The following is a 288,358-nucleotide window of genomic DNA, read 5'->3' on the forward strand; positions in this document are numbered from 1 at the left end:
AATAAACCACTTTCCTTTGCATCAGCACCTGCCTCTTGAGTATTGGCTTCGCAGCGGCAGGCAGCTGGACCTGCTTTCAGTTACAGAACCAGCTAAAAGCATCCTTGGGAAAGGCATTCTCCCTTAGGTATGAGGAGAGTAATTCAAACATGCTTCGGGCCTTTGAAAGGAATTGGAAAATCCTCAAGGGCAAGGACATTTTCTTCTCTAAGGATGCACAGTACAGAGCATGGTGCCTGGTGCATGGGCACATTTAATAAATAATTGTTCAATAAGTAAGCGAATCAATTATTTTCTCCAGAGATGTTCCAAGAAATTACATTTATTTTTGTTGGCCTATATCTTGGACAATCCAAGACTAACCAGAGTTGGCCATCAAGTTGGTTACACGTAGCTGAAAGCTAGATGGCGGAGTGGAGTAACAGAGAATGGGAGTTTTCATTTGAAGGCTTGAATTCTATCCCTTAACTGCTAGGTGACTCTGATTCCTTAACCTCTATGAGCCTCAGTTCCCTCCTCTGTGAAACAGGGGTTTACTTTTTGACTTATCCACTTTTGAATGAGGTAGCATCTATGATAACACTTTGTAAAATTTAGGTACCAGTACTTTGTATTATCATTGTAATATACAGTCAACGACCCTGGTTAGAATTATCAGGGACCATGTATTTCTTCTCTCCATATAACTCTAGCTTTCAGACTCATAGTAACATGTTTATCTTACCACTGGAAAATATATTTTAGTTGTGTTGAGCTTATCTATTGATCATATTTCTGTTTCTTCATTAAGTATTGTAACATACACCAAAAAAAGCTGGTCAGTTTGAATCCCAGTCAGGGCACATATGTGGGTTGCATGTTCAATCCCCAGTCAGGTTGCATACAGGAGACTACCCTTTGACGTTTCTCTCTCACATCATTGTTTCTCTCTCTCTCTTTCTCTCCCCTTCCTCTCTCTCTAAAAAAATCAATAAACATGTCCTTGGATGAGAATTAAAACAATAAAAAGTCTAGTTCACAGGGTTCTGCTAAGGAATAGCTAATGAATTACAAGTGCTATAAATGCCAAGCAATGACAACAGGCCTGTCTCAGGGGGGCCGTATCACTGAACTTCATCACATCAGTCCCTTCCCTTTCTTTTCAACTTGGCACTTAATACCATACCTGATGACATCCCAGTCTCATCTTCAGAGAGTGTGTAAAAGAAGTTAGCACTTTTGTCATTATCCATTGAGCTGATGTTGAGATTCCGAAGAGGGCTTAAAAGCAAGATCAGCTGGATGCAGTCATAGCAGATATTTCAGCTGAAACATGCTCTTCTGAAATGGCTAACGTGTCTACATCTACTTTGAAATTTGTCATCTGTGGCTGTATTTTTCCCTGCATTGCGCGCGCGCGCGCGCGCGTGTGTGTGTGTGTGTGTGTGTATGTGGTGGGGGTTCAAATTTAAGTCTTTCAGCTATGAGACTTCCAAGCTGGAGGAAGTATTTCTGCATATATATTTCCACCCCCTTGCCCCAATTGCGATGCTCTTTATTTAACTTTTATTTATATGCTATCCACCTTTCAAGTCTCATTTCTTTCTTCTCTTCTTTTCTGATCCTTTCTGGGAATATTACTATGACTTTTTCTTTCCCTCAAGATAGCATCTTGAGATTGGAAGGGACCTGAAAGATTCGCTCACCTCCAACACTCTACATTATTTAAATCCGGGCCAAGTATTGTTCAACCTGTCCTTGAACAAACTATTACATAATACCCTTATCTCAGAGTTAATAAAAATGGTCCTAGTTATCTTATAAGTTAGCTCCACTCCCCAGGGAAATAGTCATGGGCTGTACCTTCTTGATCTCTTTTATCCCTTAACATAGTGCTAAGTATGTATATTAGTTAGAATGGCTTTTGGCTGCAAAAAATTGGAAGAAGTTGACTTAAACCAATAGGACTCTATCTTCTCCTATAACAAGAAGTCTTTGAAATGGGCCATTGCTCTTTCTGGTTCAATGGGTGAATGATGTTGGAGTCAACAAAATCTTTTCTATGGATCCTTTTGCTGCAGCAAATGTCAAAGGGCACCAGGATCTCATTCAAGGAAGACAGCAGTAGCATCTATAACTTTTTATCAGGAGAACAATAGCTTCTCCAGGAAATTTACACCAGCTTTTTGCTCATATCTCATTGGCTAAAGTGATCATGCCATTACGTTTCACTGCACGATTGACTGGGAAAGCTGAAAATGAGATTGTCCTGTTTGGCACATCCCAATAATAATCCATGTCCTGAAGCTTGGCTTACTGCTTCTCCCCAAGGATCGGGGCTCTGATAGCCTGCAGAAAAGGGAGAATGCATATTAGGAGGGCTACTGCCCCAGGCTGTGTTCCACCAGAAGCCAATTATGAGACAAGGTTGTAGCAAAAAGGGTTTATTTAGGAGGTGATCGCAGGAAGCATTAGCAGGAGAATGGAAAAGTGAGAAAACAGGTCTGGCTGAGGTGGCTCAGTTGTTTGGAGCGTTGTCCCATGACGAAAACGTTGCGGGTTTGTTTCCCTGTCAGGGCGCGTATGGGAGGCAACCAATCAAATGTTTCTCTCTATATAAAAAGCAATGAAAAAAAAAAAAGTCCTCAGGTGAAGATTAAGAAAAAAGAAAGAAGAGTGAGAAAAGAAAGGGAAGAAAGTTAATGCTGTGTACATTAATGAGCAGGTTAGTGTGACTGGGATGCAGCCCTAGTCAAGCCCCCTGAATGGCAGCATAGAACTATGCCTCAGAGCGTAAAGAAGCTGGGAGCTCCTCCCAGAGGCGGTAAGTGTCTAGTGCCACCAGCCTTCCCCATCTGAACTAAGCATCTCCCTCAAGCAGAGTCTCAGATGCTTGTGCAGTCTCAGATGCTTGTGATCAGAAGCCACCCATGTACGTGGGAATGGTGGGTACCCAGGATCACATAATTACATGCAGGGTCTGCTAAACTGCCATCGGTGTCCAGCACAGTACTTACTAGGTGCTCAATAAATACTTTAATTTAATGCCCATTTATTCAGTTACCAAGTCTGTGTAAGGTGAATGTACTGATTTATTCTCAGACAGACTTTCTTGATATAAACAAGAAACAAAACAAGGGGTATTTATACTCAAATCTTGGTAAAATGTAAAATGCAGTTTCCTGGAGGCTGTGACCTGACCCCCTTCCCTATTCAATATTGGCTTGTACACTTCTTGTTCCTATCAAAGGAATCAGTCAGTGCTAGAACATCCTGTCACTGTACATAGAGCAGTTCTTAGGAAACAAGCTGTTTTATTTAATGAAATGCTTAGTGTTTCAGAGTTCGACTTTGTCCTTTAGAGCAGACATTTACTAAATAGCCCATTAGTTGTTTGAAAGAATGAATGCCTCTTTTTCTTATTCTAGAATGGTGATGCACCGCCATGAGCTATCTGGCATTATAACCAGCATTGTTCTTTTCTTAATAATTAGAATCAGAAAGTGACTGTCATGAGCACAGGTCTTGGCTTCAGTCTTCCCTGAGTTATTCTTAGGTACTCACCATAGCAGGGAGAGTATCATCCACCTACTATTTAAGGCTAGCTCTGCTCCACTGTTCTCTGGTGCCTAATGGATCGAGTCTGATGCTGGTGCAGGGACTATTTTACTTTCAAGGGCGTTTGCTTCCCTCTTCTCTGCCTTCACCTTGCGGCTCTCACTCACCAGTGACTCAGTGGGCACTGCACTGGGCACGATGCCTCTCCAGCATCTCCCCTACTCCTTTTCTGTTGGGGCAGGCATATGGTTTGGTGAGATTTACACCCACCTCCACCCCCCACCCGCCGCCTGATTCAGGGACAGGACAGGATTGGTTTATATCAATCAGATCACTGTATTTTGTTGACCATGGTGATTAGTTCATCAGAGGGTATGTGGCATAGTTTAGTCTAATAAGGGTGGAGCCAGCCTGAGGACGAAGATAGTACAGCAGAGAAAGATAGATCTAAGAGAATAGCAGTGAAATGCAGTCAAAGCCCAGGTCAGCCTGTGCCAGAAAGCATATTATTTCTAGACATTTTATTTCCACAGACCAATAAATCCCTTTGTTGTTAAAATAGTTTCAGTTGGATTTTTGTTACTCATAGCCCAAACATCTTTACTGAAACAAATAGTTTATACTTACTTTCTGGTTGCATTCTTGAACTGACCCTTTCTTTTGCTCTTGATTTCCTTCTGCTTTCACTGGGTTCCAACTCTGGATTCTAGTCACCCAACGCCCATGGCCCAGCCTGCCAGCATCTTCTCTGAATGTAGCCAGTACCTGGCCATGGAACAAGCCGGTCATCCAGCTTCCTGAGACCTTCTGAGATATGGGAAATGACTACAAAACATTATAATAACATCCTATCAGAGTGAGCGTCTTTCAGTTATGTTCTCCAAAATGGTCGCCATGTTCTAAATATATATATAAACTCTGAGCCAAGGAAATGTTAAAGGTAAGCTTAGTTCTGGAATTGTTATCACTCTCACTGCAAACCAAATTCATTTATTCATAAATGGCGAGTGATTAGCTATGGAACCTGGGAAGTGTAATTTTCAGCAAATTATATTTCGTGTAGCTCACCTTGCCCTGATCTCTGAGGGAGAAGTCAGTTTCATTCATAAGATCTAGTCAAATGCAAATCTATGCCTTTAGTAGAACAGCTGTTCTTCAATGCACTCCAATTAGGATGAGAGGAAAGAGACTTACCCACCACATGACACAGTTACAGTGGTAAGTGAGGAGGGTTTTCACTATTGGAAGGGTTTTCAAAACTGGAGCAGAAAGAGTTTAGGAAACATTTATTTGGATACCCTAAAAATAGAACCAACAGATTCTCATTGGTTGGACATAGTTCAGTGAAGAGTTGCTTAAAGATGATGCAAAATATAGTCTTCGGATGTTTGATGTTTGACACCGGACAGTACCTATTTACTTTCCTGACAAAAGACGCAGGGGAACCTTCAGAATGAGTAGCACTGTAGACATAAAAAGCAAACATTTGGAGCATGTTGAAGGTATGGGTTTCTTCTTTTTTATCCTCAACAATGATTTCATAGGATTTGTTGGCCTCTGATATTGCAGTGTACAGTGGATAGGAAAATAGGTCAGCTTTGGTTGAAATGTGACAACTATATTGTGTGAAGATTTTTCTCTTACTTTGGCCACCTTTGGGAAACCTTGCTTGGTGTTCTGACACATGGTCAGAGGAGATTTACAGTTTGCTCAATGTTCTTGGAATTCTTAATTTAGAAGCAACAGGTACATCTAATGACTCATCCAGAGTATTGCTCATGCTTTCTCATTCTAATTTAAAATCTGGTGCTTTCCCTTCCTTTCTGTGGCTGCTGACTTACTCAAAATCTTATTTCTTGCTTTGGTTATGGCAATAGTGAACTAGTTGGTTTCCTTGCCCTCTGGTCTGATTCTTCTCCATAGACTTGTCATAGAAGTCTCCTACCTCTTCTTATTTCCAACTTAAAATACCACCAGTGTTCCTCCATAGTATACATGGTCTACCACCTGAACTCCTTGCTGATTGGGATCCAGCCAAGCTCTGCACGTACCTCTTATTTCTCCTTTACACACTTGTTTCTGCTATGCGCCATGTTCCTCTCATCCTCCACGCCTCTGTACCTGTCATTCTCTCCACCTTGAACAGCACACTCCCTCCCTTTGAGTCTTCCTTGTTGATGTCTCCTCATCCTTCCACATCCAGCCCAGCCACTTGCCTCCCCCCATGTCCCTCAGACTGAGCTAGATTTCCCATGGGTTCCCACAGCATTGTGTGCTGATTGTTAGTCTCCTGATCTCCTTGGAGGGCTGGATCTGTGTCTTGCATTTCTGTATGTTTTTAGGACCTTGCACAGGTCCCAGGAAAAGCTGGTGAAATGAGTGGATGAATTAATGACGTGGATATTATGCTATATTTTCTCTTAGGGGAGAGGTGAATGAGTCAGGCTCATTATATACAGGTTCATTATGTCCTTGTAAGAAGATCATAGCTGGCCCTGCTTTGGTTTTTTTAAATCAAAATCTATACTTCTGACTACACAAAACACTCAGTGCCATGGAGTTCTACCATTCAAGTATACTAAAAGAAGACCAGGCTCACAGCTCATCCTCACTACAAAGGCAGGTTACCTAACTTGATGCAAAGTTCTGATGCGCCCTGAAGTTTTGGAAAGGCAGGTGAGGGCTGCTAACAGGAGCAGAAGTGCTCTTTTTCAATGTGTCCTAATATATCCAAACTAGAATCCCTTCTAGGGGATGAAAATATTTCAAGGAATCTTTTTAAGAGTGGATCCATTGACCTGGCTGGGTGGCCCAGTTGGTTGGAACATCATCCCATAGATCAAAATGTTGCAGGTTCGATTCCTGGTTAGGGCACATACCTAGGTTATGGGTTCAATCCTGGTCAGGACATGTATGGGAGGCAACCAAATGACATTGACATTTCTCTCTCACATCGATGTTTCTCTTTCTCTTTTTCTATCCCTGCCTCTCTAAAATCAATAAAACCATATTTTTGGGTAAGGATTAAAAAAAAAAAAAAGAATAGATGCATGAACATTTTTAATTAAAATGGAGTCTAATAATACTTAATGTATATTTATAAATGTGGTAAGCAATTGAAATAATTTTATCATTTAATCCCCACAACATCCCAAAGGTGTAGGAACTATTGTTATACCTGTTTTACAGGTGGTACAAAAGAAATTTAATAATTTAGGTAACTTCCTCCAAAGTCACACATTTACTGGAGGTGGATTTAGGAATCCTACTGTCAGACATCAGGGACCTATACTCTTAATTAATCACCTCTGTGAAGCTTAGCCACCAGGGAAAGCAACGTGCACATTTTCAGGTCTTTTTATTGAGACTGTGTTAACAAAAGCATATGAAGTTTAACTATGTAAACAAGCTAGCAAGATATGAAGCATCAAATATTTAAAACTAAGAATCTGAAACATAAGTAAATATGTAGGAAATTATAATTCTCCTACCTGCACAAGGCAGGGGTTATTATTCACAATGTAATGATGAAAAAACTGAGATCAGAGAGAGAGTTGGGCTAAGGGTGTCCAAGGTCATGAAGTGGCTGCGATGGGGCTGGAAGAAGAGCCGTCTTACTCTGAAATCCTCCATTGGCGGGCTCTGTTAAGGCTCTTACACTTGTTATAGAAACAGAGAACACTAAGCCTAATGTCAGAAACCCTGTTTATGACTAGAAGACAAGGTTGGGTCATTGATTTTTGCCACTGAAAGTCAACTGCTCAATGAGCTACCACCTCACACCCATTGGGATGGCCACCATCAAAAAGACAGAAAAATAACAAGTGTTGGCAAGGATGTGGAGAAATTAGAACCTTATGTGATGTTTGGTGAGAAGGTTAAATGGTGCAACCACAGTGGAGAACAATCTGGTGGTTCTTCCAAAATTTTAATATGCAATTACTATGTGACCCAGCAATTCCACTTCTGGGTATACGCCACAAAGAACTAAAATCTGGGACTCAAAGAGATATTTGTGTACCCCTGTGCCTAGCAATATTATTTTCAATAGCTAAGGGTCCATTAGAAGATGAATGGATAAACAAAATCTGGTATATACAGATAATGGCATATTATTCATATTTTCAAAGGAAGAAAATTTGACACGTGCTACAGCATGAATGAACGTTGAGGGCATTGAGTGAAATAAACCAGTTATAAAACAACAGCAACAAATAATGGATGATTCCACTTACATAGGTACCTGGAACAGTCAAATTTATAGACAGAAAGTAGAATGGTAGCTGTGAGGGGCTTGAGTTGGGGGAAATGAAGAGTTGTTTAACGGGCATAGAGTTTCAGCTCCACAAGAAGAAGAGTTCCGGAGGTGGAGGCGGTCAGGTCGCACAACAATGTGAATGGACCTAGTGCCAATGAATTATCCACCTAAATGTGATGGAGATGATACAGTTTATGTTTTGTGTATTTTGCCACAGTTGAAAATAATATAAAAAGTGAGTTAGTGAGGTGTACCCTTTGGGGTCCCGCCACTCTAATATTTCAAGCGGAAGGGGTTGTGATAGAATTGGCCGCCCACAGGACGGCAGCCAGAGGATGAGACTACCAGCGGTTAGCAGAGCAGGAAGCTGCTCCCATCCCTCATGTCTGAGGTCCACAGGGAGGAGGGGTGTTACCCAAACCCAGAATCTGAGATGACACCATGGGAGTAGGAACCCCAGAGCAAGCCTCTGCCCAGCAGGACTTCTGGGTGCCTCTGACAGGAGGGGATGCAGCTGCCATTGGTTACAGTTCAGACAGAAAAAGGGAAGAAACACCCCAGCTCCTCCCCCTCCTTGCACCCTCCTGTTTTTCACCAGGAACTTCAACTAACCAGAGGCGAGAACACGAGGGAGCCCAGAAATGTCGATTCTGGAGACACAGAGCAGAAGAGGGGGCGCAGCAAACATGAGGGATAGGTCAGAGGGCAAGCTGGCCCAACACCAGCTCACGGGGCCAGCAAAACTCCTTTCCCTGTCCTTTAAAAAGCTCTCTCAACTTCCTGTAAAGGAGTTTTCAGAATCACTCCTCATAGACTTTCTTTGTCTTCCTGATTTTTTTGTTTGTTTTTGTTTTTTGCTTTTAAGACACTTTCTATTGGGGTAAAAATATATATAACATAAAATTTACCATTTCACTGGCATCAAGTCCATTCAAAATGTTATAGAACCATCATCACCATCCATTTCCAGAACCTTTTCATCTTCCCTAACAGACACTCCACACCCACTGAGCACTCACTCCCCATTCCTCCCTCTCCTCAGCCTCTGAGAGCCACCATTCTACTTCCTGTTATTATGAATTTTTCTATCCTAGGTACCACATATCAATGGAATTATATACTAGGCCTTTTGTGTCTGCCTTATTTGTTTTTTTACAAATTTTTATTGAATTTATTGGGGTGACATGGATTAATAAAATTATGTAGGTGACTTTCAAACATTACAATGCTCAGAGATACTGGATAATCTCAGTTAGATTAATTTACCTTCTATAGGTTGGACACATTCAGAAAGAGTACGAGAAATGTATTTGAATGGACGTTTAGCTTTGTATGTCATTCAATGCTCAGAGACTATCTCTCGGCGACCAACCAAAAGCCATCCTGAGCTAAGTGGGATTCTAGTCAGTTTTGGTTTGATTTCTATTTGTCATGTGTGAGCTCAGATGGAATAAAATTCTTACTGTGCCTTTAAACTTGGCTCAGAGTTCACTTCTGTCTCCCTTCACTCACCCAAATCTAGGTTAGTGCTTCTTTTCTTTGCAACCTCAGCACCCTCTGTTTCCTTGGAATATGGTACTTGAAACAATAATAACTTTTTGATGATTTGTCTTTTCTTTCCACATAAGCCTGTAAACTACTTAAGAGCAAAGGCAGTACACGTATGTATTTTTCACACATATCTCTGTGTGTGTGTGTGTGTGTGTGTGTGAGTATACTGTTGTATTTTCATCACTAATAACCGACAGTAACCAGTATAGGGCAAGTCACAGAGTAGGTACTCAATGCTAAATGTTTTTGTTTGAATGAATAAAGCATCTGATGAAGTAGATTTAATAGGTTTGATGAATGTGAGGAGATCGGAGGAAGGGGAGTCAATCCCCATGTGAGCTACTGAGTGCTGGAATTAGGAATAATGTTGCTGATAATGTAAATGATGGAGGATAATAAGGTAAGGCTTGGTTTTCACAAAGAGCTTTGTGAATTTGGATTTTGAAAAAGTTCAGTAGGCCATCAGAACTGTGGACCTGGCTTCAGAAGAGATGTCAGGGCTTAGAGACAAAGATTTAAAAGTCATTTTTATAGATGGGGTTTATAGAGGAGCTAGGATGTGGCAGCTTCTGGTTTTCACAGGTGGCTGCAACAATGTTTCCTTCTGTTCTACATGCCCTCTAGGACCTTGCTACTTCCCATCAAGAAACGTGGTCTGTGTTGCCTTCCCCTGAATCTGGGAGGGACTTTGTATTTGCTTCAACCAATCACAGAAATGATACCATATGACTAAGTCATAACAATTCCTTGTACTTCTATCTTCTTGGAGCCCAGCCACCATGCTGTGAGGAAGCCCAACAGCCTTTGGTGAGGCCCCTGAGCTCCCAGCCAACAGACAATTCCAACTTGCCAGCCCTGTGGGTGATCGTCTGCCATGTGGAATCCCAGCCCCAGCTGAGCTTCTCTAGCTGATGCTGCACAGAGCAGAGGCATGTCATATCCACTAAGCTCTTTCTGCATCACAGGTACGTGAGAAACATGAATGACCAGTTATTGTTTTAGGGTTTTGAGTTCCGGGGTGGTTTGTTACACAGCAATCAATAAATGTCGTACATAGGTGGATGAAAGGATCATAAAATCTGAGTCAGAAGGGTCTGGGTTCAGATCTCTGATTCTGTTACAGCCAGAGTTGTGTCTTTAGTCATTGTTACCTAGACTACCCAAACTTTGGGTTCCTTTTGTGTAAAATGATGCTAGTGGTAGCTACTGCAGAGACTTATTATGATAATGAAGAGATGGTATATGTAAATGACTCATTCTATGTTTAATCTCTGTGGTGACTGGGAGTGAATACTAATTTCCCAAGATGAGGAAGCGGAAGTTTTGTGAGTTTTCTGAATAAAGAGTATACTGGAATAGGTCACTTGGAGATGTATAGGAATAGAATAGTTAAAACTCAGAGGATGAGGAAGAAATCAAGACTGAGTAGATTCTCGAGAAGGTTGGAGTGAAATTCAGGACAGAAAGCCAACTAAGATCAGGAGTTGAAAAAGGCCTTGTCTTCAGCAGTGGGGTAGTGACTAGTGACATGTAACACAACAGTGTCAACAGAGCAGAGAGCTGGAAGCCTGCATGCTGAGGGAAATAAACAGGTGGCATTTATGTATGCCTTAATTCCTAAGCATGTATGATATTCTTAAAGGACTTTAGAAAATTATTATATTAAGAAGGTATATATCACCCATTGAGATTTTGATTTCCCCACTATAGGGGTCCTTCTCTTTTCCCTAGAAATATATCCAGGTGAATCTTGTCACTCATACTCTCTGGTTCCTTGTGAGCTCATTTCTTATATTTATTGCTGTCTCAGTGGATTGTTGCCTGTATGTTTCATACTTATATTTTGGAAATACCTGGTTTTCCAAAGTGGCTTACCTAATTATCACTGCCATTGTACATGTTGTTTATATTCTCGTTCCAAAATGGAAAGAAAAGTTTATAAGTAAAGGACAAAATGACCAGAGGGCCAATGGCCATACCTAGAGAGATTTGCTATTCAATAGATGAAAATGAAGGTGTAGGATAAAAACTACAGAGAGTTTCTCACCCTTATTTGATTATCAAATTCTTTCACTGTGCACTGACCGCGTCAGAAAATACCTATACTGTTCTCTCAGAGTCTTTGAACTGAAAGGAATTATATGTTCTTTAGTTCTTAAAAAAGAAAATGGAGACTTAGAAAATATGCTGGTGCAAAGTTAGTTATTTACCTTCTTATAGTAATTTAGTAAAATTGATACAAATGTGACCACCATAATCCATAGTGAAAACTTAGTTTCCAAATAGCCTATTCTTTTTTTTTTTTCTTTTTCCTTTTTAACTACAAATGTCATTGGCTTCTTTAATTGGTTAAGAGCACAAAATGTAACAGGCAGAGGTCTATTTTAAACAAATTAAAAGGCTGTGTTTTTTTCCCTAGTTTGCCTCAAGTCAGATACATACACATCACAAAAAAATAGTGTGTGAAAATGCACCCAAGAAATTGTATCCTAAATTGAGAGAAACAGCTATTGAAACAGAAATTAACACAATAAAGTCAGCAATAGATTAGCAATTTAAAAAACCGAAGTCTACAAATGCTGCATGGCACTAAGCTATACTCTACTGATAAATATGAAGGAGAAACTCTGTACATTGTTTTTTTAAGCGAAAGTGTTTTTCCAGAAAAGCAAGTTAAAACAATATAATCAGCAGACCAAGGAGGCTAAGGAGGCTCTAGTTAGATATCAGAGCTACACTTTCTCATATCTCAGATAGAAAATCCTATTTATCCAGAATGAACTAACTTTCAGGACAAAACAGGGACATACATGTAACATTTCTTACTTTCCTCTGCTTTTGGCCACCGCCCCCCCAATAATTCCACATGCCTGTGCAGAAGGATGGTTGCTTTTAGAATTGGCCCTCATACCCTATTCTTGTTTTACTTTCCAAGATGAGATGCAAAGTCATTTCTAAGCCTTCACATAAAAGGTTTTTAATATTCACCCTCAAACATTTATTTAGTTCCTACGAGGAGAGGCACTGCATTAGGTGGGTCTTCTATAATATACTATACCAGGGGATGAAACATAATTTCTGGTTTAAAAAACCAAATTAGGAAAATGCAATATTTATTAGGTGCTTGTAAGATAAAGGCTCTTGCTAGTGCACCACCCTGCAAGCCTTACACCTCCGTAAAATTTCCGGTGGGCTCAGAGGATTCAAGTGTGATGTTAAGGAGAGCCGGGGCAGGGGTTTAATTCTTCACAGCTTTGTATGAGGAATGCTGATGCTGACCAGCCGTGTCTAAGACCCAATCAGTTAGTTCTACAACAGAGGGGAGTGTGGCTGGTACAGCTTATGGTGGCCTGTGGACCACACAGGACCAATGAGCAGATACAGGAGGCAGGAGCTGGAGCTATGCAGGGTGGGCGCCCAGAAACTCTCCCTTCCATAGGTGATACCAGGCAGCCAGGGCGACTGGGACAGGGGACAGGGGATATGCTGACATTGAAGCAGAATTCATTTGGGGGAATTAACACTTTTTCCCACTTCCAATGTTTTTTTCCAATGTGTAGGGAGTTCACATGACATAATACTTCTGGCATCTTTCTACTCTTTATTCTCTTTGCCCCAGGGTAGACGTCTTACCTGCCTAGTGAATTGGGGGGAAATAACCTGAGCTTGCCAGCCTCTTGCTTTTACCCTATGGGAGCTAGCTCCCTGGAGCGCGCGTGCATGCAGCTGTGACTGAGTGGATTGGTCTGCCTCATCCAGGTGTTTAAAGATAGGAAGACCATTTGCCTAATGATACAAGCCACCTCATCCAACCTAGTCTTTAGTCTTTGTCAGTAATAAAGGTGATATTTTGGCACCGATTGAGTCTACAATGAATGCGGCAAACCTGGCACCCCGTAACAAGATTCAAGAAGTCAGAGGGCCTCTCACTTAGATAGATTTGCTCCAATATTGCCGGGGCAGAATGGAACTGCCCATAGAATCTCAGTGCACTGGAATATTTTCAGGTGACTCAGAAGGTCAGGTTCAGAGTCTATGGGAATCCTGTGTCCATAAACTACAGCTATAACTTTAGCTAAGAAACATGGGTATATTTAAACAAGTGAAAGGTGGGGGAACCCTCTAAACATTGCCTAGGACGACAGTTAGGGCTTGTGGCTTAATTCATAAGCTGTGTTGTTAGTCATGAGATCCGTAAGGTTGTATAAACATAGTACTGGGTTCGGCCTTTCTAGTCCATCCCTGAAGGGACTAAATATTTTCTTTTTCTTTAGTGGTCACTTTGCCCCCTCACTTCCGAGATGGATTGATAGGAATGATAAAGAAACTTGTCCGCCCTTTCTGATGAAAAGGAGAGCCTGGGCGAGGGGCCTCTAAGCTCACAGCCAACTTCCTGAAATTGTACTGTCTGAAGTCCCTTGGAGTTTCTTTCCTGAGGACAACAAAGGCGGTCTATTTATTGGTTTCAGCCGCTCTGAAGTGACCAACCTCAGAAGTGAGGCTGTTTCCCTTGGCTACAGATTTCTCTGTGGGCCTAATCTTGTATCACGCAGTCCCAGGCCGGCAGCAGTGGGGCAAGACATTGCTGTAATATTCCTCGGTGGTAGCCTCCTTTTATAAGACAGGTGGTGGCCAATTCAGCTTAGAAATGACACACGGCCCTTTCAAAGAAAAGGGCTGATTCTATTTTAACACTGCCCTCTTCCCTCTCAAGCAGGGACTTGCTTACTTTTATTCTGAGATGTGTCTGTTAAAATAATGTCCCCTGAATAATCTCTTCCCTGATCATTCTCCGCTCACAGGGTTGGGAGTGTTGCAGAAGATAATGTATGGAACACACTTAATAGCTGGTAGGCAGTGCTATTGTCATCTTGATTGCTGTTGTTTGCAAACTGGAGAAGGAAAGAGTCATCTAGGGAGCTATTGCCTGCCTTTAAATCATGAGTATTTTTGTTTCATTCGACCCCCTCCCCTCTCATCCCTTCTCCTCTCGTTCCTTGCCATCTCTTCCCATCCCATCCCAACATATACCATCCATCCCATCCCATCCCATCCCACTGATTCCATGGACTATATATTTACATTCATGGTGACTGTTGAGTACATTTCTATTTAGAGTTTTATTTGCTATTTTCTGGCACCTTAACACCTTGACCCCCCCCCCCTTTGTTTTGCATCTTATCTTCCATTTTGAGAAAATCTTCAAGTTTGGATATGTATTTTCAACATAGATACTCACTTAATTTATTCAACTTTCTCTTATGTATCAATAAAATGCTGGGGGAGGGGGTTGCCTTTGTGTGTCTTCTACCCAGAATTCATTGGTAGTTTTCTGTCTCTTTTTCTTAAGGCATATGAAAACACACCCCACGTGTGCTGATGTTTGAAAAGGCTGTAAAGTTAAAGCTACATAATTATGAATGCTACGAAAAAGGTTTTGACAACTTTTGGTGGCATTTAATACAAGTTAAATTCCTCTCATTCAAAATAATAAGCTTAATGTTACTTATTATGTACATGAAGTGGCAAGGCAGATGTTTTTCATCCTGGTGAATTCACTGGAGATTAATACATACAAAAACTGAGCGGGAGAGACCTATGTTGAACCTGGAGATTTGAATAAGGGTTGAGCAACAGGAAGGATGATTACTCCAGAGCTGCTCTGTCCAATAGAGAAACCAATGACCGCATGATCCTACTTCAATTTAATTCCGTTAGAATGAAATAAAATTAAAATCAAAAGTTTTCAGTCACATTAGCCATAATTCATGTGTTCAATAGCCACCTGTGGCTGGTGGCTACTTACTGAAGAGCACAGGTACAGAAGATTTCTATCATTGTGGAAAGTTCTATCAGACAATACTGCCGACCACAGGAGTATTACAATAGAGCTGGGGATGCCTGTAGATTCCTCTTATCAATAGGAACTTTATCTATAAGGGTTTGGGGAACCTCTCAGAATGCATATAGACATGTAAAGAGCAAAGAGATGCAGGAGTCAGGATCAGGTTGCTGCTAGTTGAGTGCCACCTCCCCATCTCATGAGGACACCTAGAGCTGTGCTCCTCAGTCTTTAGATGTGCGCATCTCCCCTGGAGAACTTAGAGTGCAGATACGGATTCAGGAGGTCTGGGGTAGGCCTGACAGCATTCATATCTGGCCCCCAGGTGAAGCCACTGATGCTGGTCTGGGGACCACACTTGGGGAATCACAGATGGGCAGCACTTTTTCCCAGCCTTGGCTACACGTAGTAATTACCTGGGGGAGGTTTAAAAACTCCGCAGATCTCCCCTGCAGAGATCTGGATTTAATTTGTCTGGGACGTAGTCTGGGCATTCAAGATTTTAAAACGTTTCCGAAGTGATGAAAATTTGAGAACCACTGATGATGACAAAGCAAGTCTATAAAATCTGAGGACCAGAAGCACTTGCTTCACCTGGAAGCGTGTTAGTTAGAAATGCAGAGACTCAGGCCCAAACCTTGTGCAGCTGACTCATAACCTGCCTGTTCACAACATTCCTAGGTGATTTCATGCACATTTAAGGTGAGAACTGCTTCTAGATGGCTTTTTAAAGTCATAATTTATCCATCTGTGTATTTGTGCTTTCAAGAAATTCTTTAAAAAGTAACAAGTTCTGTTAGTTCCTAAACATATTGGGGCATATAATTTAGCCCATTCTTATGTGAAATCACTGAAGGTATATTAGACTGTCATTGCACAGACACAGACCTGGCAGTTTTTGCTTGCATTGTCACCGGACAGATCAATAATATCTGCAGACTGGCAACTGTGGGTTTTCAAGTCTGAGGAGGTCAAGAATAACCAAATTTTCTAGGAACGACTTTCACATGTTTGCGTAAAACGTATTCAAGATAAAGAGCTGTTCCCTTCTTAGGTGAATGCTTTTGATACTGGGAAACTGTATGCTTCTAGTTCCTTACCAGAGATTCCAACATACATACATTCTTAATTTATGTACCTTTTCATTATGCAACACTAAGATCCTGGGGGGAGGGTGGAGAGGGACTATAATGTCTTCACACGTAAAAGTTTCTAAGATTGCACTTTCTGAATAAGTCTTTCTGAGTAGTACGGTAGGGAAACAGCGCCAAAGACAATTATAATACAGAAGGGCCAACTATGTGCTTCTCAAACTCGAGTGTGGTAGGAAGTACTTCCAGCTCTTGTTAAAATGCAGACTCTGATAAATTAAGTCTGGGGTGAGGCTTGAGACTCAGTATTTATAACACTATGTGTTGTGATGCTATTGGTCCATTGACCATACTTTGAGTTAGATGACTCTTCCAGGACACCTTCTAGTAAATGCTCATCTCAATGACTCAAAAAATCCAATGGTCTGGTTGGTATGAGCAATAAGCATTTTCTTGAAAGTGCTGATTTACTCATTTGAATCATTTAAACGATAGACATCAAAAGGCTGAAATTATTCATACACCCGTCATTAATTGAAAACTAATCAGGAAATGAAGTAATTTAAGGCAAAAGCAAAATAGTAACACAAATACCTCAAACGACTACTGGGGCAAAATTTTCAAAATGTTGCAAGCTGTCTGTATGCTTGAAGGAGCAATTTGCATGCATAATTAGGTGCAATCAACAGTTTTGAAATGTAATATATTTTCTGAGTCCATATTTACTTATGACAGATGCAAAAAAATTTCAGTGTCCCCCAAAAGATAGAAGGGCAGAGAAACAAAAATATTTGCATTTAGCAATGGGAATCTTTACAAGCACATGCCTAAATTTAGAACAGATACAGCTGAAGTATTGTATCTTTATTTTGATTTAATCTTCATGTAAGTCTTAAAGAAGTTCACAAACACATTTTGGAAGTAACGAGCATGGAAGAATGAGAACTCACCAGTCAGCTGTTCCAGCTCCTGTGGGAAATGACATGGAATTTTTATTCCTTCACTACAGAAGGAAAATCTGTCAAATTTGAAACTTTATTGCACATAACACCACTGACTTTCTTCCTGCCTTCAGAAGGAGCTTCATTCTTTGAAGATATCAAGTATCTTTTAAAATAATTTAAATAAAACAATTAAACTGGCAATTTCTTCTTTCTAAATCAAGGTCCTCAGATGAGGCTCATGGTGAGTTTGTGTTATCTTACTATTTTCAGCACAGCAGGGAGTGATTGTGGATGGCTCACTATGCCTTAGGGTACTTTGCTAAACCCTTTATACGGATAATCTAATTTACCGTTATAAAATAAATACTATAAGAATTGATTTATTACAATGTACTAAGAAAGAAATAGAGATTAGGCAACTTCTTTAAAGCCACATAGCTCTATATTTATTTTCTTAGCTAGTACATTACTACATGAAGGGTCTTGATGTTATTTTAAAAGTATAGTGAATCTCAGGTTCATTTAATTTTCAACAAGTTCTCAATTTAGACAATGAGCCTGAAGTCTAGTTTTTAAAAAATTTTGAAGAAAAAGCGACAGTAATGCTGTTCCCAAACTTTTTTTCTTTCTAAAAGCATGTTCACATTGCATTATCCAGATTGGCTGTCTACACTGATTAAATTAAAGTGGCAAACAATCTCTCTTACACTTACAGTCAGTCAGTGATTAAGAGATTGAACCAAAGGATAAGACCTAACGCTGTGTTCTGGTGTGACTGCATTTATTGAGGCAGGCTGTCTTGATATGTAAAAGTTGTCTTAAGTTAATGCAAAGCAGTCACGAGATGAACAATGCAATTTTCTAATTTCATTAGGCAAGTGTTATCTATGATACATTATATGTTGGGGGGGGGGAGCCACCCTCTGGTAAGATACGCATGAATTGTTCATTTATCTCTTGATCCATTTGGGGGCATTATGGAACTCAAAGCCCAGAACAATGGGCTTTATTTAATATTGAACAGGTTCTTAATGACCCGCTATTCCTCTCCGTGGCTGCTGGAAGGTCCCTCCAGGTTGTGCAGAGTTGCAGTAACAGTTCCCGTGAAGTTGTAAGCTACTCCCAGGACCAGGTGGTGTTAAATTTAGAAGTCATCGCGATCACCTGACTGTCGGTGAGCCCCGATTTCAGAATTTCCACGTCTACCCTTGTCACCACTATCTATCTATATTTATAGACGAAGATCACCGCCTGGCCTGGGGTCACCTCCGTAACCTCCTGGAGACCTGCCCTGCTGAGGACGCCCTTCCAGCCCAGGAGAGCTCGCCACTTAGGAGCGGCGGCGCCCAGCTGGCGCCCACCCCGGGGTACATTGCAGTAAATGCCTGGCAGTGACTTCTCGCTTCTCCCTCCGCCTCCCTCGTCGACCCTCCAGTGCCAACCTTTACGCCAAACTCCGGCGCGCTGCGAGACTCGCGTCCGCGCCATCCACGCGGGGCCCCACCCCTTCCCGGTTCTAGCCCGCGTTCGGCTGGAGGCGAGGGTAGGTCGATTTCCTGCCCAGAATTTGCGGCTGTCTTCTCTTTACTCCAATTCTCGTGCCCGGCTGTGTGGCGCGCAGCCACCAGCGGCGGAGCGTACAGAGGAGCGGGAGCTCGGGCAGCGACCGGCACTCACTGGAGGGGTTGACCCGGGAGACACGCTCGGCCGCAGAGGGAGGGAGGAAGGGAGACCTGGGCCGGAGTGGAGGTGGGGGTCGCCTGCGGCTGGGGTGGGCACACCAGCCACCAGCCCTCCGTATGCTCTTCTCCTTCCAGTTCTCGCTGCCACTACCTAGCACAGGTCGGAAGACCCTCCTTCCCTCCGCTCCTTTGCGTCCGGGAAAGGGCAAAGGTGAGGGGTTGGCGCTGGGTCAGCGGGTGGGGATGGCAGATCGCACTTACACCTGACATTCCCTATCCTGTCAGTTTCGCCTGGCAAATCCTGGCGACCTGGTTTGTTCATCCTGCAACTTTGTTCAGAGGGTTGGAGGAGAGAGGAAGCGCCGAGGGTCCCCAGGAGAGACTGGAAAGCGACGAGGATCGGGAGGCCGCGCTGGAGAGCAAGTCCCCAAGCGGCCCCGGGGCTGGGCGCGCGGCTGGCAGGCGTCGCCGCCGCCGGGATGCGCTCTCTGCTTAGCGGGACTGCCGGGGGCGCCTGAAGGCCACTGCTCCAAGGACAAGCGGCTGCCCGCTCCTCGCGCTCCCCGGCCCAGACGCCGCCAGTAGCCGACCAGGCGAGCGGAGCTGCGGGGAGCGCGGGGAAAGGGTGGCAGGAGGGAGGGCGCGCGGGAGGCGGCCCCTCCCCGGCGAGCCATGCGTGCCACGGGCAGCTGAGGAGCCGCCGGGCGCCGCTGCCAAGTCTCCGCTTCGCTTTTGTCTTGCCCTCCAGTGAATGGGAAGATGGAGATGGATGTTGAGGGAGTTTCTCCGCGCCCGGAGCCCATCCCCCGTTCCCAGGGGGCTGGCGGAGCCTGCCAGGCGCCGCCACAGCCGACCCAGCCCCAGCCCCAGCCGCAGCAGCAGCAGCAGCTGGCTCAGGATGAACTGCCCGGAGAGAGTGCAGGAGCTGAGGACAGCGACGATCCCGACACGAGACCCAACGGCGAGAAAGGAGAGAGTAAGGTAGGTCCACAGTGGTGGAGCTGTGACACCTTTTGAACAAAACCAAGGAGCTCGAGTAGTGGCTGTCACTTTAAACCTTCCGCTTCCCCCACCCCCTTCCCTCGTTTGTGTGGTGGTGGGGGCTGCAGATGTGGGCAAGGCGTGAGATTGAAGGGAATCGATGGGCGATAGTGACTTTCTGAACTGGAAGGCGTGTGCAGAAGTCTGCCCTGGTTTCCGTCTTCAGCGGTATGTGCAGAGAAAAGTCTTCGGTACGTGCGATGCGATGCCCGGGGTAGAGCCCACACCTCGGGAGAGCAGTGTCGAGAGACCTTTGCTTCCCGCACAGTATTCTCAAGGCGTATTTGATGATCTGGGTCAGGGGCAAACATGTCCTCAGGAGCTGCCAAGTGGCTTCTGAGACTCCTTGAAGGGAGGTGACATCAACCTAAAAAGGACAACAATGGGAGCAAAGTTTGGCTTCTCTGTAGAATGGAGATCACTGCTTAACACAGCTCTAAACTCCGAGTCCTCCTCCTCACCTGGCAGCCCCCTACCTGGCAGCGTAGGGACCAAGTGCCTGCGGGCAGATGAGCCCTGCTGTGTCATTGTAGACCAGGGTATACAGCTGCTACTACTTGCTGTGGAAAGAGGAGTTCTCCAGGTAACCGGATTCCAATTAAAAAATGGTTCAAATGCCATGCTCTAGTGTGTTGCTTCTTCTGTTGAGAAAATTGTAAAGTACATAGATGAAAAGGCATAGAAAAGAATGCCTTGGTAATATTATTGGAGTGTATTTGTTACAGCTTTGTGTCTGAGTATAGTCTTCTTTCTCCATGCACAGTTGGAGTTCAGTTTTGTGGAAGCTAGTATTGTTCCGTTGTATCTGTATAAAGTGTACACATGTATTTGTTAATACATTTTGAAACGGGCTGCTAATGTTGGGGAAAAGTTGGTTCAGCAAATCAGAATATTGGAACCAATGAAGGGTCAGTTAGTAGACTTTCTCCCTTTTGCTCACTTAAGGAAGTGTATGAGAAAACAGTCACTGCTGCTGGCTAGAAAAGAATTGCATGTCATGAAGTGCTCCTCCTAGGAGATTTCCCTGGCCTCTATTGGACCCTTCTACCAGTGAATTAAACACATATCTGAAACATATTGGGATCACATTGAGTGTTGTTGTTCTGTATTTGGAAACTGGCTGACTTAACAAGTTGGTTTGCAAATGTTAAAAATTGTCTTGCATATTGAAACTGAGCTAAGGATTGAGATTGTTGTTTATCTACTAAAATCAATATTGTAATTTAAATGGCATTCTACCAAGAAACTGGAATTTCAACACATTCTAGCCCGGACCCAGGTGCCTTACAAATGCATACAAGATTTACATTGTAAAAGCTATGATGAATTTTAGTATTCTAATATTCTCAGCTTTCCAGTTGCTCTTGATTTCATGAATATTTAATTCTGTCATGAGTGCATATTTACTACATTAAGTGACTGTGCTCAGTTTTAGGAAATAACCATAACTGAGCATCATATTACCTAATTGCACTATAAGTCCCTTTGGCAAAGTAGGTGTGGGGAATAATTAAAATATACAGGCAGTGCTGCCATTTCCATATTGTTGGTTCATATGCCCTGAGCATGAGAAATTCCTGCCATCAGCGAAAATCTGTGCTTATTTGTTTCCCTTGGATGCATCATGCAGACTGTCTAATGTTCTGCCGGTTGTGAGGAATAAGGAAGGCAACACGCTACAAATATTACAGCAGGTGAAGGGAGGACTGAAAGCCGGTTGATTACAGTTCGTTAATTAGCGTGTTCAGATAATTGAGTATCCCACTGATGTGATTTGCTTTATGTTTGTCTGCAATTTCTTGAGGTGGAAACAAAATACTACTTTTTTTCCCTCCAGGTGTTTTGCCTTAAAAAATGATCTTGCATCTTTCTCCTAACCCAGAAATCAGCTGCGTTTACCCTTTTGCTTGTCTCTGGTGTGCTCCTACTGTTTCTTCTAAGAGTTTGAGGATGGTTGGTGGGTTTCAGACTTTAATAACTCTTCTTGTCTTTGATGGATACTAAGGCAGGTTACAAATTGGTTTTCCTTAGCAAATCTTGATTTCATTAGTGGGGAGGCCTTTGGGTGTCTTAACAAATTATTCTACTAAAATATAAATGGAAAACAAACTGGGATAAAGTGGAACATGGTTTCACCAAGCTGTTTGGGGTGAGGTTCAAAATATGGATTTTGAATAAGTGAATTATTTATCTAAAATCTTCCCCAAGCAAGGGTACTGTAGATAGGGTATCAGTGGACATTAATGCCCTTTCCTCCTGAAAGTGTCAGGGGAGTAATGGCCTTTATTTATTTATTTTCGGGGTCTGGTTTGTGGCCATGATTTATTTTCTCATGAATTTACCCCAGTTGTCTTATTGGAAAAGAAATCAGAGCTTAGTGCCCGATCAGCTTGTCTCTTGAATTGCAGGTTCATGGTCATATATCTTCAGAAAGTCTCTGAAATAGGAAGAAAGGTTAGAAAACTGAATCCATCATGGGATATTTTGCACCAGAGTTTCATGACATGACTGGCGCTTTCTGGTCCTAGAATAACAAGGCCTGATTCCTCTTTAGCAAGTACTCTTCAGAGGAATGTTAAAGCAGCTACCTGCTGAATATGCTATCATGCCACAAATTGGAGAAGACCCTAAATCGTCTATTTATTCCTCCTCTGTGCTTTAAGGCAGGTTTATATTAAACCTTTATTAAAAGCAGTCTCCTGTTTTTGCAATGACATCCAAAGACAATGTAGAAACCCCCTTTGGGGACCCAATGAGGTATTTCCTCACCCATTACCTCAAGAAATTCTTCCTCATATCTGAAAAGAGGTTCTCTAAACTGGACAAAACTCTTCTTCTAGTCTTACGGATGAATATTAAACGGTCACTTCCCTTGAATAAGAGACTTTCAAATACTGGAAGGTCTTCTCAGCCCTGGGTTTGATCGTTCTACAGACTTTCTTGCAGAGTTTTCTGTAGGCCTTAAAAAAATCCCATCCTTTTATTGCCTGTTAAAACCCTTTTGAAGTTCTTTGCTTATGCTAAATAATTCTTAGGTGAGTAGTTCTGAAACTTTGTTTGGAAAAGTTAAAAACTAAGTTCTTTGCGTTGAGGACCAGCACTACAGTATTTTACTCCATCTATGCTATCAGGTTACTTATACAATGTGCGTATTCTTCCCCTGGTCTCAGATGAGTGGTACAAATGATTCTTTCTTGTCTGCTTTAGCTTCATTTCATTCATATATTTTTTTTCTTTTTCTTCCTCTCCCTCTCTCTCTCTCTCACATACACAAACACTCAACACTGCCTTCCCCTACATTTACCATGATTCTTTTAATGTATATTAAGTGTGAGTTTATGGCCCAGGTGTAAAGTATCGTGATGAAATTCTTTTTCATTTAGCTCTCATTTAAGCCTTGGCTTGCAAGATAAATTACTCTGAGTTTTGGACGAAGAGAGATTCTGTGCTGTCCCCTCAAGGGTGCTTCAGTGATGAACATGGGTCCAGATGCTCACCTCAGCTTCCTCCCATCATGATGCTGTCCTCCACTGTTGGTCTTACAGAGGACACTGTCGGGAATTTCTTACTCAGCCTGTCCAGTACATTTGTAAAAACCTTGTGTTGTGAAATAATTTTAGAGTTCCCATATATCCTTTACTCTGCTTTCCTTAATGTTAACGTTCCACTTAATCGTTGTATGGCTATGACAATGAAGACATTACCGTTGGTACAACACTATTAGCTAAACCTGTCCAGTCAGTTTTTGTTGAGCAAATGTGTAACATATTGACGTTTTCCATTCTGTCCTTTCATAAGATTTAAGACTTTCTTTATACTTGAAAGGCTCTATGAGGGAATATTTAAGAGCCAAATTTAACTGTCTCCCCCTTTTTCTGGGTGGGCAGATACAGCTTGGGAAGTAAAAAGGTCAAGGTCCCTGGAGCATCACATCATGCTGCGGTGAGCCCTGCGAGAGTTACAACTTTGGCAAAGCTCTTGAGTGCTGTTAACTTATGGGAGGCGATAGTCTTCTTTTTCATTTTATCCTGAAAAACATTCCTGCTCTTGGTAAGATAGGGTTTGTCAGTACACAGAGGACAGCAAAGTCTCAAGTGGCAAGTAGAGGAGAAAAGGCAATTGATAAAATCAAGACAGTTTACTTTGATGCCTGACCCCTTGGGCGTTTGTTCCGGCATGAAAACTGATGGAAGTGCTTTTGTTTTGGCATTGTGTTAGCCAGGATAACTGCGATTCCCAGCCTGGCAGCAGAAACTTGCCCACATTAGGTAGGATGTCATTGTGATTAAGAATGTTGACTTTCTGATTAAGAGTGAAATCAGGAAGACCTGCACTTGGTCTTGGCTCTTTCACTAGCTGTTAACTTCAGATAAAAGGGTCTAACCTTTCTAAATCTCAGGTGGTTTTTTTTTTTTTTTCTGTAAAATAGGAAAATTATAGTGCCTATCGCGTATGGTTATTGTATGTCTTGAATGAGATAAAACATAAAGTTTTTAATTCAGAGCTTCACAGGTACTGACTACTCAGTAATTGTTAATAATAATAATAATTGTGATTATTGTTGTTACTGTTGTGGTCCATGGTTCTGAAAAGGAGAATGACTTGGGGCTCCAAGTTCACCTAGAATTTTCAGTGCCCCCAAAAATTGTGGGGCTGGAAATGATACAAGCACCTTGTGCTACAATCAAACCAAGTTGGTGTTCAATGACCCAGTTTTGTCCTGCTGGCCTGAGGTGTTCCCACATATTTTCCTGGTGGGCAGGAGGTTAGGGAAGAGTTGCGTTTTATCCTGACTACTCCTCTCTCATCAGGAAAGCCCAGGAAGACCAGGATGGAAAGCCCCTGCATCCCAGGTCAGGGCCCGACTACACACAAGACATTAATAAAGTCAATGGACTGACCTGCTTTTACACGTTGCATTTATGGTTTCTCAGGAGGAGTAGGCGGCCACTTTTAAACTTAAAATGATTGAGCTCCAAAAAGATTGTATTCTTTAGGGCTCTTTGGTTGCAAGCAACAGAAACTGACTTTAATTTGAGCAAAAAAGTATATGATTGTAAAGTAAGAAGATAATCAGAGAATCAAAGTAAAATGGTGCAGCTGGTTACTGAGAAGCCAGGGAGTCTCAGAAGATCTGAGTAGTAGAAAGTGACGAATGGTCTCTCTAGCACTCTGACGTGGAAGAATAAGTTCCAGCCATTTTTATTTTGCCCTCATGTCACTGCTCCAGTGCCAGAGTCCATGGAAAGGATCTCTAATTGGCCTTGCTTGGATCAGATCTCTGCTTCTTGGTCAGGGAAGGGTGGCCGTTTAAGAACATAAGAAAAGAATAATTAAATAAAAACAATTTTCAGAATAAAGTAGTCTTTCTTGAGAAAGAACGAGTAGCAGCTTTCACCCAGCACCCCTTTCTAACTCTACATCCATGCCATGTGTATCCCATCTCATCTCACCCCAATCCATCCCGTCTCATCCCATCCTGTGCCATTCCATCCCATCCCATCCCATCCCATCCCATTTTTTTCCATCCCATTCCATCCCGTTCCATCCCATCCTGTCTCACTCCATCCCATCATAATCCATTGGCTGTATTGCTCTCCCTTCTCTGTGGACGTCTGCATCAGGGCTCTGGGAACTGCTGTGGGCACCCATGCAACTGAGTTTGTGATTGTCTTCCTTTTCTCATGGGTGCAGCCTTGGCAGAGTTGAAATCAGTTGTAAGAAAGATCCATTTTCTTAGACCAGGCTGTTGTCTTCACTAGTAATTTTGTTAAAAGCATTCTTGAACTCAGCCAGAAATATGACTGGGGGCAGCTGCAGGAATAGCAGCTCTGCTAGCATATTCTTTATAGGTGAGACCATGTACCACATTTTTAAAGGTAAATTGTTGACCTGTGTAACAGGCATCAGAAATAGCCAAGTGAAATGATACTCAGGAACCCATGGAGATGCTGGCCAATGAATGACTCCATTTTTCTTGGTTTGCTCCCCCAATAAGCAAAGGCACAAGGTCCTGTCCAATTCATAACCACTAGTGGCTGGGTCTGCCCTGTCCATCCATCCTGCCCCATGCTTCCACCTCCATCTCTTTCCCAGGCTAGACTCCCTATATTTTACTATCTAGTTTCTATTTTTGATCATGTGTTTATTCAAACAATAGTTAAGTTCATTTTAGAGCCTTTATCAAAATATTCAAAGAACTATTACTTAGCAGTTATAGGTTTGAAAGCCAGTGGTGCTTTTCCAGCGCTTTACATGTCTCCACTTAAATTTATTTTATTTTATATTATTTTATTTTTCAATTACAGTTTATATTCAGTATTATCTTGTGTTAGTTTCAGGTGTATAGCACAGTGGTTACACAATCATATACTTTACAAAGTGGTCTCCCTCCATGTTTTAAGTCCCGCCTGACACCATACATATTTATTGCAGTGCTATTTACTATATTTCCTATGCTGTACTTTACATCTCTGTGACTACTTTATAACCACAACTTTGTAGTTCTTCATTCCTTCACCTTCCCGGCCCCCGCCCCCGCCACCCCCACTGCCATAGTCTCCCTCCGCTCTGGCGGACCCCAGTCTGTTTCTATGAGTCTGTTTCAGTTTTGTTTGTTAGTTTCTTTTATTCTTTAGATTCCACATACAAGTGAAGTCATGTGGTATTTATTATAATCCATTTTCTTTTTTAAAGTCAGATTTATGGGCATATAATCGACAGGCAGTAACACTTCCCTCTTTTGGTATAGAGTTTAATGAGTTTTGACAAATGTATACACCTGTGTAACTATTGCCCCAAATAGGATGTAGGATGTTCCCATAACCTCCATGGAGTTCCTTTGGGTCTCTCTGCAGACAATCCTCTCACCCCACACCAGCCCGTTCCAAAATTTCATATAAATGGAGTAAAAAAAATGTGTAGCCTTTGGCACCTGCCTTCTTTTGCTTAATGCATGTGTTTGATATTCACTCATTTTGGTGTCTCATGGGTTCCTTTTTCTGACTGAATAGTATCTCATTGTATGGATGCACCACATATTGTTTATCCATTTATCTGTTGATGGACATTTGGGCTGTTTATGAACTTTTTGCTTTTATGAATAAAACTGCCATAAACACTTTTTGTGGATATACATTTAATTTTTCTTGAGTGAATTCCTAACAACAGGACTGCTGGGTTATGGTAAGTTTAACTTCACCATCAAAATGCATTATAATTACAGGTGCCCTATATTATTGTCAACACTTGGTATTGTCAGCATTTTTAATTTTAGTAATTCTAGTAAGTGCATAATGATATGTTATTGTGGCTTTAATTTGTATTCAGTCATAGTGTTGAACATCTTTTTATGTGCTTATCCGCCATCTGTACATTTCTTTGGTGATATGTCTGTTCAAATCCTTAGCCCATTTTTCTTTTTAAAACAAAATTAGGCTGTTTGTATTCTTATGATATAATCTATTATTTTTACATAGGTTTAGGTTTCAGAAACCCTGGTGGAAGCTTGAGGAGATTACAAAGCAAGGGACTTCCTGAGTTTCCTTTCTTTGGGGCTTATTGGTGAACTAACATTTATTGAGCATTTACCATGTGCCAGTCATGGAGCAAGATAAATTCACTTTGAGTGATCTCATTTATGCTCCACAGTAATCCTTCCAAATAACTATTACTAGCCCAAGGTCACACAGCTGGTATAGGGCAAAGGGGGGATTTCCGTTTAAGTCTGCCCTACTCGTCGTACTCTTTCCCCTTCATCAGGTGTGACTCGAGGCCTGTTCCCCACAACTCACTGGCTAGTTTCCCTGCCCAAACTTCTTGCACTGCTCTGGATGCTTTAAGAACAGCCCACAGGTGAAATAACTCTGCTGGCATTGATATGCAAATCAGGACATTGAGCTTAAGGCAGAAGAGTGGTAGATGGTGGCCCACAGAGACCTGGCTTTGGGTGGAGAGCACAGGATGCGGTGTGCAGATGATGGGTTATAGAATGGTACGCTTGAAACCTGTGTGGTTTTATTCCCCAATGCCACCCCAAAAAGTCAATGAAAAAGAAATTTGTCATTTGAAAAAAATGATAAAGCATGCATACCTGTAAAAATTGGAATAAAAAAGTGTTCCCAGTTTTATACCAGTTGGGAAAAAAATCTTATCCACTTCATAAGGTAGAAAAAGGAGAACTCTCCAGAGAAGTAGGTTTGAGGTGTTCATTTACTTTTCAATACTCAAAGAGGTCCATCTCTCAGCTGAATTGCAGTACTGTGGTTATGCAGAGGACCAGGGGAGGGTTCTCCCCTGGGAATAAGATCTCAGTTCAAACTCCAGTTTTGTTCCTGCGGGCTGTGAGGACCTTGGGTAAACCATGTGAACACGATGGTGTGGATTCTCTTATCAGTAACGATAGCGGATACCACACCTGAGTTTTATAGAGATTGAATTCCGGGAGGGTAACCAATTCGGTCAGTCCCAGGAAACCCTAGTTCCCAGGTAAACTGGGACAGTTGGTCACCCTAATTACAAAGTTTATTTAAGTATCTGAAACATTACAGACTCTCCGAATATGAGAGCCGTCCCCTTTGAAAGTGCTTTGGGACATTCGATCCATGAGTCTGAAAATGACTCATGGCATTTCAGAGCTAATGAGCTCTGTGAATGATTCCAGGTTCCCCAAATTGACTTAAAAAATAGTTCAAGGCAAGGCTCTGGATTTGAACTGAACAAATAGGATTGCCTTTCTGAGTAAATGGCTCTAGAACTTTCCAAGGCAGCGCCCCAAGGCCTCCACCCATGAAGTGTGATTTAGACCGCTAGCTGAGTCTCCTTGGCTCACTTTGGGGGAGTGCCTTCACAAGCAGGACAAAAACTGCCTCAATATATAATTTTTCGAAAATTGCATTGTTGGTAGGGTCACTAAAGATTAGACTGAATATTTTCTATGGGTCCTCATTTGGGAAGAAACTGCTCTTGTAGAGCAGTTAATGGGACTTGGGTGGTGTGACTTGGAATCCAGCCTGTGTCCCACCTAGCTGAAGCCTTGGATGAGTCACATTTTCTTTGAGACTCTGAATTGTCAACTGTGAAAGGGGGATAACACTGTTATCTTTCTAAGAACTGTCTAGGCTGGGAACTCTAATTCATTAGTACATGGGCAAAGCCTTTTGTATACTCTCATATAAGTCTGAGCGTGTTTGTATGTGTCTATGGCTTTGTTGGGTGAATGAGTTTCTTCCCATGGTTTTCTGTATCCTTTTTAATATACAGCAGTCCCTCTCTATATTGCAGTTCACTTATCGCGGCCTCACTGTATCGCGGGATTTTAAAAAATTTTTATATTTAATTATTTATCACGGATTTCTTGCTATATCGCAGGATTTTGTGGTACAGTATATGTATGTTGTTAAAGTTATGTTAGGTTTAAGAGTGTAGAATATGTTTAAGAACATGAATAGTGTTTATAAAAGTGTGGACAAGGTTAATAAAGGAGTGGGAAAGGTTAATAAGGGACTGGGAATACTTTATAGTGTGTGGGAAGGGTTTATAAAGCCTTAAAAAAAAAATATATATATATATATATATATATATAGTGTGTGGGAGGGGGGTCTAGAAGGTAATACCTGCGATAAGTGAGGGAATCCTGTATTGAGCAAAAAAGTATCTCAGTAGAGTAAAGGTGGTCATTACATCACCAAGTGACTCAATAGCTTGCTCTCCAGCCCCTCTGCCTTGCTGGCTCTTAGGATGATGTAACACTATTTTGTTTTCATTTGTTTTAAGTTTTTGGAGCTCAGCCTCCCAGGCCTTTTGCCCACTCCCTTTCCTTGCTGCTCTTCTTCTTTTCCCCTTCACTTCCGTCTCGCCCACTTAGTCCCTACTCAGCTTTCAAAGTTCATGTCCACCCCTCAAGCAAGTTTTTCCTTACTTGAACTCTGCCTACCCCATAAGCGTCTCTGCTGATATGGTATCATGCATTCTTTTAAAAAAATTTTCACCCAAGGACATGCTTATTCGTTTTAGAGAAAGGGGAAGGGAAGGAGAGAGAGAGGGCGAGAAACATAGGTTGGTTGCCTGTTGCACACACACCGACTGGGGACACACCCACAACCTAGGCATGTACCCTGACTGGGAATCCAACACACGATCCTTCAGTTTAGGGATGGTGCTCCAAGCAACTGAGCCATACCTGCTGTATCATACATTCTTAATTGTGTAATTAGCTATTTGCCCTGGCTGGTTTAGCTCAGTGGATTGAGCGTCGGCCTGCGAGCTAAGTGTCGCTGGTTCGATCTTCCAGTCAGGGCACATCAGAGAAGGAAAACTCTGACTCCAAAAAACCTCCGCTGCCTTGCGGCATACCTCTTCAGGGGAAAGGCTAAGGGAGTAAACCCCGACAGAAAATCCGGAGCCGGAGTCCCTAAGGCGGTTTGACGTTGTAGTCAACACCGGCAACTCCTGCGGCGCACCTGAAGCCAAGCTGTATTGACTCCGTCTTTCCCTTGGATCCTTCAGCTGCGAAGAGAGGGGGGGTCTGCTGCATGGGCAACAGCAGACCCTCCATATCACCCTGCCCAGGCTCTGTAGCTTCAGCGTCATCGCAAGATGTCGATTCAACACGGGAGGAGACAGATACCGTGTCACTCCCGAGTCGGACTGCACAGCCATTCTCGGCGGTGCAGATGGACTCTTAAGAAGCTACACCATCGTCTCTCGAGACGGACGGCTGCCGACCGGAATTAGCTATTTGATATAAGTCATGAGGATAAGGACTAGGTCTGTCTTTTCACAGCTAATTTCCAACCCTAACATAATATATTACATGTAGTAGACCTTCAAATAGATTTTTGACAGATAAATTTTGGTGTGCATACCCATTTGACAATCTTTTACACAATACCTACTTTCTGGCCCAGGATGGTCCATGAACTTAGGCATCTCACATTCTAGTGGGAGAGACAGATACTAAATAAGTAAACAACTTAATAAATACAACATATAAATACCTAAATAAATAATCTGACACTAGTAGCCCTTTGGTTGTTTGGCTGCAGTTGTATATTTAAAATGCCTGCCTAACCATATTTATATGAGAGCATTAATTTAGAGCAGTAAATATATAACCATAATCTAGTTAAGCCATCTATCTCATGGCCTTGAACCCGGCTGCCTCCTCTACTTCCCTCTGCCATCCTCTACAGAGTTGAAGTTCTCCTCATCACATTGGCATTGGGCACTCACAGCACAGGTGCCACCCACGCAGACATTGCTAATTAATCACAGCGCTCTTTTCCAGTGAGTTAGCCTTGGCTTTGGAGGCAGCCTTCATTAACAATCAGATGGCCTGCAAGACGGAACTGTGATGCTGCCCTTGCCTTGGGCATGCAGCTTTTCTGCCACTGCCTTCTCCCTTGCCTGGCCTAGGCTATTTAACTTACAATGTCATTAAAATTAAATAAAAATGAAAAATCCAGTTCTTCATTTGAACTAGCCTTACTTCAAATACCCAAAAGCTCTGAGTTTAATGGCTACCATGTTGAGGAAAGTTCCAATGCATGCTGATGTTATAGATTGTGACATCACCTCTTCTGCCTGCCCCAGCCGTTGTTACCTGAAATCTCTCTGAGATGCTCTGAAATTAATCCTTTGACAAGGATGGAGATTTGACAGCTTTCTGAGGTTTGCTTTAGGTTCTTGGTGAATTACTTCCAAATTGTTTTTGAACTACCTATATTTTTGTGTATAGAGGCTGCTTAGAGCAATCTCGCATTCAAAAACTTTGGCTAATGGTGTTGCTATTTTTTCTTAGGTGTTTCCTTGAATCTTGGTGTTTGTCTTTGGCCATTCTAGAAAATAGTCTCTGGTAAAGTGGTCCAAGAGATGGTTTTTCTGTTATCCTCATTAAAGCCGTTATTAGCGGGTAGTTGAACCATCGGCTAAAGCATTGTAGACTCCTCCTCTTTGCCATTTACTGATGACTGTCTTCACACCACGAAATTACTATGATGGCACTTGACAGACTACACAGGCAGAAAAATCTTGCTGAAAACCTAAATCTAATGTCATCACATAGTCCCTATCCATGCGACAACACGGGATACTTTTCAAGTTATATAATGGATAACAAGTACTAGGTTACAAAGTTCCACCCTTAAGTTTTCCTATTCTTATATCCCACTCAATGAAATTCTGGCTACAGTTTGATTACTGTTGGTTTCATGTCTAGATAAATAAGAAAAAGAGAGGATGTGAAAAAAAGTCTGATAATAAAAACTATCAGCCCTTTATGTATTTATATTCTTATTCATGAGTGAGAAAGTGATCTTTCTGAAGATTGGTGAAGGACTGGGGAGTTAACCATAACAGATTCTAATATGGGATTTGCTGTGCCTTTGTCTAGCATGTTACATGAGTTACATGACTGTCAGCAGGGGAAGAGATGGGAAAATGGCTCCAGGGTAGATTTGGCGAATTTCCTCCTTGTTAGTTAGGATGAAAACTTGAATGACACCTAGAAGTGATTTAAAAGTCTTTAATTTACACATCCAGTTAGCTGGAAAGCCCCTCGGCATCAGATTCCGAATGTAGCAATGCTTGGAAAAGGTGAGAGTAAGGGATGTGAGCTCTCTTTCCTCCATCCCGGGGGTGGCAGATTACCTGCACCAGGCAGTGAGAATACAGGTAACGGAAGAGAACAGTCACCAAGAGAGAAAAAGACATATGGCTGAGCCAATGACAATGACACCTTTTTGGTATTTTTAATGTACTGTTTAAGCAACTACTAAGCATACAGAGGCACATTTGCCAAAAGTTAGAGTTGTAGCCAAGGCAACCACAATTGCCCATTAGTCATTGCCTCTATTTCTTTGTGTTTGAGCTAAGGACAGGAAGCTGGAGCTCATTTCAGAGTCTTGTGCACCGGGGAGGGTTTACTTTTCACCACTGGGATGTTGAGGGTGAAAAGATGGAATTGTGGTGACTGGGATGTCAACAGCTTCATGCAACTTGAAAGCTAGAGAGGTGCATGTACAGGGAGCAAGAGTAAGGGAAGCTCAAATAGCTAGTGGGCTTTTAATCCCTGGGGACCTCTTTGCCTACCATTGGGTCTTCCCATTCTCACTAGTCAGAAGTGTGTGTGAATTACCAGTCTGTATGTTGATGTAACAAAAGCTCAGAGTCACAGTTGAAATGCTCTACTCCCACTTGTCCATTTTTACTGCTACTTTCAGCTCTCAGGCAATTTTGGAACTCAGAGAAAGCTCCTCATTTATGGCATCGTCCCTGAATTCTGTGGGGATTTGGTATCTGCAGCAATGTCAGCACGTCAGATGTTGCTTTGCTGGTGTGTATCCCTCTAGTGAAGGAAGATGAGGTAGAGAAAAAAGGAAATCCTTGAGGGAAAAGCAATATCGAAGACCTAACATTTCAATGCTTCTGTGATGTTGAAAATATACATGAAGTCTTCACGATTTTGATGGCTCAATTTAATTATGGCCTAGAGCTGAGATCTGCATCTCTGAGGCTATCAAATGTAGAGCTCCAACAATATAGTAACACCACACACTTCATTTCATTATTGAGCTTTATTTTTCTCTTGCTGTGTTAGTTGTATAACAGCTGTCTTCAAGAAACTGAAAGTTCTATAAAGGGTTAATTTCATGGTGTGCTAAGTACTAAGGCCTAGCCTTTTTCAGGGCTAGACTGAGTGTCTGTTTATTCAGTGCCAATAGGTACAGCAGAGTCCTACAGAAGTAATGTTCCAGCTGAGGATCATCTCCCTCTCTAAAAAATTGTCTGGCTTTTTGCTGATGATTCATCAGAAAAATGAGCATGGTAATTGAATTGGGGATTTAAAAGGATCACAGGAAAACAACCACATTTAACTGTTGGCGCTGTCATAAGAAATTCTGTTAATGTGCAATATGCAAGGCAATAATCTATTGCAGTGGACTCTTTAGCAAATGCAGGCTACTTAGTTTTTTGCCCTGATCAGTTTCAAGAGGCTGTCCATCACTGCTGTTCAATCAAAGCAGGGTTGGAAAACGCTGAGTTGAAAAGTGTCTCACTGTGGATGCCTGTGATGCCTTCTACATGTTGATTAGGTTCTGGGATGAAATCTGGGTACTACAGCACAATCAGAGAAAGTAGCACAGAGGAATTTTCTGAGGAAAGTAGTGGTCACCTTTCTAGGGTGGCAGTGATAACGGTGACAGGACATGCATGCACGTCATCTTGGAAGGGACCAGATTTGCTTTCCAGTTGTAGGATAGTTGGTTTGCATCGTCGTCGTCGTCGTCAGCCGTCCGTCTCGAGAGACGATGGTGTAGCTTCTTAAGAGTCTATCTGCACCGCCGAGAATGGCTGTGCAGTCCGACTCGGGAGTGACACGGTATCTGTCTCCTCCCGTGTTGAATCGACATCTTGTGATGACGCTGGAGTGTCCTCTCCAGTGAAGCTGAAGCTACAGAGCCTGGGCAGGGTGATATGGAGGGTCTGCTGTTGCCCATGCAGCAGACCCCCCCTCTCTTCGCAGCTGAATGAAATAGCCATCTTTTGGCAAGTTAAAGATCTAACTCTTCTTCCGAGCAAGGTTTCTCAACTGGGGGCAGTGTTGTCCCTCCACCACCATGGGGGACATTCAGTAATATCTCCAGATATTTTTTGGTTGTCAACTAGGGGTGAGGTCTCCTTGTACCTAGTGGGCAGAGGCCACGAATACTGCTACATATCTTACAGTGCATGAGACAGCCTTCTACAACAATGACTCATCAGGCTGAAAAAGGAGTGCCAAGGTGGAGAAACTCTGATCTAGAGAATGTTCTAGATCTGTGAGGTCTTGACTTTGCATATTCTTCACAAGGATAGTATTTTTAGGGGAAGGTTTAAGTAGAAAATGTCTAAGGCTTTTTCTTGTTATGGAGTTGTCAGGACCCCCATATCTGTGAATTCATCCTTTTGCCAGATCTGATTGGAAAAGATAAATCTGAGAAGAAAGTTCTTTACACCAAAAATTGCAAGCATTGTCTTTGCTTTTAACGAAATGAGTATTGAGACTCTTTCTGTTGCCTTGAAGGTGGAAGAGGGGATTTCTCCTCCCTAAAAGTAATTCTCTTAGACTATAACAAAGATTTTCTCTCAGTGCCAAAATATATATGCTTTGTGTTTCCAAACCAGTGAATTCAAATCCTATAGTTGTTATACTCTTATTAAATGTTGCTACAAGCATGTTCTTATCTTGTACAATATGGATTAATCCATGCTCATGACTTTTCTAATCAAGGAAAACATTGTATCCCAAGTAGTTTACACGTTTTCTTTTTAAAAAAGACAATATAAGGCTAAGAATACTTAGCCCTGTAAAATATCAGTGCCCAACTAAAGAAATCATGTTGGAATAAAGGTGGCTACTTAAGCTTACTCAATGGGTTTAAAAATTGTTAATTGGGTATGAGCAGTCCAGAGTCTATTTTTCTTGAATAAGGACATACTTGGTTAAAAAGGAAAATTCTGTTTACTTGACTCCAAATCTTGAAAGATTTCATCTACTACATTTACTCTTCTAATTTTTTTTAAACAAGAAATTAACTATAAGTCTGTGTGAGATGGCCAGGGAAAGGTCCCATATCAGTGCAAACATTCTGAGTCCAAAATGAAAAGTATGATGTTTTATTTCAGGGGTTGACAAACTTTTAATGCAAAGGGCCAGATAGTAAATATTTCAGCTTTGTAAGCCATATGGCTTCTGTCTCCAATACTGAAGTTTGCAGTTGTAGACGGTCCACATGTGAGTGGATATGGTTGCATTCCAATAGCATTTTATTTATAAAAACAGGCATTGGCCCACGTTGGTCCTCAGGCCCTTGGGTACCCACCTCTGCTTAATTTAATGCAGGCAGCTGTCTCATGGGCAAAGACATAATTCTTGTTACACTTTTCCCAATGATGAGGATTATTTATGGAAACCCAGTATGGTCTTCAAAGCCTCTAGGCTGGGAATAATTGCAGGATGCACTGAGTGTTGGTCTATACACCATTAGCAACGTAACAGGCAAAGAAGAACCCCCCCCCCCCACCCGCAACGCCCTGCTGCAGTCACACAGGCACAAGCTGATTTTGTTAAAAAGTGATGCAATGTTCAAGGAAATTCTCTAATAAGGCCTGTTAGCTTATTATAAATATACCATGTCCTTTTTAATATTTGCTAGATTTCAGAATTGATGAAGAATCAGGTTGGGCAAAAACAGAAATGGGCCATTTCCGACGGGGGTTGCCTGCAGACTGGAGCTGTGCTGTGAATGGCCGTCAGAGTAGTGGACCTTGCTCAGCAGTCATCAGACATTGCTTGGCTCTGGCCTTGCTAGTGTATGATAAGGCGTGGCACTGTCTTATTCTTCTCTATTCTGGGTCTTCCCGATTAATTTCTGATACAGGGTTCTGTTATTAGGCCCAGTCAACATGTCAGCTAATAGAATGTAAGAGCGAGGGATGGGCTCTGCAAACCGGAAAGAGAGAAATGAGCCACCAGAAGTCCCTTGCGTCCTGTTGTTCCTCAGTAATCACGCCAATGTGATCAAACACTGTGACACTTCCAACAAGCCAGACAGTCACAACGTGGAGGCGATGAGAGATTTTTTCCCCCACCTCTTAAGTGCCCTCAGTCAAGAAAAATAAAACTGAAGTAGTTTCGTGTGAGGGTTCTCAATCACGGTCCGGGAGAGGCTCAGTGTGCCGTATAACGCACAAGCGTAAAATTGCCCTGAAGTCTTCATTTCATGTGAAATGTGAGGCTCTTAGGAAATAGTCTCTGATTCCTTGCATGAAATATTTGCTATGTTTCTATGTTCAATTATCCATGTTTTCTTCAATTCTACCATACATACACACACACACACACATAAACAGAAAGAAACCATTAAATTTGCTTTTCACATGATCCAGTAAAAAGATCGTGAGTAAAACCTTTCTTGTCTAGTTATAAAGAATCTGTTATACATAAAGAATAAATTTCATCATATGACTCAGTTGAGGAAAACTCAATATAATACTTACGTGATGTCTGGCAGAGTTTAGTCTCCTATTTCCAGGAAGCATTAAAAAGAATTAAATATAGACAAAGCTTTTCAGACCCAGGTAGAGTTAGCTTTCTTTCTTCTTCTGTTTCCTTCCCTTCCCCATCTATATATAAATAATAAAATTAAACAAACACACACACACACACACACACACACACACACACACACAAAACAAGCTAGTGAATTAATTATCTACTACTATATAACAAATTACCCCCAATGTAGCAGCTTAAAAACAATAAGCGTTTATTACAGTATTCCCTCACTTATCGCGGGTATTATGTTCTGGACGCCGCCCCCACCCCCACCCCCACCCCCATGATAGGTGAAAATCCACGAAGTAGGAACCTTACATTTATTTTAGTATTTATATATATTTTTAGGCTTTATAAGCCCTTCCCACACACTTATAAACCGTTCCCAGTCCCTTATTAACCTTTCCCACTCCCTTATTAACCTTTCCCACTCCCTTATTAACCTTTTCCACCCTTTTATAAACACTATTTACATTCTTAAACATATTCTACACTCTTAAACCTACGTAACTTTAACAACATGCATATACAGTACCACAAAATCCCACGATATAGCGAAAAATCCGCGATAAATGATTAAATATAATATTTTTTAAAATCCCGTGATACAGTCAGGCCGCGATAAGTGAACCATGATATAGAGAGGGACTACTGTATTTCATACTGTTTTGTAGGCCAGGAATTCAAACTGCTTATGTGGGTGGCTCTAGATCAGGGTCTGTCATGAAGTTGCAACACACAAATTTCAGCTGGGGCTGCAGTGACCTGGATCCTTGCCTGGGGCCGGAAGGTCACCTTCTAATGTGGCCCAGTCATGTGGCTGACAGGTTAGTGCCGGTTGTCGGTAGGAGGCCACGGTTCCTTGCTGTTTGAATCTCTCCTTATAATGTGGCAGTTGGTTTCTCCCAGAACAAAGTCATCCAAGAGAGAAGAAAGTAGAAGCCACAATTTTTTTATGTCTTAGCCTGGGAAGTCACACTCACTGTGGCAGGAGATAACACTGGGGTGTGAATTCCAAAAGGTAGGAATCTTGGAGGTGGGCTTCTATAGTCAGCTACTTGAAAAGATTCTTCAAATTACTACCTGTCCTTAGTGTTCATCTTCATGGAGATAGAAACTCCAGCAAACATCCTTTCTAAACCTATGGAGGCCATAACTAATCTAGGTTTTTCATGTAATTGGAGATGTGAAAGTTAGCATGGATCTGATGGGTTCACATATATCTATCTATCTATCTGTATAACTAGGACCTTTCAGATACACTTGCTGATATGTAGTGGATGCTGGTTGATCAATAAAAAAAAATCTCCTAAATAATTACACTTATATGTATCTTGCTTTTCTTTTCATCCATTGCTTAAATATCCCTACTGGTCTTACTGACTCAAATTCTTCATGTAACTTTCCTCTATGGGATCTGTATTAATTAGGATAGGCCAAACTGCTGTTAAAAAAAAAAAAAAAAAGAACTGAAAATGTATAATGTCTCAAACAAAATAAAACTTTATTTCTCACTCATGTGACAGTCCAAGGTATACACGTATGTTTCCCAGTCAGTGGTGGCTTTTCTTCACGTACTGACTCAGGGACCTAGTCTCCTTCTGTCTTGTGATCTGCCATCCCTGGTGGCCAAATTGTCACTTGCAAGCGGTTTGCAGAAGGGGTAAGTGTGTGGAGATGGCAATGCCACTTCCTTTCTGTTGGAGAGAACCTGTCACAAGGCATTGACTAGTCCAAGGTGGCTGAGAATGTGCTCTCTTGTAGGGCAGCTGCTTCTCTTGAAGGAGTGGGGGTCTGGGGTCAAAATGAATTTTGATAAGAGGCAACCATCTGTACTTGAGATTCCATACTTCAGAACGTGGTCTTCCTGGGAACAGTGACATTTTATGAGAACTGAAATTATGCATATGTGAACTTCTGTGTCAAAAGTTAATATTACTTCACTTTGTAAGTAAAATTTAAAATAATGTGAGCCAATTTCTATAGTAAAATTTTCAACAAGAATCACATAATTTCACACTTGGTGGCCAGGTGCATTGTAAACTGTTTATACTATTGATGAATGGGGGACACCACTTTGTACTGATAACATAAATGCCCACCATTCATTTTCAAGAGATATGAGGTCTTCAAGATATCAACTCTTTTATAGGAAGCAATCAGCCTCATTTACCCAAAGCATTCTTGGACTGATGTTCAGGGTCCCAGTGTTAACATAGTCAGCATCTAGTTGAGGTGCATCTCAGCCATTGTTGTTGGCATTGCTTTTCTAGTTTTTATTGTAATCATCAGCAACACCACTTATCCAGCACTTACCGATGTCAGATAGTGACCTAAGTGTTTTGCTTATCTCTTATCTCATTTAATAATACTCACAAAACCTTATAAAGTAAGTATATCACCCTCATTTGACCATTAAGCTAAATGAGTTTCAGAAACTAATACACAGTTAATGGTGGAACCGAGACTTAAATATATTCTATAAGGTACATAGCTCTTGCCTTTTCTTTACAATATGATGTACATCAGACTAAGAGCCATATAATGAGTATGTTTGGTTTTTGGGTCTCATATCTATGCTAAATTAATCACATACTTCTTGATTCTTAAATCACACTGTGGAGGTATTTTGCTACTTTAAAATTATTTGTGATCTCAAACATGGTCTCCTTATTTTTAAACAGAGGTATTTTCTGTCATGAGATGTCTTTGTATGCTCACAAATCCTTTAAGCAAACTTTTCTTTTTTTTTTTTTTTTTTTTTTGAACACAAGTCTTCTTTCTGAATGAATTTGCAAGCATCTTGAGAAAAATGGAGTACTGGGCAGTAACATTTTGGCTTTAAAGAGGAGACTCCAATTTTTACTAACAAAGAGTGGCAGGGTTGACAATACTTGTCAGGGAAGTTTAGAAAGAATCCATCTATTACCAGCTTTTAGCAAGGCTTTTTATTCTATCCCACACTACCAGCTCTGCAGTAAACTGGCAAAGGGGGTCAGCTGGCTGATACGGATTTTCTTATTTGCTGGGCTTGCCAACCCATGTTGTCTTCAACAGTTCTTTTCTTGGTCAAGCCTTATTGAATGAGTCTTCAAAAATGGCAAGAAGAAAAAACTGTCAACTCAGATAGCTCTGACTTGGAATTCTGGCTCAGAAACTTCATAACTGCGTGTGATGTTCGAGAAATTACTTATTTTTCAGTACATCAGTCTTCAATCCTGCAAGTAGAAATGATGATGCTTAAAGATTAAACAAAGCAAAAGAAATAAAAATACTCAGTAGAGTGTCGGGAGACTGGTGGGTCCCTGAATAGTTATTGCTACATTAACTTTTTCATAAAAAAATATCAGTTAGGAACATAGCAGGCAGCAGACAGTGTGAAAAATAGCTAGAAAAACCAGGGGTTGATTTGTCTCACTGAATCAGTCTGCAGATTGGTGGCTGTAGGGATGTTAAGGAGCTCCATGATCTCAGCGCTGAAGCTCTGTGGTTCCCTTGGCTTCACCCTCACATTGGCAAGATAGCGTCCACGTGTGGGGTGAGAAGAAGATGGAGATGTCAGCTGTGCTTTTTTTTTCTACCAGGAAGACACAAAAGCTGTGCAGAGATTCCCTAGCAATTTTGCACTGACATCTCATTGGCCAGGCTGTGTCACGTGACCATCTCTAGATGCAAGAGAGAATGGGGAAGTGACTATTTAGCTTTCCCAGCTTGGAGAGAGGATGTGAGCAAGGACCCTGTGTATAGTATCATGTTGCGATAGGGACAGCCCAGGGATGGGGTATAAGAAGTATTAAAAAGGAATGTGTGTGATTTTGTGGAAGTATGGTGGGAAGAAATGACCACATGGAAGTGGGGCTTGAGGTTTAAGTATCAGAGAGGAAAGAGTGTTTGAGAAAGACACTAAAGAACAGGTGATGGGCAGGGATAGCAGGGGAGTTCCCAGGCAGTAGAAATGAAATGGGATACAGTGATACATGGGCATTGCATGAATTCCATGTTTCGGACTTGGTAGAAACTTGGTGGGTCTAGAGTATGTGTGTGTGTTGGTGGGGATGGTGGGGAGTATTAAGACTGGAACGTAAGTTGGAACTAGACTTTCAAGGGCCTTGTGCTTTGTGGAAAGCAGTTTTGATTTTATCTTACAGGTGGGGCTTTGCATAAGGATGAGATCATTGAACTAGAGGGAAGGAGTATCAGATGCAGGTTTGTGATGATGGGCCATTGAGTTAAGGCTGCGAGGAAATACGAGGAGACAGCAGATACCAGAGGCATTTATGTAGTAGACATGACCCAACTGGTCCTGAATTGCATGAAGACTAACAGAGAGGGAGGGGTTAGCAAGTCCAGCTTGGATACGTGATGGTGCCTTTGAATGGCGAGAAGGAATCCTGGAAAAGGAGCAGGCTGGTGGGAAGAGGGTAATGAGTGTGGTCTGAGAGGTACTGTATAGAATTGAATGGCTCTATAGGATTTTTGAAGATGGAACACTTAATTCTGAAGGGCAGGAGAGAGGATGGTAGAAGATATAGTTACAGAGTAATAGCTGAGATTAGCCTCGGGCAATATATATAGTGGTGGAAGCCAAAAATGAAGGGAGACAGAGGATGGAAAAAAACCAAGAGGGAGTGGTATTCTAAAGGAGCCATACAGAACAGAAGCAGAACCGTTGCTTCTCAGCCCTCTTTTAATTTTTCATTTCCCATGTCTCTGTCATGGCCCCCATTTTGGAAGGTACCTTTGTCCAGACCCTAATTTCTTCACTATCTGAACTGATACACCTCTTCGTGTAGTTTTGTGAAAAATAGAAAGTTATCTTTCCTAAGAGAGGTTTCCAAACCTAAAGTAACTATGAGATTTTTTTTCCTACTACAAAAGCAATATATGCTCATTGTGAGAAAAATCAGAAAATACTCATAGGTGAAAATAAGAAGAGCAAAACTCTCATAATACCATCCAGCAATAATCACTGCCAGGATATTGGTATGTATTTTTATAGACTAGTAATTTTATACACACACATGAGCACGCAACTAAGCATAAATGAGAATACTCTGTATATGTAGTACTTGCTTAAATAACACAATATACTATATCATAAAACAGAGAAGGAAAACTCTGATTCCAAAAAACCTCCGCTGCCTTGCGGCATACCTCTTCAGGGGAAAGGCTAAGGGAGTAAACCCCGACAGAAAATCCGGAGCCGGAGTCCCTAAGGCGGTTTGACGTTGTAGTCAACACCGGCAACTCCTGCGGCGCACCTGAAGCCAAGCTGTATTGACTCCGTCTTTCCCTTGGACCCTTCAGCTGCGAAGAGAGGGGGGGTCTGCTGCATGGGCAACAGCAGACCCTCCATATCACCCTGCCCAGGCTCTGTAGCTTCAGCTTCACTGGAGAGGACACTCCAGCGTCATCGCAAGATGTCGATTCAACACGGGAGGAGACAGATACCGTGTCACTCCCGAGTTGGACTGCACAGCCATTCTCGGCGGTGCAGATAGACTCTTAAGAAGCTACACCATCGTCTCTCGAGACGGACGGCTGCCGACGACTATATCATAAAAATATTTCTCTGTTAATATTCATTTAATAGCATTACTTCTTTAAAAAAAGATTTTATTTATTTATTTTTAGAGAGAAGGGAATGGAGGGAGAAAGAAAGAGAGAAACATTAATGTGTGGTTGCTTCTCGCACACCCCAAACTGGGGACCTGGTGTGCAACCCAGGCATGTGCCCTGACTGGAAATCGAACCAGGGACACTTGGTTCACAGGCTGGCACTCAATCCACTGAGCCACACCAGCCAGGGCTTTAATAGCATTACTTTTTTATGGATGAAAAATAGTCTACTCAATGTATTGGGTTGGCCAAAAAATTTGCTTAGGTTTTTCCATCAAATAAAAGACATGTTTTTCATTTTTACCAATAACTTCATTGATTTAATTATTTTGAGTATGTCGGCTCTTGCCTGTATGGTATAATGTTGATTGTTTTCAATGTCTTGACTTGATTGCTATCAACTTCAACTGGTCTACCTGAATGTGGAGCATTGTCCAGCGAGAAGTCTCCAGCACAAAACACATTTATTCAGTCACAACACTTTCTCCATATCCTGCACAAATCTCATTTTTTTTTGCATTCCAGTTGTGTTTTTACCTTTCTTGAAATAATAAAGCATAATATTCCAAAAATGTTACATATTTTCTTCCATTTCAGTATTAAAATGGCTACACAAAAATTCACCAATTTTGATAAGATTTTTAAAAAATACACACTGATGTGACAGCTGTCACAATATAATCTATCAAAATTATTTTGAGTGACATTAAAGACAACAAAGTGTTACGAGAGCCATCTTACAGCCATCTTACAAAAAACAAACAAACTTTTTGGCCAGCGCAATACATATGACTTTAAACAATTATTCCCTTAATGTTGGGCTTTAAGGTTGTTTCTAGTTTTCCCCTGTTGTAAACAGTAAACATCCTTGCAGATAAATGCTAGGACATTTTAGTAGGTGGATGTCAATGTTAAGAAACATCTTTAGGATAAATGCTTAGAAAGGAATCACTGGGGCTTCTGATACCCTTTTGAAAGTTGCTCTCAGGTTCCTCCCACTCTCCATGTGGATGTCTCAGGGGATCCCTGGTGGACTCTTCCTGGTCTCCTTACAGTTAATATGAAGGGCTCTCATTGCACTTCTCTGCACGTGACTTAATTCTCATGCCACAGAGGGTTTCCCAAGGAGCCACCAAAGTGTTTGGAGTGTTGAGGGAAAACCAGAAGCAAAGGTCAAACAGAACAGAGGCTCATCCTGAAGAACAATTTGGTAATAGATTCCTAATAAGGGGTGTGCTTGTCACTGAAGCAGGACCAGTGGTTATCCTCTGGGGGACAAAAAGAAGAAACAGGTTAAATCTCTCAAGTTACCTACATGAAACATTGCCTGGTAGTGTAGGCTATTAAGCTTTGAAGCGTGTTCCTGATTGTGACTTTGAAGTCTTATCTGGAGACCTTTAAGCATTTTCAGAATCTCTTTGGACAGAGGTGTTTAAGTAAACTTGTGTTAGAATGAGATGCTCTTTTTGGTGACCTCTTCGCTAAGTGGGTGAAGTTCCTCTTCAACCTGGGAGATGTGCCGTTACCCAGGGTTTATTGTACTTTGTTCAAGTGATTATGTTTTCTGTGTATGTTTGAGCGACTCATTCCATAGAGTAGATTGAAATCTAAAGTTATTTTTCCACTTCAGTTCCTTTGTCCATGAATAGTGCTTCTGTGAGAGAAGAGATCAGTGCTGTTTATTGTTGCTCCTTTTGTTTTCTCATAGCTGGAAGCTTTTTCTAGCAATACAAATTCCAATTCTTTATGAAAGACCGGATTTAGTCACACGTAATCTGTATATCCAGGGTTACTCTAAATGACACCATTTTCAACCTCCTGCAAAAATCACTTCGATTCTAATCTGTTTCTCCATTTTTTTTTTTTTAATATTTTTGGGCTTTCCTGAGAAATATTTTCCTGTTTCCTCTTTTCTTTGGGGCTAAATGCCTGAAGGTGCAAGTATAGGCAGCTGAATATTTTTTTTCCCTTAAATAAAAGATTGCAGAATGTGCCCCAGGAGATTTAGACCTCCAGAAAGGTAAAATGAGCATTTCAATTTGCTCTTCTGGGACTATTTTACTTTTTTTTGGGGGGGGGGGTGGGGGGACTTTGTGAGCTTCCTCTTTCTATCCTTTAGGTATTTTGTCGGTGAGAACTAACTTAATTTTCCAGTGCTACAATGAGGACAAAATGTAATTAACATATGGAAGGTAGGAGTTTTGAAGCAGGGAAATCTGACCATCTCATGTTGGTTTTTTAGCACTGAAGCCTTTATTCAGAAGTGGAAATACATTTAAAAGGTAACTAAGTTCTTCTGCCTTTTTGGATTTCATGTGAAAATTATGGAAGTATGCAACTGCCAACTGCCCTACGCCCCAAGATCTCTAGTTTTTTGTACCCTTGACTATATCTTTTTCCAACACTGATAGGTGAGTTTGCGGTGTTCTTCCCTTGAATATTAACAGTGGGCACCAGAGGGCTATATACCTTACTTAAAATGAAAGTATTGGTTTCACCAGAAGGAGATCACAGTGGGAAAAACCTGATCAATTGCAATCAGTGCAAATATGCACAGTGACAAAAAAATTAAAGTCCATTGGCCTGGGACTTGAGAGACCTATGGTCTGTTCCCAACTGCCTGGAATTAGCTCTGAGGGTTTAATTATCTCTTACTCATCCTGGGTTTAGCCCTATTGGTGGAGGAGCTAATCTGAGAGTTAGGAGTCCTGGTTTCTCATTTATGGCCTGCTGCTAATTTACTGGATTTATTTGCATAAGCAAGACTTTCTCCTGTCATTTTCTCCCACGTATAATAATAAGAATGCATACTTCTAAATTACAGACACATTTAGTATCAAGGATTATAAAATTTTCTTAAGTGCCTCTATATTCTCTAAGTGTAAAGTGTCACTCTTGAAACCATAAAACAAATAGGAATTTATGAAATGAGGAAGTGGGAGTTAATGATTACTAAAATTCTGCATTTTTAATCGAATCACTCAGTGAACCAATTCCCAGAAAGCAAATGATTACTTGGTTGAGAACCAGGCAGGTAGACATGGGGCATGTGGAAAAAATTAAGATGTGAAAGACAAAGAAATTAGGGATTGGGTCCCTATCTGCTGGGAGTTGGCAGGTTCAGGGGAAGCTGAAAAGGTGGGTGAAATGTAGGGTCTTTTAGACAGAGTGTGCATGGGTGGATGTGTTTGTTCTTTTCCCCTCTCTTGTTTGTTTTTTTTTTTTTTTTTCATTTCCTACCTTTAATCCCTGACACACCTTCACCCTTTCACCTCTCCTCTTCCACATAGGCATCAACTTTTAATATGTTGTCCTTAAATATACACATAAAATATGTCATCTTTTGCTCTGGCTGGTCTGTGGCTCAGTGCATTGAGCACCGACCTGTGGAAACCGAAAGGTCACCAGTTCGATTCCCACTCAGTGCATGTGCCTGGGTTGTGGGTCAGGTCCCCCATTGGGGCTGTGCAAGAGGTAACCACACATTGATGTTTCTCTCTCTCTCTTTCTCCCTCCTTTCCCTCTCTCTAAAAATAAATTTTTAAAAATTTCATCTTTGTTCTTTTTAATAAGGCCTGACCTCAGGGGAAGCTATTTCACCAGAGCCTGACTTACCTGCGGGAAGGAAAGCCTCTCTTGCCTTTCTGCCTCAACAAAGAGGGATGGGGGTGAGGACTGAAAAGCCTGTGTAAAGGTCACAGTCAGGGGCACATGAGCACTGAAAGACTGAGACCTAATCATAGAACTAGTCCATGATGTCTACCACTCAACCAAAATGACAAGGCATACTATACTATAAGAAGAAAACACAGTATGAAGAGCTAGAGCAAGCATCAGACTCAAGACTCAGATATGGCAGCATGCTGGAATTATCAGACTGGGAATCATAACTATGATCAATATGCTAAGAGCTCTAATGGGAACAAGTAGGCAACATACAAGAACAGATGGGTAATGTAAGCAGAGAGATGGAAGTTCTAAGAGAGAATCCACAAAGAAATGCTATAAATCAAAAGCACTGACAAAAAGGAAGATGCCCTTGATGGACTCATTAGTAAAACTTGCTGGAGTGCCTCTAAATGTTATGAGTGCATTCAAATGTCACTTTTGAAATTACAAACAAGGCTAAACTTTATTGTTTCTGTGAAAAACAGCTTTTTACCTAATGCATTCTAGTCCTGGTTATGATGCTCCTTAACTCTACAATGTCCATGGAAGGAAAAAAGATTGCCTATCAAGAAATAAGAAGGGGAAGACAAGATCACATAGTGACTTTGGATACATGATGTGCAGCTAGAAACTGATTCTGAGTTATATCAGCAAATTGTCGTACAGAAATTATTTGATGAAAAATATTTTTGCCTTACTGAAGAAGAATTCAGATTTTGGCATGGAGGATTCTGACATTAGCTGTAGAATTTGGATAGCTAAAATTGGGGAGGTGTGACTATGAACATCAGGAGAAATAAAATGTTCTAAAATACCAAAATATTGTACTTACTTGCAATATATCTTTTTTATCAGTATGTTTTATCCACATTTTCTTTTTTCCCAGAGAAGTCTTGCATTTCATGCATCATGGCTGCTTGATTTTAATTGACAATAGCCATTAACTATGTCTGATGTAGGCAGAGATTGCAAATTTTAAAATAAAAATAGAATCAGAAAAGAAACATGTCAGAAGCATTTTGTAATATATTGGGATAGTAGCAAAGCACATCATTTATACACTTCTTTAAAAAATTGGGATCATCAAAAATATGCTCATATGCAATGTGCTTTTGTCAATCATATATCGTGGGCACCTTCCCAAATCATCACAAACAGACTTGCCTCATTCTTTACACATTTTATGGATATACAATAATTTGTTCAACCATTGTCCTGTTGATGCCATCACCTGTTTGTTTTCAGGTACAGTGTTTTGGTAAACATATTTACACCGTATGTCTTTTAGTATTCATGTTGATGATTCAGTTGGGGTAGATTATAAATGTGAGAATACAAAGTTGCGGATTGTGGACAATTAATATATTGATAGTGATTGTCAAATACCCTCCAAAAAAATGTCCCAGCCTGTTTTCCTCTAGAACCAAAGTACCTATTTCTTATACATTTGCTATCACCCAACATTATCAGTCATTTTAATTTGTGGCAATCCAGTAAGCTTTCATTGGTATCTGAAGGCTTTTGGCTCAAAATTGTAGACTGATGCTATGCCTCTAACTCTTCTTTCATCCATTGAAATGACAGGAAAAATAAGTTTTAGAAAAGAATGAAACTTTAAGTAGAACAAGTAAAGGTATTGTCAGTGGCCAGAACTTTTGAAGACTGTGTGGAGGGAAGAAAACAGAGGTGGCTGGACTGATGGAGAAAGCTCAGAAGAAACCACAATCCAGAGCAGCTTCAAGCCTGGGGTGGTCACCAACAGGAGCTAGAGTGCCCTATGGAGCATCATCAAAGTGGTTCATTGTACAGTGATCCCTCACATATTGCGGGATTTTAAAAAATATTATTTAATTATTTATCGCAGATTTTTCGCTATATCGCGGGATTTTGCGTTACTGTACAGTAAATACTGAAATAAATGTAAGGTTCCTACTTCACAGATTTTTCACCTATTGCGGGGGGATCTAGCACGTAATACCCGTGATAAGTGAGGGATCACTGTATTTTAAAAAATCCCGCGATACAGTGAGGTCGTGATAAGTGAACCGCAATATAGAGAGGGACTGCTGTACAGACCGGTGTTTCTACCAGCCTGCATATTTAGTCCCCCTCCCTAGCTCTTATTCATCAGAACAGCTTATATAGCTGGGCTATAGAACTAAGGGTAAAGAACTTTCCTAATGAAAGTGATTTGTATTGGGACAGATCCCAGTGAGAATACAGGCGTCTATGAGTGAGGTGGAGATGTGCATACAGGAAATACAGATCTCTGCAACAGACAATGCAAACAAAAGGAAAGAAAAGAAAAGGCTGGTGCCAGGAAGGAAATACAGCACACTGTCTGTCCCTACAGTAATTTTGGCTGCCCCTGCATCCAGGATACATGCCTGCTGACATGTTCCTATATCCCATTGACCTACTTAGAACCTGTATTCAGCCTTTCCATTCAAGGGAGAGATGCCTGTGTAAGCTAACTTACCAGACTTTAAATTAAATCCACATTGCCTCTCCTAAACCACATATTCAAAAATATGAATGGACAGATAAGGTTTAGTAGATAGTTGATAAAAAACCACGAGGAAAAGCCTGAAAGAACAAAGATGGTAGAACCATGCATCTAAATTAAATAGAAATAATTCAAATAATGGGAAAAATCAAATTAGTGTTCCCAGAGTAAATCAAGAGCTTTCAGCCATACAACAGACAAGAGTTTTTGAAAATCAAGAAAGTAGATCACTGACATTAAAAAACAAAAAACAAAAAACAATGGATGGGTTAAGTAATAAACTGAATGGAACTGAAGACCGTGTTGCTATTCTTGAAGACAGAATCCAGGAAACCTTCCACACTGTACAGTAAAAAAGTCAGAAAATTGGCAAATAGTGGTAAGAAAAGAAGCAGATGTCTAGTTCTTCAACATGATTCTAACGAGAATTTCAGAAAGAAAGAATAAGGAAGAATAGGAGAGAGGACATAGCTAAAACATACTAGAAAAATTTTTTAACAAAATATTTCTTTAGGTTGACGGATTCTAGGAGTGGTCAAACAGAATGAAGGAAAAGAAAATCCACTGCTATCTTGGTGGACTTTTGTTGTTTGTCTGTTCAGTGTTTTTTCCTTTTTAGTTACTGGGATGTCCTCTACCATATGGCAGAGCTGGCCCATTAATGCTTTTTAAGGGATCACTGTAGAAGCTGGGAGAGAGTGACTCTTGCTTAAGGATCCAGTCACCATGAAACAAAGAAGGGCCACTTTTAGGGAGAGTGTCAGCCTAACACAGAATCCGGCTCAAAAGAGACCCCGTCTGATAGATGGGAAGAAAGAGAGCCAGGCCTAATAACATTGTTTAAACCATCCACGTGGCCACATCTGATGTTAACACTACCCTGTTGGCTTTCCATTAAGAACAGAATACTTTGAGATGGGTTTCTGTCACAAAAGTCATGATAAAACAAATTACTTATCAACGTATAAGAATTAGAGTGACATCCTACCTTTTGTCAGCAGCCCTGGATGGTAGCAGATAAAAGGAGCAGTGTCTTCACAGTGCTGGGAGGGCAGGGGAAGGTCTTGAAGCTAGAATTCTATACTTAGCTATTGCCAATCAAACATGAAGGCAAAATAAAGATTTTTTTGGATGTGCCAAAATTTAGGAAGTGTATGAAAAGATGGTAATAGGAAGTATTTAGGCAATATGGAAAAGGAGTAAGGCTTAAGAGAACTGAAGGAAGCTGGAGAGAAGGTCAGAGGTCAGTTGAAGTGAGTCCCTGAAATCATTCCCTCCAATTGAAAGTGACTTACAGATTCCTTATGTCTCAGTCCTCTTGGTTCTACAGTGAATAATATCTGCATATTTATAAAAATTCTCGGTATTCTTTGTTAGTTTTCCATTTTTAGAGTCAACCTTTACTGACAAAACACAGAAGACTTATGTAACAGTCGAAAGGCAAAGTGTATATGCCTTAGAATGCTATCATTACCACGGGGGACAAAGGACTTGCTTTAAACCATTAGGAAATATAACTCCTCTGACTGAAACTTGGTGGAGTGGGGTCTGAAGAGAGAAATGACTGTGAGTCCACATCAGAAGTAGGGCAAAAGGAAGATGGGGACACATCAGTTGGGAACATCGTTGTCTTCGACCTGAGCTAGGCTTCTCAGAAGGGACACTTAGGTGTGGCACGTCAACTGGCTGGGACCAGTATTTGCTCTCTAGAAAGCATTCAGAGCGTGAGAGCATCCTCATTTTCTACCCCCCGAGCACCTATCATTGCCCAGAATTGAATATGTAGTTTTGTTATTGAGGTGGTTTTGGTTAGAAGGTGCATAATCTACTCATTTTTTTTTTTGAGAGGGAGAGGGGGGAAGGGAGGAAGAAAGAGAGGGAGACAAACATCGATGTGAGAGAGAAACATCGATTGGTTGCCTTCTGTACGCGCCCCAACTGGGAACTGAACCTGCAACCCAGACATATGGCCTGACTGGGAATCGAACCAGCAATCTTTTGTTTTGCTGGATGACAACCCCCACTAACTGAGCCATACCAGCCAGGGCAATGTACTCACTTTTCTGGGAGGGAAGATAATATGTGATAAAATGCCTTTGTAATGGATGGGAGCTTGTGTCTTAAATATTTAAAAAGAGAAAGAAGGAGAAAGCTAAAATGTTCCGCTGTCATTTTCTCCATTTGAAATTGGTGTGAAAGGGCTTAGCCTCTTTTCAGAGAAATGAGAGTCTAATTCCCAAAGTGCATAAACAACAGAAAAGAGAAACAAAAAATGCTAATTGGTGATTAAAGGAGAGTAGTTCAGTAGTTTTTGACTGTATGGCAAAAGCTTACATTCTCAAGGATAAACATTTCTAATGAGGTCCAAAGGCTACAGGGCAAAAAGAAAATGGGATAGTAAAGACTTTAATAATCTAAGATAGCTAGGGAGAAATAAAGACAGTTTTAAGGCTTTTAAAACATATTGACTCAACTGGTTGAAAAATTCTGCCTAAATGTTAGGTTGTTTCTTTTTGCATCAAAGCAAATAATTTTGTCTAAATTATCTTTTTCTCCTTCCAGTTGCAACACGCAACTGTAAGTTGGTATCTTTGACTTAAGATGTTATAAGGTAAGGGAAATATGAAATCTCTAGGCTAGGGTTGGGCAAAGGAGGAGGAATGGAGTCACCTTCAAGTGAGGAACCAAAGGTTGCAAAGCTGTGCTCCTAAGAGCAGGCACTCAGAGTTTGCCAAGTGTTGTCAAGGGACAACTTTAAGAAGACTGGACTTGTGACGGGTGCATTATGAATGAAAGTAGTATAGGAAGAAGCATAGAGAAAGTCTTAGATATTGATTATTTTTAAAAAATGAATGATCCGAGGAACCTACTTCTAGAAAGGAGTTCATTAAACAGAAAAAGTGCTCAGTAAAAGGACAGGAGAAACAAAATTGGAAAACAGAAAAGCCTGTGTGGCCTTTATGTTGTGTGTGTTAACGCTGCTAGGATAATGATAGTGAATTGGCTTAGAAGAGAAAACATTCTGGAGATTTATAAGTAACACCACCTAAAATAGTTTTTGGAAGCATCTGTTAGTATATGACCCTCCCAAATGAGCAAACGTATCGATAGACATACAGATGGTCCCTGGCATATGATGGTTCTACTCAGGATTTTTCAACTTTACAATGGTGTGAAAGAGATATGCATTTCATAGAAACCATACTTTAAATTTCGAATTTTGATCTTTTCCCAGGCTAGCAATATGTAGTATGATACTCTCTTGTGATGCTGGGCCATGGCAGCAAGTTGATTTTACCCAGCTGTAGGATAGTATGTGTTCTGAGCATGCTTGAGGTGGGCTAGGCTAAGCTATAATGTTTGGCAAGTTTAGGTATATTAAATGCATTTTTGACTAATGATATTTTCAACTTACCATGGGTTTATTGGGATGTAACCTTACCATAAGTTAAGAAACATCTGTATTTGATCTACATAGAGAAACTTGGAGTCTATTGAGAAAAGGGGGCCATACCCAAAATAATAGCCAACATTTAGAGTCCCTACTCTGGGCCAGGTGCTGTGCTAAGTGCTTTTGATGTATCATCTCATTGAATTCTCATGAAATCTCACAGAGTTAGGGGCCTTATACAGATGAAGCTTTGAGAGATTAAACACCTTGCCCAAGATCTCACTAGCAAGTAGCAGACTTGGTGTTCCCATCAGCTTGGGACCCTCTAGCAAATACCACAGACTGGGTGGCTTAAACAACAGACATTTATTTCTCACAGTTCCAGAAGCTGGAAAGCCCAACATCAAGGTGCTGCCAGACTTGGCCCTGGTGGGGACCCACTTCCTGACTTGTAGTCAACCACCTCCTTGCTGAGTCCCACATCACCTTTCCTCGGTGCTTAAGCATGAAGAGAGGCCTCTTTCTGTTTTTCTTTTCTTATCAGAACTTGAATCCTACCTTCATAATCTCATCTAAGCCTAATCACCTTCCAAAGGCCCCCACCTCCAAATATCATCACACTGGAGGTTAGGACTTCAACATATAAATTTTGGGGCACACAGCTTACAGCCTGGCTTTTAAACCCATAGTTTCTGGGCTTGGAGCCATGCTCTGAACTACTTGGTTCCTATTATGGCATTATTGTTGCTATTATAGTGTTATAGCATTTTTACTCAATAAACGGGAATTTTACTGATGCAAAGAGTAACATATAACCTTTAGGTCCTACATTTCTTCTCACCTCAGTATTAAGTAAAGTAATAATTAATAAATAAAAGAACAACTATAGTTTCTGAGGACTTAAGTGAGATGCATCATCTCATTTAATTATATTAACCCTAGAAAGCATGAAATAAAATGATGAAGGAGGCAGTTCAGTATCAGACAGCCTGGGTTTTAATCCCAGCTCTGCCATTTACAGTCGTGTGTCATTGGCAAGTCTTTTAATTTCACTGAAACGGAAGTTCCCCATCTATAAAATGTCAACAATAATACCATCTCCATTATAAGGTGATGAGATTTAAACTGCTACTCAGAATAATATCGAGAACATACTAATCGCTTGAATGTTACCCCTTTTCCCTTGGTTATTCCAGTCTATAGTGAGAAACCCGAGGTGCAGAGAAATTAAGTAACTTGCTAAGGGCTATATACATATGTAATATTTATATATACTATTGATATATGTAGCAAAGCTGAGATTCTGATTTCCATGAACTTCAAACCTCAGTCTTTGCTTTTAAGCCCTCTGCGCTAATGCCATCCTGGGCTTTGGCCTCACAATTCTGTTTTCTAAGGATTATTCAGGGTGCTTTTCCCTCCAATTTAAACTCCAGCATGGATGTCTCTGAACAGGGTGCCTGGTGAGCCTGGGCATGTCAAGGTTAAGGCAATGAATAAATTAGGAAATTGACACGGTTGCAGGTGACCCATTTTTAAAGATCGAATTTAAAAGCACTTTGTCTTCAAAGGAAATCGGATTAAGTGAAAATGCTCTGTTTTGCTTAAACACGGACCGTCTATTTGAAGGAGCATTTAGAATATTTTATTTCCAATGGTCGCTTGTTCGTAAATGCATGACATTAAGGAAGGGAGCAGAGCTTTTAGTTTTAGTGACTTTGAAGTAAAAAAAAAAAAAAAAAAAGCAGCAGCACAATAGGTTCTATAATCCATATCCAAAGTGCAGACGAGCATGAAGAAGTACAAATAAAGCATGTCCTGAATTGTTATATTCAGGGGAATAGCTTTTTAAGGTAGCATTGAAGGGAGATGTAATGAGCTCTTTATAGGTTAACTATATGACTTTAGGCTTTTCTTTTCTGTAATTGTTTTCTTTTAAAAAATATTTTGGGATACCATGGGATACCAGAGACCCTGAGTTGTGTAATTGTGTACATTTGACTAAAAGGAAAAGGGTCTAACTCATTCAATGGCACTGTCTGGAATTTACTGCCCCTAACATACTGGGGATCTCATCCCAGGACAGCATTAATTTTGTGAATTTGTCGCATCCTGAACCCAGTCCCAATAAGCTCAGAACACTAATTTCTCAGAACACTCAGTTGTCAGTGGCTTCTTCTTTTAGGTAGGGACTCATAAAGTCACACCCCCTAGCCCCTAATATTTAAAGCCCGAAAGCCAGTTGATGGACATAGAGCCAACTGTACTTGTCAAAGTACATCAGCCAACCCAATGTCATCAGCATGTCATCAGTCAACCCAATGTCACTCTGTAGGCACAGAAAACAAATGGTAAGTCAATTAGTTGTGAAGCTGTGACCGGCCACAAGGAGAGGTACCTGATTTAAATATTCAGTGGCATGAGGTTAAGATAGTTTGTTACATCAGGTCTGCTGAAGGGTGACATGTGCCGCCAAGACAAGATGCCTTAAATAGCACTGAGGTGGCACTCTCCACTGCAATTGCTCTATGTGACCTCGGCAAGTTACCTTCCCCACCCTGTGGTTCAAGTCCCCTGTCTATATAAATGTATGAGTGGAGGGTCTTAGCGGAGTACTCAGTCCCTGAGAAACCATCACCGTCTTTACCATCCATGCTTCCATTGCAAGTTTAACTCACAGAGAAAAACATTTCCCCTGACCTCTAAGTTCTCACAGGTTCCAAGTAAAGAGAGTAATGATAACGGGCTTTCTTTTTCTTTTTCTTTTTTTAAAGGATGTCGTCCATGTAGCCAAGTTAAAACTTGTTTAGGCTCTCTTGGTGTTGGTAAAACACCTAGCATTCTGCCAAAAGTCTGGAGAAAGGGGACCTATCTCTGCAAATCATCTATTTAATTTCCAAAAGGCTAAAGTGTCTTCGATTGTGTTTTCTTTTTTTCCTTTTCTTTACAGATTTGTATGGAGATAAAAAATAAATAAAGCATCACCTTTTCTTGTGTTTTCACCAGGACGCTTCACTTTGCTATGGAACAGAACAGAGGGCAGGCGTGAGCTGATAGTAAAGGCTTCGCTTGCAGGGAACAGAATGGAGAACAACTGAGCCTTCACGTTACAGAGGCAATTGCTGATCACTGTTACCTACTTGATAACCATGACTGCATGGATGTATTTTCATTCAGCTGCATCTTGGCTTTAGTTTTTTATTAGAAAACAACCTTGGCATCACCCTGTACAGTCTTCTACCTCTTTTGCCTCTTGGACTCCCGCTGTGTGCTTAGAAACCATTATCCTGTTCGGGGTTAGACATTTGCTGGGGAAGTGTATGATCCAATCTCTTTCAGGAAAAGGAAGCCTATTACCTATGGTAATGTGAAGTCGGACTCATAATTTAGTACGTTATTTTGAATGTTTGCGGGCAATTTCCATTTTCATTCAAATCAAGGAGTTAGTTTCAAAGTAAATCATTTTCCTGTTATGAGTCTTGACTTCCCAGTGTTTCTCCTGGATGTTTTGTGAAATGTGTTATCCTGGATTAGTACAAAATCAGGTCCCAGTGCCTCGGTATTAAACATCACACATCTGCATTAACTTTTTATGAGGTGAAGCTGAGCCGCAGAACATTATGTGTGGATTTTGGAGAGGATTGTTTCTGACTGGTGAGTTATGATGACTGTGTTTTTATCTATACTACTAGAGTTGGACTGATCAGATTAATGCATTTTAGACATACAAACCTGAATTATAAAGAAGAGAAATATGTCCTCATTGCAAGCAATTCTTTGTAGGTAATGGTGTAACTGTGATTTTTTTTTAAAGCTGTTGAAATATACTCCGGATGATTGGAAAAAAGCTTATGTTTCTTGATTCCCCAGGATACTAATATGCATATCTTTAAAAGGAAATGGAGTCTAATGGGCTTGCTAGGACTGTCTGTAGTTGATGGGACCCCCAGCGCCATCAAATCACGGCTGCGCTAAATGTGATTAGGAGCTGTCACAATACATTTAGCCCTCATCGGTTAGCGGGAGAATTGGGCCAAAGGTCATTCTCTACAGCAAAGTGGGCATTTAGTGCTTTTATTTGCTCTAATGGTAAATGATAGTTAATGAAAATCATTTATAAACCTTGTCCAAACCACTGTTTCGCTCCTGGAAGCGGCGGCCGGCTGCCTCTTGGAAGGACAGTGATTGCAATACGGTTGATGCCGTGTGATGGTAATTGGGCTCACAGCTTAATGAACTCTGTGTCTGGCAACTCATTTCCACAAAGTGGGAGAACAGGCAGAGGTAACAGCTCTCCCCGAAGGGAACCTGGGCTCCTGCTTTGTCTCGTCGACCTTTGGCACTTTGCACTTTGAAGTGGAATGCTAGCACCTTTGAGATGGTGCGCCCAGTCTGAGCCCCCGTGCTTCTGGATGGTGGCTGACACATACCCTAATGATGATTAATAGTCACTTCAAGTATCCTAGTTGTTTGAAAGGTCATTTAATCTTTATGTAGCAGCTTAATTGAAATTTTATCCTTCTTATACACCTGGCATTTGTTTTGAGAAGAAAAGATGGTCCCTACGAGTTGATGAGAAATAATTTATTTGGTATTCCTTCTCTTCCCTCAGGTTTCCATTTTATTCATTTAAAAGTTTTCTCATTCATTTCACTTCTTTCCCACTAGTTGTGGTAATGTTTCCTCCGGTAAAATCCAAGCTTGAAGCTTCTTGGGAGGGTGTTCCATTTCATCAGTAAACTATTGGGATTACTGAGCTCAGGAATGTCACTTGCTTGAAGGACTAGTTTTGGAATGAAAATCTTTCTGAAGACTCTCAACAGTCTGTAGAAGACTCAATATCTGGGATAATATATATGTAATAGATACTAATAATAAATCTTTATTGAGTATTTACTATGTGCTAAACTCTAGATGAGGCCTTTTACATGGATTAACTCAGTTAATCTTTGCAAGGACCCTGTGAAGGCCATAGTGTCTCCCCATTTTACAGACGAAGATAATGGGAAAGAGAGGTTAAGTGACTCACCCAAAGTCAGGCACTGTTAGGCAGGGCTGCTCCTAGCTGAGGTGACACTGTGTATGGATTAAGAAAAGGCTCTCACTCTGGGGATGACTTGGTTGGCGAGCAGGAGATGGATTTCAGCCCCGGCTTGCACCTGCTGACAGGTGCCCCTTGTGTGTTACACACCCCACGTAGCCTGTGTGGCAGCCCTGCCAGTGAGTGACAGGTCCTAAATTCAACCCTTGGCAGGACAGCCGGGGAGCATTTCTGGTGGAAATAGAATGTACTTTTAACTTTTCTAGTAGCCAAGTTTTAAAAAGTAAAAAGAAACAGGCAAAGATATTTTTAAAGAATGTATTTTATTTAATCTAATATATACAAAAATTACTTTAGTATATAATCAATACAAAAGTTATTGAGATACTTTGCAGTTCTAATTTTTTGTTATCTAACTCTTGGAATTCAGTGACACTTCTGGCACTTCTCAGTTTGGACTTAGTCACATTGTAAGTGCTTGGTAGCTTCATGTGGCTAGTAGTTTGAACAGAACAATTTTAGAGCCCTGGGTCTTCACCCCCCCCATGTTGGTTCTGAAAGAATAAGATGAATTTACTCAAGTCATCCTCAATTAAGAAAACCTTATTAGAAACAATCAGGTAGATAAGAAATTCTAAACATGGTTCCCTCTGGTGGCTCTCAGGGTAATTATGAAAGCTTTGTTTTTGCATACAGAGGGTGTATCAGCACTGTTGTTAACATGGTCACGTCTTGGTGCTACAGAGTCTGAACATCTACATTAACAGTTTGTCAAATTCTGTGGATCCTGATTTGATGTCTTTTTGCCATTCCCTCTGTCCTTTACATTTCAGCGTAGAATGGGCAAAGAACTTGAAAGGCAACAAGACCCAAACCAAAGACCTTTTCAACTCCTCAGCATCTCTGAAAATGTAACTCAATGCAGAAGCTTAACATTTCTAGATGACTGGTGCAAGGATTTTTGATGATGTTTATACTTCGCAGAGTTAGACAAGGTTACCAGAGGCACAAAAAGACAGGCATAGCCCAGATCCTCATCTCCTTGCTATGTCTGCCAGTGAGATGTAATGTATTAAATTTAATTTATAGAATTTTTTCTTAAATAATCTACTTCATCGTGCTTGGTAATAGGGTATGAATCAGACTGAATGTCATCAGTCTATGACTGGTCAAATCGTTTTGGAGAATGTTCAAGATTCTTTTGAAACTCTGGGAAGTGATGACATCACATGCAAGGGTTTGTAGAGCTCTAATTAACTAGTTGATTGCAACGATTGCAGTCTGGGAAACCTGCCATGTGACAGAGAGTGGTTTGTGGGTGGCGTGGCCTGGTTTCCTTGAAGCAAGGACAGCTGTGAATAGGGTAGCATTTTGGAAAGAAGACAGGCATTAGAATCTTAGGTTTGCAATAACTTCTCTTAGTTTTCTTATCAGTAACTTGACAAAAGAGTCCCGTCTACCGGTGATTGTCATGAAGAACTAATGTCAGCTTATATAAAGCATCAGCTTTGTGTCTGGCAGACAGCAGATAATCCATAAATATCAGCAATCATCATTACTGATAGATCTGGTTGACAAATATTTTTGAGTTGTTATACTTTTCTTCCCATCAAAACAAGTGTTAACATTTATGTTTTACTGTTAACGAAAACTGTCTTATATTACTAATGGCATGATCCCACTATATAGCTTGTGCTATTAGAAACACAATAGTATCTTTCTTAGAAAAAGAATGAATCGAGAAATAACCAGTGTAAATTTAAAAAAAGGTGATACTAATTATGTAGAATTATGTTGGATAAAAGTAGAACTTTTTAAGAGCATAAAAGTAGAAAGATTGCTAAGAAACCAAGAACATGTACATATGTTCTTTGTAAAGTAGTGTTAAAAGACATTATGATCTTCTTTCTTTATTTTCTTTCCTTTTGCCCTGTTTGCCCTTTTTCTACTTCCTTTCCTTTCTTTCTTTCCCTTCCCTTCCTTCCCTTCAATTATTTCTTATAAGAAATTGGGTTAGTTGGTTGAAGGTTTGGATTTGAGGTTTTGTGCATGGAACAGGGAGTCTTTTGACTATAAAAGTTTAACTTATAGCTCATAGTGTTACATGTGGATTATGGTTGTGTGGATATTTTTATTCAGAAAATATTATTAGTTTGAGCCACCAAAGTCTGGATAATGGGTGCATTAACTACTCCTAATCTTTTTTTATTTTATTTTTTAAGATTTTACTTATTTATTTTTAGAGAGACGGGAAGGGAGGGAGAAAGTGAGGGTGAGGAACATCAATGTATGGTCGCCTCCCGTGTGCCCCTAATGGGACCTGGCCTGCAACCCAGGCCTGTGCCCTGACTGGGAATCAAACTGGCAACCCTTTGGTTCTCAGGATGGCACTCAATCCACTGAGCCACACCAGTCAGAGCTAAGTACTCCTAATCATAATTTGTATCTGTCATTGAGCTCTTTGGAGTAGCTACCAAATACCCCTAAAAGAATGATATGCATCCTAGAGTAAGAGTCAAAGAATTGCAAACACAGAGGTGCGGTTGTATACTTCATCAGTTAAGAGCCCTTGGTGCAAACAACAGCTCTCAAGTCCATTTAAGTTAGGAAATGAAAAGGAAATTTAGAGAAGGGATCCTGAGTAGAGGAGCAAAATGGATAGTAAACGGAAGGATGATGCTTGGTCACAGATTAGGAATAGATAGCTCCTGGCATCTAGTAATAGGATCTAGCTAAAAGTTTCATCATTTGTGATCTTGGGCCACTTTGCTTAAGATTGGGATTTATAGTAAAGTGCCCAATGGCTGAAGCTTGGATTACATGATTGCCCCTTGGAACAGGTTGGGGTGTGCCTGGCTTTATAATTCTACTAGGATTGAAGAGTACTTCTGGGTGCTGAGTCGCCAAAATGGTCAATCCATAAATGTCTACTATAGATGCAATTTTTGCATAAGAAAAACTGTTATTAACAATTGCTTCCATTTATTCAAATTTCTCTGTAACTCTCAATAATCCTGACATTCTAACTCACCTTGCTTCCTTTCATAGGATCGGACGTTCTTCTGTGGCACAGCCAACTGCCACATCTCTGTGCTTCGGTGTCCCAAAGCATTGACTTTCTGATTCAGGCCATAAATTCGGCAGCTGTTGAAAATGTCACAGTGGGATGGTGCTATTTTTCCTACTAGTTTTTCTGTTCTCTAACTCTTATATGCTCCCCAAAAGCAAAAAGACAGACAAAAAGCAAAGTACCTTCAGTTTTAAGTCTACATTTGTAAGAACAAAACAAAGCACAAGACATAATGGTCTTTATGCACTGGCCTTATGTTGGCAGTTAGTATCTTAGTCTTATCCCTTTTTTCTTATTTTCTGCATTGAAAACTACTGTTAAAACACATGTCCTGGTTGAGTGGCCCAGTTTGTTGAGCACTGTCCGGTACACTAAAAGGTCACAGGTTCCATCCCCACTCAGGGTACATACGTAGGTTGCGGGTTCGACTTCTGGTCAGCATGTGTACAAGAGGCCACCCACTGCGGTGCGTACAGTGTTTCTTGCTCACATCAATGTTTCTCTCTCTCTTTCTCCCTCGTCTATCCCATTCTTCTCCTCTCTGTCTTCCTCTCTTCCCCTCTCTCTAAAATTAATAAGGATGTCCTTGGATGAGCATTAAAAAAAATACACACAGTGATGTGATTATAAAAGTGTCATTGAGGTGTTTTTTTTTTTTCTCTAGCAAGCAAATCTGATCAGTGTCTCTGTAAGTCAATGCCCATGGATGATGTCAAACAGGCTTGTGTGGTTAACAGACACAGTGGAGAGGCCTGCATGGTGTTCCTTTCACAGCTCTTTGAGGTGCTGCAAAGATTTGACATTTTAATATAGTGTCAGTACACATTATAATCCAGAGAGCATTTTGGGTAATGTTAGCCACATGATAGATGGTCAATAAATTCATGTTACTGATTGATTGATGCAGCCCTCGTACTACATAATTATTCATCCTTCAAGACAGTGATTAGGATCTAGCTGGTAACAGAAGTTGTGAAATACCATCATTTTGTTTGAGTTTGTTGCTTTGATTCTTTTCCTCTGGAGGAGAATGCCGTTCAGCTCTAGCAGCAGGTATAGGTGATTCTCAGGCTAAGGATATAAGGAAAACTATAAAAGAAATGAGTTCTGTTAGTGTCAGTTCCAAGTGGCCCTATATTGTGTGAGGAAAACAGGCCAGCCTCTAAACTGCAACAGAAATTCCTGCATATATCCCCAAACTTTTGTCAGTAACTTACAGAGTAGAGCTGTGATTTTAACAGTCCATCATCCATTTATCTTTCCTCATGATTTTTCTTCAATTGTCAAACATCAGTGTGTGAACCTACATTTCCAGGGATGGGGCACTGATAGGTTTAAGCTAAGAAAATGGAAACTACTGGTGAGAAAGAGATTTATTATTGGAGAACAAACTTCATGGAGGTTATTTTAATCCCCTAACTGCACATGAATCTGGTAGCTCTCTTTCACTTGCTGATAGTGGAAATCCCAACATAATCAATGCCAGAGAAATGAAATATATTGGCTTGCAAGTCTCAGAAGTTCTGGGGTAGTTGGGTTCAGGCTCAGCTGACTTCAGGGCTCAAAATAGAATTTATTTTTTTCTTTATTTCTTGGCTCTGCTTTTAGTGCATTTGCTTGATTCTCATATAGCGTCACCCTTTCTAGTCACAGATGGCTGCCACACACGGCACCAAGCCTGTTAGGAGGAGTGAGTTCCTTTTGGGAAGTCCCAGCGGTCTCACTGGCTCAGATTAGGTCATGCATCCTTCACTGGTTGTTCCATTGGGGCCAAGGTAAATATCAAATCTTATTGGCTTCTTGAGTCTGGGTTATGTGCTCCAGGCCTGGACTTTGGGCTTGCATTCCCAGACTCTCACACTACCTCCAAGTACACTCCCATTGGCACACTGTACATATGTCATCCCTTTTAATGCAATACAGATAGAATAACAGGACATAATAGAACATTAATAGCGGCTGTCTCTTGGAGTGGCCGTATACGTGATTTAAACATTTTTGTTTCGTTTTCATTCTTTTTGTGGTTTCTAAATTTTCAAGTGTGAGATTGTAAAATTTTTATAAGTAGAAAATTATCTTAATTGTAGTTATGTCTTAGTAGTAAAAAACTGTAATACAGCATTCTTTAAGAAAATAAATTAAGATTTTTTTTCCTCCTACGTCATCCTTTGCACTTTTTCCTTAGAAAGTCTTTCTCCCCAGAAGTTATTTACCTATGCCTAATCATTTCTACATTATTTCTCCAATACAGTTGAAGTTATTTGGTTGTGTGGTATAAGGTGGGACTCTAATTTGATTTTCTTTTTCCAAATTAACAAATTATCAGACAACAGTGGTTAAAAAAGATTCATTCCTTCTTCATGGATTTGGAAGGATTACTTTCTTGTGCTTAAAAAATAAAGAAGAGAAAAAGACAGTCTTGTCAAGGCTGTCTTGTTGACCTTATGTCAGCCAACTCCCCACGGATAAAAGAGAGAGATCGTAAACATGAAGATTTACAAAAACAAGAAAGAGTGAACTTATAGAGTTCTATGGTCCCTTGGAGGTAGCACCACTATCAAAAACCAAAGCTCTGGAATCATATGACAGTCCCATCTCTTCTTTCCCTACCTAAATCCTTCCTACTCTGTCACCTGTTAATACAGGGAAAAGTGGCCAATCAAACATGGGACGCTATTTTGTAAATACTCTGGAATAGTTAATCCATAAACAGCCCTTCCAAATTCATATCTTGTCCCACATTGCAAACTTTACAGATTCAGAACTCTCAGGAAAATACTCATTACTATCCCAAATAGTCCATGCTTGTGCATAAATAAGATATTTATTGGAAATATGTTCTACTCATTCATATATTTACAGAGTACCTATTTAATTTGGCCAATAAACTTTTCTATATAAAAGCATAATCCTCACCACTTTGGAAGAGTTTTTGGTGTGGTCTTAAAATGGAAGATTTTAGTATAATTTAGATACAAAATCTTATGAATGATTAAAAGAAACCTTCATAGAATCCCACACAAAAATGACCCTGGAAAGAGAAAATTGCTGTGAATATACATTGGTGATACTATCAGGGAGAATTTCTGAAGGCTTGGTAATCTTTTAGTTACTATGTTAAAATCATACATGGAACCATTTCTAAAGTTATTTCAATTTTAGAAGTTCCATTGAGGTCAATAGGAATCTTGCTTTGGAAGGGCTGCAATTTTAAAGATAATTTTTAATGTTTTGTACTTACTGAAGTCAAAAACTGTGGATTTTTGCCAATAAAAGACTGTAGAATTTTGTTTATTTCAAAATCCTAATGCAGTACCCCCATTCCAGTTCACCATCATTGTTAACTTAATTTTCTTAAATTACTTCCCATAGAAATATCAGTTATTATTATTTTTTAAAAGGATTAATTGTATGTCATGTCTCTTTCACTTTGTAGGAGATAAAATTTCCATGAATGGGCTAGAGTTTTCTCTCTTGAGATTTGTGGACTGAATGAGACCATCTGCATAGATATGTTTAGCATCTATTTAGATGTTTTTAGAGTCTGTTTAATTGATAATCAAGACTCGGGCCTGTTGATTAACAAAATGGTTTCTCTTTTTAGTGAACTGTGTTTCCTACACTAAAAAGCAAAATTCTCTATACCAAACCCCAGAACTCTTAGAAAGTTGGGTACTTGAAGTCAGTTGTCATGTTTTGCTTGAGTCTCTATGACAAATACCTACTACATGTCAGATGCCCAACGCCCACCCCCACCTGGGGAAGTGGAAATACAGAGGCCATTTCACATCTCATTTGGGTGTACTAGAGTGAGTTCATGATCATATTTTATTTTGGCTTTATGGTTATGAACTTGGAGTTGAGCCCATGTATAGAGCTGGTAAAAATAATTTTAGAAATATTCCATTCTTCTTTGCTGCTGGTCCCAGCTCTGCTGTCATGATTATTGCCTCTGTGTTGGATTTTTCTCCTTGCTCCCCTGTTCTGTCAATGGGGACTCGGGAAACACTTCGGAGTCTTCTAATTTTTTTTTTTTTTTTTTTGGCAAGAAGTGCTGTGTGCTTCCATAAACAAGGTCACTGTGTTATAATTAACTGAAGATTATTTGTTGTGAATACTTATTTAAAAAACAATGAATGCCACAAAATGCATTATTATTTGGATCAAAAACTATTGAATGTGTATATATTTCTGCTCTTTAATAAGACTATTCATTTGTTTGTTTTCTCCTTGTGAGCCAGAATTGTCATAATTTCTGTAACCCCAGTAGAGAACTCAGGACTTTTAAATACTTGTTATAGGATTCAGGCAGATGAATAGGAACCTAGCTGAGGGAGGGCGCAAAGCCTAATGATGAAGGTGCCTGTCTCTGGGTGAAAAAGGGGAGATGATGTGATCCCTTGGTTGGGGAGACAACTTTCACTCTTAGGATATGTCACAGTTAACTGTTTTGAAGCTGTGTAATACATCCACAAAGTCACGTGTTGAGTCATTCATGTGACTGAGTGGTTGATGGGGAGGAGTTGCCACAGACATGGGGCTCTCAACGGGCCACTGTCATCAGAGAGCTAGGGCAAAGGGACTGCTATTTCAGGAAATTCATAGAGGCAGTGAACCCACAAAAGGAAGCTTGTTCTCAAACTTAGACTTGATCTCAGCAGCCGCAAGCTTCTTTCTGAAATAATTACCCAAGTGAATTTTGCCAAACTTGTGTAAAGAACAAATTCCTGTTAATGTGGAACTTCAACTGTTTATTTTACTGTGAATGAACTGAGTGTTGTCACGTTAGGAAGAAATGTGATGTCTTTCTAGTACAAAAATGACTATAGGCCACATTTATTTATATGTTAAATTAAATTGAAATCTATTTTGTTGTTAAAATAATTATATATTCCTTTTTGGAACACTGAGCATGTTTATATATGCACACGAATATGATATTAAACTTGTAGGGGATGAAAGACATTATAATTTTAATGGTTGGTACCAAAGTTCTTTTTAGTGAGGACACCACTTTTATTTAGGAAATATCTAGGGAAATGGGAAGCCTTGTAGACAACATTTGTAAGGAAAATATTAAACAAGTAGATGAACGTATTTGTGTTTGTAGTGAACAAGAATGGTAGTGGGTGAGGCAGATAAAAGAGAGAAGAGAGGTAAGGAGGTAGGAGGGAGTGAACGGGACAGACAACATGTGGGAGGAGGGGTCCTACAAAGAGAGTGTCCAGGGAGAAATGTCTAATATTAGGTTGGCTGAGGGAAATATTAATATGAATTAGTATCACACTAGAATTTATGGTGTGTATATAGCTGCATTTTGAAGTCCTAAGTAAAGTCTTCCACACATCCCAGTGCATGCCTGGGGTTACGACAGTGTCTGAAGTCCATGATGGGGCTAGCACAGAGCCAACAGAGGTGTTGCATGAAGTAAAATCTCATATGAGACATGGAAGAAGTATGGTGGATCCATAGTGACCTTGAGGCAAAAATCCCCTAAGATTTGAAGAAAATCTCTGGAGAATACCGGGCTTTCTAGAGGTCAGGCGAAAAGGAGCTGGAGCCAATTTTATGACAATCAGAACTGAGAGGCTAGGTGGAAGGGTGAGGGAGTGGAAATGAAGAAAGTTGCCACCGACAGAAAGGCCTTGCCTGGTTCATTTAGAGTTCTTCCCGGGGCAGTGGTATAATTCTGGCTAAGGTTATCACACGAAGTATCTGGAACTTGAAGGCAGTTTCTGGTTCACAGGAAGATCCTCTGCACAAACCCACTCAAACAGCCAGTACCCACTGTGTGCCAATATCAAGTCCCCTCGAGACCCAAGCGGTAGACTCATCTAATACCATGTGTCTTGTCCTCTTCATTCCAAGGAGGCAATTTCCTTTAGTGGTTCTCCGTGTCATCCTACACTGGGCAGATCTGCCAGTTTGAAGGGAGTTGGTGAGGGCTTGGGGGAGAGAAACGTCTTTAACGTCTTTTGTCTCTGCCCTCATCTAAAACCCTCTCTGGCCGGTTTCTTCAGAAACACTTTTCTGAAGGGCGAAAGGGTGCAATTCAATGTCAATAAGTTGAGTTACTGTGAAGCTAAAGCCAGTTGTTCATTCAGTTGGTCCTATTGCTATATGTTGCTGCAAAACAAGAGTTTCAACATTTTTTTCTTCTTCATCTTGCTATATAGTCTTATCACCAAACATCTGCGCATTTGAGAAATATTTTATTGGTACCTCTGTGGATTTTTAATTATATACATCTTCTTGATTAGCCTGTAGGGGAACCATTTTATTAAATTTTTTTACCAATGGAGAAGGCCTCTGGTGCTCACTTGGTGCTCAGCAGGGTTCATTCCTCATCAAAGAAATGTCACTGAGTGCTTGGTGCTTGATGGTATGTTTGGGTCTGTAGTTGTTTCACATGTGTTACTCCTATTATTGGGCCCTTGTTGTGATCTGCTTGTGTTTCCAGAGGTACCTGGCATTTGGGGGTGGGGGATGCACAGTGTACGTGGCATCCCCCTGGTGAACAGCATTCAGCCATGAAGGTGATGTTGTGATGATGTACTGTAGAGTCTCTTAGCCTAGCTCTGGATTTCCCAAGAATCTTGTGTTGAATCTCGACTATAGATGTTCTGAGACCATGAACAATGTCATTTCCTTGTTGACTTTGAACTACATGCATCTTCTGGGCAGAAATTTTAGTGGATTGATTATTTAATGGAGATATGGGACACTGTAGTTGCTAAGAGCCAGACTCCTTGGGTTCAGATGGCTTGCTTGCCTCTTGCTAGCTGAATGACCTTGGGAAGTTACTTAACCCTCTGTGTCTCAGTTTCCTAATTTATAAAATGGGAATTATAACAGTTTCTACCTCCTAAGATTGAGAGGAGGATGAAAGAAATTAATATACGTATGGCACTGAGAACAGCACATGCCACATGCCACACATCACGTGTACCATAAAAGCATTAGCCGTTCCTGTTATCATTAGTGGTAAAAATCCCTAGTGTTGGATGTGGTGTAAGTCAGGGCACATCTCTTCTTTTGCCTTTTATTCATGAAGTATATTCTCAGTGTTTTTCTGGACAGCAACTTGTGAAAACAGCAGACAGGAGTGCAAATTTAGGGATTTCCCTGAGTGGCACTAAATAACAATAGCCTTTGTCTGGCTTCCGGAAGCATCCGCAAGCCCATGATCGGGGCTGCTCTTGCGCTAAAAGCAGAAAGGCCTAAACTGGTCCAGGATCTCCCCACCTGCTTCCATCATTCTTTGTCTAGCTGTAGTCTGAGCGGGCACATTTATCCATTTTGATTAGCAGACGAATCGATAGTCAAGCATACAGATTCCCTCAGGCTTAGTCCCAGAGCTGCCTTCGGCTTACGGCAAAGGAAAATATTCTTTTCCTCTCTTTGTATCATTTCTTAACTGAATCAGACTTTGGTTGAAGTGCCTTGGGGTCCTGATGCTGGGCAATATATCAAGAGAAGCTGCACATCACTCTACGCCTGCACCCCCTTCACTCCTTTAGATGATTTAAAACTCCAGATCCACTAAATGATGTGTTTGGTTGTTTAATACAAACTGAAATGCCACATGATAATGCCACAGAAATGTTTTCAGGGAATGCAATTTAGTGAGGCTTCAAGGATTCTCCATAGTTATCATGATTTTGATTGTATAAAGAATAATCCCAGGAATCTCATGTGATAAGGCATTCAAAGTTTTTTCATTGAGCATTTATTGTATTTGAGGCCCCATCCAAAGTGCTGGGGATCCAGAAAGGTCCCCACTTCCCTGGTACTTACATTTGATTGTGGGAAAAGGGAGGTTCTGCCTGTTTTTCGCTTGCTACTTCAGCACTGACACCTGTTCTTCTCAACTCTAATCTGAGTCCTGGGAGGCTGACCCAAATGGTTTCTGTGAGGGATCAGCAAACTCTGGGCCACGGACCAGATCTGGGTTGGTCCCTCTATTTGTATGGCCTGTGAGCTAAAATTTATTTTTGTAGGTTTAAAAGGATGAAAAAAAAAAAAAAAAACTAAAGAAGAATATTTCATGGCATGTGAAAGTTATATGAAACTCCAATTTCAGTGTCTGTAAATAAAACCTTATTGGCTCTCAGCCACACTCATTGGTTGACTGCCATTCATGACTCCTCATTGGCCTAAATCAGCATCTCTGAGGGCTGCCAAAGAGACCCAATGGCTTGACAAGCCTGATATGTTTACTATCTGATACTTTATAGAAAAAAGTGTGGATCCCTGGCCTTCATTCATAAATCCCTTGCCGTCTTCTTATTGAACTTGAAAAATGGGGTGCTGCTGTTGAAGATCAGAGGGCAAGGGTGATGGAATCAGGGCAGTTCTTCTTAGTTTGCTCTTTGGAGTCTTGGCAGTTAGCTGCATCACCTACCAGGTAATCCTCAAAATATAAAAACCTTCCCTTCTCTGTGCCAGCCTCTCCTCCTCTGCTGCCACTGCACTCTCAGGACTACGAATATCCCTCCTTGTTCTCAGGCCCTGGTGATGTCACTGTCCTGTGGCTCCCGCCCACCCCTGCCTCCATTGGGTCAATAATCCCTGTAGTAAACTGACCCTCCCGCTGCCCAATTTGTTTGTAATATCTATTTCCTTAGACCCTAATGGATAAAACAATGATAAAGAAATAAGTCAGAGATCAAGATAATTTTGATGGTGAAAATAATATACGAAAGAGAAAACAAATTGGGGTGATCTGATAACAGAGAGTTGGAATGCTAAGAAGAAAAGATCGAGGAAAAGATCTCGGGAAGTACCACTGTGTGAAGAAGAGGCTGGTGTAACCTGCTGAGTGTTTACAGAGGGGACAGTGAGGGACAGACAGAGGGCCAGGTTATATATGGCCTTACAGGTGTGTGGCAAGGGTTTTTGTTATAGATGTCATGGGAACATTAAACAAGGGTAGCATGAGTCTGATTTATGAATTGAAAAAATCACTCTAGCTATTGTTTGGGGAAGGAATTGTTTGGTGGCAATAGTGGTTAGCTAGAGCAACACCTGTAACATGTAGTGGTTATTATAGGTAATGGTCAAATCCTCAACCTGAAGGCCATGGCTGGGTACTTTTCTGGTATCTTCCAGTGGAACTTTGGGGAAGTCACCATACTTAAATCTGGAACTAAGGAATGTTAGCATTCATAGATAGGACGATGATGATTGAAATTAATTTTATTCAAGTTTGGTCCATCCGACTTGACTTTACAGGGACAGGATATTGCATCTCTTTCCTTTATTTCTTTGGCAGCTGATGCCTCGTTTTCTGCATTTATAATTCTTTCTAAAGCTTTAAAAGCCATAAGCTATGCTCTCTTCAAACAAGAAGGAATAAAAGCTAGTTTTTCAATTAAAAAAAAATCTGGTTTCTATGAGAGCAAACTGAGAAAAAATGTTGCATTAGCATAAGCAGTTTGTGATTGTGTTTTGATTACCCTAGCTGGTTTTGATTGTGTTCTCTGTATTTTCTGAACTGTTCCTTTGGGTTTCTTGGTCAGGGTACTGTGGTGAACTTTTGTGTACTATTTCCAGTGTTTCAGCCTCATTTATGCACAGCCCACTCTTTATAAAGGCTGGTATTCATTCTCCCTGCCTCCACCTCCCCGCCCCTAAACACACACACACACACACACACACACACACACACACACACTCTCTCTCTCTCTCTCTCTCTCTCTCTCTCTCTCTCTCTCTCTCACTCTTAAGGATGCTATAAAATTATCTCTTTTGCTGACATCTTGTGATCACCCCCAACATCCTGGGAGGGGGAGGTGTCCATTACCTTGTGCAATGATTGGAATTATTTTGTTGCTTCCCTTTATGCCCCTCTTCCACGTACCCCTGGGCTTGTCTGTACAAGAGATTTTGCCCCTTCCTCGGCCATCAGCCTCCTGCTGCCTGGACGAGCTGTGTCAGTCCAGAAAGGATCCTTCTTCAACACCTTGGGCAATGCAGTGAGACTCTTCTACCACCTGTGTTGGTACATTTAGAATTTTCTTTACTCGCAACTTCTGTGTTTCACTGAGTCTTGCCTGTTTCCTGTGGCATAGGTGGTAAGTTATTTTGGTGGGGGCTACACATAGTTTAAGATAGAACCGTAGTCCGGCTCATTCATTTATTTAGCAAATATATTTATTGGATGCCTAATATGTAGCAGGTCCTGTACTGGTGAGTGGAGAGCCTTTGTCCTCAAGGAGCACACGAGGCCATGGGGGAGCTGGGCACCGAAGCCAGTAATTACAATTCAATGTGGTAAGTAAAACAGAATGATGATGGTTATTATAGAAGCAGGAAAATGCAATGGTTGACATCCCAGATGCTAGAGCCATGCAGCCGTGGTTCAAATCCCAGCTTCACCATTAATTAGCTCTAGGTTTCTGGGCAAACTCCTGAAACTCCCTGTCCCCTATTTTGGTTACCAGAATAAAGGACATGCTGTAAGGGTTAAGAGAGCTAATCTAGCCAAGCAGCGGGAGAATGCCTAACATATAGAAAGTGGTGAATAACTATTAGCTATTATTATTACTATCCCCTCGTAATCCTCACAGGGTTAAGGTGGGCTAGTTACCAATTGGAATCTGAAGGACTTTTTGGAGCAGTTAACAAGAAACCTATTCCTGGCTCGTGAGATTATTTTTAGTAACTAAAACTGCAGGATTGAAACCTTAACGATACTTTCAAAATATTTTCACCCCTGAGTTCATGTTTTAGATTCAGACCTTCTGTATCTGGTTGGCTATGTTGCGAGAAGAAGAAATGAATCTTTTCCGTTTACTAATAGAGCCGGTGGCACTGGTTCTAGGGCACATTTTCCATCATGTAATCCTGGACCTCAGGGCCTCCCTCCTTTTAAATTAGCTGCCTTCCTCTGGGATTTCTAAGGAAACAGGCGAGTGCAAAACCTGGATCTATTGGCTTTTATTCTCATTTTTCAGTGTTGTTCCTCCTAAGTGGCATATGCACGGAGACCCTGCAGAAATCCCTTTAAGTGTGAAGTACAGAAAGTGTAGGCATTGGGTACCTAAATGTCAGCAGCCTCCCCATGGCCAGGCAGTCCGCCTTCCGTATGTTTTTCTGAAATGATTGCCCCTGCAAAGCTCTTGTTGACACCTCCTTTCCTTTGGCATCTTGAGGGATTGTGGCTGAAACACCTTTGTATCCTCATTAACTAGCACATATTAGCTGCTCAATCATTGTTTGTTGAACAAACAGATGAATAAATGATCTTGGCGTCTGGGTCTGTCATAAAATATGCCGAGCTCCTAAGTACCTAAAGGACTTACTTTCTTTCTTCCAGGCTCCGTATCTTATTTATAGACACAAAATTATACTATTTTACCCCTCAGGCTGGATGGCTGCAAGCAGTTGTGCAGTTTTGGCATTGCCTGGAAGCATCCAGACAGGGAGACAGCTTGGCACTGCAATTCAGCCCATGCGTTGCTCACCTAGGGCCCTGGCAAGGGGCTCTATCTAATCAAAGGTAGGGCTGTCATTGCTCTCCCTGGCACAGCAGTACTGTCTGCTGGCCAATCCAAGCATCCATGAGGCTTTCATCCCCCACATGCAGGCACCATATACTCACTCTCCTGCTCGGAGGTACGCCTTGATCCAGTCTGTGTACAGGCACCGTCTAGTCTCGTAGTGGCCCTGGCAGTAAATTCAGGATTCTGTCATTGTGTTTCATGGTGACCACAGGCCAAGAGGGAGGGAACAGGACGAGTAAATAAATGCCCTGTTCCACTAAGTCTGTTGTCCAAAATGTAGGTCTATCATAGTATGGAAAGCCGCTTCCTCTTCAGCCCCATAGCCAACTCTATGTACACTTTAGACAGGTTTGCTGTTATTTTCGGGTGGTTTCATAATCATACGAATAATTCATTGCCGTCCGTTTCACTCCACCAGAATATTAACTTTAAAAGCATCTCCTATGAAATGACGAATTTTTTAGCACCGTTTGTACATAGGTGAGCTGGAAGGAATTTAAAAGTAAAGGTCCCACATGTTCCCTGATTGCCCTCTCAACCAAGATCTTTCATTTCATGTTCCCATTGAATCTGTTGTGAGAACTGCTAATGATGTGAAAAAAAAAAAAAAAATGAATCATTTATGTCTTTTTCCTGCACATCTCCTGTTTGGCTCTGCCAATGACTAATGGATGGGCCGGAGCACAGGAGGCTGCAAATCAGCCAAGCCCTCGCTAAGCTCCTGCTGGGGTGCGGAGTACTAAGGCTTGGGAGAACTGGGCCCGGCCTACCCCAGGGTGCCTGTCCAGCCCACAGGCCCACAGCTTCGTACGACTCACCTTGTTTGTCTCTTGGCTGGTGGTAGGATTTCAAGTGCACTTTTTTGCTTCCAGGAATCTGATGGCTGATAGGGTTCCAGTGCGTAACTTGAGTGGAAGAAGGAGCCTGGTGCGATCAAAGAGGATGTAGCAGAGGTGGGGATGGACAGGGGAGCACCAGCTCCTAAAGGCAGCATTATCCGCCCCCGCCCCCAAGGCATTTCCAGACATTCCAGTATTTTAAAGGAAACTGGAAGAGCTAGTTTTTAATGCGAAACCTAATGAATTTTTAAATGTTGGCTCGGATTCTTTTAAAACAATATAGAACAAGTAAAGCACTTCTAACAGTGGGATTCAGTTCTCTGGCCAAGAGCTTGTGCATTAGAGTGGGTGTGAGCAGAGTCAATGCTTGGATTGCCCTGTTTTAGAGTCATTCCCATCAGGCCACCGACCGCAGCTGGGTAGGAACGGCCATGGTTTGGGGAGGTTTGAGCATGAGGCTCAGGATTGATTGAGGGGGCTCACCGTGAGGACGTGCGCTGGCCGAGGAGGCAGGGGTGCCAGCCCAGGGAGCAGTCCCGGCTCCTTTTTCAGGAGCCTGGCTCTGCGCTTTGTGATGTCTATCCCCATGTACTGCACAGTCATCTAAGAGCTGACAGCACCTCAGAGAAATAGAAACATTAGGAGACATGCAGAGCTGTATGTGTGTGTAACATTTATACATACATGTATTTAGGAATATAAAAAGATTATTCCTATATACATATGTATATTTGTATATGTATGCTTGTATGTGTGTGTGTGTATATATATATATATATATATATATATATATATATATATATATATATATATATATGGGGGGACCCCCGGAAAACTGGAATTATCTTCTGGAGGATGGGCCTCTTGTAGTACAGGCTTCCCCAGCTGGGTGAGGGATCTAGGAACTCATCTGTATCAGTGCACCAGCTGGTGTTATTGTGAGAGGCTGCACTTGGCTTCAGTGAATTTTTTGGGAAGACTCTTTCAAAGTGTTTGCCAATTTCATGGTGGGTCATTTACAAGTGCACCTGACCGCACTGCGTTGAGTGATCAGCAATTTTTGACCAAAAGTGGTATATGACCCCTGTGCCCTACCCTCTTTATTCACCTGATATGCCCCCGAGCGACTTTATTGTATCCCTGGATGAAAAAAGTCCTCAAAGGGAAAAAAATTGTCAATGTGGAAGAGGTGAAACAAAAAAATAGCAGAAGCACTAAAAGGCATCAGAATCAGTTAGTTCAAAAGCTGTTTTAAGTAGTGGAAAAAATGTCTCAATAGGTGCATTGCATCAAATGGAGAGTGCTTTGAAGCTCACTGAAGTTTAAACATATAAGAAAAAATACACAATTTTCCAATAAATAAATTCCATTGTTTTAGTTCCTCCCATACACACACACACACACACACACACACACACACACACACACATATAATTTATTTTTATTTTAAGGAATTGACTCATGAAGTTGTGGAGCTGGCAAGCCTGAAGTTTGTAGGGCAGGCCAGAAGTATGGAAATTCAGGCAGGATTTGTGTGTTACGGTTTTGAGGCAGAATTTCATTTCTGGGAGGCCTCTGTTTTTGCTTCTAAGGCCTTCAATTGGTTGGATGAGGCCTACAAACATTATCCAGGGTAATTTCCTTTACAGTGAACTGATTGGAGAAGTTAACCGCATGTTCCTAATGCCTTCACGGCAACACCTAGGTTAGTGATGGGTTAAAGAGCTGGGAACTCTAGTTTAGCCATGTTGATAGAAAACAACTAAGCACCCAGGGTTTGTTTAAGGATGTTGGGAAGCAGAGGAGCATGACGGAGGGGTGGGTGGGAGAGTATGTCCATAATTATGTCCAGTAAGGCACTTAGCACGGGGCACCGTGCGCTCTGTGGGCACTGCATTGGAATGGGGTGACTTCTGCCCTCGGCCATTTGAGCCTCTTAGTCCCACAGGATTTTTCCAAAATGCTACAGCACATTTTGTGTTCATGACATTGAACTCTTCTTGTTGGTCACCTCTCACTGCACAATATAAGCTCTGGGTCCCTCACAACCTGACTGCTCAAGACGGCTCTCCCTCAGTTTCTGTGGGTCTTCCAGCCAGTCCCCCTGCGTTTCCCAGTTCCAGTCTCTCCATTCGTAAATTGAGGAAGACAATTCTAACCACCTTCCAACGTTCTTCTAAGGATCAGAAAGAGGCTGTGCAATTATGAACATAGAAAAAAATCTAAATGCTTTCCTGAGTTTCTGCTTCTCAAGTGTTCTAATATTAGTGTTTTGTTAGATTAAAAAAAGTAACACCAACTTCTTGTACTCAATAAAATAGGTAATTTCAAGTGTGAGCATGTACAACCCCCGACCCCCCAGGGCCATAAAGAGCTGTTTTCATTGTGATAACTAGCTCGCCAGATGCTTTATAGTGGAGACGTAGGCCTCCTCTAGCCAGGTATGCAGTACAAGGTACCTAGGACCCCTCTGTGGGTGCTGCCTGAGGCCTGGCACCGTGCTGAGGTCTCATGCAGATTATCCATCCTGCTTCTCACAGCAGCAGGGAGGCAAGTATCACTATACCCATTTTCCAGGGCATAGAACTGAAGGACAGAGAGGTTGAGCTTAACTTGCCTGAGGTCATGTAAGCAGCAGAGCCCAGGTTCAAACCCCATGGTATGCTCTTCTGCTGGCTTGAGGTCTGGATAGAGAGAGGTAAACCAGCTGTCCGGCACGGTGAGGGGAGCCATGCTTACGGCAGCCATGTGACCAGGTAGAATCAGGTCCAGAGCACCTGTTGCCTCTTGTTAGCCACCTCAGGCCTCTTTGGATGGTTGTGCAGGGTGTGCACTGCCCAAGGCCACTGATCCTGAGCAAGCAGAGTCTAACATGTACTGTACTATAAAGAGACCTCCGCAGAACCATGGTGGCCCAGAGAGGTGACTTTTTCTGCCTCCCATAAGTCGTTCTGTAGAGGTGGGCCCAGGGCCAGCCGTGTAAATTCTTTCCATTCTTTCTACAAGTCCCTCACACAATTTAACATGTCCTTATTTCCTTCTACACATGTCAATTTTGCCAATGTTATGGGCCATTTCCTTGTGCAAATTCTTCTGGCCTCCTGGTTCACGGTGCTGTGATCTTAAGTCCCTCTCCACTCCATTTCATTCACTCCTTCATCCACCAACACACATCTATTAAATATTTACTCTGTGCCCAGTACTGGTCTAGGTATTGGCATTAGAATAAGGGTGAATTCAGAGGTGCGTGAGAAAGGGTCTTAGTAATCAAGAAATTCAAATTCATGGAGGGAAAATAATTATTAAAAAATAGTCATAATAATAATAAAGCTGTGTTGCATGCTCACCATGTGGTGGCGTATGTTCTAAGTCCTTGTACTAATTTAGTAAACTGTTTTATAATTTCAAGAGTGCTCGTATGACTAATATTCCCATTTAATATTAGATTAAACCATCTGAAATTGTTGTTGCAAGTGAGGCATGTCAAAAGAGTTGTAGAATAGATGTTTAATATGGCTTAAGAGATGTAACATCCCCTATGGTTACATCCCCAAAGCCACTCATGTATTAAGTGGTGGAGTGAAGATCTGAACCCAGGCGGCTGGCTCTAGAGCCCACACCTGCCCCTGCATTGTACTAAGCAACCTGGTAATTGGGGTGTTAGTGTTCCCAATGGGGAATAGTTGCTTGTTCCTCCTGAAGGACTTAGGAAAGACATTCCTGAGGTGGCCCTTGTGCTCTTGTTACCACTCCTCGACTTTGTGGTCTGTAGCTACCACCGTATTCTAGATTTATCAAGGGCAGACCTCATTAGTTACTCATCTCTAATATCCTAGCATCTATTCTGGACTTGGCTCTTAGGAAAGACTCCAAGAAATACTCTTGTTTGATTAGTGCTTTTACTGTCAGTGTGTCCAAGTGTTCTGAGAGAGAAAGATGTGAAGAAAAGAAGTATACAGGGTTGAGGATAAGAATTCAGGGTTTAGGAGGAGGGAGAAGAAAGTATTCAAGAAGTAACTAAAATAAAGGTAACTAAGAGTTTCTCTAAATAATAATCATAATAAGTAAGTAATAATATTATAATAAATAATCTAAACTCAAAGTTCCAGGATACTTGAGGACTGGATATTTAGAGTATAAGAAAGACAAGTGGGTTTGATTTGTAAAGGAATACAATTTTTATGCTGGAGCTTCATCCTTTCTCGTCTTTCCATGCATTCTAGCCGAACTTTGCCGTATCAGTGTATCCTAACTGCATGCTGCCTTCATGATACAGTCATCCTGATAACGTCTCTGAAGAGGTTTGGTGTGAGGGTGTACCACTCCATGTTATAGCTGAGAAAATACAGGTTTTTAAAAGAGAGATGGGCAGCAGAGATGAGAGCAGAAAATCAAGGCTTAAACACATTTCTGTGGCTTCACCTTAAATATTTGTGGCAGAAGCTGCTTGATTGAGACTTAATGACCGTTTTCTCCAAGTAGAACATTCTTGTAGACGGGGGCAGGGAAAAGAAGGTTTACAGTTGTGAGTGCATGATACAGAGTTAGTAAAGCTATTGTAATAATCATAACCTGCATGTTGCTTTCCATACGAACCACTGTAAACTTCCTTTTGTTCACCCCATTACATAGAATGTTGAATCCATTGGTGATATATGCATATGCTCATTATGACATAATTAAATCTGCTACTTTGTGTTGGTGATAGTATTTTATATATTGCCTTCTAGCACATTCCAACTTTTCTTGCCAGCCATGGGGACACAAAGGAGTTACTGAAACCTTCTGTAAAATTTATGTGATGGTCTTATTTTTATGATAAAAGATTCATCCTTCAACACACCCTCTGGTAAATTTTTAAATTTTACTCAAATTAGGTTAAATCACAGCAGATGACTAAAAAACATGTTGTTATTTTCTTCCACTTCAGTTCTAAGCAACTCACTGAGATTCATAAAGTCCCCAATCACTGTTTGCAATTTCCAGAGCTTGACATATCCCATTAAGTGGTCAAAATGCCACTCAAATAGGGAGGAGGGGAACCCCCCTGCCCTACCCCCAATAACAGGGAGCATGTTTGGTTGTCATGACTTTAAGAGTGGAGACTGCTAATGGAATGCTGCTAGACTAAACATCATACAATGAACTGGACAGTATCCCACAACTGAGAATTAGGCAGCCCAAATGTCAGTGTGCTGAGGATGAGGAACTCTGCCCTAAATTATCCATTACATGGAAGAAAACTGATATTAGATGTGTATGCTTGTATATCAGGACTGTAACACGTCATGGAGAGAAGAACATGTAGAAAAAAACTAGCTTTTCATGCAAGTTGTAGATTACTTGATTTTGATCATTGTATGTAAAAAGTCACTTCATTTAAAAAAAATTGACAAATATAACTTGTTCAAAAACATAGTAGCCTTTTTGCCCACTTTTTTAATCTAAGGAGGTTGAACTCTACCCTATTCTTAGAAGTCATGAACAAATGATGAACCAGAACTAAGAAGTTAAAGTATATATGTATATATTTTTCTAGAGCCAATAAATGTGCCCTAATCTTTAAAATCTTCATAAAATTCTGAGGAGCCTTTCTGAACCACCCAATCTATTTTCTAGACAAAGAGGCATTTGTGGACAGTTTCCACCTCTCGTTTAAACCTCTTTCTTAGGTTTCATTTCTAGCACTGAGAACTTCCTTATCCATTTCCATCATGGTGGACATGGCCTTGTTTTCTATGCATGAAGAGATGTGTTTACGGGAAGCATCTTCACCTTCTTCCAGTAGGTCATGCCCATGACCTCCAGAGTTCTGACACACAATGTGCTTATGGTGCACTTGGGCATGGACTTGTCTTTGCTTTCCAGATTGTGATCAGGGAATCATTTGGACACACCCCACCACAGCCCTCCTCAGAGACCGTCACACTGGCTTCTAGTTGTAGCTCTCCCAAGACCTGCATCCAGATGCATGAGTACATGAAGCTACCATCACTGCTCTGCACCTTGTATGCACCTCTGGTGACCTTGCCCTTCACAGATCTTGTCCATGCTGAGTGTGTTTGGAACCTGCAGAGTAGCAGCTGATCAGTACAACAGTCTATAGCTACTTCATCAGGCCATTTCTCACAATTGTTTTTGGAGTTGTTGAAACTAGAGTGACTATCTTTTAACAGGTCTGTCTCTGCTGATAATTTAATTATCTAGGCATTATCCTGTATTTGTGTATGTCCCAGTTATTACTACCCTGGGTTACCAGGAATTACCAAGCATAGCGCCCTCAGCACCTTCTCGTCTTCTCCTCTCTTTCATTTGGAATCACTTAGAGGAAGCCTTACCATCAACAAGTTGACCACGCTGTTTCCTGCTGAACAGAGACCCTGGACTTGACACAGACCCTTGCTTTGACATTTTGTTTTATTATTATTTTAAAAAACTTTTAATTCAATTTATTTAAACTAAAATAACCCAACAGCTCAACTATTTCTCTCACCATTCATTCTCGGCCTCTTGGAACCACCAAGTTGCTCTGATGTTTTAAAAATACTTAATGTTTACCATTCCTGCAGCATTCATAAGAAATATATGTGTACTCTGGGTAAAGATTGAAAAAATACTTACATAATATAAAGATCGGAAATTACTTACATAATTACAAATTATTTATTATTTTTTACCATTCATTGTTAAAATTTTAGGTACATTGTTTTATGTATGTTTGTGCATAAATGGAGGTGATATTTTTTTTTAAATGAAACAGAGAGAGCACTGTTATTTAGCTTATTTTACTTAAAGTACAAAAATCATTTACCCATATTCTTATGTAGTTTGGGTAACACTTTTAATGACTGCATAGTATTTTAAAAGCTAGCTAGACTGTAACATACATATAGATACAAAGACACATCTGTATATTTTTATTTATTTTTCTTTTAATTCTCACTTGAGGGTATGCTTATTGATTTTAGGGAGGGGGGAGGGAGAGAGGGCGAGAAACTCAATATGAGAAAGAAACATCGATTAGTTGCCTTGATTGGTTGCCTCTCATATGCGCCTTGACTGGGGACCAAACTTGCAACCCAGGCATATACCCTGACTGGGAATAGAACCTGTGACCTTTCTGTTTATAGGACAATGCTCTAACCAACTGAACAACACTGGCCAGGGACACACATGTTTATTTCTTTACCAGTTTCTTTGGTTCAGTGTTTACATTTGTTTCACTCTTTTCACTGTGACAAGCACCTACATATATGTGCATATCTCTGGTTGTTTACCTCAGAAGGTAAAGCCTTAGACATAGAATTTATTAGTTAAAGGCTGTGGATGTTTTTATTGGTGCATATTGCCAAACAACGTCCAAAAAATATTTGCCATTTTATTTTCTTATTCTAAATTGGCTAAAACTTCCAATAGTCATCCTTGATTTTTTATCTTTCTTTCAATGGGGGTTTTCTACTCTGTCACCATTAAGGATATTACATTACAGAAGTATTTGCTATTTCATAGTTCTAAGAAACTGTTCTAATTAGGAACAGATCCTGGATGTTATCAGATGTCTTTGAGCATCCCTCTCTGTTATCATGTAATTTTTGTCATTCGATTTATCAATGCGAAGGATTATACCGACATTGGGTCCTTCTTGCCTTCCTTGTGCTTTGGGCTTTCATGGGTTGCCCTACTTCAGGATGAGTGGACCCCTGTGTGATACTAGAGGTCAAGGAGATGCTCTTTGGCCCATGGATGGTTATACGGGGCCATGTCCATTGTCCTGGAAGGACACAGCCAGATTTTCTCACGGCTCTTTGCCTCCAGTTCCATAATGGCACCTGGAATGTGTTCCCTATTGGAAGAGAGACATGGCCTCTGATGCTGTTGCCATGAGGAGGGATGACTTGACTCCAAGTCAGGTTTCTTGTCTTTCCTGGGACTCTCCTATGCTGTTTTCTCATGGGGACCTCAAACTTGAGAGCTACTGGTGAGACTTCAGCATTTTCTTGAATACTGGTCGCATTTTCTTCTTTCTCAGGTTGGGGAGAATTTTGTCAAATTTTGACATCTTTTTTAGTTCAAATGACATCATCTATGGAAACTATACCTTCGGGTTTACAACAGAAACTTAGAACAGTTGCCTGGTTTCAGAGTTGATGATGTATTAATTTTCAGCACTGGTGAGGAGATTGATTTTATAAACCTACACTTCCAATACGGTACACTCCAGTACACTTGAGTAAAGCTTTCTAAGAAGGGGAAAAAAGGACATAAATTTAATGTGCAGTTCTAAACATGTTTGGAAAACCAAAAATAAAAAGCCATGTGAAAATATATCTGTTTTTACTTTTGAGAATTAACTGATGTGAAAATAATTTAAAATTGTAGCGTAGCTGAATAGAGTCATTTGTATAATGGCAATGAATGTTGCATCATTCTAATTCATACTGGCATTATTGGCATCATGTGAGAAATTTTAATTTTAGTCACTGCAATTATTTCAATCACTGATGCTGGAAATAATTTTCTGAAAACTAGATTAAGTATAACATGATTCACCTTTTTAAAAATATGGAGCCCTGACCAGTGTGGCTCAGTTGGTTGGGCTTCATCCTGCAAAGCAAAAGGTCGCTGGTTCGATTCCTGGTCAGGGCACATGACTAAGGTTGTGGGCCAGGTCCCCCTAGTTGGGTTCTCCAGGTTGGGGCACTTACCAGAGGCAAATGACCAATGTTTCTCTCTCACGTCAATGTTTCTCTCCCTCTCTTTCTCCCTCCCTTCCCCTTGCTCTAAAAATTAAATGAATGAATAAAAAAATTTGAAGTATGGAAAGAATGACATTTTTAAGACACTATTTTGAGAGCTTTCTGTCTACTCAACACTGTGCAGTAGTGCATCTTAGGCCAAGTTCACGTCAGAAATTTGGTTTTCAAAACCGAAATATGTCTGAGGCTGTCAATAGTTTTATAGGTCTCCCTAATACATGGAGATCTTATAAGTACATGCCATGAACTTCTAGACACGTGTTCCTTTGCAGTGGAAACAATATATAACTTGAAACCCTATGATGTGTTAAACACAAAAGCCCCAAATCATTATGATTTAATAAAAAAACAAATCGGAGTGTTTTTGAATGATTCCAGAATATATAGGGCTGTGGAAGTTATCAAGCAAAGCATTATCTGAAAAAAGTCTTTGTAGATAGGAGGGAAAACGGATAGCTAGATGGTGACAGTGAGTGCCAAGTTTTTTGCAGTTAGCTTTACCAAAGCCACTTATTCACAGTAATTCTCAGTGGGGTTTATCACACTTCTAATGCGTGTGAAGCCATGTTTCAGAGCCACTCCGTACACGAGAAAAATCATTCACAGGGTACTTATTTTAACTCATACGTGTTAAGCGATATAATAATGGATTGATAGCCTCATTTTACAAAATTTGAAAAGTGGATATTTTGATTGAAATATAACCAGCGGCTGTTTCAAGTTTTCTTAAGGTAGTAATCTCCTATAATTGTATCATTCTCAGTGTGATAGTGTGGAAATGGCAGATTGAACAGCCCGGATCTTCTATGTTCATTGAACACATTGCTGTAAAGCTATATGTAAATCATATTTAAAAATCAATTGACTCATTTTAGATATATTAGAGGATCTCTGTGTGAAAGAATCCATTTGGGAAAGACTTTATAGACTTATATGTCATCTCCTAGTTTATAGCATTTAAATATGGATTTTTTTCAGACTTGCTTAAACTGTGCCTTGTAGTTAATCATTCTGACATCCTAACTTGACTTAGCCACGTGGTCATTGCACATTTTGGGAGAGGATAGGATGTAAAAGGAGAACTGAATATGGAGTTAATAACTAAGAGAGGGAAAAAGATTCCTGCATATGTAGTTTATTTTATTTGTTTAAAGTTACATATAAATAATTTTTAAAATTATACAGATGTACGAGATTCACAATGAACAGCCGAAGTGCCTTTTCTGCCTCCCCTCTTGGCTCAATTCCCACGTCCCAAGGTCAGCTAGTTTCAGCTCTTAGACCCATGTCTCCCGAATTTTACCATGATACTTCCAAAAGACATGTTTTCACTGCCATTTCTTGATTGGTTTTTCAGATTTGAATATTATCTATTGACGTTCTCCTTTGGAAAGTAACCCATTCCCTAACCGCAACTAAAACTGACACCTCCCTTATTATAGGTGTATCATGTTTTGAAGAACCAATGTTTAGTTTTATAATACTTGATTATGTGAGTGTGATAGGATATTAAAATCTGTTTCATCTAGGTTGGCATGTAACAAAAGATATAAAATTCCAAAGTGAGTGCAAAACCCAAATGAATGGCTGAGGACTAGCAGCTTGTACAGTGGTAGCGAAAGAGAATTTGCTGTGTTGGAATTATTGCTGAGAGAATTAAAGGTCACATTGAATAGAAAGATATCCACAGAGTTTGGTGGGACAAAGACTGTACTGGTGTGTCTTGTGAATACACATGGGGCCTCACAGTGGGGGCTGGCTGGACCCATTGCAACTCCTGCCCAAGATGATGACCTTTGGTGTGTAGGAGAGAGAGGTGAGATAAGGTGAGAGAATAAAGGAGTGGGGGCGGGGCGGTCTGGGGGTTCTCATTGTTTTCTGACTTTTGACTGTTCCCCTATTCTCTGTTTTACCCACATATTTCTTTTTTTAAAAGTATATTTTATTGATTATATTTTACAATAGTTCCAATCTTTTCCCCCTTGCTCCCCTCCATCCAGCACCACCCCTCCCCCCGGCAATACACACCCCCCCCGCCCCAGTCCATCCATGCCCATGGGTCGTACCTACAAGCTCTCTGGCTTCACCCTTTCCTATATTATTATTATTTTTTAAATAAATAATTAATTTTTTAAACAATAAAAAATAACAATCCCTCCCTCTCATACTTAAGACCCTTTATAATCTTATAAAGGACAATGGGCGAAGGTCTCGAGCTCCTCTAGCTGCTTCAAGCTGGACATGGTCATCGTCCTACCTACCCTTGTTACCCACATATTTCATTGGCATATGTTTCCCCCCTAATCCAGTAAAAATTCTCTTAGAGAGGGGGTTCCCCCGCAGCTGACATACTTCTGGTTTGATAATTCCAACCATTATGATATGTGGGGATTTGGATCAGAGTGGTGATAAACACATTTTCATTGACTGGCTTCTCAAAAATTTATTTGAACATAAAAGTGTATCATGGTAGTATCTGTTTATAGGATAAGAAGGCAAGTTAACTCTTTTGTGGGAACAGAAATATTTAAATATTTTTGAAAAAGAGAAATATCTTTTTCTTTTTCTGTTCCTGACCTTGAGTCAGCTGCTTCAAGGTGGAAGGTGGAAGGGAAGTTAAATGATCACATCCAGAGTGGGCAACATTGTTCCTCAAGATGGCGCTGTGCTGACTAGCAGCCACTGTGGAGTCATGCCACTTATTCCATGGGTGCAAATTTTCCACCAGTTCAAAAGAAGAAGGGCTTTCCCTGGGGGGGAGGCTCCATGTACTCCCCCCCTCAAAGATTTTTAAAAATATACAAAATACAAACGAAAATGAAAAGAATCAATTCTTGGCTTCTGTGCTTTCAAGGATTCAAGTGCTGAAAATTTAAAGATGAATTCAAAGATTTTTTTCAAAGGTCACTTTGTCTATACTTCATTTTTGCCCTAAAAGCTGATTTTAGACTCCAATTCTCATCAGATGAGAGGCCACTATAGTTATTGTATCCCACTCTATATAATCAGAATATTGAAAGTGTTCTTATTATTTTGTCTGTGTGGTATCCTGGGAAAAGTTGTCTTGTAATTCCTGTAACCTTGGGTTCAAATTCTAGTTGCGCTATAGTGGACATATTACTTAGCTTTTCTTCATCTTTGGTTTTCTTTCCTTCAGAGTGGTTACAGTTATAAGCCACTTAATAGGTTTATTTTAAGAGTTTATATTAGACACTCCTTTCAACACTATGAAGTGCTATGTACATAGTAGATGCTTAAAAGATTAATTTGTTGCACCCACAGCTGAAAATTCACTTACTACTTTTCATGGATCAGGTATTTCATTATTTTTAGGACTTTGATTTAGGCCCAAGTATATTAGCTCACATTTATTGAGCTCTTATTACATTACATAAGTTCTTTATGTGTATGAACTTCTTTAATTCTCAGAAACACTGTGATTAGCTATAATTGACATTCCTGTTTTGTAGATAGGCAAAGCGAGGTCCAAATAGGTTAATTAATTTACCCAGGTTCACAAAATTGCAAAGGGGTAAAGTTGGGATTTGAATGCTGAATAATAATAGCGTTTTCTAGCCTGCTTGAGAAGAAAAGATGAACTCTACCTTTTTCTTATACTTTGACATTCTGGAAAATTTATATTTGCTTCTCCTATCAGCCACTATAAAAAATCATAGGAAAATTCTTTTGGGGAGAATATGAAATATTATATAGAGGTTGTATTTTGGGAGTTATGAATTAAGGAAACCTAACTCAAAACAGGTTTAGGCAAGAAGGAGGATTTATTGAAATTCAAAGAATGCTTGACTCACCAAACTGTAGAATGGGCACAAATGCAGCTGGGCACCAGAACAGCTGGCACCAGGGAGTTGAATACCACCAAGATTTTCTTCTATGTTTCCTCTTTGCCTCTCTGTGCATGTTGACTCTTGCCTTCGCATTACAGACAGGCTTTCTATTAATTGAAAAAACTATTTCTGCCAATGGCTCAAGTTTAACATCTCAGATAACTTTAGCCATGTGAGCAGATTGACTTTTCTTTTCAGATTTGAAAAGTCCTAGGAAGGAACTTGAGTCAAGACCTTAACCTTAGAAGAGTTAACTATAGCCTAAGAGTAAAATATTGAAGAATATGGCTTCTCCCAGGCAGCCTAGTAGACTTGGGATCATGGAAGGTGTGGGCAGGTACATCAATTATGAATGCTTTGGCTGAAAGTAGCAACATAGTGTAAATTAGTGGTGGCTTAACACTTGTCTACTATCACAGCAAAAAATCTGGTGTTAGGGGTGAACCATTATTTTAATGACATCATTACATCATTAAGAACCTTATAGCATTCTTTTTTTTTTTTTTGTACTCTCTCTTTTGACTTTTCTGCTTGTCTTGTATTCATCATAAGATGGCTACCAGAGGTCCAAATATATCATATACACATTCAAGACAAGAAAAGGAAAGGTTGCATGTTAGCAAAATTTCTTCTTTCTTCAATCTCTTTTATTTACACTTTTTGGAAGCCCACACCTGACTTCCCTTCATGAATCATTAGCCAGAAGGGAACCTTGGGAATGTGTGAATGTTTCGGCCTAGAAGAGAGTCTAGGAAAATAAGCAACTAATTCATTAACCTCTGTTGTGAGAAGCAGTAATTGAGTAGGGGTTAGGAATGGCTATTACCTTAGCCAATCAACAGTGTCTGCTTAACAACACATTAAAAGGATTGTTCACCATGATAAAGTTGGAGTTGTCCCTGGGATACAAAGATGGTTCAACATATACAAATCAATAAATGTGATATAACACATTAACAAAATATAGGATAAAATCATACAATCATCTCAATACGTGCAGAAAAAGTATTCGACAAAATTCAACATTATTTTATGATAAAAACTCAACAAATTAGGTATTGAAGGAAATCACCTCAACATAATAAAGGTCATATAATGATAAGTCCACATCTAACATTATACTGAATGGTGAACAGTTGAAAGCTTCTAGTATCAGGAAGAAGACAAGAGTGCCTGCTCTAACCACTTCTATTCAATATAGTACAGGAAGTCCTAGCCAGAGCAATTAGGCAAGAAAAGGAAACAAAAGGCATCCAAATTAGAAAGGAAGAAATAGTATTGTCTATGTTTATAGATCTTTAATATATAGAGAAGCCTAAAGACTCCACCAAAAAACTGTTAAAGCTAATACATGAATTCAGTATAGTTGTAGGATACAAAATTAACATCTATAATTATTTGCATTTCTATACATTAACAAAAGGTGTCTGAAAAAGCAATTAAAAAAGCAATCCCATTTATAAAATTGTCAAAAAATAACAAAACATTTAGGAACAGATTTAGCCAAAGTGGTAAAATATCTATATGTTGAAAACCATAAACCATGGTTGAGAGAAATTGAAGAAAACCCAAATGAAAGGAAAGAAACCCACGTTCATAGTTTGGAAGAATTAATATTGTTAAAATGCCCATAGCATCCAAAATAATATATAGATTCAGTTCAGTCTTTATCAGAACTCTAATGACATTTTTTCACAGAAATAGAAAAAACAATCTTAAAATTCATACAGAGCCACAAGAGACCCCAAATATCTAAAGCAATCTTGATCAAGAAGAACAAAACTGGAGGGATCATACTTCCTGATTTGAAACTATATTAGAAAACTATAGTAATCAAAACAGTATGGTACTCGCATAAAAACAGGCACATAGATCAAAGAAACAGAATTAAGAGCCCATAAATAAATACATACACATATAGTCAACTAATTTTTAATAAATGAGCCAAGAATATGCATGGGGAAGAATTCTTCAATAAATGGGGTTGGAAAACTCAATGTCCACATGCAAAATGATGAAATTGGACCCTTACACCATATACAAAAATAAATTGAAAATGGATTAAAGACTTAAATGTAAAACCTGAAACTGTATAACTCCTAAAAGAACACAGAGGAAAAATTCCTTGACATTGGTCTTGGCAATGACTTTTCAGAATTGCCACCCAAAGCACAGACAATAGAAGAAAGAATAGACAGGTGGAATTATATCAAGCTAAAAAGTTTATACACAGCAAAGAAAACAATCAAAATGAAACAGCAGCCTGCTGAATGGTAGTAAATATTTCAAAATGGTGTGCTACATAAAATGTTAATATCCAAAATAAATACAGAACTCTTACAACTAAATAGCAAAACAATGTCATGAAAAATGGGCAGAGAATCTGAATGGACTTTTCCATTGAAGGCATACAAATGACCAACAGAAACACACACAAAAAGCTCAATATCACTAATATCAGGTAAATGCAAAATTAAAACCACAATGATATATTACCTTGCACCTGTTAAGATGACTGCTATCAAAAAGTCAAAAGGTAAGTGTTGGTGAGAATGTGGAGAGAAGAAAGCCCTTGTACACTGTTGGTTGGGAATATAATTGATACAGCCACTGTGGAAAACAGTGTGGAGGTTCCTCAAACAATTAAAAAGAGAACTACCACATGATTCAGCAATCCCACTTCTGAGTATATAGTCAAAGAAATAAAATCAATACCTCAAAGAAAACTCTGTGCTCCCATATCCATAACAGCATTATTCACAATAGCTAAGATATGGAAACAGCCTAAATGTCCATCAATAGTTGAATAGAAATGGAAAATAAGGGGGGTGGGGTGGGCAAGAACAGGTTTACAGTTGTGAGTATGCAAAACACAGAGTTTATTCTTGTATTAATTATTCATTATTGTATTATTTTCCATATGAACAACTGTAAACTTACTTTTGCCCAACCCTGTATAGTATACACACACACAATGGAATATTACTCAGCCTTATTAAAAAAAGGAGATCCTGCCATTTGTGACAACATAAATGAATCGGGAGGACATTATGCTAAGTGAAAGAAACTAAACACAGAAAGACAAATACTGCATGATCTCTCTTACATGTGGAATCTTAAGGGAAAGAAAAGCTGAATGCATAGTAACAAAGAATAGAATGATAGTTACCAGAGTACGGGCCATGCGGGCAGGAGGGGGATTTAAAAAAAATGGAAAGTGGAATGATGGTTGCCAGTGGCTGAGAAAGGGGTCATGTGCAGTGATTATTTAATGGGTACAGAGTTTCAGTTTTGTAAGATGAAAGGGGATCTGGAGATGAATGCCAGTGATATTTGTACAGCAATATGAATGTATTCAGTAGCCCCGGACTGTACACTTAAAAGTGGTTAAATCATAGGGAAAAGAAAAGGAAAAATCCACAAAACAACGGGTGAAGAGGTGGGCTCACTTGTCTGTTGCCATGAGAATGAGAGGAAGGCAGACAGTCTCTAACGCATTACACAATATATTAAAGGTCATGAAGTTGGACCTCAACTACTTTGAACAGTCTTCAAAAGCATACCCAGCCAATGGCCCTCTATCTTTGCCTCCAAATAGAATTTGGGCCTTTCTGTGTTCAGGCTCTGTTCATGTGATTCCCGCCCCCTCCCCAAATCTTTTGTTCTTTTTTCTTCTGTAAAACTTTAAACCTATTTTAGGCCAACCTCTACCTGCCAAGTTCATGGTGACATCTATCTACCTGTTCCTTTGAATTCATACCACTTAGTCACACAATCGGTAAGTTCTGTAATGTGCTACCTGATGACCACTTACATTTTGCTGTTTTGCCTAATCATTTAACTTTGACAAAAAGGTGTCTGGTTACCCTAAGTAGACTAAATTTCTTAAACAGAACAACGCTTCCTCTATTACTTTGTACAGATCCTAGCAAAAAGCAGAGCACATAGTAAGTACTTGATTACTTCATGTTGGGTAATTCGTCTTTACGGGGGTATTTAATTAAAACCCTAATCTATCCATGAAGAGTCATTTTAATCTATGGCATGCCTCTGATGTGCTTTAGAAGGGAAAAGTAGGGGAGAATATTCCTTTAGCATTCAGTCTTTTTGCCTAGCTGAAACTTTGTTTTAAGGAATCTACTTAAATAACATCCCCCTCCTCAAATCCTGTGCAACCTCCTTGCACTGGGAATAATCAATAGAGATTATTGCTTTTCCCACTTCAAGCTGCTGTTAGGTTTGTATCAAGGGCCTAACAGTTGCTCTGCTTGTCCACTGTGCTATTTTGGTCCTGCTTGTTTTTGCGGTTGTTGAATTTTACTTTCTCTGGAATCAAGTGCCTATTATACATGGGCAGAAAAGGAAATAAAAGAATTTAATGTAACCACTGCACTTTTCCAAAGGAAGTCAAGTTCTTTTGAAAAAGGGGAGACAGCCGTAGAAGTGCAGCTCCGTGTGAAAAGGTGAGACACTGAGAAACAGTGAAGCCAGTAACAGGCGCCGTATTTGCTTAGTATTTGGTGAATGAAAGTGCTATTTATACCTGAGAAAGATAGAATCTGACATGGTCGGCTCCCAGCTTCAAAATATGCTTGAGAGTGTGTCTGAATTTTGTCTTTTTTTCCCCCCTTTTCATCTTTGATGTCCAGCTGGTATTTTGAGACAAGGGTATGATTATGGAATTGGATTTGAAGAACAGCACTAAATCATTCTCACTTGGTACTTGACCTTCATCCTAAACAGAATAGATTTTATGGAAGAAATCAGGTTGGGAAAGATATAATTTAATTCTTCCATGGGTCAAGCAGAAAGGTTAAGTCCTTTAAGTTCCTCATTCTATGATACTGCTTGGTATGGTTTTGAAAAAGCAATTATTAATACTAGAATCATTTGTCCCTGTCCCATGTTTGTTAGGTAATTACTTTAATACACGAACACATTGAAAATAAAATTTTCTTCCTAGTATTTATTCCTGTATCTTTTAGGATATGGTCCATTTTACTTTTTTGTGAATTAAATTTTAGAAATATACTGATTCTATATTGACAAGCCAGGTGGAAATGACTTAGTAGTTCAAAAACAAGGCTGAAATTTCACTATCTGTGTATTGGAATTAGATTTATTTGTTTTTTTTCCTCCTCTGCACCTCAGAACAAGATGACAGTGAGGGTTCTTGTAAGGTTTTGTTTTTGTTTTTGTATTCTTCTTCTTAAGGTTTTACATAACCTCACGCTGGACTTTTTCACCAAGGAAACATCAGCGTCTCTTCTTTGTCAAAATCTGCCTTCAGGAAGTCCTCCACTCTCACTGAACTCAGATTTGCCCAGTCCAAAATATGGCACAAGTTGTTTTTTTTTTCCCCCCTTGGAGGAGAAATCTTATCTCTGGTGAGTGGACTTAGTGGCTGTTAACTGAAGCTACCAGCCTTTCTAACACTCTTACTTTGGCTGGTTTCTTTGCAGACATAGTCCTGTCTATACATTCTTCTCATTTTTTAAATTAGTATGTATTATTTTACCCATTTCTCTCAGTGTCATAGGCCACTCTTGTTACTTAACCTTTTTTTTAATCTCCTATCTTCTGACATGTTCAAAATAGAGTGCTCCGAACTGCACAAGGCCGTCTAAGGACATTGGCTTGTAGTGATCTCGTGCCCTCGAAGCAGTACCTTCCACGTGAATGTCATGTGTTGTTGACCTGTGACAGCTCCTGGTTTCTCTGTTTCCCGACTCTGGCTTCCCACTTTGCACTCAGTCTGCAAGTTCCCACTTCAGCTGTCACTTCCCACCCACCCAACTCTTTGTCCACAGTGGTTCTTAGTTAACATTTTCCCGTCTTTTGTGTATTGCTTTGGCATGTTCTAATAACTACTTCCTTCAAATGTGACCCGATTTACTTGGTGGTTAGTCTTATTTTGGGGAAATAGTAATCATGGGTGTTATGCCACCTTACTATAAAACAGATTACCTATTGCGCTACTTGCCTTTGGGCATAGTGAATATAATGGTTCGGACACATTTGGGAGTGCTTTATGGCAGACAGGTGTACCTTGGCGATATTGTGGGTTTGGTTCCAGACCACCACAATAAAGCAAGTATCATAATCAAACAAGTGGTGATCTTTTTGCTTGTGGAGGGTCTTGCCTTCAGTTTATAAAAAAATGCAACAATATTGCTGAAGCTCAATACAGCAGTACACAATAAAATGAGGTATATATGTAATTGTATTAATTTTCCAGAGGGCTTGGGGTCACAGAAAGCCAGCAAGACCTGAGTGGATTCTAATATATAACTTTCTTATAACAAAACAATGATGAAATAACTGTCATTAGCATCCCTGTGACAAGCAACTATAGATAAAGATTTAAAGGGAGCAATGAAGGCAGATAGGAGAGGTACCGTTCTCCAGTCCAGGACTGCAGCAGAGGCCCCCTGCCCCTGATAAAACTCAGAGTCTCATACAGGGCCATCAGTCTCAACAGACCCCACAGTAACTCAGTTTTTGAGGGCAACGACTTGATTCTCTCCCCTGTGACACCTGGCACCTGGTAGGTATTCTTAATTTGTCAAATAAAATAATGATTGCAGAGATAGAGTGAGCAGTAAATGTATCACAATATGTACCCACAAAGCACACTGGGTAGCGTGGTTCACAGTCTGGTTGGGACTAGAAGCCATACTCTCTACTCCCATTCTGACCCTCGTTCCGCTGTGTATAGCACAAAACACTTCTGGTCTCCTCCTCACCTTTTTTCAGGCCCTGGGTTCTCTCCAAGGTTTCTTTAGGGAAGATAGTCAGGTACTGATTCCAAGATGGCTGCTGTCCCATGGTAGAAGGCTAGGCAGTGTCTTAAATCCATCTTGGAGAAGCAAACCATTCAAAAAATTGTATAGGTATTGCCCCCTCCCATCTTCCCCATTCTCTTTGCTTGTGTCACTGTAACAACACACTGTTAAGAAGCATTTGGTGACATTATCAGGAGATGTATATGAATTCAATTTTTAAAAAATCTTTTAGATCTTTGGGTTTCCTATGTCCTATCTTTCTCCCATTAGCAGCTAAAAGACCCAGATGGAGTCAGTCACTCTTGACATCTAGTCATTGAGGATTAATTCTTTCATCTCACTCACCTATTACTGAGCATCTATTCTATGCCAGGTACCATTTTAGGTACTGTGGATAGAATAGTGAAAAAAATGGACAAAAATCTCTACCCTGACAAAGATGGTATTTTAGGAAGAAGAAGAGACAAATACATAAATAAAAATTATAGTATGTCAGATGATAAGTACCACGGAGAGAGTAAAGCAGGGAAGGAGAATTGCTGGGAGAAAAGGGCTAATAATTTTAAACAGTGAGGTCAGGGAAGATCCACCTGAAAAGTGACATTTGGACAATGAAGCAGAGACTCTGTGGAAGCTGGAGGAAGAAGATATTAGAATCCGTTTTTGACCTGTGTAATCTAATAGCCTGTAACACACTGGACCAAAGGTGAACTTTCAGGAATTTTACTGTATTGGAAGTGCAGGGTATATTGCAGTAGGACAGAAGCTAAGCCAGATGCCATCTGTTAGTAGAGGATGTTTGAGACAGCGCAAGGCTGGGCTGGCGTGGCCACAGCTCCTTAGAATGGGGTGTGCACTGCACCTCCCATGGTCCTCACTCAGGGCTATTATCATAAAACGGAAGCAACTGAGGGTATGGGTTTTAAGGCTCTTTGACCAGGGAGGGTAATTGTATGAACAGACCAAATATGTGAATGGACCAAATTCATTGAAATTGTGCAATACTAGATACTCTGGATTTAGTGGCCTTGGAAGGTATCTGGGTTCATGACTTTGATTTACAATAACCCATTATTTTGAAGAAAGCTGTAGGGGTGGCATCAAGTAATGTATCCAAGTTTCTGCTCCTTTATCTGGAATCTAGACTAGGTCTTCATCCCTTTGGCTTTTCTCTTTATAAAAGTTCATTGATTGATTTGAGAGAGAGAGAGAGAGGAATTGAGGGGTGGGGGGAGAGAGACTGATTTGTTGTTCTACTTATTTATGCATTCATTGGTTGATTAATGTTTGTATGTGCCCCAACTGGAGATAGAACCCACAACCTTGGCATATTGGGATGGCGCTTTAACTAACTGAGCTACCAGACCAGGGTGCTTTTCTCTTACTCTTAAGCCTGACCTTCTACTAGGGTCAGTGGTGCTGCTCGTGCTGAGTTTATCTGGATGTTCTAAGATATGAGACCAAATGATCATGGAGCAAAACACAATGGCTGGTGTGTGTGTGTATGTGCATATAAAATATGGGAAAACTACAAACAACAAAAACACAAACCAGAAATTAAAGCCATGTTTATGAATTCAGATAGGACAATTAGGAAAGGAAAACTTAGAAAAAAAGAATCTTCCTTGTGAGATGGTTTATCTCTCAGGTCATACTCTGTCCCTTAGAAAGCTATTTTCCAGACTTAGGTAAAAAAGACGGTGCCCTGCCTACTGTTTACCCTGTTGAATTAATGTTTTCTGTTTCAGTCATTCCCACGTTAGGTATCTGGGACTGAGAAGATTTCTAAGCTGGAGATGTGGGTCGAGCTGTCAGCAAATAGATGGTAATTAATACCATAAGAATGTTTGAGTTCACTCAGAAGGAATGGGCATCCAGAGTGAAGTGTGACAAGGCTGATGAGGGATCCCTGTGGATGGCCACATGTGGACAGAATGAGGGTGTGTGTGTGTGTGTGTGTGTGTGTGTAATGGAAATGGAGTGTAGACCCTTTTTAAGAGTTAACCCTATCAAATGCTGAAGAGAGGGCCAAAAAGCTACACACCAGATGAGTTCATTGAATTTAGTGGAAATTCTGAGTGAGAGTGCCAAGAACCTCTGAAATAAACACAAGGAACTGCAAGGAAGGAAAGCAGAGGAAAAAGGAGCCACAGAAGCGTAGGGGGAAGGTGAGTGCAGTGCTTGATGCCTGGGACGCCATTTCCAATACCTGCGAGCAGGCTGCTTTTGTTCTTCTGCACCGAAGTTCAATGATATCAGAGATATGGTGCTCCCATTAGCGCGCTCTCCTTTGATGTAGCCCAGGTCTGTGGGAAATCCATTTCCGAGAGGAGTCTCCGTTGTGCTCTGTTGAAAATCAGCCTCCAGGGAAGTCAGGTGGGAATTCTGAGGAGAAAGGAAAGGCTTCCAGGGAGAGGTTTTTGAGATCCTTTGAGCTGCACCTAATCAGCGCGAACTTTACACGTGTATTGACTGTACATTAAGAGCACTTTAAGCAGTCAAGACCGCAAAGGCGCTAGTCCATTATGAGAACAAACAGCAATTTAAAGCAATATGTTCCCAGAGAAAAGAATCCAAAGGAACAAAGATGCCGGAACTAGGGCTTTCCCCCCTGTTCATTTGTGAGAAAATGTGCTTTTGATTGATATCTACCAAAGACTGTTCAGCATGGCCTATTTTTGATGGTTAATGAATGTTCAGAGTAGTAATTTGAAACATTTGGGGTGGTGCCTCCAGGCATTTTTTCCCAATACTTCTTTTATTCTTTTCAATATCTGGAACACGAACACTGAGAATGAAAATAATTGCTCTTTCTCCTTTGCTTTCTTTCCCAGGAGTCTGAGTGGTCATACTCAGTGCACCAAAGACCTTGCGTTCTCAAGAATTCTTCACTTTCGTTTTTAGGAACAGGTCTGGGACTTTTTCAGTGAAAAAGAAGAAGGTTATGCCGTCCTGTAGAAGCCAGGGCCTGTAATGTATTCAATATACTTCTTTTTGCATTTTTATCTTTGTAATTCTTCCACTACAGGTATGTGTTTATAGAAATGTGGTATCACTTTTGAGAAAAAAAGTTTCGTGTCTAATTCAGGTCAGTGTACTGACATGAAACGATTTTTCACCACATTTATGTGGATTTTTCTCCTTCTGGCTTGTATTTGATTTTTTGCAGGCACACATTTTGCACTTGGTGGCATTTGGTTGCAAGACACGACACAAATGAGATGCTACTGAGGACTATCAGACCATAACAACTTAATAGTATCTTGGTAATGTGTCCAGCTTGTATCTACTCAGATTTGTATACAATGTAATTTCATATGTAACTTAGAAAAATAAACATAAGCAACAGCATCATTATACAATAGGCCACTACTTTCAGGCTTCATTTACACATAACTAATGCTCTACTGTTAAATAAACATTACAGAACTTTCCATTATACTCTGTTGAGGTTGAAAATATTGGTCATGTAATAACCCAGTCAGTTAATGTTTTTGTGTTAAATTATATAAAGATATTTAATAAAAAGAAATGTGGAAAGAAAATAAAAGAGCCAGAAAATATCATTGCTTATCACTGAGCTGTGCTTTGCCTTTAAGATGTCACAATAGTATTTTAGATACTGTACAGTTTTTCACGGACATAGATACTAAAAAGCATGGCATTTTAAAGCATGTTACAATCCTTAAAGGCTTCAAAGCCTTTACTTTTACTCTGGTTTCTGTTTCATTATCAGGAATCCTGAAGAACTGTATTAATAATAATAAACTACCGTGTTTGGAGGTGTACCATTTAGGGTGTATGCTGGGGCTTGTGCATATATTATCTCTGAGCCTCTCAGTAATACCATTTCCATTGTACAGATTAGAAGGCCGAGGCAGAGAATTTAAGTAACTTACCCAATAGTATGCACTTCACAGTGACAGAAAAGGGACTCAAGTGCAAGTCCATCTGTCTTTAGATTTAAAACCCTTTCCACTCAACCAATTACACCAGAATCTCCATGTGTTAGGTCCAGGTATTCTTTAAAAGATCCCTTTGGAGATTCTAACACAGAAGTATGGTTGGAAAAGGCTACCCTTGCGCTATTTTGTCTTTCATGAGAGCAAGTAAAGAAACCAACTTTGGTGCTTAGTTAATTTGTGGGGATGAAGAGATAGATGCAGAACTAAGAAAAGAAGGATTCATCAGTTCCCATTGTCTTCAGGTTTCTATCTGAAGTTGCTGTATTCCTTGCAAGGAGAAGGGATATGTTATGTATGCAAATGCATGTATGTATGCAGAACACTTAACCATGTGTTTTTAAGAATGGAAAACTATTTGAAATGGAAGATATGTAGATGGGATATTTATATGAAAAAATATTTGGAAAATGTTAAGCTGTCTGTCCACTGATAACAGGGGCAAAAGAAAAAGAATTGAAGTGTTATGAATATAGAATATAATGTTGAATAGGATCATGTGTGTGTGTGTGTGTGTGTGCATGTGGAGAGAGAGAGAGAGAGAGAGAGAGAGAGAGAGAGAGAAAGAGAGAGAGAGAGAGAGATCTCTTTAGGTTCATTATAAGCCTAAAATATTAAGAGCAGAAGCCACTGGATTTGACAATTGAATGTTTAACCTCTAGCTCCTTAAAAAGAGATGGTAGAAAGGCATTTGAGGGGTAGTGTGTGAGTGGTAGGGACAAGGAAGTACTTAATTGTTCTTTTCTCTTTTCATCTCCTCAGTATCTGAAGTTTAGGTCAAATCTTGTTGTCCAAGAAGTTGGTCTGTGTTGAATGTCATAGATTGTCAATAAAGGTGATTCACGGCCTAGAATTTTATTTCTCTTCTTTGTTCAATGTGGTTTTCATAGTAGTAGAAAAATCACTTCCCATTTTTCTCTGCTGCCCAGCAGGTGAAACACCCAAATAATTTCATTCATTTCATTGTTTAATATTCATCTTGACTCCACTCCATACCCTGATTAAAAATCAGCCCCCCACCCTCGAAGTTATGGCTTTAGTACTCATGGCTCTGTGCAGATTTGGGGGAAATTAGCCATCCAAATGCAATGGAACACTACCTAGTCTCAAATGTCAGTACACCAGCATAGTCTGCTTGGAACTGCTTAACTTTGTTATAATGTTAATTTACAATATTTGGCTTTTCAAGGTAGGCTCGTGCTTCAAGTCACCAGTTAAGGCTGATAGATTTTAACATTATCATTATCCTTATTGTCATCAACTGTTGGTTGCAAGGGGATTCTGAAACTTCTAGTTGTTTGGTTCATATTCTTTTTGTTCTACAACGGGAAAGGATACCTACTAAGAGTTAATTTGAACTTACAAAGAGTTTCCAAAAGATTAACCTACACAGATTTTACTGGATGAACAGAACTTGTCCTCTGTCCTGGAGTTTGGTAGAGTTTAGAAAAGTACATACATGGTCATTAGCAGGGCTGGAGTTAGAGACATTGGTAAGCAAGAGCAGTGTTAGCCTGAAGCATTGCAAACCAATTTAAGGTCCCTCCACTTTCTTTCTTTTTGTAAATTAATTAATTAATTTTAATCGTTCTATTTTTAAAAATTAATTAATTTATTTTAATTGTCCACTTTCTGAACTAGGTCATTCTTTGATTCTGTTACTTGTGGGGTAAATGGACAGTTCAGGGTTGTGAACAGTTCTACATGGTCCCTTATTGACTGTCAAAGACACCTCTCACAAAGCAGTGGAGGAATTCTCCAAATTCTTCCAGGTTTTTTCACAAACATGGGTCTTTTCAATAATTCCAACGGCCCAGGGACCTGAAGTTAGTATATTCCCTTAGTGACAGGAAACAGGGAAGGACAGAAAGGAGTCTCACACCCAGGACTCTAGATAGTTCATCAATCTTCCCTTCAGCAAGAGAAAAGGGATGTCCTGGATGTTCTATAATTTTCTTGGTGTCAGAAGTATAAGTTCTTGGGAAAATTTTTAACTCCTGTCTAATCCAATTGCATCTCTAACTCATGATGTCCTTGTATGACTTTCTTTGAGATATGAAAGAGAAAGTTCTTCTCTAATCTATTTAGGGAGAAATCAAGTTAAAACAGATAGGATTCTCATACAATGGAATTTCCAGCAGGGTATTTACAAATGTTGTTTCTTCTTTCTCAGAGAAAGCAATGCAGATATCTTTTAAGAAAGGGCATCATGACCTTTGACCTTCCTTGCTTAGAATAATGGTCATATTCTTCTCCTGTGCTCCCATTGGAAGGAAGGAACGCAAGAATAATACTAATGGGATTTCAAGCCCCATGGGTGCCAGAGGATAGTGCCATTTGCAGACGAGGTTAACCTTGGAAGAGGAGAAGCTAGTATGATGTGGCATGGGATGAATAGATCAGGACAGGAAGAAGCAGAAGCTGCAGCCAGGGCCCGAGAGTCCCAGATCCACTGAGATTGTCCCCAAGGCTTCGAGATAATTTGCCCTCCCCTTCCACTGTTTTACATTCTCTCACAGGCATAGGATTCTAGGAAAGCTCATCAGAAACATAACTTAAAGAAGAAACAAAATCAATGCCTTTGAGTTCCCCATGTCTGCTTTTCATTGGCTTTACTGTGTGCTTTCCGTTTGGCCTACTTGACTCCCTTTATATTCTGGGCAGGTAGAGAAATGCATGTTTTTGTCGTGGGCCTGCTTTATCTGTATTTTGGGGGAGGGCATGCCATTCAGAAAAGTTTTACTTAAGAAAGGAAAAAAAGATGACTTTGTGTTTGAAGCACTAGCCTTGTTTCAATGACATGTTAAAGATGGATGTTCACCATCCTGCACCTTTTCAAGCTAAGAATCCAGCATATCTTGAGAAGATGAATGCATCGGAGAGGCTGGTTAATAGATTATTTTTGTTATGCTGCTGGCCAGCAAGGGAGAAATGTTACGACGGTCAATAGGTTGTCCAGCTCTTGTTTTTATGTTCATGTAAAGTATCCAATATGCTGAGCACTAAAAATTTCCTGTGGTACTTTATTTCCTGGAGGAAACTAAAAATAGAATGCAAAGAATGAATGAAACATAGCTTAGCATTATCTAAGACCTTTGTCTCATTCCTGAATAAGTTAGAAATTTCTTTGCTGCTGCTCTAAAGCATAAGGATCCCTAATGTCTTGTTTCTTGTCCTTAGGTGGGGTTCTCTGCGGGGCTGGAAATCGCGTGTCCATGGTTTCATTTCTGTAGCTTTTTCTCAGAGGCTCTCTGATGTGTAAGTTTAGAGACCTGAAGACAGAACTGATTTGCATGAGGGAATTCGCTCACGAGGACGGGACTTTGAAGGATGATCATTTATATCTGATCAGATTAAAAGGGCAGAGGACTTCCAGCTAGTCTGCCTTTTGCTTGCAGAAGCTGTGGAAGAAATGAGTTGCTGACAGGCTGGAACCGTAGTGACAATAAGGTGATCATTTGAAAATTGTGCTTTCCAAACATTATAAAGTTCAGAAAAATATTTTAGTAGATAAAAATGTTAGGACTGCATTTAAACATTTATTTTACCTCCTTGCCCAAGGACATACAAATCAGGGAGAGACTATGTATAAGTTAGGCTGTACTCTTTTGAAAGTAGCACTAAAACCTATTCAAACTGGCTGAGAAAACAAAGAGGATTGTATCAGTCATGTAACGTTCAAAGGCCAAAGGTAGGGCAGGCCTCAAGTGACATTTGATACAGAAGGCTACTGTGTCATTAGGACTCTATGTTTATGATTGGGGATTCTCTTGCCCTCCACCCCTCAACACTGTCCTCCCTGGTGTTTTGGCATCATTTAGAGTCTGACTTCCCTCAAGATGGCACATGGCTTCAGCAGTTCCTGGTCTCCTGTCCACACATCACCCTGCTCAGACAAGGTGAATATGCCCTTGTTTCCTTCATTCTTAGAAAGAGCCTGGGAGTCATTCTGATCAGTTCACATGATTGGCTTAGACTAGATCACCTGCTTCCCCCTGGAGGGGAGGAAGGTGTTGGCATTCCCAGAATCACACAGAGTCTCAAATATAAGTGAGGAATGTCAGAAGGGCTAAATGGATGCTTTGGATGCAACCAGGTGTCCTGTGATGGAGAACCTTGTGAGTTTCACAGGCCAAGGAAAGAGAGCTTCAAGTCCACTTCCTTCCATCAGTTATTGTTTGGGCTCATTTCTGATGATTGTTAACACATTCATTATCTGTTGAATTCTTCAAGATAACCAGAGTAGCCAAATCATCGACTTAACTCTAGAGTGAAGTATGCACTTCATAGCCAATCATTCACTTTCTCTCTCTCCTCTCTCTGTCTCTGTCAATTTAAATAACACTTGGTGTCCTTTAATCCCATTTTTCTTATTTAATAGTCACTGGCAAGAAAAGACAGCTGGCCTAGATGTTTGTATGATATCCCTAAATCTGTTTTCAATGTTTTACTATCACTTTTACCTCTTTGCTCCTCATGTCACAGTAAGGTAAATGCTTTTGTTTTCTGTGGTCTCTAACTTACTGATTTGAAGCCAGTTTAACTGACTTCTATGAGGTCATTGTCTGAGTTACAGGAGAGAGTTGCTATTAATAACCTCAGCTCCCAAGTTGTAGGAGTTGGCAAACTGCAGCCCCTGGGCCAAATCCAGCCTGCAGTCTTTTGTAAATAAAGTTTTATTGAAACAAATCCACATTCATTCATTTATACATTGCCTATGGCTGCTTGCACTACTATGATTGCAGAGGTGAGCCATTGTGGCAGACACTATGTGGCCTGAAAGATCGAAAATATTTACTATCTGGCCCTTTACAGAAAACATTTATTGACTCCTGGATTGAATGAGGCACATTCTTCACTTTAAAAACTCTGAGAGATTTTACAGCTAGCTACCACACTCTTCCCAAGCCTGCCTGGGTCTTTAAAAATCTTGGAGGTAGAAACAATCTGAAACAATTCATCTTGTCCTAGTCTTTCATCCCACAGTTGAGAGACGGGGTCAGTCTCAGAGATGACACCTGACTTCCACAGGCTCCACAGCGTATCAGAGGTAGACCAGCATGCTCTTTCCTTCCTACCCCCAGGCTTCTGTACTGGAAGAGCATCTAAACATACCACTACCAAGAGGGGGATGAGCCTAAAATATTTTAAGGAGTGTGTTGGGGGGAGCAACAAAGCTCTATCATTTATCTGTCTGGGCAAGTTATTTAACCTATCAATGTCTTCATCTGTACAAAGAAAGTAGCAGCACATGCTCCCCCCCGCCCCCCAGGGTTATGCTGTGAGTGAGCCATCCAGTTGAGTGAGCCATCCAGTGTAAGTAAAGCACATAGGAATAGCTCAATAAATGTTTGTTGCAGCCATCATCATCATCATCATCATCATCATCATCATCATCTTCATCGTCATCATCAGGCTACATTGCTACTCATCCTGGGGGTCACCCTTCTCTCCAGAACCAACTGCTTCAATTGGAAACTGGGTCATTTCCTTCCATGGCCCCTCACAGATCTTACTCCATCTATCATCCCACCTTTAGTTTATCTTCTATTGCTTCCTTTCCATGTTTGAGTCAAATTATTAACAAAATTCTCATATCTTAAATATTAAAGGTGTTGCTGTCGCCTCTGTTATCTTGATAGAGTGTCACCTTCCCTTTCTAGTCTCGCTGTCTCTACTCCTCTTTTGGACATTGAGAGTTCTTTCAATGGCTGCTCTTTGCCCTTGACATACCCCTATTGTCGTGTGTGTGTTTTAATGATCTTTGGAGCACCTTCTCCCTTTCTAGCACTACAAAATGCTCCATGCTCATATTATGTATCTCCTACCACAGTCCTAGAACCAGCTGTATCTTCAAGAAGCCGTTGTTCCTTTCATTGGAGAATGGTACTAGAAACCTAGATCTGGATGCTAAGAATGCTCTTTTTCGCTGGTGTTATTTCTTTTAGACCTTCTAAGTTGACAGAGCATGAGCATATATGTGTATATACTAACCTGTGTTTATACAACTATCGATAACCATTTCTCTGTGCCACCATTTGTATTATCTTAAACTAAACATGTCTCCAGCTCTAACCCATTACCACCTGGATTGTTCTAGCCTTCTTTCCTTGCTTGTTGGTAACCTCTGATTCCACAGGGAGAAGCCTGGCTCCCGCCATCTGCCGTTCGTTTTCTTAATTGCTCAGTGCCGGTATACATTTATAGTGTCACCAGAATTGTTGATCTGTACCCCCGTGGCAACAATATCAGCTAGAGCACCGTGCTTTGTACAGTTTCTATTGCCTCTAGTCTCACAGACCTCAGTCATTTCCAGTTACTTAGGTTAGCACTGTTTTTCTCGACCTGAAGTCAGACACTTTCGTACATTTGTAATACAGTTAGATTGTTTTGCTACTTTTAGCACTCCGTCCTGGAATCTCACCACCTTCTAAATGATTTGTTAAAAATTTCTATACATTAAGGCCCCATTTTGTGCTGTAAAGTTGTATGGGTTCTGACAAATGCATAGTGACATGTATCCACTATTGCATTATTGTACAGAATAGATTTACCACCATAAAAATTCCCCTGTGCTTTACCTACTCAATACTCCCTTCCCTCTCCCCTGGCAACCATGATCTTTCTACTGCTGCCATACTTTGGATTTTTCAAGAATGTCACATAATTCGAATAATACAGTATGTAGGCTTTGCAGACTGCCTTTTTTTTTCAGTTAGCAATATAGATTTCAGATTCATCTATGTCTTATCATGTTTTGATAGCTCATTTCTTTTTATTACTGAATAATATGCCACAGTGTGAATGTACCACAATTTGTTTATTCGTTCACCTATTGAAGGACAACCTAGTGGCTTCTAGTTTTTACCAATTCTGAATAGAGCTGCTATAAACATTTGCGTGCAGGTTTTTGTATGCTCATAATTTTCCAGATCAATTAGGCAAATACCTAAAGCACCACCATTGAATCACATGGTAAAGCTATGTTTAACTTTGTAAGAAACTGACAGTCTCTCCTCCAAAGTGGCTGTATCATTTTGCACCCCCACCAGCGATGTGCGAGTGCCTGTCACTCTGCATCCTCACCAGCTATTGGTCTTGGCAGATTTTTTTGGTTATTCTAATAGGTATACAGTAGTGTCTGATTGATGTATTAATTTGCAATTTCCTAATGACATACTATGTGAGCATTCTTTTATATGCTCATTTGCCATCATTGTATCTTCTTTGGTAAGGTGTCCAGATCTTTTGCTCACTTTTTATATTGGGTTGTTCATTTGTTTATTGTTGAATTTTCAGAGTTCTTTGTATATTTTGGTTATAAGAACTTTGTCTGGTATGCACTTTACAAATATAATCTCCCAGTCTGTGGCTTTTCTTTTCATTCTCTTAGAGTGTCTTTTACATATAAATTTTTTATTTTCATAAAGTCCAACTTACCAATTTTATTCATGGATCATGCTTTTTCCCCCCTAGAAATTTTAGTTTTGCATTTTACACTTAGGTCTATGATCCATTTTGACTTACTTGGTAATTTTCTGAAAGATATAAGGTTTGTGTCCAGGTCTTCTTCTTCTTCTCCTTCTCCTTTTCCTCCTCCTCCTCTTTCTCCTTCTTCTTCTTCTCTTCCATTTCTCCTCCTTCTCCTCCTCTTGCTCCTTGTCCTCTTCTTCCCCCTCCTCCTCCTCCTCCTCCACACATGTGGATGTCCAATTGTTTGAACACCATTTGCTGAAAAGACTGCCTTTCTCCATTGAATTGCTTCTGCTCTTCTTTGAAAGATCATTTGACCATATTTGTGTGGGTCTATTTCTGGTCATTCTATTCTGGTCCATTGACCTATGTGTCTGTACTTTTGTTAATAGCACACTGTCTTGATTGCTGTAGCTTTACAGTGAGTCTTGAAATTGAATAGTAGGAGAACTTTACAATCAGGATATCACTTTTAAAAATATTTTAAAATCTTTAGTAACATATAGCATGCATACAGAAAAATGCTCAAACGATAATGTACAACCTTACATATTTTTATAAATTCAACTAAGCAGCACCCAAATTAAGAAAGAGCATCACCAGCATTTTTTACAGATTTTTTAGTGTTCCTTCTAGTTACAAACTCTCTACATACTGATAGTAATTATCCCAACTTTTTAACAACATTAATTTAGCCTATTCCAGTCATACACTATGTACTGTTTGGCGTCTGGTTTCTTTCCTCAACAGTATTGTTGTAACTTAGTCTATCTTTTTGGGTGCAGTTGTTGGTAACTTGAGCTTATAACTGGAGTTTTCCATTGTATGAACATCCCATATTCTATGTATTCAATTTTTTATGGCTGGAAATTTTTATTTTTTCAGATTTTTATTACTGCAAGTAGGAACAATATGAAATTTACATTTAGTTCCTTCAGAGCCCATATGTACAAATTTCTGTTGGGCCTATTCCTAAGAGTGAAATTCTGCATCATAGGGTATACATACATACATTCAACACTAATAGATATTGACAATCAATTTTTCAGAGTGGTGCTATCAGTTTATATTCCACTACTAGTTCTTGTTTAAGCAGTGTATATTCTAATTCTCAAAACAGTATTTATGACATAGGTATTATTTTATTTCCATTTTAAATTTGAATAAATTTAGTCTTAAACAAGGTAAATGATTTGGTAAGGTCATATGTACTATTGATTTACTCCAAGGAAGTCTGACCTCAGAGCTCATCTAGTTGAACCACTACCTTTTCCTCTTCTTCTAGGTTAAGGGTGCCATCGTATACAGATGGTCTTTTATTTTGCAACTTCCAGGGTTTATTTAGATAAAGCTTAATGTCAGCCCAATATATGTCAACATCCACTATGGCCAACAGATGGCGCTAACAGTAGTTTAAAATGTTACTTCGGGCTTTTGAACAAAAGTTAGTTACTGCCTCTTAGTAATAGTAGTCTTTATGTTGCTCTGAGCTGGTCTGAGGGCTAGAAATCTTGAGGGTTGTTCCTCTTTCTCTCCCACTTCCACCTGGTTGAACCCCAAATCCTATCCATCATACTCAGAAATAATTCCTGAATATTTATTGTCTTCCACTCTCTCCTTCCTCTGTTGCCATTACTCTTTCTTCCTTTCTTACAGCATTGACCCCAAGTGGTGATTCATGTACCCGCCTTGCCCTGCTCTGCTCTGAATACCTCAGGGCAGAGACTGAGTCATATTTATTCTGTGTCCTGGGGTCTGACATAGTGCCTGGCACAGAGAAGGTGCTCATGTTTGAAGAGTGAATCAAGTTCTTTTAGCAGAAGCCAAACAGTTCAAAATGACCATTTTTTCCCCCTGTGGTCACATAAGTTCAAAGGACATTTGATTTGCCCTGTCTGTCCTGAATGGCCTGGTATCATACTCTGACCTCTGGGAGAACAAAGACCGTTATTATACAGATCCCTGATTCAATGGTGTGGCTCCCTTATGCACTCCATCTCTCCTCTGAAAGATAGGAGAGGACCCAAGCTCCAAAGTCATTTCTTTTTCTAGGGTGGTTACCATTGAAGTTCTAGTGGGAAACTGTAGGCATGGCCACACTGTCCATTTACTGTAGTTCAAGTTGGATTGTTGGTATTTAAAGACGGGGAATGAAATAGGTCAGCTTGAGATTAAGCGGCAGAACCACCAAGGACAAATCTGTCCCTTTATGAGAATGAATTCTTGATTTTTGAACCATATTTTTTTGTGGGCTAGGGGTTTGACTTTAATCATATAGTGTTAGACACTGGGAAGAGGACAGATAAAAATATTAAGCACAGTCATATTTTAAAAATATTTTTTGCTCCTGATCTTCTCTTCCTCTCCTCTTCCCATGGTTGTCACTTTTCAAGGTTAGTGTTGATATTCTCTGTCACTCCAGTGTAGCACTAAGGTTAGGAGCCAGACCACTTGGGTGCAACTCTTGGCTCTGCCATTTCCTTTATCTGACTTGGAAAAGTTACTTAACTTCTCTGAGCCTCAGATTTCTCATCTATAAAGTGGATGTAATAATAACACCTTGTTCCTATAGTTGTAATGGGGGTTAAATGATTTAACACACAGCACGAGCAAAAATAGGCTTACAGTTGTGAGTATGTGAAACACAGAATTTATTCTTGTATTATGTATTTTTCCATACAAACAGCTGTATACATACTTTTGCCAACCCTGTATATCAAATGCTTAGGACAGTGCCAGCCCATGTTAAGTGCACTTGGTAAGTACTGACTCTTTTTTATTTACTGTCACATCAGACATGGCTGTGTTGTGATGCTATCTTGAGCATAAAAAGCATCTCATGTGTTATTATGTTTCATGTTGTGGTAGCTTTTGTTACTAGGGTGAAAAATGGCCAAATGTAAATGAATTTACATTTGAAATATTTTTCTCATCAATCTTACTGAATGTTTTCTGTGCTTTTCCTGTAACAGACTCCTATACTCTCTACACGTGTCATAATAATTCCTTATTTGTGCATTGCATCTTAAAGACTACAAGCTACTTTCACTTATAAAATCTCCTTTGAATCATAAATCTTTGCAAGATGGACAGGGCCTGTTTTATATTCATTCCTATATAATTTAAAGGATAAGATACCTATGTCTTACTGTGATCAGGGAGATTTGGCAAGATCCCCAAGCTAATAAATGACAACGCTGGAACTACTGTCCTTCTTGTCCAGTAGTTCACACTCATTGTCAAGTTCCACAGGCTTGTGGACATTTCGGTAAGCTGCCATCAAATGCACATGTGTCCACTAATTACATCTGTGTACATATAATAGCTTCTGCCTAACCACAGAAAGTAGGTATTAAAAACCCTCGTAGTAGGAGAAGATACATCCCAGAACATTGTATTTGGAATAAAGGCTGGGTAATAGAAGTCCTAAATGAGTCTATGAAAACTTTAAAAATTTCATGCTCACTAAAATAACTTAAAACAGTACCACAAATAAGGGTAGCATTAATGAGAGCTTAGACATTTTTAGTGGGTTGCAAGGTAGTTCCAGGACCTCCCTTCCCAACAGGTACAGCAAGTAGCTTGTATGTTCTTCTGTGTGTGTTTATTATGCTTACCACAGGAATATTTTTCGGGTGGGGAGGGTTGCTTCTCCACCCAATGTTCAATGCCTTTTTGGTTTTATGACTCGGAATTACTGATTTGTCTTCCTGGGGCCCACATTTGTGAGCCCCTCTTAGACACCTCTCAGCTTTCTTCCTTGGCTCCAACACAGCCAAGGCGACAGAAGGCTCCACTTTACCTCCTCACACTTCCTGTATCTCCCCCAAAGCTTCCGGTGAGACCCCTTTTCCTTTATGCTCTTTCCTTCACCTCCTGTTTTCATCCTCAAATCCCAGGACATCTTTATTAATTTACCTGTGAAAAACCAACTTAGCATATTCTAGAACTAAACCTTTTTCACTGTTTCAGAATAAAAGTATGAGTGCCATGACTTTGCATAAAATTTCATTCAATTCCATTAAAAATATGCATTCAGTTTCTGTATATGCAATCATAGGTTCTCTGGAAAATTCCCTTTGAGGGCCTGGAACTTCATGATTCATTCAGGTTCATCCTGATTCAGTTCCCTTCTCATGGGAAGCCTGTGGAATAAATAAAGTATAGCTAGTGTTTATTGTCCTTAATTAAAGCCCCCTAAAGTTTTCTGTTTTCACAACCCCTCCTCTCTCAAAGCATCACATCTGTACTACCAAAGCTTCTTGATTGAATTGACAGAATTGTGTTTTAATTTTTAAAAAGTGCTTGCTAGCTCTTTAGATATATTTTTGTAAGGAAATGTGTCCCACTAAACTGACAGTGGGTTGAAGCAAAGTTGTGATGGATAAGCATATGAGTTCTGACATGGGAACATGGTGAAAGAGTCACAACCTCTTACCCCTCTTCTGAAGTAGAGTGGTGGGAACAATGGTGTGCAGCCCAGGGGGCCCCTCCGGACCCAGGCCCCCTCTTCTTCAGTGGCATTGAGTATGGGCAACTGGCAGCTCCTAAATCTCATTCTCTCTCCTAATTGCTCGCTCCCTAAGGGGCTCACTTGGCCCACGGTTGAGATCCCTCCCAGGAGGGCAGGAGCAGACAGAATCCAATGACTGTCCACTTGCCTCCATGCAGAACAAACTCTAAAAGGCCAATGAAAAGCCACAGCTTCCGGATGGGATCCAGAGATTTCTGCTGGGAGGGCATCACATGTCATTTCCTCCCTCTGCCTAATCCTGCCTCCACGCCTTTCCTCCAGGGTTGATCCCAAGAGCACGCCCAATAAACCTCTTGCACACAAAGCTCAGAGTCTCAGGGAACTCAATCTCAGACAAATTAGTTGTCTGTACAGTGGGGTGGCTGCAATTTGAGGGCAGAATCCCTCGGTGTCCAGCCCCTACTGCTAAGCAAACCACAGTGGTTTAGAGCTGTTCTGAGTTGTCAGATCCCACATTTGGCACAGCTGAAGCTGTCCTCACGCCATACGGATGTCGCTTGGTGTGGAACTTCATAAGGAATACGGAGAGTGTACAATTTTTTGACGGATATCTCTTAGTAAAAAATGTCTTCTTGTTATACTCAAAGAAAACGAAGAGTGGTTTGGCCTACAAAAATCCTAAATTTGCACCGTTGTCCTCAGTGCTGAGGTTGGGTACATGGTGGTGAACAAAAAGGATATGACTCAGTCCTCATGGTGGGGAGGGAGGCAAGTTAAATTGTAATTGGGCCTTGGCTGTGTAGCTCAGTTGGTTAGAGCATCATCCCAGTACACCAAGGTTGTGGGTTCTATCCCCCATCAGGGCACATAAAGGAGTCAACCAATGAATGCAAATGTAGAGCAACAGATCTATCTATCTGTCTGTCTGTCTATCATTTCCCCCCTTCCCTTCTCTCTAAAATCAATGAATAATTTTTTAAAACTGTAATTGGAAAATAAAATTTAAAAAGAGGCAATTATAGTATGGTCAGAGATACTGTGATTGGGGCAACTGTACTTCCTATGGAGATACATACGCAAGGCAGCTAATCCAGAGTTGAGAAGGGGATTTAGAGAAGGCTTTTCTGTAAATACTAGAACTGGGGATTGGACTGGCAAGTGAACCATGGGAAAAGGTTGTGTGACATCTTGTGAAGGGAGTGGAGGTTTTATGGAGAGACTTGTGAAGAGCCTAGGTTTGAGTAACGCATCCATGCTTCTGGCTAGAGCATGGGATACAGGGGTAGTGGTGGGGGGTTGGGGAAGGGCGAGGTGAGGGCAGCGGTTGGGGAGATCAGCGGAGGTCAGATCCTGCAGGGCTCAGTAAAACAGGCTGGAGATTTGGACCTGTGTCCTCAGAACGATGGAGAGGTGTCAGTGGTTTTTAGGAAGTTTATCTGATCATATTTGCTTACTTTGTGAGTTTGATATTTGTGAATTGAATTATGATCACTTATAATATAGATTAATATAGTCATGTTGACTGGGAAAAAATTGAAGCCAGTGCTCTCAAAGTAATCAGAATGATGGATTAGTCTCTTCAGTGTGTATTGGTTATAAGAGCCTTGGCTTTAAGGACATGAGTGGATTTCAAGAATTACAAGGACAGGAAACAGAGAATATGACAGTTGAAGTGGGAAAGCCAGGAGCAAGGAAGCAGCCATTTTTCTCTGTGTGTGCATGTGTACTGTTCTCTGTCTGCATTTAATCTTAGCCCAAAAGCCAAGAAGTGATACTGCTCTCTGGAAGTTGTTATTTCTCTCTTCTTTTCAATGTGTCTTCTCTCTCTCTCTCTCTCTCTCTCTCTCTCTCTCTCTCTCTCTCTCTCTCTCTCTCACACACACACACACACACACACACACACGCACACACTCGCTTTGTTTCTCTATTTCTTTAATTTCATTCTCACTGGGTCTCTCTGCCTCTCCGGGCAAAGCAGGCACCGAAAACATGACTATTCAAGAGACTCCCCTGAAGACAAGTTTCCAAGCCCCTTCTTAGCTATAGCATATCCCAGCTGAGTTACCAGAAATGCCTGGAGGGACATAGTTGAGTGGTTGTGAACTCAGGCTTTATGGGAAAGGAGTTTTCTGTTGTAGACTGTCTCAGGACTGAATGGAAAGCATAAATGTTTTTCTTTCTGTTATTTGGTTCATGTCTAACCTTCCTTGATTAAAAAGTAATTATATTTTCCCCTGAGTAAATATTGGATCTAACCTCAGCCGATGTGCTGACATCAATACTGCACAGGAGGGTTTCCCCAAATTCAAATCTGCTGTGGATACCCAACCCAAACCCCCAATGAGTCATGATTTTTCTGCAGAAAAATCATTCAGATTACTAAATTGTGGGGGAGGAACTGAAGGCAGATATTGATCTGTGAAGAATAAATGAGAGAAAATGACCAGTACAAATAAACAAACTTTGGGGAACCAAATCATAGAAATCATTTGTTCCCATCAAAACTCCCACTCCAGCCAGCTGTTCTTTATTTGGAGAAAACACTAATAAAGAAAAGAACATTGACTGATATACTTGTTAAGGTTTGGGGTTTGTTTTTCTCTGATGATGTCATTGGAGCTGTTGCTTCTTTCTTGATGTTTGTCCTGCATATTATTTTCCCAGCTCCATTCACTTTGAAGTAAGATGTTGTTTCACCCCCGCAATTTGGATTGTCTAATTGATGTTGCCAATGAGGAGGTCTCTCTTGGTTACTCTGTCACTTCTGCACTCAGAACTGTCTGTAATCCCTCTAATGAGCATCTTCATGGCATGCAAGCATCTCTGATGCTGAGAATAGAATGGTGGCTAAAGACACAGAGTGAAACCTTAAGCCAGAATGTTCAGGGTCTGGAGTTACTTGAACAGACTGTCTCTTGATTAAGCCGAAATACTCTACAATGTGCTATTTAATAGTCATTAAATCACATTTACTTGCACATTTCTTATATAAATGAACACCTTCCAGCATAACAAGTTGTTGGAAGGAGGTTGAGGGAGAGAAAAAGGGTTGGGAGCGGTTGGCAGACTAATGTCAGGTCTGTTGTGACTCATGTGACATTAGCAAGTCCGCAAGTTCCTTGGATATCCTGTGTTAAAGGAGGTAGGCAAGATAGTCACTAATGTCCTCTCCAGAAATCTAACACTCTGGATGAAAGCATTTTGGAACCTAATCTGAGAAAGTTGTTTTCTCTCTTAAGCAGTTCAGTTCTCTTTCCTAAACTAGAGATAATAGGAGAAACTATGTCCATGAAATTGGTTGTTCTTATTTCTTGAATAAGGTTAATTGATTTTGGGGGTCATTTTAGCTGCAGATGACTGCTATTTAATGTGTTTCCTCTTTTCTTTTTTTCCACCAAAATGTGATGTCTGTCTGAGTGGATGTGGGTGTGTGTTGGGGAAAAGATGGGTTTGAAGGAGCTAAGAATGATCAGTTATACCAGCAGAAGATTGGGGTCAGCTAAAGGACCCACAATTTTACCCTCTCTTTGCACACTCTGTGGTTTACATCAGCTTTCATGCAACAACTACTGCCTTCTAGAATCCCTCTACCTCCCCATTATTATTTTCTAGGCCTGTCTGGAATGAGTTATTTACAAAGACTTTTTAAAGTTCTTATAGGCTTCTGATGCTCATAGTTCATGCTGAGTGAAGAGCATGTCCTCGCCGAAGACTTGTTGAATGGAATTGAATACTTCAAATGTTAGTTCTTAGATGCAGCCATTCTTTAAGGGAGCCTAAGTGCCATATCCTTAGGGGTGAGAAAGCCTCACGCCAGCAAGGGACATGACTGAAGGACAGCAGTTATGTGTGTTTTGTACTGAATGGCCCCAATGAGTTACTCAGGTCTTCTGATGGCTCCAGGCAGTGCTACATTTACTCATCTCTGCCAGATTTGTGAGGAACACCTATTAATACTTTCTTTTTCAGTTTTATTGAAAAATTATTGACATACATCTCTGTCTATGTTTAAGGCATATAGCATGATGGTTTGATTTGCATACATTGTAAATGATTACCACAATCAGTTCGGCTCATGTCCATCTTCTTATAGATACATCGACAAGAAGAAAGGAATAAAGGAAAGCAGATTTTCTCTTTGTGATGATAACTGTTAGGAGTTATACTCTTAAGTTTCTTCATATCATACCACAGTGTTAGCTTTAGTCATCATGGCATTGCTAGTTATTAATCTTGCAACTGGACATTTGTACCTTTTGATTACCTTCCTCCAATTCCTCCACCCCCCAGCTTCTTCTTCTGGTAACCACAGATCTTATCTCATTTCTATGAGGTATTTGTTTTAAGATTTCATATATAGGTGAGATATACAGTATTTGTCTTTCCCTGTCTGACTTATTTCACTTAGTATAATACTTTTAAGGTTCTTCCATGTTGTCACAAACAGTAGGATTTCCTTGTTTTGTTTATGGCTGAATAACATTTCATTGTGTGTGTATCACAACTTCTTTATTTATTCACCCATCATTGGACACTTAGGTTGTTTCTATGTCTACTATTGTAAATGTTGCTGTGAACATAGGGGTGCACATATCTTTTTGAGTTAGTGTTCTTGTTACTTTGAATGTATTCCCAGAAGTAGAATTGCTGGATTGTATGATAGTTCTATTTTTAATTTTTTGAGGAGCCTTCATACTGTTTTCCATAATGGCTGTAATAATTTATAAACCCAACGACAGTGTACAAGGGTTCCCTTTTCTCTGTATCAACACTGGTAAATATTATCTGTTATCTTCTGTTAATGATCATTCTGATAGTCATGAAGTGATATCTCATTGTGGTTGTAATTTGTATTTTCCTAATTACTAGAGCTATTGAGCATCTTTTCATGTACCTATTGGCCTCTCATATATCTTTTTTGCCTTTCCTATGTCTCCTTTGGAGAAATTTCTACTCAGGTCCTTTGCCCATTTTTAATTGGGTTATTTATTTATTTATTCATTTATTTATGTATTGCTATTGAGTTATATGAGTACTTATATATATTTTTTGTATTAACCCCTCATATTGCTGGCAAATATTTTTTCTCTTTTTTAGTTGGTTGCCTTTTCACATTGTCGATGGTTTCCTTTGCGGTGCAGAAGCCTTTTAGTGTTATGTAGTCCCACATGTTTATTTTTGACTTTGTTGCTTCTGGTTCATACTGTCATATCTAAAAAAATCATTGCCAAGATCCACGTTGAGGAGCTTTTCTCCTGTGTATTTTTCTAGGGCTTTAATGTTACATTTAAATCTTTAATTAATTTCTCATCACTTTTTGAAGAGTGTAACATATGGGCCCAGTTTCATTCTTTTACATCTGAATATTCAGTTATCCCAGCACAATTTATTGAAGAACTGTATTTTCTCCATTGAATATTCTTGGATATCTTGTCAAATATTAGTTGACTATATATGCTTAAGTTTACTTTTGGGCTCTCGATTCTGTTGCATTAGCCTATTTATCTATTTAAAGAAAAACATCACTACCATTACTGTTTTGATTACTATAGTTTTATAATATAGTGTGAAATCAGGATGTGTGAGATTTTATGAATTGTTCCTCCTTCTCAAAATTTCTTCAGTTATTTGGGGACTTTTGTGGTACCATATAAGTTTTAGGAGTGTTTTTCTACTTCTATAGAAAATGCCATTGGAATCTTGTTAGGGATTGCATTGAATTTATTGATAGCTTTTGGTAGTATTGACATTTTAATAATTAATTCTTCCAATCCATGAGCACAGGATACCTTTCCATTTATCTGTGTCTTCTTTGAGTTATTTAATCAGTGTCTTATAGTTTTCAGCATAGAGATTTTTCACCTCAGTTAAATTTATTTCTAAGTATTTTGTTATTTTTGATGCTATTGTAAGTGGGATCAATTTCTTTATTTCTTCAGAAATGTGGTTAGTATATAGATATGCTACTGATTTTTTTTTTTTTTTTTTTTGCTCCCAAATGGGGATCAAACTCACAACCTTTTGGTGTATGGGATGATACTCCAATCAACTGAGCCACCTGGCCAGGGCTATAATTATTGTTTTCAACACTGCTTTCCCTGATAGACTTTAAGCTCTCTGAGTATAACAACCACCTCTTTCTGTGACAGCTTTATAGTAAAACACTTAGCAAAAGATGTGTACTTTACATGGGATCTTAACAAATGAGCTGCTTGGGTTAGGGGAATGAGGAGCCATTGAAGAGTTTTAGTAGCAGAATGACCTGATTGGCTTGGCTATTAGAAAGTTTATTCTGCTAGCAGTGTAGAGAATGAATTGGAGAGTCTCATAGCAATAACAAGGGAGATAAGTAGGTGGGTGTTACCACTAGAAGCTTATAGCCTCCTGGCATACATATGCTAAAAATACAAAGAATCGAGTTGCTCCTTCATCCAGAAGCTCAGCAATATTCTCAGGAGTCTTAATTTCTTACCATGGCTAACTCCATTTTCCCACATTCTTCCCTTCATGAATAGTAGCATCTTCACCCTACATCTGCCCCAGAAAAAAAAATCCCCTCTATGGTTATGTGGCTACTGATTTTTACATGTCAGTTTTTTTATCCTGAAACTTTACTAAATTTATTGTTTAGATTTTGGTTGAGCCTTTAAGATTTTCTATATATAAAATCATGGGATCTACAAATAGAGACCATTTTACTTCTTCCTTTCCAATTCTGATACCTTCTATTTCTTTTTCTTTCCTGATTGCTCTTGCAGGGACTTTCAGTACTATGTTGAATAAGAGTACATTGATTAATACTTAGGAGTATTTCATAGATTTAATGGTTTTCATCTCTACTGCCACCATCCGGTTATAAGCCTCCTAAACATGTGGTTTGCAGACTTCGATGGGCATCCACATCACATGGAAGACTTGTGAAAGCACAAATAACTGGGCATCATAGCAGATTTTCTAATTCAGTAGGTCTGGGATAGGGCCCCCGAGAATCTGCTTTTTCTGTTTTCAGGTGATGCTGATGATGCTGTTCCTCAGACCTCACACGGAGAATCTGTTCCCTAACTAGTCTCTTTACCTCCTTTCTGAGCCTCCAGAAGCTAGAGTGATTTCTTAAAAACAAAGTCATGTGACCTCATTCCCCTTTTATTTCCTCCTCAAGTCCTTGCCCAGACCGGGAGGCCCTTCATATTTTGGCCTATGAGCCCACAAGCTGTGACCACCTTGGCTCTCTGACCTTGCCCCGCCTGATCTGCATCTCCTCACCATTCTACCACCTCACCTGCCTCCATTCAGGATCCAGCCGTACCTCCTGCTCTTTTCTGCTGCCAACTCATGGACTCTCTGCTCTCGATGGGAAGCCTTCTTTCTTCTTTTTCACCTGTTAGTACCTGCACATCTTTTTCCTCTCAGCAATGCTGCCACTTCCTCAGGGAAGCCATAGCTAACCACACAAAAGTCATGTCCCTGCTTATTCTCTTTCAGAGAGATGTTTTTTTTCATTATAGTCTTTGCACCATGTTTTATGATATTTATTTGTATTTTTACTTTATGAATAACAGTATTTCTTCTTGGATTGTAAACTCCATGAAGGAAGGGGTCATATGTGTTTGGACACTGCTGACTTGTCATAGCACTGTCTGGCATACGGTTGTCACACAGTAAACATTTGTTCAGTGCTTGGGTGGATGGATGGATGGATGGATGGGTAAAATTCTGGAATGCTTGGGATTGTAGAGAAATGTAGGAGAGTAGGGAAAAGTGAACCTTCTGCAGCTGTGTGCCCAGGTTTATCTACCAGTGAACATATTTAAGGTCTGTTTTTGAAATTTTTACTGAAGAAGCCAGAATTGCTGCATACAATCAGCACCTCCCCCCCCACTTTGCTTGGTCAGATAAGTTCAAAAACATGTGCATCTCATAAAACTCCTTTCTCAGGCGATCTGATTCTGAAATTAATAGTACCATGTCTGTGACTCAAAGAACTGATCTGTATATTTTTGCATTGTAGTGCTGTTTACCCACAAAAAAAAGCCAAAGTTTTGAGGGACATTTTTTTTTTTTGGCTCAGAAAAGAACAGGATTTTTTTAACAGATAGATTTGTGGAATTTTAAATGTTTTCCTTTTTGGATTATCATTTGTCCTTTAGCATGACTCATTTTTTTCTGGAGAAATTTTCTTCCTTCTTGGACCCCGTATCTTGTTTATATCTTTTCTGGCCAATCTTACCTTCCTGGATTCCTTTCATGGGGCTTATGCCCAAAGCACTTTTCAGAGCTCAAGAATAGGCAGGTTCATATTAATTACCTGACAAAGAAATTCTGAACCCAAGTCTTGTTATTTACTCTTCTACGCTAGCACAGCACTAACCTCCCTGCCTACATAGTGGAATCCCAATTCTCCTTTTTTATTGTGTGGACTTGAGGATTTTGAGAGGAACAAGCAATCATTCAGGGGCAAAATGGTCATAGTCAAGTACCCTACAGAGTCAGGCTAAAAGGAGCCAGGGCATTTGAGGCCGGAGTTCCTGGTTTTCATCACTCGTGGTCTATGTAGAGGGGTGGCTCTGCAGTGATATTTTTACTTCCAGGACTTTGAGGTTTTGTTGTTGTTTTTTTTTTTTTTTCAAAAAAGCAAGTTTCTGGTAAACATGTTGCCAGATGGAAACTACTGCCCGAACTTGGCATTGGCACAATTTACCCAGGTGCAAAACCAGTGTCAGGTACTCATAGCAGGTAATACTGAGCTGGGGAGTGAGAGAGAGCTCATCCACCTGGAGTCAGGATGCTGCCCCACATTAGGGCGGACAGTATTTCTTTTTGTCTGCTCAGGGTGGTTTTTGTCTGGTATCAGAGTGTGCTTCCTCCTTGGGGAGAACCATCCTCCCCACTGTCGTTCCTCATGGTCTAGACGCTTATTGTTGGAACAGCTCTCTGTGGGTCTCTTGCATTTCTGTACATCCTGCTTCAGTGTGGAAGATAGATATACGTTCCCCCTCCAGTCAGTAGGGAGGTTTGTTTCCTAACTAAAATAATAAAGATACCATCTCTCTCTGGGATGGAGCATAGGCCAGGTTTGCTAGCAGCACCCGATGGTGGATCAAGGCAAGTGCATAGTGCCCACGGGGCAAGGTGAGTGCTCTTGGAAAAGACAAGCATGTGGGGAAGACAAGAAGCGTGGGCGTGGAGATGCTTGGGAGCTTCTGAGGCTCCACAAACTCATGTTACAAAGTTGGGAATTTGGTGTCGTAGAGGTTTAGGGATACAGATCCATCACCTGAAGCTGTGCTATGGCACTGCGAACAAGTGCTGATCAAATTGAAGTTAGACTACGCACGGAGCATTGTTTTTTATCCAGTGGGAAAGGGCTGTGGTTCTTAGGCTAACACAGTGAATCCAGCGAGGTGAGAAGGGTGGCAGGTTCTTCCAGGACTAGGCTTGTTTTCGAGGGGGAGAACCCATTTTCTTTTCCTTTTATTTGTTTTCTATTCTCTCTGCGTACACATATGCATGTACATTCATGTGTGTGCTGGTGTACAAATGTATGCATGTGTGCATATAATGTCCTTGTATATGTGTGTGCCTTGTAGCATATATGTGTATGTGTGTGTATGTCTGTATATGTACTTAGACATTTATCTTTCTATTGTAGGGTGCAAAATCATAACCATTGTCCCAGTATTTAGTTACTAATTTTATATAATCAGCAGTGTGTTTATTACTAAATGTCCTTTTACCCTTCCAGTAATAGTTTCAAGTGGTGGTTGGAGAAAAGGCATAAAAATGAAGTAGGTAAAGCTGATCAGACAAAGGTGTAGCAGAGGATGTGAATAGGTATAAAGAGAGAATCAGAGGCAAACAAACTAACAAGCAAAAAAGTGAGCGAAGAACCAATTTAAATACTAAACCTTTTATGAAATGGACCTATTAGAGGCTAGCTTTAATTCATTCAGCAGACCTTTACCTGACTTCTCACCTTACAAACTATGTGTCAGTCACCTAACCAGTACCTCACCATTCCCAGATGTTTTAGTCACACCTGTCCAGGTCCCTGCCCTCGCCCTCTGGTTTCCTGTCTCTGCACTTATAGGCATGCTATGCCTGAAACCCTTCCCTCCCTAGCCCTCTGTGTCTTAGCTCACATGGCTGGACCGACCCCAAGCCCAGACACAGATAACACTGAATTCACCAGATCCTATCATCCTTGCAGTAGGTGCCATGTCTTACTTTCCCTTTGATACAAAGGATGGAATGTGTTGAACGATGCTTTTCACTTTTCACACATAAACACACACACTCTCTCTCTCTCTCTCTCCTCCACCCCCCAGCCCCAAGTTAATTTTAAGATTATTTTCTTGGGACTGGGCCTGGGACATATAACCTGTAAGATGAAGATGTGTGAAGAGTGCACAGAAGTTCGAGTCCATTTTTTTAAAAGAAATTTTCACTTGAGAGCAAAATTTTAATTGGATGTTGAAACTTCCAGATAAGCTTTTGTGCACCATGTGTCATGAATTTATAGGGGAAAGCAAAAAAAAAAAAAAAAAAAAAAATCAATATTCTACACTACTTCTTTCATCCCAAGGAGGTTGAAAGACTAGCTGCAAAGTGAAGCGATCAGAGGAGAAACAGATTTACTTAAAAAAAAAAAAAAAAACCAAAAAACCTCCCATCTTAACAATATCATTTGGAAGAACAGATTCTTTCTAAAGCAACTTCTGATCTCCTTTGCAAAGGCGATCACTTTTAATGGGTGACCGCAAAGATGAGAAGCAAGAAGAAGAAAGTACAAAGAAAAAAATGTAGAGTACAATTTTCTGTTCTCTGCAGTTTGGGGGACAGAGATCCCAGCTGTAAATGTAGACAATTTGCAAACATTTAAGCCAGACTTTCTGCCAACTTTAAATGATTTTGTCGATCAAGACAAACAGAATCACTGTCTGTTATGACTCCAAGCAGTTGGGAAGTAGCAAACAGGGCTGAACTCCCCAATGCTTGATTTAAGGGCACCCTTCAGAGGTGCACACCAGATGTCTCGATAGTACAGTGAACATGTTTACGGAGTGCCTGGTTTCCTATTACCTGAATGCTTTGGCATCATGCATGGAATGGTTCTATTTTTTTCAATAACCGCTACCAATTTGTTCCATCAAACCCCATGACTCTTGGTTTGTCATCACTACTGACCTAGTTTATGTTTTAGCCCAGTGCCTCCATCCGGCCCTCCTGATAAAAGTCTTAGTCCCACGTGACTCCTTGTGCCCAACTCAACCCTATCTTCTAGTTGTTCCTTGGTTGGAGACATCACGTTACTTTGCCTGTCCCTATGCCTGGGCCTGGCAAGCTGGTAAGACAGTATCATCTGGTAATGGTGGTGTTTCCATCTCTGGTTTACTGACATGTTCAGATCTAACCTACATATACCTTGGGAATAGGGAATTTACAAAGCTTTCCCTTTTCACACCATCTCTCCCCAGTGCTCTTTACCTGCCTCCTGCAATACAGGGATTTGCTATCAAGCCCCATGAGTAAACTGACATATTGGGGAACATGATGTCATTTCCCCTTTTGCTTGGAGCCTTCCTCCCTTCTCATTGTTGGGGAGAGGAGAGTAACTTCTCTGAGAAGTCCTCCAATAGTCAGCCTCCCTTCTTTCCTCTTTGTGCTACTTTATTTCAACAGGGTAGGTGTAGAGAGAAAGGGAAGGTTAATGTTGGTTCTACTGACCTGTTACCTTTCAACAAAGTTCTGGGCGAGGGTGTCTGGTTCTTGATCCTTAGAATGTGTGATGCTTAATGAATCTTCTCTCACTTATAGGCAAAATATGACTCTCTAGCTATCATCATCCTTCTATGCTGTAGGTAATAACTTTTACTAAGAAAAGGAAGGATGAAAGGAAAAGTGCTAGAAAGAACTAATGAATACTCTCCTTGTAATGTTCCAAGAAACGGTGACAGAAAGCCCATGGGTATGGAATACTGGGGTCTTTCAAGAGAGGGACCAGTCTCTTTACCCTCAGAGCCCAGAACAGTGTCTGACACATGCTTACCGGGTATATGTTTAAAGAAGCTTCCAACGCCAAAGTGTTAGAAGGCACTGGTGTAATTTTTCTATTAAAGAGACCCAAATGGAAAAAAAAAAAGTGATTCTGGAAGAAATAGATTCCCAGTTGTTCTTTCCCCCTCTTTCTCTTCTAGAGCTCCCATGTCTGTTTCCCCAGCAGTACCCACACAGAACTGTGCAGTGGGAAAATTGGAATTACCTTTGAAGTGACCGTGAATAGCTATTTTGAAACCTTGGATTTGACTTGGTATGGCAACATGAGTGTCATCAAAACCCCTGATTCTGAAGCACGTTGGACTTAGGGATAGACCCTGAAAAATAGCGGTTTGCAGCTGCCTTGGGTGAGGGAATAAAATGTCCAGCAGTACTACCTTTAAAACTGGGTGGAGGGGCCTTTGTCCTGGGCCACACACACTGGAAATTCTCATGTTCAACCATTACACACACACCCTGTGTTTGATCGATAATACACGATGTCTGTGTTACTCAGGACTGAGTGCTCAGCATTGGTAGCTAAACATCTACTCTGATGGTTACTAATACTATGCAGGCCCCAGGGACACGCTTCCCCACAGCTCTTGTCCAATGTTCTCAAACAAAAGATGGCTGCATTTGAATGCCATGAGGATTTGTGGGTTGTGCTATCTGAAACGGGCGCTGCCTTGGAGTGTGGGGGGAGTGTCAGCAGCAAAAGCACTTAGGTAAGACAAAAGACTAATTAAATTGTAAAACCTTTCTCTCAGCATGAGTGCAGTAGTTTCTTACATAAAAAGTATTATCTTCAATAGTACTGAGCAATCATTTTCTTGCTTCTCTTCATGGTTCCAGAGGTACTTGTGAATTAGTGAGCTCTTTGCAATTCCTGCACGTGGCGACTGAAGAACATTTTGCAGTATTCAACAACTGCTCAGCCCCAAATCACCGGCCCATCAACAGAACACCCAGATGTGTGCAGTAATAATTCAGTTGTCTTTGATATTTTGCTGGCTTTCAGTTATATAAAAACCATAGCTATACACACACTTTGAAATATTATAGTTGTGGAGTATTTTTCAAGGTAGAATAGAACATATTTCATTTAACTATTTACTAGCACTATTTAGAACTTTAAAATAGTAAACATACAATGTGTAGGCCTTCGTTTGTATTCTTGCCCTTGCAGTTGTTAGGGTTAGGCCGAATGTAAATGGTCAGGTCATACTACCTGCCTCATGAAAGGTTAGCTTCCTTCCTTTTTGTTTGTCATGGTGGAAGGAGAGCTGTATCTCAGAAACTCTGCCAGCATATTATGGAGGTGTAGCCTGCTCTTTTCCTGTAGAGTTCAAGACAAATTCTGCATTAAAGAAAAAGGGAACGTGATCCCTTAAATGTTCTCTTTTCACCAAGACTGTATGTTGGTTAGAATCAATAACAAACAGGCCAGATTTAGAGCTTATTACTGTGTATTTAAATATAGTCTTTTTTCCCAAGCACACATGCCAGTTTACTTGGTTAGGCAAAATATATGTTTTGCCTCACCATTTAAGGATCATTTCTGTCTCTAACAGTTTAAGTGACAACAGTAATATTAACTGACGATGGAGTAGCACTTTACAACGTTCAGTGTGGTGATATATATTTTGCCACCTGCTAATAAGTTAGGGAAGAACACTGTGGCTTCTGACATTCTGATAGATCTAGTTGTAAAGTTAATGGCAGCGTGAAAGGATTTGCACATCTACTTATTATTATGTTCTACTAACAAACTAAGCCCAGACATTAATTTCCACTTGGGTTATGCATTTCAGAACATTTTAAATTTTGTTTTCTTTTCATGGAAATGAAAACATAACTGCAGTCTTCAGAGTATGTTTATGGTTTATTTTTCATTTTGGCAAGTCAATAGCCAACTCTCTGGGGAAAGCATAATTTGGAGATTAGAGTGTTTGACCTTTAATTTTTCAGAAGTCTTAGGGGCATTGCATTTATTGCTCATTGTGGTAGGTTTGGGGTGTGTATCTTTCTACAGTAAAGAAAGGGAATCAAACACAAGCATCTGGCAAGGAGTCAAGAAATCTATTCCAGGCTCTACTCCGAGCCTCGTCTCATCCATGCCATAGCAATCATATGTATACCCCATCTATGTAATATGGCTGTTGTGAAGAACAGACTGGATGATAGATATGAAAATGCTTGGAAAGCCACTAGGAGGGCAAATAAAAGGTGTCCAAAAACAAGTAAGTGACATTCTAGACCAGGGTGGGCAAATTATGGCTTGAGGGCCATATCTGGCCCTATACTTCTTTTTGTAAGTCAAGTTTTATCAAACCACAACTACATCCACTTACTTATGTGTTGTTCATGGGTCTTTTTATGCTACAATGGCAGAGGTGAATAGTTGTGATGGAGACCATATGGCTTATAAATCCAAAAACATTTGCCATTAGGCTTTTTACAGGAAATGTCTGCTGACCCCTGTTATAGACCATGGACTATTTGATTGGAATTCTCAAGTGTAAGGAAGGCTTATGCATCTAATGTGAATTTTTAGGAGGTACTGTAGTTCCTCTGCTATTGATGAGGGAATGGCAGCTAATAAATAAAGAAGTAATGATAGTATTAGAAATTCTCCAGTTTTATAGTTCCTAGGAAGGATTGTTAATGGGTGTTAAAATCTTGATATAAAGTATGCTCACACTGTATGAAAGCATGATAACACAGATTATTTTCTAGTTGTAAAAGTAAAATTGTAACATTCATAAGGGAGAGATCTTGTGGTCACTACTTTATCTGTGTACCCAAACTTACCACCACTTAAAGTGAGACAGATGGATGTGATGTGCCTCTCAACTTGATGTCAGGTTTTGAAAACCATCATCTATGAAACACTCTTGTCAGAAATATGTAAGGTGAATTTAATCAAGAGGTAGACATAATTTCCGGTTGATATGAAATACTGAGAATAAAGAAATCAGTTAAATGACACCAAAAGCAAACCAATGAGACTAATCCCAAACCAAACACATGGAGAGACTTCCCCAGAGTATTATATATTATAGCAACCAAATCTAATGTGGGAACCTTCACTGGGTGCAGTGTGCACAAGAACAGCTATAAAAGATGTGAGCTGGGGAAATTTGAATATGAACTGGAAATTGGATATTATTAGAAAATTATTGTTATGTGATAATATCACGTTAATGTGATAATGATGCTGTGGTTATGCAATGTATGCTGAAGTTTTTCTGAGTTACTTTCAAATGCTTGGGACAAAGAAACACACAAACACGTAAGCAAAATACGGCAAAATGTTAACAACTTTAAATCTAGATGATAGGCATATGTTGGTTCATTGTAGTATTCTTTTAACTTTTCTATGTTTGAATATTTTCAAAACAAAAATGTGGGAATCAAATCCCACAAGCAATTTTTTTTTTTTTTTTTTTTTTTTGCTTTGTTGTTGGAGCAAAGAGCGCAGGCATTTGGCATCTATAGGTAGGTGGGAAGACATGGGCTCTTGGACATGATGAGGTCGATAATGCTGCACTCTCTAGTAGTTCTCTCTGGTGTCCCCTGTCTAGCCCATCCAGTGAAAGAATTAGAGATAAAACATTCAGATAAAACATTCTCTATTTATGAGCTTTTTCTTATGGATGTTCATTTCTGAGGGTGATTCATCTAGACAGGGATCCTACCCAAGCAGTATTTTTTCCTTATAAAATCTTATCTTACTAGTTGTCACCCATGATTCCAGTCTGTAAAAATCTTTAATTTTGATTCAATCTGCTAGTTATCTTTTTCAGTCTTGTGCCGTCTGAATGGTTGGTGAGCTTACTTTCTGTGTTTTCATCCGAGTATGTAATAAAGATATTGACTAGTTCCTCTCCCCCAAGCCTTCTGGTGCATATGCTCTTCCAGGCTGCTGTAGACCAGCTGCTCAGCCCCTCGTGATCTAGCCAGCTATAGGCACACTCTGCTAGCTCTGCCTCAAACCCCCTGGTGGACCACTTTAGATCCTCTTGGCTTCAGTACGTCAGCTGCTGCCCCTGTAACTTGTGCAGGGTGGGCTCTCATTGGCTCCACACAGGAGCCCCCTGACTATGCCTCCCTTCGTGCCTTTAGTAGTGGCAATTATTATTAACATGACCAAAACATGGCTTCTTCTCTACAGGTAATTTTTCTCTTAGCCATGCTCTATGGGGTATGAGTTCTGTCCAGAAAAAGTCCAGCCATTGTTAATATAATGAGAATGGTTTGGGTACCATCAATGCAACCCGGCAGCCAAGGACAGTGGACTGGACTGCACATGCATGAACAATGATAACTTCAGTGCAGGTGGTAGACGCTGTTGAGTGAGCATGTGTACTGTGTGGCCATTGTATTCAAAATGACTGAGTGAGTAGAGCAATGAATCTGCATCAAATTTTGCTTTAAGCTTGAATATTCCCTTGTGGAAACTATTCAGATGATTCAGAAGGCCGCAGCTATGGGCAACTGGTGGTTGGTAGTTTCATCACGACAACACACCTGCTCATGCATCATGTCTCATGCAGAGTTTTTTGATGAAACATCAGCAAATCACCCAGGTGATTCAGCCCTCCTACAACCCAGATTTGGTGCCCTGCAACTTCTGGCTTTTCCCAAAATTAAAATTACCTTTGAATGGGAAGAGATTTCAGACTGTCAATGAGATTCAGGAAAATACAGTGCGGGAGATGATGGCGATTGGGAGAACTGTGTGAGGTTCCAAGGTGCCTACTTTGAAGGGGGCTGAGGTGTCATTGTCCTGTGTACAATGTTTCTTGAATTTTCTTCAATAAATGTCTCTATTTTTCATATTACTTTGGCTGGATACCTTCTGGACAGATCTCATATATTTACAAATATAAGTAAGTAAAAATAATGTCCTGAGTAAATAAAATAGGTATAAGATTACACCACTAAATACAAGCTACTTATTTAGATCTTCATTTAGAGTGTATTTACTCTTATGCTGCATTCAGTACTAACAAGTTTTAATATATTTTTTCTGATCATAAATATTGGAAGCATCTTATTAAAAAATTGAGGGTTTTTTTTTTTTTTCTAGAGTATAATGAGAGAAAGCTTTATGGTAACAGGAGACAAATACCCATAAAATAGGAAAACAGTGCATAAGAAAGTCACAATAACCCTAAAGCCTGATGGTTATTAAAATTAATTCATCCACCATTTATTTACTGAGCACTCACTCTGTTCCAGGTACCGTCGTAGCAGGAGCATACAGAGGTGACTGTGATTGACAGAGTCAAGACCCTCAGTAGATCGTAGTTCATGGCTGGGTTTGGGGAAGTTCTGAGGACAAGTAAATATGTACATTTGAACAAGGCAATTCCAGAACATGGCAAGTCCTGAGATCAAAATACACAGAATCATGTGGTAGAGAGCAACTGAGGTGGGGGAGGGGTCATTAGAAAAAGGCTGAATGATGAAATTAAAACATCCTTGTCAATAGCCAAGGGACAAATATTCCACATAGAGGAAAAAGCAGGTGAGAAGGCCATGAAATATAAGAAAGTTCAGTGGATTCTGGCTATAGAAAGAAGAGCAGAGAAGCTGGAATGTATCTAGCCCAGACAGGGCCAGTTAGGGGGGAGGGTGAGTGGTCAGGGGATGATATGAGTTGATATGGATGAGTCAAGAAGGGGCAAGTTCTTGTGTGGTCTAAAATTAGTGGTAAGAACATGGAATTTTGTTATAAGAGGAGTAGAATCTATTGAAAGGTTCTAAGCAACAGTGATATAATCTAATATACATATATGTACATATATATGTCACTGTTAAAACTAGAATATATAACAAAGGGGCAAGATTGAAAATAGGTCAACTACAAGACTATTACAGTGGTTTGGCTGAGAAACAATGGTGGTTTGAATTTAGATACTAGCAGTAGAAAGAGAAAGAGATTTATTTTAGAGATTGACGTGACAAAATTTCTCAAGAATTGGGCTGGTGCTTAGGTGGGGTGGGGATGATAAACAAAAGGTAGGAATCAGAATCGGAGCGGACTGCTGTTCTTTGGGTTGAACGACTGGGACAATGGTGGTACCTCTTCTACTGGGAGGAAGACTAAGTGAGAAATGGGCTGAGAGGGACAGAGTTGAGTGCTCTTTGGGCCATGTTTGGTCTAGAAAATTATTACATAGCCACATAGAGGAGTCAGGAAAGCAGTTGACTATGCAGATCTATGGAAAGAAAATGAAGGACAGATATCTTACAAATCTCAAGCACCTCTGAGGGTTGGAGAGCCTAGGCATTTAATAAAGCTATAAAGTTTTTGAGATAAATATTGGTGAAAGTTCATATTGGTGCATACATTTTGAAACCATCAATGACTTAGTTAGGCCAAAGTTGATGTTAATATTTATAAAGACCTATTAAAGTTCTCCCTAAGTAAGATAAGCTCTTTTATTAATAAGACAGGGTGGGAAAACCATCTTTTTTCATACGAACACTCGGTTCACTCTAGGCTCTCCCATATTTATTAAAATTCTCTTTTAAAACTTTCCAAAGTGCCCCTAGGCAAGTCCTTTTCCACTTGTGCCTCCCTGTTTTCTGGGCTGAAGAGCAGAGGCAAATGAACTCAATCATCTCTAAAGGTATGCCAAATGCAGTTTTTCCTTTTTTTTCCTGGAAATCTGGGTCTAAGAGTCCCAATGTGTTAAAGCCATCACTCTTAAGAGGCGCTCAGATGGCTACAATGTTTAAAGATTGGCAAAACTTTGAGTTTTATGCATGCTTACGATTGCAGGTAAGGTACTGGAGTGCCAAGGAGATCGGGTTCCATGTTAGGGTGGGGAGTGTGGAGATGCATCTCCCATCATAGCTACAGTGGCAGAAGTCTCCTTAGCCATGCTAATTAACAAAGTTGCTCCAGATCCTTCTCTCGATCTGTGAAATCTTTGATTTTAGGGGAAATTTTTTTTTTAACTTAAATTTTACACAATATTAGCTTCTTAACAAGCAGATTCTGCCTTCCTTCCCTGGAAACCACTCTCATAGGACTGCCTGCTGATTTATTTTGCTGACAAGAGCAGTGATTTTATTTCCTTTCACTCTGTGTGGGATGGCTTCAATGCAGTTATACTTAAGGCTCTTGGTGGGAGAGCCTGCTGAATCTGTAAAGGTGTCATTATTTACTCTTTTAATATTCTCAGAAAGTGCCAGTTGCATTGCTTGCTTGAAATAAAGGCATTAAATCCAAGAACAAGAGAACTTTCTGTGGGATATCAGGCAGTATTTGTTGTTTTCAGCCTCAATTTCTTCTTGGCCACTTGAGTCCCATGTTCGCCTTTTGCCAAATACTGACTATGCCTGATATATGGGGCACGTTGCTTTTCATGCTGAACGCTGAAAACTTCTTGAACTGAGCATTTCAGAGAGGAAGGGGACGAAGGAGTTTGCATGATTCAAATAAATGGCAAAACCTTGATTCAAGTCCCTTAAGACTAGAGAAGAAGAGATGAACTGAAGTCCATCAGTTCCAGCCAGGAGATAACAAATGTCTTTCTGCAACTAGACTGTTGGGAATTTGTGGCTCATTAAAGCCACACACACAGCACACAGACACATATATATGGCTTTATATATATGTGTATATATATGTATATATTTATACACACACACACACACACACACACACACACACACACATATATAGCAAAGATTTAGGGCAAACTTGATTCAGGGACATCTCATAGATGGCTATTTCCCTGGAAACTTTCCAGGGAAGGTCGAGGTGACAGGCCTATAGCATGTTGCCTAGTCCACATTTTCTGAACCCTATTCACTCATCTTCCACTGTTTACGCCTCCCCTCCCACCAAGGCTGCCTCAGTTTTAAAAACTAAAGTGAATGCTAAATTTTCTACTTTTAGTGTTTGCACCCTTGCATGCATTTAGCTGGAGTGGGACAGTATGGTTGGGTTTTGTACTGCTCTACCCCTTAGATGTGTGGACCTTTCTAAGTTTCAGTTCCCCTGTTAGCAAAATGGAGACAGTGATTGCTACCTCAGTGTGAGAATTAAATATGAATAGGAAACACCATACAATGAAAAGTGTATGGTTTTTGAGGTAAAACAGACATAGTTGGTATTCTGGTTTTGTCTTCTGGCTGTGTGATTTAGGGCAAGCTTTTTTGCCTCTCTGGGCCTCAGTTCCCCATATGTATTATTGAGATTATTCCTGGGTTGTAGAGTGGTTGTAAATGAGATATGGAAAATATCTCATTAGCACAGTTTGTGGCCCTAATCCATGCTCGGTAGACAATAGCTACTATTGCCTACTATGAGGTCTGACTCTCAAACAGCTTCAGAATTCAATATAAATTGGGCTTGCCTTAAGCTTGTCTAGACAAGGGTGTATAGTTAGTGCCTCATCATATCCTGGTCTCGTAATGGAGTTTTATAGCATCGGCCCCAAGGTCAGCCGTAGCAGGTCCAAGAATGTGGAGCCAGGAGGCTGGCCTTTCCTGCAGAACCCATCAAGCAGCGGGCACTTCAGCTGCAGGGATGTCTTGCTGGAGTTTGGTGCTTTGTGGTTGCCAGTTCTCAGGGCAAGATCTTGAGTCAATGAAGCCCCGGTTCAGGATTTCTGAGGCTATTGTCAGCTGACTATCTGCTTCAGATATTGCTTTAGTTCACCTTTAATATATGAAGAGGCTCTTATACATGATCCACGGTATGAGCTTAGATATCCTGGAATTGTCACATAACAGGGGCAAGGGACTTTGAAGCACCAGCTGGGTCCTGGATTATGTCTGGTTTTCCAGCAGAGCAGCAGCTGCCCAGATGGACTCTGAGAGTAGGACATTGATCAATATTGCATAAAGTAAGGGCTCAATAGACAAAAATTTGGTAAATGAAAGGAATGTATCTTGTAGTGGAGAGATAGACATAAGTATTAGGGCCAGATATTCTTTCGGCTGCCCTTTCTAGTGTGATAATAATATTAGAACATTTTATCAACCCCCTAACAGATGCTACACTCTATGCTTGGCATTTTATACATATTATCTTTAATCCTCTCCAAACCCTGCAGAATCCTTGGCGGTAATTCAGGGATACAGGTGGAAAAAAACTGAAGCTCAGGGACATGGTTGCATCATGTCCACAGAACGAGGGGAAGATCTGGGCTTTGTTTAAAATGAAGTCATTCTAATGCCAGATGAGGCTTCTGCATCCTTGAGGTGCCACGTGTTACATTTTCAGGGCAAAAAAAGGCACGACCTAGAATGATGCTTTGTAAACCATAGCTCCCCCAGGCTGATCTGGGGAAGGGGGAGCTGGTGATTCTGCCTGCGGAAGAAAGAACTCTCTGTATGACTCACTTCCTTGTGAATGACAAGAGGAGGAAGAGAGTAGAGGTGATATATACCACTCAGTAAATGATAAGGCGTGAATACCAATCATTCTGAAGGTCCAGGGCTTTCACCTGAAGCTGGGTTCTGGCGGCCACCTAACGTGACAGTGGTCAACATCTTAGCTGTCGAATCACGAAGAGGTCCAAAAGAGAGACCAAAGACAATCAGAGTGGGGGACACCGGGACAGATTCAAGACAGCCACCATTTTCCAACTAGCTCAGAAGTTTTTTTTTTTTTTTTTCTTCAGTATTTTGGTGTCTAGTAGGTCAGGGCAGTCGCCTACCAGCCGAACCTCAGCCTTGTCAGAGGGGGTGGAGCTGGTTGAAGGCACTGCAGTGTTTCCTGACTTGCCAGGTGATGAGTCACACACCTGTCCCTGTGACTATAAAGCCTTGCTTGTTTGTTTTTAGTGGATGGGGCAGGAAGACACGTGACATGGCATAGAGAATCTTTTGTCTGTCCCAGCCATTCTCTCGTTTTAAAGCCAGGGTTGGTGGAAGTGGTCCTTTGTTATCTTCAGTATTGTTTACTTTCCAGTACTTATATGGAGTTATCTATCAGGTCCTACCTTGCAGCCCATTTTTAGAAAGGATAAGGAAGTTTAGTTCCTTCTACCCCTCCTAGACTTTAAATACGAGAAGAATTCTGTGTGTTCTTTTCTCTTCTGCAGCGGTTGAGATTAAAGCCCCAAACTCCTCAGCTCCTCTAATTACCCTCCCCTTCAGTGATTGTTCTTCCAGATTCATAATTTTATGAAAGGGTTCTGCAGAATATATTGATTTTTACTTAGCTCCAACAATGCCCCAGTGTCCTAGTTGATATTAACTTAAATGTGCTGTTGATTTAAAATGCAAGAGCTGCTGGACTTGTTTGATTTGGTTCCCAGATCCTGCTTTTGTCCCAGTTTCTAATGTAACTGGAGAAAGGAGTTAGGGACTTGAGCCATGATGCCGCCTTGTTGTGTTCAGGTATGAGGGGATTTAGTGGAGACTTGGGGACTTTTCTGGGTATGTGCTGGTGTGTGAGTGTGTTCGTGTGTTGTGTGAGGGTGAGTGTGGAAGAGGATGCACTCATCTATTTTCTATATGGATTTTACTGGTTGATTCAATAGTATTTATAAACAGAATTGGTAAAACACCCTTTTCCCCTCTCAGTTACCTAGACCTTTCCCTTTTGACAAGAAGGAGCCCTCCTCTCCCTCTCCATCCCCAATAATTCTAGTACCCACCTGGCTCCATACACAATTATTACAATATTAGGCAAGAAGATACACTTTATGTCTACTTTACTCAAACTTTCTGAGTAAATCAATGACCACGGTAGGCCGTGGTCACTAACCTGGCACAGATATGAATTTTGTTTTATTGAAGTTTCCCCGGACCCTCACCTTCTAGATTTTGTAGCCCCCATCCCCTTTTCCAATCCAATAGGAAGCTTGTTATTTGGCAGTTTCCTCTGAAACATTGTGGTTCAGGAATGTGACCCTGGACTGATCCTCACTAATCCTATCAGTAGAGACCTTGGGGCAGCCTGTCTTCCACTAGAATCCATTTTTCATCTGAGCTAAATTCTTTAAGGAAACTGGATAGAGACACCTGGGACACAGGGTGGTATCAGACAGTCAGGGACCTGGTACCCATTCAGTTTTCAGTAGATGCCTGGATATTCTATTGGCACTTAGAAAACAAGACCCAGAAGCACTTCACTTTCAAAACTGAACCCGAGAAACTGGCTAGTCCATCAGGTCTGACTCAGAAGAATTGGGGCCCAGTATCTTGTATTTAAAAAGCACTCATGCTTATTTGACAGTATAATATGATAATGGTTTTGTGCCATGGACGCATAAGTAAAGAGATCTTACTGGCTACCATTTCTGTACCAAATGATGCTATTTTCTATTTGCAAAAGAATATTGGCACTAATAAGGATGTGAGCATATTTTCTGTCAACCTTCTCTAAAGGTGGAAGAAGTCTTGGTATAGAGGATGATGGGTTGGGACTCAAGAGTCTTGGGCCTCTTCAATGCTGGTGGGAACTGAGTCCTAGGACTTCTTTGTGTCATGGTAAATTTGATGGGGGTTGTTCTCTGGTCAACAGAGTAATATGAGGATTTGAGTAAACCTGAGACATCTGTTGTCTTTTATAGGCAAAATGGATGGGTTATGGTGGAGACTGGAAGTCTGGGGGGAGTGATGATATGGTAGAATAAGAAAGATGGGAAGAGGAATACCAGCACAGGGAAAGGGGCAGGAACCCATAGTTCTTGAAGCAGTTTTTTTCTAAGTGACAGTCTAGGCTTGGTGATCCCCACTCAGATGGGTTTCAGGAGTAGAGCCAAAAGAGAAGGAGACAATATTTAAAAATCCAGGAGTAATGAATATCTGAGGAGGAAGAGTAAATGGATTTACAACGCCAAATTGAGGAAAAATACAACAAATTGTAAAGGGGCTTCTAATGGGATGTCACCTTTATTCTTTCTGCTAAAATAAAGAAACAGGAAGAGAAAGCAGAGGCCAGGCGGGGAGGGCCATCCAAGCAGAGTCTCTGTGGTGAAGAAAAACAGTTACCAGAGCACCTCCCAGGGTGACTTCGGGCAAGGTTCAACGGGCAGTTCAGAACTGGGGTTCAGAAGGAGTTGACTGCTGCGTGGAAGAAGCATGGCATTGTGGGAGCCTTGGGTATGGTCCCTGGGGCGGATAGGGAAGAAACATTCTTTTGCAGTGACTAAGGGGCCAGAGATGATGTCAGGCCTGAGATGGGAACAACCACAGACTTGTCTTGGAAAAAGGCAATCAAAGGAAAAAATGAGAACTCCTACTTCATATATATGGAAATGTCATTAAAGAAGTAGAAGAGCCAGACTGTTTTCTCCCTCAGACATACTCAGGCACTGAGTTCACAGGGCGCGGTCATCTTCTGTGTGGCGTCCACCCTCTCCAGCCAGAGTGGGTTGCTTTCTTTTTTCTTTTTTTCTTTTTTTCCCTGTGCTGTGGGTTCCTCTGTTCCAGCATTCCCACAAATTGTCTTTTCCTCTGGGTTTGGCTACTGTTCGCTTTGAGGTGATAACCCAATCACCTGACCACTCCTGAATGGTCAGCTTGACCCTGTCCTGTATAAAGCATGTGCATTCTATAATAATATAGGAGAAATGGTTTAAAAGCGTGTGCATTCTATAATAATATAGGAGAAATGGTTTAAAAGCGTGTGCATTCTATAATAATATAGGAGAAATGGTTTAAAAGCGTGTGCATTCTATAATAATATAGGAGAAATGGTTTAAAAACATAAAACACTATTTAAATATGAAATATATTTAAATATCAAATATATGAATATAAAAATGAATATTTTTATTATCTATAATTTTGCATATTAACTGGGAAAAGGTACATATTGCATCTTCACTCCATGATTCTTTTTTATTCAGTTTTTTCATCACAGTAGATTGCACCATCTTATGCCACTGAGATTTCAAATGACAAGCTCTAGAGCGGTTTTTGATTCATTATTTGTTTTAGGGGACTGCCTGTAACCCCACCTCCTTTACCCTAGCTTCTGGTGGTTTAACACAGGGTACTGGAGTCAGATGGCTACTTCAGGTTCTGCTCTGTTCCTTATGAGCCATGTGATGTTGGGCAAGTTTTTTCTATGTCCCCATGTCTTTGAATTTTATTTTTTGTCATTCGAAAAATGAAGATAATAACACTACCTATAATCACAGGGGTGTTGCAAAGATTTAAGAGGCAGAAGATATCAGGTTCATAATGTGTTCAGAATATTAGATGTTATTATGAACATTAGATTCATAGAAGTCCACTAGGACTAAATTTTGGTGGCATAGAAGCATCATGAACTGAACTCTGAGACAGACCTCGGTGTGAATGCTGACTTTTGCACTGAGCTGTGTGACCATGGACAAGTCACTTGACTTTTCTGAATTTCAGTTGAACTCATCTGCAAAATCGTGCTCACAGTGGTTGCTTGTAGTACTGGTGGCGATTTTATTTTAAAGATTTTATTCATTTATTTATTTTTAGAAAGAGGGGAAGGGAGGGAGAAAGAGAGAGAAACATCAATGTGAGAGAGAAACATTGATTGGTTGCCTCTTGTACGTGCCCCAATTGGGAACTGAACCTGCAACCTGGTCAGGTGCCCAGACTGAGAATCCCACTGATAACCTTTCTGCTTCTGGAATGATGCCCAACCAACTGAGCCACACAGGTCAGGACTGTTGGGGATTTTTAAATAAGTAGTATATGTGCAGCATGTATCATGGTACCTATCTTGAAGTTATTGTGTTTGTTTCTTAAATTCAAACACAGGCTTAAAATTAATTACCCGTGGGTAAGAAACATAATTGAGCTTCAAGGGCCAACATTTCCTGTCTGAAAATTTGTCTCCAAGTCTTGCTTTGAGCTTCTTCTCATTCACACTGTGAGCTCGAACTTCTTATCCTTCCTTGACTGCAGCCAAGTACCTCCTGACATTTCTAATCTATCTTGCCAGGCTTACCTGCTCCCCTGAATATTTGGACTTCTTGCTGTGGCCTTGTCAATCAATCCTTGATCTGAACAAGTATAGCATCTACCTGGGTTCAACTCTTTAGCACTTAGCTTAAGCATGTGACTTCACTTTTCTGAGCCTCAGTCATCTCTCAAGTGATTGTTGAGATAATGTTTTCATTCAATCATTGCAGACCTGAAAGCGTACCTACCTGTATCCACTATTCAGATGGGGCTCTGTCTTAAATCAGTTTCCCTGGAAACAGACTCTGAGGTAGAGATTTACATGCCAAAGACTTTGGTGACCGTGGTCTCTGGAACATTGGTAAGGAAGTTGAGGGTGGCAATATTGGGCAGAAGGAGATGTTAGACTGCAATTTAACTGCAACTGAAGCTCAACCAAATCCAAAGGAGATTGGTGTCAGGGTGGCCCAGCCTTTGTTACTGCTTCGGCCATTCGTTATCATTGTAGGGAGGCTGCCGAGGGGAGATGATGTAACCTTGAGTGTGTATCTCCCTGTGACCCAGAGCGGCTATGAGCTACTAGTAGGCAGCACTTCTGACAGCTGAGGAGTTGAGTGTCTCAGCCCTGAAGGGGATCTGGTACAACCCACAATATTCACTACATGCTCAATAATTTGGAATTGCCTCTGCTCTATCTACTCTTTGGCATCTATTTCTTACCTCTTCATGAGAAGAGCTAAGTTTCCCTATGATTAGCAATTGCTTTATTCTCTAGAGACCCCCTAACTCTTATGCAGCTCCTTTTGAGTTGAGGTTTAAAAACACTTCTTAGGTTATCATTTATCATTTTCAACTTTTTGTAGGGGGAGGGGCAGACCAGAACAACCAATTATTCATCTTGCATTGTCCAATGGTGAAGACTTTCTTTAAAAGTATATTTTATTGATTATATTATTAAAATAGTTCCAATATTTTCCCCTTTGCTCCTCTCTGCCCAGTACCCCCTTCCCCCAGCAATCCCACCCCCCTTAATTCATGTCCATGGATCATGCATATAAGTTATTTGGCTTCACTCTTTCCTATATTATTCTTTTTAAAATAAATAATTAATTTTTTATAACAATTAAAAGATAGCAATTCCTCCCTCTCAGACTTAAGACCCTTTATAATCTTATAAAGGACAATGGGCGAATGTCTCATGCTCCTCTAGTTGCTTCAAGCTGGACATGGTCATTGTCCTACCTACCCTTGGGTCCAGAAGTCCCTAGTAAGAGTGGGGGTGTGGAGGGGAAGGTGGCCTTCCCACATGGGGAAGGATCTTGCAGACTCCAGGTCAGTTGACTGTCCCCGGACAATGGCATGCTTGGTTTAACAGGCTGGTGTCCTTGTTGTGTTCTGGGGGCAACAGATTTGGCAACAGGGTTAAAGGACATCATTCAATTCATAACTACTAGATGACAAAAGGCAGGTATTGATTTTTCAATGTCCCACATTAGGGAAAAAAAAAGGCTTCTTTGAAGGAAGGTGTGCAAGGCACATCCCACTTGTCCAAAACCCTTTTACCCACTGTATGTAGCTTGGGTTGAGGGGAATATTTTAGGTCCCCCCCCCCTCAGACCTCTGGGCCCTTTCTGTACAAGCCATTAGGATAGAAAAGAGAAACCAGTTTTAAAGTGAAGCCCACAGACCATCCCATGCTTCACCAACCCAGCCACTTAGTTCAGCCAAACCGTTGAGTTTCAGGAGGCAGAGATGCAGAGAGGATTAAGTGATGCCTATACATACAGACAGTCACTCAGGTCATGAGATCATAGGCTTATACCCTATGAAAAAAAGAACACACATATAAATTTACACAACATAACTCACAAACCAGTGTCTAAATCTGCAAGACTGTCTTATTGGAAAGACATCCAGTTGCAAGGCATTTGACGTTCTTCTTGCCTGTAAATTAAGCATCTTTGATGATGTCACGACCTAGTTTAACTTCCAAATGAAAACAAACTTTATTTTTTTTATTTTTATTTTTTCACAGCACAATGAATTTTAATGTCTCCCCTTTTGGGAAGGGGAGGTTAAACTACCCATTTTTTGAGACACCCCGAAGGTGTTCCGCAATTTTGGTATGGAAAGGATTTGATCCAATCTCTTGCTGGCTTAGAATACAAAAGGCACATAAAGTTGGCTCAGCGGCTCTGGGCTGGGGCAAAAGGTGACCAGGGAAGTGGTCTGGGACAGATGAGCAGAGCACAGGGGTGGGCTCAAGTTCTTGTGGACAGAGGTAGTTGGTTCTGGGTGGATGCTGGGGCAAGGAAGGGTAGCCTTGAGGCTCAGGCTGGGTAGAGGCTGCTGTGGTGGCCTTCATCTGCCCAGTCCACCAGCTCATTGCTCTGGAACCATAGCTGGATCTCCCTTTGGGCCTCCTCCACAGAGTCGCTGGCATGGATGACATTCCTGCTAATGTGGAAGCTGAAGTCTCCTCGAATGGTGCCAGGAGCAGCCTCAGCTGAGTCAGTGTGTCCTATCATGGCCCTTGAGGTACAAACCACATTGGGGCCTTCCCAGACCATGGCCACCACAGGGCCGGAGCTCATGTAGTTGATGAGGGCTGGATAGAAGGGCTTCCTCTGAAGGTCGTGATAGTGTTCAACGAGAACACTCTCTGGCACCTGAAGCATCTTCATCCCCACCAGCTTGAAGCCCCTCCTCTCAAAATGCCGGATCACATCCCCAACAAGCCGCCGCTGCACCCCATCTGGCTTCACGGCCACCAGGGTCTGCTCCTGGGTCCAGGAGGGCCCTCCCGAGCTGGGGCGCACTAGCAGACTGGGGACCCGGGCGCGGAAGCTGCACGACAGCCCCCGCAGCACTGCGTGCCCTAAGAGACCGTTCATGGCACGCATCCCGCAGGCACTGGCTGAAAACAAACTTTAAATGAAAATAAACTTTAAAGACAGTTAGCTGCCTTACTTTATAGCCTCCTACTGAGCATTGTGATTTTCCTTGAATTGCGACTTTTCTCCTTAAGATTACCCTCCTTGTCATTAAAGGAGCTGCATTAAGTCCAGTTTTAATTTATTCTGTTCACTTGCATAAACACAAGAGCAGCAAATGATCACATACGATTTGTACATCTGCTTTGCTGGAACTTACACAAGGAACCGTTAGGGTGACTTTCAGCCTGCCCTTCGGGGCTAAAGACTTGAATTTGAGATTACATTATTTTCTAAGGTGAAGGGCCACTTCTGATCATGTATCAGTGTTGAGTCACTTAGAGTGCTATGATGAAAATAATTGTAAGGCTGTGTCTATGTTCAGCTGAAATAATGCTGTGATCAGTTCATGATGCCTGCCTTAAAGTGGGTTAATAGATTGGGCTACCCATGCTCCATTACTGCATCTCAAGTGTACAACCTTGTCTTCCCTTTCAATGTTGGAGGTTAGCATGCTTTCAACTTCCCTTAGCCTTCCTGGGTAGTTTTCTGTGCCAACGCTTACATCTAATTAGCCCCTTTAAGTGTAATTAAACCATATGCCTAGCATTGTTTCTCAGGTCACCTTAATCACTTCATGTACAACTTCATCTCCAGGAAACCTTCCATTAAATAATTAAAAGTGTTTGTTAGAGGAGTTGGGTTACATTCATGAACACCTGCTTATTTGCCTTCCCATTAAATCTAGACTCACCTTTTCTGAATACATTACATTAATGCTTATTTGTTTGTTTTATGGATTTGGTTAGTCTACCCCCTAAGGAGCACTCCTTCTTTGCCATTCTTGCTTGTCTGAGATTGTGTAAGCTCCCAGAAGGCAAATTCCATGTCTTTTAAAATTGCATTGTACAGTGCTATGTGCAAATGAGCAATTAATTCTCAAAATACTGATAGTGGGAGAAGACAAAGAAACAGATGATATCTTAAATGATTTAAGTGATGTCTTTAATGTTTTGGTTATCGCCCTTTTCTTTTTCTAATAAAAACTACCAGAAAAAAAAATGAGATAGTGTTCAAAGTATATTGATTTTGTCTGAACTAAATCAGTGGTTAAATTAAAATTATTATTTAAAAATCAATCTTAGGTCTTTCTGTTTATATCCAGGGAGTGTTATTGTAGGAAGCTTCTATAAGGCTCCTTAGATTGTTTTTGTGAAGTTAATCAGCTGAGGAATAACAGTCATGGCAGCGAGGAAAGTGAAGGACCTCTACTTGATCTGGATGGCTAACTTTTTTCCATAAATAGCCAGATGATAAAAATATTTCAGTTCTGTGGGCTATATGGTCTCTGTAACAACTACTCAACTCTGTTGTGGTAGCAAGGAAGCAGCCATAGGTTATGCATAAACAAATAGTCCTTCTGGTGTTCTAATAAAACTAAATTTACAAACGAGTAGGCCATATTTGACCTGTGGGGTATAGTTTTCTAACACTTGACCTAAGTGATAATACTAAATTCCACTGACTACTCATGAACCAATTCAGAAGTACAGCACTGAATTGAACCAATGGCAAGAGAGACACGAGTTCAAAGTCAAGAATGTGAAAATAGTTCTAATGACGTATATCATCTCTTTCTTAGTTTGGTTACTCTTGGATATGGAGCACAGTTATGCTCAATCAAGGGTAGACAGGGGAAATTCCTTATTCCTAGTGTCCTAGGCACTTCCATTTTTAAGATCCAGGCCACTAACGGGTGTCAGTGTGGGCTGCCTCCACTTACTAACTTCCAAATTTGGAGAATCCACTGGATCTCTCTGCAAGTAACTTTGTATCTCTTTCCTATATAAACTAGATTGTGCTATCTTCCTTGCTGACTGAATGGGGTTGTTGTGAAGGCCCAGTGAAATACTGTGCAGGAACACGCACATTCCTAGTACAAATTAAAGAATATTAAGTTTTCTTGACCCTTTTCTTTTTTTCAAGCTGAGCGTGGGTGGTACTTGCTTGATATTTTTTTCTGGGAAGATTTCTGTGTGTGATTTTGAAGATCCAAAAAGTATTGGATAACTGAAGGATTCTTAAGCTTTGGTTTACATTCGACTCACCTGCAGTACTTTAAAAAATCCTGTACCTTGGCAACACTTCAGATTAATTAAATCTGAATCTCTGGGGGTGGGGCCCAAACATTAATATATTTTTAAACTACCCAAAGGGATTGTTTTTCTATTGCTGTTGTAACAAATTACCCCAAATTTAGTGGCTTAAACAACACAAATTTGTTATCTTCTAGTGTTGTAGGATAGAAGTCTGACACAGGTCTCCCTGGACTAATATTGGAATGTCAGCAGGGCTATGTTCCTTTCCAGAGGTTCTAGGAGAGAATGTGTTCCCTGGCCTTTTCCAGGCTCCAAGGTCAGCCACATTCCTTCGTTCATGGCCTCCTTCCTTCCTTTCTCAAAGCCAGCAACAGCAAGTCATGTCCTTACACTGTATCAATATGATCCCCTTCTGCAAGCCCCTCTGCCTCTGGCTCCACTCTTTTTGCCTCCATTTCCCCCTTTTAAGGACCCCCGTGGTTACATTGGGCCCATCAAGATAATCCAGGATAATCTCTTATTTTAAACTCAACTGATTAGCAATCTTGTTTCTATTTGCAATCTTCATTTCACTTTGCTTTGTAACTTAACATATTCACAGGTTCCAGGGATTCTGATATGGACAGCTTTTGGGGTCCATTGGTCTACTGCACCAAGCAGTTCTAATTCTGAAAGGGAACGGTGTATGAACCCAGACCAGCTGGAATAAATCATCCCCACATGTGTTCTGCTGAGGGCTGAGACAGAAATTTTCATTCCTTCATCGATTTACTCATTCATTCATTTTTTAAATATGTAGTGAGTTCCTGTTGTGTTCTAGGTATTGATACATGAAATATAATGGTAAATAGGATAACGAATCTCTAGTAGAGGAAATTATATTTAAATAGCAAAAATGCAAGTGTCTTGGGTCCTTATTTCCCATACTTTGAGACCAGGTAAGGATTCTTAGGTAGGTTTAGAACGTGAATAATGATACCTGAGTACGTCCTCCAGACACTTCATGCATTATTTTTAATGCTCACTACAAACTTGCATAGTGGGTACTATTACTGCCATGTTGCAGGTGTGAAAGCTGAGCCTCATAAAGATTAACTGACAATAATAGCCATTTATTATTCTATGAAATAATGAGCTTGGTTCCATACTGAGGCATTAGAATGGCCATCGTTCCTTTAAGCATTGGGCTAATTTATTATCCTCTCCGAAGTCTAATTTTCTTTCTGAAGAAAAAAAAAAAAAAAGAGCAGGAGTCTGATTCAGAGTCTATTGTTGTGGTCTGCTCAGAGCCCTGTGAGTGTTTCGCTCTATGGTTTGTTTTCTGTTGGAACCAGGACTGCACCATGTTCTCTGTGGAATTGCAGTCAGTATTAATTTTATTGGCGTAACAGGGCTCCCAGCATGCAGTCACTGTGTTGCCATTGACAACACAGTAGTTCATCTGGGTATCAAAGTAGGTTTGACGTGAGGGTCTGGTATCTTCTGGATCTGAGCAATGAAGGACCATGGCTATCATTTACTAGTCAGTTGCTCTTCAGAAGGGTCAGCAAGAGAAACCAGAATGGTACTCTTAGTTTCCTCCTTTCCATGTTAGGCCTGGCAGATGCACCCGGAGTACTTCACCATGAACCTATGGGTCACTTGACTCTGACAGGGAAGCAGGTTGTTCCTTCAATGTTTGTGGATGCTGGCAATCCATACAAAAGGTGAGAAATGACTAGTCTAGGAACCATTGTTTGTATTCTCATTGCACACAGAAATTGAATCTGGTGTGATGAATGGAGGAAGGAGAAAGAGTGTGGTGAACACCTGATTTTGCTGCTGATCTCAGCATCAGGTTTGCCCCAGTGAACTCTGGCTCCAGGATGGTCCCCAAGGCCTCAGTGGCTAGTGACTACCACATTGGATAGCGGGGATTAGAGAACATTTCCTTCATTACAGAAACTTTATTGGGCATCACTACTCTCAGGTATTGAGAAGATGTTTAAAGGAGTTCTAGAAGATCTTGATCAGGTTAGCAATGGGGTCAGCAACCTCTCTCTAGAATATCATAACTGAGGCAGACTGTGTCTGTGCCAGTAGTTTTGCTCTACCCTTGTTTTTTTATTTTTTTATTTTTTTATTTTTGGTTTTTCAATTACAGTTGTCCCCTTTTCCCCCAATTTCTCTCCCCCACCCAACCCACCCCCTCTCCCGCAATCATATCCCTCCCCGTTGTCCATGTCCATGAGTCATTTACACGGTCTTTGACTAAACACTTCCCTTACTTATCCCCCTTCTCTCCCTCTCTCCTCCCCCCTATTGACTGCTGTTCTGCTCTTTGTTCTATTTAGTTCCTTTGTTTGTGTTGTTCTTTAGTTTCCTGTATTAGGTGATATCATATGGTATTCTTCTTTCTTTGCCTGGCTTATTTCACTAAGCATAATTCTCTCTAGTTCCATCCATGTTGTTGCAAATGGCAGGAGTTCCTTCTTTCTTTCTGCTACATAGTATTCCATTGTGTAGATGTACCACAGTTTTTTGATCCACTCATCTACAGATGGGCACTTAGGTTGTTTCCAGCACTTAGCTATTGTAAACAGGGCTGCAATGAACATAGGGGTGCATAAGTTCTTTTGAATTGGTGTTTTAAGATTCTTCGGGTATAATCCTAGTAGTGGAGTCGCTGGTTCAAAAGGCAGTTCCATTTTTAATCTTTTGAGGAAATTCCATACCGTTCTCCACAGTGGCTGCACCAGTCTGCATTCCCACCAACAGTGCAGTAGGGTTCCCGTTTCTCCACATCCTCGCCAGCACTTGTTTGTTGATTTGTTGATGATGACCATTCTGACTGGTGTAAAATGGTATCTCATTGTGGTTTTTATTTGCATCTCCCTGATGGCTAATGATGTTGAGCATTTTTTCATGTGTCTATGGACCTTCTGTATGTCCTCTTTGGAGAAGTGTTTGTTCGGGTCCTTTGCCCATTTTTTAATTGGGTTGTTTGTTTTCTTGATGTTGAGTCCTATAAGCTCTTTATATATTTTGGAGATCAGTCCCCTGTCTGTGATGTCATTGGCAAATATGTTTTCCCATATGGTTGGTTTCCTTTTCATCTTACTGATGTTTTCTTTTGCTGAGCAGAAACTCTTTAGTTTGATGTAATCCCATTTATTTATTTTTTCCTTTATTTCTCTTGCTTTAGGAGATGTATCCGTGAAGAAATTGTTACGTGAGATATCTGATATTTTCTTGCCTATGTTTTCCTCTAAGGACTTTTATGGTGTCACGGCTTACATTTAAGTCTTTGATCCATCTTGAGTTTATTCTCGTGTGTGGTGTAAGTTGGTGGTCTAGTTTCATTTTTTTGCAGGTCCCTATCCAGTTCTCCCAGCACCATTTGTTAAAGAGGCTCTTCTCACTCCATTTTATGTTCCTTCCTCCTTTATCAAATATTAGTTGACCATAGAGGCCTGGGTTTATTTCTGGACTCTCTATTCTGTTCCACTGATCTATATGTCTGTTCTTATGCCAGTACCAGACTGTTTTGATTACAGTGGCTTTGTAGTATTGTTTGATATCTGGTGTTGTGATTCCTCCTGCTGTGTTCTTCTGTCTCAAGGTTGCTTTTGCTATTCGGGGTCTTTTTTGGTTCCATATGAATTTATGGAGTATTTGTTCTAGGTCTGTGAAATATGTCATTGGCATTTTAATAGGGATTGCATTGAATCTGTAAATTGCTTTGGGTAGTATGGCCATTTTAATGATGTTGATTCTTCCCATCCAAGAACATGGTATTTGCTTCCATTTATTTGTATCTTCCTTAATTTCTTTCTTCAATGTTATGTAATTTTCAGAGTACAGGTCTTTTATCTCTTTGGTTAAGTTTACTCCTAGGTACTTTATTTTTCTTGTTGCTATAGTAAATGGTATTTTCTTTTTTGTCTCTGTCTCTGCTATTTTATTGTTGGCGTACAGAAATGCCTTAGATTCCTGTATATTTATTTTGTAACCTGTGATTTTGCCAAATTCACTTATTATATCGAGTAGTCTTTTAGTGGAGTTTATAGGATTTTCTAGGTATACTATCATATCATTTGCATATAATGACAGTTTTACTTCCTTTTTCCCAATTTGGATGCCTTTTATTTCTTTTTCTTGTCTGATTGCTGTGGCTAGGACTTCCAACACTATGTTGAAAAGGAGTGGAGAGAGTGGACAACCTTGTCTAGTTCCTGAATTCAGGGGGAATGCTTTCAGTTTTTGTCCATTGAGTATGATGTTGGCCTCAGGCTTCTCATATATAGCCTTAATTATGTTAAGGTATGCTCTCTCTATTCCCATTTTGCTGAGTGTTTTCATCATAAATGGGTGTTGTACTTTATCAAATGCTTTTTCTGCATCTATTGATATGATCATGTGATTTTTGTCTTTCATTTTGTTTAGGTGAGGTATTATATTTATTGATTTGCGAATATTAAACCATCCTTGCATCCCTGGAATGAAGCCCACTTGATCATGATGTATGATCTTTTTTATGTATTGCTGGATCCTGTTTGCCAATATTTTATTGAGGATTTTAGCATCAATGTTCCTCAGTGATATTGGCCTGTAGTTTTCATTCTTTGTTGTGTCTTGACCTGGTTTGGGGATTAGGATACTATTGGCTTCATAGAAAGAGTTTGGGATTTTCCCCTCTTCTTGGATTTTTTGGAACAGTTTGAGGAGGATAAGAGTTAGTTCTTCCCTGAATGTTTTGTAAAATTTGCCTGTGAAGCCATCCGGTCCAGGGCTTTTGTGTGCAGGGAGATTTTGGATTACTCTTTCAATTTCCTTCTTTGTTATTGGTCTGTTGAGACTTTCTACTTCTTCTTGATTCAGTTTTGGAAGGTTGTATGTTTCTAGAAATTTGTCCAGTTCTTCTAGATTGTCAAATTTCTTGCCATACGGTTGTCTGTAGTAGTTTCTAACTATCATTTGTATTTCTGTGGTATCAGTCGTGATTTCTCCTCTTTCATTTCGGATTTTGTTTATTTGAGTCTTCTCTCTTTTTTTCTTGTTTAGACTGGCTAGAGGCTTGTCAATTTTGTTTATTTTTTCGAAGAACCAGCTCCTAGTTTTGTTGATCCTTTAGATTGTTTGTTTAGTCTCTATGTCATTTAGTTCTGCTCTGATCTTGATGATTTCATTCCTTCTTATTGCCCTAGGCTTTGTTTGTTGTTGTTGTTCTAGTTCTTGTAGCTTTATGGTTAGGTTTTTTATTTGAGATTCTTCTATCCTTTTCAGATATGCCTGTATTGCTATAAACTTCCCTCTCAGGACTGCTTTTGCTGTGTCCCACAGGTTTTGGGCTGTTGTGTGTTCATTATCATTAGTTTCTAGAAATTTCTTGATTTCTTCTTTGATGTCATTGTTAACCCATTCATTATTTAATAGCATGTTATTCAATCTCCATGAGTTTGAGTGTCTTTGATTTTTTTTTCTCTGAGGTTGATTTCTAGTTTCAAGGCATTGTGATCTGAAAAGATGCTTGATATGATTTCAATTTTCTTGAATTTGTTGAGGCTTGTTTTGTGTCCTATCATGTGGTCTATCTTTGAAAATGTCCCATGTGCATTTAAAAAGAATGTATATTTTGCTTCTTTGGGGTGGAAAGTTCTATATATATCAGTTAGATCCATGTGGTTTAGTGTGTTGTTCAATGCCTGTATATCCTTGGTGTTTCTTTGTTTTGATGATCTGTCTATTGTTGATAATGGAGTGTTGAAGTCCCCTACTATGAGTGTGTTGTTGTTGATATCCTTTTTGTGGTCTTCTAGTATTTGCTTTATGTATTTGGGTGCTCCTATGTTGGGTGCATATATGTTTATCAAAGTCATATCTTCTTGATGGATTGTTCCTTTAAGTATTATGAAATGTCCTTCTTTGTCTCTTTTTATTGCCCTTGCTTTGAAATTCGTTTTCTCTGATATGAGGACTGCTACCCCGGCTTTTTTTTCCAGTCCGTTTGCTTGGAATATTTTTTTATATCCCTTTACTTTCAGTCTGTGTAAATCTTTTGTTTTCAGGTGTGTTTCCTGTAGACAGCAAATATGTGGGTCCTGTTTTCTTATCCATTCCGTTACCCTATGTCTTTTAATTGGAGCATTTAATCCATTTACATTTAAGGTTATTATTGACGTATATTTATTCATTGCCCTTTGTACCTCTGTTCCTCTCCTCTCTTGTTCTTTTCTTCTTTTTTCTTAGAACACTCCCTTTAGCATCTCTTGCATTGCTGGTTTGGTGGAGATGTATTCTTTCAGTCTTTCCTTTGTCTGAGAAACTCCTTATTTCACCTTCTATTTTGAATGAGAGCCTTACTGGGTAGAGTATTCTTGGTTGTAGGCCTTTGTTTTTCATTGCTTGAAATATTTTTGACCATTCCCTTCTGGCTTGTAATGTTTCTGTTGAGAAATCAGTTGATAGCCTTATCGGAGCTCCCTTGTATGTTTATTTGCTGTTTTTCTCTTGCTGCTTTTAGGTTTCTCTCTTTGTCTTGAAATGTTGCCATTTTAATTATGATGTGCCTTGGAGTGGGTTTTTGGGGGTTCCTCTTCATTGGAACTCTCTGTGCTTCCTGAACTTGTATAACTTTTTCTCTCATCGGGTTCAGAAAATTTTCTGTCACTATTTCTCCTATCAGTTTTTCAATTCCATGGTCCTTTTCTTCCCCCTCTCTAATTCCTATGATCCTGATATTATTTCTTATCATGCTATCCTGTAATTCCCTTACATCTTGTTCATATTTTTTCAATCTTTTTTCATTTTGCTGTATTGTCTGGGAGTTTTTCTCTACATTATCTTCTAACTCACTAATCCGATCCTCTGCTTCGTTTAGTCTGCTTTTGACTGATTCTACTGTGTTTTTCAGTTCAGAGATTGAATTCTTCAGTTCTTCCTGGTTCTTGTTAACAGTTTCTATGTCTTTTTTTATGCTGGTGTAGTTCTCTGCAAGTTCCCTGTAATTTTCTTGGAGCTGCTGGTAACTTCCTTGGAGGTTGTCATAGTTGTTTTTAAGGATGTCGAGTATATTGAGCTTCTTCACCACCATAGTTTTGAATTCCATGTCTGACATTTGGGCTATGTCTATTTCATCTATCTCTCTTTCTGAGGATTCCTCTTTTCTCTTCATTGAGGGGTTATTTTTGCGTCTTACCATATTGGATTCTTTCTGTTTGTTTTTACTTATTTATTTATTTGTTTTTTTGGGGGGTTGTCTTCTTTGACTTCCCTCCTTTGTGATGTGAGATTCTTTATGGGAGATCTGGGGGTTTCAGTGGTGCAGTCTCTTTGATATCCTGCGCCTGATGTTCTTGAGTTACCCTTTATGTCATTTGTTTATGCTGTTTGGTTATATTTCATATGTTCTTTGGTAGGATCTTCCTTCTGGCTAGTTGGTTGAGAGTCACTCTGTCCGCTTTGTCTTGAGTTCTTTTGTGGATATACTGTTAAAAACATAAACCCACAGCCCAGGCAGGAGACCCACACCCTCAAAAAGTATCCCCCACTCTCTATCCCGCTATCATCAGCCAACGAGCCCGTATTAATATAAATGTAAAGAGATTAGAGCTTTTATATTATAAGAAGAATAGATAAGAGTTGTTTTGGGGGAGGAAAAATTAATTTTTGATAGAGGGGGTGATAGATTAATAATAGTTGAGACTGTGCAAGCCAGTAGATAATATTTACATTGTATGTTAATAAAAATAGAAGAAAAGGATGGAAAATGCATAATATAGTAAGAAAGTGGGATTGTATTGTATTGGGTTTATATAGTAATTATATTCTATTATTTAGAGTGATGGGGGGCTAAACTAGACACACAAACAAATAAACAACGATTAAAGAGAAAGGATGAGAAGGAGAGGTTATATGCAACACGTTAGAGATAAAGTTTGCTTTTCTTTTTGGAAGGGGAGAAAAAAAAAAAACCCCAAAAAAACCCAAGAGAAGAAAGAAAAGAAGAAAGAAAGACAGAAAGAAAACAAAGAAGAAAGAGAGAAAAAAAATTGAAAAAACAAAACCCCCCCAAAAAACCCAAGAAAAGAGAAGAAAGAAAAGAATAAATAAAGAAAGAAAGACAAGAAAGAATAAAGAAGAAAGAAAGAAAGAAGAAAGAGAGAAAAATATTGAAAAAAAAAAGGATGTTTTTACTCCGTTTTAGCCTTGGTGTGTCGCCTTCTTTTTCTGTGTCTGCAGCTGGTCTAGTGTGGCGGTTCAGAGCTTCTTGTTTCTTGCAGCACTGGTGTGTGCCCGTGGTTGCCAGCATAGCGCGCTCCCTTGCTGCCCGCTGGAGCCAGTTGAGGTGCCCTTGCGCGTGAGCCCCTGCACGGGTGGGGTGGCCCGAGAGCTTTCCCCGTGATTGGCGCCTATTGTTGCCAGGCCGAGGTGTTTCCACGTTCGCTAGTTTTGCTCTACCCTTGATGGTCACGAGGTAGATACTGAAAAATTCCGAGACAGACTTTCACTCAATCTGTTCTGCTACTGAGGTGTGGAGAGTGGGGGAAGAATTGTTAGAGTCCTGTGGTTAAGATTTCAGGGGACCACCTGTCCTTCTATGCAGGATCTACCCCCTGGAGAATGTGGCTGGTGACTTGGCATGCGGGTGACTGTGGACTATTTTAGCAAAGTGAAGCACTACTACTCCACACGTGGCCTGGATTTAGGGATTACTACTTATAATTATATAGGATACATAATAAACCCATCAAATATGTCAATTCAGAAATGAGTGCGCTGCTTTAAGATCATTTGCAAGTAATATCTAAGCATCCACTTCTAAACTAATAAGGAGCCATTATTCTTTGTCCATTAATAAAGATTTTTAAAGAACTCCAACTTTATTGCTCTTGTCTTAGTGGAAGTTTATCTTTCCATTGTGATCTCAACTTTGCAAATCTACTTTCTAAGTATTATATCCTTCCATCTTCAAAATCATTCTGTAAGGAAGGATGGACGAGGTGAGGGAAATAGGGTCACTGGGGCTTTATGTTTCCACCTAAAGCAGGGGAGCAGGGCTTGATTCCACATCTCTTGGCTCTTAATCTTAGGGTGTTTCTAACATACCATAAAATAAAGGCAACCTCACTTATTTAAGAAATAAATCTCTACTACCTTCCCCCCTATTGTTTAGAAGGCTTCCCCCTCTAAACAGTTCATATTAATGAGGTTTTACCACTCTCAAAATGATGTCAATTCATGCAGAATTCAGGAGAATCTAGTAGACAGCTTGTGAACTCACTTAGTGCAAACACATCAATTTTTGTCTCCATATTAAGGTAATAGGAGATAATGATAGTTGCTGTTTAATCACCTGTTAAAGATAACATACTAACCAAATGTAGACACCTAAAATGGATCTTTCTTTGCTTACTACCAGGGAACAGGCATAGTTTCTATCTCTGCTTGAGGCTGTTAAAGTGAACCAGGGTGTTATTGATGGTCTGTGTAGCAATCCAATGTGATATATGCCAACAAACATGCATGGAGTGAACGGTCTTGCTCTAGTCTTCAAATAGAGATCAATGACTATTTTATTTGTTCAGCCCTGCCTCTACTACCTCCATCATGAGGCAGCTGGAATGATTAATGATCTGTTGGAAGTATTAATGCCTCGTGTTTTGGTCCCCTAATTATAGAAGCAGATGGGAGCCAAGCTGCAGAGTGGGTTTGGGATTGAAAGATATTTAAAAAGCAGGTGATTGGTCCAACACTTCCACTTCTTTCAATTTCACCATAAATCAATTGTGAATGATTTTTCCACTGTAATTTTTCATAGGTTTTGAACTTGGGTAATGAGCATCCTTGTCCCGGAGTGAAACTGTGATTTTCCTAGGTCTTATTGGAAAGAAGATGAAGATTTATGAAGGGGCTTAGAAGGAAATATATTGCATTTCTTCTTATCCTCTGCTGGTTTTTTTTCCCCCTCCTTCCATGTACTTCAACGCTGATAAGTCTCAACTTTCACGCACGGCATATAGTGTTGGGGAAATGGGAAAGCGCCAGTGTGTCTTGACCTACTTGCCAGAGGCTGTACAACTCCGAGGAAGAAGTTGATGCTATATGAAGTAGTACTGCATTCTTCACTGACGGGGACGCACGGAGAGGCAAAGAGTGCATTTGCCTGAGCAGCACTGATTCTTTCCCTTATTTGCCGAATACGTTGAACTTCAGATTTTTAAAAAAATGTGGGGCAGCTCAGGGTGTTGCTAGCACCTCAGAAGCTGCCACAGTGGCTGTGAGAGAACTTCTCAGAAACCCTGGGTGAGAAGAGAGGCTTACGTGGGAATCCCTTTGACAGATTTTCGTTCCCTGCCCAGGACTGCAGCTTACCCCGCCATGGGGAATGTAATATCCCCGTGCCAGATGAAAACCTGGCTTTCATGGTGTGGAACAGCACAGGTTTCTTTATGTGTATAATTTTTATTTTTTAAGGATTTAAAGATTGGCAGCGAAGAGCTTGTTAAAATAGATACTTCACTAAAACTTAAATGCAGCAAGTGCTCACATTTAGCTTTATATGATAGCACATGGAAAGATATACCAGGGCTTTTAATTTTTCTGTAGCTGCAAGACTGTTTGGAACTTTACGTGTTAGAGCAATACATTCCATTTTTAATGTATTTAAACTATGAGGGTCATATGTTAACAAGTTTGTATTCCAATTCTATGAATATTTGGAAGGAATGATTCTCTTTCTTTCCTCCTTCCTACCTGACTTTCTTCCTAGAATATCTATTGATTCATTATTATCTATCAAAACATTAAGCTCGTCCTGGGTGGCTAGGTAATAGGAGAGGAAGGCAATTCTGAAAATAAATAAGATTCAGTCCTTGTCCTGAGAGACCTTACACTCTCAGGCATTAGATAGCTGACCCGGGCTTTGGGAAGCCCTGGGGACTGGGGTTGGGTGCCATAGAGGCAGGAATGAGAGCTACCAGGAGATGTACCCAGCCCCACGCTTGCCCTAGGAGGAGCCCTACTACCACTGGTTCACAATATTGGACAAGATCCTCTGCCACCACTGCCATTGAAGAAGAAATCCCCCTAACACTGTGCTTTCAAGAAGAGCTGATCTCCCCAAGAGCATCAGGGAACACACGTTGCCTTCTTACTCACTCCAGACCTCAGCTTAGCAAACGTAGGCCACATCAGCTATCTCAACCGCAAAGAAGTCTGGGAAATGTAGTTTTTAGGCTTCCTGATTCTACCACATGGGCAGTTACACTAGAATGGTTGGAATATGTATGGAGAAAATAAATCAATAGTAGCCACCACAGGGACACAGACAGGTTAGGAGATAACCACAATAAATTGTGTACTTGTCATGTGGGAGTGGATAATGGACTGTACTGTGGGAACACCTAGTGAGGTACCTATCTCAGAGGGGAGGAGGGGCAAACAGGGAAAGAGTGGTGGAGAGTTACATTTACTAAGCTTGAAGGATTTCATGGTTGTAGTAATAAAGGTAGAAACAGCTTCAAAAACTCAGTGGCTTCACAGACACACATACTTATGCAAAGTCAGCTCTGTGGGTGGGATGGGGTATAAATTTGTGAAGCCTGGTGCAAAATGAAAAAAAAAATTATTCACAATTTTAAAGCAGCAGTGGGAGAACGTTAAACCAAGCATGGAGTGGGGCATCCTTTGTGATTGCACAGATCCAATGCCCAGGAGCCTGGCACTTGCCAGGGACCCAGGAGACTCTCTAGGGAAGCTTTCTCCCATTCAGTAACAGCCGTATTCAAGCGGCTTGAATCTGTGGCTCTGTCATCTCAACACAGCTGCCTCCACACTTGCTAGATCTGGGCAAGAGAGACTGGATGGCCACCCAGGGGCTTCTCACTGCCTCTGCCCAGAAGTGACACACCTTCGTTCTCACACTTCATTGTCTAGAGCTGGTCACATAGCCTCCACTGGCCACAGGATTCTCCTTGTGTGCTCAAGGAGGGGGACGGCAGATCATGGTGACTGGGCAATGACTACCCAATGACTCAAAGAAAAAGGAGTGACAAAAACAATAACTTTGCTGTTTGAAAATACTATCTGTATTTGAATATTAATACATTAAGTGTGGCTTAAAAATTCAAGAAGTATGTTTGCTTTTACCAATCCGAATCATTTGACCAAAACAATTTTTAAAAAAAGTATTTTGTTAAATCCAAGTGCTGCTCAAAAAATGAGTAGTAATAATGAAAAACTTTGAAGACGTTTGAGTTAAATGCTGTGGAACAATGAAAAATGTCTCTGTTTTAGCACATATCTTGTCTTGAGATACGAATTATATTTATTTTAAGATGTATATGAAAACTGATTGAGTAAAACTTTTCTCTTGAATTGGTTAACTCTTGGCAATGAATAGACTCAAATATATATGCTCAAGCAACAAAGTAATACCACTGAAATGATTTTAAATATTTTTACCTGCTTCTGTGAGCTGTTCTAAATGATCTTTACCTGTGCGGGCTCAGTCATGCTCTCATATAAATCCACTTTGAGACTGGGGAAATAGATGTTTAAAAAAAAAGCCCACTTTTTGTATCGTTAATGCCCTATGTCTATTATCCTGATACTTTTTTTAAAAGTATTTTTATTGATTTGTTTTGAGAGAGAGGGAGAGAAGGAAACGTCAATTTGTTATTCCACTTACTTATGCATTCATTAGTTCATTCTGGTATGTGCCCTGACTGGGGATTGAACCCACAACCTTGGCATATTGGTTCGATGCTCTAACCAACTGAGCTACTCAGCCAGAGCATTATCCTGATACTTTTAATTATGAAATGAAACTCAGTGATGTGTTATAGACAACAAAAGGAGCTCCGATAAGAGACAAATGCATGAGGTTCACAGTAGACATGTAGGAGTACCTATTAACACTTATATATCTTTCTTCCCAATGAATTCCTATTACTGATGTGCACATTTAACTTCCACGCCTTTAATTTCACTTCTTTGAATTTAAGTTTTCTCACTTGGAGTGATGAACGCACAAAACCGTGTAGAATTGTGTATAATTTTGTTAACTAGTGTCATCCCAATAAATTTAATAAAAAGGAAAAAAATAAATGGAAACATAGATAAATTAATTCATTAATTAAATTTTTAAACAACATTTTTATGCTTTAGTATTGCACTACCATTAGAATGTTTTATTTTTATGTGATACATGTGTATGGTGCTCTATTAGAAAGAAAACTGGACTTGAGAACAAATCATCAGTGTCCAGGCCAAACACTGTTAATGACTGTATACATTTATATTCTAGTCTTTCCTCATCTAGAGAATGGGAGTGATGATTATGATGGTCATGGTGTTGAGTAAGATGATTAAGGTGAGGAGTGATTTGTTGACCATCTTTCCAACTCAATTTTACAACCCAGAGTCTGAACTAACGGTAGGCAAACTATGGCCAGCAGGTCAAATCTGGCTTTTTACTAGTTATTGTAAATAATATTTTATTGGAACACAGCCATGCTCATTTATTTATATATTGTCTGTGGCTACTTTCATGCTACAATGGCAAAAGTGGCAAAGCCTGAAGTATTTACTATCTGGCTCCTTACAGAAAATGTTTTCTAATGCCTGATCTAGATGGTCACCAAATATCTGTTTTCATCTGAGAAACTTTAGGAGTATTTCCATGAGATATGAAGGTGTCTTTAAAAAATTTGTACTGTATACTGTACCCAGGAAATTCCCAAAGAGAGTTGAACGTAGCTTTAAGCTGTGGAGAGAGAGGTATAGCGTTTATCTTTTCACTCATGAGATGCTACCTACAGAGCCACTGTTAGCAGAGGTCACAATGCAAACACAGATTTATCTCTACGTGATACCACATGCAAGGCATTTGCACAGATGTAAATTGTACTAAGGCCTGAGTATAATGCGTATACTTTAGTTACTTTATGAAATTGTTCAGTCATCTGGTTGTCTTTTACTGTGTTTACCAGGAAATATGAAATAGAGAATTGAGAAATTTTCTTGTCAATTTGATCAATGTAGACCGGCAACCTGGATGCTTTTAGTTTAAAAAAAAAAATTACCCCCACCACTTCACTTGTTAGAATATATTTATTTATTTTACTAAATTACCCAGTTAATTACTACAATTTTCCAGTCTATCTTACCACTGAAGGCGCAGCCAGTTTGAATTTTTCATGTGGTTTGTACAATTGAGGTCTGTTCCCAAAGTGTAAGCTTATTCAGTGTAGGATTCATGTTTGTTTATCCATCTCCTCGCTTGGTCCTTTTGATCTGTAGTTTAAATTATTCAAAGTTCACCTTTAAATCAATCAAGCACCACTATAGAAACAGAAAAAGAAAGGAGAGAGGTTGGAACGGAAAACCAAGGAATGAAGAATTTAGAGAAACAGTGCCCTGTTGGCAAAGGGAAGGATCAAGAAGAAAGGGCCTCGTAGGAAGTCAGCAGGTAGCAGAAGACCATGGACTAAAGCTCTGGGCAGAGTTTTGTAGGGTAAGAGGAAGCGAAAGCAGCCAGTGCTTTGGAAAGAACCATCAATGGGTGAGGAGGAATCATCTGGCTCATAAAGATAGATAAGGGAGCTGGGATGTTTTAGAGAGAGTCAGTGGCCAGTAAACTTATGTTTAAGGTAATCAGTCTGAGAAAATAAAACCGATTGTGCATTGGTTTAAAAGGGGACTTCGAACTGGTTCCATCTAGTTCTACCTAGCCAGATGTGGGCATTTTCTGATCACGCTATTATCTCCTCCTCCTGGTGTTCAAGGACTCCTTTATCTCCAAGATTTGATGAGTGTCCTTACCATTCATTAAACAAGGCATTTTCTATATGGTATAGGACATATGGGGTCAGGGGCAAAGTCACAGGACACAGACAACTGTCATCCTTGAGTGGACATCCACAGACCCCATGTTGCCTGCCCTATGTGAGCCAATGGTCCTCATTGGCATCAGTGAAAGTATGTCTGGAAGGTGCTGTACTCTCCCAGCCCCAGCTTCCAGCCTGGGTGGGACTTGCTCTAGGGAAGATGAACTGGTTTCTGGGACTCACACCTCCCTTCTGTTTATACAGCTCCTCTCCTTCCTCTTTTTCTGCTCACTTGTGCAAATGGCTTGCACATTTTGAAGAGCGGCATTTGAACTTAATGGTGAAGTGTTTTTCAGTCTTTGTTCTTTGGTTTTCCCAAGAATGACTCATACTCATATTCTAGAAAAGAGCCTGGGGGGTTCTGTGGAAGGAATTTTGTGGGGAGAACAAAGCTTTAACATGCAGTCACCTGCCAATGTGGTTATTAGGGTTGATGATTTAATTTATTGATGACTTCTGACATTGAATGTGGACAAAGTCATGTCTTAGGACCATGATTCGGAAAGTATTCAGAAGGGTTTTCTTGTGGGTGGGTTGGTTTTCTGGTCAACTGTTTGTAGATATGAAGGTGGACGTGAATACAGAAAGGTACTAGAACATTACACAGTGAAGGGAAAGGCCACGCAGGGGTCCAGGCCTGTCACTCAGAGATCAGAAGGCATCTGTCATGATTAAAGCTGAGAACCTAGGACTAACAGAGGAAGCAGGGCATTAACCAGTGTCCAGTGGGTCAGCTCCTGAGGAGCAAGATGGCGAGAGGTTGCTGGCCAGGGGGCAGGAAAAAATTCCTGCAGAGATGTTTTGCAAATGACTGACATCTTTCAAAAGCCCATGCTTCCTATAAATGACCTTTCTTTGATTATAAGAGGCTTTCAACAGTTTGATGAGTGAATGCCTGAGGGAAATAGGAGTTAACTTCTGTCTTGAAGAAAATATAGGTTAGCATGGTAGCTTTGAGGGAATCTGAGGTCATTCTAATTAAGAGGATTTACGTGAACAAGAACAGAAGTGGTGGAAGTCTGGCGCATCCTAAAGACTCTCAGCAAAGTGGCATATTAAAGTCAATGCTTTCTAGGAATTATGTGTTTGAAGGGTCTTGTCTTGGTGCAACTTTGATTGTGTTTCCTGTGCTTTGTGTGTGTGTATGTGTAAGTGCATAAGCTGTTTATCCAGCTAGTTTATAAACTTGAAATCTCAGCCCATATCCTTTATCTCAAAATGTAGACCACACTGGTGGAATTACAACCCTTTGGGTATAGTTTTAACAAAATGTTTTAATTGTTTCTCTTCCCCTACTTCACTAAAGTGCTCCTTGGCCTAGAAATTTTAATGTACACACAAATCACTTGAGGATTGTTTAAAACGCGTATTCTGATTCAGTAGGTTTGGCAGGAAAAGAGGCTTGAGATGCTTATTTCTTATAAGCTTTTCTGCTGCTGCTGCTGCTGCAGGACCATGTTTTGAGCAGACATGACTAAATGAAGGGGAAGCAGTTTGGTAGCAAAAGGGGTTGAGTTTTACAGTCAGAGAGGCCTGGGTGGTCTGAATTCTGGCTCTGAACATTTCTGGTGACCTTAAAGTTAATATGACTTACACAGGCTCTTTGAGCCGTGTTTCCTTATCTGAAAAATGGGGATAACAGTATACTGCCTTCACACATATCTTCTCATACATACATTTCCTCCTACCTCTGTCATGTTCCCTGTTTCATCTCCGGTGCTGAGCACAATACCCTGTACATCACAGACACTCCATAAAGACGTATTGAATGAATGATTGAATGAATTAATGTTACCAAATAAATAAGTTTGATTATACATTTTAGGATGTGATTAGAATATGCAGTCAAGTATTTGGCCTTCAAAGGCATTTCAGTGGATGTTGGTTTCCTCCCCATCTCCTCCTTTTGGCTCTGATACGAAAGGCTGAACTTGGGTGCATTTCTCACACTGTGTAAAGCAACAACTTGTAAAACAGGTATCTCTTCCTGATTCCTCAGTGAAATAACAAGTACCCTTCAGATAGTAGAAGTTTGATGTATGGATGAAAGAGTGGTTTCATAATGTTGTTTTTACACATAAATGGACAAGGGTAGATTAGGCAATCACTTCTCACAAATTGATCATCTAAATACCTGTATGTATCTTATCTGCTCCTGGAGCACTGGGAGGGAAGCAACTGTCAGGAAATTCAAAGCATTTTAGGATTCTGTGGGTTCAGAAGAGACTGGAACCAGGTACACAAACCTGGCTCACCAATTCCTCAGCCCTTTTCTTCCCTGAAGTGTCAAAATCTGAGTTTAACAGGTTTGGTTCTTCCAAAGTGGAATAGATGTAAGTGATACAATATCTAATCACTGGTTGTACACCTGAAACTAATATAATATTGTACATAAACTGTAATTGAAAAATAAAAACATTAAAGTCAAAAAAAAGAAACACTTTCAGAAACTAAAAAATACTGAAAAAATGTTAAAATTAATCTACGTATGAAGTTTGATGAAGTTTAATCAGATTGCTTTCCCCACTTTCAATCAGTCAGCAATATTTCCTAAGTACCAACTATGTGCCAGAAACTGAAGTAGCTGTTGGAGAGATGGAGCAAGTCTCTTTGCTCACCTGAACCTGATTTTCAAGAGTAGGGGGTGGGATGCAGGGAGACAGAGAAGTGCAGGAAAACAGACTGTTTGATTGGATTTCAGTAGAGCATTCACTGAGATTAGTGGTCACTTATTGATTAAATGGACTTAAAACTCGTTCTGGTGGTTATTTATAATGATGATTTTAGAGCAGTAAGTCCTTTCCTAAAAGTGTGGTAACTTTTTAATAATATTCTCATTTTTAAGCTTATGATGGCCAAGTTTTGCCGTTCTGTTCACTGTTTTGTCCTCAGCACTTTTAGTGACATGTACATGGTAGGTGCTCAATATGTATTTGTTGAATGGTAAATAACATTTGTTTAATATACTCAGTGAATTTTTGTTGAAGAGGACTTATTCAATGTTTTACTCAGGACTAATATAGGATCATTTTTTTCTATTATATGTATACAGTGTGTTGGTTCTAGCCACAATTTATTTATTAATTGGGGTAAAAAAATGTACTCACAAACTCTGAAGCTACTTTTATGTCAAGATATTTAAATAGGTGTGTCAAAAAATTAATAGTAAATAGCTTTGCGGACCGTTCTTTATAAAGGTAATTCTTTTTTTGACTTAGTGCTTTTAATTTTTATAGTAGCAACCACTGCCATTAGTGGCAGTTATTATATTTTAAAATGTTTATTGAACTTGACGATACATAGAGTTTGTGTTTTCATTTTGTTCCCAAAGCTGATGATTATGAAATATGTTATTTTTGTAGTATGCATTGCTGTTTCATGAACCTTGGTGGGTTTCCCACCACTCTAAATTTCCTAAGTACAGGATTGTCAGCAAAGCTGTCTGCTCCTGACTTGGCCAAGTCCTTATTCCATAGAACATTCATTGCCCAGTGCCGGGAGTACCATAATTCAGCAAACAAATCTGGTTTTAAAAAAAGAGGAAGAGCGTCCAGGCTAATATGAATTCTGGAAGATGTGCAGTTAGCTAAGCCATGTGACTGGCAGATCCCTATGATAATGATTACAATTATGATTATTCTAATAGAAGAATAAAGGTTTCATCACAGTGCAGTAATGTAGGCTCATACCTGGCTGATCTTGTGATGTACACCCGAAGGTCAGTCTCATCAAATCTTAATCAGGAAATCTTTGGCAATTTCTGAGTTAATGATGAGTGAGACCATGAGATGGCTGGCTAGTCAGGTCGTAGGTTACCCATCGATTCTAAAACCAGCCAACCACATTGAGATTGGAAGTACTTAGAAATGTAAATGGAATCAATTGAAGTTTTGTCACTTTGTGTTTTTATAGCTGCAAGGTAAATATTTAAAAGTGATTGAGGAGATAGAAACAAAAACACTGTCAAACAATTTTTCCATTGTCCTGGAGTGATAGTCATTCAGGAAATATTATCCCAGAAAGTTAGTCATTAATCACTCGAAAAAGTGAAAGGAAGAAATAACTGCTCTTAATATTTAGAAAGTCAAGTATGTCAGAGCAGAAAGATCTCTCAAAGTTGTGTAAAAATTAGTGAAGCATGGGGACTGAAGGTGCCAAGTACACTGAAACTCCTTCTCAAGTGGGGAATGTGGTCCAATAAAGGAATCATGAGCATGAAGCCAATATACCAGTAAACCCACCATCAAATGCAGAGGGAGAGGGGACAGTAAAAGGAAAGGAAGAGAGAGAGAGAGGAAGGAGGAATGAAGAGAGGAAGGGAGGGAGGAAAAAAGAGAAACACGGAACAGAGGAAGAGAGAAACACACAAGCTTTGCCTCTAAACTAGCCATGTGTCTGTCATTGGGCAAGGCATAGAAACAGAGTCCTTTTCTATTAAGCAAAATAGATGCACTATATTAAGTGGTTGGCAGATTTTCCTTTGTAGATTTTAGGCATGGGAGGGGTCTTCTCAAGGAGTCAGTTTGGTTCAAAAGTGCCCAAAAGCTAGTGATCCAGGGAGAATCTCCAGATCTAACAAATAAAATGACTTTTATCATCTCTCTAATAGGGAAGGCTTGATGATGAAAACCAGAGTAACACTTCTATGTTATGCTTCCCATTAACTGAAGAACTTAATTGTACTTGCATAGTAATCTGTACTTTGTGTGATTTGATGATTTGCAGTTAACACTTGTGTTTTCCCAATCTCGTTAATGTGTTGCAAGCATCATTTACAATAGGAGTCTTTAAATTCATTGGGACTTATTGGACCTCCAAATTCCTATAATGGTATCCAGGAAAAAAATAGAATAGGAACTAAGGTCCTGGAAGAAATTTCTGTGCACACGATGTCCCCAATAAGTCACATGTTACATAAATGATCTTAATTCAGACAGGTGATGAGTTTAGTGTTGGTATTAGAATTTATTTGATTGAGTAACATGGTGACTTACTCTTTCTCTCATCTCCGGCCATGTAAAAATGGTTTAATACATTACACGCATACAGAGGTGCCAATGTTTCGTAGGCTTGTTGGTAAAAAGAAACCCTTAAAATGGCAAATTATGGGATGGTGGGGGGGGAGGTGGCAAAGAAGGAGACGTTAGGGAGATATATTTTTCATTTTTTAAATTTTATTTAAATATAGATTATTAGTCAACTGATTGGAAAAATCAATAATAAAAAATAGGTTTTTAGGGTTTTCTCCTAAAAGTATGATGTATAGAGACAGATAGAAGACATAAGAAAGGGAGAGAACAAAAGGTCATGGTGATAGTGAGAGAGTCAATGAATTGTTTCTGAGCCTCTTGTAGGATGAGCTCAGAACTGTGCCTGGAGAGGAAAGGATGCAGGGAGCAGGGTCTTTAAGGCAGGCAAAAATAAGGCATTGACCAAAAACCCTTCCCTATAGTTCAGCGTGCTGAGCCCACTGTAGGATCACAGATTTTCTGGGTGGTGGATTGGTCTTCTAGGTACAAGGAAGAAAACAGCATAAACCACATCCCAGCTCATTAATAGTGAAGAAAGAAGCCTTTTTAGGAAAAGGTTCAGACAGTGAGGTTTATAATGACCAGAATACTCTAATACTTATCATTTTTATCTTTGCCAATATTATTTCAAGAGAACATGAATTAAAGAATGTTTTTACTGTAGGGAAACTGTTTGTTTTTTCTTGGCAAGCCGTAGCTGACTATTTTGGTAAACTGATTGACACACAGACAGTGTGGGACCTTTTCCTCTTCAAAGAACTGACAATGTTATAGAACAAACAGAAAAGCAGCTGGCATGAGTATTGACTTTATAAAGTATATTCTGATAAGCAGCCGCCACCAGACAGAAAGACCCACTATAAAGGCTCCCCTGGCTCCCCTAGCGTGCCAGCCAGCACTTTGGGTTTGTGGTGGTGGTATTCAGACTAAGGTTAATAATTATCTCAGAGAATGTTGTGTTACATTCACCACATTAAGAAAAATGCCAAAAGCATTATTAAATTGTTTTTACCTGGCAGATGATGAAAATTGGCTCTTGACCTGCTGTTATGCCCACAAGTAGTTAACCCCATTATTGTAAAGAAAATAAAGCTATTAGCTTTATTTATAGAAGGGTATTTTAAAAGAGTGAACAGTTGGGGATTGAAGAAGACGTTTTCAAGCTTTTAAATGCAATTAGGAGCTTCCCAAAGAAGAAGACTAGCATGGGAATTTTCTTCTCTAAAAATGTAAGTTGAACACATTATTTATTTTGTGTATCATTATCTGTATGGGAAAAATTATGAGATCAATATATTTTGAAGCCAGAGGGCTTTCCCTAATTGTGTGCCTGTGCTAACCTATTCAGCCAATCTTATTTCGGAGTCAATTGTTAGCCTATATCCAAAGCTCAGTGTGTATGTTGTCATAATTATCCCTGGGGTGATACCTTCAAACCCTGACGGAAGTAAACAGGTCTGGTTATCATTCACATGCTTATGTCTTTCTTCTGTTTTTTCCCTTCCCGTTATTCTGTACTGTTATCAGTAAACAAAGTGACATTTCTGGGACTTCCCAGATGTGTAACCATCTAAGAGAACGGTAGAGTCATTTTTGACATTTTAGAGCTTGATACACATGACTAATGTTGTCCTTTGTTACACAGGATGTATTTTGATGCTGGAAAGCTCTAATGTACTTAAAATTGATGGAAAGAACTAATCTACTTGGGGTGACAAGTCTGTGTACAGTGAGTTAATGACATGCTCAAATTCTCTTTTCAAGACAAATAGGATTTTATTTTCCAACACAGAACTGAAAATTTATAATCAGATCCCCTCGGTAATGGTAGCCTCACCCCTTGGAATGTGTCTATAGTATTTTTAGCTTGGGTACATTTCACTGAGTAACTGCCTTCTGTTTAATACCATCACCCAATGAAAACGAGGTCAGCCATGTTAACTGTCAATGGCTTGACTTTGTGAATTGGAAATTTCCATTGAAAGGCTACAAATACACTGATTCTTGGATCATTTTCCCACCCTCTGGCTAGTTTACTATAAGGCCAGCATGAATGTTTTTAGCCTCATCATTCAAGCTCTTTGTCTATTAACTGAATTATAGCATCTGTCTCATTGCTTTTTCTGCCCTACTTCAATTCCTAAAAAAAAATTGCATGGAATTTTTTGCTGTGATTTCCTCACTCACTCTTCAGCCCTTTCTCTGAAGCCTTCCCTGACCAGCTTGGACACCAACTTAACTGATCAGCAACTGAACTAAAAACTGTATTCCCGGTACTCCTGAAGTACTTATCTTGTGCTGTTGCTTCTATCTCTGCATATTGCCCCACAATCCAGATTCTTGAATCTGAGCTCCTTAATGAAGGACAAGTTCATTACCACAATTTTGTATATCTTTTCCTCATCTGATATATATATATTTGTATATAGTTGAAGCATTTGGACAAATTAAAAATTAACGATCCAAATCCATCTCTTTGCCTTTATATTAGTCTGATACCCTAAACCAGGAGACTAGAAGCTTATTGAGAATGGGGGCCATTGTTTACTTAACTTTTAATTCCAGCACCTAGAGGTTATCATGTTATAGGCACGCAACACTGTCTGTGGAACTGAACTGAATTATCTCTGCTAACCGGGTATAGTATGCCTACTTTAAAATGTTCAGAAGAAATAGATTGGATATAGAATTGTATTTTTCTGAAGTTATGCTGGCTGAGGCTGGCATTGAGATGGCTTCTGTTTTGACTTTGGCAGAACCTTTTGATATTGATGACGGCTGGACTTAAACCACCACCTCCGATGACAGTTGTTTTATTCACATACACGGCACCCTCCTCCCCCAGTTTTAAGTATTTTAAGATAAAATGGCCAATATCTCAAGATATTTTCTTTATTTATTTAAAATAGTTATGTATTTTCAAAGACAGGGGAAGGGAGGGAGAGAAACATCGATTAAGAGAGAAACATTTATCAGTTGCCTCTTCCACACATCCTGACCGAACCTGCAACTTAGGCATGTGCCTTGACTGGGAATTGAACCAGCAACCCTTTGCTTTGTTGGGCAGTGCCTTTCAACTTAGCCATACTTGTCAGGGCATCCCAAGATATTTTAAATTATATCGATGGAACATACCCACTGAGAACTTTAAGCATGGCTCTTTATACCGAAGATTTAAATGGAGATGTGTCACTACATTTCCAATTTTTTTCTGTCTAACTCTCAGCCTTCTAAAGATTGTTAGAATCACTGACTAAAAATGAGCAAAGGTGAAGTCATTTGACTGATCTTCCTGACAATAGTTGTCTGTAGTGACTGACACACGGCCTCAGTCAGCCCTCTCTGGTGGCATTCCCCATGTTTACCAAAGCCTTTTTGGCAAATTATATGGATAGTGGCCTATGAATAATGTCTAGACATCATATTAAATCTCATACAATGCCATTTTCATTTGCCCTGTCATGTTTAGGAACATTCCAACTATCTTTGTAAATACATCTACCAAGAATAGACCCACCTTCCAATTTCCAGGCAGCTCGATTAATTTCCATTGTCCTTTAAGGAGTAAATGTAGAGATAGCATGTACTGTTATTAAAACGCAGTCAAAAGAGCAGGCGCTGGGAAAGCTACGGAACGCACAGCTGCTTCCCCACCCCCAGTAGTTCTCTCAACAGTCTGTACAGTCTAAAACACGGACAGACCCTTCCCCTGAACCTCAGACCCGAGATATTTGTTGGACATGGTATATAGCCTGGATTTTACACTCAAGTAAATATGCTCCATGTGTTCCCCAAAAGGCCAATATTTATATATCAAGCTCACCAAGTTAAATTTACTTTCCCACATTAAGCCTGCATGATGAATGGTTTTATCTTGCCTATTACAGCCTGTTATATCATAAATCCCCAGGCAGGAGAAAGAGAAAAACCGACTTGAATGAAGAAAACCACGGAGGCACAAATCATTACCATTTCAGATGGTTGTACTGAACCACATTTGCTAACAATAATATGTAAAATACCTTGGAAAACCCATTTAGTCTTATTTTCCTTCCATCTCCGTTTCTGTTGCTAACAACAACCAAAAAGGAATGTTGATGTAGGGAATGTCTGACTAACCCGACGTTTCCATTTCCCTATTTTATCACCAACATAATATAGTATCCCGTGAACCAACTTGACTTACATTCTTATTTGTTAGATAAATAAATGAATGAATGGATAAACATATGTATAAAAGTATTTCCATATTCTAGTTGGTATGCCCCTTCCAGTTACTGAAATTTTCACCTATTGCTCAGTTTTAAGAAATGTCCTATTTCTCAAAGAGGCTTTTCTTGGTTGGTGTTCACTTCCATACTTCCATAGATCTTCGTATTTTGTTTAGGTAACTCTTTGAAGCTGCTTTGTAGTAAAGGTATTTAAGGAGTAGTAGTAGTTACCTGTCAAGTGTCTTTTTCTATTTAAAACTACTCAAGGAGTGGTCTTTGTGCTTCTTACTTTTCATTCCAGAAAATGGAGCATAGAGCATTTAGAAGTTGGGTAGCAGGGTGACCAGCTAATTTATAGTCCAAATTGGACACTTTTGAGAGTGAAGGAAGTGGTGTTAGTTTTATGATTAGACAACAGGCACAAGGTCAGGACCCTCCCAGGCAAACCAGATGTGTGGACTCACTAGGAAGCATGGATGATAATTCTGATTTCAATAAGATTGAAACATGAGTGAGTGTTGTGCAGAGGGAACTGTGTTCAGCTCTGTTTTCTGATCCCTAAGAATAAAATAAACTATTGTGTAGCTGTAAATAAATATGTTCTTAGTATTCCTACCGCGGCTAAATATTTAAAAATAAGAGAATAAAAATGTCTGGCAAATTAGTGGATGGTTCAGGTTCCAATTCTTGCAGGTGAGAATAAAAATAAGATTCGTGGTTTCAGTTGTACAGGTTTATTCTCTGTAGTGGTTGCGTTCAGGAAATAATTGTTTAGAGCCTAGTGTCATGGTTGTGTACATATCTGTCTTCATTACCTGACTCTGAACTATTTCAAGGAAGAAACTGTTCACTTATGAGTATATCTGTGTCTCTTACAACCCTTATGTGTGCAGAGTCAAACACTGTGCTATGAAATTTTGTGAACTCTTGGAAGAGTTTGTTAGTTCAACTTCTGCTCAATGGAGGCTCTTCTATAAAATTCTTGACTGGTAGAACTCTCCACTCATGAGGAAATTATTTTCAAAAGATGCCATTCCATTTTTGAATTCCCATATTTGTGGAAAAATATCCCTTTAATGTAAGTGAAAGTTTTGTCTTGTTATAACTGTGACTTGATTTGCTATACTGCTCAAACACTCACCGTTCACAGGGCACCCTGCATCCACTCACTAGTCCTCAGTTGACCTTCTGGAACTACCCAGAATAAATCTAATCCCCTTCCTTTCAAAAGTTGAAGTCTCCTATCATGGTCTCCTGAGTTCTATCTTATCAAACTTTGGCTTTATCAGGTTTTTAAATCCTTTCTCATGGGATTTAGTTCCAGACTAATTGCTATTCTATTAACCTTTGAAAATATCCTACTTAAAAAGTACCTCTTAAGAAGAAATACCCAATTCAGAGCAAAATGCAGAGTATAGCAGGTTATTACCAAGGCTGCCATACAGTTATGCCAATTGTGCATTGCAGTACGGTGCTAACAAAGGTGGCATGGGGAAGCTGAATTCTAGCCTGCATGCCACCCACCAAGCCACACGCCCAGGTTCAGAGGAAGGACCTCTATTTTCTCATTGGCACAAAGGCATGGAATGGGCTTGCCAACATCAAGTCAATTACTCTAATCCCTGCTCACCTCGCCCACCTCCTAGAATCTGTACGTCTGTAGAATACAACCTGAGATTTTCTATGCTGTTTCGGCAAGCATATCATTCATGTATTATTTTGACCTTGTGGCTAACAAAAGTCCCTGGACTTATTTATATGACTTTCTGTTAAGCCTGATTCTGGCTCTTGTACCTGACAGTGATATATGTCATTGAAAGGATAAAAACTTTCTGCAACTTATCCAGATTTCTTCCACATTGACCTGAAGTCATTAATCAATGTTCTTAAAAAAATTTTTTTTTCCAACCAGCTGTTAAGCCATCTCACACCTAGGATATCCCGAAATGGCAAAATCTTTTGCTGAGCTTGTTATTTTACATTCATGGTACTTCCTTGAACCAACCAGGTTTGGCAACCCTGTCTAGGTAAAGAAATATTAATTCTTGGTAATCACATCTTCTTTTGAAGGAGCCACAATTTATGTAATATACACATTCGGATTTAATTAAGGCTTGATATCAATCTCACCAGTTTCTGGAGTCTGTTTTCTTTTCTCATTGCTTATCCTTATTCCTTTTGAAAACCAGTGCATTCATTTCTCTTTCGATATCTGACGTCTCTCCTGTTTTCCTTACATCTTTAGGGGGAATCTGTGAAGCTATCTGACTAGTTACTCATTTTTTTCCACTTGTTTCTCTCAACTCCTTTCCTGGAGCATTACAGCAATCAAAAGTAGGAAGGCTAGAGGACCCTTGAGGGTGAGTCTGTGACTCAGAGACCTCTAAGAGAGCAGGTGTGGCATTTCCTCCTCAAAGTCATTGGACAAGAGTCAAGGGACAAGCAACAAAGAAGGTGGTTTGTTTCACGATGTCTCATAAATACAAGGGTTGGTCAAGATGATGTTTTTTGAGATTTTGTGAGGTCCCCACATCTTCCTATCTGATGTTTTTGCTCTTCGGAGGGTCCCCAATCTTTATGACTCTGTGTAAACATAGTATGTTACTATGTGAGTCAGCCTCCCAGTGTTGACATGTATGCCTCTTATGTTTAAGAAACTTGAAGTTAGTAAGGACTTGTTCTTATATCTGAGGAGATGAACCAGCTCACACATAGCTGGCTTATAGTATAAAAATGCCCTTTCTATTCACTTCTAGTTTCTCACTGCATGAGAAATTTCAATGGCTTAATCTCTACAAGTTACTGAAGCAACTCTCAATAGTGACTAGAAAATCAAAAGTTTACATGAGAGAGAAAGACTAAGAAGACTGTATCAGTCAGGATATACTAGACTTTGCTGCAATAACAAACGACCCCTAAAACTAAGTGACTTAAAATAATATTAATTTTCTCACCCCCTCTACTTGTGCAGTGAATGCTGGTTGGGGAGCTCTTTTCAATGGTACCATCATTCTTCCTGTGAGACCCAGGGTGATGAACAGTCACTGAGTGGGACAATGGTTGTTGCTGGTATAGAGAGAAAGGAATGTTATGAAGTGTGTGCTCATTCTTAGAGCTTGTGCTCTGAAGTTACACACAACAGTTTTCTCACAGTTTGATGGCAAAGTGAGTCACACTCATCTTTAAATGGGCAGGAAGTACAGTCCCACCATGTGTCTCAAAAGAGAGAAAACTAAAATGTGTCAACAGCCAAGTAAACTATTCAAAAAGGCTTTTCTATTGATATAGAAGTAATGGAATTGACAAATGCAAACTTTATTTCAGAGGCAAGATGACTTTTTAGGAGATGCAATTAGAATCCTCAAATTCTAGGATTAAGAAAAAAAAAAAACCTTGCAAATTCAAAAATTCAGCAGACAGTTTGAAAGGACAATGGTCTCTTCTGAAGACCAAATTAGATTCCTGGAAGACCAAGTGTAGTAATTATCTTACAGCACAGAGTAAAAATACAAAAAATGGAACTATTAACTAAAAATATAAGAGACATAGAAGGCAGTTCAAGGCACCTTGCAAATAAAAAATAGGAACAAAAGGAACAGATGGAGGAGCAATGTTAATTTTTAAAAAAAGGAAACAAAAGTTTCTTAAGATAAAGAAACACATGAAGTTTCTGTTTGAAAAATATAATCAAGTTCCAGGTTGGTTTCATGAGCAAACAAATGTGTATAAATATGTGCATATGTATATATGTACATGGAAAATCATACATGTGTATGTATAGACACACATATATCTACACATATTTTTACACACACATATATATAAATACACTTTTGAATATATATATGGGTGTGTGTACACTGGAGTTATAAATACATAATGGTGTCAATGTGTGTGTGTGTATATATATATATATACAGACCCTGGCTGGTTTGGCTCAGTGGATTGAGCGTCGGCCTGCGAGCTAAGTGTCGCTGGTTCGATCTTCCAGTCAGGGCACACCAGAGAAGGAAAACTCTGATTCCAAAAAACCTCCGCTGCCTTGAAGCATACCTCTTCAGCGGAAAGGCTAAGGGAGTAAACCCCGACAGAAAATCCGGAGCCGGAGTCCCTAAGGCGGTTTGACGTTGTAGTCAACACCGGCAACTCCTGCGGCGCACCTGAAGCCAAGCTGTATTGACTCCGTCTTTCCCTTGGACCCTTCAGCTGCGAAGAGAGGGGGGTTCTGCTGCATGGGCAACAGCAGACCCTCCATATCACCCTGCCCAGGCTCTGTAGCTTCAGCTTCACTGGAGAGGACACTCCAGCGTCATCGCAAGATGTCGATTCAACACGGGAGGAGACAGATACCGTGTCACTCCCGAGTCGGACTGCACAGCCATTCTCGGCGGTGCAGATAGACTCTTAAGAAGCTACACCATCGTCTCTCGAGACGGACGGCTGCCGACGATATATATACATAACCTTATGTAACACACATACACACATGCATGAGGCTGTACACAAGGGGAAACCCAAAAAAACTGAAACTATCTTCTGGAGTCGGGGCTTCTTATAGTATAGTCTTCCCCCTCTAGGTGAGTGTTCTAGGAACCCATCAGTGCACCAGATGCCGTTCTTGTGAGAGGCTACGTTGGGCTTCAGTGTATTTTTCTGAAGACTCAATGCATTTGCCCATTTCACGGTGGGTGATTTGCGAGTGCACCTTCCCACTTCGCACAGAATGTGCCCCACCCTTCCTATTCATCCAATCTTGTCCTGAACAACTCCCCTCACCTCCCGATGAAAAAAAGTCTTCAAAGGGAAACGTTTTACCGATGTGGAAGAGGTGAAATAAAGAATTGCAGAAATAGTAAAAGGCATCAAAATTGATGAATTCAAAAACTGTTTTGAGCCGTGGAAAAAAACATCTTGGTAGGTGTATTGCATCAGATGGAGAAAACTTTGAAGGTGACTGAAGTTTAACCATGTGAGAGTAAATACACAATTTTTATATAAATCCTGTTTACACGCACACACTACATTAGGATAAGGAGAGAATGACAACTATTGGACCATGAGCTACACAGATACCCAATAAATATTTTCGTAAAACTGAAGTTTAAACATGTAAGAATAATACACAATTTGTTATGAATAAATTATGGTTTTTTTTGCCGCTCCTCCCCCGAATATATACAGGATACAGCGGTGTATATGTATAATTTCTATCTCCTGGTGAATGCCGGATGGACAAGGAGAAAGACAAATTTTTCTAAGCTTCCAGAGAGATAGAATATATTTCTTAGCAGGAAAAAAAGCAGACCAGCACTAGCCTGTGGCTATTGAAGCTACAGGAGAAGACAGTAGATGTCAAGAGACTACAGAGAAGAGCAGTGTCCAGGAATCTCAACGGAGATTTCACTCATGAATCAGAGAAAAGACAGAAACGTTCCTCATGCAAAGCCTCAGACTGTAATTTCGTCTTACACTGTATCTGTGAAAATATTTGATGAACTAATGCAAGCCATTGAAAACTGAGCCAGAATAAACATTTCAAGACAGAGGACAAGGGTGATGAATAGTGAATTTCACAATATATAGTTAGATATTTACTCATGGAAAAAGCTCTTCAAATGTGCTTCTGTTTTCTTCTTCTTTTTTTTTTTAACCCGATTTACAAATGGGAAAATAGAGCCTTAGAGAGACAGGCTGGCATTCAGAGCAGCACCATGGGGATTCAAGCTGAAGCAGTTCGAGTAGAGAGCCTGTGCTCTTCATGACCTCTCCATGTGACTTTCTTTGAAGTCCTGGTGTCTCAGACTGTTTGGACTTCCATAACAAAATACTGCAGACTGGTTGGCTTATAAACAACAGACATTTCTCTCTCACAGTTCTGGAGGCCGGAAGTCCAAATTAGGGTGCCAGCATGGTTGAGTGACAGCCCTCTTCCAGGTAGCAGGATTCTCCTTGGATTCTCACAGGGCAGAAGGAGCAAGGGGGCTGTCTTTTGTAAGGCCATTAACTTTACTCATGAGGACTCTGCCCTCAGGACTGAATCACCTCCCAAAGGCTCCTCCTGCTAATGCCATCGCTGTGGGGTTTAGGATTTCAATGTGCGGGTTTGGGGAGGAACCAACCATTCAGACCATAGCACTTGGGTTAGAGAGAGCAGCTGACATAAAGCAAGAAAAGCAGGAGTTACAAAGGAAGAACAGACACATTTGTCAACAAAAAGTGTTTGGTAAAAGATAGCAAATATAAAGCCTAAAGCTCAAAAAGAGAGTAGGAAAATAATATTTGTGACACATGACACAACCAAGTTTGTGAAACTAATATGATCAAACCCAATGACATCAAAAGTAAATAACTAAATAAAGAATAGACAAAGTATATGAACAGGCCACTTACAGAATAAGGAAGGCAAATTGCCAATAACATAGAAATATCCCTCACCTCATTTGTAATGTGGGTAACACAAACTGAAACATCATTGGAAAATAAAAAAACAAGTGCTGGCAAGGACGTGGAGAATGAGAAACGCTTTTGCACGGTTGGTGGGAATGCAGACTGGTGCTGCCACTGTGGAAAGCAGGATGGAGATACCTCAAAAATATTAAAAATGGATCTATCTGCTTTTGACCCAGAAATCCCACTTCTGGGAATACAGTAGTCCCTCACTTATCATGGGTATTACGTTCTAGACCTCCCCCCCGCCTCGCGATAGGTGAAAATCCGCGAAGTAGGAACCTTACATTTATTTTAGTGTTTATATATTTTTAAAGGCTTTATAAACCCTTCCCACACACTTATTAACCTTTCCCACCCCTTTATTAACCTTTTCCACACTTTTATAAACACTACTTATATTATTAAACATATTCTACACTCTTAAAGCTATGTAACTTTAACAGCATATGTATACAGTACCACAAAACACTGCGATATAGCGAAAAATCCATGATAAATAATTAAATACAATATTTTTAAAAATCCCGCAATACAGTGAGGCCACGCTATGTGAACCACGATACAGAGAGGGACTACTTGTATATCTGAAGGAATCCAAAATACTAATTCAAAAGAGCATAAGCATATCTATATTCATTGCAGCATTATTTACAATCGCCAAGATATGAATGCAGCCCAAGTGTCCATCCGTAGATGAGTGGATAAAACATCTATAGGACGTTTACACAATGGAATTCTACTCAGCTGTACAAAAGAAGAAAATTTTACCCTTTGCAAACAGTATGGTTGGACCTGGAGAACATTATGCTAAGTGAAACAAGCCAGTCAGAGAAAGACAAATACCATGTGATTTCACTCATATGTAAAATCTATTGAACAAATTCAACTAACAAGCAAAATAGAGACAAACTCATAGATGGAAAGCAGATGACAGCTAGTGGAGTGGGGGAGGTTGGGGGGTGGAGGGACTGACCAAAAAGGAAAAAGGACCCAGGGACATGGACATCAGTGTGGTGATGGCTGGGGTGGGAGGGTATAAGGGGACTAAATGGTCATGGAAAAATATAACAAAGATTAAAAATAAAATATAGTGAAGACACAACTGCCAAAAAAATTATTGGGATACAATTTTCTACCCTTTATATTGGCTACAGTTACAAGCAGGTATGACGTTCACCCTATAATTGCTAAAGGACTCTGTGAGATATATATAAACTTTTATATGCTTCTGGTAACAGTCGTCATCGTCGGCAGCCGTCCGTCTCGAGAGACGATGGTGTAGCTTCTTAAGAGTCTATCTGCACCGCCGAGAATGGCTGTGCAGTCCGACTCGAGAGTGACACGGTATCTGTCTCCTCCCGTGTTGAATCGACATCTTACGATGACGCTGGAGTGTCCTCTCCAGTGAAGCTGAAGCTACAGAGCCTGGGCAGGGTGATATGGAGGGTCTGCTGTTGCCCATGCAGCAGACGCCCCCTCTCTTCGCAGCTGAAGGGTTCAAGGGAAAGACGGAGTCAATACAGCTTGGTTTCAGGTGCGCCGCAGGAGTTGCCGGTGTTGACTACAACGTCAAACCGCCTTAGGGACTCCGGCTCCGGATTTTCTGTCGGGGTTTACTCCCTTAGCCTTTCCCCTGAAGAGGTATGCCGCAAGGCAGCGGAGGTTTTTTGGAGTCAGAGTTTTCCTTCTCTGATGTGCCCTGACTGGAAGATCGAACCAGTGACACTTAGCTCGCAGGCCGATGCTCAATCCACTGAGCCAAACCAGCCAGGGGTCTGGTAACAGTATAGATTTATATATTAAGCAAAAATAACCTGGCAGTATACCTGAAAGTTAAAACTATATACACTCAGTAAAATCCATTGTGAAACACAATTCTATGGAAGCCACAGCAAATTACATTAAGACACTGGTGTGTTGGTAAGTGTCTAACAATGGGCTCTCCAGAAAGAAAGAGAGGAAAAAAGAAAGAAAGGAAAGAAGGAAGGGAGGAGGGAAAGAATATAGGGAAGGAAAGAAAGGAAAGGAAGATAGGAAATTTCTTTCTTGTAACATTTTTCACTTCCATGCTGTAAATATTCCTACTGTGACCAAGTTTAAGCGACTCATATGCAGAGCTGGAAAAAATGCTCACAAATGTAAAGGCATGCTTCAACATACCACTGCATTAAGACAGGTGCACAAGAACCTCGATTACAACATGTCTGTGATCCCACGTTTTTGGTATTCTATCTATATCCTTAGACTTATGAAATAAAAACGTTTAGTACTTTGGTAGTTTTTGACATTCTTATGAAAATTTTTGAAGAGTGAGATTCACTAAGTGGTCTACGTTTACCCTGTAATGTCTTTCTGTATTTTAAGATCTGATTTATTGGGTTCTGGAGTCTCAAACTTATTGAAATGCTCCATTATTATTTCCCCATCATCTCTTAGACATTGTAAAAGAAATCTGACAGCTCCATTAATAAAATGATCTTCAACACTCCAAAGTTGGAACAGGAGTGATGGAAAATGTCATTGCTAACCTTGGAGACTCTGATTGTACTAAGGGAGGGGGCAGGTTTTCTTTGAGCTTTAACTTCACTGGATTGCAAGTTCCATGAATGCAGAGCATGCTTACCTTACTCCCCAAAGTTTCCAGAGGCTAGCACAATTCCTGACTCTCGGGAGTTACTTAATAAGTAATTCGTCAGCTAGAAAATAAATAAATAAATACATGTTCTTTTTGCCACACTCGACCCTTTTCATTTAAAAACCATCTTGATGGAAGATTTTCTGTGGTCCTTCTCTGGCATGAACATGAACTAGACTACAGTTAGCTGGACTCTCTGTCTACCTTTGTTTCTCTTTTTGCCTTGAGCTTAAAAGAACACCTAGCAGGAAAAAGGTGCTTAGCTTTCTTTGTATTTTTCTAAAAATGTCTGTGGTTCTTCCTCTGCTTTAGCCTTCCTGACACTTCATGTGTCTCCTTCACATGGCAGTTTTTTTCTGGCTTTGTATTCACTAACCCTTTGAAGATATAAGCTTATCAGAGAGCTTTCTGTGCAGCCACTGGCTTAGTATGATCATTTAAAAATCGAATCCTGTTATGTTCATTTGGATCTTTATGATGGTATTATCAGAATTTCCTTTTGCTTCATTACAGCCGTTTTCATTCTTAATCTCTCAAGCCACGTTGTCATGGTTCTATTTGTTTTGGTCTGATGAGCAAAGAACTTCTGGTTTCCCAGCATCGTTAGTCAACTGGACATGGTGTCACTAGATATTGGACTGTATTCCTCAGTTTTATAACCTCTCTTTGTTCCTCCCCTCAAAAGCCCGTGGGCTGTAGGATATGGGACAGACATTTCACTGTCTCTTCACAGTTTAATGATGTAGGTAGTGTTTGCTGAATGCCCACATGTCTGTCTGAGTCAGTGTTGCCTATTTTATTATAAGCTCCTAGGAATAAACAAATGTCAAAGCATCTAATATAGTGTAATTCCTTTGGGCACTTAAATACTCTGTGTGTTTGTGTGTGTGGTACATGTGTGTAAAGAAAATATTCTATTCACATGCTTCTAAAGGAATGGTCCAAAATAGATTGGTATTTAAGTAATTTCGAGTCCTTTTACAATAGTGCAGTGTCTGTGAGCTGTGTGTGAGTGAATTATGGAAGGTTGTGGAATAAACCTTAGAGGAATACACAGAGTGGCTGCTTGATATTATGGCAAAACTCTTCTCCAAATTAGAAATTATCTGTAACAGGGTTCGCAAAATTTGCTGTGTCTGTAGACTGCCTATTTTATCCCTTTTGCAAAAGTTGTGAAGAGAAAAGGAACCGGGAGACTTGGAAAGGGAAAGAGGGCATATTCTGTGCTAAGTAGTCTACCAGACAGGAGTGATGCATTTGTCTGTTAGTTGCAATGTTAGAGAAAGTGAAAACTTAAATATGAAGAAAGGTCACATGGAAGTTAGGCACTCATAATGCTGGGTAAATGGTTTTGAGCCAAGAACCCCACCCAAAGCAAGTGCACACACACATTTATATATAATACATGTACACATGTGCGCACACATACCCAAGAAACTTAGGATAGCATGAGGCCCAGTCAGATTTGTGTTTATGATCATGCTTAGATTAAGGGATGGCTGATAACAGTATAAGGTTTGTAAACATGGCACCTAATTGTATGTAGGTAGTTGAATTTCTTTTGCTGTTGCTCTGTGTGTTACTTGACTAAATATAAAGAAAGGTGATTGTTTTAATAGATAGGTGTATTTTATGAAACAAATACTTACCTAAGTAGAATTATTGTGCTATTTAGAATTGGTTTCAGCCCATGAAGCTATTGTCAAGTCACTACAGCTCAACTTGCAACTGACTATCTGAATTGTACACAGTATCTAGGAAGAAATACCCTCATTTTGTAAAATTCATGCCTATAAAATGACAATAAGCTTCATCGTAATTAGTTCTTACATTCTCTTAAGGAACATATAAACTTAGCAAAGAATCTTTATCTTGAAATCTGTGGCCTAAATGTTCTGCTGTCTGAGCTCAGGGGACAGAACTTCAATCTCCATGAACCCAGGTTCTTCATTGAGTTCTTCTCTGCTTCACCTGTAAAAATGGATATATTCTTTCTTTTGCCAGATTTCCAAGGGACTATGAAGGATGAAGTCTTTAAAACTCTACAGAACATATATAAATAATCATTTTAATTGAATACTCTCCTTGGGCAGACAAATAGGCCCTGTGATTTGACAGGTTCCTTTTTGTCTCCATTACCTATGATGGAAATGCATAAATCCCACTCTAACCAGCCCATATGTTAATATCTTCAACAGGATCCTGATAGATCTGCCAACCGAGATGGATGTGATTTCTAACCAGCTTGTGTACCAAGCGAGAAGGGCAAGGCAGATCCAATTTGGGCTTTTCACTTTGTCAAGCATAGTAATGAATTCATTTCCACTTTCCCTTGTGAGAGTACTCAAAAGAATCCTAAAAGGTTGAGGTGTTTAAAAATTATGACCAGATATGAATTTGGGCCACAATTCAATTCAGCAAGTTATTACAAGGATGCCTACTAAGCACAGGCTGTTCTACTAGGCATTCACTGGGAGAAATGTTTCCAAATGCCAATACTAGGTCCCTTCTCTCAAGGAGCTTCAAATGTAATCAAGGAGGTAAATGAATACATATTCAATACTACTAAAAACAAATTATGATGAGACAGAGCATATTACCAAGGAGATTAACCCTGTCTGTTAGAGTAAAGGGTAAGGAGATAGATAAGATAATTTGAAGCAAGCCTTGAGGAATTGAAAATATATAATTATTATTACTTTTGCAGGTTTAAAACTAAGGACCTACCTAGATAAAAATAAAAATGGCCACCCAAGATTGCCATCTGTTGAATGAATGAACCTTAATGGGTCAGGTCAGTGTCCAACCCCCAGTTAATATTCATCAAGTCTTTAAAAAATGAGAAACTTGGGAAATGTGAGAGAAAAAGCAGAGGGAGACAACTCTGAGAGAAGGACCAAGACGCTCTATGGGTCTTCCAAGACCCTGGGTAAATGGAGACATCGTGTGTGCTTAGCATAGACTTTCTGAACATAGATGTCAACATGGTAGTCATCAACCTGACTGTGAACTGGAGAGAGAAGGGAAGATTTTAGATAATCGTTTCTGATAGGAAACAAGATGTGAAGAATAGATGAGAAAGGGAATGGAGTGCACCCAAAAAAGAATGCAGGTGATGAAATGATTTTAACAAATCAGCCTCTATTTTCAGGCTTACATTTAAAGGGAACATTATGTTTTGAGAACTACCAGTTTTGTTGTCTCTTGCCTGGAATTCCAAACATTTTATGCAGCTTTGCCTTTATAGAAGATAATGTTGGATTCTTGAGTGTTTTACCTTGACAGTGTTAATATTCAGAAGCCCTGTTTACCTAAACAGTGGCTTGAGATAATTTTGTTTGTCTATTAAATAGAATAACATTCTTTTCCTACAGATGTCAAACATACTGCTGTTTGTGATCATGAGGTTGTTGGTTGCAGGACTGTCAGAAGAAAAGAGAACATAATTCTAGTTTTTTTATAATGAATCAAATCAGGTCACTTCATACAGTAAGAGTTTTTAAAAGAAAATTAGTTGATTCTTTGGATTTTATTGAAAAGAATACACTATCCTTTGGATTTTATATAATAGAGACAGTCTGTTCATGTTTTCCCCTTTTCCTCTTTTCTGTTATTCAATAAATTAAGACAGCCATTTTAACATCATCAGTCATTAACAGCAACAACAAAACTAACAGTGGCCTATTGGTTGATATTGCATATATTGGTAAAACTAATACAGAGACAGAGCAATGTGTGAGCCAAGTGTTGAATAGAAACTAGGACTTCATGGAAAAGTTTACTGGTCAGGAATCAGGAAACCTGTTTATTGATTCTGGCTTTGCTAAATACTGGCAAAGACTTGACTACACGTCTTTTTCTCTGGGTCTCTATGTCTGCATCATTAAAAATTAGGATTTAGAAATGTGTCTCTTGGTTACAAATAATAATAACAAACACTTAGCAAGCACTTACGCTTTGTCAGGCACTGTGCTAAGCCCCTTGCTTGTATTGGTTCACTTAGTTCACTCAAAGGACAGCTCCTCCGAGGTAAAATTATCATCTCAAATTTTCGGTTGAGGGAATAGAGACATAAAGTGTATCATGGGGTAATATACAGGCATTGCACTGAATGCTTTTCAAGCATTTAGTTCATTTTAATGTGATTCTCATAAGAGCCTTACAACCTAGCTCCTTTTAGACAGAAGGAAATGGACTCCAGAAAGCAGAGAGATTTGCCCACCTTCTCCCCGTAAGAGCATCGCAGATCCAAGACAAATACACAGGTTTTCTGACTCCAAGGCTGATCCCCTTCCACTATACCCTATTTACACTGAAACTATTGGAATTGGACTTTTTTCCATAGCTATACTTTTTATCCATAGAAGAAACCTAGGAATTTGACAACTTATAAGCCAAAATCTGGCCCATGGAGAAGACTTATTTGTGTGTGCGGTAACTTAAACATTCTGTAGTAGCCAACATTTTAATGTTAAGAAGCTTTCCACAAATCATCTAGATTTCTGGCTTCACTTGGAAATGAGAAGACCTGCTATCCCCAGGCTCTGAACTATCCACAGCAAGTGGGCAGTGGAACCGAATCACATGCTCTCAATTTTCACGGAGTGGCCACCCAGCCCTCCTCATTTGTCTGTATTACCTCCAGAGCCTTTGTGTTCAAATCCGTTCATGACTTCTGGATTCAATTAAAAATTTCCCCTTCCCCAGCATCAAGGAATTTAAAGATTTGCTGCGTGGCACAGCCAGTTGGTTATTCTGAAATCAGTGGTTACGGAAGTCCTGGTGGTGTGGTTTCTTTTTATAGGGGGCTTTCACCGAGAGAACATTTCTCCAGTGTAGTGACATTTCAAAATCAGGAAGGCGAGCCTTGCCATAATTGGTCCTGTCACCATTTGGGTTTGTAGCTGGCACCTCTTGTGTTTGCCCTGGTTGAGTAATCTGTTTGCATCTGGGTAGACCACACACTGACAAATGTGAACTCTGTTTATATTCATTTCCTGCCTGGGAACTTGGTTCCTCTGGGTCACAGCTTTGGAACGATTGATAGATTGGAAATTTACTGGTATAGACTTGGAGGTAAAATCTTGCTTGAACCTGTATTGGGAGCTGTCCTTAATAACCTTCCTTAGGCTTCAGTTAAGAGAACTTTAGAGCAATTTCATAAGCATCATGTCTGAATAGAAGATATTCAATGGAATCAAGACATTTAGTACAGTTGATCATTAATAACACAAGGGTTAGGGATGCCAGCCCTCAGTGTAGTTGAAAATCTACGTAAACCTTTTGACATCCCCAAAACTTAACTAATTGATTAACATATATTTTGTATGTTATACATCTTATATACTGTATTCTTACAATAAAGTAAGCTAGAAAAATGAATGTTTTAAAGAAAATAGTAATAAAGAGAAAATACAGGTATAGTACTGTATTTATTGAAAGAATCTGTGTTTAAGTGAACCCATGCAGTTCAAAACTCTGTTGTTCCAAGGTCATCTGTATTCCCATTTTATAGATGAAGTGATTGAAACCAGGATTCTTAAAAGTTGTGTTAGCTAGGTAAGTCCTCATTATATATCACTTATACCTCTCTGCAATGAGCAGAGTATGCTGTTATTTTATGGGTACCTCTCCCAGGCAAGTCAGGAAGCCACACTCACAGAATTTCTGGAGAAAGAGATTTACCACCCCTCCTCCATCTTGTGGGAGCAGCAGTCTGCAAAGGGCCAAGAGAAAAGGGATCAAGTTCAGGAGACTGAAAACTAGGGCTGCTCTGTGCTGGCCCTGGGACTACCACAGAGAATTCCTAAGGTCCCCTTTCCCATTGTGATGATCAGGCAGAATCTTTGCAGGATTGACATCAATCATATTTTGTTCTTAACCTCCACCTTCAACCAGTGGGTTACAGGTAAAACTGGGTGAGAAGTGCATGAGAAAATGCTGGAAGCCCTCTCAGAGGAGACTCATTGACACCATCTTCATCAGGGACATGTCTCTGGATCCCATCCTTGAAAGTGTGGGGGACGTTTAATCCGAGTTCCACAGCAGTGCATAGTCTTCTGTTGCAGTGAGCATCAGATATTTCGTGAGAAATTCTAGTCACCTGAACTCCATCTCCAGCACTCTACTAGGCATTATGAGACTTACTAAAGGAATATGTGTAAGAAACAGCTTCTGTTTTCATGGAGTTTATATTCCAGTTGCTAAAGTCAAGGCTGTGTATGAAAATGTTCAAATAGGAGCTTATAGGCTTCGTTGAGGCAATGTGAAAACACTCCACACGATAAACGACCCCCCCATCCAGTCGTGATTTATAACACCCAAGGACTGTTGAGGACGAAAGCAACTTTGGGGAGAAAGAAAATAATTGCTATAAAACTAAGGTGAAGAGATGTTAAACCGCCTTAGGAGTGAAGACTAGACAGAATTAGTATTGACTTCAAATAAGCCACCCTTTAATATTTAGCTTCCTTAGACATCAAGAAGGCTACTAATGAGCTGTGTTTCATATTGTAACTTTCTGCAGGTTAAATTGTCAATGATAAGTTCAGTGCCAACTTGAGCAGAATTTGGAGTAGTATAGAGTATTTTTAATGTGTCTCTTCAGAACGTGCTGAAGTCTTCTTCCTGTGTTGGTAACATGTGATGTTATTGTCATGCTGTAATGGCACACAGGCAAAGAACTCAGAGTAAATAACCCTGATGGAATGTGTTTCCTCTTTTGCTTTTGCCAGGATTCTCTTTCAGTAGGCCTGCGGCTTTGATGGTGATGCTAATTGAGCATCCCATGGCATTGTTTTTCTTACGTGTGAGAAATTTAGCAGTGATTTTCTTTCATAAATAATGTGCAAAATACTTTTGAATTGACCGGATTATCTAGAACTTCACTCTCAGACTCTGTTGTTCTGGCTGTCCATTGTTGGGACTATTTTCAATGTATTTATGTGATACATTATGTAATCATTTGCTTCCAAAGTGAATTTGTCTGGCTGTCAGATGAAGCATTTCTGTGTGGCTAGGGCAGAAGTTAGAGGAAGATCATGAGAGCATGTTGTGTGTGCCTTTGTATTTGGTGCTTAAAGATCTCTAGTCTTCATTGTGCTTCCCTTCCAGGCCCTCCTTAATTCTGGCTTCTCTCTGGCCATATGACAGCTGTTTATTATTCTGTTTGCAATTCATTTCTGGATGAGTTACCCATTGCTCTGTCTGCTTGTCATTGTTGTGGCTTCTTCCAGTTCCCACATGATGGCAGAGATGGGGCAACAAGCATGTCTGGGCTTTGTAAAGGGCTGGACTTTCTATTCAAATTAGAATTATTTTTAGAAAGCTGCTATAGAATTGAAATTTTCTCAAACAGAAGGATTTACAGAAAGCCATATTTTGGTGTGATTTTCTCAGATAAAGCCTTAGAAGTGTTCTTTTAGCATCCCGTACCTGGTGGATGGCTACATCCTGCACACCTGGAGCTTTGCGAAGTCCCTCTGAGGTGTCGATGCATGAGGTTTCCAGTGGCCATTCGCTCTTGAGGCACTTGAGTCACCCAGGAAGGGCCAAAAGAATATTACCATGAACTCTGTTAGCAACCAAGTTGGGGAATGTGGAGTCACCTGTTTAATCAATACCTTATCTGGATTGTCAGTTGTGAAAGGCTTAGAAAATAGTGTAGCGACTCTGAGCTCTAAAATAATGTGGAGAGTCATTTTACCTTTCTTTGATTCAGAAGGTCCTTTAGAATCTTTGTATCCTGAAGGAGTAGTTAATAATGATTCCAGGTCTAGAATGTCTAAAAAGCCAGCCTTTATTCTACTTTGGAAGGGATTGGCACATGGCAAGGAAAGCAAGGCTACTGGGCCCAGGAGAAGGACGAGCACCCAAAGCAAAGGTGGGCGCATTATAGTTAGAGATACTGACATTCATCACAGTCTGCCTCTGCCAATAGCCCTCAAAGGTTGGGGGATGTAAGATGGGTCAAGGTAGGGCCTCCTTCTCTTTACCTGTTTTGGTCCCTCATCTATGAGGACCTAGTTCTGTGATGTACTTTGAAGTGCTCTACTGATTTTCAGCAAAGGCTCAGGATCTCCCTGTGATAGATCTGACATTGACCCGTCTAGCTCATCTGGCTCAGTTTGCCTCTGAGAGGACATATCTGATGATGCAGCATCTTCCATTCTGTTGGCCTGGAGGGCTTAGCACATGCCATGTGACTTTGGTGTCCTGATTTGGTGCCCTGTTGCCATGCCTGCTTCCATTCTGGGCTTTCAGGCCCATCCTGCAAAGGGTTGAAAATAGCATCACAATTTCCATGTCCTAGGAACTTCCTCACCCTTGACAAGCCCATGGGACAGACCAACCTGACCTCTCTATGGCCTCTTGTCTGTCAGCCCTGATTGAATATTCACTCTACAGAGCATCATGCCAGATATGGTGGAAAATTAGAGAAGAAGGAGGTGATGCACTTCTGACCTTTGAACATCTTATCAACCTATAGAATAGACAGAACCTGCACAGAGCAAAACACATGAACACTGAAATGTTAGCCATATGAGGTCTGTCCAGAAAAAGTCCAGCTATTATTAATATAACAAGAACAGTTTGCATGATATGGATGGAACCTGGCAGCCAAGGAGAATGGACTGGAATTTGCATGTGTGAACAATGAAGACTTCACTGTACTAGTCAGTGGCAGCAGTAGAGAGTGTTGAATGAGCACGTGAACAGTGTGGCTGTCACATTCAAAGTGACTGAGCAAGTAGAGCAATGCCTCTACATCAAATTTTGTGTTAAGCTTAAACATTCCTCTGTGGAAACTATTCAGATGATTCAGAAGGCCGCAGCTATAGGCAAGTGGTGATTGGCAGCTTCATCATGACAATGTGCCTGCTTATGCATCACATTTTGTGCAGAGTATTTTTTGGCAAAACAGAAAATCACCCAGGTGACTCAGCCCCCCTACAGCCCACATTTGGTGCCCTGTGACTTCAGGCTTTTCCCGAACTAAAATCACCTTTGAAAAAGAAGAGATTTCAGACTGTCGATGAGATTCAGGAAAATATGATGGGGCAGCTGATGGCGACTGGGAGAACTGTGTGAGGTCCCAAGCTGCCAACTTTGAAGGGGACTAAGGTGTCATTGTCCTATGTACAATGTTTCTTGTATCTTGTATCTTCTTCAATAAATGTCTTTATTTTTCATATTATATGCCTGGATACTTTCTAGACAGGCCTCGTATATAATTTATTATTCATAAATCCAATTAATGTGGCCTGGGAATATATAAAATCAAAGCTTTTTCTGAAAAGACTAAAGTGCCTAGAGCTGGAAGAAGGTAGTTTTCTAATGTCTAAATTTTTCTTCACAAGGAATGACCCTGAGACCAGGCTTTGAGAGCAAGCAGCTTATCCAAGAAGTATTGGAAATACCAGTAGAGGAGAGGGAAAGGAAGATAGGAGAAGTAAGGCAGCTAGCAAAGCATGTGTTACTGAGCCAGCTCTGGATGACTGTGGACACTGGACCTCAAGCCTATGGGGAAATTCTGGGGAACAGCTAAGTACATGCCTCTTAAAATTATCTTTCAGACTCTATCTGATGCATTGCTTCAGAAGGCCTGCACCCTAGGCTTTAGCAAATGCCTCCCACAAGGACTCCCATGTGTTGGTCTTTGTTCATGGAAACATCCAGGTGTTTTACTTGACCTTTGCTGCCTGGCAGAGGTGCCCAAGAATGAGCTCCCAGAGGCTGTACCTCAGGGGCTAGTTACTCTCTACCATATCAAATTACATGATTGATGTGCTCCATTTCTTTTTTCTATCTAGTATTTAGATGCTGAGTAGGAAATATCCATAAGAGAAATGTCAGGATATGTTCATAATTTGTCTATCTGAGGACTTCTCTTAGGACAAGTTAATACCCAGGTATTCCTCGACTGCCCTGTCCAGCCAGGTAGTTTTTGGAGAAAATCTTCATGCAAAGAGATGAAACCAGTAGAAGCTGGAGGCTGACCTTGGAAAGGCCTTGGGGATAAGGGTGGGACATTCACAGCCTGTGCTATGTTAAGAGGTATTAATGAGAACAATGGCTTGGAAAGGAAAGGAGACTGAGATCTCAGACATGGAGGAAACCACTATCTGTGATGACCGGAATCAACAGTGGATGGCACTGAAGCCAGAAGCCATCAGCTTTCTTATGCAAGTTTCTCGAAGGTGTGTGGCTCAAATGACATAGGGAAGAAGGTCTAGGCTACCAGTCGAAGCTGATTGAAGAGGAGAGGCAATTTGAAATCTGAGCATCCAGGTGTGATGGCTGCTGTTCCAAGTCTGGATGCCCACCGATTCACTAGACATGTCCTTCCTTCAGCTCAACTTGGTTGAAGAGGCAGGTGGTAACCAACAAGCAGAGAAGATTGCATCCCAGATCTTCTACTGTATTTATAAAGGAGCAGAACGATGGCATGGGAGAGTGGGGGTGGGGTGGTCATGGTCAGTACCTCTAAAGTAGATTTGTTATAAATAGAGCATCCTTTTGTATTGTATTGTATTGTATTTTATCATACTTTCTCTACAGAGCTAGCAATGGGGGAAGTTAAGATTGGCAAAGGCTGTAGCACTGTGGAGGGCTCTTGTTCCTATGACACAGGTAGTAGATGTATTGCTTCATAAGGCCTGCACCCTAGGCTTTAGCAAATGCCCCCAGCAAGGGGCATGTGTTGGTCTTTGTTCATGGAAACGTCCACGTGTTTTATATGATTTAAGCTGCCCTGGTGGATGTGCCCAAGAACGAGCTTCTAGAAGTTGTACCTCAGGGGCTAGTTGCTCTCTACTATATCAAATTATATGATTTGATGTGTTCTCTTTCTTTTTTCTATCCAGTATTTAGATGCTGAGCAGAAAATATCCATAATAGAAATGTCAGGATATGTTGATAATTTATTGATAGCTTTTATCTGGGGAAAAACGTAGGGCATGCTGATGCATTCTTATGCACCCAGTTTGTCCATGGAGAGGAAGGAGTGAATTAAGTTGGATGCTGTCAGGAGACAGAAGCTGCACCAGTTACTTTAACAGATGGAATTAGTATGGAGACTTGCGTAGGGGAGGAAAACGTTTTTCTCAACCTTTTTAGGCTGGGTCTGAAAATTAAACCGAGAAAAACCGATTAACAGGAGAAAAGCACAGAGTCAGTGAATGTAAGTTTTACGTGTCATGGAGCCTTCATAATAAGGAAATGAAGCTCTAAAGAAATAGACCTGTGTATTTTTATGTGAGGCATGGTGAAGAGTGGGTCATCCTGGAGGAATTTGTGAGGTTAATGAGTCAGAGGTAAGTATAGTAACCTGGGTAAACTTTAAAAGGCCTGTTAAGATTCTTCTTGATGGCCCATTGTTTTTGGAACTCAGGATGCTTCTTTTCTTAGGTATAGAAAGGGCACTTCTCCCATGAGGCTCTTATGACCTGTTTCAGGGAAGAAGGGTGATTGGGGAGGAGGTCAGAGTGAGCTCTCTGCCTCAGCTGTTTCTTTAAACTCCTTCAGCTTAAAATAGTCAAAATGCTAAGCGGTTATATTTGGGGGTAGTATGTCCTGATCACCATCACCTGTTAACCAGGTTATTGGATGATCCAAAAGGTGCAAAGGGATACTGAGGTTCACAGAGGCAGTAAATGGCAGGAAGATGCTATACCTTTAGGGATGGGGGAACAAAGAGAAGAAATCAGGCTAATGAAAATGGAAATACTCTGAGGAGGGTGCACTGTCTGTCTGTCTGTGTTGGAGTCTCTGAAGGGAGTATCAAGAAACTGATTCTGGGAATATAGAGAAACTGCAGAATGGAATCAATTGCTCTTACTGGAACCAGTTAGTGCTCCCAGGGTGAAGAGTTATCACTGGGTTGGGGGGGGGGGCATGCTGACAGATTAGGAAGCAAATAAGAAGCCAGTTATGTCTCCCCTTCCTACCTCTGATCTCAATTTGGAACCCTCTACCCTAACAGACCTAAAAGGGAAGCCACTGGCCCAGGAGAAATATAATTTGTAGATTTCCCAGCACCAATACCACTTAGTAGAGCAAGTTTGGAAGAGAGATAATTAAGTTAAAAACCAACTCAGATGCCCTGGCTGGGTAGTTTAGTGGGTCAGAGCATCGTCCCAATATACCAAGGTTGTGAGTTTGATCTCCAGTCAAGGCACATCCAAGAATCAACTAGTAAATGAATAAATAAATGGAACAACAAATCAGTGTTTTTCTCTCTCTCTCTCTCTAAAAACAAAACAAAACAAACAAAAGTAAGAAAACTCAGAAACCATACACATGCACCAACACACAAGGGAAGCCTGGGAGAGAGGGAAAGGGAGAGCATGCGCATGTGAGAGAGCTGGCAGCAAAAGCGGGCATGCAAGGGCCGGCTGGGATTAGGAGCATTGCTATTCAGTTATAGAAATAACCATAATAATAGCCTGTATGTAAGAATTTGGTTCAGGGGAGAAAAAAAGAGCCCTTATGTAGCTGGGGGTAGGGTGGTGATTAAGATCTAAAGTCAAGGCATTTGGGGAAAATAAAATATAAACACTGGAATCACACAGGAAGACTCAGAGAGTCTGTTGAGAAAACAGCTTTGTGTCTCATCTCATGCTCGTTCTGTGATTGATGTACACATGCAGACTAAGTGGCATGAGGGGAGAAAACCTTGCCCCTGCCCCATTTATATTATCACTTTCTCTTTGTCTCTTCTCCTGGTCTCTTTCCAAACACAGACAGAGGAATTTTCATAAGTGACATGTCTGTGTGCCACCACTCCACCCTAAATTGTACCTGGTGTGTGCTGTGTACTCTCTCACATGCCATTATACTTAAGACCCCATTAAGCCTTAAAATGGTATTACTGTGCCTCTTTCACTGAAAAGCGCTCAGATGCCATGCAAGGTTAACTAATGTGTCGTGGGCTACCCCCTTTAAAGCTTTTGTCCTGACCTCGTGCCTGGGGCAAATTGCATAGTCTCCCAGCATCAAAATGAAGGGTGTGTGCAAAGTCTTTAAGATCTGATAGCCCTGCCACATCCATTATGGCAGCCGCTGGGCTCGTGTGGCTATTTAAATTTAAACTAATGAAAATTAAGTGAAATTTAAAATTCAGTTCCTCAGTTGCACTAGCCACATTTCAAGAGCACAATAGCTACAGGTGACAAGGGACAATCATATTTGACAGCACACAAAGTTCCAGCCTCGCAGAAAGTTCTGTAGTAAGAGCATGACTCTGAGACTTAGTTAACAAACCTGGCTCTGCACCTTACTAGTTTTGCATCCGTTGGCAGGTTACTTAGCCTCTCTGTGCTTTAGTTGCTGCATCGGTAAAACAAGAATGTAGTCAAGGCAGCTCCTCATAGGGCGCCGATGAGCGTTAAATAAGACACCGTAAATTTTTTAGCATAGTACCGGGCACAGCATGAGTTCTCAATACATGTTACCTAAATGGGGAAAAGCTCTCTTTACTCTAACCTTATGCAATTTTTTAAACACTCTGTGATCTCTACCTCCTGGTGTTTTTATTTGGGGATGATGAAAAGGAGTTTGAAGCAGTCTAAGGGGAATCTTGATAATTTATATTTGGAGTGCTTCATGGAGTCAAGAAATCCTACATTAATTCACAAGATTATTTTATTGAACATATATTTCCAGAACTCACATCAGGCACCAGGTTCTGATCTAAGAACCTAACACGTATTCCCTCATTTAATCCTCTAAACAAGCCTATGCGGTAGGTGTTCTCTATTCTCCTTTTTAATATCCTCTCATTTCTATACCCTCCACATTTTATGACTTATCTTGATAAGTCCTGCAGGAGTAGAGAGGGAAAGGCAGACGTGAAAGAATAAGATTCCTTCCTTACGAAGAGAGTAAAAAAACTAACTGTAGAATGTGTACTATCTCAGCTTAGACATTTTGTGTGCATTATCGATTTCAGTACAACAGCCCCTTGAGATAGGTGATATACTCCTCCTTTTACGGATGGGAAAATAAGCTAAAGACGTTATTAAAACTAGTCCAGCAACACAGAGCTAGTGCAGGGCGAGAGCTGGGATTCTAACCCTGGCTCTGCTCCAAATCCCAGGCACTGCATCTTGATGCCTATTAACAGGGTATGTTGAACTATAATATAATGTAGGAATAAAAAAAGTATAAATACATTGCTCTAGGAGTAAAGAGGAGAAAGGGATTACTCCGAGCTGAGAGGGTCATGACAGTCTCCTCTGGAGAGGTAGCATTTGAAATGCACCTTGAATGTGGGTAGAATGCGGGCAGGTGGAATGCAGGGAGGAAGATTTCAGATGGAGGAAGGAGCACAGGAAGGACTCTGGCAGGGTGAAGATAACCATGAGGAGTTCACAGTGATGGGCCAAGGAGGGGCATCGGCCTGGGTGGGAAGGAGTTTGGGCCACCGACATTGCTTAGAATTACCAGTGCATGGTCATAGTCAAAGGCAGACTTGCTCTTAGTTTTATTATTGCTTTTAACTTCTTGACAGACATGTGCCCTGTTTATGATGTGTGCCCAGGACTGACCAATCCCACCAGCCCCTGCCCCTTTGTGCCACTGGTAACTGGCTTTGTTGGGATAAGTTGTCTTGAATGCCTTTGTCTCTCTGCCTCTCTTGGTAGCACTCCAAGTTCCTCTGATTCTCAGCCTGTGGTCCTCACTGGTGTGCTACACACCCTGTGTTCTGGAGGAGACAGGCTCTATGACGGACAAAGGGGTAGCCCTGAGTTTTTCATGAGTTTGGGGAAAGGAGGGTCACACGTGGAGCCAGGTGTCTGTCATGCTCCACTTCTGGAGCTCTTCTGCCCCTGGCAACCTGACTGGGATAGAAACTTCCTCCAGGATCTGAGGGATGCTTTTAGAGTCAACAAGCCCTGCTATATTGACCCAGATGACATGGACCACAGGCCTGGAGGAATCTTCTTAGAGATTTGTCACTTGGTGAGAAGTTGAGAGTTTGAAGTTGAAGATTGGAATCACTGAAGAAAAGAGCAGGTGGTTATTGATATCCCTCCTACCCCAGCCCCCTGCCCATCCTCTGACCACCACCCCTGGGCAAAGGACGAAGGAGGACCTCCTGCTAATTTTCAACTGCGTTTTGCTCTCTGTTATGTAGTATTTCAGTGACAAGACCCACTGAGGAGAGTTGGGGCGAGGCTGGCTGAGGTTGTCAAGGAGCTGTTTTGAGTTCAGGGGCCCACGTGGCAATGGACTGATGCTTCCTGACCTTTCAGACCTTTGAGATCTCTGGGAAGTCTTAGAAATCACTTCAAGCCTTCCATCGAGGATACAACCGCCGGGGGGCAATCCAGGGAAAGGCCGCAGGTAGAGTATCCTTTCTGACTTTTATTCTTCCTTCTCCTCCCCTCCCTTCTCCTTCCTGTGTGTCTCTTGCTCTGCTGTGTCTCTTTCTCCTCAAGATTCCATAGACCAGTGATGCGTGGGTATTTATTGTATGTTCTTGTCAACAGAGATATCATGGACTGGAAGGTGATGAGCACTGCAAAGAGGTCACCAGAAGATCTCAAAGATTCCAAGCCACCAGCTGCTCTAAAAGTATAAAGGCACCGTTCAGGAGAGGCGGCAGGAAGCAAGCCTGGAGGAGGTGAGGAAACTTCCCTCTTCCCTCTGTCCTTGACTCTATCAGCATTTAGCTCTCACATGGTTTGGGCCCAGGACTGATAGGCTTTCTCCTGTGTGTCCTTCCACAGGCTCTGTTTTTTTAGCCAGAGGACAAACCACCTTTTCTGGTGTCCTGGGGAACTGCTGAAGGACATTGAAGAAGACCCTGCTCATCCTCAGGACAGAAAAACACAGCATCTGGAACTAAGAAGCACCTAGTGTGGAAATCAAGTCCAGCAATCATTCCGATGAAGCCCTCTGAGCTTTGGTTCCCAATGGACTGTTTTTGTTTCGCCATCATCTGCATAACACACAGTTCTGGATGTTTTTGATTCGTTGGCTTTCTTACTTCCTTTTTCCCCCCTTTCTTTTCTTTTTCTTATCTTGGCCTTGGGAGTTGTAAGAAAAGAATTGCTTTAGAAAGTATAATTCTGTTGCTGACACTAGCACTGTATATGAACAAATTCTGTCACTGGGGATTTTCTGCATTGCAATCCCAGGTTACCTAGTAAATGGGGCTGCGTGCTTTGATTTGTGTAGTACTGATCCTTAGATTAAAAATACATTTCCTTTCTTTCTTTCTTTTTTTTTAAGTTTGAATTCAGGTAATGTCCTGAATCACATTTGCTTAGCTACTGAAGTGATTTCAATGTGGTGTAGCATAACATATATATATATATGTATATATATGTTATGCTACAAAGAAACTCAAACCTAATAGGTTGAAATTTAATTCCTGTCGGATACCGCAGCTAGAAGCTAGAATGGGGGAGAAATTAGGCTCATCACAAATGGCTTCAAACACCCTGAATGTAAGCTAACCAATGGTTTCAAACTGTCCTTTTCTAAGGCACAGCAGAAACTGGAGATCAGCGGCCTTCGTCAACAGTGTGGCTCGGGTCTCTCTGTGGACCTGCCCGTTTGAGGGGCATTCGAGAATGAGGCATGCCTCTCTGTTTGGGTTTATGGAAGCTGTGCCATTTCTGACTGATGTTCTGTTACTGTGCCTTGCCTTGCAATAAAACACCTTAAGTTGACTCAGCAACAAGGTCTCTGTCCATTTCCTACAATACTGTGTCCTTCCTCAGTGACTCTGTAAGAAAGTCCAGGGCAGACCTACTGTGACCTGCCAAAGATCTCAGTGGGGCGCCACCTTATTGCTCTGTCAGAAGTGTCACTACAGCCATCAGCTGTCTACATGTGGGGCAGTGTGTGCGGTCAGCTTCTTCCTCTTCATATTGTAGTCAACTCTAGAAATCTCTAGTCATGGCAGAATCCTGTTAGGCCAACGTGCTGCCTTCTGCCACCATTCTCTAACTTTGCAGTCCCTTCTGATTTCTCTGAGACTCTAGGATAAGCCACACTCTCTGAACCTCAATATCCACCTGTATAAAATGGGGGTAATGACGCTTCCTATAGGTATGGTGATCAGTGCCTGTAAAAGGACATCACGGATGGTACTTTATACATTGTAAACACCCTGGAATGGGGCAGCACTCAATAAATGGTGGTTATTTTATTTTATTTTTTTAACAAAAAGATAAAAGAACACTTTAATTCCTTGTAGTTGGGCTTTGAGAACACTGAGTAGTCTCTTAAGACCTCCTTGCTTGACCCTGTTGGGAAAAAAAGCGAAGGTTCATGGGACAAGAAGTCAGGAGAAGAGAATGTGCTATTCCCTACCCTGACCATATAGCTAAATATCTTCATTTCTCCTCCTGTGGAATTGGGCAGGTGTTTCACCTCCTTCACAGAGATCACGCTGATGCATTTACAGAGAGTGAAATTTACCAGACGCATAGGTGTATGTATGAGATATTTTCCCACCTATTGGCAACATTGCATCTATGGAATGAAAGAGCAGGCGAGTCTTTCTGTAAATTCTGACAAAGAGGTCTTCACTGTGGGGAAGAATCAGACCCATCGCAGGCCTTGTCAGACTGTATTTGCCATTTTAGTAGAAAGCACTTTGGAGAAACCCCAGGGCTCTCCACCATACACCTGAGATTTTAGGCTGAAGAAAATGCGAAGCAAAGACAGGAGCCAAGATGATCCATTTCATATTGGCTGGCTTACGGAGTTTCTGGTTGCCATGGGATGAATTATAGTCCCACAGATCTTAATCTTGGACTTCAAGCCATGCATCATAGAAATATTTTCTACTTTCTACCTTGGAGTTGTTAAAATGGTAATAATAGCACAACAGCAAGTAACAGTTATTAAGTACTCAGTGCATTTCCTGGACACTGACCAAGGCGCTTTATAAGCAGTGGCTCATTTAATTGTCACAACAACTGCATGAGGTAGGTACTCTTAACTCCCACTGCCTGGGTGAGGAACTGAGGCATGAAATGGCTAGATAATTATCCAGACCCTCAGGTTGGTGAGAGTCGTAGCAGGCATGCACTAGGTCTTCCTGACTCCAAAGCCTGGACTCTTTCCTATTGGGCTCAGCTACCTCCTCAGTCATTGCCTGCTCTTCTGGCTTCTGACTTAGAACCTCACCTTTAGAAGTCACTTATTCTTGGGGCTACTAATTATCATCCTCTCCTGCCCAATTCCCACAATCATTATCTAAGTTCTTAGCAAATGTATATGAATTAGTTGCAATTCGATATGAAAAGTAAAAGTTTTAATTTAAAAACTTCACACATCTAAAATAGAAAAATATACTTCTGAAGTGAGTGCAGATTCAGCCTACCCTCTACTGACTTCTACTTCTATTCAGGACTCTGAGGTTCCAGTGTATGTATCGTATCCGGGGCAAGCCCTAATGGGATAGCAAATGTTGAGTCCAAGAGCTTTCTCAAGGGTAAACCAGAGCACTAACTAAAGGCAAAACAACCTTAGATTCTTGAGCAAAATGATGCTGACTCAAACCTTAGTTTCTAAAGTCTCTCTGAAAAAAACATCATTCATGTCGGAGGAAAAGAACCTCTTTCCACTTCCCATCCACAGCTTATCCAGAAGGTGGTGTTATTGTGTATCTGTTTGAAGGACCCCAGGAGTTGAAAGCAGTTAGATATTTGCAGACAAAATGTACCAGGTACTTTTAGTGCCAAGTCCACATTTGAAGGGTTTTCTCTGGCTGGTGCACCTGTGCGCATCCCAGGCTGGAAGTGCTGGGCTTTTTATTCCCCTCCCCAGTGAGACTAGCCCTCAACTGAGACAGAGAAATTTGGTATATAAGTGAGCTAGTTCTCTCTCCCTATGGGTGGACCCACGGAGGCATAGTCTACCCTGGTTCTGTGTTCCCCAGGGAGGTGACAAGCCAGTTGTCCCTGGTGGGAACTAGTTTGTTCACACACTTTTGAAGGCTGCCTTTCCTTCCTTGTTGTCATACCCTCACTTCTCAACCAGTGTGTCCTGGGAGCCCCTCCCCAATAAGTAGTTAATTTGCACATAAATTCCTGTCTTAGGGTCTGCTTCTCGGGAGAGCACATGTGAACGAAAAACTGCAGTGCTTGTCAATTATAGAAATAATAATGACCCAGAGAAAATACAGAAGTAACCTTTGGGACTAAGCAGTTTCCCACCTTGTTCTTCTACGGGTACCTCTGCTATGTTAGGAACTGGAAAGGGGACCTTATAAATCTGAGACCCACGTGCCAGAGAACAATTTCCTTCCTGTGAAACAGGCATCTCCACAGGTTATGAGATATTTCCTTAAAATGAAGGATTCAACAGACATATGAGCCTGAGTCCAGAATCACCAGATAGCAAATCGAATTACAATTCAGAAGCTAGAACAAGTAATTAAATATAAGTGGGTAATGGGAAAAGAAGAGAGTCATAATCCTAAAGCCCACTTTCACCTCTCAAGGACTCCTGTTTGCCTTTGAATAACTTCTGCTTCAATTAACATTGATTGAGCCTGCTGAAAATGCTTGGCTCTTGTCAAATTCCATTACAAGACACTTTAAGACGCTCTCTGTCTGCAAGTCTTTGTTGTGCAGGGACATGGTTGTAGGAATATTGAATAATGTGTGGAGTAAGTAAGGCATTGATCATGATTGTTATACGAGAGGTTTGCTTTTTCTGGCAGGGTAGTTTTGTAAATGAGATTTCAAAGTTCAAGTTATGATGCTCTAAAAAGCATGTCAGACTGACCCACTACTGCTTTTAAAGATAAACATTGAAAATGTCAACCCTGTAAAGTAAGAAAATGTGCCCTCATCTTTGTTAGAGGGACCAAACACCTAATTTATTTTTATTGGTGCTGGGAGGAGGACACACAAAGAAACATAGTTCTTTTATGGGGCTCTCTGTAAGGACTTTGATGTTTTTGTTATCAGAGATGTAAATGAAATTATAGTATGTGCCAGAGTCTCCCTTATCTCTTAATCTCTACTCTTAGCTAAGGTCTTGCAGGATGGAGCTATCTATATTTCTTGCAGGATTGGTGTAAGATTCTGATTAGGGAGAAAATCAGAGAATAACATTGTTCTTAGGATCTTAAATGACCAAGGACCTTTTATATAGGGAAAAACATTACTATTGGTACGTTTTAATGCCCACATTTTAAATCTCATTAATTATTAACACTTTTCACTAAATGTTAAAATGCTAGTTCTGTCACTAATAAAATATACTTTATGAATCAAATCATCTTAAGTATTTAAATCTGATTACAAATTTGAGTAGACAAATTCTCTTAAATATTTCAATAAAATCTCTACTGATTTTGTTTAAATGCTTCACAAACTTTAAAAGCAGGAGTCATGCACTGGCATGCGTACGCACACACACACAAGTAATCACAGTGGAATTCAAAATGTATTATTCCTACATCTAACTGATGAAGAAGTATTTATACTATGGGTTTGATTTATGTTTTCATTACGTATAAATTTGTTTTATCACTTCCCTGTTTTTTTAAAAAATAATTCTCAGTGTTTATACTTCCCTAGAGTTACATCTTGCTAGAGTCAAAAGAAAAAGAATGGAGTCTTAGAGCAGCTGAGTTTACAGATTTGAGGTTATCAGCCACTTGATTTTTGGTTGGCATATAGCATCTTACTGGACCTCTTCAAAGTTGATTCAGTCCTGGGCTGATGTTTACCACCCTGAGTTTATCTTAGGAGTCAAGATTCAGTTGCTATGTCAATGAACTGTTAGAAGCCCTTGTCTTACACTAGTGATGTGGAGTGCCCCTGAGAGCTTCCATGTCCATCACATCCTAGTCCCGGGCAGTGAGCCTTTACTTCGTGATGCCTTGGTTTCTCAGTATGTTTTAATAAAATGCATCTGGAAGTTTCTTCATCTAGGGGATGAAAAGAGGATTCTGGTCAGCTGCTCATGCATCAGCTTTCGACACACCACTGAGCTCTACCAGCTGTTACACGTGGCCTTAGGAGAGGATCACGTCTTTGGTCTGTCAAGAAAAATTTCCAACTTTTCTTGAGTTATTTGTCTTTAATTCACCTTAGCTTTTCCTTTGTATTTACTGACAATAAATATGTATACATACATTAAAAGGTACATCAAAGTAACATAACTAATGTATATAGAATATAAATATGCATGTAAATATAAATGTAACCTACTTATTAAAATTTTTCTGCCCTGGCTGGTGTGACTCAGTGGATTGACTATCGGCCCATGAATCAAAAGGTCACTGGTTCGATTCCCAGTCAGGGCACATGCCTGGGTTGTAGGCCAGGCTCCCAGTTGAGTGCGTGTGAGAGTCGATCTACTCATGTATCTCTCTCATGTTTCTCTCCCTCTCTTTCTCACTCCCTTCCTCTCTCTCTAAAAGTAAATAAAATCTTTAAAGACTTCTCAAAGCAACAAAACTCTTCTTTAAGAAAATATCTCTAAAAATATGCCCTTTGTTTTTAAATTACCTTTTTGTTTATCTTATACTTTTTCAATGTTGAATACTATTTTGGACTCAAAGATTTTCACAGACATAAGTTATTCTAGTGAACTATAATACTCTTGTTGCTTAAATTAGTGCAATGTGGGCACATCCTTACGTATTCTCCTTTGTCTTTTTAGCATTATCCCTGAGGCATTTTTGAAAGTCTTTTGCTTAAAAGCAATAAGATATGCCATATATTGATTTTTCTCAGCTATTCACTAAGATTTTAGTTCCAGATAAGCCCTGATTCCTATTAGTAGAGAATAGCACTAGTATTGCATATCAGTTTTGTCCTCGTGAATGCAGTTGTAATCGACAAAATCATACTCCTTTTGACCACTGTAATGGAAGTGCTGGCAAAGTCTGTATTTTAAGATCGTAAGTTCTCATTGCCATTTTCTGATATGAATGCTAATATCATCTATTGTAAATTTTTATCTAATATGATTAACTTTAATGTATTCTTTAATTTTTTTCAGTTGCAGTTGACATTCAGTAGTATATTTAAGGTGTACAATATAGTGGTTATACATTTATATAACTTACGAAGTGGTTGCCCCAATAACTCTAGTAGCTACCAGGCACCATACATAGTTATTACAATATTATTGACTCTGTTCCCTGTGCTGTACATTACACCCCTTTGGCTCTTTCGTAGCTTCCAATGTGTACCTCTTAATCCCTTCACCTTTTCACCCAGTCACCGCCCGCTCCCCCCAAAGTCTTGTGACCAGATTCTGTTTAGTGTTTATGCGTCTGTTCCTGTTTTGTTTGTTGGTTTATTTTGTTTTTAAAATTTCACGTGTAAGTGAAATCATAGGGTCTTTGTCTTTCTCTGCATGACTTATTTCTCTTAGCATAATACCTTCTTGGTCCACCCATGTTGTCACAAATGGTGAGATTTCACTTTTTTAAATCAAGTAATAATCTATTGTTAATATTAATTTTTAAGATTTATATTTATTATACCATGCCCTCTTGAATTATCTACTCAAGCTGTCACCATACTCCTTTCTCATTATTTGCCTTAGACGTTTTATTGATCACTATTTTCTAGTTCTTTTATTGACAAATAGAAGACAGGATCCAAGTGGAGATAGGCGGCATGAATACAGTTGTAAGATCAGTTTTCTTTTTTTTTAAGTTATTTATTTATTATTTGTTTGTTTGTTTATTTATTTTTAGAGAGAGGGGAAAGGAGAAAGAGAGGGAGAGAAACATCACTGTGTGGTTGCCTCTCACTCGCGCCCCCAACCGGGGACCTGACGTGCAACCTAGTCACGTGCCCTGACTGGGAATCGACCCAGTGACACTTGGCTCGCAGGCCGACGCTCAATCCACTGAGCCACAGCAGCCAGGCTAAGATCAGTTTTCTTATCTGTAACAGGAGTGCTCTGATGAGGTTTAGGATTAAGATTTTGTCCTGTGGGCAATGGAATGCTCCTTGGAATTTTTACCCTTGGTCTAAGACAGTGTTTCTCTTGGTAGAATCATGGGGGGAGGGGCTGTTAAAACACAAGTTGCTGGGCCTCTCTCCCTAGTTTTTTATCAATAGGTCTGGGTGGGGCTGGAAAATGTTCATGTCTCACAAGTCCCAGGTGGCTGTTGCTGATGGTGGGGAGACCACCTTGAGGATCACTGGTCTAAGAAACATAAAGTAAGGTTTGCTGGCTGGTCAGGGCTAGCCTCTGGAGCTTTGAACTTTGAGGCTATTAATCAAGTTGAAGATTAAGGAAAGGTACTATGTAACAACTACCAGAAAGACAAGTCCTTGAGTTATAAAAATTGGAAGGATCATTGTGGATATTGCATATTCAACCAGGTCCACTGTTTACTCCTCATTTCTACTCTCTTCGGGCAACACTGCTTATCAGCTGTAGATCTCATATAGAGACTAAAGTGCAGAGAGATCTAGAAACCTCAATTTAAAACACCTGAGTTCCATAATTCATATAGGAAATTATTTTCACCATAAATAAACACCAATGACATTTTTTTCCCCAAAAAATTGTTTGAAGGGCAAAAGAATCCACACAAACAGAGGGATTTTGAATCTTTCAATTCAGATCATGTCTTGATTTTATTTTAAGGTTGGAGTGTACACCTTGTCTTCCTTTACCTGACATCTGTTATAGCATAAAGTCTGTCTAAGTGTTTAAAAAAGTGCCAGGTATGCTGTCACTTCAGGATGAATAATAAACAGCCATAATAAATGATGTTGTGGGTGACATTAATAAGACATTTGCAATCCTGCAGGAAGACTCATGCTGCAAGATAAATAGATGCATTTGTTTATACTATTGTTAGAAACTTGAACTTCTGACACACAGAGCAGGTGTTCAGTCTATTTAAGAGCTACCTGACAAAAGTCCTTTGTTTTCTTACTCCTCTGCCCCCACCAATATAGAAGTTCCTCGAGGTTCTGCCTTCTCTCTTTGTTCTCTGATGTGTGTATTTTGCTATGAGTGAATTATTCCACACACTTTAAATTATTATCTCTAGAAGGGATGACTTCACAGGCTAACCTCTCCTCACCCCCACCAAAACAACAACAACAAACAAAAACAAAAACAAAAAAAGAAAACCAAAAACTAACCTTGAGATTTTCATTTCCAACTCACCGTAGGACATCTTTATTCCCATGTCCTCCTGGCAACGCACACCACCTGCCTATACCAGGACTCAGTGCCTCCTCTTCCCAACTCAACTTATTCTTCCTTCCTTTTCTCCCTGAATATAAACCACATTATTTGCCTTACTGAAATCTCCCTCTTAATCATCCCAGACATCCACAAGATTCAGCCTCTAGTATGTCTCTCTGACACTGATATCTTTATTTCATCTCCTACTGACAAAACTGTATCTTGGGCACCTAATGCCGCCTGTGGTTGTTAAAGCCTTTTAAATGATTTCCTCATTTTCAGCCTCTCTCCACTGCAATCCATCTTAAATATCATTGCAACACAGATTTTCCTGATGATGGTGTCATTGATTATGACACTATCCTGGTCTAGGATCTTTCCTGACTCCCAGCATGTAAGGAAATATGTTCAAACTCCTTGTCATGCCGTTTCAGACTCTCTAATATGCAGCCCCAACTTACTTCCTTTCTCTTCGCTCTCACTACTCACTGAGGAACCCTCTCACTCCATTGGGGTGGTGTCAGTCTTTAAAGATGCCTTTATGTGTAACTTTTAGTTTGTGAGATCATCTCCTTTTTCTACTTATTGATCCAACACTTTGGAAAGATGCATAATGATTAGTGCTTCCGTATAGCGCGTTACTTGGTTCACCCTGACCAGTGTTGCCTTTTTGTCTCTTTAACTTCCGCATTACTTGGTGGAACTTTCACTTCTGACTTGTGCCTGTACCTGGCTGTTATGACTATGGGGAACATTATTTGTTGGATCCTGAATGACCGAATCTTGCTCTGTATCTATAGGGGAGATACTGAGGTAGACACTTTTGGCAAATGCACGCTGTTTATAAGCTATCAAACATTTGCGAGCTCTCTCTTGATCAGGCTCTGTGCCCGGCATTGGGGCCACACTGGTTATGCTCTTATAGAGCTTACATTCTAGAAGATGGACAAACACAAGAAATAAGCCAATATGTATTGTGACTTTTACTAATAGGAAAACTGTGGTGTTAAAGAAGATTGTGGGTATAAGATGTATGTAGTCAGCAGGTGTTCTCTGAGTCCATGGCAATTAAGCTTAGACTTGAAAAATGAGAAAAAGCCAGCCAGGCAGAGAACTGGGGAGACGTGTTCTACACTGAGGAACAGTATGTGAAAGGCCATGAGGTAGAAATGAGGTTGGTATATTTCAGGAAGAGATGAATGAAATAAGATGTAGATGGAAGTTGTATGAAATGGGACTGAAGTAGAAGGGAGCTGGATCATGTTGGGCCTTACAGATTATGGGAGAGAATTTAGATTTCATCTAAGCAGGATGGGAAAACATTAAAGAAGCCTAAAGAATGACAATGCTCCATGGGATTGGAGTTATAATGGCACAAAGGAAGAAGCAAGCAGACTGTTTATCATGCTAAGGAGTTAACCCCCAAATGTTATTTGAAAATTCTAGGTTGGGTTAGTAGCTGGCCTAGAGTTGGGTCTCAAAAGTTATTTTTGCTCTGTGGTCTAGATCAAAGCAAGTCAGCTTACCACCTTGGCCTCTTTCCCCACTGGCCACACTTTACCTTGGTCCTTAATATCTTATGACTCCTATAGCAGGAAAAAGCAGGAAAGAATAAAATCAAAAAAGAAGCATCTCGTTGGATTGTAAGGACCATTTTGCACAGTGACATAAGGAAACTTTCAAATGAGGGAAATTCTAAAAACACAGGACATTCAAAGAGTCCAGACTATGTGGGTCTTAGAAATTTTTACTTTTTTTTTTTTTTTTTTTTGCTCGTAACACTGTAGTTTCTATGATTATAGCAAAGCTTTATGCGCTCTCCACAAGGCCAAATAATGATCTTGGCCTGTGTCCCATGCTAGTGCCTCCTCTTAGTGATGGGCAGGAGAGAGTCTTGAGCTTTTTATAAAAGCATTTAATTTTTTATTTTCTTTTTAGGAATTTCATGTATATAATTTAATAAGGCAAAAATATATAATTGCTAAACTGAGTGAAGTATTTTGTAAGCCACTGTCTTTAATCAGAGACCCAGAGGTAGTCACAATCTAGAGTTTTTGCACTGTTAGAAGATTATATTTATGTCTTTTTTTGTGCTGAGGCTGACATAGTTACACCTTTTTTTCCCCTCCTACAAATAAATGACTAATTCTGTTGTGTAACTCACTAGAGTAATCTCTTTAAAATTTTTAAAAAGATCTAACCATTATTTGGGTACTCTGATCTTTTTAAAATTTACTTCTTCATGCCTTTTAAAACTTCACTTATTATGAGTCTAATGACTGCTGGATATTTCTAAAGACTTTTTTTTTTCAGCCATCATGGTCTTAATGAATCACTGTATTATCTGACATAATGTGTGTACTTTGCTTCAATTAGAGTCTCACTCCTGCACTAGAATCAGAGGTAAATAAGGAGTCATTTATGACTTTAAAACTTCACAGTCTAAACAGTAGTAAAATCTCAGGAAAGGGATTTTTTTAAAAAATATCACGCAGTGCTTACATTTTCTTTGAAGAATTGCTGCCAAATGATGTTCCAGCTTCCTGTGGAAATCTTCAGTTTCAGGGAAGTCATTATCACCCATGGCAATCTGTGCCATCTCTGGGGAGCTCATCCTTATTATCGGGTGAAAATGTTTGTTTCTGTGAGTTTACCCATGGATCCCAACTCTAACTCAGGAAATTCAAATTCAAATGCCTACAGAGGCCTGACAGATAATACACATGAGTTAAACAATCAGGCATTAAAATTAAACAAGTTCAAGTGTTATAATAAGTGGCATCTGGTATGTGGCCACAATTTAGTGACTACAGCAGGGAGTAGTAGGGCCAGAGTAAACTGAAGAGCATGTCACTTTTCAGCTCTCATTTGTTGTTTCTCTAGAGAAATGTGTGCCAGATACTCTGATTTCTTTTTCAAGGAAATGAGAATATGGACATTTTAGGTGGCATCTATGGACTTTTAAACTGGCAACCACTTCAAAACCTTTAAAATGCTCCATGGGCCAACACTCTGGGAACTAAATAACAAATCTACAACTAGATCTGGCCTATGGGCCATTAAGTTTTAACTTTTATTCAAAGCCCCACACCTGTGAGGAAGGCATCTGAATTCTTTTATTTGATGGCCCATCGGGCATTTGAAGATAAGAATCACCATCATTTTATTTAAAAAGCACTTCAGCCAATCTCACCCAATATTACTGATCTAATCAACAAACAGCTACCATTAAATAATTATGATTGGATGACAATCTATAAAAATTATGAAAATTTCAAGGGTGATTACTTAGAAAACTGTTGTCAAACTTTGATGCCTATATGAAAAATCACTCTTCCAGAAGACTATGGGAACACCAACATAAATCCAAATCTTATTGAATGGTGGAAACTTCAGGTTGGAGAGGGAAAATATTTCAGAAAGTTTTCCTCAAATCACCTGCCACTTCTATCTCTACATATCTTTAATGATTTAAAATACCTAGTCCAGTGTCTGCTTCTTATGATAGCAATCAACGAACATTTATTCCTGTGTTCTTTTTCAGTTGCCTTGCTATCTACATCCACTCTCTGCCTTATGTCCTTGACTTTGACATGAAAAGCTGATTCCTCTGGACCAGAACACCCAGGCTCCCTTGCCAAATGCCTTTCAGTGGGGTTTGGTATCAGAAGGATGTTAGAGAGCAGAAAGAGAGGGCAGGCTGTTCCTTCCATGTTCCCTCCCAACTTTGAAGCTCCTTTGCTGACAATATCTGTGCCGTAGGGTGATCTCAGCTTCTATCAGAGACACCCTCTGCCATGGCTCCAAGCTCTCATGGCGTTCCTATAATACTTATTTTCTCCTCTCACCACTTTGGGAGTAAAGGCTTGCTAATGTTGCTAATGTCTGGGTGCCTCAACATCCCTTGTTTGCTCCCCTACCCTCGCCAACAAGTACCTCTTGTCTCTTGATTTGAAACATTTGGTACAATTTTGGTTTTCTGCCTCTGACAGGTACATTATAATTTTCCTTTCTCCTTTGCTCTTATAATGCTGTCTCTCCATTTCTGTTTGTGTAAAGGATAGGAACTTATCTCTAAGGAAAGATGTTTAAATATGTAGTGACGAGTATCATTCATATTTTCTTGTTCCACTGTCTTGGCAAACAAAGGATTTTCTTGGGTCAGTTACTCCCCAGAGTCATGTTTCAAATGACTAAGAACCATCTCATTGATCCTCAGAGTGCAAGAATATTTAATGGGTACACAAGGTTAGTCTGCCATCTCCAGCATCTTCAGCTACAGCCTCTGAACACCCGGAAGCCATAGGTTCTTCCTGGTTTCTGGAATGTTTCAGAAGACTTGCTCTCACCAGCAGGATAGGTCCAGAATTAGTCTCGCTTTTCTGGTGATCCTGAGGAGAGGACCATCCAATCCAACCTTTACTATAATTTCTGCACTTTGGGTCTGCTCCATTATATTCTAAGTTCATGCCTAGATGGAGACCAAACTTTCACAGGGCTGTGTGGATTCTAGATCTAAGCGTCTCAGGGCACTGGAATTTGGTCCTCTGGCCACATACCATATTAGGCCCTTTGGCTAAGCCCACCCCAATCTCTTTCTTCCCTTTGCCATATGTTCTTCTATTAAGGTCTGTCAGTGGCTTGGGGAAGATGATGAACCAGTTATGACAGTATATTATCACAGGCCACCTTCTCCAAACGATTTTATGAACATTAAATGTCAGGGACCAGTAAACATAGCACTAGCGAGTCTTGCATATGTAGAATCCACTAACAAGTAATTAGGGAGAGATGAGTAGAGGTTTTATGTTTAGATATTCAGAACATCTCTTAGCAAAATGCGTTTTCAAAACAATATGGGTTTTAAAACCTGCACTAATAATTTTAATATGGCCTTATCTTTAAAGCACTTTCTAAGTACTAATTCCCCTAGCATGCTTCTGAAGTATATATTATTACCAATGTGTATGCCAACCTGTGTTATTTTTAAAGCAAATTAGTGTCATGAATAAGCATTCTGTTTTTACCTTAATATTTAAATCAGATTCTTTTGGAGGGGTGTCATTTAAAACTACAGAAAAAAGCAATTAAGTTTTATTTATTGGGTTAGAATAGGATGGGTAATATGTAGATACTGTATAATGCCAGAATAAATGTCCATTTTTTTTTTTATGTTGTATATTCCTACAGAGTGTTCTTCTAGAGCAGGGATTCTCAACCAGGAGGAATTCTGTCCCCCATGGAATATTGGCAATGTCCGCAGCCATTTTTAAAGAGAGTTGGGGAGAGAAGGCACTATGCTACTGGTATCCAATGGATAGAAACCAGGGGTGCTTCTAAATACTCTACAATTCACAAGTCATTCCCCTACAACAAAGAATGACCCAATCTAAAGTATTAAGGGTTGAGAAACCCTCCCCTTAGCAAGAAAAATATGCTTATTTGCCAATTCTTCAGCCTGTCTTTCCTGCCTATCTCTGACCCCCTAAATTGGGGCTAACATCTTACTAAATTCAGGTCATTTTAACTAATGATAATTTTTTCTCAGAATTTCTTCAACCTTACTATACAGTCGCTATGCATGTGATGTTTTCTCGTTGGAAGAATGGAGACCAGGGTGTTCTTCAGGATCTCTTAATCAAAACATGTGTGTGTTTAGAAGAGGAAATTGTTATTTCAGACCCAAACTGATTGTAGATGACTTTCCTGCTAAGAGAAAAAGAGAGAGTGGGAGAATAGATGGGGGTGGGGGGCACCATAATTCTTGTCATTGGAAAATCAAATCCCTATACTGCTTTCTTCAATTTACAATGATGTGTTGAAGAGAAGAGCAGGTGAGCCTGCAATTGTGAAGGCTGTCAGTTTGTTTGGGTCGCTGAAGGTGAAGATCTGGGCAGACAGCCCTTCTGTTTAACTGAGGATATCAATGAGTGTTAGGATTTTCACAGGGAGGCCTTGAGTGAGGTTGACTTGTGCAGTATGATAGAATCAGGGTTGGATTTCTGGATGAGGGAGCCCAAGGCTGAGACATCAGGAAAATAAGAAAGCTAAAAACGGTGTCGAGTCCAGGGAAAGAGCAAGAGCAGCAATCAGTATAGTAGGAGACTACAGAACGTGGAGAAAATGGACTAGTGGGGGATCCTTCTAAGAGTGGGGACTCTATGTGGCTTTAAGGAAAAAGCATGTCTAATATTCAGTCAGTTCAGACTATTTGTTTTTGTGCTAGAAATTCCTCTATAACCTCAAAACTTTTGAAGTCAGCTACACACTGTTAGTAGCTGTCGGCAATGTCAAAGAAAAGGGGCTAAATTCCATGGCTGAATCAGCATAATTTATCAAAAAAATGCACCTCCACGGGACTATCAGACTTCAACAGACATAAAGGAAGGACTTGAAGCTAAATGCAGTAAGAAAACTGTAAATCTCTGAACACTTGTAGATACTCTGGGAAAAGCAAATGAATTACTACTTAATAGAGAGTAAGAGATACAATACATTTTATTTAAGTCTCTAAAGTTGACATTACATCAGCTGAATTTGGGTAACATAATATATTGGAAAGTGCTTGATTTGAAGTAACATAAATCAAAGTCAAACTGACTTAAGCAAAAAAGTGGAATTTATTGCCCTAGATAATTGGAAAACCCAAAGGGTGACTGATTCAAGTACAGTTGTATCTACAGGTACTGAGTCATAGGGGCTTTGACCATCTTCATCTTGTGACTTTATTTCTACCGTAAAGACTTCATTTTTAGGATAATTTTTTCACATAGCAGCAGAGATGGCTTCTACTTACTCCAGGCTTCCAAGGACTTTGACACTTACTAGTTCAAAAAGAGAAAGGCTCTCTTATTTGGGTTGTGTGCTCAACCCTTGATCAATTTCCACATCTAGGGAATGGCACGGTGTGGGCCTCCTGGGTCATGTGCTAACTGTCTTGTCCGAGGAGTCAGGGTCATGTGATTGGCAGGCCCACCAGGTATAGGAAGGCATTTCTCCAAAAGAAAAATTACTATAGAGACAAAAATGTAAAGATATCTACTGAACACAAATTAATCTCAGATTACTTGATGATGATTTTCATGCTATGATTTCATTAGATAACTAGTTCTGTTTTTAGTACATTGAGGTTGTAGAGCCACATTTAACTTCACTAAAACATGGATCCTTTATTTGGGAGAACCCCCTAATGGAAAAAGGTGTTTTTTTTTTTTCCTTTTCATGTTTCAATCAATGATTCTTTACACTTACTGTGCATCAATATTGCCTGTAGAGATTTCAAAAGAACAGATAAATGCTGGGCCTATTGCAAGAAATTTGATTCAGTTAACCTGGGATGGCATCTAGCCATTGGAATTTAAAAATAACACCCTTATCATTTGGGGTTAAGTGGTGGTATCATGAAACCTCTATTTGAAAATGCAAATACTTCCAAAAGAAGTGAAGACCTTCAGTCACTAACATTCGGTGTGAATTTGGTGGGCATGTTTTTCATTGGAACATGTGTATGAGTAACATAGGGCCAAGTGAGAATAGAATACAAGACAAGTAAGCATGGAGAGGGTGGAGTGTGAAGGCGAAGGATTGACTTGGAACTTGGGCACCGCAGAAAATGGTAGGCCTAGAATAGGGGCACGATGCAGGGAAGGTGGACTTTGGAAGGCATTTATGCCTTAGTGTTCTGATCACCTTCTTGCCTCATGCCATCATTCTTAAAACAGGGCTTCTGCCTTGAAGTCTGTCTCTGCTCCTCAGTAATAATAACCAATTAAGGCACCATAGTTCTACGCCAACACTGAAGTCTGTCTTGCTTGATTCTTGCCAATCTTTCTACAAATGATTATAATAATTACTAACTCATTAATAAATATCAGGGGCTGAACAGGAAGCACTGTGTTTCGTTTTCATCTTCCTTTATTGAAGAAATAGCATTGAAAAATACAAACTACATTGTTTAGTGTCACAGGTTGGGTTCTGTAAGAAGATGCTAAGCTGGAGTGGCTGAGAGATGTGTATAAGGGCCAGTACTTGTGTAAAGGGAGGAGATAAGCAGAATTCAGTAGAGGGAGTTGACCTGCAAGGCAGCCCCCACAGATTCTTGACCAACATCTGGGGCTAATATTGGCTGTGAGGTTGCCCTGCATTGGGTTAAAATGGTGGGCTTTTATACCCTCACCATTTTCATTCACTTAATGTGGGCTGCTTCTGCAAGAGTGTTACCTTGGGCAACGTGGCTCTTTTGCAGCAAAGCAGACAAGACACTGCAGGGACGTATAGTTGGAGGGTTGTGCTGACCACCTCTGCAGCAGAACAGCAGTTCTTTCCTTTGTAGGGGATGTGGGCATACATTTAGATTTATTTTGCTAGTATGCTGTTGAAGATTTTTCCATGGGTTCAGGAGAGATATTTGTCTTTAGTTCTCCCACCCCCATCTACCCGCCTTTCATTTTTTTTTTAATGATTAATTGTTTTAATAATAAAAAATAACAATCCCTTCCTCTCAGATATTAAGACCTTTTATAATCTTATAAAGGACAATGGGCGAAGGTCTCAAGCTCCTCTAGCTGCTTCAAGCTGGACATGGTCATCGTCCTACCTACCCTTGGGTCCAGAAACCCCTAATAAGAGTGGGGGTGTGGAGGGGAGGGTGGCCTTCCCACATGGGGAAGGATCGTGCAGACTCCAGGTCAGTTGGCTGTCCCCGGACAATGGTGTGCTTGGTTTAACTACTCGCCTTTCTTGAAATGTCTTTGACTTTGTTATCAGGGAAAGCCTGGCCTCGTAAAATGAACTTGGAACTGTTTTCCCTTCTGTTTTATTTTATTTTATTTTTTGAGCCTGGCATCAATTTTTATTTTTTTCTCTTTATATATATATTTTACTGATTATGCTAATACCATTGTCCCAATTTTTCCTCCTTTGCCCCCCTGAAATTATGTAAAATTGGTGTTAATGCTTCTTTAAATGTTTGATAAAATTCTTAAGTGAAAACCTGTAGTCCAGGAGATTTCTTATTTAAAAAAATTTTAACTTACAAATTCAAATTCTTTGTTGGTTATAGGCCTATTCAGATAATCAGTTTAGTATTAGCTGAATTTTTATAGTTTGTGATGTTTGAGCAATTGATTCATTTCTTTTAATTGTCAAATTGATGAGCATAAAGTTGTTCATAGTATTCCCTTATTATCTTCTTAATGCTGCAAAATCTGTAGTTATTATATTCACTAATTAATTCCTGAGATTGGTAATTTGTGCCTTATTTCTCTCTCTCTCTCTCTTTCCTTTTTAAAAGTTTGTTATTCTTACTAAAGGTTGATCAGTTTCACTATTTTTGTCTGAAGAACCAGCTTTTATCCATTGATTTTCTTCATTGTTGTTCATTTTCATTAATTTCTGTTCTTACCTTCTTAATTCCCTTTTTACTCTTTGCTTTGGACTTATTTTGCATTTCTTTTTTGGATTTTTTGAGGTAAAAACTTAGATTATTGACTTAAGACTTTTCTTCACTTCTATTGTAAGCATTTGGTGCTATAAATGTCCCTCTCAGCCCTGCGTTATCTGTGCCTCATAAAATATGATATGATGTGCTGTATTTTGTCCTTGTTTAGTTTTGTATACTTTTAAAATTTTGTTCAGACTTTCTCGTTGACCAATAGATTATTTAGAAGTGTGATGTTTACTTTTCGTGTTTCTTAGAGATTTTCCTATTGTGTTTTCATTATTTATTTCTAGTTTGATTGCATTATGGTCAGAGAAGGTATTCTACATAAGTTTAATTCTCTTAGCGAATATTCTATGTTCACTTGAAAAAGTGTACATTCTGCTCTTGCTGGATGGAGTGTTCTATTGATTCTGTTGGTTGATTGTGTTGTTTAAGTATTTTAAATCCTCACTTAACTTCTGCTTAGAAATTCTGTAAGTTGCAAGGAGGTGATAATGGACAATTCTTACAGTAAAACAAAGACTATTTAAACATACATGTGATTGTTTCCACACTATTTCAAGGATCTTCTAGAGTTTCCATTGTTCTTGTATGGACGGTAGTCTCTATTTCCGATCTCTCATCTTAACAGAGATTTTCCTTCTCTTTCATGCCATAAGTAAAAGAGATTATTTGATGGTCTTAAAATAAAGCAATAACTAAAAGGTCTTTATCACAGAGGGTTGGTGAGATGATGTTGACAGTTTGGATGTTATATTTCACGATTTTGCCCATGGTTGGGCATGACTGCTTTAATATTAATAACAGCAGAAGCATCTCCATGGATTGTAATTAGGGGTTGTGATAATTATAAACAGCCCTCTGAACATAAGGATGCCACAGGTGATGCTCCCAATGTCAATCACCTATCATACGATAGCAGGTGCAAAGTATATGTTCAGAGTGTTGATATGTATTGACTTCATTAAGGTTAATAAATGTCATGTAGATGAATTGATCATGTGGTGCGAATATAAAAATGAGGCCTACATCAGTTAGATATTGCTGTATAAAAAACTACTCCAATACTAAGTGGCTTAAAACAGTAAATATTTTTTATTATATAGAGTCTTTGGTTAAGCCGGATGATTTTTCTCATCTCAGCTGAGTTAACGTGTGTGTGTGTGTTAAGTTTCATGTTGGGTTCGCAGCTCTGCTGATATTGGCTGGGTCCCCTCACATATTTGAGGAATTGGTTGTTCACTGCCTGGTCATTGATACTGTCCTAAGCTGGGACGGTGTGGGTTTCTTCAGCATGGTCCCTCATCTTCCCATGAGCTATCAGCCAGGCTTATGGTGATGCCAGTGGTGGAGGTTCTGAGAATGAGAGTCTAGATATGCCAAGTGCCTTGAAAGCGAGGCTTAGAAATGACACACCGTCTCTCCCGCCACATTCTATTGGGCAAAACAAATCACACGGCCAGTCCAGATTAAAGGAATGAGGAAAGAGAGAGTCCCTCATTTGATGGGAGAAGCCGCCAAGTCACATTGCAAAGAGCGGGGATGCAGCGTGGCCATTAATTGGGTCATTAATGCAATCTGTCTTCCACAAAGGCTTTTTGCTGTCATTTTCGAGCAGATTCCTTAAGCTACAATATCTGAAACTAATTGTTTTCAATTACTTAATTTTGCTTTAAAAAGGCTCTGCTACTTAAAATTAAAAAAAAAAAAACTTTGTGAGGTTTTGCTCTGTGTCTTAAATAAATTGGGTGCTGTTTTCTTTAGTGTAGGTAATTTTTGTCATCATATGTTAATAGGAATAAGACTACCAAATAAAGAGGGAGGAGAGGGAGAGAAGGCAAGAAGAAGAGGTGGAGAGAGGGAAGGGAGAAAGGAAGGAGGGAGGCAGAGAGGGGGAACAGCCTTACCTCATAAAATCCAGACTTTATATGGAATCCAGGGCAATCCCACCGGTTGTTTATTCCATTAGGAAAACAGACCCTCACTTTTTACTTCAAGATAATCCTGTCAAATGCAGTGCCTCTCTTGGATGGCAATAAAATTATTATTCAGCATTGACAGACACTTTTATGTTTGCCCAGTGCCGTACAATCTCCTTTATTTTCATTTTTCTGTGAGTACTTAGGCATTTTCACTCTGACTTTATAGCAGTGGTTAAACTTTTCTCACTATCTTCTCTTCAACGTTATCATAGAGCCAAAATGGCCTTTGAGAAGCCATGAGCTAAAGAAAATTTGGGGTTGTTTCATTTAGTCTCTGAAGGAGAGAATGTTCTGGAGAGCCTATAATGTCCTATGGAATCCCCATTTCAATGTTTTGTCACTGTGATAGGTAAGTCCTTTATGTGCAGACCTAACTCCTGCCATTTCTTCTTGTTTAGTCTTACAAGGGCATAGAAGGCAATGAGTCAGCCTCCCCCTAAAATCAGTATTAACAAAATAGATATTGTCCTAAGGCTTTCACTGGAGAAGGGAAATTTTTTCTATAGTTTTTGGGAGATTTTTAATGATAGCTCTTTAATGCAAAATCAATCTGAGAAGCAGAGAAAAATAGTGTATATGTGCCAGATAAATCAAAATGAAAAAACTAGTGTTCATTTATGTAGTTATTCAATCAATCAAATACTTTTCCTGTACCATGTACTGTTCTAGGCCCTGAGGTGGGTGATAAATGGGATACATTCCCTGCCCTCAAGAGCTCATGTTCAAGTCCAGGAAAAACAGATTCATAAATAGATAGGTTACTATATTCTGTCACAGGTTAACAGGTGGTTACTGTACATTCTGTCTTCTATGTTGTTTTAAACTAATAATCCTGAGGACAGGTATCCTGACCTATTTATATTTGCCATCTGCTGTGGTGAGATGCCTTGGGTCTTCCTTGCATGAAGCTATTGTCTTCTCTTTCACCCAAAGATTATTTGTTGCATTCTTGACGTTTGATTTTTTTCACAGTGTTGCAAAAATATTCATACTATTTTTTCATTTCTAATCATTTTTATTGAATGTATCATGGAGACGTACATTTGAAACTTATGTGATCATCCTATTTTAAGAGTAAAGGGAAAAAATACTTTTGAAGAATGACCTGTCCAAAGGTTGAGAATTCATTTATCAGGTTTCCACTGATAAGAGCAAATGAACAACTTGGATCAACTGGGCAGTTGTCAGGGGTGTGGGGTGGGGTGCTTAATTTGGATAATTGAGTCTAGGATAGTTTCAGATGGAGATGCTTGAATAGTTAAATGACTTGACTCTCCTGTGATGTTTCTGTGATGGGCTTCATGACCCCACAAAGCCTGCCATCAAGAAGGTACTTGAAACAGTAATGAATACATAAACAGAGATTAGCTCAAGTCATTAATCAAGTCCCCTAACTATGCCTAAGAAAACCCTGTACATAAAATGTCACAAGAATATAAAGTAGAGGTGGTCTCTGATCAATATCCAGGAGATATACTTGGTATTAGCATCTTAGGAAAGTTTGTATTTTTGAATGAATTTAAGTGGAGAGAAGGAACCACTCAAACAGATTCTCCATCACTTAGCAGAGAAATGTACTTTGGGGATGCTTTATGAAAACATGTTCATTGATTATCTTGTCTCCACCAATAAGAAAAAGGATTGGAAATCCTTAGTAACTGGAACTAAAGTTTGTGCTAATGACACAGATTTGGGAAAGTCTCAGACCTTATTTAATGTACAACAAAGAGGCATAAGGCATATTTACAGAGCAGTCTCTGAGATTCACATGTTTGTAATTGTGAGTTAGATTACTTACAATCTTGGATATTTTCAACCCCCTAAAGTAACACAGTGATCAAATTTGTTGGCCTCTTCTAGAGAGATGGGTCCAATTTCGAATTGTATTAGTCAGCTTAGGCTAGGTTACGCTACTGTAACAATCATCTTTCAATCTCAAGCCTTTAGCATATATATATATGTATGTAAAATCTTTTTGGTCTGGGAAGAAAGCAGGTATCGTGGCTCTTCTGTGTATATCTTTTAAATACTCAATAGATAGTTAACATACAAAAATAAAAGCAGAACTGAAAAAATATATTTCTGTTCTAGCTCCTGCTTTGGCAGTCTCAGCACTAGATAGAAGAATGTACTTTTGGTTCCTCTCCAAAACAGGAGGCACATTTCTTTGGCAAGATTTTTCATTCTCGTATTTTAGCCGAATGAAGCTGGGAACTAGAAAACTGGTTCGTTTCTTATATGTAATGCTCATTAAAGAGGATCTGGTAGCTGTTCTTTAAAAATGTTAAAAGTAAAATTATGAGAGATTGAAATTCATACCAGCAGAGCATGTTACTGTAGAAAAATACCTTGCTTCAAGTACTACTCATAAGCTCAGAAATTATATGATTTTTAAAAATCACTCAGTAATATTTAGAAATCCTAAATATTTTAGCTGTATTATAGTGATTAATTTGGCCTGGTGCAGTTGACATAAACTATACAGTTACTTTGATTTTTGACATTTGAAACAACTGAAACTTGTTTTTACTGTATTCCCTCACTTATCGCGGGTATTACGTTCTGGAAACCCCAGTGATAGGTGAAAATCCGCGAAGTAGGAACTTTACATTTATTTTAGTATTTATATATACTTTAAGGCTTTATAAACCCTTCCCACACACTTATAAACTATTCCCAGTCCTTTATTAACCTTTCCCACTCCCTTATTAACCTTTTCCACACTTTTATAAACACTACTTATGTTCTTAAACATATTCGACACCCTTAAACCTATGTAACTTTAACAACATACGTATACAGTACCGCAAAATCCCACGATATAGCGAAAAATCTGCGACAAATAATTAAATATAATATTTTTAAAAATCCCGCGATACAGTGAGGTCATGATAAGTGAACCGCGATATAGAGAGGGACTGCTGTATATCAAATTGAAGATCTCATTCATCATTCTCAAAATCTTGATGAACTCGGTTGTAATAAGATAGAGTTAATGAAGAGTTTTTCTGCCTCAGCACTATTGACAAATAGGGCCACATAGTTCTCTGCTGTGGTGGGGCTATCTTGTGCATTGCATGATATTTAGGAGTAAATATCTCACTCACTAAATTCTAGTAGCACCCGGTACTGGCCCAGTTTTGACAGCTAAAATTGTCTCCAGCCCTGGCTGGTGTGGCTCAGTGGATTGAGCACCGGCCTGCAAACCAAAGGGTTGCCAGGTCGATTCACAGTCAGGGCCCATGCCTGGGTTGCAGGGTAGGTCTCTCCCTCTCTTTCCCTCGCCCGTCTCCTTTCTCTAAAAATAAATAAATAAAATCTTAAACAATAAATAAAAACTAAAAATAAAAATGCCTCCATATACTACCAAATTTTCCCAGGCTGTATACCCTTTCCCTGCTTCCATTTGAGAACCAAGGGTGGCTATCCCACTGAGTTAAAAGTAACAATATTTAACCAATTAAATTTTATTTTTTATGGGATTTTCACTGGTAGAGAACAATCAGGATGTTTAATTATAACTTGAATTATAACAGTCCAGGTCCTTTTGAAATACATTCACTATCCCAATTCCACATAGCAATCATTTGCAGGGAACGCCATAGATTTTCTAAATTGTCACAGTTGGCAAGGACCTGAGAAGTCATTTATTATAACCCGCTTCTGACAGATGAGGAAACTGAGGATCAGGGAGGTGACTTGCCCAGGTTAGAGGCAGCACATTGACATTGACAACACAAGATAAATAGTGCTGTCATCCTAATGCTCTTTGAAGCAGTGTTCAGACCTAATGATTTTCTCTGCTGTGTAATTTTAGGCTGATATGGTTTCTACAGAAATAGGGCCAGAGTGCCTTGGAACAATTTAATGCCACTCTTAAAGAGACTCAGGAAGGAAAGGAATAGTGGCAATCAAGGTGGTTTTCAGCAAAGGTCTCTTCCTGCAGCACTTTATCTGGACTTAAGAACTGTGGTCACGGGGCTGCAGCTCGCCCCTACCGTGGGTTGGAATTCATTTGCTACATGCAGGGTTCTCGTAGGAAGTAGGGATGCGATGTGGATTATTAATGCTACTTTTTATGAAGTGTTTAGCAGATCTCATGTTATTATGTATTTGATGTGCGCTTTTAATGCTGGGAGCTGGAGTATTGTAATGTTCACCTGAGGGAAAAAATGGGAGCCCCAGACCCAACAGGAAGATAAAAATAGAAAGATGACCTTTCAGAAGAAAAAAAGGCTAACATCTTAGAGGTAAATATATGCTTGGTACATTCGCATTAAGGATAATAGCATAGAATTATGGAATTAAGAAGTGGAGAGGACTCATGATAGCATTTGGATTGTTAAGGAAAGCAACTATGTAACATTCATACATCACTTCCCCTTCTCATTCCATGACAGATGTTATTAACCAATCATGACACCCTTGATGGATGCAGACTCATTATCCTTTTCAAGACAGCACTCCAGGTAGTCACACCGATGGCTTAGCATCGACAAGTAAATCTATCTGTGATTTAAAAATACTTTTCACCTTACAGATAAACCATCTGGACACCATTTTTAAAAAGGTAATATCCCCAAATCATGCAACCAATCCCTTAAAATATTAGAAACCAGAGTTGGTAATTTTTGACTCCCTGGATGTTTGGCTGTTTCTCTCCCCCCTTTCTATCAGTATGGGAGGCTGTACTGGACATTTTTTCGGGATAAATATGTTGGGGGAATAAACATATGCCAAGTACAGATCAAGGCAACAAACCCAAGAATATTGGATGCTTGAAGATCAGACCAACATTGTTGGCAGCAGAGGATGGGGAATTGTCTTGTCCTAAGATACCTGGTATTCCAGGGTGACTCTCCTGTCACCTTGCTTTGTAGAGCAATGCTAGGGAAGAGATAGTATCTCCAAATGTATGGGCTACACTGGGAGTTAGACAGACATGGTGAATTGTGGAAGAATGGTCCCATCTCCTCTCTTGATCAATGGAGTTCTTCTTTGAAAGGAACAAAGACTTCCTTGAGTTTCCATAAGGGGGGGGGGGTAGAGAGGGTATTCAGAAGAGGCCAAATAACTCATACTAAGAAAGAAGAGAAAGCAGACAGTTCTGGTACCCTGGTACTGTTAGGGAACTTGCCAGAAAGATTTTGGGGTCTTTTGCTCACGCTATGAAGCTCCCTCAGGAAAGGTGCCCTTGGCTCGGTTGCTTCTATCTGTTCTGCCATTAACTGCCCCATTATTGCTTTCTCTTCTGAAAAATGTTTCTCTGCCTCATTACTCTTACTTATTCACAGTTTCTGTTCCTTATGAGACTAGTGTGTCATAACTTCCCACAGCTCTTACTCATTAATCCTCTCTCCATGTTTCCTTTCATCTCCCTCTTCCACTGTTAAGTTCCTCATGATCTCAGAATCTCCTGTTTTAAATTTGGAAGAAAGACAATCTAATTGGTATAGCTGTCTTATAATTTAGAAAATTTTGAAGTGTGATCCCCTGAACACCAGCCTCAGTATTATCTGGGATTCATGGAAAATGCAAATTCTCAGGCCCTACCCCAGACCTCTGAGTTGGGGCCTAGAAATCTGTTTTAACAAGCTTCAAGATGATTCTGGTGCACATTTGAGTCTGAGAACCACTGTCTAGCCCCAGGCCAATGAATCAGCTACTCTTCTGGTCAAGTTCTCACCCTTAGTCCAGTGAGCTGTGGAGGTGCCATTGGGTTTGGGTAGAGAAAGAAGAGAGCAGAGAATATTCTGGTATAACACATGGTTACTAGGGCTATCTCTTCCTTGGAAGGAGCAGATACAAAGACTAACATTTGTCATGTATCTTCTGTCTCAAACAGCACAGTCTGGAATTAAAAGGCCAAGTCTTAGTTTTAACTGTATCTCTATAACTTGGAAGTTTTTTGACCACAGTCAAGTCACTTTTTTCTTGTAGTCACCCTTTATTCATAAGCTAAAGAGAGACAGCAATGCTCATGCTTGGGAATCTGTAAGGATCAAATTATGGTAATAACTAATATTTAAATAGGCTTTACAGTTTATAGCACACTTACTCATGTTTCTCAATTGGTCTCTTGGGTAAATGTATGTAAATGTGCTTTAAACTGCAATCTACTATAAAGCCGTAGCTCTGGTGGTTATTGTATTTCCCAAGAGTGCTTGAGGAGGAGGGATGTTGCCTGTGCTCAGAGTAGCCCTCACAGGCAGTGACCATAAGCATATACCACAAGTCTTGCACTGTTATCTCATTTTGTAAAGAGGACATGCTGAAGCCCTTGCTTCTAATGCTTGAGTAGCCCTTGAACCAAGGCAGTGTATACTCCCTTGCTACTTGAATTTACTTAGAATTTGGCTCTTCTTTTACAAAAAGTACTTTCACCACATGCATTTTTCAGAAAATGGCATAGTCCTAAAAGTAATAACTTTGGGAACTTCTCAAAATTTTATTCACAGTATGATCTTAATCTCCATAAATGAGTATCTCCATGCTCTGAGTTCCCATAGACAACTGTGGTTGACTATTTCTCGTGCATCAGCAGTTCTCTGAGTGTGGTCCTTGGACCGGCAGTACTGGTGTCATCTGGGAACTCGTTAGAAATGCAGATTCTCAGGATCTACTACTGCAGACCTCCTGCATCCGACATTCTGGGGGTGGGTTCCAGAAATCTGTGTTTTAATAAGCTTTCCAGATGATTCTGATGGTGTTAAAGTTTAAGAATCACTGTCACAGGTCTTAGTTGTGCTGAGTATTTTTTGAGAGCAGGGTTGTCTCTCAGTTCTTTCCATTATATTCCTTATAGTGCCTTTTACATAGAAAATACTCAATAAAATTTGGCAGATATGTGCAAATGGTGGGATAAGATCTGAGGACTGCCACATTGGAAGCCATGATACCTCAATCCATGGCTTGGATTGGTTACTTAACAATGAACATAAAAGCTAGTGTCCATAGATAGTTGTGACATCCACGTGTCAAAGTTAAAACAATTAAGTCTTTACTTCCGATGAGACTTCTTGTTTTGGGGATTCTTGGTTACTAAATGAGAAGTCACCCCTCCAATCCACTTGAACCCAGAAACTCAATTTTTTATCTTCTTGAGCCTGTGTTCCGTCGCGAACAAATACTGCTGTATTTTCACCCTTGCCATTGAGTTATCTTTCCACTCCTTCATGCTTAAATGGAACCTCAGTTTTCCAAAAGGCTACTACTTGCCTTGCAGTGTTCTTCTATAGAAGCAGCCCCATCTTTCCTGGCTCCTTACTGCCACCTTCTACAGAGCTCATCTTATTATCCCCCTAGCAGCCATGCTCCAGCCTACTCAAACTCATCTTCTGTCAGCATTCCCTAATGTGAGAATTGGTTACAATCCACAGCCTCACCTCAAACCCTGACATCCTGGGAGTCTTCAGTGCCCGTAAGCCCTTTCTCACTTTTTTTCTTTTTTCCTATTTTGTGAATCTCAAACCTAGCACTGTCTTGAGCACAGAGAAAGTGCTAGGTCATTTCTCACCAGATGATTTTGAAGGAAAGCACATTATGGGGAGAGTTGAGGGTCATACATGAGAAGAGTTTAAAGGTTCACAACTTTATCAGTGGTATAATCTAAATTCTAAAACAATGCCTTGGACTACTAATTTGGGGTAGAGTGAATTGGGTCTATTTCAGTACTGAGGATACTTTCTGAGGTTCACATATTTCCCTTTCTCACTCTTCTTAGAGGAATCTTCTGGACAGATTCTGAAACATAATTTTTAAAACATAAAACTCAAACATGGATATTATTTTAAAAGTTAAAAAGTATATAATGTCTTACGTAATTGGAATGTCTCCATAATTCCAGTTATGATGTTGGCTGTTGATTTTAGTTACTTATTGTTTATCCATTATGATAGTATACTATTTATAAAGTTTTTTTAAATCAGTTTTTTCTTTTTACTAATGCCCTTTAGTATCCAATAAGATGATTATATAATTCCTCTTGCTTGGTCTAATGATGTAATGCATTTTGTTAATAGATTCTCTAATATTAAACCTCTGTTACGTTCCTGGGATAAACTCTGGTTGGTCATAAGGGATAAAAAATTTATTAAAGTATTGACTTCATTTTACTATTGTTTTCTGCTCAGGGATTTGTATCTTAATTTTAAGGAGATTCCATATTCAACTTTACTCCCTTACAGAAAGACACATTTTAAACTTATTAAATATTTTTAAAAATCTATGTTCATGATTAAAAATGCAAATAGTACAGGATATAAAATACAAATTAAAACTTCTTCCATCTCAAACATGCCCTACCTTTACCCCCTACTATGAAAACAACTCTTTTAATGAAACTTTCTAGAAATTTTATGCACACAAAGGCATATTAAATTACATGTGTAAATCTATTTAATACAAATGAGGTTATTCATGTCATATATGTTTTATGTTGCTTTTTAAATTTGAGATGGTTTATTATGGAAATATTCCTCTCGAACAACAACAAAAGCCATTTCAATTATATGTTGTTTTAATTAATACATATATTTTGAAGATTTTTCTATGTTGCCAAGAACAGACTAAGAGTGCCTAGTATTTCATTGGATAATGTAGCATCACTTAACTAGTCTCTCTTATTGATGACCATTTAAGTTGTCCAGATTTTTAATACTATAAACAAAGTTGCAATACACATCTTCTTGCACACATCTGTATATTTTATGGACAAATATATATTTCATTTCAGTTAGACCAAAGTTTGTTTGTATGTTCATCTGAACACCAAAATCCATAAAGTTGATAGAAAATAGAAAAAAGATTAAATATTTAAATGAGAGAGATATAATAACTTGGGCAGCCATTGAACTCCTCATAGTCTCAGTTTCCTTATCCTTGTGCATTTTGCTAGTTTTTAATATTATGATGGAAATTCTCAAGTTACTCTTCAAAGAAATTGCTCCAATTTTCACTAAAAAGTGAACTTGTTCTTGGCATGGGAAATAGATGCATGTTTTACATTGTTGGGTAGTAGTTTTATTTAAGGTCAGGAAATTTCAGGTTCAGCTTCCACCAAGAACCCTAGTTGCACCTGGAAGGATCATCATTTAAGTCATCTTGGCTCCTTTCCTGAGCGTATATATGTCTGTGATACAGTCTTTCCCATAAGTCAGCTGGGCAACTGCTCAGCTAGCTGCCTGCTGAGCAACCCAGCACCAAGGAATAGACAAGAGTCATGCACAATAACTATGCTATTCACTCAGCTTTTATTAAACGTAGCTTCACTCAAAGTAGAACATCAACATACATTAATATCCTACTCACACTCTAACAACCTAAGAGAATTATCACACACACACACACACACACACACACAGCATTTAATGGAGGATAATGAACCCCAGTCCCAAAGTTTCAGTGTGCAGATCTGGGAGACAGCACAGTGGGTAATGGAGTTGTCAACATCTTGCAAGTAAGTGTCTCTGAAGCCAGGTGGGCAGCAGGGCAGATGAAGCCCTCAGTCCAGCAAGACAGAGCCTCTGGTGGTCAATGCCAAGGGAGATTGGTGTGGTGTGGAGCAGCACTCTGATGTGTGGCGCTTGGCTGTCTCAGTAGAGGTCCGTAACCTGCCTTTATACCTTGAAAGTGGTGTACTCTACCCTTCTGGGTCTTTTTGATAAATGCCTTGGCACCTCAGATGCCAAGTGTGAAATTTGCTCAGGAGCCTATGGGTGGTATATGGCTGTTCTGCTTGACACCCCTGCTGGCAAGAGTGGAATTTCCCTGCCTATGTATGGGTGTTCCAATCTGCAGACATGGCTATTCTGATCACATGTGCAGATATCTTAAGTGTGTTTCCTTGCCAGATGTGTCTAGTGACTTAGGTAGTTTCCCTCTTGAACCAAAATGTCATGGCTGACTTATAGCCATTTAGGTTGACATGAGTGACTCCACTTTGTTTTATATACTTTATGGTATCTTGATCAGACCAATGCCATTTGATTGGTATTTTATTGGTCTTGCTCTCCACAGCTCTTTTCCCTATAAGCTTTCTCTACCTTTTCTCTCCAGGGTCATAATAAAAATAAATCAAAGAGCCTTTATTTCTACCCATCTTCTGGAAGAACTCTACTTCTGAGAGCTTTTAACTTCAAAATTCTCCACAGCCTTAAACAAATTTGAATCTCTTTTGCCTTTAAAAGGAAAAAGCAGTTCTGGAAAACATTAAGAACTGGTAGCAGAAGGTCCCATTTGGTCCCCAAGCAGTTGTGCTTTTAATAAACTCTCAAGAAGTGCCCCCAAGTTGCCCTCAATTGCAGCCTCTTTTCTTGCTCCCCAGAGGACAGTGCCACCAGCCAGCCTTTACCCTGCCAACTCTGCCCAGTCCTGTCTCCCTTAACAGTTAAGACGGTTTGTTCTCTCTCACTTCTCTCCGCTGTGTTCTCACTGCTCTGTTGACAAACTTTTTTTCTCCTCTTTTATCCCAGCCCTTCCCTCTGTCTTTCTTTTATGAGTGAGGCTTAGCTAGCCTCTTCCCCCCTGCTGGAATTCAGCCAGGCCATGTGCTGACTATTCTCCCACAGCTACAAGACTTAGGGCCAGGTTATTATAAAAGCTAATAAAGCTTCCATCCATTTATTTTACTTAAATTTCTGAGTTTTTTTTTCACACTTTAATTCTGTAGTGCCTCATTTTAGCTGTTGTATTTTGTTTTTATGTTTATGTGAGGTTGATCAGGTTTCTGAGGCTCCCCAAGAAGCACAGCCATTGTACCCTAATAATTATCCTTTGTGGACTACTGTGGTGGGAGAGGCCACATCCATCCAGTTCTGAGTCACACAGTCCACCTTGCCTCTCAACTCTTTCCCTCATCAGTTTCTCGTGTGACCTAAGTTCATGAGACCTTCAGTTTCCATATTACCACCCCAGAAATAATTACCATCTATCTTCCTCATAGTCTCATTAGACGCATTACATGAAAACAAGGAACAGACTGACAGTGACCAGAGGGGAGCAGGGAGGGGGAGTGGGGAGGGGGGGGAAAGGGGGAAAGGAGGGGAAGGGTCTAGTTAAGAAGCTCATATAAATGACCCATGGGCATGGACAACAGGAGGGGGGCATTGACTGAGGGAGAAGGGGGAGGTGGGAGGGGCAGGGGAAAGCAATGGGAGAAAAATGGGACAACTGTAACAGAACAATTAAAAAATGTGTGTAAGGTGCTGAATGGTGTAGTTAGGATTCAGGAAGTTCAAGTAGTGCCAGTTACTATTGTTATTTACAAATGGCCTTTTGTTGTTGTTTTGGGGCCTCACAAAAATGCATGAGGATGAGAAAATGAAGACTGAGAAGTTCAATGACTGTCCCCATTATTATGATATATACCTTTCTCTGCTAAGTATTTAATCTTTTACCTCTTTTCTATCAATTTTATGGTTGTTGGTGTTCAGGTGAACATTCACAAACCAACTTTGGCCTAACTGAAACAAAATATATATTCTTGTGTGTCCGTGTGTTCTGTATTCTTTTTAGCACTCAGACTAACTCCTCAAAGGGGACTAAATCACCTTTCAAGTCCTATCTCACTCTGAGATTTCCAGAAAGTAAGTATAAACTGCCTGGGTAAATAACCTATGAGGAAATGCTCTTTTATTTTCTTCTAGCTTCTCCTTCCCATGAATTAGGTTAATATGCATTCTACTTCCCATGTGCAGCATACCTGTACCTTCTTTAGTCTAACATTGATGACTCCCTCCATCATTGCCCTCAGTGGCTTCTCCTTGGTGAATGTTTGCAAAATGACATTACTTCCTCTCACACACTTAGTTCAAACCCTAGGCTGGAATAAAAGGTTATAAATCTCAGTCCCTTCCTACCTCAAGCTGGGACAAGATTGGTCTATCTTGTGAGCAATATTTGCATGTGATTTATAGAGAATCTTTAAGAATTTTTTATGGCAAAGCATAATTAAAACTTCTTTTCCTCCTTTCTGTTTTGATGTTCCCTCTTATCATTTTAATTATGCCCATTCCAGGCTTGGCTTCTCTCAGAAGTTCCCAGCAGAATGGATTTCCAGAGATGTTTTGGACTGCATAAGTGTGTGTTTAAGATCTAGCTATTGTGTGTTCAGACTTTGCCCTGTGCCAGGTGGTGTCTCATAAATTCTATACCTAGGATTTCCTTCACCACCACAAAATAGACATGTTGTGGCCCCTTCTCCACACCTTAGAGTTGAAGAGATCATGTGAAAGTAATGTTTGGGGAGATGAGAGTGGGATAGTTATACAACTTTATCCAAAATAGAAACCTTACCATCGTCAGCTAGAGGTGAGCTGTGATCTTCTAGGTCATGGAGGATGCCACCAGTTTCGGAGCCAGGCTTAGGGGCATGGTGTCCATTCTTTTCACTATAATCCTCAAGAAGAGCCCTTTCTTTCTTTCTTTCTTTCTTTCTTTCTTTCTTTCTTTCTTTCTTTCTTTCTTTCTTTCTTTCTTTCTTTCTTTCTTTCTTTCTTTCTTTCTTTCTTTCTTTCTTTCTTTCTTTCTTTCTTTCTTTCTTTCTTTCTTTCTTTCTTTCTTTCTTTCTTTCTTTCTTTCTTTCTTTCTTTCTTTCTTTCTTTCTTTCTTTCTTTCTTTCTTTCTTTCTTTCTTTCTTTCTTTCTTTCTTTCTTTCTTTCTTTCTTTCTTTCTTTCTTTCTTTCTTTCTTTCTTTCTTTCTTTCTTTCTTTCTTTCTTCCTTCCTCCTTCCTTCCATCCTTCCTTCCTTCCTTCCTTCCTTCCTCCCTCCCTCCCTCCCTCCCTCATTCAGAAGGCCAGGGAAATAGTTGATGGAGTTCACAGAGACAGCCTTCTGGAGCCTAGAGCCCAGTGCAGAAAAGTAGAGAGTGTGTTTGAAAGGACAAATGAAAACTAAACAGCACAAAGTGCTGCCAAGACACCCAAATAGATGTATGGAATACAGAGAGCTAAAGTTATAAATGTGGGAAGTAATAGTTTAAAGTGGAAATGCAACCCATGAATGTGGATAAAGAGCATGAAAAGTTCGGATGGAGCCCTGGGCACTACCAGTATCCATGGTAGAAACTCTTTCCTGAATGGGTCTCCATTGCCCCATTGGAAAAATGACTAAGGAGTTGCATAGCACATTGGTCTGTTAATTTTTTTTAAAGGCTCTTTTATGTTATGAATCAAGCTACTTGCAAGTCATTGACTTCACAAAATTGACCAGTTTGTGATTATTTTGAATGCTTATTGCTGTACAGTTTACAGGCTTTCCATCCTTATTATTTCTTTAAATGCCTAATCACCACTCCTGGGACCAGCTTGCTTCCTGCTAATGATGTGTACTTGCTGAGGCTGTATTTTGTGTTTTTATTGTTATTATAAGATGCCATCTTCTCATTTCCTACCTCAGACTGACAGGTAAACAGGCAGGGCATGGCTCTTCGGCAGCTGGAACTCTGTAGGAGAAAATGGAGGTGGGGAAACGCAAATTTGTGAGAACTAAAACATTATAGGAAATAAGTATTTTATAGAAAAGAGGGAAGAAGAGAAAGAATGAGAAGGAATGAGAGATAAGAGCAATTATAAAAGCTCGTTGTCAACTGAACAGGAGGCTGGAATCTCAGTGTGAATAGTAGGGGTAGGGTAGGAAATCTGGAAAAAAGAAGAGGTCTTTTGAGGTCAAGTTCAAGGGGCTTGCTGAGCAAAAAAACTGAGCCTTTGGATATGTATTGGGGGAGGGGTTCCTAGTGTTGCTGCCATGTTTGTACTGTCATTGAAAGCAGCATCTAGTTACCTGAGGATAGACAGATGACAATACCGAAGTGCAGAGTTCAAGGACCAAGTTAGGATTTTCAATGGGGCTCTAGTGCCCAAAAGGAAATGAGGAATCAGAGCCTGAATAGAAGTCTAGTTCATTAAGCTTACTGAAATCAAATGGTGAAGATTAGAGAGTGAAGCCTCGGCTTGATGCTTATGCAGGTGCCTGGGCACCAGTCCATAATGGATGTACTGGGTGTAAGTTTCCAATCCATCTCTGCACTATTGAGGGCACAATCTGGCAGGATAGGAGAAGCTTGTCTTCATAAGCAAATATAAATAACCTGTTGCCTTCATACCATCAATTCTAAAACTGAATAATTGATACTGGTATAAAAGTAAGTGGAGTGCTATGGGACCATCAGGGATACTACTACCAAAGCCTGGTGGAAACTTGAAAGTGAAGGAAGACTTAGTTTGGCTTAGCATGGAGAGGATACAGGTGAAAGGGACCATGTATGGCAAAGCACAGTAGTATGTGTGGGTATTGAGGTGGAAAACCAGAACTCATAATAATCATAATTTTGTGTCACTTACCCTAGAACTTAAAAATCTCAAAGACCAATGGCTCTTTAATGTAGTTCTTCAGTCATTGAGTAATCAAATACCACAAACTTTTTCAAATATATTTTATCAGTAACCCTCCCAGTTAGCTTTCTTGGATTTGCTAAATCATAAGGCTTACAATAATTGGAAGTACAGAGAGTTAAAGAAAATCTCATAGGAGGGTTATGTAATGCAGCCTTGAGGAGTCACTGAGGTTTCACAGGAAAGTGACCCCTAAGGTACATTCAGAAGGTGCATAAGAGGTAGCCAGGTAAGAAAGGGAGATAGGGAAGAGTTTTCTAATTGAGAGTGAGGTAGCTATTAAGCATGGCCTTCATTCTTTACCTCTCTGGATCAATCAGGCCCATTGCCGTGTACCTCTGCAGGGTCCCCATCGACCAGCTCTGGGCTCAGCCATGTGACTTGCTTTGGCTAATGAGATTTTACTAGACACGATGCAAGCAGAGGCTGACATTAGCAACTTTTCATTTCAGTTCTCCTTCTCCTGGCACCCTGCTCTCATTATGAAAACATGCCCACTGGGGGTGCTGGAGGAAGAAGAGAGACATGGAGCTCAGTCTAGTTGCTGTGGCCATCCAGCTGAGGCATAGCCAGCCAATCTTTAGCCACGTGACTGAGTCCAGTCTAGATCAGCAGAGCCACCTGCTTTAGTGCAAGAGCAGGGAACACATTGTTACATGCCATGACAGTCTGTTATGCAGCTTACTGTGGCAAAAGGTAACTGAGAGAAAAGGCTTGGGGAGGGGGTCAGTGAAAAAATAGGGTACTTAAATCACCGAAAGAACTGAAACAGTAACAATTCTCATTGGTTATCTTAATATATTGTCTTGGGACTGCTATAAAAACAGTTTGGACACAGTCCCTCTTATACGATCAATACAAATAGAAGTACTATTGAAGAGTCTTGAGGCAAATCCTGATATGGGTTCTGTTGACTTCAGTTGAGGAAATTGAAGCCAACTTAGCAGAGTATTATAGTTAAAGAGCTGGAGTTAGTGATGGAGGAAGAGTTCAATGGATTACTTATTTATTATCCTTGAGTAAAGATTTATAAACAGTCCATAGTTTTATCTTTCATTGTTTCTCCAAAATTGGAATACAACTTGATATTGCTGGGACTGTCCAATATGCCATTTAAAACCATGGAATCTATCAAATCACTAAAGATCATGAAAAGTAAGGCAATTAATAACCTGCTCCTGAGTTAACACTTTCTTTAGTGACCTAAACATTGAACCTAGTACTCTACCTAGTCCAGCGGTTCTAACCAGCCCACTTGAAGACCTTGTTAACATGACATTTGGGCCCCACCCTCAAAGTTTATGATTCAGGTCATCTGGGGAAGGTCCAAGAATCTGTGTTACTGCAGGTTCCCAGGTGACACTGATCGTACTGCTGGAGACTGCACTTTGAGAACCACTGTTTCCATGACTGTGATGGTTAATTTTACACATCAACTTGGATAGACTATGGTGCTCAATTGTTTGGTCATGCACTGGTTTAAATGTTGCCATGATTAACAATGAACTCAGTGGGCTTTGAGTAAAGCAGATTATGCCAGTGCTGAGGGTAGGCTTTATACAATCTTTGGAGGCACCAAGAGCAAAGACTAAAGTTTCCAGAAGGAATTTTGCTTCAAGACTGTAAACTAGAAATCCTGACTGAGTTTCTGGCCTGTTAGGACTTAAGGATGCAACATCAACCCTTATGTGAATTTCTAGCCTAAAAATTTCAGACTAGTCAGTCTACACAATGATATGAATCAATTCCTTAAAATCTCTCTCTCTCTCTCTCTCTCTCTCTCTCTCTCTCTCTCTCTCTCTCTCTCTCTCGTCTCTTCTCTGTTTCTGTGGGCTGCACTATGGTTGCATTGCAAACTATTCACCACAGATAATGCCCTAGATGGCTTGGTATCATTTTAACCTTCTCTCCATTATAAAATCATTTGTGAGTCTTGGCCCATAGTTAGCATTTAATAAGTATTTTGAACAAATAAGTGAGTGAAATAGTGACTTCTGTTCTTATTGAAATTTATTAATGCATGAAAGAGCTATAAAAATAAAGAACTACCAATTAGCCCTAAGAAATTGTATAAATACATGCATATATTTTTACTTGACCAGGTTCACCCAAAACCTATGAGAACAATAGCTGCTACATAAATCAACAAGCTGACACAGTGATAACCGGAGCATCAGTAATATAACTATAGGCTCATTCATCCTTCCAATGAGCACTTATTGAGCACCTACTGTGTATTTGGCACTGTGTCAGGTGGACTATATATTACTTGTCACTCATTATGGCATTTTTCTTCAACTTTCTTAATAAATTTCATAAGGAATATTAAGACTATATTTTCACACATCTAGAAAATTAGACATGATTTTCTTACATTTAGAAATTAAAAGAAAATTAAGCAAATAGCACTAGAATTAGAAAGAATGAGCAATTCATTAGGCAATAAGAATATTAACTAGAAATGGGGAAGCTCTTCCCTATTTTAACATGTACTTGAGCTTAATTGGCTAAGTTTTGAATATGGGGTGATGAGTTGAGTTGTTAATACAAATAACTTACCTTTTATGTACTTAATAAAATCCAAGAGTCTGGGATGCATTTACGTTGCAGACAATTTATCCGTAGGAGTCAGTGAGTTGAGTAATAGAAAGGGATAATAGGAAATCAGTGGCTGAGAAACCTATAAAGTAAATTAATGCATGCTTTACTTTATTAATTTATAATAATGTAATGGATAAATCAATGAGTAGGGCTTTGAGAGAAACGGATAGAGGGAAGAGTTCCTCCTTTCTGCAATTGTTGAAATCATTTCCTCTGCAGAGGAAACTGGTGGCCAGAGGTGAAGAAGCGTCTTGCTCTTAGCACAAAAAGAAGCATGCAGTTAACAGAATCTGTGGGTGATTGGTTTGATCCCTTGGGCCTTATGATTTTAGAGAGCTCCCTTTGACTTCCAAACGATAGTATTTGCATCTTTTGGCCTGAAGACTCTTTTCTAAATCCTCCTCTTTAGGAGGCTTGCAGAGCTCAGAAAATAACTTTATGTCCTTCTCTTTAAAAGCCTTCAATTAATGGCTGATAGCAATTGGGTATAAATACCCCAGCTTCCTAGTTCCTTGGGTGTTATTTTACGGTCTCCCAGAGTTTGCACTCAGGATTAAGCTCCATTTACCTACGAGGGAAGCTGGCTTGCTGGGTTGCCTTCTCTTCCTGTGTCTCTTCCCCACTTTCTTAGCAATGAAACCAGAAAAGTTGGCATTCCTGCTGCCTGTCACCACTAGAACCAATAAACAGAGACAGGGATTGAATCTTTATGGGTGCTTTATTCAGATGGCTGGCAATCTGAGAAGATGATGGCTAGTGTACCCCAACAGACCGTCTTACATTTCCTTTCCAGCCAGCTTTTTTAATAAGGAGGAAAAAAGTATATGTAAGGGATTTGAAATTCAGAAAAGAGATTCATCAGATAAAAGCTAGCCCGGCAAATTCCCTAGCATCCTTTCATCCGTTGTCCCGTGTCCTGGGTGGTGGACGTCTCACCCTGGCGTACAATGGCTCAGATACCATCTTGTTTGCTTGCAGTCCTCCTGGGGCACAAAGTTGGAATTGCTTGTGGTCTCCTGGAGTCAGGGTGGGTCATACCTTCAGTTTCTGAAACGATAGCTTTTTACATGTATTAACTACTAAGCTTATTAACTATTACTTAAAACTGAAATTTTCCAACTCTTGAGTTCCCCCATCAGCAATACTTCCTGTATCTCCCAAATAAATGCTGGCACTTAAACCCCTGCTTGGGGTGGCGTCTGGAAAAACACAAATTCAGAGAGAAACAGAGAACATTGGCTCTTTGCCTGTTGTTCTTTGTTAAACTGGGCGAGGGGACTGATTTTTCAGGTTCCCTAGTCCTGATTTGTAAGCACTGGTTACAAAATCCCATTAGCTGGCACCCCGGGGGGTTCAGCAGTTTAAGGAGCTGGTTTGGGGTAGGATTCTGCTGACAAAGGAACATTCCAGACAGATCGGGGTTATTTTAAGGCTGTTTAGCTGAACTCTTCCTTCTTGACCTCTGTCCTCATCTGCTGCGTCCTGTAGCCTTCTTCTCAACACACGGTTGCAGACGGCGGGTTAGTGATAATCAGACTGAACTTTATGCATTTTTCATTGCCTGTCTTCATTGGAGACAGTGAACATTTATCTCACTAACATTAAGAAAAGCATTTTTCTTCTCTTACTCGTGGCATTGCCGTCTTAATTAGCAGTTTGTGTAAGCTACATAATGCCTCTTGGAGATGCTCTGTCCATTCCATTTAGGGAGAGAATGTCCCTTTTGGAAACTTTGTGTGTTTCTCTGAGGGGGTAAGTTGTGTGATGTGAAGTTTTCTACCAGCCATCATCTTCCACTTCACTGTAAATAATAGCCCCCTCACTCATCTTTTGCTTCTTTTCTAAAACCACAAGGATCTATTTTCCAACTAGCAGCCGGAATGGTCTACAGTACTCCCTCACTTATTGAGGGTATTACGTTCTAGACGCCCCCCCCCCCCCCCGTGAAGTGGGAACCTTATATTTATTCTACACTCTTAAACCTACGTGACGTTAACAACATACGTATACAGTACTGCAAAATCCCACTATATAGTAAAAAATCGGTAATAAATAATGAAGTATAATATTTTTAAAAATCCCACAATACAGTGAGGCCACGATAAATGAACCATGATATAGAAAGGGATTGCTATACTATGATTCCGTTTATGATCTTTCTCCATCAAACCTTCCAATGGCTTTCTTATGCACTTCCTATAAAATCCAAATTCTTCTCCCATTTACAGGGTTCTGTGTCCTTATGCCTTTCAGCTCTTTGCCCACATGTTACTTCAGACTGGCCTCTCCTGAGCACCCTATCCGAACTTGCAGGTCTATCTTTAGTAGTCCCTATCTGCCTTTCCTGCTTTGTTTTTTTCTATAGCACTTACCACTATGTGATGTGTTTGCTTATTTGTTTGTTGATGATCTGACTTTACCAGAACAGGCTTCTCTCACTTAAAACTCATTTGAGATGCGTCCACATTGTTGCGTGTGTCCGCGGCCCATTTCTTTTTATTGGTGAGCAGTATTCCATTGTGTGTTTATCTATTCACCAATTGAAGGGCTGCCAGATTGTTTCTAGTTTTTGGCAGTTATAAATTATAAATAAAGCTGCTGTAAATATTTCTGTACGAGTTTTTATGTGAATCTAAGTTTTTGTTTCTCTTGGGGAAATACCTAGGAGTAGGATTACTAGGTCATGTGGGACATAGATCTTTAACTTTATAAGAAACTGCCAGACTTTTTCCAAAGCGGTTGTGCCATTTTGCACGATCACCAGCAACAAATGAGAGTTTTCCAGCCCTAAGTCTTTGTCAGCACTTGGTATTGTAGATTTAAAAGCATGGAAGGCACTTTAAAGAGCACCTGAGACCTGTTATTTGGTTTAATCAGAATTTCCAGGTGGAGACCAAGTGCAGGCTTTTTTTTATATATATAAAAATAAGATTTATAACTTAAAAATCATTAGTATTTATGGAGTTTATTTTTGTAGAACAGTTTTAGGTTAACAGGAAAGTTGTGAAAGTACAGGGAGTTCCCACGTATCCCTTCTCTCTCTATTATTACTCTCTTGCATTAGTATGGTACATAAGTTACAATTGTTGAACCAATATTGATCATTATTAACTAAGGCTCATAGTTTATATTAAGGTTCACTCTTTGTATTGTACAGTTCTATGGGTTTTAATAAAGGCGAGTGGTATATATTTACTATCAAAGTATCTGCACAGAATAGTTGCACCATCCCCTATGTATTCTTCTCTTCACCCTGAATCCCTGGAAACCACTGGTCTTTTTACCATCTCTGTAGTTCTGTCTTTTCCTGGATGTCATATAATTAGAATTTTATAGTACGTAGGCTTTCAGACTGGCTCTTTTCACTTATTAATATGTATTTAAAGTTCCTCAGGTCTTTTTAAAAAAGCTTCTCAGGAAGTTATAATATGCAGCCAAGTTTGAGAAGCACCAAATTTGAATCTAATCTCCCCCTGGGGATATTTTGTTTCTTTGACTATGTTTTGTTGATTTGTATACCCCAGAGACTAGACCACTGCCTGGGGTAGAATAGGCTTTCAAGAAATATCAGATGAGTAAATGAATGAATGATAAGGACAAATCAGGTTCACAGAGGCATGAATATTCCTCTCCATGATTCTCTCATGAGCTATAAGAATGGTTTCACACCAAATGGTCCACCATGTAGATCGTTTAGACTTGACTGGAGTTTGCCACTTCACTATTTTGCTGTGCCCATACTTTGTTCTGCCTGAGAAATACAACATACCTTGAACGTCCCTCAGTAATTCCTTTGTCACTGTCATTTAGAAACAACTCTTCCACTCTCTCTCTCAAATCCTTTCAGAGTTTTTACGCCTAACTCAAATTTGATTTCTTACAAAAGACCTCCCCAGGTATCCCAAAACCTTCTCTAGACTCTTAAAGTAATTATTGCTTTTAGATTCATTGAACATTATGAAGTCCCATCTGTTCTTTCAATTCTATTGCTCCCCTGAGATCCTATTTTCACTTGATTGTGTTATTTCCTGTGTTTCTGCTCTACGCCCCAACCAGACTCTGAGGCCAGAGATAACATTGTTTTTTACTTTACTTACTTTAATTTCCCCCTAGCGCCTACCATTGCACCAAACTTGATAAATATATATATTTTTTGGTTCAGGAAATGATAAACTATGTGAACCGAGGACAGTGTGGGTCCAGAAAAGCAGAGATTGGGAAACCTCTCTAAGCCTCAGTTTCCTCATTTGTGTAATTAGTCTTCACACTAAAACTTCTACTTTCTCCTCTATTTGTACCATTCTGTGTTTTGATGATCATAGCCACAATAGGGTAATTGGACAGATGACAAAATTGGCCTAAATAGATAAAGCTTCTGTTGGGATTAAACACCAGTCTTTGAAAGCAACAAACAAACAGAAATAAAGCTGTCAGCTTGAGATCAGTTTTAATTGTCACGGAACATTGTCGTGCGTTCTTTTCCTCTCCCGCGTGACCCGTCCTTCACCTGGAATACCTTTATTTCCTTCTACACATTCCCAGTTTTCAAAGGTGCACTCAAGTTCCACCTCATAGAACCTTCCATGGTTCGTAGCAATTTCACTTGCTTTTACCTTGTTTTTGTATCCTTCCCTGCTTCTACCATCTTCATGAGAAAAGAAGTGTACAAATCATGTCCATCATTGTATCTGTGCCTGACATGTAATAGGCCCACAATCAAAACCTTTTAAGTGAATGAATGATGTTAATAGATGTGCTCTGAAAAAAAAGTCCTTCCCCCCCCCCCCAGCAAATAAATGCCAGAAACATTGCGTGCTTTATTAGTTATATTTGGAGAGTCACTGTTGTACATACAAAACTTATTTAAGTTTGTTACCCCAGGACTTCCCAAATTTATTTGATCATGGATCTCCCTTGTGTTTTATTTTCCTTGGATCATCCATTTACCCAATAATCATACTCCCATGAACAAAAACAGTAGCTGACCAGTATCAAATGACTTCCATGTGCACAGCACAGTTCCGAGCACTTCACACAGGCATGCCTCCTTCTATTAAACCTAATTTTATTGCTATTCACTAATATTGCATTTTTAACAAATTGAAGATTTGTGGCAACCCTGCACCGATCAAGTCTATTGGTGCCATTATTCCAACAGGCTCGGATGATGGTTAGCATTTTTTAGCAATAAAGTATTTTTTAAATTAAGGTATGTACATTGTTTTTTTGTTTGTTTATTTTTTTTTTTGCCATATGCTATTGCACACTAGTAGCCAATAGTATAGTGTAAACATAACTTTATTGTGATATTTACTGTAATGCTCTGGAACCAACTGCACAATATCTTCGAGGTATGCCTATATGTATGATCCAAAGGGCAATTCTAGTCTTACTGTTTTTACTTGGGAATTATGGATGAGGAAACAGAGGCTTGGAGCATTGAAGTAACTTCCTAAGTCACACTGTTCCTCAAGAAACCAGTAACCAGATAGCTCAGTATGAAAATGCTGGTGTAATGGAATTCACAGACTCTGGTGCGAGACAGACCAGCATCTGAATCTAGAATGGAGTGGATTCTGGAGTGGGTCACGTTTTTTAAATATGGGCCTGGACCTCATATACCTTTATCTGTAGAATGATGATGATCATACCTACTTGGGAGGATGGTTCCAGAAATTAAATAAAATAAAGAAGTTAACATTATACAAGGCTAGTCGTCAATGTTTGAGAAATTTTAATCATTATCAGCAGAGAGTCTTGCACAAAATAGTACTTCATGAGCATTGTTTCATTTCTTCAACTCTGCCTTTCCCTCTTTGAGCCTTTGGTGATTTGGTTAGGTTAGGTGAAAACCTCTAAGAGCTGTGCATTAGTTAGGTGGGGCTAAATGCTGGAACAGACAGCCTCAAAGTATTGTAATTCTATTCAATAAAACTTTTTATCTCTCTCACAAAAAGGTCAACATGTACTTTCTTGACCGGGAATCTCTCTCCGAAGCTGTGACTCAGTCAGCCCTCCCCTGCACCCGCTGCCTTACATGGTCTGGTTGCTTAAAAAATTATTATACATGCAACACTTTTTTATTGCCCCATACTTCAAACATTGACCCTGGATGAAATCTCAGGAACCCCTTGCACTTTGTGGTTACACTTATGGTAACTGAAAGTCCAGAAGTCAAATTGTCCAGTCTTTTGTAATTAGCAAAATTGTGAACATTACTTGAAGTTAATTAGTTTTCCCATCTATAACTATGCATAGATATGGCCAAATTAGGCAGGTGGTCAGTTTACAGTAGGAAAGAGTGGATACAGTCATTAAAATGTCACTGTAATCTCCACTTTCCACCATGCTGTAGACAATTAAAATTTTTTTTATAATGTTAAGTATAATATAGCTTGATAAATTATCAGAGTAAAACATAATTTAATAATGGCAAATTTGGAGGGTGTTGCTCATTGTAAAAGTCTTATGTCACCTTTATTTCTTTTCTTCCAACACTTTAAATATTTCACCTCATTCTCTTCTTGCTCACATGATGTCTGAGGGGAAGTTGGGTGCAATTTTTATCTTTGTTCTTCTATAAGTAATGTGTTTTTTTTCCCTCTTGCTTCTTTAAAACTTTATCTTCCATTTTCTGTAGTTTGAAAATACTATTCCCAGATGTAGTTTTGTTGATATTTATCTTCCTTGGTATTCTCTGAGATTCCTTCTTGAAGCTATGGTTTGGTGTCTGACATTAATTTAGGGGAAGCCTAAGTATTATTATTTCAAATGATTCTTCTGTTCCTTTCTTGCTTCTCCTTTGGTATTTCCATTACAAGTATGTTACACTTTTTGTACTTGTCCATGGTCCGTGGAACTCCATTCTGTTTTTCCAGTTTCTGTTCTCTTAGTTTTTCAGTTTTGGAGGTTTCTATTGGTATATCTATCCTCTAGCTCAGTCATTCTTCAGCCATGTCGTCTAATAATAACCTTATCAAAGGTGTTCATTATTTCTGTTAGTGTTTGTTTTGTTTTTTTATCTCTAGCATTTCTTTTTGGTTCTTAGGATTTCCATCTCTATCTTACGTTGCCCATCTGTTCTTGTATGTTGTCTGCTTTATCTATCAGAGCTCTTAGCATATTAATCATAGTTGTATTCTTGATTTCAGTCATTGTATTTTTTTTTAATTATAGAATTTCAACTTGATTTTTCATAGATTCAAGTTATCTAGTGTAATTTTTATCTTGCCTATATTTTCTTGAACATATTAATCATGGTTATTTTAAAGTCTGTGTCTGGTAGCTCAAATATCACCCTTAGGTCTGTTTCTGTTAATTGCCTTTTCTCTTCTCTCTTTTTATAAGCCTGGTAATTCTGAAGTGAATGTCAGGCATTGTGTTACTAAATGTTACAGTCTATGGATGCTGTTACCTTTCTCCAGAAAGTTTTTTTTTTTTTTAAAGTTTTTGGCTAAAAGATTAGAGCTGATTTGAGGCTGCATTTTAGTCCTTACAGAATCTGGTCCATTTCTGCTTTGTTCTAATGATGCAGTGTAAACTTACAGAGGATCCGCACCTCAGTTGACACTAAACTTCTGATTTTATCCCCCAATATGATGCATTGAAACTAGTTTCTCAGTTTCCCAGCTACTGCTCTCTGCTCTGTCTCTTCATATTTGGTCAATTTGTTGTCTGCATTGATGGATGGTTAGATAGATGCAAGTGCTATAAAGTCATGCTATCCAATGATTATTTGTTTCCGGTGAGGAGTATCATGGTGCTTCAAATTCTATGTGCCTTGATCATTCTGTAATGCCTTCCAACATCTCTGATGGCTGCAAAGAGATGCTTTTAGTTTGTGTTTTGCTTTGCTTTGGTTTTTCATTTTATCTTTTTTTTTTTCTAGTTGTTTTCAGCAGGAGGATTGGTCTGTCAGGAGCTGATACATTAGATACTGGATTGGAGGTTTTAGATGCCAGATCAGGAAATGGTATATATCATATTCCTTTAGATTCCATTGGATAGCGAAGATCTCAAGGCTCCTCCTAGGTACAAGCTGGGCTGTGAAGTATAGTCTTCCTGTGTGCCCAGAAGGAAAATAAAACAGTTTAGTGAATACATAGCATTTTTTTCCTGCCACAGGCAATGACTAGTGGATTTATTATATGCTTTGAAGGTTTCAATGTGATCTCTATTCATTTTTGGCCCAATTTTAAGTGAGTGCTTAAAAGATAAGGAAAGGGGCCATAGAACAGTCAGTGTATAATTTAAAAGAACTTCAATGTTAATTAAATTTCCTCTTTGCTCTGGGTATTATGCTAAGCACATTCACATCTGTACTATTCTTGAATTCTCCTCACGTGTATCCTGCAAAATAAGTATTATTATTTTCCACATTTTTCAAATGGTAAGTGTGAGACTGAGGTTGAAATTTAATTTGTGTGTTGGGATATAGACTAAAGACTAATTAATTTATTCCATAAGATGATTTTTAAAAAATTGTTGTAAGTTACTCTTACAACATCTAGATGAAGGATACATAGCAACTAAAACTGTGAGCTCTGGAACTGGGCTGCTGGATTTCAATTCCGTCTATATACTTCCTGATTGTTCAACTAGTAGGCAATTTACCTCATATCTCTGTGCCTCTGTTTCCTCCTCTGTAAAAAAGAGAATAAGATATTGTTGTATTTAATAAATTAATTTGAAAAGAGCCTAGGAAGCGCCTATTGCATTATAAGCACTTAATGATTATTAATTATTGATATTATGTGGAAGCAGATGATTCCATTGCTACTTCTATTGCAAATGTACATAATGCTTTGTTGCTTTGTGAGCGATGCCCTAGAATGTAAGTTCCATGAGTTCTAGGACTTTGTCCCTCTGTAGGAAGTACAACACTTAGCATCAACAGAGTGCAGGCTATTTATAGAATTTCTGATCATAAATGAAAAAAGTTTGGCTCCCTTTTTTTACCTGTCCTTGTCAGTTCCAGTCAGTAGCATCTATCAGATAGCTTTCCCTCTTTTATTTGACAATTTTTTTCTATAAAGAAACTCTTTCCTCCAGTTTTAAAATCCTAAATAGCTCCAAATATATCAGTTACTGACTTATCTCTCTTGAATTGGAGATCACAGTAGAGCATGATGAAAATGTGGGGGGAGCACATGTAATTTGGAAAAAATAATTCCATCATTCTATCTTGAAAAATATATGGATTTACACTATCATAAAACAACTTGTACTGTGACTTGTATCATTATTTATGTATTTGACGCTTTGACAGTTCTTTCCTGTTTCTGACAGATTTTTGTTTTCTTTTAGAAGTGAGGAAGGCATATATTTCTCTATTTGTTTTCACTTTTGCTTTCCTTGTGGTAGTAGCTCTCTCTTTTCACACAGAATGTAGTTATCTGTCCATCAATATTTACTAAGCACTCACTGCATCTCTACATGTACATCACCATATTAGGGTCTGACTATTGTTAAAGAACATACAAGGAAAAAGAAAAAGATTATATTTAAATTATTGGAAATTTGTTAAGCTATGCCTAAGCACATTGAGAATAAGGGAGGTCTTCTTTTCTATTGTTATTATCTGGTATATTAATTTCTTTAAGCTGCTGTAAGAAATTACCACAAACTAGGTGATTTCAAACAACAGAAATGTATTCCTTCTCAGTTCTGGAGGTCAGAAGTCCAAAATCAAGATGTTGTTGAGGCTGGTTCTTTCTCCAAGTTCTAAGGATGAATTTGTTCCATGATTCTTTTTTTAGCTTCTGGTGGCTGTTGAAAGTCCTTGGTGTTTCTTGGGTCATAGACATGTCCCTCTAATCTCTGCCTCTGTCTTCACCTCAGTTTTCCCTCTGTTTTTCCTCTGCTGTTAGTATCTTCTCCTCTTATAAAGACGCTTGTCATTGGATTTAGGGCCCACTCAGATAATCCAGGATGATCTCCTCTCAAGATTCTTAACTTAATTACACCTGTAAAAACCCTTTCTTTTTCCAAATAAGTTCTCATTCACAGGTTCTGGGTGGACATACCTTTTATGGGACAACCATTCATGGTAGTCTGTATTATTTTCCCTTGAATTTTCTCTTTTCTTAAGTTCATAGAAATCTCCCTCAAGGACAACAGACATGTATTCCCTAGAGTCCAGTTGGGTGCTCTACCCAGTAAAGCCCTGGGTCAGGGTTGGTCAAAAAGTTCATTTGGTTTTCTCTGGAAGATGACTCTAGTAGTACTCAGTTGTCTTTAACTTCATTCAAAATTATTTTGCTTGATTGTATTATGACAGCTGTCATATCAGTGTGCATTAAAAAAAAACATCAAAATTGGTGAATTTTTGTGTAGCCATTTTAATATTGAAGATGGAAGAAAATACGCAATATTTTTGTCATATTATGCTTTATTATTTCAAGAATGGTAAAAATGCAGCTGAAATTCAAAAAGAAAAAAAAGATGTGTGCAGTGTATAGAGCAGGTGCTGTGACTGATCAAATGTGTCAAAAATGGCTTGCAAAGTTTCATGCTGGAGAGTTCTTGTTGAACAATACTCCACAGTTGGGTAGACCAGTTGAAGTTGATAGTGATCAAACTGAGACATTAATTGAGAACAATCTACATTATATATGTGGGAGATAGCCGACATACACTAAATACCCAGATGAATAAAGTTATTGGTGAGAATAAAAATGTATCTTTTAATTTGTGGAAAATACCATACAGACTTTTTGGCTAACCCAATATTAACATGACTATGTATGTTAAGAGGTATTAAAGGAATGAATAGCACACAACACGTGCAGAGGGGAAAAAAAACAAGCTCATGAAATATGATGTCACCATTGGAGTTTAGTCATGAGATTGACAAACAGTAAAATGCAGATTGTGAGAATGCTAAGTGCTCTGATGTGGCTCAGTGCACATTGAAGGTCATCTTATTCAAGGCTAGGGTGACTTGGAAAGGTTTTCTGGGGAAGGAGGCATAGCATGTGAATTTTGAAGAACTGGATAGGGAGTGACCTGCAAGAACAATGAGGACAGGTGTTCTAGGCACAGAGAACAACACATGCAGAGATTTCTAGTGGGAGAACTCTGGGACCAGCAAGCAGGCTCTGGTGAGGCTGGAGATGTGGTGCATGAGGTGCAGGTAAGACTGGGGCTGGTAAGTCGAGTGGCAAGATATATATCTGAGGTTTCATGAGGAGGGCTGCATCATGAAGGGTCTTGTATGCTCTACTGAGAAGGTTGTATTTACTCATTAAAATAACAAAATCATTGATGTGGTGGCTGAGATAACATCAGATGAACTTTTCACAAAATGGTAGCAGTTGCAAACGAGAGTGGTTAGTGAGACTGGAGGCAGGTTGGTCAATTACACATCATTGGAGTAATCCAGGTGAGAAATGATCGAATGATGACTGCCTCAGTGTATGACAGTTGAGGCAGAGGGTGGAGGTGTTTGGGAGTTATTAAAATGATGTAGTGGGCATGTAGTGGCTGATTGGAGTTAGGCCACATGGGAGAGAGAGGAATCAAGAATGATTCCTGGTTTCTATGACATTAATGGATAAGTAATGGTATTAGTCTTGGCAACTGAGGACAGAGAGAGAGGGACAGTGAAACTCTGTGAGCCCCATTTCCCTCATGTGTACAATGACTAAGTCATTCCTCCCTTTCCCATCTCATAGTGTAATTAGAACCAAATAAGGTAAAGCATTTTAAGTGTTTTTAAAATTATAAAGCAATTTCCCAAAATATTTATTATGATTGATTTGCATTTTCCTAAAATTTATAATTAAAACAAAAAATTCTAAAGAATATATAACTCTAGGTGGGCAAAACACATTTCTTTTACATAGAAGAAATTAATCTTTTGGAGATGGTAAAGACTATGTATCTACAATTCAGGTTCTTTCCCCTTTTTAACCCTGCACCCTGATTTTATTATGCCATATACTCAAGGAAAAAAAATCCACAATCACTCTTTAATGTCTCCTGTTTCAAGCTCAGACTCTGCAGTTTCCCATTCAGGGTTTCTCAGCACCTTGCAGCTTCACTGAGTGACTGTCCCATCTCCACCCCTGGCACAAATGTGCCCCCTCAGCCTCCCACATGCACACACATGAAGTCTTCTTGTCTGTAAAATGGGTGTAATTTTATCTATCTCACAGGGTTACCAGATGAAATTAAATATACATGACATATGTGTGCTTGCTACTTACTCTACTTTACAAAAAATAAGAATTCAATAAGTACTATTTTACTATTATTATTTTACAATACAAACTCTGCAGGCCGTTTGTTTTCCAACTTTACAAATTACTGGATTAGATTATGATACATTACTAAGGCCATAGACCCTGGTGGACTGTGATCTCTGCCTTCAAATTTACCTGTGTCACCAGATTACCTAGTTTTCTCTCTTCTAACCCATCCCCATCTTTTTGAATTTCTATAACATTTAGGGTCTCTTACAACATCTAATACTGAATTATTGAACTATATGTTCTATGTTCCTTTTGTTTTCTAAAATTAGACCCTAAATTCCTCAAGTGCATGTGTAACTGTGCAGCCTGGGGTTTGGTCACTTTTCATCTTGATACATGACCTGAAGATTTGTGTTGAAGGAAACAGGCTTTTATTAACAGGGTTCCAATTTGGGGGACGAGGCTGAGAGCACTCCTTCTCCGAGCCCCTCTCTCCCAAAAGACCCAGAACGTCTCTTGCTCCCCAAAAGATTCCAAGCCAAAACCACTCCCAGAAGCTCCTCATTTCCTTCTCTATCCTTTTTGGAGCTTAAGCCGGCCATGAGAACAGATCCCCATTCTCTCTGGAATGTGTACTCGTTGGTTTCAGAGTCACCCTCCTCTTGCAGCAGCTCTCTCTCTCTCTCTCAGAATCTGGGGTGCGCTGCTCTCAGCCTCCATGTAGCAATCCAGGACCCACGTGCCATGATGCAGTGGATCGTAGTGTCTCAGAGGCTGGGGCCCAGTGAGGCATGTGTCCTGGTGTGGGGCCCCATCCCCAGGAGTGCACTTCTAACCACGCGGGATGTAAGCCCCTAGTGGGCCTGGCATCTGCTGGTCCCACGAGTGCTCCTGTCCATCTGGGGAGCAAGGGCCAGAGACTCAGAGCATCCAAGTGCACCTGCAACTGAAAGTCCCAACCCAGAGCTCCATGAGCCAAGAGCCAAGAGAGAGCCAAGGGCCTGCACCCAGTGCCCAAAACCCAGAGAGCCCATAGAGCGAGCTTCTCCCCACCTCCTGTTTCAAAAGTCCTCTCTCCTTCAATGCCATGTGCTCCGGAAGCCAGTGGGAGTGTCCAGCTTTTAAACAAATGGCCTTTTTTTCTGGGCATGGGAAGAAGTCTCCAGTCACCCTTGGTGGGGTGCCCAGCCCCTAATGCTCACACAAACTCTATGTAGCCTGTGTCAAGAGTTAATAGACCCAAGGCTGTGGGCTATTAAGCCACAGCTCTGGTTTCAGTCCGGGAGCTCTCTGCCCCTCCTCCTGCTAACGGCATTGTGCTTATACTAGCCTCTTGCTTCAAGCAGTTCCTGCCTTTTAGGCAGCCCCTCTCTTTGCAGAAGGCAGGCTACTTTAATCTGCCTCCTTGGCACCCTTCCTTCTCCCTGCCTTTCCTGGCAAGAGGGGGAGCAGTCTCTGTGCTGGATCTGGGGTCCCCCTGCCTGAATTAGGGTCTCATGCTATCCAGGGACTTCTGCTCAGACCAACTCCATTACACATATTATCTAGCACAGTTCATGGCCCCCAAAAGATACAACAAATGGGATGACTTGATAATCAACAAATCTTTTTGATCTTCATAGTTCTCAGCATCTCTTCTTTGGGGGTCTTGCTGACATACCTAACTCCTAGTCCTCTTTCTATATATCAAGATTAACCTTCATGTTCAGAATTGAAACCAACTCACAGATACAGAGAACAGACCGATGGTTGCCACAGGGTAGGATGATCAGAGAGGGCTGGGATTAAGAAGGAGAAATTTGTAATCACAAAATAGTCATGGGGATGTAAAGTACACGATTATCTAATAAACTATACTGTACAAAACTAAGACAAATCATATTGAATGTAAACTGTAATTGAAAAATAAAATTTTAAAAAGGAGGAAAATATCGATTGTTATATTTAAATGAAAGAAAGTTAAACAATGAGGTGAAAGGCCTTTTAAAACTTTAGTCTCAAAACAAACTGGGGGAATGTTGATTTTAGAACATTCTGATTGTTTTGGGTATATTTTCTTTCATTCTCTGACAATTCAAAAACTGCATTAATAATTGCATCGTTCCCTGTATATCATAGTTATAACCAAAGCCAAGGTTATTTCACCCAACTATTAAGAAAGAGCCCATAAAATATCAGTGCTCTTGGTAACAATGCAGATAGCCTCACAGCCCAAGGAAAATCTGCCTTGGGCACTAGAAGTCTTGACCAGGCTGCACTAAATGGCTTTAGCAAAATGCCCCGGAGCAACTTAGACCATAAGCACTAAGGAATTCCTTAAAATGAAGTATATTAAGTGGCAACTCTTTAATTTCATTTTCTAATTCTATTCATGGACTCTAATTTGGGGAAAAGACTCAGCATCCTTTTGAGTAAAAGCTCTGGTACTTTTAATAAGGGCAAATATATTTAACCCCTTCAAGCTCAGTTTTCTACTTTGTTAAATAGAAATGAAAATATTTCCTCCTAAAGACCACATTTCGTATCTTTCTGTGTAGATGTTTGGGAAGCAATGGTAATATGCAACAATCTGTCTTGTAGCTCTTTGCGCAACTATAAGCGACTTACAAATATTTTGGCAACTTTTCTGACTTTCTTCCAAAGTATACTTTTAAACTATTTAAAAACATGACTATCATGTCAAAGATTTCTTTAACTCGTTAATGAGGGGACCAGCAGGATGTTAAAGCTGATTCAAAGAGAATTTCAAAAACTCAGTATATGTAAGTCTGAAAAATTACTGCTGGAATAAGATTGCTACATTGAGATATAAAATTTGTTCACTTGCTACAGGGCAATAAAACTGGTAGAATTGTAAAAATATAAATAGTAAAAAGGGTAACTTTTTTCATTACCATTTCTGTCTACTGTTCAGATATCATTTGCAGTTCTATCAGATAAAGTCTAAAGTTAACATTTAACTTCAAAAATTACGGGTCCTAATCAATGGCAAATAGTTATCCGAAGGTACTGTTTTCTAGAAAAATACGTAATTTTGGAAAAGACCTATTATACAATAGTCCTATGACTTTGAAAGGACATGCAGCCATTATTTTGTTTAATTTCTAAGTCTTGAATATATTTTTAAATAATACCTATCCGTTTTCAGTACTTCCTAACATTCCATTCCTGATTGGTACCTTCAATTTTTTAAATAATTCTCTGTCTCTATAAGTCCACCTGTCTCTAACTTTTTCCCTGTCAACGATTTATTACCTAATTGCATCCTCTGATTGTTCTCCATTTGCTTCCTCTCAAGTCATTATTTGAATTTGTCTTAGTTCTTATGCTTAAAGCTGACTTAAACCTAATTGGCTATGCACAGCTATTGGTTTCCTTGTAGTACTGAAGATAGGTAATATTTGCTATTCACCTCCCAGTATCTCTATGCAGGATAAAAAAAATACGTCTCAAACAACATTCTCCCATACATCTGAAATCTAAAGCAAGCAAGCACAAGGTTTTGTAAACTCAATGAAATTCTGGTTCTCTGTCCCTTTGTCTGCTTCAAAGTCACTGTATATGAAATTTTCATTCAAGGCAAAGATGCAAAATTCCGTGACATACATTTTCTAAGAAGAAGAAATACAACTACCTCAAAACTAGAGACAACCAGAAGTTGCAGAAAATTGAGCTGCATGGAAGTCCAACAAACAAAGATATAAAGAATAAATACTCATCAGACGGGTAGGAGGGGCAGAGCTGGGGTGGAGAGGAGGCACTGTGGTGGCAGCAGCAGCAGCTGTGGCAGCAGCTGGCCAGCGGAAAGCGCAGTCACATGTTTTAGAAAGTAGGGGGAAACACCTGGGGAGCTCTCCCAGTACCAGACCAGACTGCACAGCTCATAGTCCCAGCACTAGGGGAAATAAAACCTCATTGTTTCTGACTGTGCAAACCAGTGGGGGTGGGATGGAGGAAGAAACTTCCGGTCTCTCAGCAGAGTCTGCTTGCTTAAAGGGCCCCCACAGTCCTAGAGCATCCACAGACCCACCCATTTTGGGAATGATGGCCAGGGCAACAGCTAGAGAGGCGCCAGTCACATAGGGAAGCAGGAAAGTGCCTGGAAAAGGGGGAAGTACTGAGCAAGCGGCATTATTCCCTCTCAGGCCACTCCCCCACATACAGCGCCACAACGTGGTGAAACTGATCACCTGTACTGATGAATACCTAAGGCTCCATCCCTTACAATGTAACAGGTACAACAGCTTTACCTAAGACACAGAGGCAAACAAACACAAGAGCCTGTCAAGATGAAGATACAGAGGAGTATGGCCCAAAAGGGGGGAACGAAACAAGGTTCCAATGGGAGAACTAAGCGACGAGGAGATAGCCAACCTAACAGACACAGAGTTTAAAACACTGGTGATAAAGATGCTCACAGGCTTGACAGATATGCTTAAGTATGGCAAACACATAAGAGTAGAAGTGAAGGCTATGCTAAATGAAACAAAGGAAAATCCACACAAAACCAGTGGTGAAGGGAAGGAAACTGAGGTTCCAATCAATGACGGCTGCCGACGAGACGAGACATTTTCTAACCATTTTTTCTTTTTATAATCAAATGATCAAAAATATTTTAAACCAGTACTCCAGGATCAAGTAGAAATCAAGCTTAGGGAACTGTTACTAAAGGTAGAAGGTATAGACTTTAAGAAATTCTCTGTTCATATAAGAGTAGGAATATATGTACTGTATTCTAGCCCATCCTTGTATTTTGAACAACATCATTTCTACCAATGAAAGCCCATATCTAATATCCATTATGCTTATTAACAAGCCAGTGATTTTACCAATGAAAATCCACTTATAATATTCATTATGCTACTTCACACACTTATATGCTGATCAGAGTTAAAGCTAACTGAAGTCTTGTAGATGCGATCTCTAGTGTGTGGTCTTCTGAATAAATGTTGACTAAGCTCCCCTGAACTGTCCTCAGGGAAACTATCCCCCCACCCCACCCCCAGAGTTGTCACATTCATTTACATTATACACTCGAGGCTGGAAATAGTCTAAAACAAAATATATTCTGCATTACAGCCTAGACTTTGCCTGTTTCTAGACTGAGACAGCATAACCTGTCAGTGTCTATGGACGGCAGGGTCAGCGACGTGGCACTTGCTGCAGTGGAAGGTTCCTGTCTCTAAATTCCAGAAGCCGAGACAGTGGCACTGCTTCTTAGGGAATGTAAGTCCCATGTACCCTGGCCATGGAGAATGGAGCAAGGAAACCCTCACATCTGAACTTCTCCCAGAGGGCTGGGCTATGCCCTGGGATGAGACCCCATTGCCCAATAAATTTCATGGTTACTGACTACTGGGAAAAATATAAGGGAGAAAAGTGAGCCGTCCTGATTTATTATAAAGAAAGAATACCTTTTTTACATTGCTAATTTCTTTTGGGCACTGGTGTCTGTCACAGCTCCGGGGAAAAAACAAAGACCAAAAGCAACTCTGGTTTTAATTCGATTGTAATTGTGTCAGGTTTTACATTATGATAAAATCTTAGCCTCTTTACAAGGAGGTTAAATCCCTCGTTGATTCAAAGTGAATTTAGTTTCTCCAGCGATGAGCAAGATGAGACAAAAACATGACCCACTTTTTTCCTCCTCAGAGTCCAGATTTTTGCTGTGTTTTTCCTCCTCCCCGCTCACTACCTTAGGATGTTTTCTCACGGCCAACAACGCAGAGGCACGCTCTCGCTGCTTGGGGAGTTAGGAAGGTTGGTTGCCTCCTCCAACACAAAAGGCCCTCGGTTATTTTAGGCCAAGAGCACAGCCTGTTGTGATTCACTGGGCTCTGCGTATGGTGTGCGCTCGCCAGAACTTTTACCTATTTATGACCATATAATTCCACTTGCTTTCGGAGATGAACTTTATGTCCTCTCTGTCAGACCAACCTGGAAATACATCGACCAAGCCAAGACACCATCCTTAACCTTTCCGAGGAAGCGGCACTGCAGATAGACTAGTGGCAGGAGGTAGAATTGGACGTTGATTTCTATTCTTCTTTCTAGAAGTGAAGGGGTTTACAAAAGCTGCTGAGACTCCTAAATTTTGTGGGTGTGAGATTTCTGAATCCATGCGGTACCATGATCTACACGCAAGGACTTAGTTCCTACAACTGTGGATACAATTTAAGTGGTTATTTAAATAAATGGTCTAGTTTTCGAATCATTTTTTTGCCACGTGGATGGTAATGTACCATGTCTGGTTTGAGTGTGTTAATCCTAGCCAATGTTTCATCTCACTTTTTTCCATTGTCTCTCTTTATATTTATTTCCTAAGTTTTTTTTTTATATTTAGTGTAAGTTTTAGAGATTTTACATATACAAATGCTCCTAATGAAAATATAATGAGCCCCATGAATGCCCCTTCCACTCTTACCAGATCACAAAATTTTCCCCTGACTTGCTGATTTCATTCCTTTGCCTTCCCTTTCCAGAAACTATTATCATAAATGTGATGTTTTTATTCTCATGCATGTTTTCAGATTTTTAATTTATAATTTTACACCCATAAGTGCTAAATACTTTTGGTATGCAGGTTTTTCAATTTTATAACTTCTTCATAGTTTCCTTTTGCATGATTTTGCCATAATTTATTTATTTTTTTTCTTAAGATATTTTCAATTTTTTACCATTACAAATAACGAGGCAAAAACATTCTTTTCCATGTTTTCATGCATAAGAGTTCTCCAGAGAATTAGACTACAATGGAATTGCTAAATTTTTGAGTATGAATATCTTGAACTTTACTGGATATTGCTAAATTGCTCTCCAAAGAGAAATATTGGAGTTCTTTATATATGCTGAATACTAAAATATTGCTGTTTATATGCACAGCAAATGTACTTTTCAGTCTGTGACTTGTCTTTTCCTTTTGTGTAAAAGTAATTTTATTTTTAACGTATTCAAAGATATCAGGTTTTCTTTTGTTTTGTGCATTTTGTGTCTTGTTCTATAAATCTTTTCATTTTACATGGTCATGAAAATGCCACCTTCTCCCTGATCCTCTATTCCGTTGTCTCTGTGAGCATCATTCATGGATTGCCCTGAATTATATGACACTGGTTCAATCCATGCTAATGTAGATGCACAGTTTAGCACTTCTTGACCTTCTCAGAATGTATTAGTGAGCAAGGTAGACTTTATAGTGTCAACAAAGGAGGAGTTCACTTGAACTCTACAGTAGATAAATCATCTCCTCCTATTAGCAATTTCTAATCTCTCTTTTTGTTAAATCTTTTACCTTACCAGCACTTTCTCTAACAGAATCAGCAGGCTTTTTTTCTTTTTCTTTTCCTTTGAGGAGCAAAAATAACTCTTCTTTTTACTTCATTAAAAACTTCACCTGTTCTGCCCTGGCTGATGTGGCTCAGTTGGTTGGAGTGTTGGCCCATAAACTGAAAGGTTGTGGGCTCAATTCCTGGTCAGGGCATATACCTAGGTTGTGGGTTTGGTCTCTGATCGGGGTGCATATGAGAGGCAACCATTCAAGGTTTCTCTCTCATGTCAATGTTTCTCTCCCTCCCTCTTTCTCCTTTCTCTCCTCTCTAATAAGCATGTCCTTGGGTGAGGTTAAAAAAAATTACCTGTTTCGCTAAAAATATGGGTAATTGTTCACTTATCAATTAATAAGGAACAAGGAAAAGGTCATCTCGATCACAGCAGGTCTCAACTTAGAGAAGTTCTCATAATCATTTATTCACTTATTTAAATCATATTTATCAAGCATCAACTAAGTGCCAAGCATTAAACATGACACTGAGTGAAAAAAGTAATGTCCCAGGTAGAAAATATCGAGGAGGAGGATCTGGGAAGGCTTCTTAGAGGAGGTGACAGTTAAAGTAAGATGGGAAGAATAAGGAAGCAGTCATTTCAGGGTGTCATTTAACAAGAGGTTAAATGACAAATGCAAAAGCCAAATGCAATAAAAAAAAAAAAAAAGGCCTTGGCATGTAGGGGGATAATTATGGCTAAAAGGAAATGCTGAAAGAAAAAAATGATACGGAATGTAGATGGAGAGCAATAGGGGTGAAATTATTTAGTGCCTTTTAGGTTTTAATAAAGTGAGGCGAATGATTTGAATTGTGTTTTGAAAATACAGCATTGGCTGTATTTACTAGATAGACTGTCAGTACACTAAAGTAGAAGAAGGAAGCCAATTAGGAAGCTAATTAGGTGAGATGCAATGATGACCAAGATTAGTTTCATAAAAGGAGAGATGTAGAGAAATATACCTTAGTGACAGAAAAGACAGGAGTTCTGAGTGAGAGAGTGAGGAAGAAAATGTAATCAGAGATGGTTCCCTGAATTGGGACATGATAAAAAAATGAGACATAAACCAAGATAGTGACACAACTCAGGTAGTTTGGGGTAGGACAGGCATGTTGACAGTCAAGAGTTTTGTCTTTTGCTCATCACTTTCAGATGCCTATATGGCATCCACATGGATGCTGACTATTCAGTTGGAGGTAGAGCTCAGAGAAGAAGTGAATTTGGGCATATCAGCTACTGGGGAAAAAGGATTTTTTTCTTCTAAATCATAAGGGAGAGATAGCTAAACAGACAAAAAAGAGGAATAAAGAAAGATCTTGCTTTAGTTCCAGCCTAAAACTTTGATTTCAGTGACTACCAGCCATGGCCTTGAACTTCTGTGCGTGGACAGGGATCTTGCACAGACTATATTGCAGGAAGCCCAGAAAAAGTCAAAAGATGACAATTGTCCATTTGGTTCTATTTATAGTAACTGCCGCATCAATGTACTTCTAAAGCAATGAGGTTAATTGCATACTTTAAAGAGAAAAAATTGACTTATGCAGTATTGTTGAAGATTTTGAGAGATTTGTATCATAAAAATGTGTTGATCGATAGGCAACAAAACTGATATGTCTGTGTTTGAGCAATATTAACAGTTCTAAAACTTCTACTTGGGTCTCTGATAATAGTTTCAAAGTAGATTTTGTTGATTAATTATGTATAATTGTCACAGAGTTTGGCACTCTAGTAAATTGTGCTTACTTTTCCTTATTACAGGTAAAATGATGAATAGTTGAGGGTTTCTTTTGGCTGAATCTTCTATATGACCATGGACAGATGTATTTGCAGCCTATACTTTGTGTTTATTCTCAATGCTTAATCCTTGTGCATTTACCTTTAGCTGCAACTTGCAGACAAAATTCTGGGCTCACTTGTCCAATCTAACTGATCACAAGTATACCTACCTATTAGGAAATATTGGGGGCCTATGATGAACCAACTGCTCTGGTACCCATGGGAGTTACCAGAAAACTAGGTCATCATTTTTGAATTCAAGAACTTACAGTCTGAAAAAAAAAAACTAGTTTGGAATTACCTACATACATTGTGCATTCCAATGGAAAAAAGGTTAAAATAGGTTTTACAAATGCCAAGTCACTTCCAGGTAACAGTGACCACATGACATGGGTTTACAAATGTCCCTAGTGAAATAAATGAAACTGGTAAAAATTAGCAAGTAAACAAAAGGTAGATCACCAATGAAACAAAATCAGAACTAGAAATAATTGAATCTCCTAACTTTCTCCAAGTGGCAGCCAAGAAAAGAACTAAAGGGTTATACTGTGACATGACATGTCTCTGAACCACAGCTCCAAAAATTTAAAAGCAATATTGATGAGTATATTTTTCAGCGTAAGCTAAATGTTGAAACATGTAATGTTAAAACCTCAGTGTTTAACATGTTACAAGTTCCTTTCTCCTTCATTATGTAACAAATGGTTATATCTTGTGAGATAACATCTGCGGTCTTTCCATCTATGGATTCGTCCTTGTCTAGGTCCCAAGAGTCCTCTCCATTAAGGGGAAGAAGAGGAAAGACTCACAAATGGGAAATTTTTATAGAATAAGCTTGGAAGTGGCCAGCTTTGCCTGGCCAGAAGATCTTCGTGACATGGCTACCCTTAACTGCAAGGGAGGCTGGGAAATGTAGTCTATATGTGTGCTCAGGAGGGAAGGGAAAGGTTTTGATGAATATAGTAGTCTCTGCCACAAAGTCTACACAATCCCTAAAATTTCCCTGAATCATCCCCAAACTTTTTAACTTTTTAACTTTTCTCTCTTTCGATGAGGGACAGTGAAATAGCTGAATGAGAGGTGAACAACTGTGTTTTAACCCCAGGAAGAAAGGGCTCCAGGGCTCTCTGTTAACTTGGGAACACTCAGAAGAGCCCCAGGGGTGAGAGGATATGCCATTATAGAGATGGATGAACTCTGGTTTAAAATGGACATCTATCACAATCAGGAGGCATTAGAGAACCCAGGTCTGCTAATAATGACTGCTCACCAAATCAACTAATTTCTCTTTTCCTTCTCGTTTAGCTGCTCCATTCAACCTTGCTAGGTTCACTAAGATAAGAACGATTTTCTAAGGACCTGGGATGCTCAGGGTTTATCATTTAGAGAGATACAAACAGGCCTCAATGGGAAGGAACTTAAGGGGAACTCACTCATTCACTCACTCACCCTATAGCAGATCGAATAGAAATTCTGGAAAAATATCCCATGAAAACTATGAGATGCAAAAAAAATCATAAATAAATAAAAGAATAAGTAGAAGAAGAAAAGTCACATGGCAGCTTTAAAACACACTGTAGAGGATAAAAATTATGAGTGGAAAACTAGTCTGGAAGAAAACTATAACTCGGGGAATTAAAGAAAATCTCATGCATATGCCTTATGTTATTGAAGAACATAATAGGATTGAAAATTCAGTTTGACTAAAAAGAACTGGAAGATGAAATTGCAAGGGAACAGAATGTGTTGCCAGAGCAAGGGATCCTGGGCTTGTGCCCATTAACCATAGAAGATGCATAAAGTCATACAATAATAATAGTTAATAAATTCTGAATGTGAACTGATGTCAGACACTGATGTCAAGTGCATTATATGGGACGTCTCATATAACATTCACACAGGAGAGAGAGTATTGTCATTATTTATTATTATTATTTTTTAATCTTCACCCAAGATGATGTTTTATTGATTTTAGAGAGAAAGAAAGGCAGAGAGAGAGAGACAGACAGACAGAGAGAGAGAGAGAGAGAGAGAGAGAGAGAGAGAGAGACAGGGAGAGAGAAATATCAATGTGAGAGAGAGATGTCAATTGGTTGCTTCCCATACATGCCCTGCCTCTATCAGGGTTTGAACCTGAAACCTAGGTATGTACCTTGTATTGGGATCAAACACACAATCTTTTTGGTGCATGGTATGATGCTCCAACCAGTTGAGCTACCTGGCCAGGGCAGTATTCTCAGTATTTCAAATGGATGATTACACAGAGACTCAGAAAATGTAAATTGCTTGTCCAATGTCACACATATATTTCAGAGCCAAGCTTCAAATCCAGGTGGCTAGTTCCAAAATCTGTCCTCAGCCTTTGTGCTATCTATTACCAGTACACCCAGGAGCCAGTCAAAGAACAGAGGTTGAGGGTCTATGAATTGGACAGATGCCCTAAAATGTAAACATTATTTTTCTAAAAATTTCCTTGGGTTGGAATCTCAAAAGTAGACTCTAGGGTCCTTGACCATACTGCCCAATGGCTTTTCTGAAAAGTGTGGGAAGAGTATGAAAGTGCTTCTCCATCACATTACTGCTAACATCGAGGACTAAAGTTTTATTTTAATTTTGCCAATTGAGTAGGGAGATAGATGAGGAAGAATTATTCTGAGCAGGATATGGGGGGAACCCTTACAGAAAGGTCAACACAGACACAGCAACAGCGAAGCAGAAAGGGCTGGAAGTCCATGCCTATTTGGAGAAGATAGGGCAGTCTAGGTGGCTTAAATATAGTGTCAAAAGTTGTATTTAGGAATCATTCTAGAGAACCATGAAAGCCAGGGTGAAATACTAGGACTTTGTTAAAAACATTTTACACATGAGAAGTGGTATTATTCTAAAAGACATTAGCCCTACATAATCTTTGTGTGAGATATTTGCCTATGGGGCTATGATGCACACACATTTAGGTGCATATACATTCTTTGCTTCACCACCCCTCCCCCCTCCATATAATCATTTTCATACACGTACCTATTTTGTTCAAAAAATGCTGATGGGGTTCATATAGGATTGCTTGTATTAGGGTAAAATACATTCACTAATGGGATGACAGATGTGAGGGCTTTTCAGCTTTGAAATGCATCGACTAGAGACATTTGCATTCTATGAGAAATCTATGCTAATCTAACATTCACACTCAGAAGAGAAGTTTAAATTGCAAATTTTGAAAAGCTTGAAGTCAGTAAATAATATTTGGGGGAGAAGGGTGGTAGTGCCCAGGCAATTTCAGTGAGGAAATTTGGATGGAAGGGATGTCAGCTGTGAACTTTCCTGGAGGTGGAATCACCTGGGAAGCCTGCGACTGGTAGAGGATTCTGTTCCTCTCTGACAGTGGATTGCAAACTGTAGAGTGCAGCATAAGCACCTGCAAGGTTTGTAAAACCAAATTGCTAAATCCCTCCCTGCCAGAGCTCCCCACTCAAAAGGATTGGGGTTAGGCTGAGTATTTGCATTTCAAAAAAGTTCCCGGATGATGCCTGTTCCAGGGACTACCATTTGAGAACCTTTGCTCTGAGAAAATCTTAATACTATATTTGCTCATCAAAATGGGTGGAAGAGAATAACTAAATAATAATTAAACATTCCACCCGACTGAGTCTGGATGATGTTTCTCCAAAGCTTCATGTTTCAGAGCCAAGATTTCAGAACCAATGATTCCTTTATGTCTTGGAAGACCCTGATTGCAGAAAGGAGCAAAGCCAGTAGGTAGGCACAGAGATTTCCCTCACACTCCGGGGGGGGGACTGGCCTAGATCCCCAATATCCTTCCTCTTCCTTGGAGCTGCCAGTTTGGAGAGAAATATACGACGTCTCCCAGGCTGCTGCAGCCGTTGCTGAGAGCAGCTCATTACCGGTGTTCCCTGGCGGCTTCAAAGCCAGCCAGCCGCTCACCCTGGGTGATGATGTCAGCATTCTCAGCCTCCATCACACCTGGCTGGAGGGATCAGATAAGCTCCAGGGGAAGAGATCCGAGAAGCAGCACAGTCTTGACAGGTGAACCAAAGGCCCTTTTGTTTTCTGGGCTGGGGCCGGCCGCCAGGTTGGTGGATTTCTTTCAGTCAGCTGGCTGCTACACCTCTCTGCTTGTCTGTTTTCCCGAAAAAGAAACCATTGGTCGTTTGCGAAGCTGCTCCAGAGCACATGGGGCTTTAACGTAAGACTGATGTTGAGTTAGTATTGGGGAGGCCTCTCTCACTTGGGCAGGAAGCCACCTACAGGAATGGGGCTTATTAGGACAGCCAAGGTGTTCACTCGGTAGTGACCGAATCCTGCCTGGACCGCTCTGGTTCCCAAACAATGCTCTTCCAGGTGCACTGTGGGCTGAGTGTGTCCCTGCGGAGGGGCCCAGCACACCGTTATGTCCAGTACCTTTAGCCAGGTGATTCACCTGTCTGATACTCCCGTTCTTGGCGACCCCTCCTACCGGGATCGCTGCTCTGTCTTCTGGTGGAACTCGTGGTGTTATCTTTGAGAGTTAGAACCTTTAAAGACAATGTGACAAGGTTCTTGGGGCTTAGAGGATTTTCAGCCAATCCTGCTGATTTGGAATGAGCCAAGATGGCAGTGGCTTAACTTGAGCATCTGACTTTCTCTCTCACCCTGTGGTTTGTTGGGTGTATGGGGATGGGGCATTGTGGGGAGCATGACTTCCTCTCTGGATATGATTTATTAGTGCATTATAAACTTTGTAAAAAGGCATTTTAAAAATAAGATATTATTGCAATTGTTTGCAAGTCTACAGAATGCTCTTAAGAATAGTCTCCTTAAAAGGGATAGAGGGCTAGGTCATATGTCCTTCCTGTGGTACAGGATTGGGAAATGACCCTGAGGACAAGCAACCAGCCCAGGGTCTGTCCTTTCCCGGCAGGCAGGGCCCATGCCAAGCTTGGCTTCCTGTAGGACTATTGCGTCTCTTGTCATGGGAACTGCAACTCCCTGAGGGCCTCCAGGTGCTGGTGAGATATTGCTCCAAGACGTCTTCTGTAAATAGCCGACACCTAAATCTAGACTGACGAGATTATTCCCCAAGGAAAGAATTACTCTTATGCTTCCTCTATGAAAAGATTTCTCAACCTTGACATTATTGACAGTTTGGCCCAGATAGTCCTTTGATGTAGAAGGCTGTCCTAAGCATTGTAGGATGTTTAGTAGCATCTCTGGCTTTAATCCAGTCGACACGAGTAGCAACTTTCATCCCCAGTTGTGACAACTGAAAATATCACCAGATATTTTCAACCATCTCCAGAGTCTCAAAATGGTCTCTGGTTTAGAACCATTGACCTATAATAACGGGAGACACAGCACGATGAGGAATACTCCTTTGGAACAAAAACCAATGACTGCATGACCAGATGATTGCTCTGAACCCAGCTCATCCCCCCATAGGGTGAATGGGAGGATAGGGACGTGTGCCTTCTCTTCTCTCTCTCTGACCCCATGTCTTAGTTCTGATTTTCTCAAAAGCAGAGTCCAAGATGTGGGTGCAGGTTGTTCATTTGGGAGAACAAGGAAACGCATGTGAGGAAAGTGAGACTGAGCACAGGGAAAGCTAATATAACGTATGTTGATCAATAGACTACTGCTATGGGTCAATGATGCACAAAGCCTTTGGGACCTTCAGAAGAACAATGTAGGATACACTTCAGAAGTGTCCCTACAAAGAATGGAGAATTGAGCTCTTATCCACCCCCAGCCTCCGATGGCTAGGGGCTGTCCCTGAGGACATCAGTTCCCTTGCACTTTCTGGTTGCACCTACTTGCTACCCAGCAAGCTCAGGTGCTGCTGGGAGAAAGCCCTCAGGCAGAGTTGAAGAGGGATGACAGGTGCTTAAGGTAGGAAGCTCTTGGTGTGCTGGGAACTGTGCACTGTAGCTGTAGGCAAACTCAGGTGCGATGGTTTGGGACCTTAGCAGCATTCTCTGTATCCTGTCTTTGTGAGTTTCTTCTTTCCTCATTAAAGTCTGATTTTCAAGCCATAGTATATCATATTAAGGAATTTGTCCCAAATTCTGGTGCCTGACAAGTAAGATGCACCAAGGGACCCAACTTGTAGGATATTTTCTGACTGCCATTCTGTGGGCTAAGGAGATAGTTTCCTGAATAAACCCTGGTTAAAGATACCAAAAACTAGAAGTTGGGGAGAAGAGAAGCTCAGTACTTTGTAATAATACCAGAGTGTCTGAAGGTTTGTTTTGCTGATGGCCCTGAAGGTGTTAAAATTCAATGTTTGTCCCTTTCCATGTTATCTGTATTTACAGGCATTTGTGATTTCTTAGGGACATGCATGTGGTAAAAGAGCAAGCGAAACATCCCTAGTGCTTAGTATGCAGACAGCATGCTTACTAGATACTCTGATTTCCAGCAAGTCTGATGAAAGATGGGAATTAGAGTTATTGCTGTCTTCTGTGAATAAGGAAATTGAGATGCAATGTGGAGGGTCTAGAGAGATTTCAAAGACCTTCAGTGGTGTTAGGAGAGGCCACAATAGCCCAGGGTTATTGCTCTTGCTTATGGGCGGACAGGTTTGAATACCAAGCTGAGGGGTTCTTATTAGATATGACAAGCCACAGAAAGCTTCCGAGGCTTGCCTAGAAGGAAGTGACATGATGAAAATGATGATGGAGAGCTTCTTTAAGCTGTTGGAGGATAATTATTTGAGCAGCTGCCCATAGAAAGGGTTGAAATAAGGAGAGAGTGGAGTGGGAAAGACCAGCCAAGAAGCTGTTACAATAACACAAGGATCAGATGGTAAAGATTGCGGAGTCAAATCTGAATCCCGATAAGAAATTTTAATCTTCTAGCAGCCCTTTCTAGATCTAAAAATAGTGAGGCAATATCTGACTGTCCTGATATTAATGTGGAAAGTTTTCTCTAAGACGTCATGGAATCATCTAATGTCATAGCTGGAAAGATCTAAGGTCATATACTCCCATGGTGGCTAATTTAGATTCTGCAGAGCCCAGGTGGGTAAAGTAGTATGTGAAGCAGGTATAATTTTAATTCATATAACTGAATCGTGGGGGTGTGGAGTGTTGGGCACTGTGAACTGGTGTGCTGGAACCATGGTAGTATATGCTTGGGCCACAGTATGCTTGCACCATCTCATGAAAGCCAATGGTCACATTTTCAGGACATGTGTATGTTGGTTGATATGCCAGCGGTAGCTTGAAATTGACTATAGAGGAGTATTTACACCATCGAAACTGGCAAACACTGCACATTAGGGCTCTGTCTCTCCCAAGAGCTGGCTGTTAAACATTTACCAGAGACACAGCACTGACCCCATGACAAACATGTGCCCAGGCTAAAGTGGACAGCTACTACTCACCTTCAACCTCGGTGGCCTTGATGACCTGGTGAAATCATTATTTCCAGATGTTCTAATTTTTTAAGAGCCAAACACCTTCATTTTACATGATGTACTGCAGGCCTTGGTAGAGGTGACATTTTTGAGGAAGAGCAGGGAGGCCAGCATAGAGGGGCTGAGGGGACAGATATATCAGTCAGCCTGTATAGTATTAAAAGTGGTTATTCATTTTCCTATTCATTACTCTAAGAGAACTGAACACAAATAGGACCAAACAAAGAGGCCATGGCATTTTTCTTCAGTCTAACCATGTAACATGTCTTCCATCTCATTATTGGGTTAGGTGGGCATAGCTGAAGAACTAATGAAAAGCAATCAGGGACTAGCAAATAACTGAGGATTATCCGCTACTTCAAATATTCAGTTACTTTCACTGAAGAGCAAATCTTAGCAAATACGATTCAACTCTTGGGTGGACCATCACATTTCTTGAATTTCTCCTCTATCCATGGAAACAAATGGGCGATTTTTGTGATCCCTCTTAATTTAAATCCTGAGAGACAATTTTGATTAGCTGACATGGATGGCTTACACTTATAATGCCTCAGAACTATGTCAATAGATTAATAGATTGTGGTCCCTTAGGTCTATTTTTTTTTTCAATATTCAGAACTTCTTGTCATTCTAGGCAACTCACAGGCAAGTGGGGAAAGAGTCTAAATTTAGCTCATTTTATAAGAAAGGGTCTAAAGTAGACTTCAGCAGCCACATACATGCTGAATAGCAAAAGAAAGTTCGCCTAATTGGCTGCTGTGTGGAAGGTCCTGGGGAAAAATAACAATTAAGTTAAAAGCTACCTTTGCATCATAAATCTAAGTACCTTGAAAAGATGACTTATTTTAAGTTAATTGCAAAGACTTTTTTGTGATACAGAGTTTTGAAAGACTTTTTTTTTTTTTTTTTAATATGGGAACTAATATAAGCAGGTAGCTAAATCTTTCTTTTTTTTAAAATTTTTTTTAACTTGGGAACTTTAATTAAGTTTTGTATGTTCTATAACTTTGTCACACCTCTGTACTGGCTTGGTCTGAAGATAAGTTTTATGGTCTTCTTGACCTTCATTTACCTTAGAAATAGAAGCAAGCCAAATTCCTCTTTCTCAAAGTGAAAGTAGAAATGATCCGTACTTTTTTAAATCCTGCAGACTTATTTAGCTGAGGGCTTGGGGATTTAGTACGAGTTCTTTAGTGTTGTCTTGCAAATGCTTGCTAGCTCATTAACCACTGATCATGCTCTCTTCAATAGCTCTTTATCTGTACAGTATTAGAATTTCTGTTTTTTCTGAAACCAGTTTATTGCTGGAGGTCATCAGAGAGGGAGCTATGTTATTGACTGGAAACTGTGACCAGAACTACACTTTTATGGATCAGATGAAGTCAAGCCGTAAAGGAAGCCTCCGAGTTCTTCCACGGGTCTCTTCTCTTCTGAGCATATAGGACAATTGTACTTCACAGACCCTTTGTGGCAAGTCAAGGCCCTGTGAGCAGTTCTAACTAAAAAGTTGTGAACAGAGAAGCGACATGTGCTGCTTCTGGACCTGGGCATCTAACTGCTGATGCTAGAGCCTCTGAAAAACACTCTCTCGCTCAGGTTTGCCTGTTACTGACTGGTACCATTCAGATGGATCCTCATCTACCAGCCGGGGCTCTGAGGGAGTGACTTTGGCAGCAGAGTGCCTCCGTCTCCCTCCTCCTCTGGTGACTCACAGTGGATGTGTAATGTAAACAAGAAATGAACTGTTTTTATTTTGAGCCACTGAGATTTGGGCATGATTTGTCACTGCTGCATAACCCATTCTGTCCTGAGCGATATACACATACACCCAGGAGGGCTGTGATTCTGCAAAAAGTGACTCAGCGTGGAAGGAAGGGCCTTCTACCTGCATGCTTTGCTGTTTTCATAGTCATCTGATGATTGATGAACGAGAGCTTAGAGAGCCCATCAATCATGTAGGAAGTTTATAGCCAGTTTTGATCACCCCCAACCCCCACCAACATCCTCACCTTCACCGTCCTTTTCTTTTTCAGTTCATTCAAATTGATATTTGAGCTAAGACCTTAGGGGTGAGAAGAAGCCAGCTTGCCTGTGTTTGGATTGGGGTTTTCAAGTTAGAGTAGTAAGTGCAAAGGCCCAGAGGTAAGAGAGAGCTTGATATGTCCGTCTCCATGAGAAGGTGAGATGTTTACCGTAACATGCTGCTGTGCTCCCATTTCTAGCACAGCTCATTCAGTCAGTTGACTGTGATAGCTCTGAACAGCTGCCTTTTCTGACATTGCTCTCCACCGTTGGGAGGCACCAAGGATGGAAGCTTGTAACCTCTCCCGCTCCGCACCAAGGAGGGCAGCCCACAGTCAATTGCTAAGAGCAACAAAAAGCCGACCGCTTTGCTTCTAGGCAAGATAATTCTGTTTTGTAGCTTATGTTCCAGAGTTTCTCCTCATCCCCAATTAGACAAAAGCTGAACTCTACCTGAAATCTCAGCCCTGATTGGCCCCTTTCTCTTTTCTATCCTGTGTCCCTCATTATGCTTCTTTGGCAAATGCTATGCACCTAGGTCCCTCTCTGAGGCTCTGCATCTTGGAAACTCAACAGAAAGCAAGTATTAAGGTAGGAAAGAATTCTATGGGCAAGATATGTGAGGAAACAGTGCATGGTATTAATCCTCTTGGAAGTACCTTATGACTAATAGGGAATTAAATCCTCCTGAAGGCTTATAACAGAGAAATCTGTTAACCTCAAATAACCTATGCTACTTGAAAGTTAAGTGCAGGAGTCTCAGCATTAGACGTCTGCTTTGCAGGTATTACTTGTGTAATCTTGGGCAAAGTACCTCATCCTGCTGTGCCTTCCTCTCCTCTCAGGAAAATGGGACTATAACTGTTGCTGATGGAAAGCTAAATATATGATATTTAGCCATTTTGGAAAATAGTTTGCCAGTTTCTTACAAAGATGAACTTATGAATCATGGATTCACCTAGGTTTCTCTCCTTAAAGATAACTGACAATATATGTCCACACAAAGACATATATACAGGTGGTCATAGCATTGTTATTACTAATAGCACAAAACAGAAAGAACCCAAATGTCCATCAGCTGCGGTATAACTATATGATGAATTATTATTCAGCAATAAAAAGGTAAGAACTACTGATACACACACAATATAACATGGGCCTCAAAAGCATTAGGCTGCATAAAAGAAGACAGACATAGAAGACCATGTAGTGAATGTTCACATTTATATGAAATTACCAAATCAGAGGTTGCTTGGGCCTTGGAGTGGTATTGGGGGTTGACTTAAAAAGGGCATGAAGGAACTTTGGGGGGTGATGGAAATGTTCTGCTCTTGAATTGTGGAGATGATTGTATAACTGTATAAATTTAGCAAACATCATTTGAACTGTGCATACACACTGGCTGAATTTTATGGTATGTTTGCTGTACCTCATTACAGCGCCTACAAAAAAAAAAAAATCCCTTTGAGAATGTGTATGTGTTTGTGTATTTTCTTACTCTGATGTCCCTGAAGTTATTTTTTATAAATATCAATATCTATTCTTAATAAATGAAAATACAAGTTCTATTTATAGGATAGTAAAAGAATGCAGGCTGTAATAGTTAGCTCCTCGGGTGCTGTGAGACTCATATGAGATAAATACATAGTGTTTAATGCAGGTTGGCTGTTATTATTATTTTTGTTGTAGTTGAGTCAGCATTTTCTCACTTATTTTTAAGAGCAAAACATTTTCTTGGAATACTTGATAATAGAATATTGTGAGATCTGTTATATAAGATATTTTGTCCATTTACTTTTTAGAAACTCTTTAGTCAATTTCTTTTTTCTTTTTTCTTCTTCTTATAACTTGAGTAGAGCAAATTAATCTGAGAAAAGCTTTTTTGTTCCCTGCATACAGTCATCTTGCTAAACCTGGTGACTTCTGAGGATTTCAGATGCCATAAAATGTTAACTTGTGGTTCTAGCAAGGACGCAGAATTCTACAACTGGCATTATGTTCTGATAAAATTCATATTATTTTTGAGAAATTGAATACCATGTGCTGGGCCAAATATCTCTGAAAAACCAATTACATATATTCCCTTTATATCTCTTTGACATTAGACACAGAAAATCCCACCTAGATGACCTTGTGTTTTGAAAGGCAAATACGTCAGCTGGTGTGCTGTTTTTGGCTCAGCCGGAAATGATTGTGAATTTTGCCCTAGGAAAGGCAGATTACCAGAGTACATTAGCGTTTTGGGCATGTGCAGTATAGACCAATTTGGCCCAATTTAAGCCGCCAGAGCAAGATTGCACCCAAACACAAGTGCTTGTAAAAATGAATTGACAACTCTGGTAGTTTTAAATCAATGCATGCTGGGCAATCAGACTCCCTTATCACTCCCCAAAATGACCTGCTTAAAGAAAATTGAAGCACTGTTATAGCTGAGATAGCTGTGCAATCCACATGCTCGAAGTGGTGATCACCTTCAAATTTAAGCACTTAATTTAAGAGCTCCAATAATTTTAAATTGCTATGTGCTGCATAGAGTGACAGACGGTTACCAGAGTGCGCCAGTATTTTTAAAGCACTTCAGTGTTCAGTGTAATATATTTCCATGGAAAGGTTCAGAGCAAGTTGAAGCAAATTTCCAAATTAACACTGAAAATCAAAAGAGATGTGGCAACAAACTTCAGGTTGGCTTCCTTTCTTTCTCCATCCACTCTCATCCCACCCCTCAACCCAAAGAAGCCTTGTCACTGATCTTTCCTTTGGGTTGGAAAACCTTGGGGACTTGTCAGGAACTGAAAATAAGTCCCTCATTTTAAGTATGGAACCCCCCTGGTGAAGCCGCACCTGGCAGGACAATATCTCTGTAGCAGGGAGAATGGGCTGCGGAGCCAAAGGAAGCAGGACCCCTTGCGTGCTCAGGGCTTGAAATCCCTGCTGGCGTTCAGCAGAGCAGCACCAGGGGAGGCAACCGGCCCAATGTAGAGAAATGTAGAGGGTGCGACCCTGTGACCAAGATGGCTCAGACCACCAGAGGTTGTGTGTGGAAATGTCTCTGTATTCAGTAACCTCTCCTCTCTAGTCCAGACCCTGCTGCTGGCCAAGGCCGTCACCTTGCCCTCATTACACTCACTGGGCCCCAACCCTCTTTCCTCCTCTACTTCTTCCTCCTAACTCTTTTTCCTCTTTCCCTGATGACATGTTTCTCTGCACTGTCCCCTGCTATCTAAATGGCTCATTATAGCTCCCTCCCTCCCACTTTCTCTACTTTATCTCTATCCAGTCCATCCCCACAATGGATTTCCACTTCCTAATAGTGTCTATTTCTAACCTGCATTGGATTTGTAGTCAACAGCCTCCTTTAAACTTTTTTTAAAAACTTTTATTTTAGCAATTATCAGTGTAATTTTGTTGATTATTGCTACTGATGATATCTATTTTTTAAATTAATTGTTTGTTTGTTTCTAGAGGGAGGGGAAAGGAGAAAGAGAGGGAGAGAAACATCACTGTGTGGTTGCCTCTCACTCGTGCTCCCAACTGGGGCCCTGACGTGCAACCTAGTCATGTGCCCTGACTGGGAATCGAACCAGCGACACTTGGCTTTTAAATTTTTTATTTATTTACCTATACTTTTTATTGTATTTTTCCATTACTGTTTAGTCCCCTTATAACTCTTTCCCTCCGCAACTACCACACTATTGTTCATGTCCATGAGTCCTTTTTCCTTTTTGCTCAATTCCTCACCCCCTAACACTGCCTCACCCCCTTAGCAGTCATCCTACTCTCTGTGAGTCTGTCTCTATTTTGCATGTTAGTTCAGTTTGTTCATTAGATTCCAGATATGAGTGAAACCATTTGGTATTTGTTTTTCTCTGACTGGCTTATTTCACTTAGCGTAATGTTCTCCAGGTCCATCCATACTGTCACGAGGGCAATTTTTTAAATTTTTTTTACAGCTGAGTAGTATTTTGTGTAAATGTTCCATAGTTGTTTTATCCACTCACCTACTGATGGACACTTGGGCTGCATTCATATCTTGGTGATTGGAAATAACACTGTGATGAACATAGGGGTGCTTATGTTCTTTCGAATTAGTGTTTCAGATTCCTTCAGATATGTTTCCAAAAGTGGGATCATTGGGTCAAAAGGCAAATCCACTTTTAATTTTTGAGGTATCTCCACACTGCTTTCCACAGTGGCTGCACATAAGTGGAAGAACATGCCCTATGTGTAATGGATAGGGAGAATCACCATCATTAAAGCATCCATACTCCCCAAAGCAATCTATAGATTCAATGCAATTCCTATCAAGATTCCAATGATGTATTTCATAGAACTAGAACTAATATTTCAAAAATTTATATCGAATTACAAAAGGCCCCGCATAGCAACAGTGATCCTAAGAAAGAAGAACAAAGTTGAGGAATCACGCTACCTAATACACTATACTATAAAGCCATGGTAATCAAAACAGCATGATACTGGCATAAAAACAGACACATAGATCAATGGAACAGAATAGAGAGGCCAAAAATAAACCCATACCTTTATAGTCGATTAATATTTGACAGAGGAAGCAAGCACATACAATAGGCTAAAGATAGTTTGTTCAATAAATGAAGTTGGGAAAACAGGACAGATATATGCAGAAAAATGAAAGTAGACCACCTTCTTACACCACACACAAGAATAAATTCAAAATGGATTAAAGACTTAAATGGTAGACCCAAAACCGTAGAAATCATAGAAGAAGATGTAGGCAGCAAAATCTCAGATATTGATTGTAAACTCTTAACTGTTTAAAAAATCTGAAGGCTTTTAAACATCTATTTTATTTTGCTATGTTTACATACAATAAACTATTTTCAGTATACAGTTTTTTCTTTTTTTGACAAGTGTGTGCAGCCATGTGCCCACCACTGTTATTAAGATGTAGAATATTTGTCACCCCAAAATGTCCCTCATGCCAATTTTAGGAAAGCTCCTCTGATCCTGGCTTTAGGAAACCACCCATCTCTTTCCTACCACTGCAGGTTAATTTTGCCTGATCCATCACCAATGAAATAGCAATAATAATGCCCACCTTAGCTGTTGTCTTGAGGATGATTTGACTCAGGAAGTATTTCCCAGGAACTTGAAGGGCAAAGTAGAGAACCTGCCAATGCCTTTCTCTAAGAGCCGGGAATAGCCTCCTACAGGACTGAGTTTCTCTTGAAGTTTTATATTTTAAGTTTAAAGTATTATGCATTTTCTTCTTTGACTCCATTTATATCCATGTTTATTGTAATTTAAAGATTACCTTTTAAATTACTTGCCATCCAGTAAAAATAATGCTCCTGGATGAGGTTATGTATTTACTCTGTGGTTTATAGTAGGTTCTAACATACTGAGATTCTCCCCAGAGTGAGGAGCTATCTTGGCATGGGGAGCCACCTAAAATGTTCCTCCTAGCCAGTCCTGCCCCACTCTTATTAAGTTCAGTCATGAATAAGGCCTAGTCCAGCAATGTGGGGTGCCCAAAAAGAGCCCCAGGGGAGGATTATAGCTTTAGAAAGCTTTCCTTTGGTGATATGGATAGTAGACAGAGAGGATGCTCTTCCACAAGACTTGCATGTCTAGGGGTTACCACTGCATGTGAAATTCTTGCCTTTTCACTTTTAGGTCTATTCAAATATAATTATTATTATGAAGCCACATTTATTACATTTCTTCTATGTACCAGGCACTGTTCCAGGTGCATGATTCCTTTTTGTATTTAATTTACAATAGGATTCTTCAAAGTAGTAACTAATATCTTCATTTTGATGTTGAAAAAATTGAAACCCTCAGAAGCATTTGAGCAAGTTACTTAAATTTGTTCAAGTTCCCATAGCAAGTAACTGGTAAAATTTGGAACTACAGCCATGTCAAACTCCAGACTTACCTGTTAGCAGCATCTCTGAATTGAAAAACACCTAGTGCTCGAAAGGTAAAGTCTAGAGAACTTTAATGTCTGATTTAGTGGTCTCGACCTTGTGGAATGAGGTGCTTTTGCCTGGAGTTGTTAATGATGATGCAGTGTTTGATTCTGTCTGTGTATGCATGTGTGTTCCTGTGTATGTGTGTGTGGAAACCCCCCTCCCTCTTATGACCCTCCCTCACCACTTTGTCTCCCTCTCCCTGCATGGTTCAGAACTAGAACGGATGGTTTTCCCTGGAAACTCAGATTTCTGGGGAGGACAAATGGCTTGGATATTCTATAAGGAAAGCGTCCCAGAAGAGAAATTGGTGAATGATAAACCATGGGGCTGGGCTGGAGGGCATCAGTCACATTGGTTGGCCTGACTGCCCCTGATGTGGGCTGTAAGGATTATGGATTCCAGTTCAGGCAGGGAGGGGATAAGTAATACTTCTTAATTTGAGAGGCTCTTTTCTGTTGCAGGCACGTAGCACTGAAAGAGACAGGGTCTGTCTTCTGTGGGATGTGGGGGCGAGACCACAACATGTCCTTGGTTCTGGGAAGGATCTGGTTCCAAATGGAAGATGCCTCCTGTCTTCCCAGCAGCCCTTTCGGATCCCCATCGAGGGAGGGCAACTTTTCATTTGGAACAATGCTAATGGAATCATTTGGGTCAGTGTTTCTGAGATAAAATATGTCACTCCCTTCTGCAGGCTCATTATTTCTACCTTCAGGCTGCAAGGAAACAGCAGAACACTAGAGGGTAGGGCTATTTCCTCTGAGGGCTGACTCTCAATGCATGTGCCCACACGCACGCGCACACACGTATGTGACTATGGTCTTAGAAGTGTGATAAATTACTGGCAAACCTTTTGTCTTAAACAAAGAGGACATCATTGTTTAAATTCCTTGCACAAATGTTACTGCTCTGAAACTCTGCTCTTGGTCTACTTATGGATATGCTTCTGTATTGCCCTTTAACAGCAAGCACAACAAGAATGAGCTGCATATGGGGCTGGACTCATCCTAGAATTACAACCCACATAGTTCTAATTGTTCAGTAATTTAGACAGAAGCGTGGCATTATGTTGACTCGGAGGTTTAGAATTATGCTAAGGCAGGATTTTGCCAGCTGGATCCTTGACCTCGTTCAGTAACATACTTGGCTCCATGCAACAGGGACCACTAATGCATGACGTTTGAGAAAATGAACTTTTTTTTTTTTTTTAAATATGTAAAGGCAGAATTTTCCAGAAACCTGCAAATAGCTGCCAGTCAAGAAACTAAAACTTCAGGATGAGTAGGGATGCTGTCATTACTTAACCAGTATTAGCAGTATTAGCAACTTGTACTTTATGGGAAAAGGGGAGCATCTATGAGCTCAGCTCTCATTCAAAGGTGAGAGGTCTCCTTCATGTAACAACAAAAGCGGGACCATATATTCTGGATTTTTTTCCTTCAGTACTTAACATGACATGGTTTTGTTCTGCACCCTCCTGTCCAATAGCCTAGGGAAATATTGACATTTAAGCGCCCTGGCCTGGGATCTCTACTTTTTTTTGCAACTATCTCACCTCAAATACCTACAGGGTGTCCTGGATGCTGGCTGACCGGGGACTGAGGTGAATTGAAGAACAAGAAGATAGTGGTTTATTTTCTGTAATGTAAGTCCTCGTAATTGATCATGTGGTTGCTTTCATGACCATTGTGCCTCCACATTCCTCCCCTCACCACCAAAGCAGATTTTTATAACGTGAGAATCTGGGTCCTGTATTGTCACATCTTCACAGTTTTTATTCTTTTTTATAAGGTATATTTTCCCAATATTTAAACATAGGTAACTGACTAACCAACAAACCAAACACAGGGAAGACCAGAGAAAATGCCTCTGTGAGCCGATCAGGGCCAATGGATACTGATTTTGATGCCTGGTCTCCAGTCTTAGGGTTCCATGATCAGCTGTACGAGGTTCTCTTTCAGAGTAAGGATGTGACTTGCTTCCTCGGGGAGGAGGCTGCTGTAGGTGGTGGGAACCCTGCAATTGGCATTAGAATTTCTTTTGGCCAGGTCAAGCTTGGGAACCTTTCAACTGAGTGATCATAAGCAAATCCTTTCTGCACCCTGTGCCTCACTTGGCTGTCCTATCTGTGACGTGTGAATGAGTTCTGGCCTTGCCCACTTGTCGGTGTTTTTGTTGGATTTAGTACGGAATGGATATGAACATGCAATACTTCGTTTAATACCACAGAGGAAGGCAACCTTGGGATGGTGGTCCAAGGTTGGGTTTGTGTCCGTTTGAATATACAGCTAACCAGATGTGAGATCTGGTCAAGTTGTGTGATCCTTCTGGGATTTGGGTTTCTCATCTATAAAGAGTAGTTTTTCTTAGGGGTGACAATGGACTGAATAAGAGAAAGCAAACCTAAAATCAGGGTGTCATGCTGACAGTTATGTAATCCTTGCTCCTCAGTGTGGTCTGGCAGCATCGGCATCTCTTGGAACTTGTTAGAAATGCAGAGTCTTAGGCCCCACCTCAGACCTGCTGAATCAGACTATTCCCTAGGTGATTTGTTAACATGTGAGAGCTTGAGAACATTTGGCTTAATCTAGGGCTACTCAGAACGTGGTCCTGGACAAGCTACATCATCATCTGGGAACTTGTGAGAAAATTGGCCCCACCTCCTTGCTCCCTCCTTCCTCCCAACCAACCCACTGAATAAGAAATCAGGGCACAGAAATCAGGAATCTGTGATTTAACAAAATTTGTGGTTCAGGTTATCTTGGTGCACCACTGATTTAGCCTATTTGAGGTTCAGTTACCTCCTTATCTTCAATATAATTGTGATAATAATATTATTAGGATGTTTTAAGAATGAAAAATATGCTGTAGTATATGATAGCAGAGTGTAATATAGTTGGATGTGATATAGTAGAATATAATATACTATAATACATTATAATATGTATATGTAGAGAGAGAATACTCATATATAATGAGCAGAACTTGATAAATAGTGTACAGCGAAGAGTCAAAAAGAAATTGGAAACCAGATAATCCATAAGGTTCTGTATCAGTTCTAGTACTTTGATTTCAAGCTAAAAAAAACTAACCCTGACTAACTTAAGCAAAATACAATTTATTGGAAGGATATGGGGTAGGTCATAGAATTAAATTTAAATGGAAAAATCAGCCTCCAGTGCTTGGAAAAGGCAACAAGGAGGGAAGCTTCAGGGATCTAGGGTGGTTACAGAAACTAATACATGGTTTCTCCAGGGCACTTCCATCAGGATGAATCACCTCCAATTGCCCTTGGGCCATTCTTCTCAAGATCCAAAGTCTTGGTACAGAAACTGCCTGGCAGGCTTGGATTACCCGGAGGACAAGACACCTTAGCTGCCAAGTATAGTGGAGGTTGAGGAGTTTCTCAAAGGGATACATTGTTATCAGAAAATGTAGGCTTGAGAATCAGGCAAGCCAATCAAGCCAATCAACAAACGCCCACTGCATGTATTTCTAGTTCCAATATTCTGAGTCTATCTAACATTATGCATGGACCTTGGACCTGGCATGGTGATAAGAAATCCTGGAACAGCCAGCTGAAAGACAGGTGCAAGCTTTCAGGAAATCTGGCTGCTTCCTTCCACGGTGCAGTCATAGGACTTTTCTTCAGAGACAGACTTGAGTCCTTTTGCCTTGGCGAGTCAAAGAGCTGTGTGTGTCAGCGGAACTCACATGCACCAACGTGTTCACACGGTTGCTCCCATGCCTCCCTGCTCATAGTAAAGCTGCGAAGTGCGCCCAGGCTTCTGCCCTCTCAGGGATGAAGCCACGAAGCACACATAGCACAGGAGAGTGACACATCACACCTCTTTTCTTTCCCCCCAATCGTTATATAAGTGATTATAAAAACATGCTCATGTCTGAAATTTGCCATATTGGCTCCATGCACTCTTTGCTTTTATGAATATTTTGTTGGTGTGGGACAGAAAGCTCTGCATGGCTTGAGCTCTTGCTCTATTTTTTTTTTTCTCCTTTTGATTCTACCAGTTAATCACAAAAACGACCCTTCTGTGTGTGGAGGTTTTCCCTGGTGTACGTCTGTGCCATGGTAACAGTGGCTGGTAATGGTTTGTCTGTGCAGGGAAATTGGTGTGAAGGCTGGCTTATTTAATGTGCACATGAGGGAAGAAGGGGTTTTCAGAGCCCTTTCAAATGATTGCGCTGATATTTTGAGCATATCAGGGTGCCTGGCAACATTTGCTAATCAAAGCACAGAGACCTGAAGAGGCTGGGATGTCCAGTGGTTACAGAACCTGCCCATCTAGGAGTCTTGTTCCAACATTACCCCTTAATTCACTTTTCACAGGTCCTGCGTAACTTGGGGTTTCTTTCACTACTGTTCTTAATGGACACATCAGTGATTACAGTTCAAAGTTGTATTTAAAATATTCAACAGATGAAGGCTAGGGTAGCCAATACCAATTCGAAAAGCAAGTTGGTTTTAGATCTGACATTGCATGGCATTCCTGAATTCACTATTAAGGATGTGTTCACCTCTGTAGGAGGAAGGCTCGTAAAGTGCTCTGTTGAGAATTGACATAGTGGTGTCTCCTTTGATGAAAGTGTTTTCATTTTAAAGTCCTTGTGGGAGTTAGACATTACATACAATCAAGGTTGCCCTTGAAAATCTCTTAAATTCCAAATTAAGTTCAGTATCTATCATTCTGCTTATACACTTTTGTAGCAAAATGATATACAGAATACATAATAAGTAATATAGTATATTATATAATAGGCAATATACTTATTTTATACATGTATATTTATATTAATTCATAATATAATTTATATTTACTATGTAAATATATTGTTTAATATACGTATTATGCATTATAATATATTACATTATACTTATGTATTGTACATCACAGTAAATATATTTATATATTTAAGATCTATAAGTAAAATAAATATATTTATATATTTAAAATATATGTGTGAAATACATATCTTTAAATATTTAAAATATACAATAAATATATAAATATTAACCTATAAAACAGTTATATTTATAATGTATACTATATTTATAATTTGTAATTTTATACTTTATATATGTGAACTGTACAAGTTTATGCATTTATATACATGTGTATGCAACATCTATAGTTGGGCACATGTTCACAATGTAATTTTACAGGATTTTAATTACAGAAGCACATATACCTGCATTTGAAATCCCAGAAGTTATGGCACATGTGATTAACTTCTCGCCACCTTAAGGCCTTGCACTAGAGTAGAAAGTGCCCCCTGTTAGCTCCATTTGAAATTTTCTCCTTTTACCCCTGCATGTAGATATATAACTGGAGTTCAGCATTTGGTATTATGTTGCCCTTTCCTGCCCAAATGCTATGAATTTAAGCAATGGATAGATATAAAGCACAGGTCATGTTGGAAATCTGGTTATCTACTAATCTGAGTTTAGGACCTCAGTCACTTGGGAACTTAAGAAGCCAAAAAAAATTGCTGGTCTGCCAGAATAGGCATCAGAATGGCAATTGTTTAGAATCCCTTCAAAGGAAAACTGAGTATTCCTGGCAAATGGATGATAATTTAAATCCTCATAATTTATTTACTCTGATTTTAACCATCATAAAAATTCCAGCCCATCAATTATACATGAAACTGAGTATTAGGAGCCAGAGGAGAAACATGCTGGCATGCATTTCCTTTCAGCCCGTCACCTCAAATTACAAATAAATTGGTTCTCTATTTATGTTCCTCTGCAAAAACTCACATGCCTATTAGTGTACATATGTCAAAGATTATGTAAATCAGTAGTTATCATTGGCCCCCATACCATTTTCCTACAGACTCCAACTCGATTTTCATTAACAACTGTTTCTTAAAAATGGTATGTGGAATTTCCTTCTCCAGTGGCCTCTGTTTGAGTATATGATGTGCCTTCTCTTTTCGTTGTGGTCATGAAGCAGAAGAAGCGACCTTGCAAAGTAAATTTCCTCCAGTCCTCTTTGCAGATGGCACAATGGAGGTATTTTCTGATTCATTGGTAATTTTTTGTTTGTTTGTTTTAAGTTGACTCCGGAGAATTGAAATTGGTTTTTGAGTGTGGTTTTGGAAACTCTCTCATTATATTGGACTCACTTTGCATTTGGTTATTGGGAAAAAAAAGAAAAAAAACATTGCAGGGCAGGGCAAAGATCAGAAAATGTAGAAAAACAACTTGTGTTTCAGATGGAATTTTCCAATTAATTCTCCTTATGACCTGTCTATAGAGTATTGCAAGGAAACTTCGCTGACAGCAGAATTAATGCCTTCCCATGGCCCCAAACATTCACAGTAGCTTCCGTTGTAGCAGGACTCTCTTAATTGTCATTTCAGGTTGTCGAGAATGACAGGAATAAAGGAGAAAACATGAGTTTTGTGTAGAGTAAGAGTAGAGTTCATAACGGCTATTAAAAGTTCCAAATGACGTGAAAGCCAATTATTGTGACTTCAGGTGGTTATCCTGAATGCACTTAGATATGTGACAGCCAAGGTAAACATTTCGGCCCCAGACAGCTCCATTAATTAATTACCCCTCAGGATTCTAAAGCTTTCCATGCTTACATGCTTCACGAGCTGTGTGGAATACTTATAAGATACATATTCTAGGTAAGTCCAGACAGGCACACTAGGTTCTTAATAACAGTTTTTCCATGTACTTGTTTGACATTTATTTATGAGAGTAAAGCTTTGATTCAAAAGTACTTTACCCCATGCTCCATTTTTCCCTATAGAGAAATTTATACAGAACGATCTATAGCAACTTAAAATGAAAACTCTGTGTCTGAAGAGGGCAGCCTTTGCACAATTTCTTGAAATTTAGTTCACTTAAATGCACATTGCATTGGGCGGTTAATTTTTTTTTTTTTTTCTGATTTAATGCTTATGAATGCTTTTTACACATGCTGGCCCTAAATCTTATTTTCTTAAAAGCAGGCTCAATTCTCCACCTCACCTTCCTTCTCTTGTATTTTAAAAAATGTTTTAGGCAATCCAGGTGGCCACAAAGTCCTTCTAAATAAATGGCTGTATTTGGAAGAATTAACTTCACCCCTGACTTACTCATGAGTGTTTTAATCAGTAATTTACTTAATCAGTTAAGTTGTTTATTTTATTAAAATTATGAAATCTTATTTTCCTCGGGGGAGAAATACTGATGGCCATTCTTCTACTTTTCCACATCTTTTATGCCCACAAGAAGGCTCATCCATGTGATGATATTCAGGAAAAGTCATGCAAGTGTTCTCTCTGACATATTCCGTTCAGTCACAGAACAAAGACTTAAGAACTTTTCCATTTGTAAACACACACAGGCTAAAAGTGTTTTGCACATGGCAATTTGCATGGAGGAGAAATCCATTACGACAGCTGTGGCCATCCTCGCCTTACTACCCATAGCTGAATGGTCAGATCAGAGCCTTGTCACAAATGCCTGTGGTCGGGAGGGTCCTTTCAGTGAGGTGACATCAGGTGAAGTTCTTCCACTCTGTTTCATGATGGAGATGAAGAGGGTAAGAGGAAAACTGAGGATAAGAATGGAGGGATAGGCAGTGTCTGGGACATGTTCCTGTGGGGGAAGGCGTCTATGACTCATGTCTCCGTGTGATGAAGGGAAGTCTGGGAGACAAAAAGAGACATGTCTAACTTGATGGGGGGCTGATTAAAACACTTTTAATATTCAGCAGTTGCCATCACCCTCGTCGGGCTTTGCAAAGCTTCTTGGATTATAATGTATTGGTGGTATTTAAGCTCAGGGAAGGCTGACTATCCTGATGATTCTCATGGCTTTGAGGAAAAACCAATTGTGTTAAAATTCCAGGTTAAAGGTAGCCCCATGCTGGGAAACTGCATTCTGGCCAACTTGTGACTAGGTCTTTCCCACTTAGCATTTTCTACTGTGTGGTGGAGTCATTAATATAAAAAATGCTTTATAATGATACAAAGTAATATGTAAGTATTGATAGGCTCATATTTTACAGAAAGTTTGACTTTAACTTAATCTCTCCAATTTATAGATGAGCAGGCATGAATTTGGTTAATGCCACATAATTAGTATCAGATCCAGGAGAAAAGAAAAGCCTACTTTTCAGGTATTTTTTTCACATACCTTATGTGGCAGGTAGCCACCATGATGGCCTTTGAGGATCCCTGTCTCCTGGTAACTCATAGCCTGGTGTGAACCCTCTCACACTGTAATAGCATTGGTCTGTTTGGCCAATAATCACCAAATAATCATAGGCCATTAATGATAACATTTCAGGTCTTCTGCTCAAATACAAAACAAAACAGAACTCTGACAATGCCTGACACTACACCAGATGTGTTTTATAAGTTTCTAAGATACTTTGCCAGAAAAATGTTCAATCTGCTAATTTGGCCAATAAAACCAACTTTGAGTTTTAAGTTTTATTTTATTTTTATTATTCTTAGCTTTTAATCCTCACCCGAGGATATGCTCATTGACCTCAGAGAGAAAGGAAGGAAGGGAAGGGGGTAGGGAGGGACAGAAACATCAATGTGAGAGAGAAACATTGACCAGTTGTCTCACATGGGCCTGGACCGGAACCGAACCTGCAATGTAGGCATGTACCCTGACTGGAAATGGAACCTGCAACCCTTCATTTTACAGGATGACACTCCAACCAACTGAGTCAGACCAGCCAGGGCTGAGTTTTAAGTTTTAAATATGTTAGTGACTTGACATTTTCTGGAGGTTATGACCTAATCTGTAACTTCCTAAATGATGATATTTCTATTTCAAGGTCCAAAAGTAGCAATCACTTGTGGGGTGAAGGTGGGGAGAAGTGAAGGGCCCCGAAAAATGTGGCAAAGTGTCAGGCAATTTTCCACAAAACACACACACACACACACACACAAACTCGACACTTCTTTTTCTCTTCGGGGCTATCCTACATATGAAAGCCAAGGTGTTGCCTAAAGTGTTTCTTGACACTCCAAGTTCCAAGTAAGTTCTCTGAGGAGTTAGGATAAATTTTTCACTCAGGGTGATATACACCACCAATTAAGTAACTCACTAGGTCACTCATTATTTCCTCAGGTAACTTTTTTTCAGGAATTCTGTATGGAAGATTTGATCCCTAAGACGTGAATAGATATTCAGCAAGGAAACAAGTTGAGGAGGGAGGGAGAGAGCCAGAGCAAGAGAGTGATGAGCGGAGTGTAAGGAGAGGAAGGGTGAGGGAGAAGAGGGCAGGGCAGGAGAGAACTAGTTTAGTTAGTGAATAGATTCTCTGCACAAATAACTTTGGGAGGCTCAGTTGAGATTGACTCATGGATGAGGTATTGGAGCTGAAGCTCTCGATAACCTTTACATGCTAAAATGTCCAGTGTTTCTGCAAGAGTGGGGTTAGAGCAGTGTCCTGTGTGTTTACCTTTCTGCTTTTTCTGGTACTTAAACACTCCAGTGAGGGACAAGAACAACGTACAAACTCCAGCCTATGGACCAAATCCGACCCAAGCCTGTCTTTGCAAATGAAGTTTTTTCTTGGAACATCGCCACAGCCAATCCTTTATGTATTATTTACAGCTGCTTTTATGCTACAAAGGCAGAGTAGGGTAGTTGTGAAAGGGATCAGACAGCCCACCAAGCCTAAAATATTGACTGTATGGTCCATTTAGAAAAATTTGGCTGACTTGGGAAGGGTAGCATTTCCCCAAATTGACTAAAGAGCCATTTTTCGGTAGTTCGTTCTGTGAGTCCAGTTTCTGTACAGCACAGATTGGGGAGCACTGATTCAGCTCAAGCTTTCCTTATAAGTGCGTGTGTGCCCCTCGCTGCCACTGTCTTGAAAGCCTGATGCGCTGCCCTGCTCTGTTAAGCAGCTGCCAGAGGAGCATTTCTGTTTCCCTGAGACAGAATGGCAGATGGAGCCCAGCAGCTAAAGGGAATCAGTTCTTTTTTCTAAGATATAGCAAGATCAAGTTGAGTTACAGAGAAAGCTGCATGATAACAGGAAGCTTATAATTTATTTACGGAGCATCCTGTTCGCTGTTTTTAGTCTTTTGCAGGAAGGGAGCTGGAGGTTACCTTGTGCTCACGTCTTCAGGGACTTAGAGTTCTCTGTCTCCTTGAAGAAAGTGACTGCAAGACATGTTAAATAATACTGTGAAAATTCAGGGACTTGATTTTTCAAAAAGACCAAAAGGAGGAAAAATCCCAAAACTTTTTGTTTCTGTAATTCAGGAGAATAATGTGTTTTTCTCCCTGAGGTATGATTCAGAGGATGCTATATGCTTTCTGCAACCTTTTACTTGTAGCATAGGAAGAGGTGAATAGTTTTTCTGCTAATGAGGTGAATTAGTTAACTATTGCTATGTAAAAAAATTACCCAAAAACTTAGCAGTTAAATATCAAAGACTTACTACCTTGTATAGTTTCTGAGGGTAGGAAATATGTGATCAGACTGACTGTGTGGTTCTGGATGAGGGTCTCTCTTAAAGTTTCAGTCAAGCCATTAGCCAAGGCTGCAGTCTCTGAAGATTTGACTGGGGCTGAACTTTCAATTTCACTCACATGGATATTTGCAAGTGGTTCTAGTTCCTCACCATGTGAAACACTCTATAGGGTGGCTGGGGCTATGGCTTCTCTCAGAGTAATTGATCCAAGGGCAAGAGAGCTTGGCCAAGGTTATAACCTAGTCATGGAAGTGACTAATCATTCTTTCTATATTCTGTTCATCAAACATACTAACTCTGGGACAAGATACATTGCTGAACTGAATTCCAAGAAGCAGTGGCTGTTGGAGGCCATCTTGGATCCTGGAGATCACATGCTGCTTATTTAAAGCAGCATGTTTTGGTGAAATAACCTCTAGTGCCCTCACTCCTTGGCCCTGGCCTTGGAAACTCAAAGCTCAAGTTCCAGAGAGTTGAGTCTCAAATCAGTTCTGCACGTGCGACATCATTACTTGCTTACAGAACAACATTTTATAAATCAGAATCAGGTACCCTCTCTGAGATATTTTACTTCCACTTTTTGGAAAATTTTATCAATTTTGTTACAGCAGGGTACTTGACAACTACTGCTGGAAATGTGTTGCAATATGCCGATGTATGCATTTTTGTATTGCAAGTGGCTCCCTCACACAGGGCGCAACCTGCACAGCCTTGTATGTGGTGGAAGGAGCAACATTCTTCGCAGTAGAGTTCTGTATGTATTAACCTCCTTCACTGGACCCTGTGAGGATAAGATCTGAGTCTTCATTCATTCATTCAGCTGATACGTACTGAGACACTGTTATGTGCGTGAGAGTAAAAGTGATGGTTAAAAAAGAAAAATGGTAAAAAGATAAGACACCTACTTTCTTGGTACTTACGTTCTAGTGAGGGGCACGAACCATGTATACAACAAAATAACCACATGAGCAAACTTTCAGATGGTGATAGCAGTTGTGAAGCAACCAGCAAGCTAATGGTAGAAGGAGTGACCGTGGGTGGGCTTGCACATAGTTCTTTGGGGTATGGTGGGGCTGAGGAGCATCATACCCATCTTTGTAACACCTATTGTGGATAGACTGCTCTCCATGTACTATGTGTAGAACAAAGTGCTTGTAAAGTTAAAGTGCCCAGAGGGGCCCAAGAACTAGCAAATAAAAACCCTGGGAGCACCATTTTGATTTCAGTAAATAGATATGGGATTTTAACTCCTAGAAGAGAATGGAGTATACATTATTCTTCTGCTTTTTGTCAGCAAAGCACCAAGACTTGGTTAGGTGTCCTGAACAAGACTCATTTATGCCTCTGCCATTGCTGGGAAATAAATCAAACCAAGAAGCAAAGCCTTCTGAACATAGTAGTTCCTAAATCGATCTTTAGTACTTAATTATACTGAGAGGCCCCTGCCCCCCCCCCTTTTTTTTTTGCATTGAAGCTAGCTTAGATTTATTTCATTTTGCATTCTGTAATGGAATGAGGACACAATGAGTAACTCATCCAGTTTCAGATTTCACAACTTTAGAGGGAGGAGCATGGAGATTTGGGAGGCGGCCCAGCAAAGAGCAGTGAAATGACTAACAGGCTGGAAAACTAGGGCTCACAGAGAAAGGTTAAATAAAACTGGTTGATTCAATTGAGAAAAGAATACCCAAGGATGCTTAGCATTAGAAAGTGATGCAGAATCTGTGAGCTGCTTGTCATATACATTAATGATCTGGGCTTTAACTGAAATTGGAAAGATTTAGGTCAGCCTGTAGATAGCAATCCTTATCCAGCTGTTAGCATCCTCTGTAGCGTTAGGAATGTACTAGAACTGAGCTAGTTTGGTCCCGAGTTCTGGGATTCCCTAACTGAGCTCAATGATTTCTTATTAAAATGAAGGTAATTAGTCTATGATTGTGTTTCTAAAGGACAGGAAGGTTTGAGGTGGTTACCTTAAGTATCTCATGAACACTAAGCAGTATAGACACCTGGTAAATGTTCAATCAATGTAGGAACACATACTGGAATCTGTGTTCCAGGCTATAGCAAATATAACGAGCACCTCATGCTGCTCTTTCAGTAGCAAAATTATAAAAGAGACGTCAGAACTTCATCCTACATCCTTATTTTCTTTATCAATTTCCTTTTCCTGGCTTGCCTGGGATGCATGAGTGTCCATGTGACATTTTTGTGGCTACTTATTAAGGTGTGCGTGGGTAGAGCCTCAACTGCTCTTTCTTTGTAAAGTTTCTTGCCTTGCAAGGAAGTTTTTTGAGTCAGCGCTTTATACCTTATTAAAAATCTTACTGCTGTCTAGGTGCTTTGCTTTTTTTGGTCTTGTTTCTTGCATGATTCACCTCCCTGAGTTTGGAAACATGAATTTTCATCTTAAATGAAAACCCCAAATGCCATGGTCTGCCATCCAGAGTTCAGTCTGTCTGAATAACCCATACTGGTGCCCGGATCATCTTTGTCAATGACTTTTTGTGCTCAGATGTTCAATGCAGATGTCTAATTGGCACCTTCTGACACTATTTATTGGTTTTTCATTTTTCTTTTTTCTTTTTTTTTTTTTGTTCTTCAAATATATTCAAAGGCTTGATGCAGGGAAAAAACTCCAGCTACTGAACATGTACATGTTGCTAAAGTTCCTTCTCTTATGGGGATGGGCAATTAGACATGGAGGAAGCTGGCCAGGCACAGGACGGTTTGGGGGGGTGTGTGGAGCTCAGTGGCTGAGTGGCTGGCAAGCAGTCTCACTTCAGCATCTGGCAGCTGCTTCACTCAGTTATGAGCTTCCATTGAATCTGGTCTGTCTTCCAGGTTTCTGCATAGCACTCCTCTCTCCTCTGTTTAACAGAACACGTTGTTTAAAAGGAAGCCTCTTAGCACTGCATGCTTTTGTCACTAAAATGTTCTACACACCCTTCCTCCTGAACTCCCTGCTCTGTATATGTCACCTAGATGCCCACAAGCCTCACAGCCTGGGGAAGGGAGAGAGAGAGGTAAAGGAGGGTAAATATTTTAGTCTCAACATTTCTTTGACTTGTAGCTTCTCTCTGCCTTTGTAGATCACCTGGTTCTTTCAAAGTTTCCTCACAGTATTCCTGACATGTTTCATGTGGTATAACATGTATCCATTATCCAATACTCTCAACTGCAAAGTGGTGCCTGCTATTTCCTTACTTCTTGCCCTAGGTACTTTAGCAATTGATATTTCATATAAAGCTGCATCGAGGAACTCTGCATCCTAATATCTTGAAGTCTGGGACAATGGTGCTAGGCTTTCTAAGAAACTACAGTTAGCCTGTAGGGCTCTGGAATCCTACCAATTTTTATTGTATTTGCCCTCAAGAATGTAACTTCCATCACCACAGTTTCTTATTTACACAGTCTCCTATTCATACTTGTCAAAGTTGTATAGGGTTAACTTGAATGAAACCATTCATTAGTTTGACATTTACTGAGCACTTAGTATATGCCATGCCTGGTTACATGAGTCAATAAGACCTAGCCCCAACTTGCTCCCCTTTTCCCCCCATAACCCTGTAGAATGTAGTCTATGAAAGGAAGCTGTATTTAGAAGGCAATTACAAGACAGTGTGATAAGCATTTGATAAGAGGTAAGTTCGAATGTGTTGGGGACATAAAAGGGCAGTAGCCCATTATCAGTATTTAGGGAAGATTTTCCAAGGGCAAGCAGTGGCTGTCTAAGCTGAAATCCTTACCAGCCCTTTATTTGGGCTGTGGTGGTTCAAAGTTCAATCTATATCAGTAAATTAAAAATCAGATTCTTTTTCCCCAAGCATCTTCCCACAATTTCCAGAAATATTTCTCTGGAGTTTGAGAGTTCATTTTAGCATTTCAGAGAAAACTGCTATCAATAATATCCCTGGGTCTTTATGCCTCTCCTTTTCACGATCCTTATCCTTCAGTGGATGCAGGTAGCTGCAGAAGGATGATGTGCTGGGACTATTCCGGGATTTTTCTTTGTTTCCCAGATTTAATATCCATCCACTGAAGAGCCTTCTTTAGAAAAGCAAATGCTGGATCCCACTTCCACAGGTTTGTAAATTTCTGGAGCCAAAGAATTTGCTTTTTAAACTAGATGCATCATTATACTGATCTGAATACCACCTTTTTATTAATCATTGGTTGCTAAGGGCAGTAGTAGGAGGTAAATAATGATATGAACATTACTTATCTGGTTTGCCAGGTGAGTTTGTTTTTATTTAGGCTGAACTCCAAACCATGCTAGTGTATTCAAAGGCCAGATTTTGTGCCTTGTGCCATGAAACTGATTTTTGAATACAGTCACATTCATCAGAAGCCATGGTACAATTTCTGAACATTGTCATGTCTTTAACATTTGTAATTAATGTTGACCAGTTGTTCTGTGGTTTCTCTGGCCTTTTACATTTATCCTTAGTGCTAGAAAGGACATGACGTGTGTGAATCACAATAGCGTGCAATTACCATTATAAAGTTAATTATATTTGTGTCAGTCCTGAAATGCAGCATGACCTTTAGGATAAAGGTTAAACATAGACATGGAAATATTGTGACATTTATCAAGAGGGGATAGATGTGCATTTCATAGGGAGTTATTGTTGCATTCAAATCTACAAGTGCCTGTCTTCTGCCCTTCCCACTTCAAGGTTACTTAGTAATTGGGGTTATATCCTGTAGGTCACACACCTCATCTCACTTTTCTTTAAAATGTTTTGAATGTCAATGCTCATATCTTGACTTTGATTACCATAATTTTGTTTTGATTTAAAAAATGAAAGCTTTTAAGAAGACAAGGGATAACAATTGTTGGTGAGGATATGGAGAAAAGGGGACCAACCCTCATGCACTGTTGGTGGGACTATAAATTGGTGCAGCCACTATGGAAAACACTATGGAGGTTTCTCAGAAATTTAAAATAGAACTTCCATATGATCCAGTGGATTCACTTCTGCATATATATCCAAAAAAAAAAAAAAAGTGGAAATAGGATGTTAAAGAGATGCTGGCACTCATGTCTATTGCAGTATTATTTATAATAGCCAAGATATGGAAACAACCCACATGTGGTAAATGAGGTAAGCCAGACAGTGAAAGACAAATACCGTATGATATCTCTTGTATGTAGAATATAAAAATGCGGAATTTATGAAAACAGAGTAGAATTGGTAGCTACCACGTCTGGGGTGGGGGTGAGGGTGGTACAGGAATTGGGAAAGTACTGTGTAAGGATGCAGTCTTATACTGGTAGATAATGAGTCCTGGAGATCTTATGCACGGCTTAGAGATCATAGTCAGCAGTACCATATTATAAACTTTAAAGTTAAGAGATGAAATCTTAATTGTTCTCACCACAAAAAATAAATGATAATTATGTGATGTGATAGGTGTTAGCTAGCATATAGTAGTAATCACATTGCAACAGATAAATGTATCAAAACAACACATTGTACCCCTTAAACTTACACAGTGTTATATTTCAATTATATCTTAATTTTTAAAAGCTTTATTGTTCTGATAATAAATATAACACTTATTGTTATAATTTTAGAAACCTATATTGTGGCTTGAAACAATTATGGATTATGTTATCCAAACATGATGTCTCAAAAATTACTGTGATGGTGATTTTCAAAGTCTTTAAAGACACATGAGGCTCTGCTGAAGGCCACATTTTTGGGCTAGAAAGCTAGCTAATAGCCCCTTCCTGAAAATGTAGGGAACTGGGAGTCTGCTAAAATATTCAGGAAAGGGGCTTTTCTGGATTATTAACATTTTCTAGTTACCCGAGGTTTAAGAAGAAATTTTTTTGGTATTTTAAACACATAATATTGAAAGGAATCTAATATTTCCATGGAAATTCAGTGTTGCCACTATAATCAGTAATCATTTATATACTTTAAAAGTGGAGTATCATTTGCTTGAGTAGATTTGGGTCTGCATAAGAAAAGAGCGAGGGGACCATCTAGGTTAACCTTTTTTTACAATGAGGAAAATGACATCAGAGAAGGTACATAGTCACACACTGGCAAAGTCTGATAGATACATTTTGAGGTCATTCCTATTGCTTCTCACTGAGGAAATATTATTAAGCTTTTAGTGTAACTTCTAGCTCTTTCCTTGGTAGTTCTCCCATTATTCAAGCTGAAAACTGAAATGCTTCACCCACACTTTGCTGTAGGGCCCAATCTCATTAACCTCCATGGGCAGGCGAGACAGGGATGACCAGAGAGCTGGTCCCAGCACTGTCCCCTTGGATGGGCTGATGCTACAGGGAAGTTAAATCGAGCAGACAGAATGCAGCAGCTCGCCAACACGCCAGCCTCCCTGTGGCAGAGATTCAGGAGAGCTGCGAGAATCAGCGAAGGCCAGCGCAGAACTGCACAGGGATCCTGAAAGGCAGATGAAATGCAGTGATGGTGAACTCAGGAGCTGGCGATGCAAGATTGGTCTACTGATCATTTTCCAAACCTGCCAATCGCTCTCACACTTTCATGCCCCCGTCATTATGTTCCCTCAGCCCGAAGCATCCGGAAGGTCCTGAGGAATTGAGATCTTGTAATTTGACTCAATTTGAATGAGCTAGCAGATTATATCATTACATTCTGCAAAGTAACAGAAAATATGATTATAGTCAATTACACAAGGAGAGTTTAGGCAGCTGTAGCAACCTGAAGCTATGTTTCAGCTGCTTAACAAGATCAGGGTTAACATCTCTGTTCTTCTTGTGGTCACAGAATGGTTGTTCAAGCTCCATGGAGTATATTTCTATTTAGTAAGAAAGGAGAGTGACGGAGAAGGTACAGGCCTTATTTTTTCCCTTTTATCGGAAAAACAAAGGGTTTCTCAGAACATCCCTCCAGCCTTCCCCCCCCCCCCAAATTATACTTACATCTTATTAGCCAGAACTAGAGGGAAGGGATGCTGAGAAAGTGAGTATTTAGTTTTCTGAGCCTCTATGGCAGAAGCAGGCAAAGGAAAATGGTTTTAAGAATGGTTATGGATTAGCTACTCTATAGTGAGCATGTGGCATTTTCCAACTCCAGGGAGCTGGCAGCCGTGGTGTGGGCAGGTCTTTCCTAAGATAAAGGGTCTCTTTTATAATAAGAATAACCGACTCTCAGACAACCTCATGCATTAACTTGGATATTTGTATACCGGTTTTTGTTTCAAGCAGGAAGTCATAATAGTGTGTCTTATTTTCTTCCTGTTTAATTAATGCCTTATATATTTAGAGTGCTTCACTGTATGAAGTGCTTCCCACCTATTATCAGTTTGATCCTCGGAGGAATGTCATGACATTGAAATGGTCATTCTGGTCTCACAGATGAGAAAGCCGAGACAGAGAGCAGTTGGGTGACTTGCACCTGTTCCAACAGCTAGCGGTACAAACTGAGCCCTGGATCCAGATGTTTTGACTCTAGTGTCCCCATTCTTCTACTTGTTTCAAAAGAAATAGAACAGAAAGATTAAATTCAGACAGTGTCTCAGCTGTGTTAATGTTTGAAGCTATGGATCCTGAATAACTTTTGTTTAGAGAAATATAAAGTGTATTCACTTTGTGTGACAGCATGAAATCTTTTTTTCCCTCCTTTTTTCAGAGACCCTTGGCCAGCAAGTCTTCAGGTGCTCCCTCCTATAGCAGATGGTCCAGTTCACAGCCACACCAGGTAATATGGTCTTTTTAAAAACCTTGCCCTACTTGTTTTCCTTGAATTGTGCTTAAACTTACAATAATATTGTCACTGGGCCAGTGTGGAGGGTACTGGGCTCTTGTCTCTTCTCACCTTGAAGGTGGCTTCCTCGACAAACCTCTGTACAGCTGGAGGTCAGGATTCTGTGAGGTGGACAATGACTGGGAGAGGCTGAAGTTCCCCATTCAAAGCCTTCCTTGAAGAACAGCTGATGAAATCAATGAAATTATCGGATGTGAATTTTTCCTTTTGTTTTCCCTTCAACCACAGATGATCCTTCCTGTCCCCTTTGTTCCAGGAAATTGTGTATGCTCCCACGTGGGTGTGCGTACACGCGTGCTTGTTTATGGCACACAGTGTCTCTAAGAGGGTATACACCAGTATATCAGAAAATGTGCTAGTATTAGAAATTTTTTTTTTAGCTTAATTACTCAAGGTGATCAACAGACTCTTTTCAGGTTCAATAATAATGAATATTGCTTAACCTCTTTAGGGGAAGTTAAATCAGCAGGGTGCTGCTATGTCTCTGTGTATAAACAAAACAGGATCTTTTCTGTTGGTGAGCAGTTTTTACAGGTGACACACTGTGACCACCTGGCTTCATTCTGAAGCAGCAAATGGTGAGAACACTAAGTTTGTATTCTTCATGCTGAGGACTTATATTCAAATTATCTCCTACTTTGAGACCAGAAGGAGAGAAACTCTCATTTGTCTTCTGCTTCCTTGGTCAGAATTCTCTCTGAGACTTTTCAGGTCACCTAGTTTGGCTGCAGTGATTATAAAAAAAAAAAGCATGTTATAAATGGTTTAGATCCACATTTGCTCCCTCGTTTTATTGGCTTTCTGTAGAAATTTTGCATCGGTGATAATTTATCCCAACATCACCGTAATGAGAAAACTTTTTGTATACTCATTTTCATCTCCTCTTTGCACTTAGAAATTAGCTTTTATCGATGAAACAACATTAAAGAAAAGTAATGAGAAAAATAAATTCTTCCATTATGCAATATTTTATCCCTGTACCTATTTTACTCTGAATTGGTTGGTGGGAAAAAAAAGTTGAAGTGATGTCTCTCTCTGCCTCTGCTGGCATCAGCTTTGTGTGGTGGACGCTGTAGTTTCTGATCACTCTGGGAAACATGTTCCTTTGTGAATGCCAGCTCAGGGATGAGGCGCAGATGGAAGGGTAGTAGCCCCAGTTAAGGGAGATTGCTTTGAACATCCAGGTTTCCTTTACTTCCTACATAAGTAGGCATAACGCGAAAATGCACCCTGGGTTATGAATCAGTATTTCTGATTTCTGTTCTCACACTGTTCGGAGGCCGAGTAGAGCAAGTCACTCCTCATGTCTCTGCACTCACCCTGATGGTGGAGGGATGTTCTCACCTAATCTAATCTTCAAGGTCTAAGGAAAGTGAGACCGACAAAGGGTGTTGTCCAAGGTTATACAAATGTAGCTGGTCTGGGATTCTTTGTTCTTTTTTTCCCTCCAGAACTCATTCAGTTTTACAAGTGAGATAATCTAATGCAGTTGTTCTGTGACTGCTCCTGTCCTGCAAACGTTCACAGGCTGCAATGAATAAGAAAGGTGCAGACAGGGTAGCATTGGGGACAGTCCTTAATTCTGCAGTTTCCTGATACTGCAATGACCTCATTTTATGAAATCTGGGAATTATTAGATGGTATTTGTATAATTTTTAATATCCCAGGCAAATTAAAATGGTGACCATCCTATACACAGTTCCCATTATTTTCTTTGAACTCTTCTGAATATATGAAATCCAAGAGCAGAAGTATTCCCCAAAATGGGTTTCACTTTTATGCTCTCACATGTTGAAATAAATGTGTATATTTTGGGAGACTCAGTCTTAGCAGTGCAGTTTTGATTGGCGGGGGCATAACTTGATAGCATTTCCTAATAGTATCCCAATTGAAACTAATATTGGTGACATTGCTTTTCCTTTAGTTCTAAGTGATTTTTGTCATTAGGTGATTTTGTCATTGTGCAAACATCATAGGCCTAGATGATGTAGATTACTACCATTGTTGTATGTGCTTTAGTATATATGACTGGCAGTACAGTAGGTTTGTGTTGGATAGCACATTGCACTATGATATTAAAGTGGCTATAGTATTACAGGTAGCTGGGATGTTGTGATGTTATGATGTTACAGTGGCTGCAACATTAGGATGGCTATGATGTCACAATGGCTAGGATGTGAGGATGCCTACAATGTTAAAATGGCTACAATGTTATGAGGGCTATAATGTCATTGTGGATCTGGTCACCCTAGATGATAGGAATTTTTCCACTCTATTATAATCTTCTGGGACCATCATCATATATGCAGTCTGTTGTTCAAAACATCATTTTGTGGGGCATGACCATATTCTGGAGCAAGCTGTTTGCTCTTTTGCTTCAGAACTACTCCATGGTCATCCCTTGACATCTGCTTTTCCAGGCTTCCTGGCTAGCTGACTCCTAAAAAGGTTCTCCCAATGGAAGGCATTGTTGGCAAATTGGAAAGGGGTCGAAAGGGGAAAACCAGGATATATTTCTCCCTCAGTTGCTTTGGGTGGTACATCTGCAAGGTCTGAGCCTCTGTGTGGATCTAGTTCCCACGAGGCTTCTGGCCTCTAGGTAAAATCCTCTGTGTCTCCCCCCACCAGCTTTAGGGGAGGTACCAGTGTTCCTCAGCTTTCCCTGTTTTTTTTTTTTTTTAGCCCTCCCCAAACCCTGATACTTAGTCACCTGTATTAAATCCCTTCTCTTGTACTACCTTGAGTGGGCTCTGTTTTTCCCACAGATTTTCTGTTTTCTGATTGATACACCTACCATGGCATGAACCACTTCACTCTTTTGTTTCTAAAATAGTGGCTTTTAGTTTTAGAAATATTATGTGAATATTTAGAGGATCAACAGCCTTGCAGCTGCTGAAACCTCTGAGATTTAGTCTCCTGAGCTGGCCGGGTGGGTGGTAATCCTTTTACACCTCTATCCCACTCAGAATAATTATTCCTCTTCTTTGTTACTCATGCTCTAATCCTTCCCTTTTAAATTTGTGTTTATTACAAAAACCTTTGTCTTTCGCCTTTGCAATGTAATAGGCTTATTGGCTTCAGTCTTTGAAAGCACCTACACAAATTCTCAGCCTGAGGTTGAAAATACAATTGCAACTCAATTCTTGTTTGCAGCTTTGTGTCTTTTTCTAATTTTTGGCATCAGCAGAACGTTTAAGAAAAATAATGGAGTCATGGATTTATAGGCACTAAGGAAAGTGGATCTTTTTCTATTTGTTTTCAGAACAATATGTGTAAATCTCTCACACATACATCGCTAGAGTCATGACTAAATCAGTACATAAGTAGATACCTGCTTATTCCAGACATAATATCACCCCTATTCCTTCATAATTGTTATTATCATAGCTAACATTTATTGAATGTTTACTATGTGGTCTTTGCTAATTTCTTTACATGCACTGTCTTCTTTAATTAGCTCAGTATCTCTATGATAACGATGCAGTTTTTCAAAGATGAGGGAATTGACAGCCTGAACAGTTTACTTGTCCAATGACATAAGGTTGGCTCTGTCAGGTTCCAGCACCTTAATCTTTTAACCAGTGGGTGATACCACCTCTGTAAAATTTTTAGACTAGTTTAAAGCCACCAGTGAAATCCATTTCCACAAATAGTCCTATTTTGAGCTGACCAGAACATAACCTTTTGGTTTTTAGATACTATTCCTATTCTGAAATTAATTTTGCAAGTTCACTTTCTTTGCTGAAACAATGCCTGTCCTATATTCATGCCAGATGATCAGTGTATTTACAAATACACACATATCAAAACGTGGACCTTAATGTTATTTATTAATAAGTTTTATTTAGCAATGCACTGTTTATTTATAATGTACCAATTTGATGTTTTATTTCAAATAACTTGAAAATATTTGTCAGAAAGAAATATCTCCTCCCATTACTTTGCAGTTTGCAAGAAATACATGTGTTATTTTATATTCTTACAAATATTTGCCAAATAAAAGTCACGATGTATTGAACTTTGAGGAAGTGAAACTGACAAGTGAGAATGGTGACTGGCTGGCTGCTGTCTTCAAATTCAAAACACAAAGGGATAAACAAATTGTGATAACATTTCCCTACTTCTACTTAGAAAAGTTTTTATACTGCCATTATATTTTCTCTCCCATATTCAAAACACTTCTAATAAATATCAAGTCACTCTCTTTCTATGGTTTAGAAATGGAAAATTTTTCCTTTGGATGATTGGCACCAAACCATGCGTTGTTTTAATGACCCTCATTGTAAAGTTTTGGTAAATTTTATGATTAGAGTAGTCCTTTAACATCTGAATGAAATGTTAAAATTCACCTCACTCAGCCCTGGCTGGTGTGGCTCAGTGTGTTGAGCACCGGCCTGCAAACTGAAAGGTAGCTAGTTTGATTCCTAGTCAGAGTACATGCTTGGGTTGCGGTTCAGGTTGAGAAGCAACCAACCACACATCAATGTTTCTCTCCCTTTTTTCTCCCTTCCTTCCCCTCCCTCTAAAATGTAAATAAATAAAACCTTTTTAAAAAATTAAAAAAATAAAAACAGCCATCTCATTCAAGGGGAAAACCAGTGAATTAAAAAAAATATACATATGATATGTTAAAGAGTGACAATTTACTTGAAAGAGTGCAATCATACATCCCAGTGTCATTGTTGTCTAATAGCAGATAGAACTGACAGAATTCAAGGCCAACAGCAGAAGTTACCGTTACCTGGAAGGATTGGTGTTAAATGAGGGAGAAAGACAGCATTCCATTGTTTTACTGTGCTTGTATAGTAAGAGAAAGAACAAGTGTGCAGCCCATTGGTAAAATGCAGTGAGTATGTTTCCTGGATTGTCATTTGATTTTTTAATACCTATATATGAAAATTTGTGTACTCAGCATGTAGTAAGAACTCATGAAATAGTTGGTAAATGAATGAATAATTTGTATGAAATAATAGCAGAAATGGAATGGGGAAGGGAGATTCCAAATCCATATATTTTTTTCCCTCCTGACCATTAGTTTCCATCTTCTCCTCAACTGAGGCTCACATTAAAGCTGATAATTATGACTTGACTAAGGTAAAATGTATTGTTTAACAACTCTGGTGTTATTTCTGATAGCAATCATTGTGGTAGGAGAAGTAGAGGCCACCTGGGGTCAAGAGACTCCACGCTCTGAATCTTTGGTCAATCTGATGTTATACCTTTATGCTAGTCATGTTATGCAATTTGGGATTAATGTCGTCCCCATGAGGTTTCAGTGATAAGAAAGCAATGTTGAAATCATGTGTGTATCTGCTTGGTGCTCTGGGCTCCATGGAAACAAATAAGAACTGGTTTATTCTGGGTCAGGATTCTGAACAAAATTGACTCCTGTTATTCATGGGTGCATTTGCTGAACTTTGCAATTTAAATAAAAAGAAAAAAATATTATTTATCAGCCAAACATCACCAGTAACACACATGTATTGTAGCAAATTTGGAGTTAGTACTGGTTTTTGCCTGCTGCTATAAAGAAGATGGTATACCATGGAGAACGAGGGTCATCTGGGTAGAAGTGTTGCTGTTGGGAGTGGTTTATTATGAAACTTAGGTGTGGATTTGGTGATTTTGGTGAGAGTTGAGGAAGTGGGGTTTGTTCTACATTGAGCCCTCTTAGGAAGTGGGAGTAATTTTATTTTTGTCTTTGAAGGCGGGAGAAATGGAACAAGGCTAAAATATGTAAGTGATAAAGAAGCATCAGTTACTCATGTTACCTGGGAACGGGGGATGTTGGTTGCTTTTGTGATTTGAACAGTGCTCTTGTTTTTCTTTCTACTTGGAAATAATTATGGAGTAGTCTTGTTTTTATCTTATTCAGTAATGGTTATGAAGTACTCTTGTCTAATGTTATGTTGGTGTTTTGTGAGTTGTTTTTTGTTGTTGTTAAATGGGAAACTCCTTGGCCTAGGAAGAAATGCCAGACCATCTAATTAATGTATTACACACACACATGCACACACACACACACACACACACACACACACACTCCTCTCTAATCCTTGCACTCATCCTGATCCTTGCACTCATGTATTTGAGAATCTGACCAGAATAACAGAGTGGCAATGCTCTTAACTAGAGTTGACATCCAGTTGACATTCTAGCATTATAAATCTAGAGATCAGGGAAGATGTACAAAGCCATTTCTTATGCATTTGCAAGCTGTCATGTTCTGTTTACTGTTTTTTTAAAGGATAAGGAAAAAAATGGAAAAGCAAACAATATAAATCCTTACAAATATGGACTTGCACTTGGCCTTGAATTATTTAGAGTATAGGAAATTAGGGTCTAATAAATGAAATGTCTGATTAATGACAGCTTGTCTCCAAGGATGGTGCCCCATGGAACGATGCTCCTTAAGACCCCTTTCCTCCCTTTGAGACTCAGTTGGCTCTCTGACTCACCGTTGATCAGAGGGATGCAGTAAAGTGACACTGAAGGACTTCTAAACCCAGGAGCTAAGAAGCCTTACCATCTTAGCCTTGCGCTCCTGGAATGATTATTTTAGGAGAAACTATCTTCCATGTAGCAGCCCAGCAATCATAAGGATGCCATGCTGTATGGAAGCCCAAGCTAGTCTTGTGCAGAGGCTGGGTAAAAAGAAAAATGCCCAGCCGGCCCTCAGCTGCGTTAGCCATCCCAGCAGAAACGTTGAGTCTGTGAGAAAAGATACCTTCATGTGATTGTGAATCCAGCCACCATCTGACTGCAATTGCCTGAAACACCTCATGTGAAACCACCCAACCAAGCACAGCTGGCGGTTTATTATATTATACAGGAATCAGTAACTAAAACAATCACTCATCTTAAAATAAACATTACTGTTATCCTTAGCAATGGCTAGGAAAGTGTTGGCAATTAAAAGTTCAGCCATACTGAATTGAATGAATGATTAATATTCATTTGCACTAAACACACCCCTTTTATAAAAGTGAATGCTATTTAGTGCTTGAAAAAGTTAAGCAGAGCCCTGACTGGTGTGGCTCAGTGAGTTGGGTGTTGTCCCGTAGACCAAAAGGTTGCGAGATCGATTCCCAGTCAAGGCACATGCTTGGCTTGTGGGCCAGTTCTCCAGTTGGAAGCCTAAGAGAAGCAACCAGTAGATCTTTCTCTCTCACATCAATGTTTCTCTTCTTATCTTTCTCCAGCTCTTCCCTGCTTTCTAAAAATAAGTAAAATCTTTAAAAGAAAAAAAAGGAAAAGGCAGAAATTTCCTCTGCAATCTTCTTTTCATATTAATTTATTGAAAGAGTACTTTCAGACACATCAATGCCATTTTAGTTCTCCTTCAGTGATTAGCTCAGATTCTAGCATTTAAGACTCCAGACATCAAGACCTGTACTTTTTATTTTTCATTTTTTGCAGTGGTTGGGATATAATGGAAGTAACAATGGTCACCGAATAGTCCATTTGCTCCCCCTACATGGTCATTTCCCGCTGCTGTCAGATGGCACTGTAGGACAAATTTCAGCCAATGAAATGTTCGTAGAAGTAGCATGTTCTGAGGCAACAGAAAGACCATGTGTAACTCTCCAGTCTCTATTGCCTGACACTAGGACAGGGGAAGACACATGCTCCGGAATGTGCAATTACAAGATGATAGTCTCCATCCACCTGTATCCCTGGGTGAGCGAGGGGAGCAGAGCCCCTTCCTTGTTAATCCATGATGGGCAGTAGTACAAGCCAGAAACAAGCCTTCATTGTTTTTAAGCCGCTGAGATTTGAGGTTAATTTGTTTCTGAAGTAGGGTCCAACCTCTTGTGACTCACACAGAGGCTTAACCATTCCACAAGCTCTATTGCATCTACCCCAGGCCATTCCATATCAACCCGAAATGTAAATAAAAATAATATGACCACAATGTAAACAGAGATTCAAGACAGAATTTCTAATTTACTCTCAAATTAAATTTATACCCTGAAGTCCCTCCATAGAGAAATTCTTGCAACAATCCTGCTTATTTACTCAGGTACTTTGAGAGTACTTGATACTCAAATCCTTCTCAAATCATTGTTTTTTAAAAATTTTCCATAGTAGTCTTATAGCAAGTATTTAATAAAATAATTTAGTAGAGGATTTAATATTTTTCAATTATTGTAATATCAATGAAAACATGAGTTAATTTTTTACTTTTAAAAATGATTATTTTTAAAATTCCAAACATGTATAATGGTAAAGAGAATAGTGTAATACCATGCAACCAGTTACCCAGCTGCAACATTTGTTAACATACAGGCAGTTTTCAAAAAGAAAATTTGACTACATCACATTTCATTCTGTTTGGATCATCTATTTAAAAATAACCTGATAATTACACTTTTCCCCCACCTCCAAAAAAAGATACACATATTCTACAAATAGATGTGTTTTATGGCCATAATGGTATTTTCTGTATTTACTTCCAATTTTGCTTTGTAAGAATAAGTTCAGAATACTTTGTTAGAATGGCTTATTTATTCTCTTGGGGTAATGATTAACGGTACCCCCTTACGTTCTCAAAAGTACCCTGATTTGGATAACAAATTATAGGGTCACCCTTATTATTAAACAGATGTCCTTTTTCCCTTGTGTAATTTGTCTTGTTTTTGCTTTCTTATGTCTTCCAGATTTGGATTCTGTGCCTTGCATTGTAAGGCCCAGACAAGTCTGTACTGATCATAATCAGTGATGTCTTATCCCAACATCTGTGGGTGCTTGCAGTATTTTCAGTGACAGAAATGTCT

The 288,358-nt window shown here is 39.9% G+C and overlaps 2 protein-coding genes across 3 annotated transcripts; one reads left to right on the forward strand and one right to left on the reverse strand.

Annotated features, from left to right (window-relative positions):
• The first annotated feature begins 18,973 nt into the window (after positions 1-18,973).
• On the forward strand, positions 18,974-188,431 carry LOC150005205 (uncharacterized). 2 transcript variants are annotated; one of them, XM_090283035.1, is made up of 5 exons: positions 18,974-19,116; positions 19,654-19,886; positions 187,257-187,465; positions 187,612-187,745; positions 187,852-188,431. In XM_090283035.1, the coding sequence occupies exons 1-3, from the start codon at positions 19,023-19,025 to the stop codon at positions 187,278-187,280; spliced, it is 351 nt and encodes a 116-aa protein (XP_090139161.1). In that variant the 5' UTR covers positions 18,974-19,022; the 3' UTR covers positions 187,281-187,465; positions 187,612-187,745; positions 187,852-188,431. The 2 variants fall into 2 exon arrangements, with proteins under 2 accessions (XP_090139161.1, XP_090139160.1); XM_090283034.1 differs by having other exon boundaries at positions 187,375-187,465.
• LOC150005206 (nucleoside diphosphate kinase D, mitochondrial-like) lies at positions 135,920-136,783 on the reverse strand. The gene has a single exon (XM_090283031.1). It carries the CDS (start codon positions 136,781-136,783, stop codon positions 136,220-136,222), a length of 564 nt encoding a protein of 187 aa, XP_090139157.1. The 3' UTR covers positions 135,920-136,219.
• Positions 188,432-288,358: the final 99,927 nt, after the last annotated feature.

This window comes from Furipterus horrens, unplaced genomic scaffold (assembly GCF_987537825.1).
Source record: "Furipterus horrens unplaced genomic scaffold, mFurHor1.1.pri manual_scaffold_7, whole genome shotgun sequence".
Lineage (NCBI taxonomy): Eukaryota > Metazoa > Chordata > Mammalia > Chiroptera > Furipteridae > Furipterus > Furipterus horrens.

Bases quoted from the DNA above. Each gene is read 5' to 3' on its own strand.
- LOC150005205 (XM_090283034.1), top strand. From the start codon at position 19,023: ATGCTCTTCTCCTTCCAGTTCTCGCTGCCACTACCTAGCACAGGTCGG. The intron at 19,117-19,653 runs GTGAGGGGTTGG...CTTGCCCTCCAG, and splicing joins GCGTCCGGGAAAGGGCAAAG to TGAATGGGAAGATGGAGATG. The intron at 19,887-187,374 runs GTAGGTCCACAG...CTGACCTTTCAG, and splicing joins GCGAGAAAGGAGAGAGTAAG to ACCTTTGAGATCTCTGGGAA.
- LOC150005206 (XM_090283031.1), bottom strand. From the start codon at position 136,783: ATGAACGGTCTCTTAGGGCACGCAGTGCTGCGGGGGCTGTCGTGCAGC.